Here is a 271751-nt window from a genome sequence, read left to right on the forward strand (position 1 = left end):
CGTTTTACAACCACAAAACAATTCAGTCCAAACTCCTCTGAGCACAACCCCAAAATCTAGACCACATACCGTGAGCAGGAGCCCCCCACATCCACGAAGAAACAACAAGGAGCCGCTGCTCCCTCAGCCCCACCGCTGATAAGCAGCATCCAATTAATCACCAGCTGCAGGCAATCATCCCCAACCCTATTTGACCCCAATGCACCTTTTTTTTTTTTTTTTTTTTTTTTTTTTTGGTCTTGTTTTTCTGCTTTTTTGGCAACGCTTGATGAGGCTAATGTGACCCAGGTGTTTCCCAGGGCACTCAGCACCCGGAATGCAGCAGAGCTGCCTGTGTACAAGACCACCAGGCTTTTTTTTTTTTTTTTTTTTAACGCCTGCAAAAAAACCCCAACTAAATAAACCCAAAGAAAATGGTGCATTTAAACCCTTGCTGCTCTTAACACCTACAAAATAAACCCAGCGCAGGGCTCCACGCTTTTCGCAATGCATGCAAAAAAAAAAAGCGGGTGGGAGGAACTTTTTTCCCTGCCTCGCGCCGGGCGGCGAACTTCCCGCTTTTTTTTTTAAATCCTAACGGATTTAACGGCAACGCCGCGAGCCCAGCCGCCCGCCCACCAGCCCGCCCTCCCGGCCGCCAGGGGGCGCTGCGGGGAGGCGCGGGGTCCCCTCTAGGCCGCTCTCCTCGGCGGGAGGGGAGGTACCGGAAGTGGAGCCGGAAATGGCGGCCGGCGGCGGGGAGGCTTTGCGGCGGTGTCGGTGATCAGCTCCGGGCGGTGAAGTCTGATAGGGTGGGCTTCGTTGCGTCGGTGCTGGTAGAGTGTGGCTTGTTATCCTGTAGTATTGTGAGCTCCGATGACTGTAGAGCGATCCCGCCCGGTCGATTGGGCCCCGGCGCCTGGTGAAGGACCCTGGTCGGTTGGGCCTTGATGAGCTCCAGTGCCCGGTGGTCAGCTGGGCTCCGGTGCCCAGTAAAGGAGCTCGGTCTGTTGAGCCTTGAAAAACTTGAGCAGCCGGCAGAGCCTCAGGGCAGCTTCCCCTGCCCAGCCCTGCCATGACAGGCCAGGGGCCGTGTGGGGTCCGTCGGGTGCTGTTGGTGTTGATGGCCGCGCTGGGCTGGCTGCTGGCCCTGCAGTTGCTTCTTGACTTGCGGGCACTGGGGCTGCTCTGTGGGGTGCTGGCGGTGCTGGGTGGCTGGCTGGGCCCCCGGGCACTCAGCCACCCCAGCCGGCGGTTGCGGCTGGAGCGTTTTGTCAGCTCCCTGCAGCCCCAGCCCCACTGCCCGGTGGCCACGGGGCAGCTGGAGAAGGAGATCGCCGGCACCATCCACAAAATGGTGCGGGACTTCGTCGCCTCCTGGTACCGCACTATCAGCAGCGAGCCAGCCTTCGAGGCTGAGGTGGAGAAGGCCATGACAGGCCTGGCCACTGAGCTGAGGCGGCGGATGGGGCAAGTGGACCGCCAAGCCCTGGCCCACCGCCTCCTCCTCCTCTACGGCCATCACTTGCAGAGCTATCTGCAGGCCCGCGAGGCCCTGAGGGGTGATCCAGAGGGTGGCCGGACCCTGTGGCTGGAGTACAGCCGGCTGGCGGGGCCGCACCCGGCTCTCCGCAGCCCAGTGGCTGAGGTGGGCTATGCCCGGGCTGCTGTGGACACGCTGCTGCGGGCGCTGGTGCCCTGGCCCCACCTGGAGACGCGAACAGGACGCTTTGTGGTGGTGGAGCTGGTCGCCTGCAACGTGCTGCTGCCGGCCATCAGAAAGATGTCTGATCCTGACTGGATCAACTTGCTGCTCATCGGGGCTTTCTCCAAGAAGCCCCGGGGTGAGGAGCCACCCCCTGCACCCCCAGTGCCTGATTTCTTGCCCTTTGTGGCGCAGATGGACACTGCCCCTGCAGGGCTGCCCCCCTCTCCGAGGGCCACGGAGGTGCCCAGGCAAGAGGCAGGGGCTGCTGGCGAGGACAGAGATGACTCTGCAAGTGGGCTGTGCCACACAGAGGAGCCCTTCCTCCGCCCACAAGCCCTGGGCTCCCTCTTCCCCTGCGAGGGTTTGGAGCTGGAGTCCCCCGCACCCGATGCGGGCCAGGACACGGACCTGTTGGCACCATCGCCCATGAGGGATTTCCTCGATGAACCCCCCCAGGACACCTCCACTGTGATGGAGGGAGCAGCTGCTTCGGAGGATGGCGTGGGGGACCTGGAGGAGGGCATTGCCCCTAGCTTGGATGCTGGCCTGCTTCCCAGCTCTGCTTTTGCACTGACCTCCTGCCCTGACATCCAGATCGACCCAGCAGTTGAGAAGGAAGAGGAAGGCCCAGCTGTCCCCAAGAAGTCCTCCTCGCAGAGGCCCTCCAGCTTGGGGAAAGATCTGGGAGCAGCCGAGGGCCCACCACAAAGCCCCCCAGACCCTGGGCAGACTCTGCCCCTGCTCTCATCCTCCCCAACGGCTTCCGTCAGCACCTTCAGCTTTGAACCCCTCAGCAGCCCCGATGGGCCGGTCGTCATCCAGAATCTGCGGATAACGGGGACCATCACTGCCCGAGAGCACAGCGGGACTGGCTTCCACCCCTACACCCTATACACTGTCAAGGTAAAGGCTCGCCCGGTGCTCACCCCTTTTCTGAGATCCCCGCCCTGGCAGGGGGGCACGTGTGGTGTTTGGAGATGAGGACTTGCTGTGTGTGTGGCTCGACAAAAAATTTTGTCTGGCAGTGGGGAGTATCGGGCACAGTGGCTTTTCCTGCCATTTGGGTGCAGGATAGGGGTTCCTGCTCGTGGCCAAGGGTTGTGTGGGGCTTGTTGAGTCTTCTGTATCCTGTTTTCACCATTCCCTTTGTCATGAGGGGTTCACATGCTGTGCAGCCACTGTTCTTCAGGGAAGGGTCAATCTGAGGAATTGCTCGATGGGACCTCCACGGGGTCTGGGAACTGTGGGGCCAAGAGGGACCGCAGCACATCAGGATTGTTTTGGCATCTGTAAGGATTATTGACTGTTGCCTTCCTCCTCAGTATGAGACAGCCCTGGAGGGTGAGAGCACGGGCAACCTTCAGCAAATGGCTTACCACACCGTGAACCGCCGTTACCGGGAGTTCCTCAACCTCCAGACCAGACTGGAGGAGAAACCGGAGCTCCGCAAGTTCCTGAAAAGTCAGTGCCTGCATTACTTTCCTAAGAAAATCCTTTTCTCTCTCAGCCCAGTCCATGCTCCGCTGCTCTGAGGGTATCCTGCCCTGCCTGTGCAGCTCAGGATGCTGCGCTGTTTGTGATGCCCATGTCCTTGTTCTGTGCAGAGCTGGCTAGAGGAGAAATTTATTTCTTTTGACAGCAAATTCCAGTGTTTCAAAACATCCTTGTTGCCATTCACATCGCAACACTTGCTTTTGTAGTTTTGTACCTTAGCAATGAATAGAAACACTGGTATCTGCAAGTGTCTTGTTTGCATATAAGAAAGTAGAGTATATGTGTTGAACGTAAGCTTTTTTTAAGAAGGCGGCAATGGTTCTTCTAATGCTACTTATGTATAAAACTTCATTGAATTTGCCGTGTTCCTACATAATGCTTTGCTTTTGACAGATCTGGAGTTTTGACTGGAAAACTGCTTTGTTGAGAATTTTTGGGTTCTTTTGAGTGATCTAGAGTCCTTGGGCTAAACTGCTGTTCTTGCTTCTTTAACGTTAAAGGCATGGATGATACGATAGCAGCAGAATGCAAGTTCTGCATGGATTTAAGGTCTGATTCAGCTACCCTGTTTCGAGGGGTGTATTATCTTGGGCTGATGCTGGGCAGTGTGTAGTGGTAGTCTTAAGCATGAGAGCATTAAGATTTTAATACAACTGTCACAGTTTTCTTGAGCTTGCTAATGGGTTTGTTTCCTTTGTAGATATCAAAGGCCCAAAGAAGTTGTTCCCTGATCTCCCATTTGGAAATATGGACAGTGATAAAGTGGAAGCCAGAAAAAGTCTGCTAGAATCTTTCCTGAAGGTGAGATACTTGCTTGTGTGCCCCTGTGAGCTAGAAAGCAGTGCTCAGGACAGCTCTGTACTGACAGTGGAGCACATCAGATCTATTCCACCTGCACTGTACGTGATCAAAGGGAAGTTGACTCAAAAAAGACCTAAAGCTACATCTTTCCATGCAGCAATTGTGTGCAGTCCCTGAGATTGCAAACAGTGAGGAGGTGCAGGAGTTCCTCGCCTTGAACACTGACGCCAGGATCGCGTTCGTCAAGAAGCCCTTCGTTGTCTCCAGGATTGACAAGGTAGACAAGTGGGAAACTGGTTATCTGAACCACTTACAGCTGCACCTAGACATGCCTCTCGGGCTTCAATGTCTACATATATGGCTGCTGTGGTAGTAGCCAAAAAACTTGGAACGCTCAGCTTGCCCCGAAAGCCATAAAGCTAGGAAGAGTCAGAGGCCATCTCAAAGAGCTTGGGGGTTATCATGGAAAATAGAGGGCAAGTCTGAAAATTCTTAATTCATATTCAAGGAAATGTATATATTCAATAGTTGATGGCACTGCTGGCTTTTGCAGATCGTTGTCAATGCCATCGTGGACACCTTGAAGACGGCATTCCCCAGGTCAGAGCCCCAGAGCCCCACGGAGGATCTTAGTGAGTCTGAAGTGGATGGGAAATCTCAGACAGACGGGAAGAAGACTAACAGGTAAGGGCTCCTTCAGCTTCCTCTGTGCTTTATGCAGAGCATGGATTTCTTACAGAAACTGATTCCATTCTGGGGTCATACTGACTTGGTGCTTTACCTGTTGTGGATAATACATTGCTGTCATACTGTAGCTAAATTGCTTGCTGTTTCACATACCGAGCAAGGGTATTTGAGTTCCTGTTTGGATAAAGGGTTTTCTAAGAGTGCTCAGGTTTTCACAGAAGGTGGGTTTCCTCCCGAGAGAGCTGTGAGGTGGTGCCATTTGCTGGCAAAGGTGTTGATGCTGCTGGAGAACTGCTTTTTACGCCTAAGCATGTGCATAACCTATATATGTTGTGAGTCACTGCAAAATACGGCTATATGTTGCCTACCTGCAGGTTCACTCCTGCTTCTCTCATGCGTTTCACACAGTGGCATGCCACCTTGCCCAGCAAACATTTGAATATTTATTTAGGAGTAGCTGTTTAAGGTAACTGCACTTATGTTGCTCACCAGGTGTTTATTTGGTGTTGCTGGCAGTGGCGAAGCCCCACTGTACTCATCAGTGATTCTTCCCTTACAGAAGAAGGGAAGGTTTCTGAATGAGTATGGCTTATTTTCCAGAAAAGAGAAGTTTTGCTAGAAAAATCTGCTTTGAACAAAAAGACAAACCAAAAAAGTACAAGTTTTGAAGCACCTTGGCCAAAAAGCACATTCCTTAATGATAAACAGGCTATTTTATAACCCAAACGCCCTTTCTTATCCTCCTTTCTGTGTGTGCATGTTTAGAATTGGATTTCACAATCCTGCTGAGTATGTTTCATCTCAGAGGCTTTTCTGAACCCTTTCCTGTGTATGCTGCAATGCTCACACCTTGCTGACCAGAAATGCCTACATCTACCTGTAAGCTTCTATGTAACATACCTGCCGAAGAAGGTGTGTGTATGTGCTGGATGTTGGAAAGCCTTGGCTAGGCCCACGTGTAGTTGAGGAAAAGCGCTTTAATGCTTTTGTTGCATGGGTTTACTGCCACCTTTTAGTTATCCTGGGGGCGGATGCTTTTTTGAACCACTTTAGGTCTAATCAGACTTATTAGCTTGGACGTGACAGTGGACAAAGATAGCTGGTCCAGGTTCTTCGCTGAGGCTGCTCCCCATTCTTAGCTGAGGCTAGGAAACTCATCACTCACAGCTTGTGGAGAAAACCCTTACTCTGCTGTGTCTCTCCTCTTCAGGTCCAGGCTGAGGTTCTCATCCAGTAAAATTGCTCCAGTGCTGAGTGTGAATGAAGCGCATGACAGGATTGTGTACTCTATCAGGGAGGGCAGTGCTGTAAGTTCAGATCCCTCCTGCAATCCTTTCATGATCCTAATCACTGCCCTGTTTGGGTGCTGGCTTGGAATAATCCATGTGCACGAGGGTTGCGGCTGCTGCAGCCTTGTTCCCAGCGATAAGAAAGGCAATAAGCAGCCCTAGTTGTGCTGTTGGCTACAGCAAGGTGCAAACCAGGTGGTGGGAGGCTGTCTGGGCAGTGGAGATCTCGTATATCTGTTCAACTCTGGCTGTATGCAGCTCACCACTGCGGTACTAATACACCGGTGCTTTTGTAGGTCTCTGGCACACTGTCACTAGCTGCTATGGAGTCCTTCATCCAGAAGCAGGAGAAGCTGCTGGAGGCAGTCCTCAGCAAAGCTCCTGAAGGCGAGGGAGGTAGAGAAGCTAAGGATAGCTTCATGGAGGACAACATGGACGGGCTGCGCACATCAGAGCAGGGGACACGTCCGGACATGGACTCTGGTGAGCTCAGCCCCTCTCTTAGTGCTTCAGTGTATCTGCCTTGGCACTGCAACAGCTCCAGCACCTGCAGGCTCAGCTTGCAAGGTCTTTACTATGAGGACCTAGTCTCCTGCCTGTTGCACCTTGATTAAAGGGAAAGGAAACTGAGTTTTTCCAGTCCTGTTAGGTGATTGATCTGGTCTTTAATGCTAGTGGAAGCAAATTGGGTCTTGGCTCAGTTGTGTCAGTGTAGATCTTCACATTGGCGTACTCAGTACAGTTACTGCACAAATAAGTTTCTGAAGGACACACTGTTTAAACTCCCAATGTTATAAAACCAAGCTCTTAAAAACTGAAAAATGGCCAAATGACCGTTTCTTGGTAGTCTCAAGTTAGCCTTGATAATGTCCATGCATTATAAGAGGACCTTTTGAGATTCAGTTAAGTTTGGATAGATTTGGTGGGAATAGCAAATATGTAATCCCAGTTCAAGGAATGATGTTCCCTTTCTGATTATAGATCCCTCCTCTGAAGCACAGGGGTGCTACCGCCTCTCAGAGCGGTTACAAGATTATCCTGAACATGAGCAAAAATACATTCTCTAATCTTTTTCTTGGAATAGCTGAGCTGTGTCAGCTGGAACTTTCCAAAAATTTGACTCCAGTGGTTCAAGTTTGGCGAGCTCTGACTGAAAGCATGTGCTTGTGATAGGATGGGTCTGGTATTCTAGAACCTAGCCTGTGCTACCAGCTTTGCCTATAATCTTTGAACACGTGCCCGGGGTTGTTTTGGGGATGCTGGGGAGCAGGACTGGAATTGGAGGCCAGTGCTCTGCATGGAGCACAAGAGACAGGCAGGCCAAGTTAGCTGAACTCTTAAGGAAATCTAACGTAAATGATGTCAAATGCCTGCAGGTCTGTGATGATTCAGAGCAGAGACAGGGCAGGCTGGTCTGGCAGGGTAAGGGGAATGAATGTCTGGGGAATGGCTGGCTTAAAAGGCAACCAGCGTCCGTATCTGCTCACTGGGTGACTTCTCGGAAGAAGTTGGCCAGCAGCTCTCTGAGGAAGGCGACTTGGATGCTACAGGAATAAACAGAGCTTGCCGATGATGAGCTTTGTATGGGGTTATGGTGAAGCTAAACAGCCTGCTCCAGTTTTTGCACAGGGAAGTCAAGTCTCAAAGGGCAAAGCAGGCGAGAAGTAATTTATGCATGGCCCAGAGTGAGAGGCGCCAAATGCACTCACGCCCTGTCTTTTGCGAATGAAATGGTCTGGAGTTAACTAGTCCAGCTCCTATGCACAGGGAGAGGAAGAGGAGGGAAGGAGAGGTGCTGGTGTCCAGTGTCCCTCTCTCCTTTATCTCCAGCAGTAAATCTTGCATTAACAGTCTCGTTGGCTCTCTGTAGGCAGAGTGGTTGAAAGATCAGGCATCGAGGAAGGTCAGAGTAGGGAAGGATGCTGTACAGGAGCTCACTCTGCCAACAGAGCCAATGCAGTAGCCTCAGGTTGGAGTGCTGGCCTAGGAGTGGTTGTCTCAGGCAGGTTTGTGGTACATTAATAAGCTTGTTCAGCATAACACCTATGATGGTTTGGGGCCAAACAGCGTAAAAGTAGTTCTCTTGCAAGTAGAATGTGTTTATGCTGTAGGCTTTGACATCCTCCTGAGGGTCAGAAGGAGGTTTTGGTGTCCCAGGTCGGTGTCACCAGGGATATGTGAGCATGTGGGGGGGGGGGGTTGTTTTAACTGATGCATCTGGTTTATCCGGATGTGGTTCATCCATCTTGCTGCTGAGACTCGGACCTGCCACACGATGGCAGCCTGCAGACACCGACCGCAGTCTTGTGCCTGGAAAACTGCACATTGGAAGAGAGGAAAGTGTTGGTGAAGACTAGGAAAATAGTCCTCAGCAATGTACCTTTCTCCTGGCTACAGTCACTGCCTTCTTTCTCACCTGTTTTGGGTACACTGCCATCCTCATATGTGGACTGGGGTTTGATAATCCCTCAGCTTAACTGGGAAAGAACTGAGTACTCGGAGCAGCCACGTTCTGGTCCGGTGCACCCCTTGGTAGGGAGGTTGGGGCTGCTTGGATGAAAGTGGAAAGGAAAAAGAGTGGGGCCAGGCTTCCCAGGCTGGCCGTGCTGCAGCAGGTCATCTGCCTGTGGCACAGGGTGTTAGGCTGGGGAGAAGAGTGTCAGGCAGGCTGTTGTGCAAAAGAGTGAGTTTTGGATGATGCTTTCCACTGGGTTTGCTTAGGCACCGAGTTGGCTTCTTCTTCTGACTGTCCTCTTCCTCCCGGCAGACTCTGAGACAGCTTTGGCTGACGTGGCCCTGGATGTGCTTCGTCTGCTGCTGATGGATCACTGGAGCTGGCTGTGCACAGAGAATGTCCAGAAGGTCTTCCACCTGCTCTTCGGGACCCTCATTCAAAGGTAAGGCCTCAGCGACCAACCTTGCAGCTTTGTGGGCTGGCATTGCCTTTAGAGTTACGGTCTAAAATGGAGCTCTTGCCTGAATGCACATAAATGCATTCTGTCACATGAAACAACAAGGTTCTGTAAAGAAGATATCGTATTTATGTAAACATCTCGGACATATGCAGTAGGAGCTGTTTTCCCCGTGAGCAGCAGCGCAGCTCTAGCAGGCAGCCTCCTGTCCTTTAACAACAGGGGAAAGGAAGGATCCAGCCCTGGGAATGGGATCCTTCTTGCCTCATGGAAGGGTAAGAGTGCCGAGCTCCTTGGCTTTCTAGGGAGAGACTGGCCTCTGCTGGCCTCCTGGTCTCTCGCTGCGCAGGGGCTCAGCTTGTTTTTTCTACAAAAGGAGAATAAATAGGCACAGGAAACAGCAACTTGTCAAGTACCAGCTTGGAGCGCAGCCTCCCAGGGCCTTTGCTCTCACGATGCACACCTCTCTGATCTGCGTTGGGCCGCTAGTGCCTGTGCCTTGGGCAGTGACCCACAGATGTATTAGGGAAAGACTTCCTTTCCAGCTGGCATGTACTTGCCAAGCTTTTCTGGGGCCAGTGCCTCTGTGTGGTAAGGCACTAGGCCAAGACACACAAACAGAGAGCATTTCTGTTTTATTGTGTAGGTCGGTGACTATCACTTGCTGAGGACATGGTCCTTCAGAGTAAAAGGAAAGTCTTCCCGGAAGGGCTTTGGCTAGGGGGAGTCTCGGAGCAGTGCTTTTCCCACTCCTGCCCACTTTCTTCTCTTGCAGGCATTCAAAGCCAGTGTCAGAATGTGCAGGGCATCACTGTATAACCGATCTGGTAATTTAAGCTGCCCTCAGCAGAGGTTGCCAAAGTGCTTTGAGGTCAGGAGCTGCTGGCCATCACTCCTGAGTCTGTTTCCTTGGGTGGAAGGAGGTGGGTGTTGCTCCCACTTCTCCAAAATGGGCTCTGGTCTTTTGGGGAATGAGCTGGAACCCAATCCTTGTGCGTAAGCACAGAAGTATGAGAGCTTGAATAGGCACGTCATCACCTCCTAATAAGCTGTGTCCCGGTCACCCGGGGAGCCTGCAGCCCCGACACGTGGCATTGGTATTTTCCACTAGAGAAACTGTCACAGGGAAACTACACACAGACATGCCTGGCTCTGGAAAGCGGAGGAGCTCCACAAATTGTGCTAGTGGAGCAGCATGAGGGTGAATGTGTTTGTAGCTGCTCTGCTTCAATGGGTCTGGGTGAACCCATGTGTCCTGTAGGCAAACCTTTGGCTGGAGGTGATGTTGGGAAGTCCCGTGACTCCTTGGTGTCATGATCAGGACAGGGTGCAAATACTTTTGAACTCACCCCGTGTTCCTGGGACTGTACATGTCCATGCTGAAATCCACATGTTGATGCTGGCTCTGCTTTTGTTCTGGGACAGTCAGGAGTTCGCAGGTCTGGTGTGAAGGGAACGGGGGAAGGAGTTGCGCAGTGTGAACTGACCTGTTGCCAGAACGATAGTGTTACTCGTGGATTGCTGCAGGGAACACTTTCCTCCACTGTTACTGCTGCTGAAGTCGCCACCCCAACCCAGAAGGCTGTGCTTGGGACAGTGCTTTGGTCTCCTGAAAGGGAAGAGTGTTAGGGTGGAAGTTCTTCTATCTTGAATCAAGGGTGACAGGTTTTTAGCGATTCTGGAAGCCCATGTGGAGGGCTGGGGCTCAGCAGGATACTGCAATGGGCACAGGAACTGCTCTGAGAGCAGTCAGTGTCTGCCTGTTATGAAAGCTGTGATCTGGTATGAGAGCATTGTTCAGACAATGCCCAAGACGGACATTCAAGATGAGGCATGTAGTTACCTCCACAGTGGAGGAGAATTGGAAATGGGGGGGCTCCGTGCTGGCTTGCCATTGCACTCTGTCCCTGAATCACACAGAAGGGTGGCTGAGACTTGTTGTACTCATGGCTGGCCCAGGTGGCCACGGCTGTCCTGAGCAGATCAAGAATTCTCTAGCTCAGACCTGCTGCCAGCTGCCTATCCAGGGACACAGCGTGGATTTGGTGGCATTCCTCTTCCATTTAAGTATTTGCAACTTGATCGCTGTTTGGCCAGACCTGACTCAGCCCTGGCACTGGCATTCTGGCGGGCACTGTGTCTGGGTACCCTTCACAGGTGGAGAAAATACCAGAAGCTGTTCTGGGAGTATGTGCTATTCAAGGCATCGTTGCTCCCGCCTCTGAGAACAGGCAGACAAACATGGGGCGGCAGATGGGCACGCATCCTGTCTCGAACCATTGCCGGTCATAAAGTACGAGTAGGCGGCATCCCTTCAAGAGATGAGGTCCTTCTCTCTTCCCATCAGTGGCTGGGTTGGGTGGTGGGTGGTGGAACGGAGGTGTCCTAGCAGTGTTTTGGGTGTTAGGACGGGTTGCTGCTGGTTATTCCTCTGCCAGCATGTATTTGGTGAGTAGCGTGCTGCTCCTGCAGCCTTCTCGCAGCTGCCTTTGTGGGCATTGCTACCACTCTGCACCAAGTGTGCCTTGTGCCAGAGCAGAATAATCAACAGAGAAACACCAAGAACAAGGTCCAGCTTCTCCAGAGAGCCAAACCCCCTCTCCTTTGGGGACTTTCTCCCTTGGGCTTGCGGTGCCCACAGTATCCCCTGCGGTGACATCGAGTGATTGCTGTGACCACACTGTTGCTGATTATGGGACCTCCCTACCCTGCTCCATTCGCCATTCTGTGCATGGAGCATCCCACCACACTCCTCTTTCCCCTCTTCTCCATAGCTGAAATAGCTGGAGCCAGGCACTATCCGTCTCCCCTGACTGTCAGTTTAATGGCAGCTGGGGAGAGGAAGGCTGTATGACCGAAAAAGGTATCGTTAAGTAAAAGAAGTTGTGTGTGCAAGCCCGCATTTGTGTGGCGCTCATCCCGTTATGTAACAGGGAGTGATCCTTTTTCGGAGCCGAAAGGAGAGGCGGGTAGAGGGGAGGCAAAGGGGCCAGGAGGCTCGCTGGGAGCGGGGACGACCCCGGGGCCGAGGATTGCTTCCAGCAGCCTCTCTGCGTGCTGGGTCTGTGCCTGTAAACAAATCCGCTGCCCTGCTCCGGCTCCGCACCCCTTCTCTGTCTGGCTCTCACTTCTCTCCCATGGGCTGGAAACGCAGATCTCATCTCTTTCATAGGGAGGCTGCAACAGGGACCTGTTTGCAAAGGGGAGTAGATGGGGCTATTCTGGGCTCCGGAGATGTTTGGTGGAAGAGCTAAAAAGCATTTGGAGAATCCCTGTGCTTTTTAGAGCCTTGTGAGTCAAAGAAGCGTTAAAAATACATGGCAAGCACGCGAACCGCGCCATGGCTGTGACCCTGCGCCCTGCCCTCGGTCTGTCCCCGACGGCACGATGGTCACTAGGTCAGGGGTCTGCCAGTGCCGCGACGAGCCGGGGGCAGCCGTGGAGCCGGGGTGACAGCCACCGGGTACCAGCTCATCGTGCCCTTCAGCCGCTGCTGGGGTTCTCTCAGGACCGCATCTGCTTCCCCTTCTGGAGGGGAGCCCCAGCAGAGTGCCAGGATCCCAGGGATGGACCTGGGAGTATTTTAGGTGCAGATCCAGGTCTGTATGCTCTTCCTAGCACCTTCCCATGCATCACAACAGAAAGCTGCGGCAGTGCAAACCACTGAGCGGAGGGAAGGTGTCTCGGCACACCCCAGCTGTCTGCACCCTGTAACCTGAGCGGGGCTGGGGCACAGAGTCCGTGCCGGGGCTCGGAAGCGCCTGTGTGTATATAAGGGAGCGCGTGGAACTACGCAGGCAGCTTTGATGGTGTCATGTTCCACTGAGCATGAGTTAAAATAAATGCAAATCATCCCTGCCTTAGCCGGGAGCTCAGCACTGCTTGGCTTGCTGTTTACTTTGGGTCACTCTGGTGCTCCTCCAGGCTTTGTCCCCTGTCCCATCATTCCTCGGCAAAGCGGGTGGATTTGGGGAGGTGATGTTCCAGACTGTGTGAGATGTAGAGGGAGAGCCAGTGATGCTTTGAGACTGATGACAAATGACTGTCAGGCTTTTATGAGAGCGATTTCTTGCAAGTTCTTCTAGCTTTGGTTGCCTTTGTGAATCTGGCTAGCTTTTGCTTGTTCTCCTTGTAGGGCTTCAGCCACTGCTGAAGTACCATGGGAAAGGAAATTCCGTCTGAGCTCAGATCCACCCTGGAGCTGAGTTTTAGGCTGTGGTCTTGCAGGGAGCCTGGCTCTTGGGTGCGGTGGTGAGGGGCACTGAGCCCTGGGGTGGGATCAGAGGAGAGAAGGAGCACCCGGGCAGCACACAGGACAGGTTTTGAATACACTAAACTGGGGCTGAGTGGTCCTAGGAAGGCTGTAGCAGCAAGGGGTTGTCTTTGATTTGAGGTGCTAGATCTTGCATAGCGTTGCTGGAGGTCAAGAGCTGGGCAAGGCCACAGAGGCATAATAGCCTTCATCCTATCAGCAGTAGGTCTGGAGCATCTGAATTCTTTGTTGCAGCCTAGATTTTAGCAGGAGGGTTCAGTCTGCTAGGGTTTGGATAAACAGTTTGGCTAGGTTGCGGTGTGAAGAGCAAATGCCTCGATGCCGGCAGCCCTGCTTGCCTATGGAAATGATCTGGGCAAGGTATGGCTATGGCACATGGAGGAAGCCGATGCCACACTCCAGGGTGGGTACAGGGAGGATGTGGTTGACACGAGCAGGGCTGCAGCCTGTGCAGGCAGCTGGAGCCTGCAGGGCTGTGGTTTATTCCAGATTTTGTCCTTTCCAATGCTGTCCTGCACATTCAGTGCACATTTGTCGGGAGATGCAAGGCTGGGGGGAGCAGGATGTGTCTCCTTGGCCCCTGAAGCAGTCTCAGAGCTGGCTGCTATGGAGGTCGCTCCCTGCAGAGGTAAAAACCACCATCAGCAACAGGGCCTCCTGGCTCTCCATGCTGTCAGGTTTTGTGTCCCACTCCATCCCTGCTTCGTTGTATGTGTTGAGGGGTTGTTCAGCAGTGTGGCTGGTTTCATTAGCCCTCCCACTGAGGGCTCACTCAGTTTCCAGACCTACCAAGTGAGAACTTCTCAGACCGATATCCATGGCCTGTGATTGACAAAGGTCCTTACTGGGACGGCCAAGGGTCCTTGCAGCCAAGCCTGGGGTCCCTTCGGCAGTCTGAACATCTGTGCCAGTCCAAAGGGTGCTGCAGCTTGCTCTCGCGGCACGTCTCCCATCCTTCCTTCAGCGTGGATGTGGCACGGTGCCCGACCATTGCACAAGATGGGTTCGGGTGGGCTGTTACTGGGGGTTACCCCCGTGCACAACCCCGGGCTGCCCTCACCTTCTTGCTGTCATCTTGGCTTCAGGGCTGCGTGCCGGAGTCTGTCGATTCCAGGCCAGGTGTCGTGGGCACTTGTGCAACTGCTGCTGTGGGTCAAGGAGCTCATAGCTTCAGGGAGTTGCTTGCTGGGTGGGTTTGGGGTTTTTTTGGTTTTTCGCTTCTTTCTTCCTTGATCTCTGTGCCAACAGGACTGGCAAAAACAAAGACCCTTGGCAGCCTCCTTGATCCTCTTGACTTGAAAGTGCCACCGGCATGTAGTGTTGCCTGACCCTCTTAAATGTCCCTGAGTAAACCTGCCTGCTTGGGCAGCCAAGCACCTGCAACCCCAGGCGTGCTTGGAACATGCTGCCCATGGGCAAGCAATTCTGGCCAGCCCTGGCTGTCTGGAGCCCCGCAGGGTCCATGTGCGACAGCCAAAACGGTGAGCTAGACCTCATCGCGGTGCCAGGTTGCACCGGGGGTCAGCACAAAGCTGGGCTGTACATGTGTCACCCAGCATAGGGGCTATCCTGGGGTGGGATGTGGCTGTGCGTGGGCAGGCATTTGCTGCAGAGCCTCCCCGTTCCTTCCCTGCGTTATCTCTGAAAAAGACATTAAAGCCAAGGGTTGACTCGTGCTCTTCAGGTGCTAGGAGAAGCCGGGAAGGTTTGTGCTAAAGCTGTTTCCCAGTGCGGTTGCACCCACTTTCCTTTGGCTTTGTAGCTGGCAGGTAGCTTACCACTCCGGGCTTGGGCAGCACCTCTGATTTTTGCTGGCAGAAACAAGCTGCCAAAACGCTGCAACGTCAGTGCAGCTGGGGCAACTAAATCCATTCGCTGTTCTGGCTTGTTACCCCATGAGAGTTGATTTAGGCACGTTTATTGAAGAACTTTGCAACTGTGCTTTGAGGGGCTGTGCTGGCAGGCTGAGGTACATGGCAGCAAAGGTCCTGTCCCTCCCACAGCGGTTCAAATGTGCACCCCAGCCTAAAAGCCAGCAACAGAGTTTGTATATAAAGGAATCAACCTTATGGCACCTTCCTCCTCATCTCTGGATTTGGCTATTTGTACTGTAGCTGCAAGGAGCGGTAGAAATCACAGGCCTATGGTATGTCAGCAAAAGCGATCTTCGGGACTGTGTGTGTCTTTGTGTGTGCATGTAAAGTAAATAAAAATCAACTTGGAAATGGGCCTTGATTCAGTTGTCTCCAAGCACCTGGAAATTTTGGATCTGGCTTTGAATCTCTGTCCCAAACAAATTTTTTTTCCTTTCTAGAAGCAGCATTCTTCCAAAAACAGCCACTAGAATGAAGCAAGCACTCTGTGCTTTGATAACAATTGCAACATTATTTTAACTGCATCTCTCTCTTTTTCTTTCGATTCTGTTTCAGCAATTAGATACATGCCAACTTTTTTCCTAGATTTTGAAATAAATAAAAAAAACCAACTTCCTATTTCAAGTAGAACAGGCAAAGAAGAAAAGGACTGAGAGGAAATGTCTCCTCGTTGGCTTTAGTTTTCCCTGGCTTGTGAAGGGTTAATGGTGTTTTTCTGTATTTTGATTCTGAAGTGGGCTAATGAAGCAATCTGCTCTGAGCAGGACCTGGCTGAGACAGCCTGGCCTCTCCCTGGGGCACCGCTGAGAGCTTAATTGGCTCAATAAATACTTGATGAAGATGTTATCGAAAGCCGGGATGCTTTGTTAAAAATCAAGGGGGTTTGAGGATGATTTTTTTCTTAATCACGTAGCTTTCTCCCCCTTTCCTGAGCCCCACGGCGTCTCAGGGAGATCTAACTTGAGAAAAGCGAAAAACAGAGCAGCTAGGTTAATTCACCCGGGGGGGGAGAAAACATTGGAGTTGGAGCCCTGTGTGTTTACACAATTTCTTTTTGCGGCAGGTGTGTTTTGGAGGGAGCAGTACATAAAGCGTCAGAGAGCAGTGCCCCAAATCCCAACACTGAAGTGTGGTTTCATGCCTACAGGCGGTAGGGTATGATCTGTTTTTCCTCCTCTGCCCCACAGCAAAAAAGTCCTGCATACCCACTTCTCACAGGGCTTCTGCCAGGTCCACCTCTCACTGCGTGGGTCAAGCAGGTAGAAAAATCCCACTGTCCTACGCTGTCAAGGCACTGGCGTGGGTAAGTCTAATCATGTCAGATGGAAATGCTACCAGCGTGAACTCCTTGCAGCTTGATTTGTTTCTTGCTTTCTTCGGTGCAGCTGCCCTCAGGGGAACTGTGCTTGGGAGGTGCGAGGCTGGCAAGACACTCTGTTCAAGGGGAAGGCACTTGGACACAGGACCACTGCCTCACTGGTCAAACACTTCATTACCGTGTGCTCGGGCAGGGGTACAGGACGTATCGTTCATAGCATATACAACTGTAAACTTTTTATAGGGCAGCAGGAGAGGAACATTTCCAGTAAGGCGAGAAGGATAGTTTACTTTTTGCATGTGTGTGTTTGGCCAGAAGTTTAAAAGGGCTCAGGATGCTTTGTATTCTTTGATTTATGGAGGGCTTTTTTTCTTTTCTTTTCTTTCCTGTTTCCTTCCTCTGCGAAGGGTTTACTGATGGCCTGAACAAGCGTGGGTTTGCTTTGAAGGTGTTTGAGCCGAGCATGCCAGCAGTCGGCTGCACGTGTTTCTGCTGGCGGCTGTGTGGAGAAGGTGGACGTGGGCTCAAGTAGCAGGTGCTAAAAGCCGAGCCTGGGGGCGAAAGCTCTCCATTTGTGTTTTTCCATTCTTCTAACTGTGGCCGCTGCAGCTGTTTCTTCAGTTTTACAAGCTTTGCTCAGAAATGTTTTACAGTCAAAGCATTGAAATGTTGCTCTTTCTGAGCCCTTGAGTTAAGGGTATTCTTGTGGTTTGAGGCACAATTTAGGGAGGAATCTGGGGGACAAGTACTGTGAAGGGAGGGATGGTCTGGTGATTTAAGTACCAGCCTTTCTTGATTTCATGAGTCAGATGCTTGAATGCCTTGCACGTTTCCAGATGTTGTCTTTTTCTTAAATCTTTTTCACTGCCTTGGTCTCACGGGCCTTTTTTGAGCTTCTGGTTAACCATGCTGTGTTAACTGACCTCAGGGAAACGGAGGCCTTGTTCTGGGGTGGAAAGTAGTAGATGTTGAGCTGGACTTGCTACTGTTATGCACAGCTCATGTATATTTATAGACCTATTTGTATTTATACAGCTAAAGCAGACTAGTAGAGGCTTTCTCATCTTTGTCTTCTTCCTAACATGGCCTCCCGTTTGTGTTTCTCTAAATCCTTAAAATCCCCAGTTTTGGGGAAATCACAATTGCTATTGCTGCAGATTTTAATTACAATCAGCATAGTTAACTTAACCATTCCTTGGCTCAAGTGAACTTAACAATTCTTACCCTAACCTTGATGGATGAGAAAAGCAGAGGTTTACCAGCTTCTAGCAGCCATTTGTAAATTTGGAGAGTACAAGATCTTTTTGTCCGTTCTCGGCCCGTCTTTCTTTTCCAGACTAAGCAAATCCAATCTGTCCAACCTTTACTTGCTGAGTTGAGCTCTCTCTGTCTGCAGGTGAACCCCCCGGGTAGTCCACTTAAGTGAGTGCATCCAGCTCACACGAGCCAGGTAAAACCAAGTTCGTACACTGTGTTTTGCCTGTTCCTAACTCTTAGTCTGTCTTTACCATAGGCTGTTCATCTTAGCAGCCCTTGTTGCTTCTAGGTGCCGGAGGAGGGCCAAGGTATGTACCCCCCAGGCCTTGTTTCTCATTCCCAGGGCATTTCTGCCCATTCCTATCTTAATGAGTCCCTTCAGCTGACCTTGGAGTTCCAGCTTAAGCCATGGCATTAAATCAGCTCTTTTTTAGCAGCCGTTTCATTCCTCCATCAGCAGCTATTTCAAACAGAGGACCCTTACAACATGGGCAAGTTATGCACCTCCAGACTAATGTCCAGGACTTCGTAGCCTTTGCAGTCTGTCTCTTTGCACTGGGCATTATCAAAGCATTTTGAACGTCTGAGCCCAGGAGGTCACTTTCTATCTATTTCTGGTCTCAACTGAAGTGTAAGGAGATGGTTTGGTGATGGATTTGTTTTTCTTTCTTTCTTATTAAGGCTATTTCTTCATGAAATAGCAGAACGGAAATAGTAACTCATCAGCCATCAAAAAAAAAAAAAAGATAGGTCTATTTGTATTTCTTGCTGGATTTATTTCTACCTGGGAGCAGGCGTGTGGGTGCTTTTGATGTGGCACATGGGTCTTAAATGCTTAGACCTTTAATAGTACGAAAAATCATCTGTGATCTGCTGGCGAAGGCCAGCTTTGGACCAGCACATATTTGGAGTTCCAGTGTGAGAAGTGTGAGCTGTTAATCCTGATCCTGGTGCAGCAAATCTGCCTGATGGAAAGGTCAATTTGCCATAGAAATCTGGGTTTTGCTCAGGTAGGATTTTTCAATAAAGCTTGGTGTGACCCTCCCTGAGGTGCAACTACAATTGTGAGAACTGAGGAGTTACTTTGCTTCTCACCATTTAATAACTGTTGCTCGTGCATGCCCCTGTGTGTGTTCTGCAAATGCAGTGTGCATCCCCCCAAAGTGGGCATTGGTGGTGACTTTTAACAGGTTCAGGTTGAGAGCAGGAAGGAAAACTCTTCGTGGCAGGTTAGTCTGTTTTGATATTTTCTTTCAAAGTGTCTGAGAGCATCAGGTGCTCTCCCAGGGAGGGTGCTGAGCCAGATGGACCAGTCTTGACAGTTCCTTTCTTCCTAGTGCTTTTGGAATGGGTCCACACGCTAATAGATGGGTGAAAGGGACCTCAGAGCACAGTGACTTTAGTCTTCCTTCCATTTGCACCCAGCTTTGGCTTCTCTTCCTTCTTTCTTGTTCCCTTTCCTGTCTAGTTTCTTCTTTTTTTTTCTTTTTTTTTTCTTTTTTTTTTTTGTATACTTTGTGGGTTTGGGTGCCTCTTCCCCCTTTCCTAGCAGTGAGTATCCTGCTGTCTGAGCACCATGCGATGGGGCAAGTTGGCCTCTTCTCAGGAGCTTGCATGGAACTGTAGCACACATCGGCGCAGGTGGGGCAAAACTGACGGAGCTGCTCTCAGATCCTGCTCCTTGCTGTCCAAAGTGGAAGGCAGTGAGCTGCCAGACTAAGTAAAAAAAACATCTATGGTGTTTTGCAGCTGTGGGAACTAAGAACTGTAAGCACTTGCATAAACGCGGTGTGTGCACATGTGACCAGATTTATAGGTGTTACTTCTAGGCCTCATTGCCTAGTTCTGGTGGCTTTGTGGAAATAAATGAGCTAGAAATGGTAAGTTGTTTGTACGGGGCCTTCCAGCATTCGTCAGTTCTCAGTCCGCTCTTGAGCTGTCTGGAAATGCATGCTGTCTTCTCTAAGTTCAGCTTTCACTCTGCCCAGTATTTGCTTGATTTTTTGCTATTTTAGGAACATTCCTAAGAAAAAGAAAGCTTGTTATTTGCTTTCTGCAACCTTTTAAAGGATGGTAAGTGACTATTGCTGAGATGAATTTCAAGTCAATGTTCAGTCTGATCTCCCTAGATGCAGGGTTGTACTGTTTGCAGGTCTGTCCCCAAGTCTCTGAACTTCTGTTGCTTGTCAAATGTTTTCTCAATTAGGAAAGCACGTTGTATAAGAAAACATGTTAATGAAGAACCATGTTAATGAAAACTCTTGCCCCTAGAGGAGCCACAGTTTAACACTTTAATTTGGTTGGGGATGGCTGGAGGGTTTAACATGATCCATGGTGTTAAACTCTGCTGATAGCTGGAGATAAAAACCCTTTTAAGCAATTGTATTTCAAACGTGGCCTTTTCCCAGGCAAGACTGTGCTGTGACATTTTGTCCTCTAAGACAAGTAGAAGCTACGTTTTGGATCTCTGGCACTATCTTGTAGCAACAACAGTATTGGGGTCCCTGGTGAGGCTGAGCATAAAGGCCGTTGTATTGCATTTGTGTGGCAAGGTTTTGGTAGCGGGGGGGGGGGGGGGGGGGGCGGTTACAGGGGTGGCTTCTGTGAGAAGCTGCTGGAAGCTTCCCCTGTGTCCAACAGAGCCAATGCCAGCCGGCTCTAAGACGGACCTGACAGTGGCCAAGGCCAAGCCAATCAGCGATAGTGGTAGCGCCTCTGTGGTAACATATTTAAGAAGGAAAAAAATTTGCAGCAGGCACAGAAACGGCAGCTGGAGAGAGGAGCGAGAACGTGTAAGAGAAACAACCCTGCAGACACCAAGGTCAGTGCAGAAGGAGGGGCAGGAGGTGTTCCAGGTGCTGGAGCGGACATTCCCCTGCAGCCTGTGGGGAAGACCACGGTGAGGCAGGCTGTCCCCCTGCAGCCCATGGAGGTCCACAGTGGAGCAGATCTCCACCTGCAGCCCGGGGAGGACCCCACACCAGAGCAGGTGGGTTTCCGAAGGAGGCTGTGACCCCATGGGAAGCCCGCACTGGAGCAGGCTCCTGGCAGGACTTGCGGATCTGTGGAGACAGGAGCCTACAGAGGAAGTTTTCTGGCAGGACTTGTGACCCTGTGGGGGACCCACGTTGGAGCAGTGTGCTCCTGAAGGACAGCATGCCGTGGAAGGGACCCACGCTGGAGCAGTTCATGAAGAACTGCAGCCCATGGGAAGGACAGACATTGGAGAAGTTCGTGGAGGACTGTCTCCTGTGGGAGGGACCCCACGCTGGAGCAGGGGAAGAGTGTGATGAGTCCTTCCCCTGAAGAGGATGAAGTGGTAGAGACAACATGTGATGAACTGACCGTAACCCCCATTCCCTGTCCCCCTGCGCCGCTGTGGGGGTAGGTACAGAATCTGGGAGTGAAATTGTGCCCAGGAAGAAGGGAGGGGTGGAGGGAAGGTATTTTGAGATTTGGGTTTATTTCTCATTACCCTACTCTGGTTGATTGGCAATAAATTAAGTGGTTTTTTCCCCAAGTTGAGTCTGTTTTGCCCGTGACGGTAATTGGTTGAGTGATCTCTCCTATCCTTATCTTGACCCATGAGCCCTTTGTTATATTTTCTCTCCCCTGTCCAGCTGAGGATGGGGGAGTGATAGAACGGCTTTGGTGGGCACCTGGCATCCAGCCAGGGTCAACCCACCACATCTGTGTCTCCTCCTTTCCAGTGCCATTACTGGGATCACCGGGAGCATTGCCCATGCTCCAGTTAGACCTTGCTCTGAGACATAACAGGCCTTACTGCTGCACCAAGGTGCTTTTTCAGGTTTTTTTTAATGGTGTTTGCTTTTGCAGCTGGCATTTCCTAGGTGTCCATCCTTCAAAACCTGTAGCTTGGCACCTCGTTTCGTGCTGAAGAAGGGAGCATCGTGTTGCAGCCCTGGCCCCGATGATGGCTACCTGCCGTTCCTTTGCCCCTGGGTACCTTTAGGTGTTGCTATTGCCAACTCTCCACTCGCGTTGTCCTGGTTGCGTGGGGAAGGACGCCCTTGGCCCGAATGCCTCGCCTGAAAAGAATGCAGACAGTCTGGCAGAGCGCAGGTTAAATAAAGTTTGCCTTGGCAGGGCCCATGCTCTTGGATGTACTATGAGCTGCCGGGGCGTAGTGGTGACGGAATTGCAAGCACGAACGCCAGCTGCCAAGAGGAACGGGTCTCCTGGCCCTGCTTGTGGACTCCTCTCCTCTGGGACTCTTGAAGTACTGGTGAAATAGCAAGCCTTTTCCCTACCCCAAGCCCATACTGACGCTCCCCTCTTTGCTCTGGAGCCTCCCACTGATGAGGACGGCGTCAGCGGCCCATTGCCGTTGGTGCCGTACCACCGAGTCCCGGTCTTGCTAAATCGATGGGGACCCTCCTGTTGGCCTCTGTGGCGTCAGGGATTTTTCTGCTGACCTCTCCTTATTCCAGGGAGAATGATTTTAAGCACTGGCGAGTTTTGACTGACGGCTGTGGCTTTTGCTATTACACGGGGAAGTGACTTCACGTCTGGGAAATAGGGTCTGCATGATTGATTTAGAAACTTTCCCTGGCCAGCACTTGGGTGGTGTGGACACATCTCCCCCGTGCAGGCTGCAAACATCTCTGAGTCCTTATGTGGAGCGGCATTCCCGCGGCCTCAGGATTTGCAGGTTGTTACCGTATAAAGGGCACAGTCGACCAGCGGTTTTGTTGGCAGGTACCTAACTTTCCTTTTAATAGATGTGCAACTTGGGGTTTTGGATGGGAGCGGCGATGATTTCATTGCCTGCCACCAGTGGATGGAGCAGAGTTGGACAGCAGGGGAGCAGCAGGATATTTGTGCCTTGCCATCCTGGGAGCATGTGTTTTGGTCTCCAGGCAAGACACCCTTGACTCTAGGTAGCAGAAGGACTGATGAGAGGAGCAGAGGTTGCCAGACCATGCTCATGTCCTTCCAGTCAGTCACAGCAGTTGTTTTTGAGTTAAAACACCAATTCTGGTGCTTCTCCTAGCTGTCTCAGCTCTGTCATCTGCTTGTTCATGGACATAACTTAGGAGGTTAAGGCCAGTCAGATCCCTTAGCCATGCTCCCTTTAGGGACCAGTTACTCATTTGGTTTCCTGCAGGCAGCAGGGCAATTGAGGTTTTCCTGGCTTTTGCTTTTCCACTGTGACTTTGTATTAGTGTTTCTGTCTATAAGATGGGTATCATATACCTACTTCTGGTGCATGGGGAAACTCACCTAATTAATACTTGTGAAAACGTTTAATGTATAGACTTGGAAGCTGCATGTTAACTTAACCCAGCAAGCTGATGTTTCTCTCCAGGGCCTCTGATTGGAGGAAAGCTTCTGAGTTGGTGCCAAGCCTTTTCCTGACTTTTCCTGACCTCTTTCTCTCTCTCCCTGTGCCCACAGGTGGCTGGAAGTCCAGGTGGTTAACCTGACCTGCACCCAGCGTTGGGTCCAGTACCTCCAGTTGCTACAGGAATCCATCTGGCCTGGAGGAGTTTTGCCAGCAGTGCCTAAACCAGCCAGGACAGAGGAACAGAAGAAAGCAGCAGCAGAGCAGGCCCTGCAGAGCCTGATGGGCATCTTGCCTTGTAAGTGTGCCCCAGGGACACGTTAGCTGCCCTTGAGAAAGGAGCAGTACGGGTGGCTAGGGAACCCTCCAGTGCATTGGCATCTCTGGAAATGTGGTTAAACACAGAGATGGAGCCTGCTCATGCCAAGGCAGTGGGAAATGTTCATGACCTTTGAGGTTTGAATGGTTTCCTGCAAGCAAAAACCACAGCTTCCCAGTTCTAGATAGTTTGCATAACCATTTGAGGAGCAGCACAGCTCAGAGAGAAAGGACATGTGTCTTGGTGATACCCAGAAGCAGAGCGGCCACATATTCTGTGCTTAGTGCTGATGGTGTAGTTCTCGCTGAGCCACCTCAGACGAGGTAGGGCTCAGGAAAGCCAGCGCCACGCTGTGCTTCCACCTGTTGCCAAAGGGTACCATTGCTGAGAAGAGTCGTAAGGCAAAGCCTTTGGCTTCTCACTCTGAAAAGTGGCTTTTCCACTGGACTGAAATCATGAGCCCAGCTGCGCTGGATTTCCCTCTCTTGAAGTTTGACACGGGGACCTTTGGCATTAAAGCAGCTGCTGCCTAATCCATGTGAGTGCAGTCTGAAATCCATGTGAGTGCAGTCTGAACTTTTAACTCCTTGCTGCAGTGTAAGGGGCCCTTACTCTCCTTTGGGGATGAAAAAGCACTACCAGTATATGCCCTTCCAGGCTGGAATGCTTTTCTGGCATTCAGTCCTGTCCCTGGCTGTTTTCAGTCGTGGTAATGTTGGGCATGAGATGCCTCAAGCTCAGAGCACCATCACAATCTTTGATTTAGTACCGACCAGCAGAAGATCTGACCCTGTTTTACTACTGTGGAAATGTGCAGTTCCTAAAGCTTTGTCTCTGATGTTGACAGATGTGATCCAAGAAATCCTTGGAACCAGTAAATGTCGGATGAGCTGGAACCTGGTACTGGAGTCCCTGGGCCGGCCTGTGATAAACAGGTACATGGACTATAGTCTCATTACCCTGATAGCCTTTGCTGTGGGGCCTGTAAGTTACCGTCAGGGCTTCACCATGAGATTCACGCTGCCAGCTTCTTGGCACAGAACTTACCTGGCTAATTATCATAGGCTTATACTATCAAAGGGCATCTGGCTGGCTTATTATGAAGGTGCATGTCTAGGACCTCGGTCTGGCTGGTGATCATTGAGCCAGTCTTGTTAATTATGTTGTTGGGCCTGCTTAGTTCGTGGATGTCAGGGGACTGTCAGAGGAAAAAAGATGAATCCTGGTTTAGTTTGTTGTTTTTAGAGGAGTTTAGGGAGCTGCATATATGTGTAGATAGTGTTTTTCTGGATACCCATCACTGTGCATTTGGAAAGCAATGTTTTTGTGATTAAGCGCAGAGAAATGCATGTGCCACCTTGCTCCAGGAGATGCATTTGTGTTTTCTGTGCTGCTCAGCACCTTCAAACACCCACTGGTTTGGGGGGTGGAAAAAAACCTGAACCATCCCTTGAAAGATTTGTTCTAGGGTACAAGATCTTTTGTCTTTCCCCGATGGCTGTCAGAATACTTCTTCCTTGTGTGAGCTTTGGCTTTTGCGTGTCTGGAGCCAATCTCCCAGCTCTGCTGTGCCCTGACCAGCCTAAGCTTTGTCTTCTCTCCATTTCAGGCACCTGGTTTTCTGCCTCTTGGACATTCTGCTGGAGTTCTTGGTTCTGAAGGGCTCCAGCGATGAGCTTGAGACCGCAGCTGTCGCGTCGTCTGCCTCTAGTGGCCTGGACAAAGCAGGCATTTCAGGACATTAACCAGGGCTGGTGTAGCCAGCAGTGGAGGAGAGAAGCAGCCACAGGCATGAGATGATTTGATTTTCAGTGTTTACTGAACATGTCTGGGAGCTTCTTGTAAAGAATTTTTCTAGCCAGTGCTAAATGCGGCTGCTTCCAGGCTTCTCTGTTTTGGCTGGGTGATGGATTAAATCCAGTGGCAGGGGCTGAAGATGCTTTTCTGCTGTGTAGCATCTGTTCCATTGCTGACCTGATGGAGAGCCTGGAATGAAGATGCCTGACCTCTGCTGAGCTGGACAGTCTGAGAAGGATATGCAGGCTGCCCACAAACCCTGCTGTCTTGCCCCACATTTCTGAACATCTCTAACATCTAAAGGTAGACAGCACATAAGGTTTGCTTTTGTGGCCTCAGGCTCCACCTGGCATTGGCATGCAGAGACTTGATGTGGTGGTATCTTGTTGATAGATACTTCTCCAGGACAGGTGAAGGGAGGACCAAATGCTGTCCCTGCTCTCTAAGCAGCCTGCCCTGTGCCTACACTGCACGATCCATTTTACCAGAAGGAAGACGGGGAGAGAGTGGAGAGTGGAGATGTGTTGATAGCCCTGAAGTCAGCGTCAGGCACCCATCCCCACTGCCTGGGAGGTAACTGGGAGGTTGAAAGCAGTGCAGAAATCAAAGCTGCTGTCCTGCCTTAGGGACAAAGATAAGGGGCCTCCTGCTGCCACTGCTCTGATATGGTCTCGTTCTGGCATATTCTGCTGCCTGAACAGCAGGATGCAAGCAGGGTAGACTGTGGTCCTGGAAAAGAGAACTGTCCCCAGGCTAAAGAGGAATAGTAGCTTAGCTGGACTTCAGGATTACCATGTATTTTGCCTGCTGAGTCACGTTTTAGTCCCAGAGGCTGTCACCTGGAAGGCACAGGAGAAAAGGAGCTGACCCACATGTGACACACAGCAAGTAAATCAGCTCCCACACAAAAGTGCTTGTCACAGCAAGCTCTGGAAGAGGAGTGAGCACATCCGAGCCCAGGAGGAATACTGGACGTGTGTCATAGACAGCGGGTTAGACCACAGCGATGGGCTTGAGAGCACCACCTTAGCTCTGTTGTGGATTGCTATGTCACTGTGGTTTGGTTTACTGTGACTGCTATTGCAACAGCTGTGTGCAGAGGGCTCTAGAAAGCTTGTCAGGTCATGATGTCCAGTGCCACCCAGCACAGAATGGCATGTCAATTTGGCAGCTGCTTTTCCGGGTCATCCAAGACTTGAGTGGTTTTGCAAGCTTATGCTGCCCGGCTGTCAGGTTTGTGACAGGGCAAATGGACACAGAGAACATGTACACGGAGAATATGCACCAGTAGACTAGTTTGGTGACCTGTTTTGGTGCATTTCCTGGGAGAAATATGAACTGACCAGTGCTGGACTTTGCTGATCAAGGGGACGCTGCTCCTTGTGTTCTCTACAGATTAAAGTGCTTAGAAGAGGAGACTTTGCAAGAGGGAAGCATGCAGGATCATGGCTGGTTTCCGTGTTACAGTACCAAACGGTGCGTTTCATGTAGCCTGCTGTTTCTTGGAGCTGGATACTGTGTGGCATTTTTGGAGAGAATGTCATGTAACTCCAACACACGTACTACTGAAAGCAGAGACGCTGCTCTTTCCAGAGGCACCTGCTTAATAGTGGACACACGGTGGTGTGTGCTTCTTTATGCTTCTGTTGTTTGTGTGCATGTATTGTGTAAAAATACAGGGAAGGATTAGCTTGCTGCCAGCAAGTATATTTTTAGGGAGCTCCAAGGACATCCCAAGACTAGGCAGAATCCAATGTAATGAAGCAAAGCAGTTTTGCATCGCTTATCAGAGCCGTTTCTCAGCAGTGACACTTTTGAGATGGTAGACTTGCCACCTGCTTGGAAAAAGAGGGAGCATGTGCATTAAGTAGCTTAAGAGTAGATGAGGCAAAGGGTTGGAGAATGCTCCATATGGGATAATCCCAAATGGCTAAGCAGCAGGTTGAGAAGCAGGACTCCTATATATCCTTAAGCACAATATCTGCTTGGAGCAGCCACTTCACCCTCTCCTTCACTGCCATGCTCCTGTTTCCCTTCTTTTTCTACGATCTCCATTTACTCTATCAGCTGTCCTGAGGAGTGGGAGAAGGCAGCAGGAGAAGGAGCCACCAGCCAGGGATGATGTAGCATAGCCCTGTTGTGCTTGGTGTCTTCCCAGATGCTCTTGGTGTGCTTGCTTGCTATTGCTTCCTTATTAATTTTATGGGCTTGGAGCTCCAAGATTGTAGTCTGCTATTGATTAGCGATATCACTAAGAGACTGTTTGCTGAAAAGGATCATTCAGAGATGTACTGCAAACTATGCACTGCCAGCTCCACATGAGGGCAAAAGTCTAGCACAGTCCTTACAGACACTGAATGTGGCGTTGGAAGGACGAGCTTACATTTCTCCTTTGCCGGGAGGCCCTAGCATCCCTGCCATTAACCCTGATCTCTGAAATTATGCAAATGACTCAATATTCAATCCTCCTGATGGAAATAATTTGTGATTTCTGCTGGCAGGCTCCAAGGAGCATAGCTTGAGAGCCGGCACTTTTCTGGGACGGTGCAACAATGATTTGTGGTTGTACCAGACAACTGCTTGGTCTGCGTGTCCTCTGCACCTTTCACGCAGAAGGCTCGAAGCCTGCGTTTTGCAGACTTGCTCATGTGGCGAAGCAGCAACATCTCCTCTGAGTTTACATGGGAGAAGCTGGGGCAGAGAGAGATGAAGTAGGTTTACTTGCATACGCTCTGAAGTCAGCAGCAGAGTCGGCAACAAACCCCAGCAGTTTGGATTGCAAGATCTTTGTTTTAATCACTAGAACCCCCTGTCTTTTCTTAGAGCAAGGAAAACAGAAACCAGGGTTGCCAGAGCCCTTTCTCATGCTCTTACTGGCTAGGCTTCAAACTCCCATTTTCTCCTTCATAGATCTTAGTCCATTCCCACAGCCAAGGTGAAGCTGCCCAGGAACAGTGTAGGAACAAGTAGCTCCTCTCTGTACCTTCTTGTTAAGGAATACAAAATCCAAGAAAAAGTTCAGCTTTTTTCTAACGCCAGTTCTTTGCCTCACTATATTTTTCAGATTAAATTGAATATGACAGTGACAAAGGCAAACTTCTGCATTCAGGTGGGCTGAAAGTTTATTTCCATTAGACTAAGACTAGAAATACTGCTTTGGTAAAACAAACAAGGCCAACAGAAAAACTTTAAACTCAGTCTGTGTGTGTCGTACTCCCAGCAAGCTCCCTTTTTCTGCAGGAATTTGTGCAGATGGCTCTAGCCACCTCTTGCTAAAGAGAGGGTGGCGAGACCGGCCAGATTTGATCTCAAGAAAAAGTTGCAGGCTTCTGTCATATTAGGTATAGAGTAGTACACGGTTCAGGTGGGTGCTCAGCTCTCTAGGTCCTATTGGACACATGCTATCTGCTTCCAGCCCACCGCTCGCTGACTATGTGGCATCAAGGAAAGCATTTCATTTCTCCCTGCCTCAGTTTCCCCCAGCATTGGTTAGTTAGACTGCAAGCTCCCTGGAAGCAGGGGCTGCTCATGTGTATGTACAACACAGAGTGCGGTGGTACAGAGCTTCAAGGCACCACTGTAAGCTAAATAGTAGTTGTGTTGAGCCAGAGCTTGGTTTGTTGACTGTTTTCAGGGGAAGAAAAAGAGTGCCACCATGCACTGACTACCTGTTGTATTTCCTGTATTCAAGCCCTTGTATCAGCTATTTGTGGGTGCAGCCGTTCAAGTCTGTGTAGAAGAGCACTGTCTTGAAAACCTATTTTGTTGTTAAATGGGGAGCAAACCGGTGCTCCCAAGTACTTGTGACTTATGTTCTGACTCTGTGTACAATAATACTCTGTTTCAAACTTGTTTCTGAGTTTGGGTTTAAAATTCACCTTTGCCAAGTAATGGCCTGTGAGACAGCCCTTGGGAAGGGAAGAGCAGAGCAGGTAGAGGAGAGGCAAGAAAGCCCAGGTGGGAGTGGGAAGGGGGGAGCAGACATCTCCCCAGGGGTCCCAAAATGCCTGGCTAGGGCAGCATGGCTGGTGGCAGTGGGTCTGAGACAGTGGTTTGCCCTCCTGGCACACAGTAGCATCAGTGGGACTGCTCAGACATGGGAAAGACCAAAGTTCTTAGCAGCTTGGTCAGAAATAGGAACAGTTTTCCCATCTCTGGTAGCATCAGCATGGCTTCCTTCTTCCTGACAAGCGAACTTCTTGATTTAGGCTTTCCAGTGAGTGTGAAACTGGAGAAGTGATGTGGAGATCTTTGGCCTTTCTCCTGGAAGAAAGTGAAAGAGATTCAGAGAAGCAGGGATTGTGCAGACCCATCTCCACATCCCTTGGGCACTGCTGCTTAGGAAGTTCACCATGATATCGGTCCTGGAGGAGGAAAGCTGGTAAGCTATAAGGAAATAGAGAATGAAAATGAGAAATTCCACATGAAATTTGAAATATGACGTCGAAGAAAAAAAATAGAGGGAGGAAGAAAAACCTGATACAATGAATGATTGAGTCATGTATTATTCTGGATTAGCTCTGCCATGGAAAGATCCCATACACCCTATGAAATCCATTACCTACAAGCCAGTGAACATTTGTACAGCACATGATGTGGGGATCATAGCTGAAGCCAAGTTCCCCTGTATAATATCCACCCCAGGGTAGATTGGTCTATTTCCAGTGTCAACAGCCAGAGGATTAAGCATTTATCTCTGCAGAACAGTGGGTAATTAATAGCAGATCGAACTAGGGGCTATGCTCGAGAGAGCTTGCTTGTGACTATATTTGTGACTGAGTGTGGCTTTATTGCCTGCGGGCGAGATAGAAGGAATGGGGTGATGTTTTGTCTGTACCACAAGGTGCAGGCATTGCCTCGGTGATGTGTGCGTTGTAGCAGAGCATTGTTAGCTACAGGGCTTTGCGCTGGGGTGGCTTCCCAAATGAAGCTGAGGGTGAGCTTTCCCATTGTGGCCACAGGCGGTAGGCATTAGGGGTTAAAACCTATCAGGAGACCTCTCCTTCCAGCTGAAAGTTGGAAGAATGGAATCAGGATGCTGTGATTTGCCATCTTCTGGATTTAAATGTAAAATCCAGGTTTTGGCACTTCTGGCTTCCTTGAAATAAATTAATACCATTATCCTGGCCGCAGTCCAGTTCAGGTAATTATATTCTTCCTACCTTAATGCCACTCCAGCCCCCTGTCTCCACTGGATATGCTATACTCTAATTCCTGTCTGGAACTTGCTTATTATGTTACAAAGTCTTATTTTTTTCCCTCTGAGTACAACTTGTGCACAGAGCACTAGCCAGACCCCAGCACTATGCTGAGCTGCTAAAATAGTCGAGAGAACCTGCCTTAGACATCTGACTGCCTGGTGGTGTCCTGGAGCATCTTTCCCGCTGAGCTGAGAGGCTGGATAACATAAAAGATCAGAGCAAGTGGTTCAGTCCTGTTTAACCCAGTGGACTGCTAGAAACCCGCTTCTCTCTTCTCAGAGTGCCTTAGGCTGGTGAGTGTGTTAATGGGAGGAAACACAGGACTCCTGGGTGGTTGCCTTACCTTCCCATGTTGCCATTTCTTCAAAGATTTTTGAAAGCTAAAGTATGTCCTTGCTTCCAGGTGGGGGAAGAGACCTCTTGTCTTCAGGGAGAACATTGGCAGTGTCCTAATGTAAATATGTCCAAACCTCCCTGCTAATCTAGCGGGGCAGTCCTGCCTTGATTCGAGGTTAGCATCCAGTCCTAAGAAACTCTGTTTCCTGCAGTAGGTGAGCAATGCTAGAAGCTGGCTTTGAGTACCTGGTTTCCCTTTTGGAGCGCAGCTCGCTTGTCTGTGTTGGTGGCTTGGTGGCCCTTACATCTCCTGCAATTGATGCATTGGGTTGTTTTTTCCCCTTTGAAAAGTATTTAAAGTTGCCTTCTTTTCTTACCCTTTCAATTACGCTCACTTCATCTCCTGGCCTCGCTGAGCAGCTGAAAAGGTTGCTCAAGCAGTACTTGAGGAGAGCGTCCCGCAATTTGCCGTACTTCCTTCCTGTTCCCAGGCCCCTTTGCTCTTCCACGGCCCTTGAGGACAAGGAGGGTTTGAGGGACATGCTGGAAGAGGGACAGCAGGGGTGAGGATCAAAGACCGTAAACCACTGTTTAAAAAATATAATGCCCACTGCTTCTCTGGAGTGTCGCATCTGGCAGAGCCTCATTAACCTTCTGTTTCCCCCCCCTACTCCTTTGCCCCTGAAAATCAACAAAGCCAAACATAACAAGTTGCCTTGATTGAAGAAGGCTGAAGTGTGTGTGCTTAGTGTGAAAAAGCAAAAGCAAAGCCATTGGCTAAAGCCCCTTTTCCATGCAGGCCACTTCACATTTATTACGTTAGAAGACGGAGCTCTTAAAATCCCGATGCTCTTTATAGTTGAGCTCTTTAACTTTCTCCCTTCCTCCCCTTGCAGCCTTCATTCTCCTCTTGTTCCGCTCCTTCCGCTCAGCTCCTTTCTCTTTTGTCCTGTGAGAACGAGTCTTTTAATCCCCTTGTACTGCAGATTAAAGCTATTATAGCCTCCCCAACCTGACATTTTCTCAGAGAGGCTCACAGCCAGATCTTTATGAGTGCTCTCTGTCTGTCTGCTGCTGCCTTTCTTCTCGGCATACTAAACCTCCGTTCCTGACCTTTCCCTGAAGAGGGAAGGGCTGTAGCGTGCAATCCCATGTAGGCAAAGGCTGGTCTCAGCGGGGCTCGGGGTGCAGGAAATTAAGACCCATGGAAATTAACAAGTAAATAAGGAGAGAAAGAAAAGACGATGGGAATTAAGAGACAGAACTAAAGCAAAATTCAGCACGTTTGGAAACCAAATGCCGGGCTTGGACCTGAGTTTTACAAATGGTCCTGCCTTTACGAGGAGCCAAACCATAAACCTGGGACTCATTTTTAGTAGCAGATAGGGGTTACCTGAAACCTAAGCTACAGTCCAACTCCGCACTTCACATTTGGCCCAAGAATAATGGATCCAGGCACCTAGAAGTACACAGGTAAATGTTGAGTTTGTGAGCTTTCAGGGACAGGAGTGACTTGTAGTACTATGGGGCTCTGTCCATGACAGCAGATTTCATAGTATTTGTCATCAAATGATTGTACCTCACTTCTGAGATTGCAGAGTGGATTGATGTGCTGGTCCTTGTCTTGTGCACATCATAAAAGCACAAAGGATCGGGGTAGCTTGCCTAAAAGTGCATGCGCTAATGGCAGAAACATCTTTCCTACAGAGTTTTCTGGCTCTCGTCATCAGTCCTGCCACTGTGAGGTGTCCTACAAATGTCCCAGAGTTCTTGGCAAAGCACCAAGGAAGGTGAAAAACTTGCCCCAAGATACATTCCCCAGAGGAATTGTGTAAAATTACCCCAAACAGGCCCCCTTTCAGATTTGTGTACAATATACAAGCGTGTGTTAGCGAATAGGAGGGGTGTCTGTTGCTAACACGCTCTTTGAGCAGGGAGGAGGCAGTTTGGTTTCCTCTTCTTTTGGACCTCCAGTATGAACTTGGCCTGGTTGTTCTGAGCGATCATTTCACCCAGCTGTAAAATGGGGTTGGTAACCTGACCCAGAGCTGTGCAGACATCCTAACTCTGCAAAGCTCTGGGTGCTGTGCTAACCAGTTCAGCTTGAACTGAAGAAAATCACGCAATACCTATAGCAAGTGAGTACAAAAGGTCAAGTTTTGGTCCTGCAAGGCTTTCCTTACATCCATTTATAGGTGGGTGATGTTTTACTTCCCTTGTAAAAGGACAAACTGAGAATTTGCTTATCTTTATAAGCACCGTGAAAGCACAGCCTTCACAAGTCACGCGTGGGGTTAGGAGATGTTTGAAGGGAAGAGTCAACGCATACAGATTTTGCTAAAATAGGTGGTGACCACGTATAAGAAGGTTTCCCATACTTAAGGGCAGCAGCAGAGCTGCAATGACAAGCCAACTCATGGCATTTGTGCTCTCCCATCGTGCGCCCGAGCAAACGCAGAGGCTTCTGGGAGCCGCAGCGAAACTGCTTTCAAAGCAAATAATAAAAGAAGTGCAACTGTCCCCTTTTGGGAACTCATTTCAGGGCAAAAGTTCCCCTGGCGGCCCAGCTTGCCTATAATGAAATCAGAACAGGAGCTTGCCCCCGGAGGGGCCGTACGTGTGAAACACTGCCATGTCGAATCCGTATGAATCCTCCATAAGGAAAGCCCAAGCCCTGTAATTACTGGTTTTCTAGCAAGCAGCCTTTTCTTTCTCTTTGTGTGGGCCCGGTCCCCTTCCCTTCTCCCCCCATGCGTGCATGATAAGAGGATATTTGTAATGAAAATCACTGGGCAGAAGTGGAGAACAAAAGCAGGGGCACAGCGCGCTCACCAGTGGGGATATTAGAGGCGCTGGGCTCCCACCTCCGTCCGGTCTGCTCTCTGCTGGGAGAACGCGGTGGGCACGGCGGGCTGGGGAGGCTCTTATTAACCTTAATCTGCAGAAAGGGGCTGAAGCCACGCCATGGTCCGGTTTCATAGCTACAGCGGCTCGCTCCCAAGCGTGCAGCCTTATGAAGGGGCAGTCTCCCCAGCAACTCTAATGCGTTTTTGCACCGTACCGTCTAATCTGAGGTAGAAATGTCACTGCCGTCAGACCCCAGGCTGGCAGCTCCCAGCCACGGCCGCGCTGGTAAGCACATATCCAGCTTCAACCTTCTGGTTGCTGGGGTGAAAGGGCCTCTTTATCTCCGCGGGGAGAGGCAGATGAATCCCGGGCTCAAACAAGGGACCTGCTTTTTTTTTTTTCTTCCCCCACCAGACGCTCCCCCTCCGGTTCAAGGGCTCTTTATTATGTCTTTTAATTCTGAGCTGTGAGTGGGAGGGAGCAATAAGGCTGGAGAAATAGTGGGGGGGGGGGAAAAGCCCCTCGCAGTGGGGAAAGGCCCCAGCCACCAGTGTGTGAAAAGGGAAGGCAGCGTGGGGATTAGAAATGTCAGCTTCATGGGAAGTACTTGATATTTAATAGCTTCACTTGATTGCTGCAAGGCGGTGATGGGCACAGTGCCATAAGGGCGGCTGTGAGCCGTGTCCCCTGGAGAATTGATGCCGCTTCTGGGTGCCTCGGGAGCTATCGCAATATAGGACGGTGAGAAAGAGCCGTGGAAGCTGAGCTTGTATTACTTAGGATCAGGTTGTCAGGTTGATGGCTCATCCTTTCCATGTCTGGCTGGCACAGGAGGCAGGACGCCCTGCTCCTGACGCAGCTAACTGAGCTGAGCTTTCTTCCCACTGACGGCTAGTGCCCTCCATCTGATGGCTGATAGCGCTTGTGACTTGTTTGTTGCAAAAATGCTGCTGGATGGTCTGTCTGCAACATATTCTCTAGTTTGCTCATGTTTGCAGTCGCTGGGGGAACTGAGGCCTTTTAGAGCATTAGCACTCGGTAATCTCCTCTTCTCGACAGATGCTCTGATGCTATCTGCCGCCCGTACAGTCGGGGCTACTGGAGGAATTTGTTTGTGCGACGGGAGCGTGCTCCTGCGCCGGTAGGGATCTCGTCAACATTTTTGTCTGATTAGGCCAATAAAAATTCTTGGATTCCTCCCTTGTCTCCAGCATGTACGCGCTGCAAACACTAGCACACAAACAGCACGCTTTATTTCTCACACAGATTACCTCCCATGCCCCTCTGGATATGGCCTTGGGAGAGGAAGTTGCTCCTCTAGAAAAAGGGCTGTTGGAACAATTGAATAACTCTGAGAGGATGGAGATTGCTTCTTGTTGCTCCTTTTGTGACGAAGTGATGAAGACGAAGTGACCAGAGCTTTCCCAGCATGACTGACTGTTAAAGAGCCTTCCCAGCAGTGTACTTCATCACTATCTCAGAAGGCAATGTGCTTTTATTGAACCAAGTCTGTTCTGGGCTCCGTACACTCCATCAAGCTGCATTAAGCTTTTGCTTTTGTCCGTGCAAGCGAATTCTAATAAACTAGCTTATGGCTGTCATTTTCAACACACTTCAGCACAAAAACATTGTTTCGAGAGCTTTATCTGAGATTCATGTGCATCTCCAAAGCAGCCCCTATGGAGCATCTGAAAATCCCCCTATCCCTTGAGGCAGGCATTCAAAATGGCATTTGGCAACGTTCCTGCCACCACCTGCGTGGAAAAGCAGGATGCAAGGCCTGTCCATCCCTTGGCTCTCCTGTCTTGAGGAAAACGGCGTCCAGGGTATAAATAGGCACGATGCACTGTGATCCTTTTTAAGGGCTGTTCTTGACTCAATATGCTCTGCCAACAAAAATAACCTGTTCCACCCTCTTCGGCAAGGTTCACCTGAAGCCCAAAAGCTGCATTAGAACAGCGTGTATTAAAGTGCATCACACATCAAGGGCTTGGAAATAAACACCAGCGATGTCTCTTTTTGATCACATTCCTTTCCACGACAGGCTGACGATTTCCAAGCCAAGAATGTCACTAACCTCTCATATTTCTCCTGGTCATTTCTGTCCTGAAATTGGAATGCAGCCACAAGCAAAAGGGGGTTGAACACTCCCGTGTCAGGGATCCAGATTTAAGAGACATTATCTCATCGATAGCGAACAACAAGGCTGGCACGCCGTCAGGCGCGATATTCCCTGGAAAGTTCAGCGTGCATGGCAAAGGACATGGGAAGGCAGGCTTAACTCGCAATGCTAAGCTTGCGCTAGTCAAGCGTGGTAAGATCCTGGCTGGCAGCCTCAGCGAAGTATCTCTGTCACGTTGGAGAGCAGCGTAGGCGAGGGCCCCGTGCTTGTGGGAGGCAGAGGACACAGAAGGACTGAGGACGGTTGCACAGCGCAATGGTTAGGAATGAAAAAGTGAGATCGCACGGAGGGAAGGAGGGGAACAGGATTGAAAACGGCACTTCTTTATTGTGGCTTGAGGGGAAAATTATGTGGGTGAGAGAGAGAGGAATGCAGATCAGATACCCTGAAACATTCAGGTATAAGATTAGTGTGAGGGAACAGGACTTCTGTCATTACCTTTCTCGGGTGGCAAAGATGGAGCTAAAGCTGCATCTAAAGCTACTAATACCCTTTAAAAAGCTCCTTACGTTTGGTCTGTAGATTGTAATGTCCTTAAGAAAAAGTTCATCGTTTCTGCTCGGCAGCAGCTGTATTTAGCCTGGAGTGCGGTACAAGCGCTGGCAGATAAGACGGCACTAAGAGGTTTTGCAATCTGTCAGCCCTCTGGATCATTCTGGAGGAAAACTTAAGAAGGACCCAATTTCGTCACAATGTGAAATTAGAAAGTGGTTGCAGTAGGGGAAGAAATCACTTGGGAAAGAATAGGGACAACTTCATATAAGCAAATCCCCCCCAGCTCTGTGTCGAATTCGGTTAAAAGTGCCGGCTTTGAAACCGCAGGTGCTGAAAGCCTTTGCAGCCACTGTCAACGTTCCAACGGCATGTTTGCAGCAAGCATCCTCCTGAAACAACCTTGAACTGCCAACTTCGTTGTCAGTTTAAGTTATATTGCCTGTAAGGCTAGTGCTTAACGGGCCCCAGCACTGTAGCAGCAGGTCATAGATGGAGACACCTCCCTTGGCTTTGAACATCTTTTGAAGGACCACAGCCCTTCAGATGGTTTTTGGAGAACAAATTTAGTGAAACCTGGTAGCTCCTGAAATAATGTGCCATGCTCTGCGGCAGCAGGTCTGAGCTATCAAATCCAGACTTGCCTGCCCGGAGGATAAACCTTTGCCTGCACGACGTCCTCGCGTGGACCCCAGCTGCTGTGGATGGAGTTGGGGGCAGACGAGGCACGAACGTGCCATGTCCTGCCGTGCCCAGGAGTGGTTTCTCTGAAATGCTTTGGTTTGGGAAACAAGCAAGCAAGCAGCAAGGTCTGCTTTGCCTTCACACCTACTCACAACCGTGCATGTCAAGGGATGTGCAGAGAAATACCTGCTCCTGGCAGATATTTCTGCTCCCGGTGTGACCTGCTCGATGCAGAAGCCACGAGAGGGAGCTTCGGGGCTGTCCCTTAAATTTTTTCCCCAGGCCAAGCAGAGACACAAGATGGTGCTGTTGTCTCAGCCATCGCAGAGCCCATAAGGGACAAGGGAAAGCCAGCGTGGATGAGGGGACACTCGTGAACCCCACCATCCCACCACACTGCCCTGCGAGCTAGAGCTCTGTGCAGGACAGGGCTCGGCTCCCTGGTGGGAACTCCTCCCAAATTTGAGCCCATTTCCAGCCCTGCTTCAGGGTGAACCCGAGCTTCTGCCCGGTTTTTCTTAGGAAAAGCCGATGGACAAGTGGTCTGGAAGAGACACATGCCAGCAAGCATGGCTTCACATCCAGATCTGCCCTTCCCCGTGGCCGAAGATAATATCCTGCCCACAGGGCTGAAGGGTCTGTATCCCTGAGGATTACAGCATTTATAAGAGGTAAAATAAGTCTCATGACTTTGCAGAGACACAAACCTCATGGTGAGAGGTCCTAGGAGTGAGGAGATGGGGAGAAGAAAATACAGAGAGGGGTGTTAGGGGTGTTAGTGTCCCCGTCCTGGGGGGGCCACCAGCTCTGCCAGGTGATGGGGATGTTGGATGCGGAGCACCCTTGCTCACACTTTTCAGGCGGAAAGCTCCAGCCTGGGTTTGAAGGAAATTTTCCCATGAAAGATTCCCTGAAACTGGTACATTCCCACAAAGGGCTTTGATTTCAGTGTATCGGCATTTTCCGATGAGAAACCATCTCATCGGAAAATTCCCAACCAGCAAAGAGAAACTCCCCAGTGTACCAGGGGAGGGATACTGTCGCACACGGTGGGAATTTAATACCAGTGGAGTCTTGTGTCTGGAGGCTCTGGGTAAAGAAAGACGAAATGCAGCCAGCACCATTCACGGCAAGAGGGGAAACCGTGAAGTCCTGCAATTGAGCAGCTTTGCTGTCTGCAGCCTGCTGCCTGTTTTCCCAACACTTTCCTCTTAATATTTCTTTCCTCAGGGTGTCACTGCTTTCTGTGCAGGCAGAGGGTGCAGCATGCAAGCGTTACGGATGGCAGGCAAGCGCAGGCAGGACCTGTTAGGGACGTGGAGGCAATGGGAGCACAAGCTGACATGCCAGTGGTTCACCGTGCCTTTGGTAGGGGTTTTGAGCTAAAAGGGGGCCATGCAATTCTAGAGAATGGCAGAAACCAAGACGAGCGAGTTATCTGCTCTTGAACAGGCCTGATTGTTGAGTTACGGTGTTCACGTATCCCCAGCCAGTCCCTAGTCACATGGCTTAACCAGGCTGGAGGAGATTTCTGTGTGTGCTATGGAGACAGCTCTTCTTTTTTAAGTTTGGGATTCCTCTAGAGCAATAACAGGCTCTTGTCCCTGTAAGGGCTCTTTCTGATGGAGCACGGGACATTGTTGCAAGGGTGGACTCTGATCCACCCTTGGCAAGTGCCCCCTTGGGCGCTTCATGGCTGGAAGAAGATGATCAGAGTTTCTGGCAGCGTGATGCTCTGGCAGTCCATGAGAAGCTGCTGAGGTGCAGGCAGGCAAGGCAGGGTTTGTGGAGGAAGGGAATATAGCAGACTAGCTGCTAGCCGTGGAAAAGATGATACCATCTTAGGGTTTCTCTCCCTTTGTGAAAAACCAGAAGCCAGGTCCTGACCTGGCCCTTTACTCTTAAAAGTAGCCCAAAACTGGGGTCTTGTTGCTTCTCTTCTTTAATATCATCATTGACTGCAAAGGAGGCATTAACCTCGTGCATCCTCACACAGAGATGCGCGCCTGCTCCGTTGGAGGTGCCCTCCACTCCCCAGCTGATGCCTGCTTCTTTCAGGAGGATTTTTTCAGTCCTGCCCATGCAATGCTGGCGGACCTCACACATGTAGGACCTGTGTATCCTTAGTGGGATAGAAGTAGTCGAGCAAGAGACTTGAAAGCACAATTAGGTTATTTAATCCACCTCTCATTGCCCAGGGGCTCCTCTTCCTACACGGAGCTAGAGTCTTCTGTCACGCATCAACTTCAGGCTTGTTGCACAAGAGCAGAGGAGAACAGACACCAGCCACGAATCTTCTCCAGGGCTTTGTCCAGTCTGGTTTTGAATGACTCCCCTGAGAGGGCTTTCGCCAGCCCTGTGGGATAATGTACCACAGCCTGCTAGATCTCTGATGGAAAGCGTGCCTCTCTTCCGTGGCAGGTACTTCATCTAGGCTTGAAGGCTTCCTTCGCTCTGCTTGTTTTCCTGGTGGTTGTCTCTCCGGCAGAGGTTAGCAAGTCCCTTTGTGAGGCCTGCACTTCTCAGATGTTATGTCTGGAAGTTTGCTCTGTTTTTTTGGCTAGGGGGCCCAGGGTCTGGAAGTAGAGAGGCTTTTATGGGAACCCAAGTCCCCTTTTGACACGACTTCCTTGTGCTTAAATTTCAGGTTGAGTTACAGACGTGAACATTTTCTGGTTGGATATCTTTCATTGTCAAAGGGGATTAGGCCAGTGATTATTTACATGCACCTCTATTACACAGAGTCTGTTTCTTTTCTTCACCCCCCACCCCCGCCCATGTAATTCTACATAATATGTAAACGTCGACTAAAGCAGTCCCATGGATGGGGGAGAGGGAGCGAATCAGGCTCCTGCTATGCAAAGTGAAATGGTTAGATCAAGATCTTTGAGCTGGGAGATGCCTGTAGGGCCGATGCTTCGGGGAGAGCATCCCCTTCCTTCCACACGTGGACACAGTTGCCCAAGCAGCCAGGTTCATCGTGGGGCATCACCTTTCTCCAGTGTGTTGGAGCTGGTTACAGCAGGAGGCTGAATGCTTGGCGTGGTGGGCCACTGGTCTGATCTAGGGCGGCTCCTCCGGAGCTTTGGCGGTTCCCCAAGAAATTGGGATATTTTTTTTAGAACCCAACATGCATGAGTTTTAAAAGGGATTTTTGATAGAAGTCCCATTTACTCCTTTATTTGGCTTGGGAGGCTGCAGTGGAACAGATTTCTTTACATATCCTTGAGTGTTATTTGATTAAGGTTATGACTGCTAATAAACACTCTGAATCTATTCTCCTTCCCCACCACTTGTAATTCAGGCGAACTGTTGCCTGCATGGGACTACACCTTTTTATACCAGTGCAAGGGACAAGAGTGCCGATTCTGCTTCCCTTTCATCAGTTTACCAGTGTACTGCTCACCTCTGATTTCTTCCAGCTTTATAATGTAAGAGAAAATAGAAATGGGAGGAGTGCCAGGATTGATTCTGGCACAATAACCAGTTTACTTCCTTTTCCTTCACTTTGCCATTTACAATCACAAGTTCTTCTATAAAACAGAAGAGCAGACCTTGCCCAGGAGTAAGAAACTCGAAGCTGTGGAATCAAACTGACAAAAACCAAAGTCTTGTTTGCAGTGTAGGAGAGAGAAGCAGGTTCTGCTTGGAAAGACAGAAGGGAGGAAGAAAGTAGGGACCCCAGAGGACTCTGTTCTACCTGTCGTCTAGAAAATGAGCATATTTCTTAGTATGGTTAGTCTCTTGCTATGTAAGAAAATATTTTTAATTTTTCAGGAAGCAAAACAGAGGAAGTGATATAGACACCCCAGCTACCCAGCATCACCACAACTGCGTCAGGAGATCTTAGCCAGTACTCAGAGAAGGCTGGTAAGTGAATCATAGCCAAAAGCAGTGACCCGTGGACTAAGGCAAGAGATGGTCAGGCTCATCTAGGTCTATTTAGATTGTCTGGACAGAAGAAGCAGAGACTCAGGAGACTGTCTGCAGTCACCAACATCTGGGGAATAATCAGGGTGCTGCATAAGTTTAGAAAATGATGAATATGCCACGTGCAGTGAAATATAAATGTGCTTGGATGTACCCAGAATGCAAACTCCATGTAAATGAAACTTCGCTTTGCACTGAAAATGCACACTGGTGGCCATTTACGAATCCATAAGAGCACAGAGAGCTCCCTATTTGCACCGAGCCTTTCTGTTCCCCTTTTCCCTGAAGGTTGGGGCCTTGATGCCTTTTTCCTGGACGTGAAGCACAGTCTCTCCACAACAGTCATAATAAGTCTTGTGCTGTGTGGCGCACTAATGAAAAGCTGTGTGGGCTAGTCCCTAATTACAACCATCAGTTAAGCTGTCAGAGGGAGCTCTCGGCCTCGGTTGTTTCATTATTAGACTTTGGGCCTTGATGAGCTGCAATCAGGCATGAAAGGGTGACCTGACCAGAGCCAGGGAGGTCTCCACTCCCCCACTGAGCTCGGAGGGCTTTAGTACTAGACCTGGTTTCTCAGGTCCAGGGCTTTACCTATTGCACTGCAGGGAAGGAGGTGGGAGCGAAGAGGGAAAGGAGGTGGAGAGCTCCATGAGGCATGCAGTCGCCTTGGGTGTAACCAGCCATCTTTCCACACACCTACATTTGCTGGCTTTTTAGGGTCTGCGGGCTTCATCATTTTGAAGACAAGAAGCCGTTGCCTTCAACTTAGGCTTTCTGAGTAAAAGCTTAAGGATTTGCCGCTATATACATTTAGCTTCAGTACAAATGTTATGCAGGGATGAGTCCAAGTCACGATGTCTTTCAGCCACATCTGGATTTTGAAGTGCCCCAAAGGATGATGTTGGGGGACTATTTCTCCAAGCAGTGGTCCCTTTAAATTTCACACTAGACCCAGTGGAAAACAGACATGCAGATGGTGGGTTTTAATGACAACAGCACCAGTTTATTTGAACTGGGGTCTTTATGGGAGATGTGTTTGTTGTCTCAGACCACACATTATTAACTAATCCCTAGACTTTGTTTTTGTAGTTGCATTGTGAGCAACTTCCCACTTTTCGCCCCTTTCCTCTGTCAGAACGTCTTCGGCTTCGCAGTTGTGTGTAAGGCATCCTAGATTGCTGCTGCTCAGGATGGATTTCCATTCAGCAGTCCTGCTGTGGCTGCGGCTCCCCTTTCTAACTGGGGAAGTCAGACTGGGAATTTCCTTGTGCTCTTTGGAAATTATCAGCTACAGTCATTTATGCATCCTGTTCCATCTTGGTATGAAGGGGTAATAATATTTATTTTGTCTTCCCTGTGTATCAGCCCCATTCTTATTCCAAAGCCCAGGCCTATCTCCCTTTCCCAGCTTCTCCTCTCCAGGACAAGACTGTCACTTGCTGCATGCCTGTACTGGAATAGAAGAGCCCATTTGCAAAAAGCCCGAAGTGAAACACTTGCAAGACCTTCTTCTTAAATATTTGGTTATGATAAACCATAAATGCCAGGAGAACGGGCTTCACTGTAAGTTTTTTGTTATTCCTTCATGGATTCAAGAAGCCTCGAAATAAGCAATAACATTTTTGCAGTTGCAGCTACAAGTGCTGCTCAAGAGGCACTGGGCAAAGCCAACACAGGCTGCCACGGCCAGCGTGCCAGGGAAAGGATTGGATTTTGGGCAACGGCTTCTCCTTGCCAGGTTTCCCACCTGCGCATATTGCAGTGAATCTCTTCTGATCGCTTCCAGCCTTCACTTGACAAACAGAAATCTGAAATGAAACAGCCTGTTCTGGAGGGATCGTGGAGGTCGGGGGGGGGGGCTCTGTTGTATAGCCCCACACAGCTGTTAATCACCAAAATATCTCTGGCTCCCAGCAGCTGTCTGGTGTTTATCTTAGCCTGGATATCTACTGGCCGAGCCCACGGAGAGCAGGCTGTGCAGCCAAGCCAAATACAAACGGAAGACAGATAATTTGCACACAAGGGTGTGCACGTGTATTTTGTGTGTGTGTGCGTACATATGCGTGTGTGTATACACGCAGGCTTTGTTTATATCCCACTGCTGCAGCTGGAAGTGCACGTCAGTGATTTTTGTTTAAAATGAACTTGTAATTTTGTGGATGTGTTAGCACATACAAGAAGGGAAGCATAACGTATATGTGTTGTACAGATGGTTTAGGTATGTGCTTCCAGGTGCACAACCCTGACTCAGATAAGGTTGCTTCCACAGTAATTCCCCATGCTTTTTCTAAGCCTTATGAAGCTTTTTAGATAAAGTGGAAAAATACAGGACTTCCCAAGTCTTCCAGTATCAGTCAGCCACAGAGACTTTAAAGTGCATCTAAAAGGCAGTTCCCTGTGCCACCTGTGACTGTTGGAGAAACAAGAAAGAGGAAGAAAGCTAAGAAAGTAAACTATCCCACCTATAGAAGAGAAGGCAGTTAACCTTGTGGCTCCAATTAACCTGTCCTCGCAGGGGTGTGAGGGCAGGGAGTTTATATAAATCAGGCTCAGTTGAGTCAAAGGGATGAGAGGGGCAGCTCTCTTGGTGTGTTTGATATTTTCTTTGTGGTAAGAAGCTTGCAGTGACATAGGAGATTAAAGACTTGAGGAGTAGCAAGGAGGATGTAAGCATGTTATACTCCGATTTTTCTGAGGACTTATGCCTTTCTTTTTCCCTGTTTCTAGGTCTTTCTTTAACAGTCAGAGTGTCCTGAGCTACCACGTGGCAGCTTGGTGCAGCAGAGAAAGTCCTGGCTGGATCTGAGTTGCTGCTTGCATAATAAGGTAGGATTTGGGTGAATTTGTGGGATGGTGCGAACCAACCAGAGTTCTCTTTTAATGAATTGTCCACTGCAAGCGTCCAGAGAAGCACAAGATTGTGTTGCGGAATGTTGTGAAGCTTCAAACTAAAGGCTTTGCAGATTTTATTTACCTAGCAGTCGGTTGTATATTTAATGTTGTTTTGGAAAGAATGCTTGAGGTCCTTGTTGCTGCTGACTCTCCCCTGAGGTTTCAAAGGCTGTCGAGCACAGAGAGTTACAGAAACTGGCTGTACAGGATGGTGTGTGCCTTTGACTTTTCTGAGCCCTGAGGGAGACTGAAATCTTGCTGCTTCTTACACTGAGTTCTCTAGGGGCAGCTGCACAGGATAAGCTGCAGTGCTGGCTTTTGGAGGCTGTGTTTTTTGGTAGGTGGGAAGCTGGAGGCCTGTGCTGAGCTGTGTTTTGGGCTGTGCGAGACTGAGTGAGGGGGTGTGCATTTGCTTATCCCTAGTTTGCCTCTTGCTCTCCGAGTACAGCGAGTGCCTCGCTTGGAGATTGTGCAACAAAGGTCAGGGCTTCTTCCAAAGCAGTTTGGCTTTCTTGGCTGTGAATGCCCGGCTTTCCTTCAGGTCCAACTCTGGTTTTTATCAGTTAACTTGCTCCAGATCCTGGGAACAGCCACAGCTGTCCTTCCCTTCATCCTAGAGCACCCACTTCCTTCTGCCTTACTTCATTCTGCAATTACTGTCCCACAGGGCACCCTGGGCTGCAGCAGCCTGTACCTCTGTCCTGTCTTCTGTGCATGCAGCAAAGCCTCAGAGGATGAAGGAATGGAAGAGAAAGAAGCCAGTTGCCCAGGAGCAGTAATTAGGCAGAAACATTCTTGTTTTATGCACCTGGAGACAGTGGGGGCGAGCTTGTGGTGTGGGAAGAAGTGGTGCAGGGAGCTGGGGCTGAAAAGAGGGTAGCAAGCTGTCAGGATGCTTCTGCTGCAGGCTTGGTGAAGAAAAGCAATCGCAGCAGAGGTTGTAGTGGCTCCTGTACTCACCAAAAATGACAAACCCTTGGGCTTTCTAGCCAGAGCCTTTGCTGTAGGTGAGAGACTTCTCCAAAGGGAGAGACCAGCTTTCTGGAAGGCAGAGGACAGGAAGGGAGGAGTTCATCTGGACCAGACTCTCTAATAACTAACTAGTCAGCTGTTTCTTAAAGTGCTGAGAGGATGTGGGAGCCCATGGGTTTGCTGAAATGTATGTGCAATGATTGCTCCTTCTGAAGAGCCAAAAGTCTCTTGAACAGCAGAGGTACCGTCCTCTTCCTCTCCCCCATGAAACACTGTGCTTAACTTGCAGCCAAGAGGGGCAGGGTGTTTTGGATGGCCACACACCAGGGTTAATATGCTGCCCTGAAGAGCCGAGTAAAGATGGGGAGGGTTCAAGTGCTGGAGAAGCACTCTGCACAGAAACACTGCTGTGCGTTAGGGAGATGACGGTGGAAACAGCTCAGGAGGCATCTTGATGACAGGCACAGCCTAGAACTGTGTCTGCTCTGGGTGGTTTTTTTTTTTCTTGCAACCTTATTTCCAGCTTTGTAATGGGGAGCATGACCTCTGGCTTTGCTTCATCAGATGTGCTTGCAGCAAAGCTAAATAGAGCTGACAGACTGGGGCTCTGCTATTTCTATGGAGCTAGCACAGCATGAAGGAGGTGTGAAGATACTTCTTAAAAGACCTGATGCTCAGGATATATCTGGGCACCTGTGGGGCTGGTGATGATGGTGCAGAGTGACATGTCAGCCTGGCCTCCTTCCCACCCCAGAGGCAGAGTGGCACCTAAAATCTTGAGGGAGATTCCCAGGCTTCTGTGTCTTGGCTTGGGCCCTCTGCAAGCAGTGGGGTATAAAGGGAGGGTGGCCTAGCACTGCCACTGAGACAGCCCCTGCCAGCCAGAGAGCAGAGGGGGTGTGGAACAATAACGTTATCCCCTGGTGATGGCTTCAAATTGAAATCAGCTGCAAGCCCCCATCCTGCCTGCTGAAAACAGAGGGGCTGGGAAGATCTGCCTTGAAGGCTGTGGAGCAGCAATAAGGTGATATGTTGAGAAAATACTATGTTCTTAAGTGCCTGAGTGCTGCTGTTCTTCCTCAGCTTTCCACGCAGTCCTCTGTCACCATCACCAGTGGTTTTGGCATTTAAGCCCCATTCCAACCTGATGTGCAGGGACAGACCTCTGCCCTGCTCCCCCTTGGTGAGGGGCATCCCAGGCAGGACCTGGTACTTGGGCGCTGGCATGAACGTTTTTGGTCAGCTACCTCCCCTGCCCTTGTTCTCTTGGGGAGAACAAGCCAGAGTTGCAGCCCAACTGCTGTCAGTGGGGGTTCTGTGCATATTTGTGTCTCAAATTCTCATCTTCCTTACCGATCTGTTGAGTTTCTGTTGTTCCTGGTTGCTACTTGTTCAGGGAGCAGACATCCTGCTCTTCTCCGTCCTCTCCATGTCCTTTTGCTCATGTTTAGTGTCAGTTGAGGACATTTGGTAGCCTACTGTGCAAGTCACCATGGGAAGACAACATGCATCCCATAAACATAGACAGGGGCATTGTTGCCTGCTTTAATGTGCTCTAATTTAAACAAAATGGTGTTTTCAAATGAGTTGGGATTTTGTTGCAGAAGATGGTACCTCCCTGTAGTTAGAAAGAGCTGTTTTGTAGAGAGGGCTTTAAGGTTGCAGATGGCTGAGTTGGGCAACTCTTACAAGCAGAGCCTATATAGAAATGTATATGAGCCCTCCTGTACCAGCAGGTCGTGCAGGCAGACAGCTCGCCTTCTTGCAGTACCATGAACTTCAGTGTGGCTCTGCTGATGCCTGGAGGGGGGGGACTTCACACTGGAGTCCACTGGCACTGGTCCCAGTCAGGATCAAGGTCACTTCTGTTGACCTGAGCTGCATTCAAAACAATCACTTAGGTGTGAAAAAATCCACTGCCTGGTCCCTGTTCCCTGGGCTCCTTAGTCCCCACCCAGCTTATTTTTAAAATATTCTTAATGAGCTGTCATTTTGGCCAGGGCTCACTTGGCGATTTAAGAATGGTGGTAACAATGAGACCACAATGTCCAGGCAAAGGAAAAGGAGCGAGGGGCTTTCTGCTGGTTTATTTTTTCCCCTGCTTGGTCTTTAGTTGTTTTGAGTCCTGCAGTGATTTCTAACAGCTGGCCCAGCTATCATCCTGATCGTGTTGCTCTGTGCTTCAGTGAGCTGGGGGGACTTGGCAACCCGGCAGCTGTCCTGGAGCCTGAGCCATGAATGAGCTCAGAGGGGGAAGGAGAGAGCCTTGGATGGGAGAAACTGTATTTGCGGTGGCTTTTTTTCCGAGTGAGAGGCTGACAGTGTTGAGTGGATCCAGGCACAGCCTGAGCAGGTGCTGTGTGTGCTTTGCCCTTCCACATTTCTCCTCCCGTGACCGTGCGGGTGCACAGACCCTCCTACAGCACTTGGGCTGAGGGATGGCCACAAGAAGCACCTAAAATCCTAAAATCAGCCAGTGTCTGCCCCATCACTGCAGTGCTCTGCTCTGGACGTGGCTCACACCTGCCCTGGGAACTCGTGTGTAGCTCTGCCAATGCACTCCAGTGCTGATTTGCAGCAGGTCTTGGCTCTTTCCACTCTGATGCCCCACACAGAGATACTTTTTCAAGCTGTACTTTCAGACTTCAGCAATGTAACCTGCTGACAGCATCCCTTATGTTTTATGCTACAGATCCTAAATGACAGAGCCGCATCAAAAGACGTTTCTTTTGACCAACATCCACAGTGCCTCTTGCAGCGTCCTTAAGTCCAGTGCAGCACTGTTCCTTGATATCAGACCATACCTAATATCTCAAGCTGGTGTGCTGTGTGATGTTATGAGGATATTTCAACTGTGCACAAGGCAGAGGTGAGCTTTTCAGCCCCTATTCCATGCTTGTGTCCTCAAGTGTGTATCTCAAGCCGGTGTGGCGTGCAGCTTGTGTTTGAACAGTTTCTTTAAAATAATATATATAAACCCAGTTAAGTTGTAGCACAGTGTAAGAGCGTGATTCCCGTCTTGTAGAGCCTAAAGCACTCAATAAACCTAGTGACCCCCCACTACAATGTGGTTTGCAAAAGAAACCCCCCCACCGCTTCTGAGTTGGAGTATTGTGAACTGGGGGCAAACCAGAGAAATGTGTTATGGTGCTCTCCTTGAGTGAAAAGAGTTTGGCAAAGTACCACAGGCTACTGCTTTTAAATAGCTCATCTTTAAATAGGTTGCTGTCTCCATTACTGAGGGCGCGTTGGCTTTCCTGGAGGGTACTGGAGGTTTCATTTTAAATGCAGTCACCTTGGGATTCTTTGGAGATGTTGATGATGTGTGGCAGGATGATCTCCAGTACGCAGCGTGCAAATGGTAGAAAAGGCTGAACCCAAAACTCCTGTGAGACTCTGCATGCTGTAAGCTTTAATACTAAAGAAAACGAGAGGCTGCTTTTCTTTCCTCTAGATGCAGGCTGTGTCAATGTGTCTTCACTATCACTCTGCTGTTGCCCTTTCCTAGCAAGCCTCGACTTCCCCAATATCTGATATAAGCTCCTGGCAGCGTGCTGGAATCCTGTGCAGACACAAGGTTGGCTGCTCTGCCTTTATCTTAGCCATTGGCACCTGGAAAGCTCCTGGCTCGGGCCTGTGTGGTGCTGGCAGGAGTGTGTTATTCCTGACCTGTCTCTTGCCTGCTCTTTCCACGGTGACACTGCTCTTCTGTCCTTTGCTAGCCTCATCCCCCAAAATGACGTTCTGCTGGACCTCTCGGTTTTGATTTGTGCTGGTTGCTGACGGTGTTATCGAGGATGATGCTCTGTGTGCGCTCCACCCTGGACCTGGACCACGCTCCACGCTTTCTCTACTGCTGTGCTACAGCACATCTGCCCTGATGTGCTGCACTCCTGCTGTGAGATGATGAGGGATCAGGTGTTCATGCTGCATGGAGCTGGCTGCCTTGCTTTTGGAAGGGACAGACTAAACAGGCCAGGCCTAATGCTGTGGTAAAGTGGTGTTAAATTGGTGATTGGTTTTGGGCTTCTCGGGGCTTGTTTTCTTCTGAGCTCTGCCCTTAGGGACTGTGAGAGAATGTAGGCAAACCACAAAGTGGGTCAGTGGCAAACAGCAGGGCCATGGCAGTGTTCAGCCGTGCGCTGTAAATGAGCGAGTCTGCAGCTCTGTGAACAAACAACCTTTTATACCTTAATGGTTATTGCAGATGCCAGGTCCCTGCTCGTGTCTTTCCAGGCATCTGCCTAGGCAGATGCTGTGCTCTGGCAGGGAACAGGCCAGGAACTAGCTCCAGTGTTGGAAAGCTAGCCAATAATTGTGTGTGGAAATAATAGTTCTCCTGGGTTTATTTAGATGCAAGCGCCCTGGTGCTCTTTTGAGTGCATGTGTGTGACCAGACAGTTACAGCAACAAGCTTTTTGTTATGGACCTGAAATTGGTTTTTTTGCAGCTGCTTGCTTTGGGAGTGGGAGAGGTGGGCAGAGGAGAGGGGCATGATGCTTTTATAAGCTATGGATGTTAACTGATTGGGGGGAGGTAGTCTTAATTCTGCAACATAATGTGGGATTGCAGTAGTGAGGTCCGTGCTTAAATTAAGACAGATGAGTGCAAAAGAGGTTGCTGGACGAGCTTGCTGTGTTTACTACAAGAGGGCCAAATTATGTTCCTTTGGTTGTGGCTATAAACACCATAGATGCCTTAAGCTGTCTGGCATGCAGCTTTTTCTGCTAAGATTAAGTTGAAATAGGAGTTTTAATGGTATGACATTGAACTTTGAATAAGACTTTGGCTCTGTCACAACTTTCTTCTGCAGTCAACAGGAGGGAGCTCAGGCCTCTGTGCTTCTTTTTCTAACAATAAACCGTGCTTTGAGGTGTACAGAGGAGCACTAAAAGCTGAACTCCCTGCAAGTTATTTCCTTTGAGCTCTTGATTACTCTATAGCACGTGCATCCCCTGTATGATCCAGGATGGATGATGTTCCATCCTTTTCTTTTGAATACCTCATGGATCTCAAACATCTGTGAGCAATTTATTTTGGGTATAATCAGTTAATGTTTTGGTGAAGTGCTTTGAAGATGTACAGCATCCTCAAATGCTGAGTATTGTTTCATTATTATTACTATTTAACATCTCTACGTAGCTGAACTACTGTCAGACATCTTCACTTAATAACGTACTTGATGTCTGGATCTTTTCTGCAAAGGCAGATTTTTGGCAAAGAGGATGGTGGAATGATATAATAGAGTTTGCAGTTATATAGTACCTGTCATCTGAGTCTCTCAACGTGCTTTACAGGCACTAGTTAATTCTCACCACTTGGTAGGGCAGTCTGGCTATCCATCTCTGTGCAGATGGGGAGGCTGAGGAGGAAAAGCATGACCTTTTTGAGGTCACACAGGAGGGGATCGGACCCAGATTCCCCAGAACCTGCTCTGCCCCTTGCAGTTAGACAGTGCCCTTTCACTGTGACTATGCCACCAGTCTCATAGGAACCTCCCCTGCTCCTCATGAAGGGATCTGGCAAATACTACCACCTTATGTATACTTATTTTGGATCAAGAAGCATGCAGCTGGGTTTTGCTGCCATGCAAAAGCTTGTGCACTGTGGAGGCTGAAGTCCAAAGCGGTATGAGACATACAGGGTAAATAAATAGGAAGGCAAAACTGAGTGACTTCTGAAGTCATGCGAGTTTAGAGTAAGTTTTCTATCATCAGGGTATGGCTTGTTGTCTTTGCTTTTTTTCTTGTGATATCACCTGGAGAATAGGTATTGATTACTTGTTTTCTGGCCAGCCAGGTTGCTAGCAGAACTCTCCAAGGAGCTGCTGCTTGGGATCCTGTGGGAAACCAGTCTGACCAGAGGCCACCCATCAGTATAAATCATCCGCCTGGGATGGATCGCAGTGTTGTCAGTCTGAGCTGGTCCCTCTGTGTCAGAGCAGAGCAGCTTTCCTCGCCTCTCCTGTGGCTGTTCAAACTGATGGCTGTCAATCCCCCAGCTTTCACCAGAAACAGAAGTGCTTAAAAATTGAAAAGGTGATATTAGAAGATAGAGCCGGGGGACCCTAGCAGGCAGTCCATCAAGTCTTAGACATTAACATCTAGTCTTGAAGGCTTGGAAAGCCGTTCTTCCCCCACGTGCATCCCCCAACCCACCCCAGAGACAACATGTAGCATGGAAAAAAAAAAAAAAAAAAAGAAAAAAAAATTAACTGGCGCTGCTATTCTGACAGATAAAGAACAACTCTTCATAAAGGACCTCTGTGTTTTTCTTCCTGCCAAGAATCATTTAAACAGCGGTCATTAGCGACTTATCTTTCCTAAAACACTAGCGAAAGCTGACATCTCAGTGAGAGACCCCATCAGTCAATGTGCTGTGGTGGAGAACAGCTGTCTATAGCTCCAGCTGTTTGCACCCTACATGCGTGAATCCCTCTCCCTTAGACACATGCTGGGACATGGTATTTACAGCTCTCTCCTAGGCTCATGTATTACTCGTAGCAAAGCTAGGGGTGACTGACAGTCCAAACAATTCGAGCAGGGAAAATTCCTCCTGCTTACTCTTAACTTTTCGCAGGAGCTTTATCAAAGCCCTGCTTCTCCCAGGGAGAACTCTGCCTGATAACCAGGCATTACAAACAACTATCAGCTGGGGTGAGAACTGCCCTAAACAGCCATCAGTGGGACTGGGAATTGGGCTGCATATCCGCATATCCTGAGAGCTATGGAGCCTGTTAACCACCGGCAGCATATTTATCTTCCTAACATGCTCGTTAAGAAAACAATGTTATCTGCATCTTAAAGGTAGGGAATAAAGAGACTGCAAGCTGCCCTTAAAGGCTCCTTGGTCCCTGTGTCTCAGTTGGTGCTTTACTGGGGTCTCTGAATTGTTCTTAAATGTCCCTTGCTCCCCATTTCACTAGGCACAGGGACTTGAAAGGGATTTAAACTGGCTAAATATGGCCCTTAACGACTGCCACAAAAGCGCATCCCAGGGAAGGGATGCAAACCAAGGGTTTCAGACCTTGGCCCCTTGTAAAAGTTCATGCAGAAGGCTTGCAGGATTAAATCTACAGATTTGCCAGCCGAGGGTTTTCAGGTTCTTTGTGCCAGGTTTATGCATTAAGATGTCTACTGAAGGCAATGCTGTGCAGGATCATCTCTTCTGGTCAGTGAGCTGAAGTTCAGGACTGGCAGCCTGATAAGCTAAACCATCCTAGAATTTGCCTGGAACTTTAAAGGCTGGTTTATGACTGATAAACTTGAAACCAATCAAGGCAAACTTGAAACCTATCTACTTTCTGAACGTTTCTTTCCTTGCTTGTTCAAATACTGGGAGGTAAGCCAGCCCTGGAAATGAAGTCACTTTTGAAAATGGCTTCTCTCCCCAGAAGGAGGCTCTGAAAATTCCCATTGTAATTTTAAGTGGTGGGTTTTTTTTTCCCAAAAAAAATAGCTTACAAACTTGGCCCCTGAATCAGTCCCTCCCAGCTGTCCTCAAATTAAAAAGAGGGAAGAAAGAGACACTGGCACTGCAAGACTTTTTTTATGACACAAATTTTATTGCGTAGGATTCAGCACATTGACAGGCTATAAAAGTTTATTGAAAGCAGATACAGCCTGTCAATGGGCTGACCAATGCCCCTGGCTGGGATTCATCCTCAGGCTTCTGGTGAAGGGTTCTGTTTTTGTGGGGTTTTTTCCTGCATTTTGACTGGGTCATCACCGGAGAGAATTTCCTGAAGGGGGGAATGCCCACCATGAACGACCAGCATCGGCAAAGGGGTGCAAGTCATTCCTGTGCAGAGATACGTGGCGCTGACAAGTTTTGTGGTGAGTCTTCTGGGGCTAAACACACGCCTGAGGTTATACATGCAAGTAGGTCTTTCCCTGGCAGCTAGCTAGCACTTAAATTAATATTCCTATTAATGCAAGGGCAGCTTCCGATACCTCTTCAGCATCCTGTATGAAGTGTACAAGCTCTTCTGCAGAAGAGAAGCATCCATATCACAAAGCCCACCAGAGGGGGAGGTTTCATGAAGTTTCATACGGTTACTTGTGTGCAGACAGCACCTTCCCTTGGGACTCTTCTGAACTTGGAAGGGAGCTTTTCTTATGAAAATTACCCTTTGTTTCAAGGGAAGGCTGGTCTTTCAACCGAGTTGCAGTTAACTGGTTTTTGGAGTACAGTGCCTTCTGCACACCAGGGCAAAAGTAGAAGAGGATCACTGCTTCATCTGCAAAATAGGAATATGGCTAGATCTGCTTATTGTGGTGGTTGAAAATTGAAGTAGCTGAGATGAACGTGTGCGTGATTGCTAATAAATGCTTGCTGAGGTGCATGAGGCCGTTGATGCGAAACATCATGGCTAAGGTGATCGGAGCAAACTGCGGCTTGCCCCTCTTAATTCCTGACTGCTTGCTTCTGCAAACTACCTGGTACACCTTTAGCATGCATTTGACTTACTGTATGTGCATAGAAAGAAAGAGTTGGAAGGTGTCAGGGATTGCCCACCAAAGATGGTGCTAGCCGGCATCCCTCCGGGGGTTTGCGGTTTATTCCAGCGAAGGCCTTTGCTGGTGATTTGGACTGAGGTGCCTTGTCGTGAGCAGCAAGGACAAAGAGCTGGCTTACCTTCACGTCTGCTGCCCCTGCTAAGAAGGCAGCTTGGTGTTGAACTGCTGTAGCAAATTTTGTCAGAAATGGAGTCGGGGTCCTGCAAGTGGTGAGCAGGGTGCCAGATTTGCTGCCTTCACAGGTCAGTGAACTTAAATAACTATATGCCTTTGAGACATTTTGGAGACCCCTAGTAAAAAAGGGCTGTATCCAGTTGCCAGACCCCTCACCTTGTTGGCCCATGCCAAGCTGGATATGCTGTCAGAAATCATTTGCTAGTGGACTAGCATTAGGTAAGAACCCTGTTTTTGTATCCACAACAGTGTTGGATCAAGGTTGCCGCGTGTCATTTCATCACTCTGGCAAATGACAAGCTCAGGGCTTGGAGTGTGGAACCTTATTTTTAATAAAGGAAAAATCTTTGCACTTCTATTCTGCATCTGTCAGCGATCTCACTTGGCTGAGCCCTGGAGGAGTTCATCTGGCCCTCATGTTAAGGAAAACCAACAAATTAGTACAGATGTTTTTCTGAGAGCTACGGGGATCGGGGATCAGTGATTTAATACTGCCTGATATTTGATAGGGGACGCCCAGGGAATATGTGCTGGAAACCAGGAAGTAATATTACATGAAATCAAAATATAAATATGTTCCTAAAGGTTTAGGTAATTTTTTGCAATTTCCCCTTGTATAGTCTTAAATGAGGTCTCTCCTTCTCCTCCTGTTCTTCCTGCACTTGTTCATGTAGGAGGCTTGTTCCTCTTGAGCTGGATTCAAAAATCCATTGAGTAAAATGGAGGCTTTCCATGTGTTTTTTTGTGGGCTTTAGCTTAGTTGAGGAGAACACATTAAAAAAAACAAGTCTTTTTGGAGGAAGGAAGGGAAACTCAGAGCTGAGGGAGGAAAGTGGCCTTAACCACCATGGGTATGAGTTTGCCTTCAGGAAGCATTCAGGTCTTGGCATGATTCATTTTGCCCTCCCTGCTTCTTCCAACCCTGAGAATTCACAAGGATCAGTTGGTGAAAATATGTGCAAGTGGAGTTATAAACGTAGAGATGAGCTGAATAAAACCTGAGACCAAAAGCAGCTTTGATTCTTGGCTTTCCAGAGTGTGCTTTGTTGTCCTCTGATTGACATGGCCGAACAGGTAGTCCTAGCTTTTAGCTGCTCTGTAGTTCCAGCAGGCAACATGGGCAACATCAGGCAAATAAGGGTGTGAGACACTAGCTGTAAGTCCTTCTGAGCTGTGCTTAATTTTCAGAGGCCATTGGACCAAATGACACTTCAGTTCAAAGCTCCTGCTGAGATACGTCTTTAGGAAGAGACAACACGGTGGTGGGAGATCACAATGGCTTAGCTTTTCTTGTTGATAAGCCAACAGGCTATTTTTTCTGAAGGATTTGGGGGCTTACTTGATTCCTGGCAGTCCGAAAGGGCACAAGTTTGCTGTCTTTTGGCATTTTGTATTCGCGCATGTGTATAAGGTAGGAAACCAAACATAGAAAAGGAAGGTAAATTCATTTTTCACAAGTTTTGAATTTGGGTAACTTATCTGAGTGGACCTATCATGACCATAGGAAGTATCTGCAATTCTTCTTGATGGTTCTGACTTGACACTTAGGACCTCATGATGTGTCATACTGGTGAGTCGTTGCCTGCCACATGTCCGTCATGGGCCTTCTGTATTGCTCAATGGCCTCACCGCTGCTGGGTTGGGTTTACTGATACCTAAATAACTCACAGCAAGAGAATTTATTCACACCCTCCAAAAACCACAAGATATGGAAAATTAATGTTATTCTTGACTCTAAAAAACATAACAGTAACTGAGATGAAGTCATATAGGCTCAGCAATGACCATCAGGGGGATTTTGAAATTGTTCACAGACCCTCTATCTGTCCCTGAGATGCCCAGGGTAGCCCAGCTGTTTGGCAGAGTGGGGGTGATACCTGATGTGCGTTGCTGTGTGCTCATGATTTTAGAGTGAAGAATGGCTTTTCTCCCCGACTTGCCACTGCTCCACCTGGAGCTGTTGGGGACTCCTGTGCAGGCGTAAATCAAGGGGAAGATGACAGGGTCGTGGCTGAAGGTTTTTTGGCTCCTGGGTTGGAAAACTGGCCTTTTCATAAAGGTCACACCGTAGCTGACCTCCCAGGAAGGGGTGAGGGAGGACGGGGGCTGCTAAGCCTCAGGCAGGGCACAGATGTTGCTGGAGATGAAGCCCATCCTTTGTGTAATACCAGACCCAAAAGCGTTAGGTAGTTTGGCTGTTCATCACCCGTTGCTTCATTCCGGAAGATGACATGAACAGCAACTTTACTTTTTTTCCCCACATTTCTCTTCTTACCCTTGGGCAAGAACCCAAAGCCTTCATGATGTGTAATGAATTTACTAGTCCCTTACCGGTAGGATATTGTTCTGTTCTGGCTCTCACTGCCATTTCTGAGTGTCAGAGGCACATCTTTTGGTGTGTACCTGGAAACATCTCTGGTATGCATGCTTGCGCTTCAGTTTATGGATTTGGTTTCAAATAAATGAAGTCTTTATGAATGTCATGTTGATGTTGCACTGAAGACAAAACTAATTAGAAGCCAGTGGGCTTCTCGGTAGTGGAAGCGTTGAGCCAAGGAAATCCAGAGCAGGGAGTGATGATGTTCTGCACTTCACACCGGGGAAATTCCTGTGATGGCTGCTCCTTTCCCTTCACTCATGTGTTTGTGCCTTTCCACAGCACGCAGCGACTCAAGGATCACTTGCCTGCCTTACCCCACAATTTCCTGGCTTGCATCAGGGTTTCTGTAACTGTTTTGGTAGTCCTTGTACAGGGATAGGAAGGCTGAGGTTTTTGTAAGGCCTCAGTTGGCTTTAAATTGAATAAACTTTGTACTCTTTTTACATCCAGCCTGCAAGCTTAAGGAACATATTCAACTCCAAAAAAATTTCTCAACTTAGTGACAAATCTGCTTCCTATAAACCCAAGCTGTTGGCATTTGCTGTTACCCTCCTTTAATGCTTTATTAATGAAGTTCTTTTACAGCTGTTCCATTATTTCACCTGGGATAGGAGTCAGGGTCACAGGTGGATAATTATGTGGGTCATCCTGTTTCTATCCTCTTAAAACTCTGGCACAGCATAAGCTTTCTTCCAGCCCTTAGTGTTCCAAAGACTTATTAAAAGTCAACATTAATGATCCAGAGCACTCTTTGGCCAGATCCCTTTTAAATCTTGAATACAAGTTCCCTGGGCTTGCTGATTTCAAAATACCTCATTTACTAGCTGTGGCTTAACATCCTTCTTAGTTACTGTTGGATTAGAAGCTATTTCATCATCACATGATACAAATAAATCCCATGGCTTCTTCTCAAATATAGAATGGCTGTTTGTACGGTTACAATACCTTGGAGCTGTGGATGTACCCCTTTTCTGCTTGGCTAATTGTGGTTGTACTTATTGCATTAAGCCAATACTGTTGTTAGGGGGTTTGTTCCTTTAGAGTTACTCCAGGTGTCTGTCCCAAAGAGAATGATGCAGAAATTTTCTGTTTCCAGGCAGGGAAATCATCACTGTGAGGTGAGGCACTGTACGTAAGCACAGAGCATCGGTCCAGGAGCAGAGAGTGAAGGAAAGAGGAGCAAGAAAGCTCTTCAGCAGTGAGGAATATGGCATAGTGGGAGGATGGAGGGTGCATTCATCTCCAGGCTCAGGAAACTTCTGTGAGGTGTTGAGAGTGGTATATGGGCTATGTGTACGGCCCCAGGAGCGAGGGCTCTCGGATCACAGCAAGACAGCGATCGGGTGGAGGAGGAGGTGTAAAAAGGCTGTCTGGGATGGCACTGAGGGGAGGTCTGTGTGCACTACTGGCACAAGAGATGGCTTCTGTGCATGGAGAAGGGGTAGCCAGAGAGAAGACCAGTCTAACGCAGAGTAGTCCAGGAAGACTCATGGAGACTATCCTTGGAGAGATGCTACTAACATAGAGATCAAAGGGTGAGATGGGGAGTAAAGAAACAGTGATTTAGCAGTAAACCAGGGAAGCAACAGCAAAACAGAGGCAGAATGGAAGTCATCCTTTAATTGCTACCATGTGGATGTGGAGAGCTTGGCTAACCAGTGGAGGAACTGGCATTACACATCTGAGTATGAGCTTGACCTAGCTGTTACTGCAACGTGCTGGGAAGACTTGCAGAAGTGGAATGCAGAAAATCATTGGCCACAGACAGGGAGTGGAAGCGAGTGGGCAAAATGGTACAATGTGGGTGTTTAGGTCTCTAGTAATGGAAAACTTGGTGATTCCTGCATGAAATAGGAAGTAGGATATTAACTGGTGTCTGACACTGTCTGGCCAAACTGGTGAGCAGGGTGACTGCTCTCTACATATGTTAGGTGGTTGTTTCAAGATGAGCATCATTTTGGAAAAGTATCAGAGAGAAACATCTGCTGGATCACTTCTGTTGCTTCTACTTATGCTTTATCACAGTCATTTTCTGAATCTCTCGAAACAGAGTACTGTATCCTATGTGGGAGATCTATTTTCTGCCAGTCTTGGTAGGTGCAAAAGCAACTGTGCGCAGAATGGGAGCTCAATAATAAGCTGAGGTGGCTTTCAGGTTCCTATAACAATGCTTTTCTCTCTGCTTCAGACAGTTTAAAAGTAGCCTGTGTGCCAATTGCTTGCATGTTCCTGCAGACCTATGTAGAGATGGTAAGCTTTAGAGTGCAACAGGTGAGCTGTTGGGGGATAAAAACATGGCCAGAGCTTCCATGCATGCTTCTGTTGGCTTTTCTGATTCCATATTAATTGAATACCTGCTGCCCCAGGGTTTAGCCCATTTAATAGATCCAGAGTTAGAAATTTTGGGCAAGCTGAACGTAAATAGACCCCAATTCTGGCAGTGTCAATGCAAAGAAACTCTACCCCTGTGACCTGTGTTACTTGTGATGGGTCCAGAATGCTTGAATTATGTAGTTGTTTGCCTGATATTTACTTAAGTACTTGCTGCGACATAGAAGAAAACAAGTAAATGTCAAGGAATAATGGCTATTACTGGTGATTTATTCTCAACCAGGTAATTTAATTGCCTTTCCTGATGGGTAACCAGATATGAGGATAGGGAAGAGTAAACTTGTATATCTTCAACTCGAAGGCTGTTGGCACTATGTTATGGACCTTTCTCTAACTTGGGAAGCATGGTCTGGAGGCTGCTGCTAAAAGGTAGATGTAAGCAGGAGAAAACCAGACACGGAACAGTTGTTAATGGTTCACTGCCAAAACAGCAAGCTTTATTAAGTGAGATTTTGCCAGGCCTGAAAAAAACCACTCAAACCCAAAGTGTTTCATAATCCCTGAGGCTCTGGATGATAGAAGAGGGAATACGTGTGTCAGTGCTGCCAGTCAGGGAGGTGCTGCGAGGATGAGATTAGCATTTGAGGTGACTGTCGCAGTGGAGAGAAACACCCTCCCTTCTGGGTGGGGAACAAACCCTGGATATAATTTGTCATGGATGAGGTTTGTACATAAATCACCAGGTGCATAAATAGAGGGGGAAGAAAGACTGGCCAGCTAACAGCTCTGCCTGGGAGGGTCTGGGGTTGACCTAGGCCTGTGTCTCATGTGGTTTTCTATTGCAAATAAAAAGACAAGTATCGTGCTGGGATGTATAAACAGGGCTCTTGCAAGCCTTCAAATTCCACATTAGCATGCTGTCAGCTGTGACTTGTAGGAGTTGCCAGTGTAGGCTGGGATGGTGGGGGGATTATCTTTAAGTGTGCTACATGTACATACACGCTTAGGTGTCAAAGTCAGGAATATGTGCGTCTTAGGCTCTCTATAGACTTATGAGCACCTTTGGGGAGTGATGGAGAACAACTAAGGTGTACGCTGCCTGGTGGCACCTTACCTCTCTCCATTGACTCCTCTTGGGAGCTTTGAACGGGTGAAGCTTCTGCACGAGGAGTCTAGTCATCAGGCTTTTGAATAAAAGCCATCCCCACGTAGCAAACTTGATTTTGCCGCTGCGAGCCCTGGAACAAATCTGACGGTTTAATAGGGAGCAACCTCCACTGGAAACCACCCTCTTCGTAAGTCTTGCAGGAGAAAATGATTCTGCTTAACAGTAACGACGGCTTTTAGGTGAGGATACAGTTACGTGGGATTTGAACTCAGACCAGACCCAAGTGATGAAGTTACCCAGTAGCACCCAAAGCATCAGGACTAGCACACACTCCAGTTTGCTCAGTACCTTGTTGGAAGGCAGGTGACTTCCAATGGCACAGCAGAGGTGGGAATTGGGCCCCCCTTGCCTCACTGCCAGTTCAGAGCCTGTGGGAGATCTCAAGCCCGACGAGAAGCGAGGATGTGCATTCCCTCTGTGCCACCTACTCAGTATTACTCATGTGGAAAATTTGGCAATAGGTCCACAGCAGGAATATAATACCCAAACACTGGAATAGGTCACTCTGTTGCAAAAGATTTGTTGAGTAAGTTTAAGGAAAACACCTTTAAGGTTTCCCAGAAGGTGTTGGGTGTTTCAGTTTTGGTGTAAACACTTTAGTGTTCCCATAGGATTTTACTGATGTGTTATAGAACAACTTGCAGTGTCCTGTGTGCAGAAATTAAGACATCTGAGCTGGGAGTTGTCATAAACCAGACTTTGATGTCAAGTGTCTTGGGTATTTATGAAACTGGAGGATTTGATAATAACTTGAGTAGCAGCAGGACTCTTCCCTCCAAAAAATAGCTTTAGTCTCCAAACCTGGATGGTCCTGCTAGCAGGGAAGGTGTAGGGAGAAGAGCTGCTAAGTTCTGCATGTGGGAGGTATGGGTGTGGAAATTAGGATGCTGAACTCCTTCCCAGCACCATTGCAGTCTGTATGTGACTTCTGGGTAAGTGCCTCTGAGTCACAGAAACTAGTGATAATGATAATCCTTTGCTCCGGTCTTGTCTGGCTGTCTCTTCAGACTATAAACTTTCTGGGAGGGAACATCCTCTTTTTATTATCATTATTAGCATAATTGTGGTGCCACTGAGGGGGCCCAGTCACCGACTTTATCACATATTCATGTGTTTTGCTGAACTGTAATGAAACGGCCCAATTCTCGGTAATGTACGTCACTAACCAGAATCAATGGGAGCTCAGCCTTGCTGAAAATGAGACCCGGGCATTTATTGTGCTGAAAGACAATTGGTCCCTGGGTCTCCCCGAATACTTCTGCAAGCATCTGACTGCAAAAGTGAATAGAATATGCTTGCTTGCCTTCAAATCTGGATGGGTGAAAATTGCCTGCGGGAGTCAGCTGAGATCTAAGCATTACTTGAAGGGCTGGTGTGTGGGGTTTATGCAAATTCCCATCCATCTTAATTTCTTGATGCTATCTTGCCCTGCAACCATGAGCCCAAACTTATCCATAGGTGTTCCCAAATGTTTGGGGTGAATGAGAATGCCGGGTGGTGTTGTGAAGCAGGATGTAAGTCAGCATGCTCTCTCCGGCACACACAAGAAATGTTTCCCTGAAGTGAGAGGATCAGTTAATATCACTGCATGGAAATGAGACAGCAATGAAAAGCTCACGGAGGAGAGATTGTGCTCTGCAGGGTGCCAATGTCTCTGTCTGTTATCAAAAATGTAAGCAAACAACAAATGAAAGCCAATTATGTGTGTTTCCCAGGCCTTTGTTTATACAGGGGATTAAGTCTAGCTTCAGCTGTTGGGGATTGGCAATTGGCACTGCTCTGTCACTGCAAACCGCTGCAGAGCACAGCTCTCATCCCCATCCGAGCTCTGCTCTGTGGCAGTGGAAGAATTGCTGGCGAAAGGAAGATAAGTGTCAACCAGCATAGATATAGAAGAGCTGATGAAATATTAGGTGTGCAAGGGTATCTGGGGGTGTCTGCAAGCTGTAGGCTGGAAAAAAAAAATGCATTTTTTTATATTCCCTGTCACCAAGAGCTATGTAGGCAATTGAGGCTAAAGCACCTCGTCATCTGGCATCACTTGGCACTGTCAGCTAAGGAGTCTCCTTGGCTGTGAGGATGGCATAGTGGTCAGGTGGCAGGCAAGGTTTGCTATGTAGGATGAGAGCTGTATGTTGAGAAGGTCAAATGGGAGATCTGATTGGTAAGGGTGGACTTTACAATGTGGATGTTTTCTACTGAGATAAAGCGTGAAACTTCAAAACACTGCTCTTAACCGAAAATGTGAATTCAAGCACAAAATTAGAGGGTTTTATTCTTGTCACATGGAAAGAAAAAATAAATCAAGTCTAAACCTTCTTGGTGGGATAATTTTTTTTTTTTCCTGATGAATTCCCCAAAGCAAGATTTCCCGCGGCAGCAGCACAACACGACTGTGTATGTGAACTCTGTAAAAAAACACTGGAAGATTTGCCCCAAGAGGGAGCAAAGGAAAGGGGATTATCTATGCTGCTCCTTCAAGAGTTAAATCTATTTGCCTTAAATGCACTTGTTAGAAAACAAAAAAAAAAAAAAAAAAGAATACTGCCTTTAAAAACAAGTTATTCAACCTGGGAAATGCTTTTTGGAGGCTGGTATTTAAGCAGATGCCAAGTTTCCCTCAGTGCTGTCCATCCAAAGGCCTTGTTTAATTTCACAGACCTTCTCGAGCAGCAGGGAGAGGAGCAGTAGGGAGATATTGCAAGAATTTTGTCCCGAGCATGCAAATGTCATGCTCCTAAAAGTAGCTGGCATGCTAATGCTGGGCTACGTGCGATTATCCCGGGTAACCCAGAGCTCTTAATATCCTGGTGCTGAAATACATAAGCAGCATCAGCTTGCTGAATGCAGGGAGCAAAGTATTTAAAATGGCTATTGTAGTGGCATCTTTGTGGCTAAAGCCAATCTGTTAGTTGAACGTGCTGTTGAAGGGGGGGAAAAATAGTGCTTCTGTGGTAGGATGCAGAGGTAGGACCCTGCTAGTGATGTCTCTTGTTGCTAGAAGCTCCGTGTTAGCTGGAGGCAGGTCTCGGGGTGTACTGTGAACTCAAGCCATGGTCTGTGTATCCTTCCATTATAGCCAAACCTAAGGGGAGAAGCTGTTGAGCGTACAGAAAATGCAACGTCAGGCTGGCATGTTGCTGTGAAATGTGGTGTTACCTGAGCTTGCATGGCCAGGGAGACCTTTCTGGTTACCTGACTTGTATCTGGCAGCTTTGGGTACTCGAGTCTGCTCTTATTTTAACATCAGCGCATCAGCCTTACTTTAGTCCTCGTGCCCTCTCTTGTGTATTTGTCAACTTGTCAGAAATGTGAGCCTGTTTTCCAGCAAAAGATGCACTGGTGCAGCGGAAAGGACGATACTGTCTCCTGAGGAGCTGGGGTTAAGCTGTTATGTCCTCGAACCACCTGTACTCCAACACTGGGGCTTTGCTGAAGGCATTGCCTGCTGTTTGCTGCTTTTCCTCGCCCCCTCCTCCTTCCAGGCATTGGCTGCAGTTTGTATTTCCCCTTTTATTGCCTTTGGCTCTGTTGCAATGGGCGGTGCAGTATTTTTGTTCTTCACTTAATGATCTTTTGGCGGCTGTTGGACATCATTTCTCATTGTATTGGTGGAGGATTAGCTGAGATGATGGGAGATATTTCCTGTCTTAGCCAGCGGGATGGGCTTTGCAGGGCTTGTGCCTTCTTTTCACATAGTGTAATGCTTTGTTTGGGAATGTGCAGAGGCAGCTCGTCTATGGGAAGAAAGCGCAGCCCCTGAAGCATGATTGCTTTTATTTGTGGCAAGAAGCCATGGAGCAGGCAAAATTACTGGTATTCCCAGGCTGGACAGACCACAGGGCTGCGAGTCAGGGGTCCCTGGTGTCTGCTTGTGCCTCTGTGTTCCAACAAGGGGACAAATAGTTTCCCTCTATTTATCCCAAGCTTGTATCTAGTCACGGTTCTTCCCTTGGTAAGTGTTGGTAAACTTCAATGCCGCTGGTACCATCTGCTTTATAGCTGTAGTGGTTAAAGAAGTAAAGGGATGCTGCAGTGTTTCTTTCAGGGTGCCTGCAAATGGCCATGGCTAATGGAGGAGCAGAGAGGATGCTGTCGTTGGTGCGGGTACAAAAGCGTATTGCAACAAACTGTCTGCAGGGCAATGGCAGGACAGCTTTTCTGCAAAAAAAACAAAGCAATGCCTGAAAAAAAAGTTAGACTTCTGGGACAGTGATTGGAGAAGGGTGGGTCTAAGTCTTGGTGACAGTATAAGGGTGTTATCTGGCATAGTTCAGTAACCACAGCCCCTCTCAGGTTACTGTTTATTGGCCCAGATGGTATCTCCAAGGGAAGAGTTGTATTCTCTTGCAATATCTCTTCAGCAATAACTACTGAGCCTTGTGTTTGCTCTCTCTCATCCAGCTGTAAGGCTTCACTGACTCTTGAAAAATCCCTAAGGCTCTTTCTTCCTTCTGCTGTGTCTTATCAGAACACAAGGTAGTCTCCCTGTCCCATGGAGCTGAAGTCTGGATCCTGTATTTCTGTCTGCTGGCACTTCCGTGGCTCTGGTAGGATGGTTCTTCACTGCTGAGATCAGACACCCAGCGGGGCTAGTGTTACCGGAGAGAGAGGTTTAATGTTACGCTGTAGATTGTAAGTGGAGACAATCTTAAGATGAAAAAAAAATAAAGGACTTTCCTGGTTCCAAGGCGATTTAGTTTTCTTGTAATAATAAGTGATAGGTGGTGGGGGAGGGATTAGCCATGACATGATCCCTTTGCAATGCTTTGTGAAGACAAGAACTACAGACTTCTTTAATCTTCTTGCCAATTCTGAGTATGGGATATGGTACCAAATGTCAAAAACCCAGACAGTTCAAGAGTAGAGGAAGGAAGTTAATGGTTGCTGGAAGAAGTTGGGGATAAAAATGCACCACATTCCTTGTTGCACGTAGTTTGTGCTGATCTAGTCCCTAGATATCGACTGTCTGAAATCAAGTGCTCTAGCAAACATGCCTTGGGTTTTACTGGAGTGCGGTGTTGTGGGATTGTCATTTCAGCTATTCCAGGAAAGCAAGGGTTTGACTTTAACAAACCCCTTATTTCTTTTTGTGGCCCGCTTTGCTTTCTTCCACTTTTATTTTTGTTAGCTTCTTCCAGTGAACAAATGTGGGGAGGAACCTCTAAAAAAGTTACTTGGTGAAATTCCTAGCATGGTGATGTGACTTTCCTTAAAACATAGGAAATGGGTATCTCTTGTCAACCCCCGCTCTGTTAGTGTGCCGCTCATTTTCAGCGGGAGCAAAGGAGAGGACTGTCCTCTAGTATCTGAGCTGTGAGGGCTTCATCCCGTAACTGCCTTAAATACCTGAAATGGGACTTGCTGCCTTGTTAAGAATGATGAGTTGGTGGAGGAGCAGGGCCCAGAAACCATGATCGCTGATGTGCGATAACCAGCAGAAGCTGCCTCTTCTGCACGTCAGCTTCCAAGGACTCAGGTGGCAGATCTCTCCCGGTCCAATGTGGAGTTGGTGGGACCTCACACCAATCTGAAATGGGGTAACGAAACAAGGAGGGGGGGATGATTTAAGGAGAGCTGTTGCTGCCAGCAGCCAGAACAGTGAGCCCCTCCCACCGCTTCCCTTGAGAGGGGACTTGTATGTCAGGGTTGGTTTTTTGGACATCTGGCTGTTGAGTGGTTTGGGGTAGGTGTTTATAGCTGAGCAGGGGGAGCAGTGCAGAGGAATAGGTGGCTAAAGAAGCAAACTGATCAAGATCCTCGGCCAAGGTTTGGTAGCCCACGCTTTAAGTGGACATTGAACAGCAGAGATGGACACCTACAAAAGCTTTCGCATCTCTCTGAGAATAATTAATAATTTGTCTGAGAAATATGGCTTGGGGAAGGGAACAGGAGCTAAACTGTACTCCAAAGCTCCTACTGACATTTTTAATTGTTACTGCTGTATCTCCCATTGACAGTTTTCTAAAAACTACTAATCACTGTTCGTGCTGGTCCTAAAATCAGCTCTATTAGAAGTTAGAAATACCAGCACTCTTCCAAAGAAGCTTATTTTTATTATATTCCCAGCCTAATACTGGAAACCTAAGAGCTTTAGAACAGAGCTGGCTGCAACTCCAGCATTTCCCCCTGAAAGAAAGTTATGGGAAAAATCCCTTTTTTGACAGCCTTCCACAAAAAAATTTTCTAATTTTCCCACAGGAAACTTGCAAGTTGTGGGTAGGTGGGTTTTTCCTCACTTTCTTGCTGTCTCTAACTTTTTCCAGCTTGAGCTTGACATTTCAAAGTGTTACTCTTGTTCTGAGCTGGCAGAAGTTGGACAAGGGCAGTAATGGGTGAGGCTTTTCCTCTCTGCTGGAGAGAGCCATCTAGAAGTAGGCAGGAGTCCACCGTCTGAAAGTGCATTTTTGAACCATAACAAACTTTCTGCAACATATTCTTTTTCTGAGGTTTTCTAGAAGATGACAGCTGGCCCCTCAAAGGGTAAGGTGGCCCACGGCGGCTGTGTTGTGGTACCTGCAGGAACATTTGAGGCTTACCTGGTTAGATCTGCTCTGTACAGCTCTTGCTGCAGGGGATGTGTACCCTGAGGCTGAGGTTACTGGGGATGGGCTGACTTGTTGCCCTCATCTACGATGGGAGCTTGGAGATGCTCTACCAGTGATGCAAAAGGAATAGGACTGGTGGTCAGCTTTGGCTTTTGCTGTGTAGATAAGTTGTCTTAGGTTTAAACGCCCTTTTGCTTCATCTATGTGCTGGCATCGGGCACTGTTAGAGCAGAAACAACACATCAAGGAAGAGAAGGTCCCACTGGGAAGATGTTACCATCAGTGCTGATCCTGCAGCCATCCTGCTCTGCACGCTGTCTTATTTGGGTGAGAAGATTTAAGCAAATAAAGCTGTTTTCTCATATACAAGGCTCCAATTTTAGACGTGCAATAAGAGGGGTGATAAAGAACAAAGGTCCCAACAGCAAGACCATCTCATTGCTCAGTCTGGCAAACAAACAGATTGAGGATCCCTCGCATATATAATGTTAACAATGTTTTAATTTATGTGAGGTTTTTACTATTATTATTTTAGCTGCCAAAAGTTCCTTGCCAGCTTTCTCTGTTTTGGTTATTTTTAATCCTTGCTTATTTGTGCTCTCTGTCCCAGTCTTTTCAGACTTTTATGACTGTAACGCTAACCCCTCATGCCCTGCAAACACATGCTCAATAACTTCACTCATGTGAGTAGGCTTTGATGTCGAAATCAAGTTAAGTATGTGCTTTAGTGTTTATAAGATCAGGTCCTTAGTTTCTTAACCCTTGCCCAATAAGTTTAGTTTACCGTAGTTTTTGCAATAAATCCCTGTCTGTTTCATTTCGGAGAACAGCTCAATGTTTTCCTCCACCTCTGTTGAGAGACACTACAGATGTGTGATACTTGGCACTATGGTCTCCCCCCCCCCCCCCTTTGTTTTTGCTTATGACTTTGGGTCTCTAGTATCATATTCTCCCTCCTATATGGCTCTGAATAATCAATTTAGAAAGCCAGGAAATAAATCAAAGCCTTAGATAGCAATGTAGAAAGAACGAAGGGAAAAGCAGACATATGGATTTCATCACCAATGGAGAATAACATGTATAATAATAACAACAGAGTGTAAATGAGTATATGTACTCACAGGAGGCTTTTCCAAAATGATTGTTTTTGTACATGACTGGGGAAGTTATTTTGTGGTTTCTGAGTTCTTTGGAACAATTGCATCCTGGCACTGCCTAAACTCCTTCCCAGCTCTATTCTTTGCAGCACTGCTTTTGCTGGGCGATGCTAAAGCTTTGGTGCAACCGGCTGTGCCCTGGGAAGGGTTCAGCACTTCTGGGGACTTCTCTGAAGGAAGACTTCCTAGCAGCGCTTGCGTGCTCAGCAGTGGTGGTTTCCATCCACATGTCCCGTCAGAGCACTGTGGCCTGGAGTTCACTGCTGCTTCCCTAAACAAAATTGATCAAGAGTGCAAGTTTTTCACTAGCCAAGATAAACGATGGAGAGAACATTGTCCGAGGGTGTAAAGCAACCCCAGATTTGTGTGTTTGCTTTGAAACCATAGAACCCTGCGCTTGGTCTGTGCTCGTGTGTTGACTAACGCAATGGGTGCTGGAGAAGGGACTGCAGAGACCCTGCGATGGGGACGCTTCTCTGACTTGCAGAATTGCATTGAAAGCAGCAGAACGTTTCTGGTTTCTTTCCCATAGAACAGAGTTGTTCTTTGCTTATGTGCTCTTATGCCTCTGTAATGGAAGGGCAAGTAAAATGCCTGTGTAAACTGTGATTTGTTAGAGCTGTCAGCTGAAGCTGCCATTGCAGGCACTTACGTTGAAGTCCGTGATGCTTTAGCTAAAGGGGAGTTGGATTTAGAAGTTGTCTTTACCCCACCTCCCTCTGTCGTCTTCTTCTCTACCATTATCAGTGCAGAAGTTTGCTTCCTTTTTCCTATTTCTCCAAAATTATGTATTAGCTGATGCCTTTTTACTAGTAGGGTGGTGGGTGTTTAAACCCAGATGGCTTATTTAACAGCTTCTGGGGTAATACCACAAACCATTACACCATCGGAGGTGGGAAGACAATATAAGCAAGGGTGAGTCGTTCTTCATGGTGTACTCATCTGCAGATGTAAAATGAGGATTTGACCCCTGCTGAGGCTTGCTTGCCATGCTGGCTACTAGCCTCTTCTAGAAGGATTTTGGTTAAATGTTTCTCAGTCCCTGAAAATTCCTGTGGGAAACCTGAGGTTTTTCTGCTGAAAAATCTTAGGGGAGAAATAAGAACACTTTAATTTTGACAGTTCTTAAGTCAGATATTCTGATTTACAGTCAGAAGCTGGTAACTTTTGTTATCAAAGCTAATGTAAAGTCCTTTAAAAAAAAAAGGTAATTCTGAGTTCTTGCTGCTGTGATGTGGATGTGAAGAAACTCAGGATACTGCAGAACCTCATCAGATAGAAAAATCGCTTTTCTCCAGCTCATTTCACAATACTGTACTTCCTTTGAGTGCAAATCCACCACCTTTCACCAGCAATAAAAATCACACATTTTTCTGGTTTAGTTTTGTTTTGAAAAAAACCAAAATAAACTCTTCCTGGCAGAATCCACCAGTTGTCCTGTAATTGCATTTCATTGTGAAACAGCTTTTCTTAATCAGAGCTTGTGCCCTGCATGCCATTTTTGGCTGGAAAAGGCTGTACATAGATGCCAAAGCATGATCTCGGATGGGCTCTGGATACCGTCAAAGCTTGGAGGTTGTGTGACCACCCTCCATGGCAAGCGGAGGGGGCTGTGAAATTAGGAAGGGTCAAAACGAGAAACACATGATGGTCAGAAGAACCTCTGAGTTTCAACTGTAGTCCTTTTCAGCCTGAAAAACTGCCTTGTCCTGCCTCTAACTTGCCCTTCAGTGATACCATGCCTGGTTGTGACTGGAAGACACGATTGCCCTGGAGCCTTTGCACAGTGTATGCAACGGGGTGTTTTTTTTTCTCTTAAATAACTAATAGCTGACCTGATATGTTAAGCTGTGGCAAAGTGCTGCAGTGCTGGTGCTCTAGTAAGTGACTTCAAGGGTTGTTTTCAGCAGAGCGTTTGAAGATGTGCTTATTACTGAACAGGGCTTGTTTTGTAGGTCCCAAGCACTTTGTTGAAAGAAAACTTATTTTTTGAGGCTCTTTCCAGGATTATGTAGTTCCTGGCACCATAAGATAAAACCAACTTAGGAGGGAAGCAGACGCTTTGGATGCATTTTAGTGATGGATAATCTCATATGACTCAGTTAGTCTCTTCTGCTCGAGTTTATCTCATGTGCTTGACTGCAACTCTGCAGCGTGAGTGCTGTCGGCAAGCAACTGCCAAGGCATCGGTGCAAGGTGGGCCCAACCTCTAATACTTGCATTGCTGCAGGTCTGCGTCCAGCCCTCAGTTTTGTGTCGCACAGGGGTTTAGAAACACCTGGATTACTCTAGTCATAATTTGAGTGTCCATTTCCCTTGCAGATCTCCCAGCTTCACGAAAGGCAATGTGTGCTGCCAAGTCTGCTCTCCTTGGTCTCTCCATGGTGTAGATTAAGGTTGGAGTAGGTGTTTCCTTACGCAAACTGTGTTGTGCTGCTGTGTTTTACCCAGGGAGTCCTTTTGAAGTTACTGAGGTGCTGGAGGTGCGGATGGGGAACTCAGTTTGGTTTCTGATACTATTAATCATGCATTCCCTGATTTGGGAAAGTGTTAGAGCTTGTTCAGTAGCATTGCAGTGCAGGAAAACATGCTTTTGTCAGGCGGTTTGGGTTATGAGACTTTGCGCTTCTGTTTCACCTGAATTGAAATACTTGCATCTTCTGCTCAAGCAGAAGCGCCTGTGTGTAGGTTTAGTTCTGTATTTTGACATCACTCAGTACTTCTGTGTATTGAGCTCTGAACTTGTCTTAAATTACAGTGGGCATTTGCTTGTTGTGGGTTTGTGCCTCAGTTTCCCCACTCAATAAATGGCAATAACAGCAGCTGCTCCCAAAGCTGATCAGCAGGCCTCTTTGCATATTATTTATGCTTAGCCTAATGCAATAACACGCTATTAAGCCTAGAGCAGGTGATACCTTGACGCTGCAAATTTATGGAGGGGATGGTCGTGTCAGGCATACCCAAAGTTTTGCAACCCCTATTGCTGTAGATGTCGGCATTGGAATACTACGAAAAACTCTTTCATCAGTCTGTCCTTGATCTTAAGGAAATCCTTCTGGACCCCAGTGCCTCTGTCTCCCTACCTGTAAAAGGAATATGAGCATTTGTTAGAACAAAAGGTGTTGTGTAGGGAAGGAGGCTGTTGTTTTGTTACCATGCGGACTGCGGAGTCGGCTGTTTTGTGATGACAACATGAGGCAACGGAGACCCTCACGGGCTTTTCCCGAGTTGCACTGGCACTGTGTTGGTCAGAGGAGTAAGAACATGTGTTTGTGTTTCTGCTCTGTAAATGGAGCAAATATGACTCACCAGAAACATGTGGGGCAGATGTTTGTGGTAATGAGGTGTCATTTTTATACAGTTACTTTTCTGAATACAGCCACATTTTAAGGCTACTTTGCATGCCTGAGGAGCAGTTGTGCTGAAATTGGGGAAAAATGCTGAGACTGGAGTGGTCTAGAGCAAAGCTTTCAAAAGCACCCGATGAGTTGGGAGTCTATGCTTTCATTTCAGCACGGCTTTAGGGACCTGGGAGCGAGTGCTGTGCTGGCAGTCAGTGGGAGGTAGATGACAGATACTCAGGTATTTTGAAAATGATACCTCTGGTCCAGTGTAATCTATTTATATAGTTCGAATACTTAGAAGTTTTTCAATCTCCCAGAGCTTATGCACATACCTCACAATTACGCAGTTGTATTGGATAAGTAAAAACCAAACAAACCCAAACCCAACCAAAAAAAAAAAAGTCAAATCAAGTAAAACCTCTTTAAGGAGTACAGAGCACAAGAAGTCCTAGGGGTGCTTTTGACTATCTTGCCAATGCAATATATGTTTTATTGTCCTTTTAAAAATGTGGGTAGCATAACTGAGGTCTGTACATGTTTGTATTAGGAGCAGAGCTAACGAATTAACCCTTGCAGCAAGCTCTGGGCCACCTTTCCTCTCAGCCATACTATGTCTAAATGTCAGGTTTCCAAGAGCAGTCTGTAAATAAACACTCTCTCTCCAGGGCCCATATCGGACCTTTTCAAAACCCCTGTGCTGTGATATGACTGTGGCTTTAGGAGATGGCTTGAGAGCGTGGTTGCATCTCCTTCCTCTCGTGTTGGCAGCTCCTGGTTTCTGCGTTGTCTTGGCTAAGTCCTATTTGCAAGGGACAAGGAAGGAGATGATCTTCTAGGGCATCATAAGTGGGTTGATTCCAAACTCTTTTTGCCTCCAGTATGGCTTAGTATCTTCCAATTCTGTAGTTAGGTTTTGGGAGAAGAGCAAAAATCTATTAATTTTATTGGCAAACTCAAACATTAATGAAGATGGGGTGAACTGTGCTCCATGATGCATCTGATTATTCCCTAAAGCATAAAGACTGAACAACCATGTTATTTTTCTCCTAGCTAGCACAGTAATAATGCTGAAATAATGCATTTATACCCAAGCTTTGGTAATTACAACTCCTGGACTCTAGTCCTGATTTTTAAAGTTCCTTATGTTCTTATTTCTAAAAGTGGCCACTGCTATTTGGTGTATGAGCCTCTTAGTTGCCTTTCTCAAAACATTTCAGAGCTGGTTTGTGAGGATACTGATCATCACAACCCAAGCTGTCACCTCGGTGAAATGCAGGCACTGAATCCAGTGGGGAATTCAGGCCTCCCGTGATTTTGTGTTTCACAACCAAACACCGAGGCCTCCAAACGTGCAGGCTGCCTTCTCAAAATACGGGCTGGAAAAACACCTCTCTGCCTTGGCTCCTCCTATAGAGAAAGGAGGAATCCTACCTACCTCACAGAAGAGTTGTGGTCGATAATGTTCGCAAAGTGCTTTTTAATCCCCTGCTGAAAGGTTCTGTGCGAGTGTGAGTTATAATTATTACGTAAATGTGTCTCATATTTTCCTGCACGAGCCTTCAGCTTGCCGCAGAGATGTTTTCCCAGTCTTTATGTGGATGCCATTGGGTTTGTAGCTTCCTGGCCTGTTGTAGGCAGCCATAGTAAGGCATGGATTTCCAAAAGAGAGAATTAGTCTTTTCATCAGCTTTGAAAGCCAAACCAAACCCCAAACCACTTTCAATAAATCTTTCCAAAAGGAAGACTGATTATACATCAACAGGGAAGAGATGCAACTTCATTAAGGATGGGTGAACGGCTCTAGTTCCTACATACAGGTGTCCACCTCTGGACCAGAGGTTTAGCCCACAGGTCAGTCTGGTCTCCTGGAGGGGCCACGGACAGCTGAGAAAACACGTGCTCTTCATCACATCAGATCATCCGGCTAAAGTAAACCATGAGGTCATGCTGACATCACTTGTGTCACCCTGCAATAATTAAGACCGCTGCTTGGTTACTTTGCAGCCCCCAGACCCAGCTTGCATGCAGGTGTGTTGTTATTAAGCAGCTGGTATAACAAGTCTGTGCCAGTGCAAAGTATGAAACAGCTCAGGACCTGTCCAAAACTAACACAGCCGGGCCTTGAAATGGAGTCCAGGGGGTGCAGTTCTCCCTCCTGGAGATAAAAACAAATCGTAAAGGTTAAAAGGCAGGAATTGGGCCTGGTGCTTTCTGCAAACTTAAAGGCATCTCTGCGCCTTGTCCCAGGAGAAAAGGAGTTAATAGGTAGTCAAGGCGAAGGTTTAAAAATAGAGTGCTCTGCATAGCTATTTGGTGATGTCTCTGTCACGTTGGCCAGTGTTTGCTGCTACAAATCCCAGTGCGTTCGCAGCAGGTTTTAATGTTGGGTGTTTGCAGGTTTTTTTATGGCAGGGTGGTGAATGGGGAAAACGGGCTTTGGAAAAAGTGACTTTGGAGGCGTTGGAGTCCAGGTAATGGGCTGAGTTGGGTCCTCAGTCACATTAGCGTGGTCCCACTGGAATTAACAAGGTGGATTTGAAACTAGGAACATAGTTCATTGAGCCCAAGGTAGGCTTTAAGTGATGTGTGTCCGAAGAAGTCGTCCTCCCCTTCTCACATGAGGTTATTCCTCTTGTTCTGTCTTATTGAGAGACATGGCTCTCTCAGTAAAGGATGGGGGTGATTTTCCTATCAGTTGGCATGTGCTGACTGATGGCTTGCAAGATCTGGCCATAGAGAGTCACTGCTGAGAGCTGAGGTCCCCAGAAGAGCCCACTGCTCTGAAATTGGAGTTTCTGCTGAAATGAGCTGTTCCTGCAAATATGTTACTGAGCCGATAGCAATTACTGTGTGTTGAGCAGAGGGTATGGTTGCCAATAAACAGGAAAGCTGATGCTGAAACTCTAGTTGTTAGCTTCGTAGGTGCTGTGACTCATTAATACAGACATCCCTATTCCAGAAACAGATTTCACAGTGCCTGCTGTGGCAGAATTGCCTGTCTTTGCCAATTTGACAATGCACTGGGTAACTGTCTTACAACAGAGTGTTTTCTGATATCTGAAAAGCCCCAGCAAAGCCCCAAATCCTTCACTTTCAAGGAAGCTTTCCTTTATAATTTTTAAGACACGTGGGCTAAAGGATTGCTGTGAATTTTTTTCATGTTTTTTCATTTACTTAGAGCACATCTCTGAGAGCCTGTTCGAAGATGCACTGGGGAGATGCGGGATTAGATAGGAAACTGGATTAGCCCCTTAGGATTTCAACAATGTGGCTTTGGTTTAATATAGAAGATTTTATTTAATATCCTTGTAGAAAAATGCAGTGTTGCATAGCTGAGATCTGATTTTCCCACCCTGTTTTCTCCCCAGTCCCATTGCCTTGACTTTTTCCCATTAGAGTGGTCTATAAATACAGAGCAGGTGCAGCAAGCACTCCAGGAACACGGTCTGATCCGTGGTGAAGAGCGGGGCTTCAGCTCCCCCTTTCCAGTGGTCTGCGGTGTCCCTTTCCCTCTGTCCCAGCACAGACAGTTTAGGGGAGCGGGAGGAAAACCTGGCCCCCAGCCCTCTTCTCCCCGCACAACTGTGAGTCCTCTGGAGCAGCGCTGTCTTTCTGCTGTCTTCTCTGATAGGCAGGTGTCCAATTTTAAATTGGGACTTGTTGACTCTCTGGCTTCACTGCAGCTCAGTCCTGCTCCCATCAGAGAGGAGATCTGGCTGGGGAGGGAGTCTGACCTGGCACAAGGTCTAATGCTCAATTAACACTGCCCTCGTGCATCGTGCCGTCTCTGAAACTGGGTGAAAGAAGCAAAGATCTTGGCCTGCCTGTGCCAAAACATTCAAAAAGGTTTTTCTGAGCTAACTGAAGGTGTTAATCCAAGAGGGACAGTCAGAACACACGAGAGGCTTGTGTAGAGCCCAGGCTTCCCAAAGCAAATGAAGATTTGAACATAACACCATGTAGGAGTTTGATACCATTAAGCTAATACAATCCGGAAAGATTCAGATGACTATTCCTTAGTGTCCAGTGTCAACAAGCCCTTATTAGATGTTGGGCAGGATCCTAGAAGCAGTTGAGGCAAACATCTTCCATGTGGAGCAAGACAGAGGCATCCAACAAGCAAGCCCTTGGCCCCTCCAGTGTTGCTGAGCTGCTGCTTTGCTGCAGCTCCCTTTAGTCCACGCTGCACTGGATAGCAAAGACAAGAGATAAGAACCAGCTGTTTTCTATGGTACTGTACCAAAATGGCATGCTCGGAGGCTGGATGTATGCATCAGTTGAGTGAGGATGCTCTGCTGTAGCTGGCGGGATTTATAGTGGTACCAGCAGTAGGATTGCTGCCGTGGAGTGTAGTTGTCATTTATTTCTGGCCACTTAATATGTGTTTCTTTGCTGTCATGCCCCACCTGGCCAGCAGGGAAGAGCATTTCATAATCCCTGACCATGATGTCACCTGGCTGCAGTGACATTGCAAGGCACAGAGCAGCAAGAGTGAAACCAGTGAGCGTCCCAAAATGACAGGAAGGGTTCAGGCTGCGCTAGGAGTTTTGTCAGCCCATTTCTCCCACCGCAGCGAGGGCTTGGCTGCCAAAAAAATGTCATAACAGATGAGAAGACGGAGATAAGTACGCAGACCCCGGAGACCGAGAATGGGGGTTTCTGTGGAAAAGCATGGGGAGTGGGAAACATCCTGCAGGATGGCTTTTGTTACACCCATGGATTGGATGCAGTTTTGTATTTGGTAGGCTTTTGAGTGTGTACCTAGGATTAGAAGACCTAAATTCCTTTAAAACCCAGCTTTGGGTTTGGAAGAGTAAGGACAGGCACTAAGAATTTCACAAGTTTTAGGCTGTTCAGATTTTAGAATTTGGGTTGGGATTCCCAACTAAAAATTAATTTCTCCATTACAGAATGACTACCGGGCACGTGGATATCAGTCAGGGCCCATATTTGAGAATCACCTTGTTGTAAGTGAATAGAGTGGGACAAACTAGCCATGCAGGCCAGAACTGCAGTATCATTTAAGACAAGTAGTGGTGAAAACCTTCTTCTGGTCAAAGTTAGAGAGGAAGATTTAGGCAGCTGGAGTGTGAAAGAAAGGGCAAGAAGGTTAATTCAATTATCCAGGGTTTCTGAATAACTGAGTGATCAGGGAAGGGGATTGTACATCAATAGCCTGATGTAGGGAAGCCTGGAGGTGGTGGGATAAAGGTTACCTGACGTCTCCAAGATCCAGAGTGGACAATACTTTGAATCGATCCAAAAGCTTAACTAAGAGAGCAAAGGAAGATGTGGCTTTTCAGAAGAAATACGAGGGTCTCTAAACAGTGGTGCACTTCCAGATGCTGGTTGAACCTCCATCATTTGGTAAACGTGGTAAATGAGGAGCGGGCAGAGCAGAAGTCGTACAAGAGGAGAAGGAACCAGGAGGCTTGCTTCTCTTCTTGTGAGTGCAGAGGAGAGCTGGGGCTTCTTAGGACCCCCTCCAGCTTCAAACTGCTTGGACCTGACTACCTCCGCCCTGACCATACCCCAAACAGGATTGCCACTGAAACCACTACTGGAAGGACTAGGACCGTTTCCCGTCCACGGGGCCCGTTGCCTCACCTTGGAGGAATGCATTCGCTTCACAACCGAGATAAACGGCCTGCTGTTTAAATGGAGTTTGTGTTGAGAACACCAAACTCGTGCTCTGGGACAAGAGTTTGGCATGCCTCCTGCTTTCCTGCTGCCTGCCGGGTGGGACGGTGCCTCGCTCCGCCGATTCAGGGTCTGCTCTGCCGAGGTTGGATTTATTATTGGTGACTGGCCTCTGCTGTTGACTTGATGATTTCTGCTCTGATCTCAGAGGATAACTCTCTCCTAGGCTGTTCTCAGAGGGAACTTGCATTCCTTTCTTATCTCCCACCAGCATGAGTTATGCTCTCAAAAATTAGTCCTTATTTATTAGCACAGTCCAGCCAAAAGCCATCTCCAGGATTTGCAGTTGCATGTGCAAAAATTCCACCTCCCTTTTCTCGCTCCCCTGGAGAGATTCATTAGGAATAACCTCACCTTGCAGGGAATCGAATGCTTCTTCAAGGATGTTGACTTCCAAGAGGTTTGGAGACGGTGTCCCAAAGAGGTTAGTGTGTTCAGCTCATCTGTTTTCACTTAATGTAGCACTGGAAGAGCCCCCGGGGAGCTGTGAAATAAACACAAGGGTCCTTATTTCTCCCTTAAACTGTAAACTGAGGCAGCAAAGCTAGGATGCCGGGTACTCTGCACGTTTTCCCCCTCCAGCTTCAAAACAATCTGGAGAAATTTATAACCTGGTCCTGCTTACGGTGCTTCTGAAAGTAAGGAGAGGAGCACGGAGCCTGACTGCAGCCCCGTGGCAAAGCATCTGCCTCATCCCCATCTGCTGGAGCAAGATGGACATGAAATTAAAATAAAACTAATGGCAGACCCAGCTGGACAAGGACAATTTTGGCTTCGGTTGAAAGTCAGAGGAAGCCTCTGTGCTGCTGATGCACAGAGGTAAAGAATTACAAAGGCAATGGGAGGGACCGCAGTCAGCAGGAAAAGCACAGAAAGGCGCTGAGGAAAATCAGATATATCATGATATCAAATAGCCTGAGAAGAGAGACACAATATCAGCAGCTCCCGGAGACCAAGAAATCACTAGAAAGAGAAACATCAATGTGGAGGTAGTTACATTGCAATTAATAAAACCTGAGAAAGCGCCGTTTGTTGCTGCAAGCCAGTGGAACTTTGCTATTGCAGAGCTGCCATCTAGGAGCTGAAGCTCCTGCAAAGCTAAAGCGGTCAGAAAATTAATTCTGGAGCAGGGATGCAGCAGGTCATTTCTTCCCCTTCTCGTTTGGTCCTACGCTAGTGTAACCCCATCAGTTTGTGGGAAGTTATGCTCGATTTGTGTATCCAAGAGGAAGGAAGTGGTCTCTTGAGACAGGATCAGACCCCGGATTTAGCCTGATTCAAGGTGTTTGCACACCACTCAGGATCTTTTAAGTCCCTGGTTATATTCCTTGCTGACAGTCCCCCAAACTACCTGCAAGTGCTTAGGGCTGGGTGGGTTTCCATGCCTGTGGCTCCTGCTGCAATCAATGGAGACTTGTCCTGGATGCGTGGCGTGTAATATGAGGGTTTTCAGTAGGGGGGTTTGCTTTACTGGAGAGAAGAGATAACTGAGGGCAGAGATGTTGACTGGTTTAAGAAAGCAAGCAATTGTGAACAGAAAGAAAAAAAAAAAATCTCTGAGCTGCCAACAACTGTAAAACCCAGATTATTTGACCCGCACTTCACAGACAAGACATTTTTGATTCCAGTGCAAAGAAATATGGGCAAGACATCAAGTTATAAGCCAGAAATATCATGTAACCGGTAATGGTCCTTTATTGACATAGGAAGTGGGATGGTTTTGATAAAATAAGAGCCCACACAAATGATTTTTGTGCGTATAATTCACAAGGAAACTCTTTGAGGAGTTTTTGAAGGAATGTGGTTATTAGTTCCCCCCCCCCCCCCCCCCCCCCCCGTGTTCTTTTTGCTTGTTCCATTATTAAACAGCAAAGGAGTTGATCGCAGGAGGAGTTTTGGCATCCCCTTTGCTCAGGGAGGCTGTGTATTGCCTGCACCCCATAGGTTTTCCCTAAAAACTGTCTGGGTAGGAGCCGGGGTGAGGTGGAAATGGTGGAAATGGCTTCTCCCTGGTGAGAAGCACTTGAAATAGGTCTGCACAGGTACTGCATCTTGGGCCAGTTGTCAGACTTTGTCCTCTGTCTGCAGTAAGTGTTTGATGGGACAAAAAAATACAAGTGCCCTATTTCACTGCTGACAGGCAAAAGTATAACTGGATACAATTCTTGGGATGCTTTTGGTAATGTCTGCATTTTCAGCGGATGCGGGACTGAAAAATTTGGAGACATTGATGCACTTCCATCCTAGCGCATCTCCAGACTGTCTTTTCAGAGTTTGCATTTTATGGTGCAAAGAAGGAAGGACACACTTTGCCTTCTCTCATGTGTATTTAGTGATTGCTTGGTATTTCTTCCATCTCAAAACCATGTCCCATGAGGCTGCCAGCGTGTTTTGTACCATGTGAGGAAACAGGGATTTAACACTCGACAACTGTGGGCTTACACTGAACGCAGCAGTTCCATTTTCGTGGTGTATCTTGTTGCCAGTTTTCTTCACCCGTTTTGAAACCAAATGGTTCATGAAGACCTAAATTAATTTGAGGGGGGGGGAAGTAAAGTATCATTAAACTTGATTAATCTCTTGCTGCTGCCAATCCCGCAATCATTTCTGGAGTCTTGTGGCTGGATTTGTGGATTGAATCCTTGAACTTTTTGCAGACAGGCATCTTGCTAACAAGGTTGTTTGTGTTCAATTTCCTTAGTTTGCTTTGTTGTTGTTAGTTTTGGGCAGGAGGATATTGAAGAAAGAAATACGGGGAAAGGTAAACAGGTCTGTGTGGGATTTGTGCTCCCTGGTTATTTGGGTGTGTGATGTTAGAAAGAAGTAAACTCTCAGAGTACCTTTATCTCAAAGTTTACAAATACAAATAAAAGTCCTACACAGAAACTTAGTACATGATGAAAGATTCAAATATACACAAGGAGAGTGTTTATTTGAATGTGCTCTCAGTTCCTCTGTTCATTTTCGGCAGTGGCTGTTTCATTGTAGGAGGTCCAAAAAGTTAATTCACCAAAAGAAGTGGAGTTTTGGAAACAGCAGGGAAGGGACTGAGGCTATTCGTGGATCTGGTTTTTGGTTTCTGCATTCATTTTTGGAAAAAGTTTGTTTTGGCTTGAGCCAAACCAACCTTTTCCTGAGATCTTCATTTACCCAGCTCTGATGCACAACCATGTACCAAGCCAAGCTCAGTAAATTTCTCAGACTTTTATATTTTCCAGGGCTGTTTTCCTCCCCACAGACCTCCCGAAGCGCCTGCAGTGCAGGGTCCAAGCCATGGACAGGTTTCCCCAGGATTCTGCTGGGTTTGGAAATGGTGTGTTGAACTCTCCCGAATCTGCTGGAAACACTTTCTCCTTGCTTAAACCTCTGCTGCGTGGAAATGCACAGGCCTTACAGATTATGCTGAGCTTTCACAGACGGACTAGGAAGAGCCAGTGATGGAAGTTGAAGCCAGCGCAACTGGAGTTAGGGAACAGTTGTCCCGGCAGGGAGGGGGTGTATAAACTGCAGGAAAGTAGACGGCGTGAGGTGGGGTAGTGCATCAAATCAGGTCTGTGTGCTAAAAGATAATGAAAATTATCTTCTCTAAAAGATGCACTGCTAAGCATCTGGATCTAAATGTTTTCGTACAGAGAGTATGTGGCATGCCAGGAGTCTTAATGTCGTTGCCATTAGCGCTGAGCTGTGCTTCCAGGCCAAATCCTGTGGCAGCCATCGGGTGCCGAAACGCACCCCACCCTAGGCTACTCCTGGGGGCATTTGCACCCCGTGAGTCTCAGCTCCGGCACTGCCGCCGTGCCCGTACCCTTTGCCTTCCCTCTCCACGCTCCTCCCTGTCTGCACAGATTACCTACTAATGATGAGTGTGTAATATTTCCCATTTCATTTGCTCTCGGCTGCCTCCAGCCCACGGCCTTTTGTACCTATTTTAAAGGGCAGTCCCACAGCTGTAGGCTGCCCATGGCCAGGAAATTGCCAGGGCTGGCATTTCGCTCCCTGCTACCTTCCTGACAAGCATGAGGCTTTTACTGCTTTCCTTAGCTTGGTTCTTCCTCCCAGAGCTTTTCATGTCCAAAAAGTGTCAGGATTTAAGACCGGCTCCTGCAGCTTCAAGAGGCACCTCTGTTTTTCTTCCTTCAGCCCCACAGACTATTTTGTCCCGCAGCGCTGGGGAGAGATGGGGACCAAGGAGTGCGTGCGTGTGTATGCAACATTGAGAGACCTGTGGAGCAAAGTAACAGGGACTATAGATCTATAGATTAAAGAGAGAGCGAGGGCCAAGTGCCAAAATGGTTGTGTCACTTGCGAGAGCCAGGGCCAGGAGCTGGGCTTAGCGGCACAAGTCTTTCCATTGCTGGTGACTCACTTGCTGACATTTTTGGCTGCCCTCCTGGGCTGGAAGGGGCTGAGGGAAAAGTGGGGCCGTGTAAAGCTCACTGCCGTGGGCAACGGGGCTGCAGGAGAGGGGCATCGCGGAGGGATGCCCGTTGCCCTTCTGCTGCCTGGCAGGAAGGGTCTTGGTCCAGCACTAGGACTTCTAGGTGCTGCATTGCTGATAGTAATAACTTTGGGTTGCATCTAGGAAAAAGATGAAAGGTTAGTTTCTCATTCTCCATGAGAAACTGGGAGTTGTTAGAAGCAGCATCCGCTAGGAAAAAGTAAAAGGATGTTTCAAAACGCTTTATGCAGTTAGAGAAATCTGAAAATTTTCCAATAATTTCCCATTTAAGTGTTACAGATGTCTTTCCTATCTGCTTCTCAAGGACAATTCTCTGTATTTTCTCTTTTCTTTCTTTCCCTGTTGCAGTTGCTGTTCTGTGTTTCAGTGGGAAAATATTGAATATGGCATATAGGAATTGGCTCTTAACTCTCAGCACTGATTACGTTTGCGTATGCAGAAAGAGAAGCTGTTTCGGCTAGCCGTATTGCAGCGGAATGGATATAATACCATCTGAAAAGGTTAAATGCAGCTTGTCTGTATGAAGTGGTTTGGTTTTTTTTAGTGCTGTGCTTGTTGGTGTGATGCCTGAGATTGTACCTTCCCATCTGTGGATGCCCTATGCATCTTCCGCCTTTTGCACCTGCAGAGCATGGTTTTTAGAGGGTAATGAAATTGGAAGCATTTTCCGTCACACTTCTAAAATAAGCTTAAAATCTGCACTTTGGTTTAGGCTTTTCAAATTTGGGAGTAAGGAGTTGAAAGAATCGGAACTACACCTCTTTGTTTTGGTACGAAATACCAGATTTCTTATTTTTCAACAACGGATGTGCTTTCAGGTTTGGTTTTGTTGAAGGGAAGGAATTTTCCGTTTTTAAAATGTCTTTCCGATTTCTTTTCCACATAGAGGAAATTGGGAGAAAAGCAGGAGGAAAAGACAATTTGGTGAAACTTGCGGCAGTGCTATTTCTGTAGGGGAGAAAAACCGCAGACTTCTGACCAAAGCGAAAATTCCCCTTCGGCAACCTCCCGTGCAGCAGTGGTGCCCAGGCTCTCCAGGTGGCAGCTCCCTGTATCATCTCTCTGATCATTTCTTTGCAGACATCTGGTCTACAGCCTCTGAAATCAACAGAAGTCTTGCCATTAATTTCTGAGGCTTTCAGATAATGTTCTGTATGCATGCAAACTAACGTGAGCATTAAATATCCTGTTAAGTCTGCTTGGCTTTTTCCATCAAACGTGTCATTTAAATAACCTAATTAAATGAAGTCCTTTCATTCTAGATGATGTTTAGATGAGGCATATAATTGCCCTGAGCGTGCAGCCGTCCAGCTGGCAGAGAGGTTATAAAAGATGTAAAACATTTTAATAAAAACAAGACCCTCCTTGGATTTGGGCTCTATAGCTAGGATGGAAGGCCAGTGCATTGCACGTGGTTTAAAAACAGCCGCAGGCACCGCGGAGCTGTCAGGGATGCTCTGATGGCAGGAATTTTTCTCTGACCTCTTCTGTCTTGAATTTTGGCTTGTTGCACCATGTAAAGCTTGGACGAGTGGGATGTTGGGGGGTTTATCTCTCTTGGTTGGCCTCTCAGTGCAGGACAACCTGGGAAGGGATGAGTCCTGCTGCTTTTGCACCTCATGCCTGAAGTGATGGGTGAGCCCTGGGGTCCTTCTTGCCCCACCATATTGGAACAAGCCTTTCTGGGGTGCAGGAGACGGCCAATTGTTTTTTCTGCCCCTATCTTATAGACACAGCCTGCACTGAGGACAGAAAAGTGCTCTTTGCCATGTCCTGCTGCCTGCTGAATGGCTCTTGGCTCCTTCTTCCCTCTGTCCCCTCCAATGCATCCATCTGCAGAGCAGACAGCCATGAGGAGTGGCTCCCTTTGCAAGGCAGGACTGTCTTTGGGAAGGGGCCAGCTCCATGTGTATAATATTTCCATTAACTCAGGGAGCGAAACTCTCGGGCTCCGGGCCCAGGCTGCGTCGGAGAGGCAGCGTAGCTGGAATAATGGTGCTCATCTATCACCCAGATGTCAGCGAGCAGCCAGGAGGACGGTGAGACCCCAGTGTGGAGACTCACACCTGCTTTGATAGCGGCGATGCCTTCTCATGATGTGACGGCTCCTGAGACGGCATCACCCAGCCCTGAGCTTTTCTGAGCTCATCATGGGGCAGGGAGATGTGGGCTGTGCTTATGGATGCTTTAAGTAAAGCTTGGTGCTGCCACCTTGCTGGCACGGGGCACCTGCTGCTGTCGCCTGTGTTTCATCCCGCCTGGGGTTGGCAAGGCAGGGATGTGACAGCAGCTCCCTGGCTCGGTCAAATTAGCTGGAGTTTCTTCTCTTGGGCATGCAGAGAACACACATCTGGTCAGCAGGGATGCATGGTTCTGGGACCCTCTCTTCTGCACTGAGTCTGTCCCAGCCGGAGCCAGAAATCCTTTGCCCTGGAGACTTGCTGTGCTGACACATCCGCTCTGGCCACAACAGAGCAAATTCTGTTTTGGTTTGTTTTTTTTTTTTTTTTTAATCCTGCTCCAAGCCAGAAAGTGCTTAGTGTTTCCCTTTTCCAAAGGGTTTGAGCCACGTCAGGTTCTGCGGGGACAGTGGCTGTCTTCTCTCCTGCCCATATGCACTAAGAGCCTCAGAGAGGGATGCAAGTGGGACAGGTCCCCTCTGCACCTAAAACAAGTGAGATCCCACCCAGTTAACACCAATGAAGCATCCCTGCTTCTGGGGAAAAGCAGTATCTCCCCACCCTGTGTGGGACTCCCCTTTCCTGCTCCATTTCTGGATCAGTAGTGCCCACCAAGGACTGTTCCTTTTGTAGACCTCGACCTTGTCTGTGTTCAGGCATTATTTGAACCGCCCAGTGCACAGGCTACAGGAAAACAATCCCAGCAGAAACCCCCTGTGCTGTCACTTCCACTTACAGATCATGATGGTGACGTTGCTGCAGTGATGAGCAACAGGTTTTTGGCCATGCTGCGGTCTGGGGGACCTGCGTCTGGAAGAGGGACCTTCCTCTTTCCAGCGAAGCCCTCTGAACCCTCAGGGAAAGGATGGCCAAGGAAATGTTGATGTCCCCTTGCCACCTTTTTGCAGCCCGGGTGGTTTTATTTTTCCTCGTGCCACCTCTCTCCTGCAGCACAAAAGGACATTCTTGTACCAAAGTATTTTTTTCTGCGTGCTTGCAGCGTGAGCAAAGCAGGAGGAGTGAGAGCAAGGAGGGGGAATTGAAAGGTTTGGGAAAAAAAATCTCACACAGGGCTTAGTTTACAAGGGACAGCTGAGCGTATAAACCCTGTCTCCAAAGAGGGTTGTTAGGAGCTTTTCTGGCAGCGTTTCCCCTCCTACCCCCAACCTCTGGCTAAGCTGCTTCAAGGGAAAACAGAAAGGGAAAGGGTGGGGGGGAGTGTTTTGAAATGCTCCAAAAGCAGACCTCAAAAAAAAAAAAAAAAAAAAAAGCCACTGACAGACACAGCAAGGCTCATTGAACTGAGCAAATAAACCTGGACAAGTGGGTTGGGTGGCTCTGGGGAGGTGGGCAAAGCAGTGCAGATGGGGGTTGATTACTCATACATCGGATACATCATTGTTGCTGGGGCAAATGGGCCCAGGGAGGGATAAACGTTCCCCTCACAAAATAAGCTGGTGGCTAGCCTGGTGGGCAGATCCCGAGGCATTCAGCAGGCTGTTGGGCACAGACCGCCCATAAAATTCACTGTAAATCACCATCCCAAACAGTTGTCCTGTTGTGGACCGATTTCCCTGTGGTGGCTCAGGACACAGGTTTTGCATGGTATTTTGGGCACACGAAGCAGAGGGGTGGGTGCTGAGGTCAGATGCCATTCCCAGCAGATTGCTTGTAACCCCACCTCCCTCTTCTTCTTCGTGTACTTTTCTTATCTGTGGTGTGGCTAAGAATCTTGATATTTCAATAATTGGGATTATGGTACCAAAATCAACAGTCTCTCTTTATAGACGTGGAATTGAAAATGCAATTTCTGGGATGCAGAAGGCTTTTGCTTTCTGCAAGTCCTATTCATAAAATTCAGCGCTGCCAGCTTGCCTCTCATTAATATCAGATTATTTCTTATCCTTGGCTTATGTGAAACATAAGGCCTGGTGTTTGCACAGGACTTTATCCCTGATATTCCCTGATATACTATCTTTGGATCTCAGCGAGTCTGTCAGCCTCTTAGGATAAAATTCATTTTCAGGCCTGTGGTCCCAGTGTCTAACTAGGGGGCAATGCTGGGCAGCAGGGACGATGCGGTGGGGTCTGGACCCTGCCCTGCCCATCACCCATACTAAACATCTTTGAAACTGTTATTAATATAGGGCAAAACCTGACTTTTGCTAGGTGTCACACTGTAATGTGTTTTCATCCTGTCCCAAAGCAACCTCTAATGCTGTCAAAACGCAGTTCCTAAATCTGCATTTCATTTATGTCTTGTGTCGGTGCACATACAGGTATGCGTGCACGCTACCTCAGCCGAGACGCAAGTGCTTATTAGAAACATACTTGCTGTGAATTAACGGCCCCATACACATGTATCTCTCATTAAACGCTATGGGGTGGAGGTAGGGATTGTTGCCTCAGGCGCTCTCTGTGAGATCTCTCAGCACCATATGCAATAAATATGTTTTTAATAAGCAGTCATTAATGACTGGACAATAACAGCTTTATTAAGCTTAAATTAAAGGCATGCTTGGGAACCTTAATCTGAGACTATATGTTGTAATGGAATATACTGGAATTCAGCCTTTTTTTTTTTTTTTTAAGACTTCTTGCAAGCTAGTATTTGCAAGCCATTGGGTGGAGGGGCAGATGCATTCCCCAAAGGCCTGATCCTGCCCTGAGATCTGCTTGTGTTTGCGTGAAGCTGGGGCACCTGAGCATCCTTTAGAGGGAGGGATGCAGTGGGGACACGGCCGCTATTTCGTGGCGAGAATAGTTGGTGCAGGATAAGAAAGAAAACTGGCTGAGATTGCTGCAATGTTGTCTAAGAGTTGCTTGCGATAGTAATTTGGGAGGAGGGGAAGGCTGCTTTAGCCCTGCTATCCTGCCCACTGAGTGAAACAGAGCCTCTTCCCCTTTATTCCCCCTGCAGCATCCAAAGGAGGGAGGCTCCTTCTCTCCCCGTCTCCAGCAATTGCAGCGTGTTGCAATGCGATGTTAGGACCCGACCTTGCAGTTGCGTCTCTATGGGTGGGCATTGCAAGCAGCAGGCTTTTTCCGTGCTGCTTTAATTCCTAGTGGGGGCTGCGGCTCCTCGAATAGTCAGATAAAGGCCACAGCACTTAGGCTCTGCTGCTGCTGCTTAACCCCTGCCTACCAAAATCACGGGGGTGGCTTGCGCACCCAGAGCCGTGTGTGTTTTTGCAGAATCAGGCTGCAAGTCTGGGCTCGGGTACCCCTCGGTTGTCCTTGCTTTTAGTAAGCAGTGAGTATGGAAAGCAAGCCAGGGACCATGCGTCGCTTCGGGACTCAGGCAAGCAGTCAGGAGCAAAGGATGCCAAAAAGGAATCCCACTCGTTATTAGATGATGATAAAACCATGGTAAAATAACAATAACACCTGGGCACAAATATCCGAAGTACATTAAGCACGGGGGTTTGGCTGTAAAAATCTCAGGACAACCTACAACAAAATTCCAAGCCATTGGAAAGCTATTACTGTAGCCTATCCTGCTGCTGTTCTACCACCCCTACGTCCTCCTGGCTGCCTGGTGACTGCTGAGCTCTGCAATTTGCTTTCTTCGATGGGTTAGTTTCCATTTTGTGCCAACTTTCTGGCACAGCTTGCTCTTGCAAACTGGCTTTCAAGCCTGTAATGATCAGCTGCAGTCCTTCCTAGGAATATCCAGCCCATAAATGCAGTGAGTTGCCCCTCCCTGGCTGTATGGTGTTTCGGTTGTGTCTCCAAAGCTCTGTTTGCATTGATGGAGCTGACTTTGGAGATGGTCCAGTGCAGGGAAGCTCAGACCTGTCCTGTATCTGGACTGTACCCAGTGTCCCTGCATCGAAAGGCAGTCGGTAAAAGGCACGACAGGATTGCCGGTCAGCCTGCTTTCCAAGACCTTAGGCTGACCTGGAAAAATGACTCGGCGTTGGTATGAATCAGACCTTCCTCCAAGCCCAAAGCATGGGACTTGCATCAACTCTGTTCCCTTAAATCCTCTTAACGTGTCCCTCTGACCTGGACCCCTTGAACTCCCTCTGCTCCTCTCCCACGACGTTGTAATCCTCCGAGGCCCAGCTGCGTCCCTGGCCAGCCCTTACTGCCCTCTTCCAGCTTCCCTTACCATCTGGGCTGACCTGCCTGTGTCTTGTTGCTTCATTGACTCCCCAGCCTTTTTTTTTTTTTTTTCCCCCCAATTTACTTTTGAGAATTCGCATCATTCCCAGTTGTCTCTACTTCCACTCTAAGCAGATGACCACATCTCCAGTGTTGTAAATACAGTTTGTACTTAAGAATATAATTCTTAAGAAATATGTTAAGTCAGCCCAACATGTGTTGCACACAAGCATGTATGAGCACAGGTCTGACTCTGATTTCTCTGCTAGCTCAGAGGACACTTTGAAATCAGTGAAATGATGCTTCAAGATGAGAATTGGGCTGTGAAGTGGCTGCGTCTGTGCCTTCTGACGTCTCTGCCTTATAACTGGACAAAATGATCCAGATTCCTCCACGAATTCAACGGCTCCTTGCCAGGGATGAACAGGATCCAGCAATAGGGATTTTGCTGTGGAGCTGGCTCCCTGAATATTCCACTTTGCAGTGAAATGGGTCGTGTATGTTTTAGCACCAAGTGTTGCTCTGAATTGGCTGGAAAATGTGAGGTGTTTCTGCAGAATATTTCAGTGTTCAATGGAAAAAGATCAGCTGTGATTTTATTTTGCCGGGGTGTGGGGGGAGCTGAAAACAACAGAAAAGAAAACATGATTTTTGTCTGAAGCTATTTGTGTTGCTCTTTTGGGCTGGACTTGGAAGATATTCGTAGTGTTATAGAAAGGTAGAATTCACTTGCATGAGTTCCTGTCCTGTGCTTGAAACTGGGCTAAGTTTTGCTGCTGTAGTCTAAGATGTGTTGGGTCTGTACCACTTCAACGCCAGCTAAAATGCGGATGTTTTTAGATCCTGCTGTGACCTCCAACACGGCTTACCTCTGGTGGACTTGTAGACTTCTACAGACAAGGCAGGCAAAAGGCACTTTGCTTCAAAGCCTATTCAACAAGAAAAACAAACTTCCCACCTCTGCATTTTACAAGCTAGTTACTCCAGACGCGATAAATATTTGGCTCCAGCAGAAAAGCCTGAGTATGGAATGGTATCCCTAAATAGCAAGCATAACAGTTGTGCTAAGTAGACATAGTATTAGACTCTGATCTCACTCTTCTTCTGAGCCATCTAGAAAAGCAAGGAGATGACAAATATTTTGTGCAAAAACATCCTGATGGATGGGGTTTTTTCCCCTCTACTGATTGTATTCCTGATCAATGAGTTTACTGAGGCTCTAAAGTATCAGCTGGAGGCATCAGAGAGATCAAAGTCCCCTGTGCAGGGTGCTGTGCAAATACAATAAAATCCTTCTCCCTGCTCTGAAGAGGGAGAAGGTAAGAGAAAGGGGGTTTTACAGCCACTTTCTCATTCCACCCGGAGCCTGGAAATCCCGTTTTGGTGTTAGGAGGTGACTAGGTCTATGCAAAGAGTTGCTGCTGCTGACTGCTCGTCCAAAGGATGCCAGGGCAGGAGCTGGCCTGTATGTCACCAGCTCTGGGCAGAGATGCTGTGACAAAGTCCTGGAGTGTGAAAACACTCCCAGGGTCTGTCTCTCTAGGTATCTCTGTAAACCCAGGCACCAAAATAATGTAAGAGGAGGATAACTGGTTTGTGAGTGTGTCTTTCTGTGCACCCATGTGCATGCTTGTGTCTTAAAGTAGGAAGAGCTGCTCCAGCTTTCTGTGTTTTGCTTGGGCTTTGCTAGCATAGCTGTAAACAGGACTTAATGCCCAGTCCAGAAAGAGCAGGTTGTGTTCAAGGGTTTACTGGCAAAGTGGGGTTAACTTCAGTAGGGCTAAGCTTTGTAAGTTACTAGCTAAGCCCTTCTCCTTCATGCAATTACTTTCTCATGTCAGCTTGCAAAAGTGTTTTGCTTAGCATTAATCACTCCATTTCCTCCAGATCAAGAAGTGTTGTGTAAGCCATTGGGTCAGCACGCAGGGCATGGGATATCAGGGTAGGAGCCTGTTTAAATATGAAATTAGCAGCCTCTTCCCATGTAAATATGCTGAAGCACTTTGCAGAATGTGGACCTGGAGAGTAAGGATGTCTGTTGAGCAGAGGACGGAGATCATGGACCTCAAAACAGTACAGGAAAAAGAGACAATTTGGGCTGCAACTGGCTACCTGTCTGTTCCCTCTTAGGAAAGATCTCCCCAGTATAGAGCTGGAGTTTAAAGCTCTCATCAGAAGGGAACCTCCTAAAGCTAAACAACATTGTGAATCCTGGTGGGACTCAAACCTTTGGCTCCAGTATGTCTAGGGACTGAAAAGCTGATGATTAGATAACTGTAAACCATCCTTATTTTACAGCTTATGCTGGCTTTGATCAGAATCAAATGAAGCACGCCAGGCTCCTGGGGCCGAGGGGAGAAACGGTTTTGTGATTAAATGAAGTCTCAGATTATTGCAGCTGAAGTACCCGAGCCAGCCTCAGGATTTGCTTCTGGTTTTGGGCAAGTCTCTGACTCCTTCGGTGCCTCAGTTTCCCTAGTGCTGTTGCTTTGCTGTGGTGTACCAGTGCAAAGAGGAATTCAAAGAGCATCTCATTTGCATCTTGCTCCAAATGGAGTCAGTAGGGACTGGGAGTCTCCAAGGCTCCCGCAATTTCTTTTGGATTTGGCGTCTCTGTCTGCAAGGGGTTTAGCCCATAACCTGCCATCTCTTGGCTGATATGGTCCAGAGCTGCAGCGGTTTACCTTGCATCTTGTCATACCTTCTTGGAAGGAGGGCTGGGGGGGGTTAATGCCCCAAAGGAGGTGGGGTGGTCCTTTTGGAACCCAGAACCTTTGGAGAGGGAACCCAAGCCCGTGGCAGGAGGCCAGGTGGGCTGAGCCCAGCTGTGGGTGCCAGGACCTCCTGAATCCTCATCCTGGCTCTGGTAGTGACTCACTCTGTGACTGTGTGTCTCAGTTTCCTCATCTGCAAACACTTTCCCACCTCTCAGGGATGCCAGGTGGATTAAGGAGCTGATGGGTTCCTTACTGGTGAAATATGATGGTCCTGTGCCTGCAGGTCCCTGCGCCAGCCCTCCTTCCCCGGCACGGCTCATGCAAAGATGTCAGGCACTGCCATCCCACTCATCCACAATTTCTCTTGTGCTGTTTTTCCTTTGAGTCAGGAGTGAGAAGGAAAGACCTGAGTAGGTCAGATATTTCTATCCTGTCTATACTGGGAATAAATTGCAGGGTTTGCTGTGTCTGTGTATGAGCACCTGGTTTGTTTGCTGGCTGCTGGTTCCAGCTGCTTGCAGCTGGATCTGAAACACCCCTAACACCCTGTTGAGCGCTGAAACAGCAGCCCACCAGGGAACCTGTGCACCCCAGCAAGGACAGGTTAAAATACAAGGTGCAGCCACCTTGCCCAAAGGAGATGGGACAGATAGTGTAACCTGCAGTGAAAACATGGGGAATTGAGACTAGGAATAGGGGAGGAAAAGGGAGAGAGAAGAAAGGTGTATAAATGTTTAATTGTGGTTTTTTTCCCACAATACCCAAACCAGTGATCAGAATTTTCTGTTGCTTGACTCTAAATTAAGTAAAAAAAATTTCCCCACATTGAGAGTCTTCCGCCCATGATGCCCTTGAAAAAGCATTGACTGAAACTTTAGTCTCGTCCCACAGATGCTTCTACTGCAGCAGACAGCCTAGAAATGGGCAAGATGGGACAAGCAGCAGGAAGGAGAAGGAAAAAAAGAATGGAAGAGAAAAATGGGATTTAACCAAGTCTGATAAAGCTTGTCAGGGTGGGAGTGAAATCCCCGAGCACTACACACACAGCCCCAGCCCCATCTGAGCCTCTTTCATCTCTCCTGGTGCTGATGTCCTTATCACCAGGAAAGATGTTGTTTCCTGCCTTGCCTAAATACTCAGAAAGTCCATCTTTGTCTGAAGTGGTCTCCAGCTTGGGCTGCTGTGTTTTGCCTGGTTGCTAAGCTTGTCTCATGCATGGTTAATGCCTGATGAGATCATGGTGCCATTTAGCATTTCATGGATAATTCAGGATTATTCATTAACAAAATCAAGAACAAGCAGGTGTATTCATAGGCTGCCTTCATGGGAAGCAGAAAAACAGCAACCTTGGGAAAAGACATGAATTATTCAGGGGAGACCAAGTGCTGGTTGAGCTGAGGGAGCTTCAGGGTGTGGGGGAGATGGAAATTTGTTTTCAGAACAGCTGAATCTGAAGCTTTTTATGCCATTAACCCTGCAAATGTGGGGGGTTTAATCAATCTTAGTGAAGATAGCCTCCTGTCCTCTAACAACAGAGTGCTAGGAAGACGGATTTAGAGAAAGGCTGTGTGTTTATATTATATGGTGGGCTAGTCGATGTGAAAGCAAGGGAGTTGGAGACCAGCACAGGGTCTGTTTGCGTCCACAGCATCTCTGTACACACAGAGGTCTTGTCCTTCCTCCTGTGCAAGGAACTGTGCTGTTTTCTGTCTGATCTGTGGGCAGATGGTGTGGAATAAACCCAAGAAAGCTTTAAAGAGCTGCCTGGTTTGGGGGTAGATGTTGGTGTCAGCCTACGTGGTCATGGTGGCTGACAGTTGAAAACCATAGTCCTGTGTGTCTCCTGGTCTTACGCGGATGCCTGAATGCAAAGTTAAGGTCCACGTGCTGCCTGCCCGGTAAAAAAGTTCATTTGTGATGTGCCTGGGGGAAAGAAGGAAAATGTTGCCTTTTGTTGGAAAAGAAATAAGGTATTAGTGACCAAAACTTGATCATTGTTTGCTCAAAATGGAATTTCTCAATTTTCAGGTTTTGGTCATTTTTTATTTTCCGATAAAACAAGTCAGATACTTTCAAGGAAATCAGATGCTTTCTGTGAGCTTTTTCTATTTAAATGAAAGCACAATCGTCCTTTGAAAAAAATGATTTATTGGACATTTTTCAAGCTGTCCTGGTAGGGATTTTTGTAGTTCAGCCCGAAGGGAGGAAGATCCATAGCAGAAATATGGAGCAAAGCAGAGCTTGGGGACTCCAGGACAGTGGAGCGTTATCAGAGACCGTAATTACAGCTCTTGTATTTACTACCTTCACTGGATGTTAATTTGTCCTAGCGTTGGTTTTTCTGGACTGTTCCGACTGGTGCATGTAAATCCTGGGGGCAAATCTTAGCCTCGGGAACTGGAGGTTTTGCCAGGCATCCCGTGTGACTTTGGGCTAATTTGAAGAGGTGGGCTATTCCTGGGCCATGAGTGCTGGCAGAGTCTTCCCCAAAATGCTTTTCAGTTGGATGGATGTACAGGGAATGGGAATGGACCAGAAAGGTCCATTTTACACCCTGGAGCATGGGTCTGCGACTCTTCCGTGCAAGGGAGCATGGGCTGATCTCATCCTCCACAGCTGCCCGGAGTTATTTGGAGATGACAAGCGTGAAAACTTGTGGTTTATTAAGTCTAGAGGCTGGAGATGCTTAAATTTTCAGTGCTGTTAGCTGGACCCTAGTTGTTGTTGTCACCATTATTTTTTCTTTCGTTAGAAGCAGAGACTTCAAAAAACTACTTTCACCCCAGTGGCAGAGACTAAGGTTTGGCTCTTGACAGCTCATGTAAGGACTCACCATTTCTTCTTCTAATTTAGGTAATCAGGAGCTTTTACTTAAGTCAATATCTCGAAAATCATTTGAGGGAGGAGAAAGTCTCCCTAAAGTAGAAGGGCCTTTGGGGGCAATGTGCAGGAAAGGAGGAAAAAAAATATGTATTAACATCCTGCTAATGGAGAGATGCCAGCATTACCAGTGGCTTTTTTTCCTGAACAATCCCATTAACCGTGCCCCACTTTGATGTTTAAATAAACCTAAAAGCATATCTGCTGAAATATGTTACCCAAATTGCTTTGCTCCATGGGGCTGGTGTGTGGTTCCCCAGGTCTTGCTGGAGAAATATGTATAGGAAGAGAGGTGGGGGGGTGTCTGTATTTTATCTGTGTGCCTCTATTTTACACCCAATTTGTGCAGGGACAGATGCTGAAACAAATGCAAAGTAAGTGGAAGATCTTTCCAATACCTTTTCTTCTTCAGAAAGTATGTTTATGTGAACCCAATGTATACGTGCTCTCATTAGAGTAAGGTTAACCTTTTTTTTTTCTTTTTGACAAATAGTAAATTCACTAAAAAATGTGGTGGAGAAGTGACTCACAAATACCAGTCTAATTTGGCAAGTACGTTTTGGCCAGAAAGGGGTCATTTTTTTTTGATGTAGAAATGTTTTGCTTTGACATTTTTCAAAATAAACCCTTTTGACCCTTCTTTCTGTATAGGGGATTTTCAAAAATTGACCAAACTAAAAGAATAAAATGTTCTACTAAGCTAAAAGAATAAACTACCAAATTAAAAGAATGAATCAAAGTGAAACAGAATACTGTTTTAAATCAGAGAAAATATTAAGTTGACCCAAAGCAGTTTTGTTTATATTTGGCTTTTTTCTGAAAAATCTCCAAAGAGTCAGTTACTTTTGACTCAAACTGCAAGTTTCTCCTGCTTTGTTATTTTTCTTCCTTCCCCTGTTTTAACCGCCGAGGCCACAAACCTATTATGTTCGGCAAAAAAGCTCCCCTCAAATTACAGACATGAGCTCTGCATTTGCTCTCTTATTTCTCCAGGGGAAGCCAGCTTGCTCACACCTACATGTTTTAGTTTATTTTCTGGTTGGGCAAACCCGCTAAAAAAAAAAAAAAAAAAAAAAAAAAGAACTCCTGGTTACTGGTGCTACCTTTAAGTTTGTGGGGTACTGGTTATTTCCTAAGTATTTTGGGGGAGAGCCTGAGATTGGTGGCTGCAGTAAGTAGCCCCTTGCTTTATTTACCTCCCTGGCTCGTTGCTTGCTCTGGGTTTGTTTTGGAGGCTGTTCCAGTACTTCAGCCCCGAACCCCCGGGACGAAATTTCGGGCTGGCTTCCTCTAGGCAGCAGCCCACCGAATTAGCACCCAGGCCCACCCATCCCCACGCCTGCTTTAAATCATCTGCAACCCACGTAAGCGGGGGTGATGTCAGCCCTGCGGTGGCTGCCCATCCACCTTTTCTGCACGGGGTCCACCCAAATTTCCCCTCTCGACCTCCGCCACTGCCAATTCCCACACCCCGGGCTTGGATGCTAAGGGCGAGCGATCGCCTCGCCTGCATCCAAATCACGCGTAGCAAGGATGAGCAAACCTCGGTCCCCAGCCCATCTGTTCTTCCCACACTTGCAAACATTATGTGAAAACAGCTTAAAAACTGCCTTATAAACTGAGCTAATACTGTCATCTCGTTAACTATCGAGTTCTCATACAACTGAATCCCAGACCAAACCCCCTCGTGGCATCTGCAGCTCTTTAGGCAGAGGTTAAAGCTGTTTTCCCCGAGTGCCCGGTGACTGCGAGGGTCCATCTGAAAAGCTTGGCTTGACATAATTTTCAGGAAGTCTTAAATTCTGCCTTCTGCGAGGTTTCCTAGGTCAGGTATACAAAGCCTGACCTGTGTGAATAATGGTTTCTGTGGTTTACGGGCAGTTCCTAAAAGCTTAATAATTAAGAAAGTGCTTGTGGCTCAGTCCAAATAATTCTGTTGATTTTTCTCAGCTAGTAAAAAAATCTGAAGGGCTTCTTATCGAATCAAGACTTGCTTTGGTCTGTAGGGAATTTTTTTCCATTTCCATTCTCATTCTTTCAACTAAATTTAAAAGGTGAAAATTTAGAAGTGGCAATCTACTTTGAATCAGAAAATCATAGGCGTGAGAGAAACCAAACCTATGCCTAGGTTGTCTGAAAAAGTCCAAGGGGACTATTTTTACTCCCTCAAAATTTTTTCTTTTTGGAACAGTTTGCAAAACCAGCGTGAACTTGCGGTGCATTGTGCTATTTGTGGACCTCTGAAAATGGTTCAGGAAAAAATGGCATATACAGGTGTACCTAAGATGACAAGTCCAGCCTTCCCCTTGCTTTTATTTCTCCTTTTCAGTTTTCAAATATCAGGGATTTGCCTGCAGGATAGCTGGTGGGTGCAGCAAACCCCACGTGTGCCGGTGGAGGGTAGCTATGAGCGGCATGACACCTATTTTTTGGGGTGATTTTTCTGGCCTTTCCTGTTTTTCTGGCTATCCTGGCAGGAGAAGAACATTCTACTGTGGCTGGGAGCTGCTGAGAAGATGAAAACAAGGGAAACTTTTACTGATGGCTCGAGGCATCCAAAAAAAATCATTTGTGTAGTGATTCGGAGCTGGAGAGATGTTTAGTAACAGGCATCTCAATAGTGCCATTCATCTGGGGAGCCCAAAGCCTTTTGCAGGGGAGGGCTCCTCGTTTCCCGGCGAAGCCGAGGTGACACGGCTCGCAGCCGCTGTCCCCTGGTCTTCCCCCCCCTGCTTTATCTCTGTCCTCTCCATTCGGCCGCTGGAGCAGCCTGGTAGTAGGTAAATTGGGTCAGACCCCGCGAGGTGGCCAGGGAGGGAGTGCATGAGTCCCTGGGCTATAGAAGTAAAGAAACGCAAGCTTAAATCTGGACCGACTCTGAACCAGAGAAGGTATTACACCTCTCCAGACCTGCCTTTATGGATTAAGCCCTTGAAGGCAGTGTGATGGTAAAAGCCAGGATTTAAGTGTGGGCTCCGTAGGACAATAGAGGCCCAAGAATACTTAATTATTACTTGCATGAAGAAGGAAAGCTCAAACAAGCCAGCTGGAGAGAGATCCTGCACGCAGCAGCCTCCAGGTCAGGTTATCTGCCTTGAATGTGCAGGGCAAAAATCACCTGAATATTTAGATCCTTGGCTGGAGTCAGGCGGGGATCCTAGGATGTGCCGTTATCTATTTTTACAAATTATCTGTATCAATTTCTAATTATCTGTGTCTTTACCAGACAGAGATGTCTGGTAAGTTCATCCTCTTGTATTCCTATTTTGCACGAGGGCTGCAAAGGGGACTAGGAAAGAGGGAGGCGACTTGGTAAAGCAACGGGTACCTTTGAGTTGGTGCTAATAAATGCTCAGCGGTGGAATGTCTTCAGTGAACTGCGGGCTCTTCCTCTAGGTCTGCTGGCTTCTGTAGCGAAACTGAAGCTGCACCTGGCAGGAATGAAGGAATTAATCTGGACTGAGTATGCGCTAATCTGGAGATGGAAACAATTTGCTGTTCAAGCAGAGGGAGGGGGAAGACAAGATGAGAGGGATCCTGGGGGTGGGGGGGGATATTATTTTCAAATAAAAGTTTTCTGTTAGAAACGTCCAAACTGGATATTTCTCCTCTTGCAAGGTTCTGGCATATTCTTTTCAAAGGAAGCCTGAAACCTTTTAAAGAGAAATATCAAAGGAAATGTTTTTTCTTTCACTGACATTTTTCACAAAACCAAAATATATTTCTTGACAGACTACGGAGTGACCCAGATCCTCAATCCAAATGCAAATGGGCGTTTAGGAGACCTTACCAACATATCAAAGAGCTCTAGGCCAGGCCTTTCTTTTCTACTTTCAGTGCAGCTGCTGCCATTCCTGTCAAGAAATATGAAAACAGGGTAGGGAAAATGCCTCCTTGTGTGTGTTTTTTGGTGTGAATGCCTTGGAAGAGCTGTTCTACATCCCTGATCCTGAGTATATTAGCTAGCTGCGACTGCAGGGCTCGTGATGGTAAAGATTTTGGTCATGACTTGGGTGGTTTTTCTTTTAGAAGCCTTTGAAAAATTCTCTTTGAGGCTGTTGTAGGAGATGGGGTCCCAGCTTGGTAACCGTGATCAGCAGTAAAACCTGAGAAAAGACGTTGTTGGGGAAGAAATGGGATTTTGTGGACTGGACGTGGCTTTTGCAAAGAACTCTGCCCCAGCGTTTTCTGGAGCAAGGCCTTTCCCTCCTTGACACTTGAGGCTTTTTTCCCCAGGATATCTGCAATAATCCTCCATCTAATAAGCTGAAGCAGTAGTGTGCCTGAAAGCCTTGCTGATCAGCACACAGAAAGTGTTGCACAAGTGGGAAAGTGTGCTTGCTTCGTGCCAAGCACCGGCAGGTTCGCGTTGGGCCACTGGAAGCCTTTCCCCTATCCCAGGAAAACAGAGCAGGATGGAGAGGGACAAGCAAAGTGACACCAACATGTCCTCGTGCTGCCAAATTGCTGGGGAGGTGACTACAGCCCAGCTGGGGGGATGTTTGCAGGAACGGGAGATGGAGGAGACCCATCCAGGCTGCCACGTGCTGTCCTCATGTATTGCTGCAGATTGGAAACACATGCAGGGCAGGGAAGAAAGAAATGGGCAGCAGCATGAACATTTGTTCATCTTTCATGAAAATTCATGAAAATACTGTGCTCTTGGACAATTTTTTCCTCTTAGGCCTTGGTCGTCCCCCTCCACCATTCGTCAGAGGGATGCTGTGACTTGTAAATAACTGGAGCAAATACTTAAAGCACAGTATGCGGCTTTATCTTCTGAGTCACTCCAAATGCACCTTGAAGCCATAACTGGGAGGGTTTATGGCCAATGCCGAGTGCAACAAAAATACAAAGCCCGACATTTAGAACCGGGGTTTCCTCCGGGGAGTGCTGCAAGCATCTCCCTTGCGTTTTAGCTCCCCATCTGTAAATGAGAAAGCCTGAGGTTTATGTTTGTGCTCCTTAGGACAGGAATGGTTGCTTAATATGTGCACTCATAGCACCTAACGGCCTGCAAACCCCTTCTTGGCACACCTGTAGAGAAACCATCAGCATTAAAACATCCCTGTTAGCTCAGCAGGGCTTGTCTTCTGCAATGCCTTAAACTCAGCCATGTTTGTCCCTTTCCAGTTAAGCTGAGCTCCAAGGTGATGCCAAAGTACCTTCCCCATGTGCCACTTGTACTTTCAGCTGCATCTGGCAGCACAGGCAGGGATTAGGCAGAGGTTCTCTCTGTAAATCGTGGAGAGTGACATTTCAGAGTACCCATTTTTTTATCTGATTGTTATTTTTTTCCTCTTCACAACAATGGGGTTAGGAAGACCAGAAAATGGGTCTCCTTTTGCGGGGGGGGGGGGGAAGCCAGTCAGGAATTTGTGTGAAGTCGTCTTTGCTATAACTGACCTAACCTTGTGCCTGATCCTATTACCAAGTGTTTAAAGGGGAGCTGGGCTTACTGAGCACTATTTCCAGGAGCAGGGAATCTCCTTTGTGTTGTGTGCGTATATACTTATGTATGTATGCATGTGTATGGATATATATATATGTAGTTTTTACAGCACTGAGTGCAGCACAGGATGTCAAACCCCATGTCATTTGTTTCCCCTCCTAATGATGTAGCTCTGGAATCCCGATTGCTTGAGCTATTCCAAAAATGTAGTTGATGTCTGTGCTATGGATGGATGGAAAGCTTCTCCTGTCAAGGGCCTTTCCAGCTCCTCGGTAGCAGCTGTAACATTACAGTAGCCATTAGCAGCTCATATCAAAGAGGGGGGCCCGGTAGCACTGGGACCATCGAAGCAAAGACCCAGTCCCCGTTACCTGCAAGCATCCATGTGAAATAATCCTTGCAAAAGAGGAGGGACGAGATGATCGGTGGTGTTCCCTAAATCCACGCCAGTCCATGCACAAAGCCTTGCAGTGATATGTGAGAATCTTTCCTGGGACGTGTTTCCAAATTGCTTAAGAAACTAAACCCTAAATCCCATTAGGATTAAAGGCTTTTTGGCACTTGGGAAAACATTACCCTTTGGGAGCCAAAAAGAGCCACGGTTTTAGGTTGCGTCCTTGAGCCTTAGCAAAGGATTCCCTTCATAATCATCCTGGCCAAACCCTGTCTGCTCTGTGCCGCGAAGGGCGTTGCAGTGCTCAGTCTGCCTGTTTGATTTGTCTGTATCTAAAGCTGTATCTCCCCAGCAATGAGATCCATTACGTGGGAATTAGCCTCCCAAGAGGAGTTCTGGTGCCAGAAAACAAAATGTTTTTGGCTTTTCCGTGTTCGTTTTTTTTCAACAAAGGTCTGAAAAACTTGAACGAAGGGGGGGAAAAAGAAAGTTAATCAAACTTTGCCATGGGAAGAAGACATAATTTCCTGAGCAGGCTGGAGGCGTTGGATGGATCCAAACCTGTGGTTAGTGTTTCCCAGTTTTCCAAGGTGTTCAGGACCAGGATATAGTCAGGTCACTGACTATATATGGGACACTTGGTGCAAAATCAGATTACTGCAGCTGCCCCAAGGCTGGTACTCGGGCTTTGGTTTGGGACAGCGGGTGCAGCTCACACTTCTTGGGGAGCCCCGCTGGACATCGTCCCCCCGATGTCACCTCGGTGGAAGGACCGGGAGATGCGCCTACCCCAAAAAACCACCTGGGATACGCTGAGACGTGACCAGCAGTCTGGGGAGCCTCTTTTCCCAGCCCCACCAAGCTCGGGTGGTAACAAGGAGGCTGCTTTTATCTCTGCTGGTATTAGCACCGCTATAAACTTCATAACACTGGAGTTCCCATAAAAATTCAAGAGGTGGGACTCCCATGAAATGGACACTTCCCAGTGTCAGTGCCGCATATGGAAATAGTGCAGAGGCTGCGTGGGTTTTTTTTTTGTAGCCGCCACAACTGCAATTTGAGGAGAGAAAGAGAGGTATTCCAAGTATTTTGTCTTTAAAAGGAAATACTGAATAACTTATGGATAAGACATTAACCCAGGCCTAGACCACTCGCGGTCGTTAAAGAGCCCTCGGCACTATTTGTGAGAGAGGAGGCGGGGGGGTGTTAGTCTTGGACTCCTGCCTGAATTCCAGTTTAAGGAAATGCATCCCAACTACCTAAAATTCCACCTGCATTTTAACTCGGTACCAGGTCTGTATTCCCAACCATCAATCAATAGGTCTGAATTAGTACCTCTGCCCTTCTTCAGGGCTACTGGTGAGAAAATAGCTACTGCTTTAGCGATACAGCTAATTCAGCTGAGAATGTGGCATTCATCCCCTTTGGGGGAAGCAAAACTGTTGCTTTTGGGGTAGCGTTTATGGTTTGGATCTCAAGCCTTTATCTTTAAAGGGAAAAGGCTTGTTCAGAGGTGGAACAGGTCTTGTGGTAGAAACCCAGGATGCTTAGTTATCAAAAATACAGAGCGGAGGGGGGAAAAGTCTAGCAGGGCTGGGGACGATCCAGCATCCCCACTCCAGTCATGTCCCAGGCTGCTTTCTAATATAGAAGATGCTCTACCCGTGGATCAGGCCTCACCTTCGTCTCTGCTAGTTAGAGACTGGCTTCACAGCCAGTGTTTCAATACAATGTTTAATTACCCATCCAGAGAGGTTGTTATAACATCTACAGTGCCAGCTCATCATCTTAATGGGATAAATATTCATCCCCTCCCACAGCATGGTCCTGCCTCGTGAAGCTGCTGCTGCATTCCAGCCCGAAGGTGGCCACGCTGTATCCATAGAAAAAAGCGATCCCTGTAAAACAAGTTAAAAACAATCCTGGATGAAAGGTGGTGATATTTGAAGACAGTTATTTTATCTTTCTTTGGCTTTAAAGATAACACGCTACCAGCATGTCAAAGGGCATCATTTTTCTTCTCTGGGAGTTATTTATGATCTTAATCCTGCTCCACCCTACACATTACAGTTTGTAAGGCTTTTCGGTGAAACTGTTATTGCTTTAAAAAGCAGATCAAATCACATCTTCCCACCCTTTTTTTTTCTTTTTTTTTTTCCACTTCATCTTCTCTGTACCCCAGCACTGGCACGTCTTAATGGCAGAAATGAGCTTACCTTCACAGCCATTTCCACAAATATGGCTCGGGTTTCTGAGCGTGCAGGGAATTGCAAATTTGAGAGACACTTTGTATTTGGATATAAATATTTTTCACACTTTGGCAAAGCATATTTTGCCTTGTCTTTATGAGTAATGATGTGTCATCCTCCGCTATCCCAGTTTTGCATTTCAAAGTCACCCCCGAAGGAAGTTTCCCGGATGTCTCAGCAGCGGGTGGTAACGCTGCTGTCCCAGTTTTGCAAATGACAATCTCCATGTGAGGTGAGGTTATTTAATAACAGGTAGTGCAGTTGTGGAGCGGCCGGGGATCTGGTTATACACCTGGCACAGGGGGCGGTGGGTTTTAACCATTAAACCATTTGTCTGATGGGGCAAACGTCAGAAGAGGAACTTTATTGAAAAAGATGGTGGTGGGATTGCAAGCAAGGAGTGATTTCTTGGCTCCGCTGAGACCTGTGGCAAAGCCTGTGCTGCTTTTGAGAAAGCCAGAGTTTCACTTTAAGCTTTTCACAGCATCCCAGGCACAGGACTTGGTGTCTGAGCCGAAGGAACGGCTCCCCAGGAGCCTCCAGCTCGACTCGTGCTCAGCTGTAGTAGGATAGCGAAGGGGGTTTTATCTTTACTCCTCAATCATGACGGCAGCCCCTGAATCTATGTCCCTGGCCAGTCCAACCTGCTTCTCGCTTGTGGTAGGAAGAAGGTGTTTCCTATCCTCCTCTTACCCCTGCAGAGGGATATCTCCTGGGTACAAACTCATGAACTATTTTGCAGCTGGGGCATCACCAGGTAGTGGGCACTACCTGCCCAGGCTTTCCCAAAATACCACTATTGCTGAATTACACTGAAGTGCTGTATGGCTGGGCAGAAAAGAAGTAAAGCTTCATGAACACAGCCCTGGTTGGGTAGGCTTTAGGGAAGGATGCTGTGTATGTCTAGAGGGAAGCCAGTTGTACACACGACACACAAGCGGCCCTCTTCACGCAGCTATTTTCCTTGTTTTGGAGCCCTCCTGTTATTTGTGATAAGTTGTTCATGTTTTAATCAATCAGGCACATCCTGCAGGATTCCTGCCTGTTGAAGGGACCAATGAAGCGATTGACTCCAGATGGGAAACGTCTGAGTAAGGAGCGCTCCAATAGCCACAGTTCACAACAAAGCTCGTAGGGAAGCGGAGACTGGTGCCGAGGTGGAGTGGGGGGAATTGGTCTTTTCATCGTGTCCTTTTGCAGCCAAGACATCACAGGGAGTTCATGAGACCCAGTGCGTTAATTGCTTGCAGGTCAGGCAGGTCCTTAGGGTATGGGGTTAGAGAGGAAAAAATGCTGATAATGCAGATGAAACTTCCAGTATCGGGATTCATTTGGCACAGAGCTAAGGGGGAGTAATCTGCAACAGTGCAGATGCTGCTCTGAAGAGGGGTTGCGCAGCCAGATGGGGCTGGTGGTGATGGCCACAACAGCCCGCGGGAGATCTGTATGCACATCCCTGTGTTCCTCTGTTATTGCAGGACAGCCTCATCCCCGCTGGCCATGCTGCCCTTCCAAGGGCACCGTGGGCTGCAAAGGGTGATGATGCGCAGAGCAGCAGGGGGACTCGGAGCAGGATTTAAAGATGGTATGAGATGCCATATGGCGTAGATGCTCTGCTTTGAACTCCTAGCGTACTTGATGCTTGCTTATTTTTCATGTATGCACAAGCTCCGGGACGCAGGAACTTCTCAAAGATCGAGCGTGGCACAGATGGGGCACCGATGGATGGTGTCTCAGCAATAGCCCAGCTGAGCAGAGTCCGTCTGGTCCAGCCTAGACTGAAAGCATGCTTACTTCTTAAACTGGAGTTCACAAATGAACCCGAGCTCCTGGAAGATGGTGGGATAAGCTGGTTTGTGTGTGCAAGAGAGAAAAGGCCCTTGGGCAAAGTGTGTGTTTTGGTGAGTCTGCGTGTCCTGAGCATCCTCCCGTGGGATGAGAGAACAGGTACATCGGGGGGGACGTTGCCCACGAGAGGACGGTTATTTATGTTCATGTGGGAGCTGGAGGTGGCACATTTAGGAGCAGATTGGGGTGTGAGTCTGTCTGGTACAAGCTGACATCGCTTTAAGACTAGAATAGGTTTACATTTTCCACCTTCCAGGCAATCACCGAGGAAAGAGATTGTCTCATTTTTTCATGTACATATATCTCGTCTCCGAGTTGCCGAGGCAACACTGTATATGTTTGCAGGCTGGAAGGATCTGGGGATGGAAAATGAAGCCAGGGAGTGGACTGGGAAGTCCAGCAGGAATTTTCCTCTGGTCTTTTGCGGCCGATTGGTTAGCACTAATTTAAGCTGGTCTCCTGGGATTAGTCATCAAATCTGAGATTTCCATTTTTATTATTTTAAATCAACCGCAGTTGCTCTTGGGAGGCCGTTTTTCATGTTAGAAATTAACCTCGCAGAGATTTAGCCGGTGGGGGCTGTAGGATGGGAGCCAGCAGGCAGGGTAATACCATAGAAACATAAACAAGGTACAACATCTTGCTCTACCGGCTGGTGGAAAGCTGAGCCCCCGGGGAGCAGCGGCTCCGCGGCGGTGCAGCCCGCTGCTTCGAGCTTGACAGGAGGCACCGGCATACCTAGATTTTCTCCGTGGCCATTCAGTGCATGATCGTGTCTTGTGTGTTGTTCCAGGGCTTGGTTTTTTAGGATGCCCCAGGCACAGGGAGAAGCCACTGCAAGGATGCACCTGGACGAACACTGCCCATAGCTTCTCTGTGCCGAGGAAGCTCCTGGTTCCAGTTGATTGCCCGGAGAGTCCTGTGTTACTGGTGAAGGTTTTTATAAGTTTCTTCTCCTCCCAGGTCTGCGGTCAATGTTTCCCACAAGCACCAGCTCCTACGGGATCTTACTGCCTCTGTGCCGTGGCCTCAAGTTTGCTCTTAGTGGTGTGCGAGCGTGTGAGGATAGACAGGCACTGCCCCAAAGTTGCAGCATCCCTCGGGCAGGGGAAGGGAGTGAGTGCTGGAGGAGGTGGAAGCAATTTTGTAGATGCCTTAAAGACCTGAAGAAAGGCGGTAACGAGTATCTATAAGTTGAGGCACACTGCACCACTCAAAGTCCACGGGAGATTGCTGTCTGCTCTGGAGAGGTTTTGGGGGATAGCATCTTTTAAGTTCTTACTGATTTTAAGGTTTGTTTATTATTAAGGTGTCTTGTAGCCTGTATTGACCTGGTAGTAACAGGGCTGGAGCCTATGCGTGCCATAACCACTCAGACACCTCCCATCCATCCTTCCCACCACCGTTTCCACAAACCCATCCGGCACCTTGCCCCTCCACGGGCTGCCTGCGTGATGAAAAAGCCCATTCAGCTCTCCAAAGTGTTTTGGGCATTTCCTCAAGCAGAAATGACCTTCTCTCTACCTCTTCCCACCCCCCTGTAAAAGGCAATTTGTGCTGAAACCTCAAAACGTTTGGCAAAAGGTTGGTATTTCTGCCAGGCGGCTTCCCCCAGTTTTTCTGATCTCGAGCAAATAAATAAGGCAAGAACTTCACAAGGACAGGGAAAAGTGGTGGAGGTGATGTTGCTGTTCCTGTTGGAAAGCTGGCATTCCCCACCTCTGCTAAATGAGGTTCAGAGAGGCCATCTGGTATGTGTATTTCTAATCTCATCATTTTATTTCACTGGATCAGGATGGTTTTTTTCATTCTTTCTTTTTGTCAGTCTCTTGGGAGCAGACTTATAAATAGATGAACTGTCCCATGTGCCAGGAATTGGTGTTCAAAAATCCTCCCTGCAAGTAATACAAGATTTGATAAGAAGTGTGTGGAAGGAGTTGTTGATGCTGAAGTCACCCTGGGGTATTTCTCCAACCTCCCCCTGTCCCCTCTCCAGTCTCTGAGCCCTTCCCTGCAGATGGCACTCGGCTTTGGGGCAGTTGCCTGGGGACATAGAGGGGTGACATCCATCCATACCTAGGGAGAGCAGGCTTAGCTGGGCGCGGATATGTCTTAGCGCAGCATATGGAGGGTGGTTACAGCCGGAGCGTTTTCAGCTGTTGGGAAAAAGGCTGTAAAATACGATTCCCACCATAAGCAGCCCTTTGGGTTTGGAGTACATCAAATTGGGTATTTTGCCTCTGGCAGAAACCAAAACCTGATGCGCCAGAGGATGGTAAAGCCCTCGACTAATCCCTTTAATTGTTTAATACCATAGCCAGCAAGGAAATGTTTTCTGATCCCGTTAATCTTTGCTGTGAAAGAAAAGCTTTTGTAACTGTATCTGTAGCTAGCAAAACCCCCTGTTATTCCCATAGTCTAAATACGCAGCCATTCTCTAGCCATCGCCCTGCGCAGAGCCTGCAACCCCACCTTCAGCAGGTTAAGGGGAGAGAAGGAAAGATGCTGGCTGCAGCCTTTAAACCCCTCAAAAATAATTAAAAAAAAGAGGTGAAGCATGAGGCCAGCCGAAGTCCAGCTTGGCAAGAGATGGGAGCAGGATGGCGGTGGGCACGTGGAGGGGCGAAGCGAAGGGGCTGCACCCCATTCAGGGGATGCTACAGGGAGCTGCCTGGCTCTCTGCCAGGGTTTTTAGCCTCTCCGGTTTCCTAAGCACCACACTTCATACAAAGGGGAAGAGAGGAAAAGCTCAGAGGGAGGGAGAGAGGGTGTTTCTGGTATTGAGCAGTGGTGCAGTGCTATTTCTCTCGGCAGCTGACAGTGTAAATGCATTTCCTGGCAGGCAGCTCGCTCTGTATTAAAATTCTTGATGAAGATTATTAAAGTGTGTTTATGAAAAGCCTGCGAGTGCTTCTTGGACTCCGATCTGCCTTTTCAAAATGAGATGTTTGGGTGCGGGCTGAGCACTCATGGGTTATTAAAACCAGCCTGTCCAAACCCACCCGCTCCATTGGCAAAGTGCGGTATCTGTAGCAACCTGGACGGTCCCAGCCTCCTCCAGCTGGGGACTGGTGTGGGGTGACCGCGGCCGGTGCAAGCCCTAGCCATTCCCCAAAACCTTGCTCGTTTGAGTGTGTTGCACGATTTAAGAACATGCTCATGTCCCACTGACCCGGGCTAGGGGCTGGAGCGACGTGCAGAGGGATGATTAGGAGCCGCGGTGCTGTGTTGAAGCCCTGCTCTCAGCCCCGGTGGGTGCTATGGGGAGGACAGGGGCGATGACTGCAGCAACCAGCCCCCAGTTTGTGCTGGCAAAGCTTTTGGGGAGACGTTTCTGTGCTGGAGACGGACCCGTCGAATGCCACACGCAGACAAATGTCCCACTGGCGCTGACACTGAGAGGTCCCTGTCACCCAGAGCCAGGTAACCACCCGCATGTGCTTCTGGCCCAGCTACTGCACACCCCTTGCACACGCACACACGTGCACAAATACGCACCCAGCTACATGCACACCTCGCACATGCTTGCACGGCTCTGCAGCACGTGCCTCCTGCCACACACACCGTGCACGCCTCGGGCAGCAGCCTTGGCCTGGGGCCTGGTTCCCTTTTCTATATGCTCTTCCCTTTCCAGCCTGAGGTAGGATTTTTAATGTGGGAGACCAGGTTGTATATCTAAATATATGTCCTTAAAAAAAAAGTTTCCAAGAACAATGGTGGAAGCAGCCCAAAAATGTGCTAAGAAGGACGAATGCATTAGGATTGGAGTCCAAGCAAAATATCAGAAGGGTGAATCAGAAAGAAGGAAAGGGGGGGGGGAATGTATGGAGTTTTTAAAAAGCTATTTTTTCCTTTCAATGTTAATGGCAGCTTTTCAATTTGAGATTTGAGTGTTGGAGAAATGTGTCAACTGCTCCTGCCCCAAGCCATGCTTGGGGGGGGGATGCAAAAGCATTGTTGCAGTGACACATTCAAGCTGCTTTCAGTCCAGCCCCATTTAGAATCATAGAATAGTCTGGCTTGAAAAGGACCTTTAAAGGTCATCTAGTCCAACCTCTGCTGCAACGAGCAGGGACATCTTCAACTACATCAGGTTGCTCAGCCCCGTCCAACCTGACCTTGAATGTTTCCAGGGATGGGACATCTACCACCTCTCTGGGCAACCGGTGCCAGTGTTTTGCCACCCTCATCATCAAAAATTTCTTCCTGGTATCTAGTCTAAATCTACCCTCTTTTAGTTTAAAAACTTGCTTTCCCAGCGGATGTCAGGGTGGTTGAAGTCCCTCAGGAGGACGAGATGCAAGCGTGATGCCTCCTGTAGCAGAAGAAGGCTTCGTCAAAAGGCTCCGAGTGATCGGGTGGCCTGTAGTAAACACCAACCACAAGGTTCCCTTTGTTGCCTCAGTCTCTTATTCTTACCCATAAACTTTCAACCTGCTCGTGGCTATTCTTCAGAGACAGCCCTTCACACTCTACCCGTTTCTTGATGTAGAGGGCAATGCCTCCGCCCCTCCTTCCTCCCCTGTCCCTTCTGAACAGCCTGTAGCCATCGATAGCCGCACTTCAGTCATGGGATTCATCCCACCAAGTTTCAGTAATGGCAACTAGGTCATAGCTTTCTAGCAGCACGGTGGCTTCCAACTCCTCCTGTTCGTTGCCCGTGCTGGGTGTGTTGGTGAAAAGGCACTTCAGCTGGGCTGTCGGCTGTGTCATCTTCTTAGAGGAACACCTAGCACATCTCAGAGCAATAGGCTGAGGGCCCTCGCTAGCACCCCGTCCCTCTAACCTTGGCGTGTCAACCCATAGCTTGTCACGGGCAAGCCTGCTATTAGCCCCTTTCCCCTTCAAGGCTAGTTTAAAGCTTTGTCAATGAGCCCCGCTAGCTTGTGAGCAAAGACCCTCTTCCCCCTTTGAGAAAGGTGAATCCTATCCAATGCCAGCAAGACCGTTGCCATGTAGGCCACCTCATTATTGAAAAACCCAAAATTGTGGTGGTAACACCAGCCGCGGAGCAATGTATTAATAAACTGGGCCTGTTTCCTCCGATGTCGCTGCCCGCAACTGGAAAGAGAGAGGAAAAAATAACCTGTGCTCCAGATTCCCTTACCAACCATCCCAAGGCCCTGAAGTCTCTTTTGATCGCCATTGCACAGATGTTTTTGCTATTATTGTTATTAATTGAGCTCATTGATTTATGTTCTGCCCTTTCTTACAGCTTCCCCATCTCTATGCAGCATGATTACCTAGTGATGTTTGATTAGTGGGGCTAATGAGCCACCGCACGCGTGGTTTAGACCCCACGCCTCTGGTTTCAGCCCTCGCTTGCCAGTCCTTCACCATTGCGCTGCGGCATGCCTGTTAGAAATAAACCGTTGGGAGTGTTTTACGGTAGTTTCTTGAAGCAGGAAAAGCTGAGCTGCTTTGCAGATCTTCCCTCTCTAGGAAAATGGGAGATGCGCCAACGGGTGCCACGTAGGAAAGGTGTTGGTTGAGCAGGTCAGTAGCCCAGCAGAAAGAAGTTTGTGGGTGATGCTGAAGTTGTAAGTAGCGTTTTCTGGAGTAGGGACAGCCCTGTGTTCTCTGGAAATGCAGCCTGTACCTAAAACCTACTGGTTTTACGCCGGTTTGTGATAACTGGTGATAGTGTCTAGCGGTTGCTGTACTCTTGAGCACCCCTGTATGTGTCCTGGCAGATCTTTCTCCCGTAATTCAGTAGCATGGTTTAGGCAGGCTAAACCCAAGTTGTCTTCTGCCTTACCTTTCTGGCTCCCTCCTTTATTTGTTGTTTGATCTGTCCCTTCACTTCTCTTGCAGCTCAGACTCCCTTCCCATATTATCATAGGTTCCAGCCAAAAGAGGGCTGATTGCAGAGGGCAGATGAAGAGGCCAGAAAAAAACCTGTGTGATAAAATCTTGGTTTTGATTGCATGAAATGGGAAGAAAAATCTGTTCTCCAGGCCAATCAGAATGGTGTGGTGGCTGCAGACAGAGGTGGGAGGAGAAAGGGGGAGATCAAGCCCGAATTCGTACTTACCCCTAGTGACTGCAACATCCGTCAGGGCTAAAGACAATCTGTGTCTCATTAATCATCTGATATAAACAGAGGGGGACTCACTGGAATAGAGCAGTGTCACTGGATGAATGGCCTGGAATTGGAAAATAAACATTTCAAACTCTGCCTCGGCGTTTATTTTTGCTAAATGCCTTCGCTGCGCCTGGACGTTTTGCTAGCAGCGGGGTACCGCTGCCCCAAATCCATCCCCAGGAGCGTGGCTGGAGTGTGAGCTTGCGATGCTGGGCGAGAAACGCACCAAATCAAAGTGCAAGGAAAATTTTGGAGCAGCCACAGTAGTAATCTGTCCTGGGTGCTTTCATGCTTTAGCTCCAAGCTAAAGGCTTTCTCCCGCCCCAGGGGGCTGTGGAGGGGTTTCTCTCTTGACAGCGCTTGTTTTTTTAGCAGGTGGGAAATGCAGCAGCGAGGCAGCATGGTTGGGCTTGCAGGCATGATGCTTTTCCTTACCTTAGTCCCACAAACCTGTGGTCAGTGGTGATCCAGGGAGGTTGGTACCTGCAGATACAACTGATGTGTCTCCATCAAATGCTCTCCATGTTCACGCCCTGCTGGATTTCCACGAACAGCAGTTGTGTTTTCTTCAAACCTCTCATGCCTGTTGAGTTTTTTCCCCCCACTTCCCCTCTGCAAAAACCCACCAGGTGCAGTCTAGAATCCACGCTCACCCAAATATGCCTTTAATTCTGGTTTATTAAGATGGTTACTGTGTAGATGATTAGAAACATATTCTGGGAGATTTAATGGCCTCAGAACAGACACGTAGCCATTACAGAGCTGTTAATCCTTTATAAATATGTTTTCAATCATGCCAGTATTTAACATACGATAACTGTCCTATTAAATGTAATGTATAGCTGGCAGCCTTGTTATAAAGAATTGCAAGCTATTTTTTGTTTCTACAGGCTCGTTAACTTTTGCTGCTCAGGAGATATTAGCAAAACCACAGGTGGACATCTCAGCTCAGATATCCAACTCTTCCACATCCCACGAGGATCCTGGCTGGTGCTTGCACTTGCTGTACGAGGACCTTCACCAGGAGGGGGTTTGCTGAGACCCTAGCAGGTGAGAAGCTTTTGTTGCGGCCGTGGACCTGCTACCTGCTTATTTTTAGCATTGCTCAGTGCATCTTGTTCCACCTTTGCCATACTGTCCCGGTTGTAAGAGCAGCAAGACAACATGTATAAAGCTATGTTAGTGCTTACAACTTCAGTAGCTGGGCGAGCTCTGCTAAAATAAACCCTTTATATCTCTGCGTGCAGTGTGGCAGCAAAAGCAGTATTTCCAGCTGCAGACCAGGAGCTTTGCAGACTTGCACAAAATGTATGCATGCATACTAGCGCATAGGCAGTATAGCATACCCCTCTCCCGTGTATCTGCTCTGACATCAGGAATAGTAAATTCCATTAGCAATGACATTTTGGGCCTTATGTTTCTGGTGGTGAGAAGAAAACAAGCAGCCCCCAGCTATGCTCGGTTGGAAAATAAATGACATAACCTGGGCTGGCTTTTCATGTGCCTTCTGACTTGACGTGCCATCCAGCTTGGTTCCCATCCAACTGACCAGCCATTCCTGAGGATGGGCTGGTTACAGGAGAAGACAGGTTGAGAAGGGGAAAAATTTCCACTAAATTAAATTATTTTAGCTGGAAAAATAAACTCTCATCACAGCTTGAAGCAAACGTCTGCCTGGTGCCTCCCCTGCTTAGCGTGAGATGCTGCCATGCGGCAGGAGGACTCGCTCCTATCCAAACTGCTCCATGCCGAGCCAAGGAAAGGCAGGTGTCTGTGATACTCCCCTCACTCCCCGACATCCCCTCGCCACTGTCCCCCAACGTGTCACTCGTGCGATGTGTTCCTCGGTGCTGAATAACGAAAGCTTCGTGGGAAAGGGGCAGCAGCCCTTTGCCTTTTGGAGTGCCAGCACCCTGGCGCGAAGCCATTGCTCCGGTACTGCTGGGTATGGGCCAAGGGCTCGGGCAGCCCTGTCTGACCCCCTTTTGTGGCTCCTTTGTCTCTGGGTCTCCAAACTAACGCTTTTTGTCCCCAACACCATGCTGCCCTGCTACCCCCGGCCCACTTGGCCAAGAGGGAGCCGTCGGGGCAGGACAAGGGGCTATTCTTTGTGGAGAACAGTGGGGGATCTCATAACGGGGCAGCTGGCCCTCGGCCATCACCCACCACCGTCCTCCACACCTAGGTCACGTCTGGGCACTGGCATTTATTGGGACCGGTCTGTGTCGGGCACCACGAGTGAATTGCGCAGAGAGGGAGGATGGGGGGACGGGGTCAGGGCTCGGGGATCGCAGGCAGCAGCCAGGGAGACGGCCCCTGCGTTTGCAGGGGGGTCCTGGGCTCAGCTCTTGAGCACAACCGGTGTCAGCTATGGAGTTTTTAACATGTTTTCCTAAAAGCGGTTCATTTGCACGTTGCTATGGGGGGACAGGGTGTGGGTGCTCTAGGCTGGTGGCTTGTCGCTTGAGAGTGAAAAGGAAACATCCTGCTGGAGCCTCCTCCAGCAGCCCTGCAAGCCCAGAAGCAGCCAGGGCAGCGAGGGTTAAGGGACAGAGTTATTTCCAGTTCCCTTTGCTGTGTCGCCCCTCACACCCCGCCATGCCTCAGTGGTGGCTGGGAGCCCCACAGCCCCATGTGCTGGTGCTTGGAGCGGGCGCTGTTTGTTTTGGAAGGAAGCAGGCTTTGTCTGCAGAGCCGCCGGCCAGTTTTCCGCAGCCCACCTTATAAACTTTCCCAGCCTCGGCGCTCCTCGCACCCAGCAGCTACCTGGGCTGCCGGCACGGCCAAATATTTTCATCGCCAGGTGCTATTTCCGTGCCTGACCTCCCTGCAGTGGCAGATGTCAGTGTGTGGGTGGGATGCTTGCAGGGCTGGAGGGACCTGCCACCCCCATCCCGTCTCCCCGTGTTCCCATCCAACGCAGCTGTTTGCTGTTTCCACTGCAGCCCTGGCTCTCCCTTCCTGTGAGATATTTCCCCGCGTCGCTTCGTGTGTCTTCTGCAAGGTGACGGGCTCTGTCTGAAATGCTCCACAGTCATCACGGCGTGGAGCGTGGTGGGTACCAGGAGCCTGGGGAGGGTGCAGGTAGTTGCAGGAGAGAGCAAGGATGCCCAAGAGTTGCTGTGGGCAATGCAAAAAGAAAAGGGGGGAAAAAAAATCAGGGCTTTGACCAAGCCCAGTCAAGGACGGTGGTTCTCTCCGTCCACACAGACCTTTTCCACCATGAAATGCTATTTTTGCTTTTAAAAAATGAAAACGTGCATTTTGCGTGGCTAAAATCCCAGAAAGAACAAGGTCTGGGGGAAAGGGGGAGCTGAGTGAAGCAGGGCTGTGCTGGTAGCGCTGGGCTGGAGGGCGGTTAATGGCCCCCCAGTCACCTGGGGCTATCAAAGACGGCCTTTGGGCTAGTGCTGGGCTCTGTTGTGGGGGAGAGGGTGAGATCCCATCCGTGGGAGGACCTGGGTCAGGGCTAGGAGGCAACGTGCAGGAAGGGCCGAGAGCAGCTGACGGGCAGTCTTAGCAAACCTCTGCAGTTTTTTTAGGTTTTTTTTTTCTTCTTTCCTGTTAGAAAAAGCTCATCTGGGGACTTTTTCCTGCCAGCCTTCCTCTGAGCTGCAGGAAGGCCAAGCAGAAACTTCCCCGAGGGTGGCCGACTTTCCATAGCTGCTTTCCAGGGGATTTCTCCCCCACTCCTCCAAAACCTTTCTCCCTGTCTGAGCAGCTGTGGAGCAGGGACGGTGCAGGGCCAGGTCACCCCACGGACCTCTCTCAGCCCTCAGCAGCAATAAAGCTGTCGGCAGAGGCAGCGGCGCGGTCCGGGCGGCCGCGTGCTGGAGATGCACTTAGGGGGAGGCTGAGCTGCCGGCTCGACCCGGCTTCCCTTCCATCGCCGCGCGTCTTGCCCTCCATCACCGCCGCCGGCGTGTGCCAGGAGACAAAGCTGGCGCTTCTCCCGCCAGCGAAGCGGCGAGCCGTCAGCCAAGACGTCTGGTGAGAAGGAAGAGCCGGTCTGCGAGCGCCAAGGGGAAGCCCTCCGCCGACCCTCTCTGCTCAGTCTAGCCTCTCGCTGGTATTCGCGCAGCCGGGAGCGAGAAGCCTGAGGCTCCGTCTGGATCTCCGCGGCCATCTGGAAGGGAACCGTAGGGGATCGGCAGCCCCGAATGCGACGCACGTGCCGGAGACGAGTTTGCCCCTTCCCAAAACGTAGCCTCATCCTTGCTTTGCGCGTGGGGAAACTGAGGCAGGAGAGTCCCAGAGTTGGTGGTCCCGGAGTGGTTCTGTCTCCCCTGAGGACTGCCCACCAGCAGAAAGTAGAGGGGTTTAAAGAAATAAGGAATTTCCATCCTGTCAGAAATTCAAAAATTTCCGACTGTCGGGTTCTTCTTTAAATGTAGAAGTTTGGAATTTCACCTAAAAAGAAGTATTTGCAAGAAGAAATATTTCCTTTTGTCTTTACAAGTAAGACCTAATACGAGAGAGGAATAAGGGCACGGCACAAGGCACTAAACCTCCTGAAATCCAATGCTTTCATAATCCTGAATAGGTGTTTTCATCAAATTGAAACATGCCTGCAAAATGCTGTCTGGCAAAACTCTATTCAGCTGGAAAAACACTGTCTAGCTCTTTTTCCCTTCAAGTTATCTCTCTAGACCTCATACAAGGTCTTACTTATTCACTCTCTTTTCAGCTGGTCTCCCCTTCTCCATCTCTAGGTGCCCACAAATCATGATTTGCCTCTTTAGCATCAGGAACTTGCTGAAAAAACATTGAAGGACTTTTTTTAAATTCTACTTTTGTTGCTCCTCTTCCTTCTGCGGCTCACCCTTGGATGTCTCTGAGCTCAGTGAGTCTGGGAGCCAGATACGTGTTTTCTTCTTTGGCACTTAAGATGCTAATGAAATTATTCGTCCCCAGCATGTGAAATCAAACAACCATTAGATATCTTTGAGTTTATCAGCACTGTGATAGGGTTGTCTGTGTGTAGGGTTATAGGACAGCAGCGAGAAGCTGGTGTTACCCCAAAACGATGTAGCGTGTGAGCTTGGGGTGTCTTAGGGCTGTCTCCTCTTAGTCTTTCAGGCTCTGGAGGCACTCAGGGTGCGAGCAGGCTGAGTTTTGTGACCAGTCCTATCTGTCTATGCCCCTCGCTTTGGGAAGGGTATAGGGGGGTGTCTGTAAAAGCAGCTCTTGGGGTGCAGCCCTGAGACAACGCACGCATGCGGTCTGTAACGCTCTCGGCACAAGGCATTCCCGGGAAGCGTGTAAAGGGATGGAGACAGTCGTGTGCAGGGAATTGGCTCTCAACCTCCTGTCCTGGGACATGGGGGCGGTCATTTGGGACCTTTCTGCTTCAGTCCCTGTCTCCTGTGCTATTTCTGTTCATCCTGGTACCCAGGGAAAGCAGGGGTCAGGAGAAGCTGTGTCCCTTTCCAGTGTTACCAGAGGGCTTGCTGAGAGGTATTTCTGAACTTAACTGGGTTCATTGGAAGCTCCAGTCTGACTTTCTCACGGGAAGAGCGGACTTGGCGCCTCCGAATAGGCCCAGGCCTCCAAATTACCCCCTGCCTTTGTGTATTTGTGCATGTGCGGTCTCCCTGACATCTCTTCCCCCGTGGCAAATGCTGGCCCTGGCCGAGCCCCTGCTGTCCATCCCCGTGGCCTCGGGTACCGCAGTGATGGGGTGTGAGCGCTCCAAGGTGAGTTATTATTAGGAGGGGGGTCCAGCAGCGCGCTGGAGGCTGTGTGATTTCACATTTCCCTTTCAAGGCTGAGGATGCTTGTTCAATCAGCGGTCCAGTGAACCCAACAGCCCCCAAGGCCAGCTGACAGCTCAATTGGAAATAGATATGGTCCCCATCCCACCCTCGTGTTGTTGTTGGCAGGCAGGCTTGGAGGCCTCCAGGTTGGGTCTGTTAAGAGCGCAAGCGAAGGAAAATTGTTCTCATCTGAATAAACACAATCAGCTATTGCCAGCAGCTCCAGTGCCCCAGCAGAGGATTCGTGTGGCCGGCCATTTTCACCAGTCTGGGTAACTGGTTTGACTGGCAGGTCAAAAGGACTTGTCTCTCTCTCTTTAATGGATGTTTTCAGGAGATGTTGCATTGCTCATCCTCCCTCCAGCTCCCGTCCAGGTGATGGATTTGGGTCGGTGCAGGCACCCTTGAGCATTGCCCTTCTCCAGGGACCACTGCTCGCCTCTGGTACAGGGGAAGGTTTCTGCAGATTTCATTGCACTTGCCCAAATGATGGGAGAACATGAGCTCAAAGCGGGAGGAGGTGACACGTCAGGGCTCGTGGTCCTGGAGTGAAAATGCTGCAACCAGCACAGGCTTTGCCTTTTAGACCTATTTGTACCAGTTCGCTGTGTTGGCTTCATATCAGATGAATCAGTGTCTATCGCTGTGCAGGCTCACGTGTTGGCTGCTGACCCTCCTGGAGGTGAGCTGCTGATGGACGGTATGTTGCAAAACCAGCTACACGCTGCTGAGCTTACATCAGGTAATAACCTCTGGCTTATACCTCCCTCCAAACACTGTCCTTTTGGCCCTTCTCTATGTGTCACTGAAAACCAGCTTACGTTCTTCCTTTGGGACCTGTTCTGTATAGCCTCAGGTGGGGGATGCAATACGGCATGGGTCACCTTTATGGAGTTGCATTGCAAAACCATCCGCTAAAATAGCTCGAGCCGCTCACAGCAGATAAACTTGCGGCTTCCCCCACCACAGTGCTCTGCAGGGAGGACGTGGGTTTTCCCAGAGCTGCAGAGCGTGACCATGCTGCGAGCTGGGCGATCCTGGCAGATGTGCTAACTCCGCGTCACCCAGCCAACCTAAACAGGACCAAGTGACCCAGTAACATATATTATATTATATCTCCTGTTTGCAAATGCAGGCCCTGGGGCTGCTGCCTGCTGGGTGTCTGCTGGAGAGGAATTTCTCTGCCCTGAGCAGGGGTTGGCTCTGGGCCCCAGGGGATCTGCCTGGTTGTTTGGGGAGGAAAATATCTTCTGTCTCGGCCAGATAACAGAGCAGAGACTTTTGCTTCTTCGTGTGCGATGCGACCATCACTAGTGGGAGTTGGGATTGTCTCCATCAGTACTGGCTGTGCTCAGCCACGCTCGGGTTTGTTGCGTGGTGGCTGTTTTAATGAGAAACCTTCTCTAGAAAACCCCGTCTGGCTGCGACTCAAACCAGCCCTTACACCCTGCTTAAGAGAGTCTCGTATAGCTTCGATCTGTTCCTAATTGCCATAAAGCAAGCCAAACCCCACCTGCTTCCTACCACCCACGGGCAGTCCACCAGGCCCACTTCTCCTGGTGAACTGCGCAGGTTTAAACTCACCTCTTATTGCTACCGTCTCCTGTAAGACGTTTCCAAAGCATCGGACCAAAAAACCTTCAAAAACCTCCCCAAAGTGGGAGCCTTGAGTGCTCAGGGCATGAAGGACGTCTGTCATTTTCCAACATCTTCTTCACCTTTCTGGATACCTCCTGGCACCAAGGGATGGAGGGGGCCAAGAAAGGCCACAAAGCTACTTAAATTGTGAGTAATTTTTCCTCCTTTAAACCGCAGTGCCCCGCGCAGCGCGCGTACCCCATCAGTGCAAGGAAATGGCATCTGCGTTCCTCTTTTACTGCTCACTCACTATTTGGTGATTAAGAAAACGGGGGAGCTGGGGGCACTCATTCTTGACCTTGGGGAAAGCAGGAGGCTTATAAAAACTCTAAGTGCTGCAGGAATTACGAGGCAATTAAAAAATCAGGCCAGAGCTGGGACCGTGTCAATAAAACCGGGAGGAACTGATGTCAGCTCTGTGCAGGATGCAGAGACCGATGCCTCTGCCCTCTCCTCCTGGCGTTGAGCCCCTGGGGCCAGTGGTGCTGAGGCCTCACGCTTCCCACCGGCATGTATTTGGAAATGCAGGAGAAAGAAGAGATTTGGGGGCTGGCGTGGGCTTTTTTTTTCTTTCTTGGTGGATTCAGCTGACCTGAACGCCTCCCCCCAAATGCAAATCCTTCACGAGCCCAAGTGGTGGGTGTTTTATGAACGAGAGACGAATAGTCATCAAAAAAGCAAAAATCAATATTGAAGGGGTGAGGAGGGGTGCCAAGTCACCGTTTTGGGATGTAAGAGGCCCAGCTCTGAGGAGGGAATGTATTTTGCTTGCCACTGGGTCATAAGGTTTAAACCCAGGGAAGCTGGGTTTTATTTATCTAGAATTTTATCAAGACTCAGCTTGAGTTTCCTGACCTGATAAGAGCAAGAAGAGAAAAATCAGCTAGGATCAGCGGGAATTAATATGCAATGGTTTTCCACTTCTCATTGCAATGCTGATCTCTTTCAGATCTGGGTCTTTCCAAGAGTGGTGACTAATGTCCTCAGATGGGGTTGTGGCTCAGGATTGTTAGGCTGGTGTTTGAACGTTTCTTTTAGGTGCAAGTGATTTCTTGTGCAACCCACTTGAGTTAAAGTGCATGGTGACAGGGAACGAAGCCTGTTCTCTGCCTCCTCTTAGGAAAGTCCCAGAGAAACGTCATCTGGCTCTTGGGCCACAGTGAAAGCGTTTGCCTATGTCCTCTGACCAGTTTTAAAACAGGAGGAGGCAAAAAAAGGAGTCTGTTTTTCAGTCTGCACTTGCTAAACTCCCATTCAGTAGGTCTACTTAGCTTTGGTCATTTATTTACTTGTCTACACTGAAGTGCTGGCTGGATCGGAGCGATGCAAGCGTGTTTCTTTAGGGTAGATGAGGACTCAGAATAAAACCCGGAGCTGACCCAGATGTCCAAAGAGGGTCCTGGGGTGCAGCGCGAGCTCCCTTGGGTTTGGGCTCGGTTTGGCCGCGCACCGTTCGGCAGCTGCGTCCCTATGTTTATCTCTTCCTCCGGGGAGAAGGAAGTGGATGCACTTCACATGAAGTGAAGTTGCATAAACCGTGGGGGCCAATGGGGATAATTTGGAAATGAAGCAGTCGGTTGGGCTGGCAGCTGGACGGGGGTCGACTCACACCATTGCTCTTAGGGACCGGGCTGTGTCAGGAGCAAAATGCCATTGGTGCCTATGAATGCAATAAAAACCATCGGTGCTCAGCTGCTAGGAAGAGCAGGGCTTTGCTGTTTGAAAGCAGAGTACCCAACACCAGAGGCAGACCAAGTTGCGAAGCTGAGAACGAGCACAGCTCACTGCACCCAGTGCTCCCTATTTCCAAAGCCCTGGAAAGATTTCCGTGGCGGAATGGCATCGCACCGCCCACGTTTGGAGGGAGAGGGTCCGGCGAGCATGGTGTGTGTGTCACTGTGGTACCAGGCTGCTTTCTACGCAGCTGGCTTGAAATTTTTGTAAAACCACACGTCTCATGTGGTTTTGGTGTTTTAGCTAAAAGCATTTGGCTGGGGTGGGGGATAAGTGTTTGGGGCTAGAGGTGAAAATTCAGGTGACGGCTGAATTGGGGAAGATGCTGCGGACACAGCGGGGAAGTGCCTCAACGTCCCAGCTCAGTCCTTGCTGCTTTTGGGTTCAGGTCCAGGGAGACACCAGCCTGATGCTCGGGCCTCAAATAGCCGCATGTGCAACCCCCAGTCAGCATTGCGCAAATGCTGTATGGAAATAACTGGAGTTACCCCAGCGGAAAGAGAGCGAGCAGGACGCTTTGACCCCTCTGCGCTCAGCCTGGCTACGACTTCAAGGGAGCAAAGATCTGGTCGAGGTTTGGTGTTCGTGGTGTCCCATGACTCCACTGATTCCTGGCTGTAGAAATTAAAAGCCCGGAGGCTCCTCCAGCGTCCTGTGCCGCTGATTCAGAGAGGCGGGGATGGGAAACGCAGGCTTGCTGTCAGGCTGCTCCCTCCGCGGCTGCTGCAGCGAGCAATACTTCAAAACCCAAACTCTTGCTTGGTTTGCAAGTGTCTGCTGGGAGAGGCTGTCCTCCCAGCAAAAGCTCTGCTGCCTGAGGTGACGGCTGGGATGGAGGGTGGGCACAGTACAGACCCCGAACCCGAAAGCACCCAACGAGCCCCAAATGGGACCACGTAGACTCTTTTCTTAGGTGTAGAAATGCTCTGTGCGTGGGGTCTGGCATCTCACGAGCTCGGCACGGTAGCCCTGGTGAGCAGACCCTCGCGCTGCAGGGGCCGTGCCGGCACCGGTCCCTTGCCCCAGGCCAATCCTACCTTTTGCAGCTTCGATTTTATGGGCAGAGAGGCCTGAGAGCAGCTCGTTAGCTTCCCTGCTTGCTCGGTTTATATTTGCTGGCTTTTCCCTCCCTATAAAACAAGAATGCACAAGCACAGGCTCTCGCTAAGGGAGCGGGTTCGGGGGCTGGAGGGGAATAACCCTCGCAGGGAGGCTTTGCCACCTCTGCTGCAGAGAGCAAACCTTTCCCTGCCCTCGCTAGCTTGTCATGAGGCCCCCATCATAGGAAAGGGGCATTGCACAGGGTCCCAGCAAGGAGGGGGGCCAAACCGGGAAGCAAAGGGCTCTTCCCCTGGGTTTTGCCCTCCTTGCACACCAAAGGCAGTGTCTGGGTTATCCGCATCTCCTGACAGGCGGTTGGTTTTGAGCAAAACCTCCGAAGCCCTTTAACAGAAGGGTTTGCTCCATCCCCGTTTCAGAGATGGAGAAATGGAGGCGAGAGGCAGAGACAGGATGCCCTCGCCGTTCCCTAAGGCACGGGGAGGAGGAGAGAGGAGTTTATCCTTTTCCTTACCATGCCTGAGCCTTTCCCACTCGTCCGTGATGCTCTGCCTTCCTGGCCGGAGGTGACGGCTCCGGAGTGCAGCACTCGACTCTCTTATCTGCCTGCCCCGTCCGGTTCCCCCAGTGCCAGCTCCAGATCAAACACGAGGAAGCCCAGGGTCTGAGCTATCGCCGCTTTCCTGGGAAGCAGATAGCAAACCGTGTATCTGCTGACGTTCACGGCTCGAAAGGCAGCAGATCTGGCAGGGAAGGAGTTTGCTTCCTGGGGGACAGTCCCCCATCCTCTCCCCCTCTTCCAAATGTGCAGGTGTTCCCCATCCTTGTTGACTTCAGGTTTGGGATAGCCCACAGGTAGGATGTCTCCAATAAGCTGAGCGATATCTGCTTTCACAGCTTTGGGAGGAAGCACAGGTAAAGGTATCTGACATTGGCACTTGGCTGCCAAAAAAATGGTGCAACAGGTCCCAGGAGCCCTTGCAAAAAGCAGCTGCCTCCTCCAAGAGCAACGCACGGGAGGTTTCTCGGTGGGACCTGCTGCCACCCGCATCTGTCTCCATCCCACGGCGGTGGTCCTCACGCGGCAAAGCAGTAAGGATGCAGATGTTGGGTATTAAATGCCAGCAGCCGTGCTCAGCTGTTCTCCCAGGCTTGGCCCTGGTAGGAATTAAAGCCCTGCCTTTAACAGCCCTACCAAGCACATTCCCATCCCCACATAACAGCTCACATATCCCTATAACGCGCTTTACAGCAGAACACCTTTTGGGCGGTCAGCAGGGAAGGGAAGGTTTCCCCTGATCAATGCTCCTGTAATAGTTTCTGGCTTGGTTAATACATTTTACCTGTCCCTTTCTGATTGGGACCCATCTGAAAGCCAAGCTGTGATTTTGCCCTTGAGGGAACCTCAGGTTTTCACATGTTTCCAGGGACTGTATTAAAATGCAAGGCCTTAATGAGAATGATGTGGCCAAAGTTAAGAAATCCAGCCTCGCTGCTTTGTTTCCTGAATTATTTTCATTCCAGCTGATGGTATCAGATTGGCAGGTGGTTTGTTGTTTTTTTTATTTTATGAATGAATGTAAGCGTTTTGCAGAAAGGGAGGTGTCAGCTTGGATGCTTTGGTCCTCAGATTTTAGTGATCACTAATAACGCCTGCAGTGTGAGCCAAAGGTTTGGGATGTAACGGCTTCCTAGTGGAAAAAGTGAGTTTCTTTCAAATCAAAAGGCTTTGCAAAAGTGACACCTTGTTTCTGATATCTTCTTTTCACTTTATTTCCAGCATTTCATTTTGCTCTTATAAGAAAACTGCCAGCGTAAAGTATTGATGCAGGTCATTTGCCTTGGTTTAGGTGAGATTTTATATTCAGATACATATTTATAATAGAGATGCCTACTTTTAACAAATGATTAGATACTGAAAGGAAATATTTCTGCCTGGTTAAGAGGGAACAACTGGATGCTGCCCAAAAGGGGCACTGCAGCTACTTGGAACTGAAACGGAAGATGCTGTGAACTCCTTTTAGATCCAGGCCATGCCCAAACTGGGCGAGCACCCCCAGAGATTTGCCACGTCCCCCTCGCCACCCCACGCCTGGGAAGCGCAGGAGAGGGGGGTACCTGGGGGAGCGGCTCCAAAGTAGGAGCTGGATTCTGCATCGTGCCCACAGGAGCGACGCTCCTGTCCGTGAACTCGTTGCAGCTGCTTGTCTCTACCTTGTGATGAATCCCAGATGATTTCTCAGCCTGAGCTGTACAGTCACTCGTGTTAGATTATAAACTGGAATTTTTACAGGCTGTATGTGGGGTTTGTGGCTTCCTTTCCTTCTCTCGTCTCCAAAGTCCATGATTCTTAATAAATCATCCTCTAGCCTGAGCTGAGTCTTGCTGTTTTAAGTTTAACTAGCTTATTTTTTTGCTGATAAGCCAGACTTTGAATTCTTCCCAAGATCACGGGTTGGGGCCAGTAATATCATGAAGGAGAGACTGTTAATCATGATATATCACATGCCAAAGGGAACAGCATTGAGTGCTCACTGCGAGCAGCGTGTTTCCCTTATATCAGCATTTACAGGCCGAGCACTTGTATCTCACAGAGTTGGTGGGAGGGAAGAGTCAGGGCTCCCACCAGATATAAATTAGGTTTATTATCGGAGCCAACTCAACGGAATCACAGGGCAGGGCTCTAAGTAACGTGCAAAGGGTAAGGGGAAAATAGACACCAATGGCAGGAAAATGTAGTATGCACCTATTTCTTACACCGTATCAGTGCAAACAACTTCTTAAGGCTTTGATCCTGACTTCCCTCCAGTTTTCTACTCTTGCACCATCTTCAGTCCAAAGAGACCCAAATCAACCCAAGGGTGGGACTGAAGGGTGGACCAAAGCATAGAAAGAACCTGCTACACCCTCTTGTTGTTTCTCTGATTTTTTCTTGCTACCACCCTGTTAGCACATAAATTTCTCTTCTTTGACAGCTCCAGGCAAACATGGTACGTTTTCAGATCCATCATGGTCTGATCTTTGTTTTCCCAGCTAGCATCTGAGCTCCTCTTCCAGTATCACTGTTGACTTTGGCCAACTGCTCCCACGGCTGTGCCCCTCTGTGGATGTGTCTGCTGAACCCTCCTTCTCCTCAGGGCGCAGACCAGCTCCCATCACGTCCCATAGAGACAGGGGTCTCAAAGTCATGTTCTTGTAGGGTTAACCCTGCAAAGACCAATGTAGCATGCACCATAGGTCACCCTTATCAGAAGAGGGACCAACCCAGCTCTAGGTAGAGCAGCTCTCTGAGGGGTTTGCACCCAACAGGCTTTACTGGTATGAGGTGGGAGGTGGAAGAGTCCTCCTTGAGGCATGTCATGTGCTGACAGTCTGTGGAAAGAATGGATTAATCAAGATTAAAATTAGTCCTGATGAGAGCAGCTGGGAGAGCTGGTCAGGAGACATGAGACATGTGCGTGGGGTTGTGGTTACCAACCCCGCTCTCTACTGGCTAACGCCTGGTACTGGGCAGCCCAGCTCCTTCCACCCCGATTTGCCTTTGGGTCGGCTGTGAACCCTCAGCCTGACTCATCCTCCCAGCTTAGCCAAAAAACCCCATCCCTTCAGTCCCAGCATCCCCCAGAGAAGCCCCTCCGTGCCACGTGGTGACGGCACATCTTTTATCTCGCTTGGCCCAGCAGGCCACAAATTCTTGCTCCTTGCAATGGGGGTGGGCGAGGGAGGGAGCATCTTGCTCGGTGCCCCTCTGCTCAGGAGGCAGCTCCCTGCGTCACATGGATCAGCCAGTTTGTTGCGTTGGAAAATTTTTGCTGCTTGTCCAGCTGGGGTCTGGAGATCAACCAGGGTCCCTCCGTGCCTCCGTGGGAAGGCAAGATGGGAAGACACGGTGAAGACACACTCAGGGCTTTGTTGTCTTCATAGGAATTTGTCTCGCTTTCCCTTTCCTTTTTGTCCTTTTGGGGGGATGTTTTAAACCACAAGGATGCCATTTTTGTTTTTCTACAGTTCAGAAAGGTCAATGGCTGTGAGCTGGCGGCACCTGTCCCGTCCTTGCTGCCTTCTCGCCGAAGCTACCAGCACATGCAGCACCAAAACCTTCCCCTTGGCAACTTTTGCGGGAGAAGATCACTTTGGTTGGCAAAGGCTGGGACCACCTCAGAGGTGGGCTGTGCTCCTCCCCAGTGAATCATGTTGGCAAGGATGCTGGTAGCATCCTCTGTGGCTCCATGGGATTTGCAGGGTTGATCCATCTTGGTGAGCGCTGACTTCCCTCCCCCTCTGCCTCGCTACAGCCATCGCTTTGTGATTGAACTCCCAGGGTGAATCCCTCAAAGAGGGGGAGAGCTTCGTCATGCCTCTGCCGATGGATGGATGCGTATTTACCTTGGCCTTCCCCACCTTGTGGCTGCTGGATAGTTATCTGAGTGATGAATTCATCTGTGCAGGGACCCCCGAATCGTGGGGGCAGAGGAGAAGCATCTATTATAGTGGTTTGGCATAAGGGAGAAGGCGTAACAGAAAGGAGACGGGCGGTGGTTGCACATCAAAGCCGGGCCTCTGCTTTCCTAACCTATCTCCTAGATTTCATCCGGCCGTGGTGAAACTGCAGGCGTGAGTGGTCTTGCATGTTAGAGTCTCATGTCTCTGTCTGCAGGGAGAGAAGGGAATTTCTTAATTCCAGCTACGCTGGGCATGTTACTTTCTCCCTTGCCTACCCTGCCAGGGATGATTTTTTCATGGGGTGGAGAGCCCCGCTGCAATCACTGGACATGCTTCGGCTCCGGGCCACCACGCTGCCGCAGGGAAATCCAGCAGCTCCCGGCTCGCAGGCTGCGCGGCGGCTGCTGCTGAGTTTGCAGATTCCAACAGCAGGGAGAGAGGGGAAGAGCTGCGACCCGAGGTCTCATCCACGGCACCTCCTCGTGCCTGTGCGTGTGTCGGTGTGGGACAGCCTCGGGGGCTTGCACAGATCTGACGGCAGGGCAGAATGGAGAAGAAACTGTAAAACCCCCATGAGAAACCTCCCCTCCTGCAAGGTTTCCTTGCAATGGACGCCAGGACCCTTCTGGGGTCCTTCTTCCCCTAAACCACCCAGGACCCTCAGCCCTCTCGGGACTGCAAACCCTTTTGCAGGATCAAGTGACCGAGCACAAAGCAGGAGGTTCACAGAGGGGGACCGTGGGTTTTACGTATGGCTATGAGGGTCTGTAAGGCACCAGCAGCTCAGAGGATGCACAGGCAGTAATCTCTCTGGCAGCTGAAACCCAAATCCTCCTTAGCAACAGCAGGACAGGTTTGAGATGGCTTTTGCTCAGAAAATAGGTATCGTGGTCTGCGATGGAAAGCTAGGTAGAACAAGTCCAGGACAGGGATGCCGAGCTACGCACTCATGGGTGGTTAGGTCCCAAAGACGCAGGTAGACATTGCAGAGAGACCTGGACCCCTATTTGTGGTTGAGCACCGAAAACGAACCCCCTTTTGTATCTAAACCCAAGAAATCCCAAACTATACCAGCATCCCAAATTGTCTGTCAGAGGAGGTGTGGGGAACAGCCTCTTGCCTTGGTTTCGCCCGAGCTGCATGTCCCCAGAGCAGGCTGTGTGACAACAGGGCCATCAGAGAAAGGAAACCCCTCCGTCGCCTCGCCTCATCCCTTCGCACTGACAAATGGCAGGGCCGCTGTTGGAAAGGTCAGCAGATCCACCTGGACCTGCTGGAGGCCATCTGGGTGGCACAGTGGTAGGAAAAAAAGCTAAAAATGGGGTCACAGTTCTTCTTCCCCACATCCTCAAAGCTTTCAAAGCGTTCTCCGCAAAAGGGGACCTTTTGCCAGCATTGCGCAATGCTGGCTCACGTTTTCCTTGAACTTTAGTCCTCCTTTAATCTATGCCACGGTAACCTCCAGGGGAAAGAATGTTGCTGATTCCCGATTTAAGCTGCTGTCAAAACCTTTCAGCTCCGTCCCAGGCCATTGTTCTATGTCCTGTCACCCGCGTTGTCCCCGGGGCAAAGGCAACCGTGTACGTGGAGTCGTCCTCCATCGGAGCCAACGCTCCCATCTCTGTCCCTGCAGGCTGCCAGCAAAGCGATCTTGCAGATGGGTTGTAAAATTCGCATTGTCCTCATCGCTCATAGTCCCACAAAAAGCCATGCTGAACTTTCAGATATTTGTTTGTTTGCTTGTTTTGGCAAGAGGAAAAAGGGTCAAATTTAAGTTTGGGGAAATGCGTCCTGCGTCCTTCGTCTCTCATTGTGGCTCCGACTTAAAAAGCTGTTCCCTGCTTCCTTCCCCTATCAGTTAATTAGGTGGTTAATGCAGGAAAGGCAGTTGGACAGCAAAAGGCACAGTCCACGTGTTAAGCGTTATTGCTGCAGTTATTAATAGCCTAACTCTCAGGCAATGTTTCTGGGCAATGCCGGATGCAGGAATCGTGATTTTGGGGAGCACGTGTTTGCTCGCCTGGCTCTTTCAGGGCAGGGGGGGTCGAGGTCTGCTTTCGGGGGGCTCTCCCTGCCAGCCCTTGGGCACCTGTTTCTTCCAGCTGATGGTAGTTCGGCCAGCAACTCCATTCCCTCAGGGTGTTGAGCTGGAGGACAGCGTAAACCCGCAGGCACCGGAGCAGGCAGGAATGGAAACTTTCCACCTTTTGGAAAATCGGGAGCAGGGAGGAGAAAGCAGAGGGGGTTCACGGAGGCAAGGAGGGTGCACATGTGTTGTCCAGATTACAGTCACCCAGACCCCCCCTCTTTCCAGGAAAGCCCGTCTCTCACCCCAGCCTTCCCAGGCCCCTTTTTGTTGGAAATTCCATCAAGCTGCGTGTAATAATCTCAGCTGGCTCTTTCCTGGAAGAAGCCTTTGCCGTCCCACCCTCCTGCTGCCCTTCCCCACCCCGGAGTGCTGCTTCCAGGGACGCCTCCGGCCCCGCCAGCTCTTCCAAGACCTCTCAAGATCATCTGTTTCATATGAGGCCAGTCGCCTGCAGCCCAGGGTCCATCTCGGCTGGAGCCGGATGGTTTTTAGCAGCAGGAGATGTGATACCGGGCATTGGGGCTGGGGTCTCGTTGGGGTATTTTTCCCCGCCTAGGTTTTGGGTTTTTTTTTTCTCAGATCCAGATTTATTAACCCCACAGGGTCAAGCCATCTCCCTGTGCTTGTGGGCAGCGGTAAAGCTGTGTTTGCATTCGAGTTGAAGGGCTTGGAAGAGGCCAAGGAAGACAAGTGCTGTATTAAGGACCTTAATTTAACTGCCAGGACAGTTCTGGGTGTGGATAGAGGATCCCTGCTGTGAGAGCATCCTTGAGGGGGTAAAGCAGGTCCTGCTCTCTCTCCAAAGCTCGGAGACAAAACCACAATTTTTAAGCTTCTTTAAGGCATCTGCAGATGAAGCAGAGTCATTTAAGTGAGGCAAAACCATCTGAAGTACACAAAGGCCCTTCCCAAACTTGCCCTCAGTTGGAGAAATCCTGATTCATATCACCGGTCTTGAATGCTACAGGCACCCTTGAAAAAACTGGAAGAGAAATTTGATCCCATAAATCTATAAGAACTAAGTTTTGGTGGATTTACTTATTCAAGTACTGTATTTGCGTGTTAGACCTTAAACCAGGGTGTCCATGTTCTGCAGACTTGACCAGAACAGCGGGAATTCAGCCTAGAGGAATGCATCAACACAAACAAAAGCAGAAAATACGAGACTCCTACAAACTCCCCTCTGTATGTCTGAATTCACGCGTGCGTCCCCTTCCTCCCCAACCCAGGAGTGACCACACTGTATCTCTTGTCTGCACAGCCATCCTCCGCCGGGCAGGACACCCACCGGAGCGTGGTACCACCGTCTTGCCCGAGGCTGGGGATGGCCATTGTGGTCCAGACAATGGTCGTGGAGCATGAATGGAAAATGATCTCCTGTGTTGGGCTGACAACCGGCTCTCTGTTCCCTGGGCAAGTTCTCGGCTCCTGGGCGAAGGGAGTGCTCCCACCCCAGGCAATCCCCGCTTTGATCTTCCTGCTGGCTGCATTGCTTTTTCTTACTGCTCCTAAATAATTCAGTACGTTAAAAAAAAAAAAAAAAAAGAGGAGAGGGAGAACATTCTTTTACAGCACTATTTACTGGTTGCTCTTCAGGAGTCCTCCGCAAAGCCTGCTTATAAGAGCACAGCAAGGAAACAGAGAGGACGGAAAGCCCTCTGGTATACCTAGGCTGTTGGACGATGCTCACAAAAGACTCATGTTTACCTGAAACCATCTCAGCCACCTCTTAGAGTGGTGAGAGCACAAATTCACCCTGAATGTGTAGAGGACAGCGGGCTTTAGCATTTTCATGTGCCACCTTTTGCATGTTGTCGAGAAGCGGAGTATTAGCTGGGGAATACATGTGTATTGGGGGCTATATATGATTGTGGGAGTTCAGGATGAGGTTTTTTCCTAGCTGATGCTATCCCAAAATTGTTATAGACTCTGTCACCTCCTTACCCAGCCTGCAAACCCCGTATCTGCCTGCCTCTGCATTGCATCCCATGGTGGCGCAGAGCAGGGAACAACCGTGGGAGAGGAGCTGTAAAGAAAATAATCTGGCCTGTTTCTCTGCAAAAGTGCCAGGAGGAAGGGACTGGGACGAAGGAGATCCGAGTCCTCTTCCACCCGGCCCCTCCACAGGTCTCACGCAGCTCACTGGCCATGTTATTCCAGTTTGCACACTGGTGCAGTCTGGCTGACCAGAGCGGGGGGCAGAAAGGTTTGGGGAAAGTGGGGGGGAGGACAGGATTTTTGCATGACAAAATATGTGAATTGCCAGACCCATTTTCTCAGTTTTTCTACTTTTTTTTTTTAAATGTACTTTTGAGGAATGTCCAAACATACAAAACTTTAGCCCAAAAGGAATTTTATCCAAAGAATTTATGAGCAACTTAAAAAGAGAAGGCAGTGAAAAGAAACTGAAAGCCAGATGTAACTACAGCTTTAGATGGCTTTTAGTTTAGTTTCAAATTTTGTAGGGGCTCTGACTGGGAACCATCGGATTTCTGCAATGTCTGTAATCGGGTATTGAGGCAACTGTGAACTTTTGATCACTTATTTCCTGGTCTTCTGCCCATCTCCAAAAGCGACTATCTGACCATCTCATTAAACTCTTGCTTTCAGATGCTGGTATGAGGAAGAGAGCAGAAGGAATCGGCGGAAACGCTGGGAAATCCTGGACTCGGGAGCTGCGAAACGCCCCAAGCAGCACAGAGACCCACTCCTCTTGAAGGCACGTCCTGGGGGCTTGGCTCCAGGCAAAGAAATAATTCAAAATAAACAGGTAAGCAATGCCTCACGTGTTATACTTCAATACACACTCATACTCTGGCACGAACAGATCCAGAAACTCAAGCAAACCTTTGCATCGCTAAGGAGGGGAAGATCAAGACAGCTATGGGTTGGGGAGGAAAGGTGCAATGCTCACAGCGGGGGCAAGTGGCCTTTGAGGAGGAGGGCAAAGCAGAAAACCACCCACTAGTAACTGGAGTGAGCTCCTGCAACGCAAGCAAGCTGGCAAGTGCTCCTTTGGGGAGGACATCCTTGGCTAAACCTCTGTCAGCCAGGACGGGGGTGAGGGACGAGGCTGAGAGCTGCTCAAGGCACAGGATTTCCCCTTTGCGAGTAAGACCTCAGATCTTCTTTAACTGGTACCATTTTGGGGGGTCAGTCCCTGGGGCTGCTGGAGACATCAGTAACAGTGCCGCAGTGGGGTGCAAGGATTAAACAGAAAATCTAGGCTAAACCAGGGTAGAGGAGACAGGACCGCTTCCCTGTGAAATGATAAGGGATAATTAGGACAGGGCAAGACATTAGCACCTACTTGACTTGGCATCCTCTGCCACCCCTTCTCCTTTGCTTTGAAGAAGAGTATGACACCTCGGCAGTATCCCTGGCTAATGGGGGGGTGTTGGTGCACAAGTTGGGGACAAGCAGCCTCCTCCTCTCTTCCCTGCCCTGTACCCCAAGCAGGATCGGGGCCTGGTGCTCTCCAGTGTGTTTAACTTTGCTCTGTGTTTTGCCAGAGGCTGTTATTAAGAAATAAGGCTCTGCCTTTTTATCATTCCTCTGAGCGTCTGTCTGATGTCATTCTGTCTGGCAACCAAGCGATCAAAAGAAGCTCCCCTGGGAGAAATTTCTCAAACAAATAGCCAGTGAGAAAAAAATAATACCCCATCAAATATAATAAAATGCAAAAACCACAGCGTCTCCCTGATAAATGAAAAGGCAGTGTAACCTAGACTCCAAACACAGAAACTTGCATCCTACTACTTGCCCAGAGGAGGGATGTAGTGTGCCCTGTGCTCACCTGGATGATTATCCTTAATTGAAGCTATTTCAGAGTCTGAGATCACGAGGCTCGACTCCAGGATCTCACAGCGCACACGTTCTGGCCAGCAACACCCGATACCCTCACTCCCACCTGTGCAGAGCCTTCACGTGTCACACCGGCACACCGGGACCTGCAGATCAAGCAGGTTTAGCTCTTCATGTTTTTAAGCAGGTTGAGGGTTTTTTTGCCCGTGGATAAGGTGTATGTATGCCTGTAAAGCAAATTCTGGCTCTGCTCCTCCATATTCATTACTTCTTGCAGGTTGCAGGGGTGACAAACACCCTGTTGCCAGCCGCTGTGAGCCCCTGGGATGTGTGTAGGCTTCTAGTTTTGACAGCTCTATTTCGATTTGTGCAGTGCTGGTAGAGTCCTAAGAGACATGCTCACCAAAATGGGTAAGACCAAAGGAAGTTAATGCAACCTGATGCAAAGCTTCATCCCTCCTCAGATTAGGGAAGGAGTCCCCTAAATGCCGCAACGCTTCGTGGCCATGTTTTTGAAAGGAAAGTGACCAGTGACTTGACTCTGGTTTTGGAAAACAAAGATAGGAGGAATGGGTTTTAATCTGTCAGAGCAGAGCGTTTGAAGAGGAGCTGTCATGGAAGGGAGCGTATGCACTGATGAAAAGCCGCCCATTTGAGCTGGATCCCAGCTGAATTATCTTGGATCCATCACTCACACATCTGTAGCTGTGATCCTCCTTTCCAAGCTGCTTCTCCTCGGAGCACTTTGCAGAGGTCATTCCTCTTTGCAAGCCTCATTCCCTCTTGCCTTGCAAATCTCTCTGCCATTTTCTTCCCTCCTGTTGGGAGGTTTCGGGCCCTTCAGCAGAGCCCCTCTCCTCCTTTTCCCCAACAAAACCGCCTGCTCTTTGCTCAGCTTTGCTGGGAAACTTCCCACGAGCAGCTCTGCCCATCGACAGCCGTAAAAAACAGGTCCATTTTCATCATAGGGTCCCGAAACGGCAAGTGGAGCTCGCTCTTGCTGACAGCCTGAGGCTGGGGAGAACATCCCGCAGCCCCAAAATGAGGCGTCAGTGGTTTCTTTGCGGTTTTGCAGGGTCACTGCTGCAAGGCTGAGATGAAATCCAGCGCAGAAGCTTCCCAGGGAGCAGCAGCTCCGGCAAATGTGGGAGAGGGTGTCGAGAAGTACCTCCAACTCTAATGAGCGTCTGTGAAGTACGGCAGGATTGTACCAAAAGAATCCCTGCTGGCTGCAGGATCTCAACCCCGGTCCAGGGCTGTCACGCTGGGGCTGGGGTCTCGTGGGTTAGGGTAGTGCCAGGGGTTGCAGCAATCTCAGGGCACACATCCGCTGTTTTCATTTTTTCCCAGGGTGGGAAAACCTTTGGAAATTCCTGGGAAATTTCTTTTTTTTTCCTGCTGCTTGAGGCCAGTTTCCTTCCTTGCAGGTTGCAGGGTCCCAGGCAATAAAAACAGCAACTTGCCAGCTAGAACAAACTGCCCTTCCAGGTCTTTCAGCCATTTCACAGGGGGGTCACTGCTTCACACCTTCCCAGGACAGCACTGTGCGTCCCCTCCCACCAGCTGTTTCCTTTGCAGTGAGAGGGGAAACTGAGGCACAGACCTGACCTTTTCTCTTGAAGAAGGAGACCTTCTCCAGACCTCTGCACGATCTGAAGAGATGGGGCAAATACCCCCATGTGCCAAATAGGGGACTTGCTGCACTTACGTGGTCAGAGTCAGGGCAGAAGTGAGACTGGCTGCAATCAGAGCGATGAACAGGTAAATTTAGTTCAAGCTAAACCAGTGCATGCATTGTATGTTCACTGTGGGAACAGAGGAGTGTGGATAAATGAGAATTTTGGCACACTTGTGCTCCACTTCTTGTTGCTTGTCGCTGCCTCAGTTTCCCCTCGAATAGAGATTTTCTCTGTCGTCATCTGCGCTGTGGGATTCTACACAAATCTCCATTTCCAGCCCTCTTAGGTGTGACCCTCACCCCCAAGCCCCCCAGTGAAACCCTTTTGGTTCTCTCTTAAAGGGGCCGGTGTCTCACGCTTGGCTGGGGGAGCTGTAAGGTTTTTCAATCATCTGCTAATGATAGGAAAGCAACTTTTATTCCCTCTCTCCCCCGGTCTTGGCAGGAAAGGTGGAATGTGGATCGTGAGAGGTGCAGCCACCTTTCAGGCCAACAGCTGCTTTGGGGGATGGGTTAGATAAATGTGCAGGATTTCCAATCAGCCCTACACATCCCAGCCAGAAGACTTCACTGGAGCACGGGTGCGGGGGAATGGCTGACTCTAATAATGCCGCATTCATCTCGGGTGATCCCGGCTCGCAAATCCACCGCAAAGGCGCAGCTTGGCAGTTTAGGATGCGAAAGGAGATGGCAGAGATAAAACCAGGTCAGCTTGCTTTGGAAAGAGCTGAAACGCAGAGGGATCTTCTCCAAGACATCTTTTGCTGCTTTTGGATGCTAGGACTGTCCCTGTGGGAGGAACCAACCCTGCTTCGAAGCACTTGCACGCAAGGCGAGACCGAGGTGTGTTTTTTCCCCCTCGCCTCGTGAAGGGGGAGCGGAGGAATGGCAGGGCTGCAGCCCCAGCTCACGCAGGGAGGACGCAGCAAGCTCAGGAATGAAACTTTCCGGGTTCTTTCCCATCAACCTGTCGCTGTTATGCGCTTGGCCGGCCGGCCACTTTCCATGATGGCGATGGGACACCTGAGCGGCGGAGAGGTCACCCCAAAGCGTTCATCGAAACGAGATGGCACCCAGGGAAGGAGGATTCGCAGCCATCAGCTCACCGTGGGCAGGCTGGAGAAGAGCCATGTCTTTGGACAGACGGACGGACTCTGCTCCCTGCCTGGCAGCCCAGGACCATCTCCAGATGACTTTCCGGCCACAAGCCGTGTCACTGAAGCATCTCTGCCACCGTCGCGATGTGCGACGAGGTGTTACCGCTTAGTGGGTGGACAACCTCACCCATCAAGAGGAGATCCTGTGGGAAGTTTGGATTTCTTCTTCTTCTTCTTCTTCTTTTCCCTCTCTCCTCTCCCCTCCAGCCACCCCCTCCCTGCTTCCCACCCACCCGCCCAATTTCATGTGCAGTGGGAAAGGAAACAGCCCCGGGGAAACACACTGGTCTGAATTTCCATCTGGGCACAGTATAACACAGACCTGGGAATGGCTAGGCACGCTATGATCTTCCACTCTCCAAAATCAAAGCAAGGCAAAAGCTGTCTCTCCTTTTTCCCTCTTGCTAGAGGCTAGAAATCCCATCAAAATCCTAAGTGTATCATTCCAGTGGGAGATTTATACTGCGGGAAGGGGCAGAATCGGTTATTTGATGATTGGGTTGGGTTTTTTTTTAAAAGTCCTTAATATCTCCCTTCCCTTCTTCACTGTACAGCACAAATCCCCTTTCCAACACATGCATAAGAGCAGAGCTGAACCGTTCACACAGAAAACAGGTGATAAATCACAGGGCAATTGATTCAAACCATTCCAGGGAATGGGAAACACATGGACGGTCTTTCTAATTAACTGTTTGATATGGCTGCGGTGAGTTTGGGTGTAGTTTCCAATGTTTTGCATTTGGCTTGTCTCAGCCTTCTCCATGGTAACTGCAGTTTACCGGAAAGTGAGAAAATCCTGCATTCGAGAGAGCTGAAGTGACTTGGTACAGTTCAGCTCAACCACAATAAAAAAAGCAAAAAAACCCCCTGTAAATATGCTGTATCCTCTGTGGGAACGTTCCCTTCTCTTTCTCTTTCCAGCTGGAAAAACAAAACAAAATAAAAGGTCCTTCTGCTTTATCTGTAAATCTCCACTTTCTGGTGAGTTGCAGAGCGCTCGGACCTGTCGCCCTCTGAGACACACGCTGAGGTTTGCAGGTCAGGGCGAATTACCTCTGCCAGCTCTCCCACCTGTACATAAATGCCAACTGAGGTACCCAAACAGCCCCTCTGTCACCTCATCTCAGCCAAACTGCCCACCAAAAACCCCAAGAAGTGTCAGGCTGCAGGTGTGCCGAAACCCCTTTCCACTCATACTGCTCAACATGTCGTGTCTTATGCAAGACCCATCTATGAGTTTCTTTTTATTCGCAGGGTGGCATCTTGCACCAAAGTGTCACCGTCTGGGTCTGGGGTTGCAGAGTGCTACCCCCAGCAGGGCAGAGGGGGCTCCAGGTACGCATCGCACACATTTAGCCCTGATTTATGCTGTCAAAGTAACCGAGCCTTTTAATTCTTGCTCAATTCACAGCGATTCTTCGATTCAAGAAGCTCTGTTAAGGACACAAAATGCTCCAAGAGGTGGCTGCATGTTTTGGAAGAGGAGCAAGCCCAGCCTTGCAGGACGTGCAGAGACATTAAACCTGCGTGCTTCTCCCATGGGAGACGGGAGCTGAGCAGGTACGCGTGGGACAAACCCTGGGAGGCATCCCACCACCTGGAAGAGGAGCTGCTTTGGGGACCCCCACAGCACCGAAATTGGGATGGAGCTGACCTGGAGGAGTTAGAAGTGATGCGGGGCACAAGGAGTGGGTGCTGCGACAGCTGCCAAAAGTAGTTTGCAAATAACAGGAGGATGGGGAAGGGTGGGCTGGGGAGGACAGAGATCTGCCAGGGCCACCCGAGTCACTCTGGATGGGGTTAGCAAGATGCCCTGGGGACACTCACCCCAAACCTATTCAAGCCCAGCATGCCCTGCTGACATCTCCAGAGTAGCCAGCGCATTAAAATGTAATTTAAAAAGGAATAAAGGTTTAATCCATCTGTGTTTGAAAACAGTCTTTTCCCGTATCCTGCTTTTGGCATGTTCTCCCAGACGGGGCATTGCACCTCGCTCCGTAGCACGGGCACAGCTGCTGCGGCCGGGGAGGTGAGCGCGACGCAGGCACCGAGCGGCAAATGAGGTTGGGATGTTAATATTTTATTTTTTATTGGCTTTTTTTTAATCTCCCCCCTCCCTGCCCCGATTTTACCCTTTCTGCACCACGACTCCCTGGGGCCCCGGTGGAACATCTGGCCAAGCCACTTCTGGTTCCATTTACTGGCAGATAATTTATTTGCAGATCAGCAGGGAAAAGTGACCCATTTACTGGAGGTATATTGGTTGACCCTTTGGTGATGCTTGCTTGAACACAGGTTCGTTAGGTGGTTGGGGCCTGATCCAGACTCAAGGAAGTCGAATGCAGATCTCCCCTTTAAGATCCAGGGCTGTTAGATCTTGGTCCAAAAACACTGGGGGAAATTAGTCAAATAAATGCTCTGTGAATATTATTACATATTATTCATTCTCTGGGAATATTTTAAAGTATTATTCACTCTTTGTGCATATTATTAAAGCAGCTCCCACTCAAAGAAGGAAATTAAATTGTAAAAACCAGTGTTTCTCGCTGTCCTTTTATCTTTTATGCTCTTTTTCCCCACCATCCCTTTCTTCCAACCTTTATTTTTGGTAGTCTACAAGCTCAGGATAAGGCAGAAGCACCCCAGGTCCCAGCGCACAAGAAGTTTAATGCAGGGACGGTCTTCTGGATCCGTGCTTTCACGGCACCTATAGCTGCAAGGGCTTGCCTGTCATCCTCCCTACTGCTTATTTGTATTGTAGCAGTAAGCTCAACTCATTGCATCTGAAAGGTGTCAACAGGCTAATACTCCCTTGTCAGCAGACTCTTCGAAGCTCTCTTAAGCCCTTCCAATGGCTATGGATCCTATTCAAATTCTGTTCCCCACGTTTGGCTAAAATTATCCAGCTTTCAGAAATATAATTATTTTTTTTTTCCTTGCACAATCAAAAGCGTGGGCTTATTTTTCTTTGAATCAAAATGCAGAGGCATTTTCCAAAGAGGCATTTTGGAAAAAATAATGAAAATTTTGCAAATTTTGCAGCCAAAAGTAATTGACCCTTTTCCCCAGGGAGGAGTTTCATTTACTTCTGGCATTGCCACGCATACCAGCGGTCAACCCCATCGTACACGTGGCTAATCACGCCGTATAAAACGAAACAGGATTCTTTGCATGGGCTTTTGGGAGCAACGGCCAGAGCCTGTGCTGTACAGGGAGTGCTTCACCACTGGGCATGTCAGTGCAGAAACCCCTTCTTACATGCACAGCACAAGGCAGCGCAACAAATCCTGCTGGTTTTCCAGCGCCCGTGGACCGGCAGGACCCGGGAGCCGGCAGCTGATCCCATCTTGATGGCTGAGAAGCTTCCCAGCACTTCCAAAACACCCTGAAAAAAGCAATATCCCCTGTTCCTGGATAGCACCTGGGGACTGATCTTTATTTTTACAGACTCAGCCTGCGTGCCAGCCTCCCATGCACATTTTTAGCAGCTTTGTCAAACTGTTAACACCCTGCCAGGTTCTCAGTCACCTCCCCACCGGGAGTGCATCCCCAGCCATGGCTGGAGCAGCATCCTCCACTGAATCAGTGATGGAAATGCTTTTTCCTAACATGCCCCATGCAGATGGGACTGCGCTGGGGAGACGCCTCTCCACCCAGGGGCTGTTTGAGGTCTATTAAGGCCCTGCAGAAATGCACAGAGGGATTTTAACCCACCTCGAGTAGCTTTCAGCAGAGGGCGCGAAGGACTTTGGCTGCTGCCCACAAGATGCTGGAGGACGGCAGGAGCTGCCCACCTTTTTGGTGGGCTCACACGGGAGGTTTCCATTCCACCTGCACAGCCTGAGCCTGACATCAGATCTCACGGGGGATTTTCAGCTGTAATGAGATCAGCTTTTCCTGCTTATGACCAAATCCAAACAATTAAATAAAAAATTAAAAAAAAAAAAGAAAGAAATCCGAGCCAGGAACGAAATCGCCACGTGATTTCATAGCTCGGTAGGGCTTCGGGATGGGTTTCAGCCCTACTGTCCTTTGCTTTTTACTTTTGGCCGGGGAGGAACCGGTGGGACTGTGCGATGAAGAGGCTGTTGACGGAAACAAACTTTTTCATCAGACATCCACCCTTACTGATGGATATTTGTTTGGAAAGAGAGTGAGCTCTAAATGACGGCGGATGTTGACTTCTGCAGTTTCTTTGAACTCGCTGGCTTGACTGGCCCCATTAAGGACTTACTCATTTATGGTGAAACATTTGGGAACTGAAAAAGGAGAACCTCCTCTTGTCCAGAGGGACGACTGGCTGCTGCTTTCCCCTCTAGCACTGACTTACCCATGTGACCTTGGTCAGCTCGTCTCATCTCCCTTCTCCCCTCCATAAAAGATGTCCTGTGATGCTCATGGACATGCTGCCATTTCCAGCCCAACGGCCCACGGAAAGCCAAGGGTCAGTGTTTTTAAAGACAGTAGCTGCAGTGATGTTTTCTCCACAAGCTCTTTCTGCATTCATGCATTTCTAAATCCTTAGCCCTTTTAATTTCTTGGGAAAGCATCTGGTTTCCAGCTCTGGGTCTCTCCAATCTGTCATTTTACACAAATATACAAACACCCCTTTTTTGGATGATGGATTAGGGCTGCACTTTGGCTTGGATCACACAGCCCAGACTGAAAGAGTGGCTTTGAAGTCATGAAAATTTCACATTCCTGTACTGCCAGCAGAACAGTGCACAGGAGAGACATACAAGCTGGGAAACACAGACCCTGGCTCTTTTACACTGCTCCAGCATCATCCCGTATAACGTTACACACTCAGTTAATTCACCTAAAGGGCATCGTTACCCTCTGCTTCCTCTGCAATTAAGAGGGAGCGAGTTGCACATGGATTTACGCTGGAGGACATGCCCCTGGCCTTTGAGGGGGCCCTCGGGACCACCGCTACCATAGACCCCATGCTTAAATCCCTATAATAATATTGCATCCATCCACTCTGCACTCCCAGAGCGGTGCAATGCCAACTTAACGCGTGCACTAATTGCCTCCACAGCAGAAAACGCCCTTCTATTCATTTCCCAGCATCTCCATCCCTCCACATCACAGGGATTTGGTTTGGACACCCGCTTTGCAGTGACACCGGGGCAGCAGCAGCCGTGCCTGTAGGACCTAGGACATGGGTGAGAACAGCCTGTAGTTTGTCTCCCAAAATGAGCTCGAGGGCTGTCACGCTGGGTCCCAGGACCTTTCGCCTTGCATGCGAGAAGGCTCCGCTTGGAAAAATACTAGTGAGTACTCGGATGATTTTCTGCTGATTTACTAGCCGAAGCCGTAAATCAGCACTTGTCAGAGGCTTGAGTTACGTGCCTGTGCCGGAGATTGATGGAGCCAGCTGCCAGGAGGAATTACCAAGCAGCAAACTTGAGTCTGAAATCATTGTTTTAGGCCTCGGAGCGAGCTAAAATATTCAGGTGATTTATACAGGAGGAAATGGCTTTATGTCCTTTTCAACTGGAGTCCTGAATCCCACCAATAAAGACTTGCAAAATCTCCCGGTTTTAAGCTCGCGCTCGGGAAGGACACTGCCAATTTAATGAATTTAGGCTGTGAATTCACTATTATGATTAGGTTTATGGGTGAAGTCCTGCCCTCAGTGGGAGGTTTTGCCTTAGTCTTCTGCCGAGCAACAGCTTACCCAGCACACACTGCCCGTCTGTTTTTCTTATCCCACGTTTACGTATATTTTCGATACCACCCTTGTATAACACCCGCAAAAAGCCTCCGCGATGCCTCAGTGCAGGGATGCTGCAGTGATGAGCAAGACCAGATGGAGGGGGGTTGTTTGGCTTTTCGGCAAAGCAGAGCTGGGTCGATTAGGAAAAGGGCGTCCCGTGTCGCATACAAGTAAATAGTGAGTGAATAAATAAGGTGCCAGCAGATGGTGCTCAATAATTTGCAGCATCCTCCCTGGGATGAAGTGGTCCATCCCCAGCAAAAGGCTGTTCAGAAGGAGGATTAAAAAGCTTTTGTTGCACTGAAAGTGCCACTGCAAATAGAGCAAGCTGAGGCACGGTTTATTGCATCACGCTAATTTTATTTCAAACACATTGCGGCGTTAACAAGGAAAGCACCTTTTTATTGCAGTCAGGCATCGAACCCTGATCCTGCTGCTTGTTTGCATCCCCGAGGTTTTGTTTGTTCAGAAAACATTATGGGGGCCGGGAGGGAAATAACATGGAAAAAGACATCGCAGTTCAGTTTCAAAAGAATCTCTCAGTGCCCCGGGAAGATAAAACTCCTAATCATATCATTTGCTTTATCTCCCATGGATGTTCCACTTCCATCGCTGAACTGCTGCAACGGTTGCTTTGGTTTTTCTCATGTGCAAATGGAAAAGTATGAAACACAATGGTTCAGATGAGCAAGTGCCCTCGGAGGCAGGAGTTGAGTGTTTTTCCTTCTCCTGTTTCCATGACTTACATGCTGGCACCTTCTTGGATGGCTCTTTGCCTGGGATGCCTGTCCCTGTCCCTGCTCGCCTGCTCACTCCTTACCTCCCGTAACCCGCTCCTTGCACACCTCCTCCCGGATTGCCCCAAGGTCACGCAGGAGCTGCCTCTGACATGGAGTTTCTTCACTATTCCAGCCTCGAGTGAGCATTTTGAAACTCTCAGATGTGGGAAGGGACCAGCAATAACAAACCCTTCTCCTTTAGACCCTGACCTCCTCTGGGGTCTGGGCCACAGGGACCAGGTACCGGCCATATGGGCACCCAGCCCTCAAAGGATGCTCCAGCCTGAAAAACGCCATGTGATAAAAAAAACCTGCAAACAACTTAGAGCAGAAATACACTTTTTGGAAAGGGCTGGTGCCCAGCCTGCCAGGAAAAATGTTGTTGTCCCGGGGGGAAGCATTGTCATTAGCTCATTTCCCATCGGCGCGGGGAGCAGCCGGTTTCGATGCAAAGCGAAGTCTTTGCAGCGGTGCCTGCCAAGCAGCCGGGGAAGGCGGTGAGATAGGGCAGCGTGGGGCAGCCCGGGGGCATCCCGTGCATCCCCCCCAGATGGACCGGCATCCCTGGCCGGCAGCGTGGCACGGCCAGCAGGTGCAGAGATGGAGGCAGGAAACTGTTTATAGGGCTTAGGAAAAGCTGAGGTTTCTGGCAGGTTCCTGAGACGTTCGGTTTGGCCCAGAGCTCTCCGCTGTATAAATTGTGGAATTAGAGTCAAACATGAAACCGGAGCAATAGGCCAAAGGCAGAGCTGGCAGCTGGCTGGAGGTGGTTTTTTTTTCCACGCAAGCGTGTCCAAGCCAGGCCTTTCAAAGAGAGAAAGGTGATGAAGGGAGAAACAAAAGAAAGGGGAGCCCAGCAAAATGGGGATGGAAATAACCCCCAAAGGAAGAGGGTTGGAGCAGCGAAGGAGTGGAAATGTTGATCCAGAGACTGCACAGTGGGAAGCATCTGCAAAGCAAGGCAGTCTAGGGGACAGGAGAAGCCAACACCTCCCCGGGGACCATCTCCCAAGTGGGTGCCACCAGACCTGGCACCCATCCTCGGTGGCACCGGGTGCTGTCTCGCTCGCTCCTGGGGCCTCAGCTTTGCTGCGACGCAAGCGGGAGGGTGTTTCTCCACTGATATCTGATTATTATTGGTTTTGCTCAAGATGCAATTCTGCTTTTCAAGATCGGGACCGTGCCCTGGGTTGACCTCCAGCGTTTTACTGCCGTGTGGTTTGGATTAGCTGACTCATTGTTTATGGCGGGGTTTCACGGCCGTTTGGTGGGGCCAAGACGCACAAAAAAAAAAATCATCTGTGCTGGGCACAGAGGGAGATTTTGTCTGCAAAGCACTGATGCGTTGTGAGATAGGCAGGAAAGCAGGGGTTTCCTGGGAGTCTTGGAGAAACCTGTGATTTTTCGTGGAGAATTTCTTATGTGCTGCAGGTAGCCCCCGGGACCGAGGGGATAAACAGATGTCCAGCCTCAGAAACCTTATCTCCATCCTCCCAACTTTTGTTTTCTCTAACCAGTCGTACAGACGTGCTGGGGATAGAAGTCAGATGTGGTCTGAATAGACGTGAGGAATTCAAGCGGGGAAAATCATCCCATGTGGATGAAGCAGGAATTTGAGAACAGAGCTGCTCAGTACTGACCTTGCCTCCTTCTTCTCGTGGTTATCTACTGAGGACCCCATCCTTTAATCAGACACCCCCTGAACTCAGCAGTGGGGGATCTGGGGATCTCATCAACCCCAGCAACCGAGGCTTTCTTCTTTCAGAGGCCAAGCAGAGCATCAAGCCGTACTTCTTGGTGGTGCCATCATCCCCGCACACGACCAGATGCAATGGGATGTGCCAGCTCCCCATAGTTGTGCCCGCGACGACAGATGCTCTCCTGGTGCGATCGCTCCCTGCGACCAGGTAGGGTTTTGCTGAACAAGCCCACTCCTCATCTGCAACAAGGATATTTGAGGCTTATTCCTCCCAAAGTATGTGATCTCAGCCACGGCTAAGGACCGAGAAGGAGGTCAGGTCCATGTCCAGATGTCCGCAGGGTCTGTGGGCGTTTAGACTGCATATTCCTTCTGGCCCCAACCCCATGCCTGTTAAAACTCGCAGGAGGTTTCCACTGACTTCACCATGCTCCTGGCTTGCAAAACACTGAAGGATTCAGCAAATGCAGCTGCTGTCACCGATTACCCCAAAACCTGCTGGCACGAGGCTCCTATATAACCGGGGAGGCTGTCACCCCTGCACGCTGCCGCACCCCGTGCAAGGACCTCGCTCTCGCTCCTCTCCTTACATCTGCTCACGTGCGAACATGCGACAGCAGATCCGAGCATCAGTGGTGAATGAATACTGCCATTTAGAGAGTAATTTGGCAGAGCCTGGCCAGCCGCCGAAGCCCACGTTGGTGTTTCCATGATCGAACCCGATCTGCAGAGGTGGGATATAGTGCGGTCGCATGCAGCTTCCCCAAGGCTGAGGTTAGGCTTTAGGGTGGAATTTCAGCAGCTATTTCTCCTGGTTCTGGCTGTAAAAAGGGGCATCTTTCTGTACTCATCGCCCCAGATGAAAACTTGCTGCATTTACAAACGGAGAGTTTATTTCTCAGCTCCCAAGCCTGCAGGCTCAGCCGAGAGCCAGTGGCAGCGTGGGGCTTGCTCTTGCTTTTTTGTCACCAGCACTAACGATCCTGCAAGAGATTTGCAAGGCTTGGCTGTGAGCTGGAAATGGCAGATGTGAACATGGCTCCAGGTTTCTAAGCTCGCTTCACTTTGAGCCTGTCTCAGTCCCGCATTTGGATTCATCTCATGACAGAAAAAAGTAGCAAAATTTGGATCAGACCCATATTTGGGCTCTGAACCGCAACACGGAGTTGTTCCCAGTAATGTGCCTTCCTGCGAACCATCTACAAGTCCTGGTCCGAGGCAAAGGCGTTGGCAGCACTCCCAGGGTCCTTGAGCACCACGTCATTTCTCCCACCATGCTCACGATGGAGCAGCGATCCGAGCTCCGGCTGCCCTGCCTGTCTGCTGCCGTCTGCCACCCCGGAGACAGATCCATTCCTGCGCTAGATGACATCTCCTGTAGGTCGAGCTCCTTCGTTAGCTCTTGTCAGGCTTTGCTATTGAATATTGGTGCTTGGCAGCTCATAAATGCAAGGTGTGCTGGAATTGAAGCAAAACGTGTGGTGTTAAAAAGCAAAGCGAAAGCCTCTTGGGTCACCTTTATGTTCTTGACCTCTCTGCCACCGCTTCCAAGCTGCTCTATGCCACCCGGCGCTTTTAGCAGACAATAGCCCATTGATTGCCCGAGGGGCTTATGCCAATGGAGGGGGTCGCGCTGACGCTCTGGGCCCCCCATCTGCCCTTGGAAATGCCTCGCACAATGCGCAGACTGTGTACGTCAGCGCATCGTAGCACCAATACAATGTTGTTGGAGGCCTGATGATCAGCAGCACAAAAAGGGTCTTATGGTGGCGGGGTACAGGCGTTCTTTTCTCAGGGCGATGAGCGTCATTGATTTATTCCCTTTTCTCGCTGGAAACAAAACGCCCTTTAAAAATAAAGCAAAAGGGGCTGAACTGGCTGTGCCTTCAGTTTGAATACCGCCAGTCCCCCCCCTTGCATGGCCTTTTCCGTGGGGTGCCCTGCCCGTGCCGATAACCCCGGCTCACGCCGGCCCTGGCCCCCAGGGAGAAGGGAATTAGCACTTCATATTTCTAACATGCAAGTCGGGAGCAAGAGCCCGGCCGGCCGGCATCCAGGCTGCTGCTGTCCCGTGCCGAAATTCCTCCCGCTCTTTGCCAGCAGCCCCGGCTGGGTTTCATCTGATCTCTTCTCCCTGGAGAGCTGCCGGCATCAGCATCACCCCCAAATCTCCCTCCTCCCAGGAGCTGCTGTTAGCAGGCAGTAAAAGCGAATGTGCGAGGTAGGAACTAGACGTTGGAAAAGGCTGGGTGAAATGCTGAGGAGAGCCCAAATAACAACATAAACCCTCCTGGCCATGAAATGTGGGCAAGGGCTCCAAGGGGCTGGCTCCTGTTGGGGTCTTCATCATCCAGCCCTGTCCGCGGGGTTGAGCAGAGACTTTGTTCTGCTCAGTGTCATGTTGTTGTTTGGTTGCGCTTTTTTTTTTTTTTTTATCTTTAATACCATGTTATTTGTATACAAGCCTCTTTCCAAAACAGGATCTATAAAATCTTCAAGCGATGTCCCCTCTCCCTGCCCCTTCTTCCCCGAGTAAATATTTTTAGCTCTCGTAAACACAAGATATTAAGCACTCGAGAGTGAAAACCAATGCTCTGGGGAGGCACCGCAATAGGGGCAACCCACGTTCCTCTCCATCCAGAGACGCTTAAAGCACAACCCAAAATTACACCCTTATTTTAGCATCTCTGGCTGGACCCCATGACGCAGGTTTGGGACCCACCAAATGCTCGACCCGACCGCTCCTTCCCTCCTTCACAGAGAGCTGGAAGGAGGCAAAGCTCTGCAAAGCAGGTGCTAAACTGGGATTTTTCAAAGGAAACCCAAAGGAACGAGCTGGCCAGAGCTCAGTGGGTTGCAGCTATCCCCAAAATGTCACAGAGCTTGGAAAACTCTCATCCCTGTCGTTAATTCCCCCAAACCTTTGTCAAATACTGTGTTGGAGATGCTGTATACGAGGATGCTTTGCTGCCTCTTGGACCTCACCGTGCCTGGGTCGCATGCTGATGAGGTGCTGTCTTTTGGTTTAGATAGCAGAGGGGTGAAAAAAAGAAAGATTGGTAAATTCTCCAGTTTGAAACCCAAGTAGAGATCTCCTTTGATTCAGCCTCACCCTTCTCCATGAGCTTTCCTACTGTCACTGCCTGAGCTAGCACATCTCTCTGCTGTCCGATCCCAGCTTTGATCACAGAATCCCTGCAGTCTTCACCAAATTTCCCTAAAATTGATGGAAAATTCACCCCCTCCCTTTTTTTTCCCCCTAGTCAAAATGTTGACATTTGGGGAAATCTGAGCAGCCACAGCATTTCTCTGTTTTGCTGGAGGCCAGCGCCCTGCTTTTATACAGATTGCACAAGGGACCGCGAAGGAGATAAATAAGTTGCCCACAAGGTTCGTTCGGAGCAGTCCAGCAAGAAACGCCGTCCAGTTCCCGGGTCTCGGCGTTCGACCCAGGTTGTGCAATGAGCGGGAGGGCTGGGATTGCGCTGATGAGTGCAAGATGTCCCCAGGAAAGGGGACATCCAGAAAAAGCTGGAGGAAGCCACCAGTGCCAGGAAAGGACACTGGGAAAGTCTTTGATGAGAGCAGATATGACGTTGGCTGAGATGCAAGAGTCCTTTGAAGAAGCAAGGGGCTGAGGACATGGCTTTGGGACAGAAGCTGACTTTCTCTGGGTGCTTGGGGCTGTTTAATCTGTCCAGCTGCAGTCTGTGGGACTCGGGGTGGCCTTGCAGAGCTGGACTCACCCGGGCAAGGTCTAGCAATATAGGCTGGGGAAGGGGCTTAGTGGCACGGCTTAAGCGGAGCGAGATCAGAGCTGGGCTCCCGTCCAAGGTTCAGGGCAAGGCATAACTCCGAATTTCCCAAGCTACCCAAGCCTCCTGGGTTTGCAGCTTTGCAGCCTCCTGAGATCAGATTCCCATGATAGATTCCCAGCAGCAGAGATAGAAAGCTTCCCAAAAGGGCCCAAATCCCATTTGCTGAGCAGCCTCCTTCTCAGGCTATTTGCTGTATTTGGATTTCTGAAGAAAGCAAAGACCGAGGAGGAATTTCTCCCTACTTTGAGGCTCCTGTTTCCCTCCTCGCTGGGGAACCTCCCTTCCCCCTGCAGCGATGCAAGCTCTTCCCACCATCCTTCTGCCCCAAAAAGCCTCCTGCTGTGGAACCATCCTGTTGCCATCAGGTGCAATCAGACCCCTGCTTTCTTCCTCTGCCGGGAGTTTATAGGATTCCTTGGGATGTGATTTGCACAATTTAGGATAAGGCACATTTTTGTGAGCTTCCCTAATCTCTAAGTAGTGGCTGAAAGCTCAGGAGCATCCCAGTTTGTGGTTGCATGTGTGGAGGGGCTGCACTAATATTTCTTTCCCTCCTGGTCCTCTCCCACACCCTCACTTTCACCTTTGTAGGGAAATAGTGTCATCTATGAGAATTTGTGGACTCTGCTTTCCAAAAAGGAAGGGATGCTGAATGCTTTTTGTAACCCAACCCCAAGAGCTGAGCCCTCTAGCATCATTTCCCTCATCATCCGCTTTCCCAACCCTGAGATGGGAGAGTTCTCATCATCAATGGGTGTAAATGGTGGTGACATCAACCGGGAACGACGTGCCTCTCCCCTCTTCACAATAAAATACATATATCATCGCCTGTACCATTCATTTTCCTCTCACCACTCCCCGTTTTGTTTACCCCCCCCCCCCGCCCCAATTTAAGAGACGCCAAAAGCCCTCCGTGCACAGCAGCGGGCTGTGGATCGGGCTGCTGTTCCTGCAACAAGGCGATATCAGGCTTGAGGGGAGATGTCAGATTGCCGTGAGTCATAACAAAGCCACGCACATTCATTTTCCTGTCAAATCGGCTTTAAACAAGCCCGATGTGAGTAAACATGGAAGCGCAGATTGCAAAGCCTGTACAAACACTCCCGGCTAACCAGTTTATACTCAGCAGATGTTAATGTTTAGCAGGCGGGGATGTGCCAGGAGGCTAAAGTAAAAGGTTTCCTTCCACGGTGGGTGAAGAGGGAAAGGTGATGTGGGTGCTAGAGCCGGCCCTTTTCGCTGGGCGAGACCCACGTGTAAGCAGGCGGTGGGATGCAGGAGGCAGCGGTACAGCCTGGAGCATCCCCAAAACCCCTCGTATGTGCCTGGTACCTCTTGTTTGGCCCCTATTCAGTCCAGCATACAACTCAAATCATCTATGGGATGTGCTGGGATGGGTATCACCTTTGCAGGGCATGCTCCGGAGGTTTAGGAGGGTTTGTCGGTCCGGGCCATTTAGTATCCATAGGAGCCAAGCTGCGGCACGTGTAGGAAAGCAGCCGCGATCCTGAAATAATGTTATCTTAGCAAATGGTTTTGTTATGGTTGTCGGCTTCCTTGAGGAGCATTTCTTAATCTAGAAAAGCAGCAGTCCCAATGCGGCGGGAAGTTTTTCATTATCAGCTTCGAGGAGTTCGGAGATGAGAGATTAGGGGGAAAGGCACACAAATCCACTGCTCTGGGAAAGAAAAATAGGAGATCTCTCTTTGGTAAGATGTGAAAATGCCTTGGAAATACTGGCTGCACCCAGACGTGAACTCAGGTAGCCCAAACTCCTTGCAGGGGTGACCAGATGTGGGCTATGAGCAGCTGCCAGCGTTGCTTTAACAAAGCAAATCTGACGGAAAGTGGAGAAAAGAGGATCTCCACACCTGTGATGTCGCTTTTCCAGTTTCCTCAGTTTGCCACATTCTTTGCGTTGTTTTTCACAACATTTCAGGCAAAACCCAAATAGTTCTGCTCAGAGAAGCACAATATTGGCTTTTCGCATATATAACGTAGAGCACCAGTGCTTCCAGCATGCACACCACAGGCACAACCGGGACCTGCAGCCTGGACGGGAAGATATGCTGCATTAGGACTGCAGGAGTTTCACAGCATCTTGGGGTGCACCCAGCAACTTGCTATTTTTTTTCCATTTGGGAAAAAGAAAGTGTTATTCTTTTTGTATAGCAGGATGTATTTTTTTTTTAGGACGCACTCACAGAAAATGAAGTTGAACCCAGGGAAAGAGGCAAAGCAGCAGACTAAAGGACTGGATGGGTCAAGAGAGGAGTTTTATGTGTCCCCTGGAGCTGGCTAGACTCTGATCCAGCAAAGCAATGTGATTTCTTGCAAATACCCATTTGTCTAGTGCAAAACGCCTTACGTATCTCTTCCTCGCCCTTGGCTCGTGGTCCAAACCCGAGCCCTACCACAGCTCCGATGGGTTTGGAGTCCATCCCACAGGGGCAGCCGTGGCTTGAACATGGCTTGAGCCTCTGCAGCCCAGATTTGAGCAAGAGCTCAGGATTGCTTCTAGCTTCAGAGGTCATTTGGTGCAACAGCCTACGGCCACAGGATAAGAGAAGGTGTGTGTGTATATATATATAGGTTATATATATAGGCTATATATATATATATATAGGCTATATATATAGGCAAACCAGTTTGAGGGATGAAAAAGCCATTTGGAGAAGACTAAAAGGTGCATAAAAGCATGGAGAAATGGAAATAGCAGCACGTGGGAAGCAGAACCAGAAGGTCCCATCCCAATGGAGTGTCACCTTAATCCAAGCAAACGTAGGCAACTGAAATATCTCACTGCTGCTCCGTAAAGGATTTATCCCCCAAAATTTGGACTCGCTACCCAGAATAAGGAGGATTTGGGGCCTTTTCCTAGACGTCTGTGCTGGCATCTCTCCGCTCCGGCAGCGCACTGCTGGCATCCATCAGTGGAGCCCCGCAGCCACTGTCTGTCCGTCCCACCGTGTTGTTTCGTTTATCGACATTTTCAGCCCCTACACTCCGCACCACAAGGGGAATGTTGTCGGGTTTTTTTATCTCCTTCCCACTCCAGTTTTATCAGTTATTTATTTATTTGGGTTTATTGGTTTCCTTGTTCGTTTTGTCTTTTCGTTTACTCAGTCCCCAAGACCGCTGAAATGAGGCACCGAAAAAGAAAATATAGGACAAATAATTATTATTTGCATGTTCTCTAGAATAAGCCAAGAAAGAGTCTCCGGGGAGAGGGTGGGATTCGCCTCTGTTTGTTTCTTCAGAGGCAATATTAAAAAGGAAAAATGTGAAAAGGCGGGTGGAAGAGTTAACCCTTGCCGGAGCCGTGTCTCCGCACCACAGAGGGGGCTGAGAGCTCCCAGCAGCGGGGAGGAGAAAGAGGATGAATCAGAAACAGGTTCCCTGGTGCTTTTGGCTTCCCACCAGCAGAAACAATGCAAAAATAAAATGCAAGAGGAATCCTTGGCAGTGAGGAGAGAAAAGCAGTGCAGTCTGGTACCCAGGGCAAAGCGAAGGGCAGCTTTATTTTTTTCCCATGTAAACTCACGACCCCCACCCCCAAAAAAATACCCCACCTATGGCATTTTTAGAAGCGAATCCGAGCCGGATTTGGTGAATATTTTCCAGGTGTGGGCCTGGAGGTAAGGGACTCTGGCGTGGCATGTGCCGGGGCCGAGTGCCCGGCTGCGTGTGATGCTCAGCATCGCCCCGGGGACCAAGGATGTCCTGCGCCTTCCCCTGGGGTGGCTCAGAAGCAAACATTTGGATGCCCATCACTTTGTACCAACTCATTGGCTTTGCAACAGAGCTAATTTTGTGCCTTTTTAAATTTTTTCTTTACTAAAAAGAAACAAAAACATTGACTCCCCCCACACACGCACGCGATGCACTTATTAAGGCAGACTTTTCTTTTTCAGGTCCAAATAGGAAATGTCGGCCGTGATCAGAAAACCACCTCAGCTGAGTGCTTCCAGCAACCCTTCAGCTGCATTAGAAAACAAAATCCCTAAAGCTTTTCTAATTGCATCTGCATTCGGGATGGGAGGAAGGAAGGAAGGAAGAATGGATGCAAGGAATTATGCAGAATCATTTATACTGGAGATGGACTTTTTTTTTAAAATAAAGAGGAGCTTAAATGCTTTAAAATTACGTGCTTCACATTTTCTTCAAGATGTCAGATCCTTGCTCTTGAGGAGACAGTCCTAAGGTCTGGAAGGGAGATACATGCTGTCTCTTTTTCTTTTCACCTCCCTTTCTCCTCCTCAAAAGCAGAAAAAAAGAAGTTTAAAAGGGATTAAGCCAAAGATTTCCTTTACAAAAAGACACACATTTCAAACAGGTTTATACCACCAAAAAAAGCACACTGCAAACGACATAAAAATGATTTTTTCTTTCCTCCCCCCCTCACCTTTTGGCAGCCATGTTTTACCTGCCCCTCTGGGGACGACGTAGCACAGCAGACACAGACTCACAGAGGGTCTCCAGCAGCTCTGCGATGCTCCGGGGGTGCGGAAAAGCAAAAAAAAAAATCACCGGGATTCAGGTGGGATAACAGCTGCTTTGCATTAGTATCTCCCTTGTGAGCTTTCCCTTGTTTTTCTTCTTTCTCCTTGTTTCCTTTTCTCCCTGCTCACTCCTTTTTCTCCTGCCTTTGGGATAAGAAAATGCAGCCCAGGTTCTCCCTGTCTTTCAGTGTCCGTTTTCCTCCGTGTTTGTTTTTCCACATAATATATCCTCACCTCCAAAGTAAGTGCTGAAGCCAGGGGCTTAATGGGCAACTTGGGGAAACGATGATCAAGGCCATACCTTGCCGCAGCCATCCTGTGTGACCCCGAGCAAGACCCCTAAACCCAGATCTCGCCTCCCCCTAAATCCTGGAGGTATCTAAAGATGGATGAAGACGTGGCCTTTAGTCTCCCTAATTTCACTTAACATCTAGCGTGGGGATATTGGTTTTTTTCCCAAACTCCCTGGGATATTTGAAGATGCCCAGATAGACCAGGCTTAAGTAGACTCAGTCTACTCTTTACTCATCATCTCGCTGCCCCGTCCCCTCCATCCCTTGTCCAGATGTCCTTCCCCTACCTCTCACGCCTGTGTTTCTATAGCATATGGGGCTGCTCCTGGACAACATATGTCATCGAGAACACAGAGAGCCTTAATTATCTCTGTCATGATGATGTGGTCCCTATAGTGACCATAATTTCAGGAACATGTGTTTCTGCTATCCAGAACCTGGGCGCTGCACTTTTTGAAAATATTCCGAACGATATAGAAAAGGCAGAAAAGGCCAAAGCAGTATATTAGCAAGAAAAAAGCCTATTCTGTGACGTGGGGAGGGATATATTTAGGATATTTTCTCAGCTCTGTACACCCCAAAAGGCTTTGATTCAGCCTCGGTGTAAACTTCCAGCATGTGTGTGAATTTGCTCTGCTTACAGGCTGTACCGAGCAGGGAGGTGCTGAAGTGCCTGCTCAAAATTAAGAACATGCTTAAGGGCTGAGAAAAATGTGCGGTATTTAAGCATGAATAGCAATTAAACACCGAAATGTGGCCCTGAGTGCCTTGGTGGCTGAGGGAGAGTGTATTGCTTAGCCAACTCCGGCTGTGCCCGACGCTTCAGCCACCTGAAAGTGTCTCAGATGCTCTGCTGAATCCCTGTGGTCTCTATTTTTTAATTTAGAGCAAAAAGCAGCTGTTACTGCAAATAATTACCCTTACGCCTGGATTACGTACAGTGTTGTTCCTTCCACGACTCCAAAACATTTTTCCTTGAGGGCTTATATTTCCAGAGCTGTCAATCCAACACCTCTCACCAGCGCTAAATTCGTTTACAGGAGGGGTGGGCGGGGAAGCTTTAAAAAATAAATAATCAAGCCACATTAAATAACCATTTGGGAGACCATCCGCCTCCCAGGCTTGCTTGGCTGAACTTGATATTAATTAGGCTAAATCCAAACGCAGCACCTTCCGCAGGAGTCGGCTGGAAAGCTCTCACCACTCACCCCATGGCTGCAATTTCCAAGGGCTTTACCTAGTTAAGGATTATAATCTTTAACAGCTGCCTGATTTACTCAGCTCATTCCCTCGGAGATGCTGACACAGTCCTCGGCTGATGAACGCCGTCTCTCTCTCCTTCTGCCATCGCTTCTTCCAGGATTATGCATTTATAGGAGCGAAGGTATGGAATGGAGGCCTCCAAAAAGATAAAATCCCGCTCCTGCCACCGGTCAGTAAGGAGGTGGGAGTTTGCTTGCCATAAATCCACGAGCCCTGCTTGCCAGATTAGAGCTGGCTGGACAAATTTGGCACCGACTGCGTTGTATAATTAGAAAAAAATATTTAAAAAAAACCCCCACAAACCCAAACAAAACAAAAAACCAGCAGAAATGCTTGTGGGAACGTGTCAGTTTGCTGGCTGGGGAGGACGATGGGGGGAAGTTTAGTCTGCTGCAAGTAACCAGCAAGGGTCGGCATCGCTGGGGGGTTGGCATCCCTCCCCAGCTGGTCCTGCAGCAGGGCTGGAGCTCGTCTCCATCACCCGGCTGCGGAAAAGCTGCCCACCTTTTCTGCAAGCGCCTGACCCGGGGTTAGGATCAATGACACATCCTCAGAGCTGCCGGAATGGGAAAAAGGCCTTTTCTGCTTGGAGAGCAGGTTTTTTTCCTGCCAGATTCGGGGAGGACCGGCTGTAACCAGCACAGTCTGTCCTCTGCGATCAGCTGCACGGCTGTCGGCGCGGGGAGAGGCGATGGGGAAAAGGGAGGAGAGGGGCCGGGGTCTCCCACCTCTTCTCCACATCAGCATTTCATTTTATATCCCCGACCTCATGCGAACATCCCCATTTTCCCCATGCGGCACGGGGCACAGCAGAGCGCTGCGCTGCCCTTCCCAGTTTATTTCCCACCCCGGGAGAGGTTTTCCGCAGGACATGTGTTCTCAATTAGGTCCATTTGTTCAACCTACGTCTGGTTTTGCTTTCGTCTCTTGGCAAAAACCAATAATAATAATAATAATAATAGCAATAATAATAGCAAGGCAGCATCCCAACCTCAGGGAGCGGATCTGCAGCCACGTCGAAGTCCTTGACCAGAAAGATAGACGAGGCAGAAGCGCTGCCCTCACCCTCGATGGTTTCTCTCCCTGACATTATACTTCAGGTAACTCCCTTTTTTTTACATTTTTTTCCAAGCTTCTTGGGTTTCAGCTTAGGACAAATGAAAACAAGCAGATTTGCAGGCGGTCCCAGATGTGGGATCGGGTTTTAGTTTCATAAAGGCATTCGCCATGGACCGTCCAAGCCATCTTCAATCCTCGGGCTCAGCCAGGGATGGGTTTGGAGCGAAGCACTCGGTGGGTTGGCTGGAGCACCACAGGACCTTCATTCTCAGCAAATCCCCTTGTGTATTAATTCATTTTGAGAGTTTAGCGCTTGTTATATGTGTTGCCATGAGAGCTTGAGAGGCTGGAGATCTCGATGTCCCATCATGAACACCAGCCATGCTTCGTGCTACTATGCCATGGGGTTAGATTCAGTTTTCATGCTATTTTTACTGCTTAAAAGGTAAGAAAAGGTGTATTGGGTGGGAGCAGAGGTCTATTTAATCCAGCATCTTTCTCCAAAGGTGGTCAAAAGCAGATGCCTGGGGAAGTACACAAGAAAAGGGTAAAGAAAGTGGATGGAAAGCTAAAGTAACTGGAGGAACTAAATGCACTTGTGCTAGCAGAGGACTCGAGTCAGTCTTTTTTTTTTTTTTGGTAGGTTTGTTTTTTTTTTTACAGAAAACCCCACAGTGCTCTCCATGTGCCAAAGCCAGGAAACAGGAAAATAAAATGCTACGAGAGGGGCATTTCAGAAATACCTCCTGTGCCTCTCCCAGGGTATAAGTAACTTTTGGGAGCATGCGGATTTGCCCTTTGCTAGGCACAACTCCTTGGCCTAAGGGGATGAGTCTCATGCCCGTCATTCTGTCAACCTGTCTACCACCTTCAATTCCCTGTCTGTTTTTAACCGCATTTTAACCACAGCAAAGCTGGGGTTTCAAAGCTACAGGTTTCCTTCTCATTTAGTGGAGCTGGAGGATGCAGGTGAAGATGCATCAGTGTCCCCTGAAGGGAAAAGCAGCCAGCTCAGCCTTTTATTAGACATCAGAGCATCCAAAGAAGACAAATTCACAGTGAAGGGAAGCAAAACACAAAATCCTTCAGTGTCAGAAGACTAGGAAGCTCAAGAGCCGTCGATGAGAGCATCTCATGATGCTGGGAGAAGCTACCCCTTCCCCTTAGACTCAGCATATGATGCTCCATATCATTTCTCTTTCACCAGGAGCCTATTCCTGCGGCTTCGGGCTTTATATGGATGCGGGACATCACCTGTGTCACCCCCTTGGTGCCAGGTGTCGGTGTTTGGCTGAGCCCTATTAAGTCCCCGTGGCTTTCCCTGGGCTAAAGACCCCTGCGCAAACAGACCGTGACTTGGCTAAACACCAGCCTTCCCTCTGAGCAGGTGTTTTTGGCATTGAGGCTCAGTTTCTTCCTTCCTTACCAGGTAAATACTTGGGGCTTGTGTGGGGTTTTTTGTCTCTCTGGGCAATTTTTAAGGGCACCTGGTTAAAAGCGTGGCTGTCGTCTGGTGCTGGAGGGGCAAGGTGTTGGTTGTAACTTGGGTTTCTTCTCCTGAACAGATACTCAAGGGGAAAGCTATGGCACGGGGTATTGCGCCGGCTGGAAATCTCCCTCTCTGTTCCTAATAAAGCTGTTTGCAGCTGGAGACTTTGCAGCGTGGGATATATTTGGGCTGAAACTGAACTTTCTTGTGGGAAGAGGTGCAGGCAATCAATCCTTTATTTCCCTGTAGAAGCCAGCGAGGGGGAAGGTGCTCAGTCAGGCCTGTCGTGTTTGTTTCTTTATGGTAATGAAAAGCAAAGCGAGGTTGCCCCCAATAACGCACATTAATTTTGCCAAATCATTACAACATAGGAGAGAAAAAAATTGCCTTTGCTGGGGGAAAATAAAATACCAGGCAATCTGTCCCTGGTGAGAGCTGGAGGGGGTGACATCAGGCATCCCTGAGCTGACGTGTCCCGTTAAAAGGAAGAGGGTTATCTCACCGTTGGCCCGATATAACGGGGAAAGAGGGCTCTGACTCAGGGAGGGTGTGCTGGGAATCAGCAGGAGGAACGCACATTGCTTTCCGGGCACCCACTGACCCCGCAGCCGTGCCAGGCTGGCTCAGCTGTAAAGCTAACCTCGCTTTTCCCAAACCATCCGAAGGTGATGTGACAAGGGGCTGTGACTGAGGCTTTGTCCGCATGCGGAGCGGATGACTCCAGAATAGCACATTGGGAAGGGATGGTCCCGGAAAATGGTATGTGCACACACGGTTGTTCCAGGATATGAGAGCGCTGTTGCAGTTTACATTAATCCGTTTAACTCTATATTGCTGTGATCCTGACAAAAAAAAGCATCCTGATTTCAGGCCAAAGCAAACCGGCCTCGTGCATTTAACATCCCGGTGCAGGCGAGCCCCGGGGCTTGCAGGGACTAATCCACCGCTGGGCTCCTTCGGGCTGGGGTTTTGGGGGGGGGGGGTGCCAATAACAAATCCTGTAGCAGAAGCAAGTCAGAATAAACCTGTTAGGCATTCAAAGGTTGGGGGTTTTTTTCTGCAGTTAATGAGTTGAGGCTTCAAAGAGGCCGGGATAGCAATAAGAAATGCTCTGCAACCACCAACTAAATGACATGGGCACGACCGCGTCCCCCAGGGATCCAGGTGTAACTTTAAATACAGTTTTATTTCAGGTTTGCTATTGACGCACAAACAGCAGAGATTGATGTTTAGTATACATGGTATACACAAAGCAGCCAGTACGATCGGCATCTCCGTCCTTTTGCTGTACACTAGGCAAAAGAACCGCACTCAAGAAATCCCTCCTGCCCCATCCTTCCCCTCCCCATGAACAAGGGTGACAATTCCTCTGTGGCTTGGAAACCATCTGTTGGACGGCAAGACACAAAAGGGCAGCTCCTCGGAGCTCTGTCCCCAAACAAAAGCACGGCAAGCTCAGCGACGCAGGAAAACCCTCCGAAACTAGATGATACGTTCATGGGAATGGAGACCTAGAAGGGATTTCCTAGAACATTAAATCCCGTCCCCCTGTTGTGCAGAGCAACCACAACATCTGCTCCTGGCTCTGTCAAGCAGCGTGGAGACCCAAAATGTTATTGTGTTCAAAAAGGCAATACATAAATCCTGGGAGGATGGGTCTGCAAACATTGTCACAAGGGGTTTGCTAAGCTGGTGGAACGGTCTAGCAAGGAAACCCCTGTGCTACCGCTGTCCTGTTTCTTGTGATCTTTCTCACCTTGCCCACAGCTGGAGACCTTTCAGAGCAGACCAAAGGGCACAAGAAGATTCCACGCTATACCTGCGTGGGACCAAGCCAGCAAGGTAGGCTCCAAGCCTCTAGCTGCTGAGACAGCATCTTCTGCCTACCCATGACCTGTGTATCGTCCCTGTAGTCCCTTTCTGCTGATCCCAATAACTGCATAGCTCGACCCAGAGACTCTGGCTAGCCCACAGTCACAGCTAACCAATTAAGAGGCACCTTCATCAGTGGAAAAGCAAAAAGTGAAATGGTCCGAGCAAGACACCTAAATGATGCGTTAAATGGTCGTCGGGAAGAGGGCGGTGCATGAGGTAAGACAGCCTCCGACCACAACGGGCACGATGCTACATAACCATCAGAGGTACAGAATAAACCCTTGCGCAAAACACTGGAGGGGGAAACTGGTTGTAGACGCTTCGCAGCAGCAAGAGGTTCAATGCCTCCTTTTTCCCCGCACACCTGAACCCCGCTGAGCCCCTTGCCCCCAGGAAAGCCCTAGACCCAAATTTACCTTCCACTCCCGCAGCTCAAAAGCAATGGCGGGGAAGTCGCCCCAGCTCTGCTAGAGTTCAGCTCAGCATATCTCAGGGAGGCTTAACGCAGAGGAAAAATAACCCAACCTGGCCCATAGGTTGGAGGGCAGAGGGCGGTGGGATGTCTGGGTACGGCATACTGGTCCCATTGAGCAGCGAGTACCATTTCCAGAGTGGAGTCAAGTACCGGCAACTCGCGGGACTGCGTCTGACCGCGTATGGCACCGTGCCATGGTACTACAGTACAGTTGCTTGTTGCTTTTTTTTGGAATGACAGCTCAAATCTCAGGTCCATAGTGATCCCTGAAAAACTTCAGGCGGGCATTTTACAACCTGCCCTGGACCGGGGTGTAAAGGAGCATCCAGCTACACACTGGATGCTCGCACAGCCCCATCCCGAAGCACCATAGGAAAACCTCAGCCAGGTGAGAGAGCCCACCAGGAATAACACCATCCCTGCTACGCAAGGTTTACATCCATCGGGGCAGGAGGAAGGAGGTTAAAAAAAAAAAAAATACAGAGTTAAGCACCATAAAATCTACACTGGTCAGGTCATAAACATGAGGAGAAAATGAAAATAAAGCCACCACCTTCCAGCCTGGCCCAGGGATGCTGCTGGGGCTCTCCAGACCACCCAGGCTGCAAAGTCATCACCGGCGAGCCCTGGAGGCATCAGTCCCAGCACCTCGTCACGCCGGTGGTTGGACAGTATAATTTGCCATCGTTGCATTGGTAAATCCTTTTGGTCCCATTTAGCACGAGCGTCGGGGGAGTCCGGAGAGGGGGGAGGTAGGCTTGGCCCTGGGAAGATGGGGGAGTCTTCGACTGTGCAATTTAGGGGCATCTCCCTGCCTGAACTCGGATCCGTCCTGGGCAGCGATCCTTCTTGTTTCCATCTGTTCCCCCCTGACTCCCAGCCTCCGCCGGTGGGTTTCCGCATCGTTCGGCAGCTTCGAGGTAGATGTTCGTTCCTGCTCTGTCTCTGAGCGACCTGGTCGGTTAAAGCCCTCTCTCCTGGGCGCGTGGGGTTTGCGTGCTCTCTTCCCACACCCAGGTCCCTTTTTTTCCCTTTCCCCCCACCCCCCCCACCCCGTTTGCTATGTGCTATGGACATCTCCCCCTCTCCCAACCCCTGGCTGCTGCTCGACTGCGTCCAGCCAGAGGAACACCATGCCCTTCCTCGCAGACACCCCTTGACCCGCTCAGCAGGGCCTCAAGGTGCAAAAATCCAGCTCCTGTGGCTTCCTCCGAAAATTGCAACTCTCCCGGGGCAGCAGGCGCCCGGTTGGGACCGAGCATTTCAGCGCCCGTCTCTTGAAACCCCGACCGCAGCTCTTGGAGCAAGGAGACCAAGGTCCAGCTTCCCACGCCGGGCAGGGCTCCCCGCACAGCCGGACGTCGGCCGGTCGCTGTGCCGCATCGCACTCGGCGGCCGGTTGGCCGTAGGAGTCGCGGCAAGCCACCGAGCGCTTCTGCAACCCATCGCCGCAGGTGACGGAGCAAGCCTCCCAGCCGCCCGCCGCCCACTTGTAGGAGGGACGCTTGTAGCTTGGTCTCCCACCGTCCAAGCGGTTGGACAGGCTGAGGACGCTGTTGTTGAGGTCCGGTGAGGTCTTGCCCTCCTTCTTGTAGGAGGACTTGTCCTCCTTACTCTCCTTGGGGAGGTAGAAGGAGTAGCGTACCCGAGGAGGGGTCATCTTCCCCACGGAGAGCACCTCCAAGGTCAGGGGTTCCTGGATGGGCTTGAAGGCTTGGAGGCTCTCGACGGCGGTGCCGGTGCCGCTGTACCGCAGGACGCTGCCCTTCACCATCAGGTCCCTCTCCACGGCGGAGACGATGAAGTGGCCGTTCAGCAGGTACTTGCCCTGCCCGTTCTTCAGCGCCAGGTAGTTGTCGTCGCTGATCAGCCCTTTGTAACCCCGCTGCCTGATGTCGATGTTGGAGGCGCCCGCGGGGATGACCACCACGAAGTTGTAGCCGTGCCTGGAAGAGACGAGCAGGCAGGGCAGGCCATCAGGCAGGGGGACGTCCTGCTACGACGTGGCCTCAGCCTGAAGCTCTGCAGCTACAGCCCTGAGGTCTTCCCACCCCCACAGTTATCTCCTCCTTCCCGCGAAGATCATTTTGAATCTCCTCCCTGCGCTGACTTTCATCTAGGCTGAGGTCACCCCGATATGGGAAGATGCTTCGGCTCCTCTGGCTCAACAGTACGGAGGTACTGGAGCTAACTCCATCAGCAGAAGCCCACAGGGCGTTCAACGTGCCCTGCTTCTCCTCCAGAGCTAGCCCACGTCTCTGCTAGCCCCAGGAGAGTTTGCTCGGGATGGACTTAGCCCCCATTGCCATCTCCATGACCTTCCTGCATCCACCCCAAAAAGCAGAGCTGGGAGAGGGGGAAGCGCACGTGGTCACCTAACACTTACATGGGTTTGGTGAACAAGCCCGAGACCTTCTTGCAGCTCTTGTTGTCTCCTCCGCAGACGCTGCATTTGTCAAACTTCTTCTTGGAGCCCAGCTTCCCATCACAGCCTGCTTTGATGCATTTACCCTGGACGCAGACTGAGGTGGAGTCTGGGGAGCAAGGGGTGCCGTCCACAACCTGCATGAGGGTGAGCAAAACAAGCTGCTGCGTTTCTCTCTACCACCCCACAAACCCCTCCCAGCTGCAGCCCTCCAACCCGGGGCTACCCGAATCCAGCAGATAAGTCCTGAGGAGACACTAGCAGGCACCGTGTTGCCCTTTGCTCATGCTCTGCTTTGCAGTCAAGCTTTTTAGGGTCTCTGAGAAGAGCTGTGCAGGACTACATCCCTTTCGTTCTCCATCTGCATCATTTTCCGCCCTTTCTGTTGCATCGGTGCGAAGGGAACAGCCTGCACTGGGGACACAGCTAACGCCACCCTGCTCAGTCCCACCTCTGGCCGCCCACCCTGCCTGGCACGCACATCACTTCCCCAGCACTGTAATTATCATCCTCTATCGCAGAACGATGGGCACATCCCAGAGGCACCTTTGCAAACCCTCCACAGACCAGCTCCAGCCCTGAAATATATAACCAGAGGCATACAGGCTGATTCATACCAGCGTGGTGGATTCTCCTCCTCTACAGCCTCATCTAACACAAGCTGCCCACCAGACAAGGAAAATCCATTCATTTCCAGGCACGCTGGAGTCATCCTACAGCCAAGGCATTGACCCCGGCGGGTCTCTCACCAACCTTGGGTGCCAGCACGTAGAAGTAGCCTGTGCCGTTAGCGCGGCAGATGAGCTTGCATTTATCCCGGGGCGAGATGCCGGAGTATTTGGGGACCCAGGAGATGGAGGCAGTGAGGCGGTTGGTGCTGTGGCTGTAGCCATTGAAAGCTTCACACTGCTCCTCGCGGAAGCTTTTCCCTGGCACTGGAAAAAAATGGGGATGTGCATGGGATTGGGGACTAGCCCCAAACCTCCGGCGCTGGTTTTATGGTGGTGTTATACCGGCCACGCACACACAACCACCAGCAAGCTGAGCTCCGGCCCCTTACCTGCAGCAGAGCAGGGGTCCAGGTTGCAGGAGCGGTACTTGACGCGGATGCCCTCGCAGTAGGAACCCCCGTTGGCAGGCACCGGGTCGGTGCACTCCCGCTTGGCCAGCTGCACCCCACCGCCGCACGTCCGCGAGCACTGCCCGTAGGGTGCCCACTTCGCCCAGCCGCCGTCCACCTGCGGGGATGCGGCGGGGTGAGATGCTGCATCCCCTTTGGCACCAGCTCCATCCCAAATGGGGTTGGGGGGGGGGGGGGCGGCTCTCTGGATTCGGAGCCCATCCCTTCACAAGCAAAACATCTTCTCCCCAAACCTGCCCAGAGCTGGCTGGAGCAGAGCAACGGCATCCCTCTTGCAGAAATACGCAATACCCAAACGACCTCCATCTCTTTGCCCATCGGTGTTCCCCCCGCACCGGGTCCCCGGCACCAACAGGCAGGGGGACTGCTGAGCCAGCGCCCACGCAAAAACTCGAGGTGACCCCCGCGGGATGTTTTTTTGGGAGGGGGGCTCACGGCGCAGGTACTCACCCTGTACTTACTGATGTTATGCCTCTCAACGCAGGCACCCTTCAGACAGAAGCGCCCTTCGCCGCAGCCGGTGCCGTCCGCCCAAGGGAAGTGACGGGTCTGGCAGACGATCTGCCCGCGCGCTTTGCCCGTGCACCAGAGCTTGGCGCAGTACTGCATGTACGGGCAGGGCTTGGAGCCCACCCCGAAAGCCAGCTCACACTGCTGGTTCAGGCTGTAACTCGTCCCCGGAAGGTCTTCGGGCAGTGGAATGGGTTTGGCAGGCTGGTCCAGCAAGCAGTCTCCTGTGGGAGTGGGGATGGGGGGGTCTACCGGGTCCTTGGGACCAGCGTGGGGAGGGACGGCATCACTGCTGGGGACACCCCGGCACCAAGAAAGCTTGTCCAGTGCAGAAACACCACCAAACTCCCCATTTCCTTCTAATTTTGTTTGCAGAGGGGGTAGAAGAGTTGCTCTACAGCCCATTAGCCTCTCCCGGTAACCAGCCCCAGGGACGGATTCTGCTCCCACGGGACAGGGACACGGGTAAGAGGGCGAGGGATGCAGGAGGGCTCACCGTGGCCGCTGTCGAGGAAGTCAGTGATGATGGCAGCGCTGCAGGCTGACCAGGGGTTGGCGCGGTCGATCTGGATGAGGGTGGGGGACATCATGTGGTTGGTCTTCAACCGACCAAAGACCTCCTCGCAAGCCTTCACGTTGTCGTGGGGCATGTTGAAGACGTGGCCTGCGTGAGGGATAAAGGGGGGGAAGCATGAATAACCCCACTTGGCATGCAGAAGAGGGCCCCCACAGCTTCTTGCAATGAGGGAAACTGAGGCACAGAGTGAGGCAGACCCTTGCGAGGATTGCAAAGGCTGTGGATAGCCCAGGAGACACCTGGGGAAGGATGACGCTCGTGCACGCCCTGGCTCGGACTGCAGGCAGGGACCGGGAGCTTGCAGGACCGGCACACGTGAGTCACCCTGCCGGCAGCGTCCCCGAGCCAGCGAGCTTTCTGGCACTCGGTCCCAGCTGCTTCGTGCATGTGGAAAGCACATGGGAAAGGAAGGACAAAGGAAATTGCAAAGAGAAGGACACTTCAGTGCTCGCCTCTCTCCCTCCTCCTCCTCCTCCCGCCAAGCACCACAAGTGTCTCCGGAGGTAGGTGTGCCCTCCGCCTGTTATTTCAGGACTCCCGAATCCTGGAAACCCAGCTGAGGTAGCAACCGCAACAGCAAAGCCTTTTGCTTTCTCAGCAGCTCTTTCCCACCCGGCTCGGGGGGGTTCTCATGCCCCAAGGTGGAGTTTCCCCATCACCGGATACCGGTTATTGTCTGATCTTCCGGAGGTTGAAATCAGGGTTATTTTGAACCTCACCAGCTCCTGGCATTCCTCCCGAGAGGAAGAGGAGAGCGGGGAGCCTTACCCAGCTCATGGGCGGTGGTGAAAGCCGAGGGCAGCCCATCGTCCTCGATGACGGAGCAGCTGCGCTTGGGGTCGCACATGGTGCCCACGTCCGCCATCCCCAGCGTGTCGCAGGTGGTGGCACCGCACAGGTCCTGTGAGGCACGGAGGCGAGGGGTTAGTCCCGGGGCCGGCACGGGCATCACTGTTCCCCATCCCTACCCCATCCCTGGTATCCCACGGGGAGCTGATCCCAGGCTGCTTGAGGAGGAGAGGCAGCCCAAAGGGATGGGGAGACCACCAGGCTGCGGAGGCAGGGAACCTCACCCTGACCCAGACCAGGCTGCAACGATGTGTTTGCATTTAACCCTGGTACCAGGGATGCTTTTTGTGTGTAGCATCCTCCCGTGCCTTCAGCAACGGCTTTTCCCTCCCGAATGGCTCCTCCGGGCAGGGTGGAGATGGTTTTGGCATGGAAGAGTCAGTCCGGCTCCCTTCTTCATAGCGAGCTCAAGGACCGGGCGCGGATGGGTGGAAGGGACGACACCTGGCCTTGGGCTCACAGCCAGCCCATTTCTCAACTTCTTGCTAGGAACAAGAAGCCCCTGGACCAGGTCCAGAGGTTCCCAAGGCTAAGGGAAGCCCTCCTGTCTCTCCGAGACACTTTGCAGCCATCCCTCGAGGAGTAACCAAGCCCCGCTGCTTGAAGAAGGAACCAGCCCAGCCTTCCACCCCCAAATCGAGAACAGCCAGACCCCACGTAGATGCTGCCGGGACAGAGGATGGGAAGGGTCTCGTCGTGGCTGGATCTGCCTTTCTTTGGGATCCAGAGGTGCTTGTGCGACTAAAAAGTCCCTGTTTGAAGAGGTACCGCCGCTGCAGCCTGGCAATAGCCTTGTCCTCGCATGCCCCCTTCCCACGCTGGGCTCTGTCAGCGACTCGGGAAGGCTGGAGCATCGTCCCCATCCCTCGGTGCTGTCCCAGACGGGCTGGGAACTGCAGGGGAGGCCGTGCAGGGGACAGGGAGCAGCTTTCCACATGAAAAGAAAGCGTAAGGGACTCATCGGGCGCTCCCATGCTATAAATAAGTGTGATTCATGCTCAGCGCTCACCCAGCCAAAGCGCCTGGGTTGCTCGAAATCTCGCATGAGCGGCTCTGCCAACATTTCCAGCGAGGTTTCCAAGCTGAAGGCATTCCCGTGCAGGCAGGTTCAGCCGTGGGTAAATAACAGTCCTGACGACTTCGGTGAGCCCCAGCCAGGGCTGAGATGGCTTTAACAGGAGACCTGTGGCTACAAAGTCTGGAGGCGCAGACGAGACCATGATCTCTGGAGAGGCGAGGCGGAGAAACGCCTGGGTCTGGGCCGGCTATCGCAGCCGGTGGAAAACCCCGTCGTACAACCGGCTTCATCTCTCTGCTCTGCAACAGTTCTCCTTGTCGGCTGGGACCCCGCTGCATCCCTGATCCCACCGTGCATTGATGCTGGCAGGGACATGCAGGTGGCAACCCCGCATCCTCGGTGGCACGGCCACCGTCGGCGAGCGTAGGGTGAATAAACGGGGCTGGCAAGCCTGGACGCTGGGTCCCCTGTCCCAAAAATGCCACCAAGAGCCAGTGCCATCCCCATGCTGAGCTAACCCAGGGATGCAGCTTGCCCAAGACCCTCCGCCGGTGCTCTCCCCTGTGGCAGTCCCACCGCTGGGGGTTTGGGGGTGAAGGTGGACGCGGGGAGGGGGAATGACACAGCATCACGGGGAAGAGGCGGCCGCTCGCTGCTCTTTGAAGAGTTGCCGTTTCCTTGCTGGCGCGGCGAGCTTTTGGCTCCCGGCCCAACACCTGCACTGACACACTGACCCACTTCTCGCTCTGAACCTCGCCTGCCGGCGGCGGGGATACACGAACGAGCGGCTCTTAACGGGGTTTTCCCTAAACCCACCCCCCCCAGCCACAGCCTCCTAGGGGCAGCCCTCTTTGAAAGGCTGGGCAGAATCTCTGGGATCTAATGAGGGGTCCTGGCACACCCCCCCCCCCCAAAACGCGTCCTCCAGCCTTGCCTGGGGTCCAGCCTGCTCAGGAGGGGAGGCAATGCAAGGATGGAGCTTTGGAGAGGAGGAGAGAGAAATGCAAGAGGTTTAAGGTGGGAAAGTGGCATGCAACGGGCCAGCTCTGCCTTTGTACGGTGTGCTCACCATCATGGATATCGCCCACTGCCAGCCCAAATACAAGGAGGATGCCCAGTGCCCCGAGGGGCTCCAAGCAACCCGCTCAATGCAGCACCAGGGCTCTCCTGCCAGCCTGACCTTCATCTGAGGGCGCTTCCAAGGCTTTTCTTCATCCCCTGGCGAACTTCTCGAGATGTTCTGCAGGTCAGTTGGGCACATTAATTCGCCTACTCAGAGACCAGGTCATAAGCGCTCTCCCTGCCATGGAGGCAGGTCTGTCCAGAGCAACCCCGAAAATCTGAGCTTTGAGCTACAGAGGGTGGGTTCCCAAATTCCCCCGCAGCATCTGCCACGTGCTAGGCTGCAGCCAGGTGTTCCTTGGTGCGATGTCCCTTCAGTTTTACAGCAGGCCAAAGATGTTCAGCAAAGCTTTGCCGATGGGACGTCAAGGTTCAGGATGGGTGGGAAGCACGGCTGAGCCCTTCGCCTTGGTGCGCGACGCTATTTCCAAGAGGCAGGAGTGCAGCCGAAGGCTGGATGCTCTGTGGGACCCTCCAACAAGCACTGGCTCAGGTAGGAAGGTGAAGTTGCTGATCTGCAGATCTGCACCCGCCGGCTGAGCGGGACTGAGCTCCCCGAAGGCAAATCCGCAGTCCAGCATGACCAACATCAGGAGGGAGCAAAGCTGAGCAGGGTAGGACAGCCCCATTCATCAGCCACTCGTTGACACAACTGGAAACTGCCTATCAACTGGGCTTGAGATGAAATTTAAGTTGGGGGCTTATATAACAGCTTTTTGGCAGGGAGATAAGCTTTGGGGTGTCAGGGGACCACAGATGGACGCACTCAAGGAAGGCAGATGTCTCCTCGATCGTGTGCCTTTGCACCGAGCCTGCCTTGGGATTTCAGGAATGGATGGTTTAGCAATGTGTAAAAAATGCAGCCCGGCCGTGATCCGCAGCTTTCGGATTGCTGGGACCGAATCCGTCCCACGTGTGGCTCCGGTGATCTCACCAGGTTTCCACCAGAGATGGAGCTGCCTCATTCCCGCAGGGGTGTCAGCAGGCATCATCCTCCTCTTTGCAGCACAGGCAGGAGCTGCTGCAGCAGGCTGGGATTCAACCCTGCCTGTGCTCCGGCAGGATTTACAGCTGGCCGGAGGACACGGCCCCTGCCCGGGGTGGGGGGGACGAGGAGGATGGGTGGGAGGAGGTCTTGCACGTCCTGCAGAGCATCGTTCCTGCTCCAGGCCATCATCAGCCCGCGCTGACCCCAGGCTAGGGGCAGCTGAAGCGAGCTGGATGCCGTATCCTTCCCACCCACGAGTGCCTGAGCTGGAAAAACGTTTTGGGAATGGTGTCCCTGCTGTTGAGGGGAGTTCCCAACCTGTCTCTAATCCAAAGACATCTGGGCAGGGATGGGGGAAGGAGAAAAAGCGAGTTGCTCTTGCTGGCAGAGCCTGCTGCAGCCAGGGTAAAACACGACCGTCCCCTTCCAACTGGGCTCATCCTCCTCCCCTCCCATTAGCGATTTGGGGGTGTGGGCTGTAACACCCCAGCCGGGCACCGCACCGACATCAACCCTGAGATAGGACCCCAGGGAAGAGGAGAAGCATTTGGGGAGGAGGCTCTGGGAGCGGTGTCACTGCTTCCATGTCACCCAGTTTATCAGGGCGGGAGGATGGAGAGCTCATCCTGGGGCGGCAAGCACCCCGCACCCCACATAGCCCTTGCCAAAGGCGAGCAAAAGGTTAGGTCCACAAAGCCCCCCCTGCTCCATCCCTGGGGATGCGGCCAGCCCACGGCAGAGGTGAAGGAGACTCTCGCCTCTTCCCCTCCAAGGGCTGCAAGTGCTGGCTGTAGCTCCGGTGCTTTTCTTCCAGCCCTGAACCGGGTCCACGCAGAGCAGCCAGCACAGGGAGGAGAGGTCCAGGTTCTCAGGAGGACCTCGCGCATGAGTCAGAGGAAGCAGGGAGAGGTGGTTTGGTTTTGGGTTTTGGTTTTTTTTTTTTCTTGGCAGGTGGCACCGTGAGTTCTTCCCAGCCGGGAGAGGGGGGAAGCGGGGCCATGCTCCTCCTCTTCTGGGCTCAGACCCCGCGTTTCGGGGTGGTGGCCACTGTGCGCCAGAGCCGGTGGGCACTAGCTGCAGAGGCTCTTGCCAGCAAGCAGGGGATGGAGCGGCAGGTTTCTGCCCGTGGGGGCAACCTGCCTTTGCAACCTCCTGGCCTCGCTTACCCCCTGGCAGGGCTTTCTCCGGCCAAAACCTGCCCAGAGGACAGCAAGGGCTGGCTCAAGCGGGCTTGCTCCGCACCTCTGCTCCCCCCCCCCCCCCGCAACCCGGTCCCCGGCATCTGAGGGTGGAGGGTCCCTTGGGAAAGGGGGATCGGCCACGAGCGTGACCTCCTCCAGCGCGCGCCAGAGATGGGGGGCAGGTGGCAGGAGGCCTTAGCACGGTGCAGGGCTCCTCGAAATGGGGGGGACACAGGACCAGCCCTCCCGGTCATCCCCCCCCCCCGCACCCACCTGCTTGGTGAAGAGGATGGCGGTGTCCCAGTACTCGGGGTGCTTGTCGCTGACCTTGTTCCACTTCTTCTGCCAGGCGCAGAAGTTGCGGAGGGTGAGGGCGGCGTTGCCGGTGACCTTGGGCCCCTTGTCGTCCTGCCCGATGAGGAGGAATTTGACCACGGAGATCTGGATGGGGTTGCGGATGCTGGGGTGCTTGTAGAGGCGGGCGGCCGTGGCCATCAGCGTGAGCAGGTAATGCTGGAGGTCGTCCCCGTGGAACTTCACCATCGACTCGTCGGCCACCACCAAGGTCTCCACGTAACGCGGGACCGAGGCGAAGCGCTTCGCCCGACCCCCTTTCCCCCCTCCGCGCCCCCGATACTTGTCCAGCGCCTGCAGGACCCCGGGGGTGAGCCCGGAGCCCACGGCGCAACGAGACGCTCCGGCCCCGACGGGGCGACCGGGGCTGCGACGCTGCAGGCGGTGGGCTCCGCCGGCCGCCCCCCCGGCCAACGGGCTGATGATATATTCGGCTCCACGGTAACCGAAAGCCCCCCGGAGCCCCCCGCAAAGGCTGAGGGCGGCGAAAGACTCCCGGTCGGCGTTGACATCCCCCGAATAAAAGCAGTGGCGGAGGCCGGGGAGGGGGCGGACGGAGCCGGGGGTGACCCCCAGGTAGTGGGCGGCGAAGGCGGGCGCGATGAAATGGGCGTCGGGGGAGAGATGGAGGTAAAAATCCTCCCCGAAAGCCGAAAGCTGGAAAACCACCGCTTGCCTTCCCCGGGGGGGTTCGGCGGAGCCTCGCCTGAAGTAAGAGCGCCCGTTGATGTCGGGGTCCAGCCGGAGGGGGGTCACCACCTCGGTGTCCCCCGGGGGACCCCCCGAGGGCAGGCTCAGCCCCGGGGAGCCCAGCAGCAGCAACGGCAGCAGCGGTAGCATCGTCCCGGGGCCCGGGGAGGGGGGGGGGGGTTCACGCCGGCGGCATCGGGCTTTTGGGGGAGCCGGGAGGGGGGGGGGGGGGGGGAAGAAAGCAGGACCCGGCCCCCCCCCTTCCTTCCTCCCTCCCTCCCTCTTCCTCCTCTTCCCAAAACTCGGCGGAGGGGAGCGGAGCGGCCGTGCGAGCCGCCTGCCCCGCCGCTACCTGCCTTATGGGGCGCATCGGGTTTATATACGGCGGGACCGGGGCGGGGGGGGGGGTGTTTAAGGACCGAGGGGGGGGTAACGGGGCGCGGCTTGGCCCCGCCGCAGCCACTCCGGTACGGAGCGGAGCGGGGCCGGGAGAACCGAGCTCCGCCCGGGGCCGCCGCCGCCGCCGCCTCCCCGGAGCTGGCGTGGAGGGGGGGGGGGACACGGCACCGCCGTGGGGCTTGAGGGGAAGGGGGTATGAGATGTTGGGGGGGACACCCACGCCCTCTTCGCTTGTGTTCTTGTAAGGGAGGGTGGGATCCTTGCAGCCCCCCCCAAGGGATGCTCCAGTCTGCCCCCCCCCCCCGGAGATGGTGCTGGGTCCTGCGATGGTGCTGGGTCCTGCTCTAAGCGAAAAGGCAGGATGAAGCTCTGTGGCCCCGCAGGGGTGGTCTCCGGCTGGGGGCAGGGGTGCGAGGTGAAGGCGGAAGGTCCTCCGCTGGTATTTGGGACAGTTCGGCGGAGCGGGCTTGACCTGCTATTTGGTAGCCGGACTTCTTCGGGGAGATATTAACGTGTTTTTCACAGCCCGGGTGAACCTAGCGCCCTCCACGCACCTTCAGACCTGCCGCCCTCGCAAAATTCCGCCCCACTTTCTGGGCCTCCAGAGCACCCCAGCGCTCTTCTTCCCCAGGGGACCGGCTTTCGGTGCATCCCTCGCTAACCCTAGCCCAGCCCCGGTCGGATCCCACGGGCCTCCAAGGGGAGCACTCGGTAAGTGTTAATACCCATAACGTCCCCTCCTCCGAGACCCCAGGACACGCTACACGGGGTACATCAGAATCCCCCCATGACCACCAAACACAGTGATCATCAGAAGAGTGCTGGGGACCAGTGTTTGGGGCAGCTGATGTTATTGGGAGATAGATAGAAAGAGCTTATCGTGGGTGGGATTTTTTTGAGAGCGGGGCAGCTAAAAGGAGAGCGATGAAGAGTCCTCAATAACCATCTGCGGCTGAGGAATAGATTTACTGACAGCGATAAGCATGCCAACATGGGGACGGGCTGCACAGGGCTTGCCCAGCGGGTCTTTTTCCCCTGCAGCAGTTCTGTTTCCACACAAGCTGGTTTTGTGCCCACAGGGAAGGATGGACTTTTCTGTAATGCTCCCAAGCTGTCACTGGGCACCCAAGTCATGCACGTCCTCATAGCCCATGCTCCTTTCCACCACTCTGGGTTGGTTTCATGATAAAATTTAGTCCTTCTCATAGACAGGCTGGTTCTGATGCGATTTTAAGCCTCAACAAAGTCTGCAAGCATGGCTTAAGTATTTGCACATATATGTAATATAAGCCAAGGCTGTTGCTCAAGATGCAGAGCCCGCAGCCTGCAGCCTGGCTCGTCTTGGTGCCAGCGCTCCCCCGTACTGTGGTTTGCTCAGTCGTGTGCCTTGCAGCTGAACTTGTGACCCAAAATAATCATCTGACTGCGCTGGGCTCAGTGAATCAGGGATTTTGTCTGCTGGCCAAAGTGCAATGTGTGCAGGGATGTCGATAGGGCCAGAAAGAGAAAACGGGCAGCACAGGGAGTGGAGGTGCAAGGAGAAAAGGACACAACCTTGAGCATCTTGAGGTGCCAGGAGGGAACTTCTCCTTCCCACGGCACTGTTCAACAGGATGAGTTTATCCCAGCAGCATCCGGGCTGGCGCATGGTCCCAGAGGTGCCACCTTACAGCAGCAGCATCCAGCTCTGGGCTGAGCCCGTGGCTCCTGAGGACATCTTGGGAGCGAAGCTTATTTTGGAAGCCGTGCCGGGTTCCTGAGCGGGATGGCGAGGCTGTCGTGCTTTCTCCCATCCCCACCTCCACTCTGTTTGCTCTTTGTGGCTTCATGTTTAAAGACAGTAAATACTCATTCCCGTCACACGCGACGGGTGGGCAGCAGCGCTTGCACCATCTCAGGCGGTGTTTGGTGTTCTGCGCTGGGGAAAGACATGGCAGAAGACCTGCAGGCTGGCATGTACGCTGAGCTGCAAGGAGGTCTTTGCCCTGAAGAAATACCGGTGAGGAGCAGATGGGAAAGGGACCAGAAAGGTCCCTACATGCACCATGAGAGCACCTTGGCTCCAGGTATCCCAGCCTAGAGGTCATCAAGCCAGGGTTAGTCATTGCTGCCCCAGGAGCTCCAGCCCCTCCATCTGGTAGATCTTCTCCAGCAGCAGAGGATGAGTCAAAGCAAACTGGCAGGACTTTACCTCCTGCCTGGAGAACACCTGATTGCCTCCCGATGGGGAAAGGCAGGCAGAAAATGCGAGTGTTTTGGCTCTGCCTGAGCTGAGACCCGCTCCATCCCGTCAGACACTGGGTTTTAGCTGGGCTCGCTCTGTCCCGTGATGTTTACGGTGGGCCAGCATCCTTGGGGTTGAAGCGAAGGGATGGATCAGCTGGCTGCTCTCTCGCAGCCTCCCCTGTCCTCACTCGCTCTCTGAACAGGTGGGAATCCCCTACCCACAGACAGAGCTTTGTTTGCAAGCCAAATCATCTGCTGCCTTCGTTTTCCTGCCCGTGGTGAATAGAAAAGCTGCTGACTGTATGGAGCGTATATTGCCCTCAGGGCTCACCCTTTACAGGCAGCTCCAGGGGCTACCGGCGTGTCTCAGAGTGCTCCAGACAAGAAGGGAGGCATATTTTTATTTTGTTTTTCCTCTAGCTCAAGGACGTGATGTGATTTCCCCAGTCCCTGCCATTAGAGAGGACCCAGACAAAGCCCTTGAGCAGTCCCAGGGCTGTGGCGTCTGCTCGGGGCGCTTCTATCTCAAACCAGGGTGGGCAAAGCGAAATATCTCTGTTTTGTCTCCTGCCAACACGAAGGGGCAGATTACAGCCATCGGCCACACTGGGAGGGTGAGGGCCAGGAGAAAGCAGGCAGGTCCCTTCTTTGGGGACCTCCCGGCAATCGCTTGCACCCCACAGCCCTTTACATCTGCACAAAGGAGCCAGCCCAAGATAACGCCGTGGTCTTGCTCTGCATGTCTTTCCAGGTGCTTGAGGCTGAATCTGTCTGCTTTTCAGGCCCTGTAGTTTGCCTGGATTTAATGGAAATGGGCTGGATATAGGTGACCTAAAGGAGAACACATGGTAAGCAGGGAATGGCAATGGAAGATGCTTTTGGACCTCATCGAACAGCTACAGATAATAAGTATATTAAGGTATGTAAGGTAACTTCAGCTCCTACTTTGATTTTTGCCTAGAAACCACTTTAAGGTAAAACCTATCATCTCACCCAGGCCTAATCCATAGCTCACCCTGATCTTGAAATATTGGCGTGAGCTGGTCTGCAGTGCAGACCCTCCTTCTCCCACCTTCCTCCTGCTTCATCCCAAGTGCCTCTGGGAAGTGATGACAAGATATTTTCTGTCTTTTTTTCATCATTGTTGCGATGCCAAGGGTTTGAATGTAGAAATAAAAGAAGAGTAGAAAAAACCCCAAACCTCACGTATCTCCTGGATATTGCAGTTCACAAAAGAAACAGTTTTAAATAGACTGTCTGAGAGCTCCAGGCCAAAGATAGAGAGGAAAGGTTGGAGGCAGGGAAAAGCTGGTGCTGCTGCAAACCGTTCACTAGTCTTCGGCTGAAAGGTTGGCAGATCAGAGGCCTGGGCTCTCACCCAAAAGTTCAGGCTGTGCTCTCCCAGCTCCCCACCACATGGGCAGGAAGGAGGATCCTCTCCAGGGACTGAAGATGAGTCAAAGCGAGTTGTTAGGCGGCTTTCCAGGAAAGAAGGACTTGGAGAAAAAACCTGGCCGCGTCTAGATAAGGTCATTGAGGGAGAGGTACGCAAGAAACCTGAGCACGTGGAGGTCTGGGGAACCTAAAACTTGCCCCATCCTTGGTCCAGGAAGATGCTGAATTTAGTTAGATTTATTCTGGCTCGGATAATAGTGACTGGAGATGGGCAGGATGCTCTGCCTTGGGTTTCCCATGCAGCCCTCGCAGTTCTTCTACGCAACAGGGATGGCAGCAGCACTTTCCCTGCCCCGTGACAGAAGAGGAACTATGCTTTAAATGTCTTCAAGCACACAGCTATGTGCAACACAACAAAAATCAAACCAGCCTGCTCCCCCGCCATGCACAGGCGACACAGGAGAAGGATCCCTGTGCCTTGCCTCATTGCTCCTGCAGCAGGAGCATCTCTTGCTGCCTTCTCGCACGGTCCCAACACATAATGTCACCTCTGGCATCTGGCAGGGCTTCCATATGGGAATACCAAGGCGTGCTGAAAAAATCATAAAGCTTGGTTTTGCCTGATTTCCAGCCAGTACTGCAGGTCCCGGGGTTGCTGATAGTTCGTATACCCAGAAAGCATCCCAAATTCCCCTCCCTCTTCACCTCCCTTGGCATTTAAGGCCCTCTCCTGTTTAAAGGAAGATAGACACAGGTTTTTCTAGGGTGTTCTAAAACAGTAAGTGGAAATTTAGAAGAGCCAGGTGATGGTGCCACATATCCCCCCAAAACAGTATCACACGTTTCTTATCGTTCATACGCACAGCTTCAGCCTGAAGATTTATGGCCGAGGACTACAGAGCTCTATATTGTATCCACCTGCCTGAGACAGGGTCCATCCCTGATTAATTAGCTTTATGCGATGTTCACGTTAGAAATATACAAACCAAAGATGCCTAAAGACACTGAGCTTGCAAAAGGGTGAAGCTGTAGGCCTGGGTAAGCCTGAAAGGTTCTCCAAATTATGCACATCTGGAATAAACCCGGGGTGATGGAGAGTCACAAGCCAGCTGCCGAGGATGCTCGTCACTCAGGCAAACCATTATGGAGTTCATTCATTTTTGTCAGCCCATAAACCATGCGAGAGTGGAACAGGGAGAAGGGGGGGATGCTTTCTTGAGAAGAGTATTTTCAGTATAACTTACTGTATTTATTTAGCACTATTTATGGACTGGTTCATAGGAAAAGCAGCCCTAGGGCAGACTTGGAGGTCTCTGTCAAATCTGGAGGTTTTTAACCCCAGGTCCGACACAGCTTTGCAAGGGGTTTGGGGAAGGACCAGGCTCTTCTCGCTGATGTGCTGGTCTCAGGACACCTTGCGAACCTCAAGACCCCGCCGGGAAGCGGAGAAGCAGCTCCCCAGGGAAGGCAAAGCCTGTGAGGAGGCTGCAGCGCTGAAAATAGGATTTAGCCCTTGATTTTGGAAAGCCATGAACCTGCTTGCCTTACAGCCGCAACTGGAGCTCCAGAACCACCCTGAAGCAAGGTTGCCCTCTGGTGACACTTTCCTGCTCTGCAAATCAAAGTGTGAAGCGTAATTGAACGCAATGAATTGCATTCCAAATCAAAAGGCAATTAAAACCAGAGAATAAACTTGGAGGTGCCCTGAGATGGTTTAGAAATCAGAGGTAGAATCCTTGCAAATCAAATCAAATCAATTCAACTCATATCACAACCGCGGCCCTTTGCTCTTGGTGGACCCAGCTTATGGTGCATCTACGGTGCCAAGAGATTTCAGAGGTGGCACGAACCGAGTCCCAGCCTGGCTGTCCCTGCCCTTTCCTAAACCCTAAAAATCTGATTTCCCCACATTTAAGGGACCCGGTAGGAATTACGGATGTCGCCAGCATCATTCTCACAGCTGCCGAATCTCCGCGCTGTCGGTGCACGGTTCCCAGGGACGGGCTGCTGCACCGGGGACGGGTGGGGGGGTCTCGAATATTGCATTAAGGGGAAGGTAAAAGCAGTTTTTTTACGGGGTACTGAGGGTTTTGAGGTACCAAACGGTAACTAACCACCACTTGTAAGGCAGGGGGGCCCTCTCGTGGCTGTAGTCAGGCAGTGGGGGGTTCAACTCCGAGATTACAGATTTATATACTAGGATGGCACATTTTGCTACTTAATTCACTTGCCGGTTCTCACTCGCTCCAAATCAAGCCCAGCTCTCCCCTTCTCATGCAAACTTAAGGCAAGTAACCGTTTCCCTGAATCTCACTTGCCAACCTTTGCAGCTAAGCTGGTTTCACTTGAAGATAACTTGGCAGGACACAAGGCCAGGGCCCTGGTTTAAAGCCCAGCTGCATTTCTGGGAGAAATTTCATCCTACCCGCTGACTTTAAAAGGAAAACTAATGGAAATGCTTCTTTTGACATCAGGTGAGTTTTGTGCTGGCTGCAGGACCCCCTTCACTCTCCTGCTGCCGCAGGATCGTGCACGGATGATTTAGGGTTTCCCACCAGGCAGCATGGGGAGACACTGACATCTAGTGGTAGTATTTTTTGAGATTTGTAGCTGCTTTGGGTGATAGCTCAAATAATTTTCCCAAATGTTTTCCCTGGCCTGAGGGCAAAGCACGAAGAGGAATACCTAAAACACCAGCCTGGCACCTCAGGTTTGGATGCGATCCCATTTGCAGAGCAAGGAGGGAACACCAAAGCATCCCAGAGACACACACACACACCCAAAATGGGACAATCTCACTGCTGCAGAGTACGAACAGCAAATGCAACGTGGGCCTTATCCTGGCAGCCAAAACTCCGCTGGGACGTGGGTGCTGGGAGGCAGGATTGCAGGGCTTGGCTTTCCGGGAAGGATGCAGGAGGGAACTGCCCGCTGCCTGGCTTTGCAGAGCTGGGGATGTGAAGAGAGGAGCGGGGCAGACGTTTGCAAAGCTGTTTGATCAAAAGGGTCTTTAAATCACAGTGACTAGGGAGTTAATGGCTTTCACATGCTCAGACAGCCCCATAGAAATGAGAGCGGCAGCCCCGAGTGGCAGGCAAGGTTTGGTGGCAGCGTGTCCCGCAAGGCATTAAGAAGCAGGAACCCCAAAAAGTCCCGGGGTGCCTCATCCTCTGCTGGGAGGAGATGCAGAGGGGCAGCCAGGTGAGGTTTTGCTGTCTCCCAGCATGCCTTCGAGCTGGTTCATAACGAGCCTGGCGAGGCTCGTATGGGCTACAAGAAATTCCAGCTACCGTTTGCAGAGCGAGCCGCTAATGAAAACCAGCGGTGCCTTCGAGCTACGATGCAAGCATGTCCTCCGAGATCAAATATGCGGCTCTGAGAGCGGAAAGCCGGGAATAAATTGCATCCTGTCAGAGAGACGTGCCCCGTGTCGCCTGCAGCCTTACCTGTCCTAGTTCAGAGCAGAGGCACCGCATCTCCTTGCCTACCCTCCCGTGGCAAAGAAAAGCCTAGAGAGACGGACGCCCCATGCCGGCACCTTCATTGGGGTTTGGGGCTGGAGGAGACAGAGTCAGGGCTCGCTTCTGGTCCTGCCTCTGTGCTTTCCTGCTGATTTTTTTTTAAAAATGCAAACCGTGTTTTCTCCCCAGCCCAGCGAAGCTGGGGAGGGAGGAAAACCCACCCTGGCTGCTACGAAAAAGCTGCTCCAGCTGCAGGCTGAGCTCCCTGCCAGGAGAGGAAGGGGCTGCGGCCGCAGCCGGCTGTCGCAGGAAAGCAGCCAAGGCGCTGGGTGTCGAGGGAGCGCATTCGATACGCAGCCCGGGAGAGATGTCCCAGACCGAACTACACGGTGCCTGGGGTTGCTTTTTTTTTTTTTGTTATTATTATTATTTCCTCCCCTCCTACGGTGGCGAAAACCACACTTTAAAAAGAAGAGAAGTAATCAGAGCCTTGGCCCCAGGGCAGCACTGCTATTTAGAGCCAGGGCTGTGTGTTTACTATATAGGTAGGGATGTGGCTTTTAAGTGGAGATAATAATAGAGAGGCAGATGTAAATACATCCTCGAGTAAAGGAAGAGCAGCCTTTAACCCTGCACCCCGTTGCTCAGCTGTGGCCGGACTCTGGTCTCCCAGGAATTCTGAGGTGCTAAATGCTGCTTTACCCTTTCAGATCTTTTTAGGATTAGGCTAAGGGAAAAAAACAAAACAAAACAAAACCCACAGTGCAGAGGAGCTGGTCCTTGTGCTTGCATCCACCGCAAGGTTAAAGGAGCACAAGCCCAGTCCTGAGTGTGTGCTGCTCCCCCTAAAAAGTTTAGAAAATCAGGATATGGAGCAGAATAGGACCCTCCACCCCCAAGGTGCAGCAAGGACATCCCAGGATATCTCAGTGCTGCACAAAGGGCGCTCCAGAGGCCAGGAATCTCATGAACTAATGGGGAAGGAGGTCTTAAGAGGAAAGAAGGAGTAATATATATGGAGAGATTTCCCTTTCTCCATTACAGCTGGTTGTTCCCTGGTGCTGAGCAGGTTCCCAGCCAGGATCAGCATGTTTCTGCCCATCTCCTGATGTTTGCCACCGTTGAGCACATGGCAGTAGCTACCTGGTTTTACAGCCTGAGACTTTTATACTGCTGGAGGATTTTCACTCGCTGCGAGGGAATGCAGATGGGAAGAAAAACTCAGTCTGACAGGGGGAGATCTGGGTTTTAAATGAAGTCGCATACCCCCCCCCCCCAAAAAAAAAAAAAAGGGTGACAGAAGGAGCTGGCTGCATTGTTTTATCCTCATAGGTATTTTCCACAAGTCTGATTTAGCCCGTTGCCTTATTGCAGCCGGAGGAAACCCCACGCAGACCCAGCTGTTTGTTCAGGGCATGGAAACCTCCTTGCGTGTGTCACTGTTGGAGCTTTCCCGGGGGGCCCAAAGCCCGCTCTGTCCCTGGCTAAGGGAAGGACATGGGAACCGCTGGGCAAAACCTCCCCAGGCACCTTCTGCCTTGCAGGCTGAAAGGAGATGCTCTCCAGCTGGCAAAGGCCTGGTGCTTTCCAGCAGTGAAGGGATGCTAGGGGAAATGGGAGAGGAATCACCCCCCACACACAAACCCCTGGGGCAAATCCTCCTATGGTGGGGGGGGGGAACAGGGTGCTAAACCCCAGCCCCCGGGGCAGGACCACCTCCCCGAGCCCCTCTGCTGCCCGCCTGGGCAGGATCAGGCCCCGGCGGGCAGAGGTTGGGCTGAAGGGGTTAATGCTGGGAGAGTAACAGGCTGGAGTTGACACTTGGAGGCAGGCGGGGCTCCCGGCGCCTGATTGGCCTCAAATCGCATCCAAAAGTGGGTTGTTTTTTTTTTTTTTTTTTTTTTTTTTTAGTGTTGGGTTGGTTTTTTTTTTTCTCTGCTTCTTCTTCTTTTTTTTTTTTTTTTTTTCTCTTTCGCTTCTCCTCCTCCCCCAGGCTCTGGCTGGCAGGGGAGGGGAGTGGGGGGGGGGGGGGGGAACAGCGAGAGATCAAAAATAAACCTCTTATGTCAAAGCCGGGGGGGAGAAAGTATAAATACAGCGGGCTCCGCAAGCCGGCGCGGAGGCTGCGGGGGAGCCGGCGAGAGCCCGGCGGGGCGGCCGGGCCCGGGCTATGGGGCGGCGGGGGGGGTTCCTGGGGGGCCGGGCTCCGCTCCACCTGCTCCTGCTGTGTCACGCGTGGGCGCTACCTCCGCCACCTCCGCGGGAAGCTCAAGCTCTGCTGCCCGCCCGCCTGCCCGCACCGCCGGGGCAGCTGGCCCTGCGGCTGGCCGCCTTCGGGCGTTCCGTCGTCCTTCGCCTCCGTCCCGACGCCGCTTTTTTAGCCCCCCGGTTCCGCCTGCAGCGGCTGGGGGGAGGGGGGGGGCGCCGGGGGTCGCCACGGTCCTGGTCCCGCCGGGGTTGTTTTTACGCCGGAGCCGTCGAGGGGAGCCCCGACGCCCCCGCCGTGCTCAGCCGCTGCGGAGGAGGAGGAGGAGGAGGAGGGCTCCGAGCCGCTTTTTACCTCGACGGGGCGGCTTACGAGCTGCAGCCCCTCGGGCATCCCTCGCCCGGACCGCCCTGGAGGGGTCTGCACCGCCTCCAGCGCCGCGCCCCCCCGCCGGGAGCCCACCCCCCCGCCGCCGGCAGCGGGGCAGCGGCAGCCGGGAAGCGGGAGCCGCTCCGCCGCCGAGCCAAGCGCTTCGTCTCGCAGGCGCGGTACGTGGAGACGCTGCTGGTGGCCGATGCTTCCATGGTGAGCTTCTACGGGGAGGATGTGGAGGTAAGGGCTGGTCGTCGCCTCCGTCCCCCTGCCCCTCCGTCCCTTCCAGCTCTCCGTCCCCCTGTCCCTCTGTCCCTTCCATCTCTCTGTCCCCTCCATCCAGCCGTTCCCTCCATCGCCTCCATCCCCTCCATCCAGCCGTTCCCTCCATCCCCTCCATCCAGCCGTTCCCTCCATCCCCTCCGTCCCCTCCATCCAGCTGTCTCCTCCATCCCTGCGTCTCCTCCGTCCAGCCGTCCCCTGCGTCCCCTCCATCTAGCCATCCCCTCCATCCCCTCCATGCAGCTGTTCCCTCCATCCCTGCATCCCCTCCAACCCTCCATGCCCCCTGCCCCTCCATCCCTGCATCCCCTCCATGCCCCCTGCCCCTCCATCCCTGCATCCCCTCCATGCCCCCTGCCCCTCCATCCCTGCATCCCCTCCATCGCCCTGTCCCCTCCTATCCCCATCCTCGCTGCCTCTCCACCTCCTCCCGTCTCCAGCCCTCTGTCCCTGCTGCATCTCTGTCCCCCACCCGTGTCCCCAGTCCCCTGCCCGCTGCTGGGTACCTCCCCTTCCCACCCAGCCTCCGCAGGGACAAGCAGGCCTGGGATGCCAGGGAGCACCTTGGGGGAGAGAGTAGAGAGCTGGAGACAGGGCAGGGGACCTTGGCTCTGTCCCCACCTTTCCTTGCCGTGTAGGGGCCATAAATCCCTGGGGCAATGGCTGCAGAGTTGATCTATGGGGTTCGGTCTATGGGTGTTTGGGGACCCTTTCCCAGACTCAGCATCCATCCCAGGGAGCTTCCGTCTGCACAGGCTGGACACCGTGATGTCCCATCAGTCTGGTGTCCCTATAGATGAGGGACAGAGGGGGTTAATGCCTTTCTTGCTACAGGGAAAGAGCTGTGCTGCAAAGCGATGAGCTTAACTCCCTTCCGGATAGGAGCTTGGGCCAAATAGTAAATAAACCAGGGGCTGAGTAATGCGCAGTCCCGCTCCTGAGCCACCTGTTAGCAGCCGAGCAGATGCACGAACAACCCTTTCCCCCAGCCACCACCGCCAGAAATGTTCCCCCTCCTTTAAATGTGCTCCGGCCGCGGAGACCCTGCCCGTGGCCAGGCTTTGTGGAGACCCCAGGAGCGGCGATGCTGGCCTCTGAGCCCCCGCGTCCATCTCCAGGGCTGTTGACCAGCCGCTTTCATCGGCGTGGGGTTATTTTTCATGCCTCTTGCAAAGCCAGCTCCCCACCGCCATGCTCCCTGCAGCGATGGGTTGCTCGGGTCCTCGGGTCCCAATACAGGTTTGCATGGTATGAAACGCACTCGGGTCTGTGCGAGGGATAACTGTGCACCGAAGTTGCTCGTCCTCTGCCGTGGGTTGCTTGGGTATGGGGCTGTTAGAGGAGTCCTTGAAGCTGGGGCTCAGCGGGGAGCAGGAGGGCAGCCGAAACCAGGGGCTGCGCTTTGGCAGCCTGGCTTTGCCATTTCTGCCCACTTTATCCTTCCCCTGGGGTCTTCATCCAGCTTCTCCACTCCTAATAAAGCAGTGTTTTAATTCCAGCCTGCCTCAGGCGGGGCTGGACCTTGAGAAATGCTAAACCTCAGAGCTCCAGCTGATTTCAGCTGCTCAGCATCGCTCAGGTTTCGCCCCTTGCTTGGTTTTGCTTGCATGCCACCAAGCCAGGCTGGCAGGAACAGATAGGGGAGGGTCAAGCAGCGATGGATGCTGCACTGGGAGACAACCGCCCAGAGCTTACAGCCGGTCAAAAACAGAGTTTTCAATGGAGTCATCTGAATTTTTAAGCAACAGGCACGTAAATAGTGGTGGAAATTACTCTCCCTGTAGTGTGAAGCTGGTCTCTGATTCCCCAAAAGGACAGGAAAAATAGCGTATTGCATCTTCTGCAACCAGCTGGGCACCCAACAGTTTTAAAGCAACACCCAAGGGTCTGCCTCCTGCTACAAATAAGGTGAACTCTTTTGCGGGGGGAAATCCTGATAACGCCCAGCTTGAGCTGGGGAAAAAGCAACAACCCTCTGGGTAAATCTGTGCTGTGGCAGTTCTGGAAGGCCGAAAGCTGCTGAGCTGCACGTGTACACAACCAAGGGGTGGAAAAGCTGGTACCCTGCCCCGGTTGGGGATGTACAGCCCTGGGGGTGGGTGATGCTGCCCGGTGGGTCCATGACCATTTTATGTCCTCTTTGTCCCCAAGAGCAATGTCTTTGCATCATCTCTCAGGATATTTCTTGATGGGAAGGAAGCCTTTAAAGGTCTCGGTTTGGATTTAAGTATTTGGGAGAAAACAGCACCAGTTCTCGTGTAGCAATGGCGGGGGGGGGGGGGGGAAGCCACCTGTTGTGTTTCTGTGTCTTTTGTTCTCTGCAACAGAAATGCAGGGAGAAGCACGGTTGCTGCTTACTCAGGAGACCAAATAGCCATCTCACTTGTCCCTAAATACCTACATTTTGTGGGCCAAAAAAAAAAAAGATGGCTTGCTCAGGCTAGTGAGATCTTGGAGAGCTGACTAGAGGATGCCCAGGGAGTAGAAATGTTGAGTCAGAAGAAACCATATTTATATAGTGACTTTTCTTCCCGTAACCACACTTTAATTACCAAGTATTTATTAAAGGTCACAAGCATTGTTTGTATTCCCAGTTATTTTCTTGCATAAGCTGTAACTGCTCCAGTAGAAGATAGTCACCATAAGATGCATTCAAGCCTTGCAAGTTATAATTGATGTCACGCTGTTGTTAGGAAAATGCTATTAATGATTTATTTCTAATCAATCTGAGCCATTATAGCTCAGCTGTTAACCTGATTTAGATAACAAAAGCTTAATTCTACCTCCATCAATACTCATGTAAACCAGGAGGAAATGATGAAGAACAGAACCAGACCTGAAATTTGAGGGTTTAATCATTCTTCTGTCTTGATGCTTGCAGGAGATGGGGTATTTGGGGGGCATTAGCAGCAGGACAGTGCTGAGCAATAACACCTGTGAGCAGCCGGCAGGTTGTGGAGGACTTGGCTGGATGTGACCTGCAGTGATTAGGAAGAGCCCCCTTATATAGGGAAGGGTGTGAGGTCCTGGGCTGGACACACAAGTTAATCCTTTGTGTTTTTCCTGCAGAGAACCCAAAACGCTTGGGGGAGGGGGGAATTATAAAAGGAAAAAAGGACAGTGAGCATCACTAACAGAATTAAGTGGGGATTTTGAGTATGGGAAACTGAGGCAGGAGACAGCGTAGGGGCTAATCCCTCCAATGTGCAGAAGAAAGGGCGTTTGGGCTGAGCACCTGCAGCGCAGGCTGCACTTGCAGAGATGCTCTGCAAGGCTCAGGGGATGTTTGCTGAGACACCTAAAGCAACAGGCGGTTACAAAAACCGGCCGCAGCATCCCCAGCCAGTTGGCAGCAGAATCGGATTCCTGTGGTGGGATTTCTCCAGTCTCTTGGGTGCAGATGAGACGCGTTTCCAAGCTTTCCTCTGCAAACATGATGGCTACGATCCCCTTTTCTTTCCCCCTTGCTCTTGCAAGCGAGGAAGCTGCTATCCCTGACTCCGAGAGCTGGTAATGACCGAGGACCAGGGCAAAATCAGATCTGTCTGATTAAGCTGGGATTCCTCGCCTGACTTCTGTGTTTTTTCCAGGCAGATTTACGAGGTTTTAGGAGTGCTGTTGCATCCCTCCCCTCTAAGACCAGACGGGTGCTGGAGTGTGCAGCACGGGGCATTGCTGGGGTCCTGCTGCCGGCTCTCCTGCACCTAGATTGAGCATCAAAGTGACCTTGGAGGTAAAGCTAAAGCCACCCTGGAGCCTCAGGTCCCCTCGTGCCCAGCTCCTAGGCTCGCTTTAGGATATTGTGCAGCTTGAGAGGGTGAGTTTGCTTAATCCCTTGACAAAAGGAGCTGGCCCGTCCTGAGCCCATCCCAAAGGCAACCAGGGTGGGATTAAAGGGGATCTTTGCCAAGCAAAGGGGGACCTGCGCTGATGCTGCCATCCGCCAGCATTGCTGGTGCTTTTCCTCTGGGATTTGTCCCTCCCCGGCTGTGACCCCGATCCTGCATCCGCTTTGGTGCAAAGGGCCGGAGGACCGGGCAGCCTCCCTAAATATTCCCCTGGCCGATGCACTCGCTTCCTCGCGTCGTCCCGTAATGTTAAACAGCTGCCGCGTTTCAACCCCGCCGCTGGCGCGGTGACTGCCGATTATCAAGGGCTTCGGTATGAAAGGCTCAGCGTCAAGGGAGCTGGCTCCCACCAAAGCAACCCAGGAGCAACTGCAAACTGCAGTGTTCCTGCCCCGGGATGCTCTTGGGACGGGGTTTTACTTCATGTTCATCCATGCCTGCAAAGAGGTGGTGGCAATCCAGCATGTGCCTCAGTTTCCCCTGCCCTGAAAAGGGATAATTGCTTCTTTTGTGGGTCAGCTCCAAATATCTAGCAAAGAGGGAAAGAAAAGGGGGGAAAAAAAACATCACGTGGCAAGCAGAAAAGTCATGGGGCAGAGAGCTGGGAAGGCAGGAGGGCAGTCAGGCACACCGGCAGGCTGGCAAGGTGTCCCCCTCTCCTCCGGCTTGCCCCCCATTTCCCTTGGCTGCTGCCCACATTTTTGCAAGGAAATTCTTGGCCCAGGCTTCAAACTGCAGGAGGAGGCTGGCAGGGCGGCCGCTGGCCACCGCGGGTATCCGAGCTGGGGGGCCAGCATGCAGACGTCGCTTCGGGGGAGAGACGCAGGCTGGGATATGTTTTTACCAGTTGTTTTTTTAAAAGCTGGGCAGCCCTCGCATCTGACCCCGTGTTTTCTTCCTTCCATCTGTTTGCACTACAGAAATCTCAGCATTTCTCTCCTTCCCCCCCCCCGCCCCCGAAATGCTGGCTTCTAGAGAAAAAGGAGGGGGGGGAAGACCCAAACCCAACAACCCAATGAACAAACAAACAAACCTACAGCCCCAGGTCGGGTTGAGCATTAAACTCCATGAGCTGGGGAGCATGTTGGAGGGAGGAGAGTTGTGCCAGGGTGTTGCATGGGTGCTCCCTGCCATCCTTCTGCACTGGGTGCGTCCGGCAATATTAGATCATTATGTGCATACCACAATAATAGTTAGTGTATGTGTAAGAGCAGTTTCTCCCCCTCCCCTCCCCCAATAATAATTAAAAAGAAAAACCTAAACAATTTGGGAATCTCTGCAGACTTCAGCTTCCAAGTGGTTCCCACAAAGGAGAACGTAAGCGCAGATTTTGCAAGAACCTGCATCAGAAAGTGAAATCCTTCAACATTATCAGGTTAAAAGCAACCATTTCAGTTACTCATGCTCTGATTTTTTTTTTTTATTATTTTTTTTTCCCCACTGCTAACCCTCTGCACATGCTGTTTGCTGCTGGCAGTCTGGCGTCGGGCAGCGCTGGTGGTACCCGGCTTAGGGCTCTCCCGGCAGCAGCGATGCTGTGGCAGGAGGGATATGGGAGCTGCTGTAGTGCAGGTGTGTCAGACAAAAGGCATCCCCCCCTCGTTTTAGGAATTTGATCTTCTTGAGACCAGAGAGGAGCCAAGGATTTGGAGAGCATCACCGGGCAGTAGAAACCCCTGCCCTGCCTCTCCGCTGGGGTGGCTCAGATGCGATGTTCATGCCTGGCCATAAAAGCGCATGGGGCAGAGGAGGGGTGCTCCCGCAATCCTCTCGGGCTCTGGCTGGTATCCTCTCCCCCCAGAGCAGGTAAAGGACTGATTTTCCAGCTGTATTTACCAGTCGGACAGAAATCCTGCCAAGATCTCCCAGGATGCTGGCTGGAAACGGCAGGGAAGCGCCTTGCGCCTGCTGTGCTGCGGTGCCTTGCAAGGAGGCAGAAACCAGTCCACTTGTGCCTCTGGGCTCCCCAAACCCACCCCCGTGGCTGCCCCGCATCCGATCCCTGTAGCCACATCCTCAGCCTTGATGCTGGGAAGGAAAACCCGGAGAAGGCAACGTTCCCTCCTGGGTGGCTCGTCAAGCCAGAGCCTGTTTGCAAAGGCACGGGGAGGATGGGACAAGCGGGATTCAACTCGTCCGCAGTCGGCTGTTGGCCAAAAGCGTTCAGTCAGCCTCTCCTGAGCCCTGGGGATCCTGTAATTTGCTTTTGGCCCCAGCTCCAAACCCTTGGCCCAGCCAAGGCGGTGCAGGTGGATTGCCACTCTCCCCGGAGCAGTCGGGGTCCATCCGAAACCCGACCAACTCCCGCACGGCCCAGGGATGGGTATAAATAGACACCAGATGGTGGAACAAGTGAATTTGACCTTTTAATCTGCACTAAATAGCTGTTTGTTCGGTTCGCTTTCCATCTTCACTTTCCAGACGAAGGGAAGGCGGACAGATATTTTCCGAGTCCCTCCGTTCCTGCGCTGAAAGAGTTTCTTGGCTGGATGTAACCCTGAGGATGTGAGCACTGGTGTCCTGGGGGACTTGGAGTAGGGACTGAGAGCTCCCAGGTAACAACTACCGGGATGGAGAGAAACCTGTAATGGGTTAGAAAAGGATGGCGTGGGATTTGCTGCCTTGGAAACGATGGATTGTCCCATGATGTGCAGCTCCAGTGTAGAGCATCCTTCCTGGTCTTCATGCGCTTAATTTTAGGAAGGCTTTGTGATATTTTTAGGAAGGTTCCCCATGGACTTTCCCCGTGGGGTAAACAATTCTCCCGGTCCCTTGGAGCAACCGCTCGTGGGGATCTCGCCTGCATTTCTTGCCTCGGCGGTGACTTCTCTGTGACATTTGTTGCATGCTTCGGGCTGGGACATGAGTCATGTCGCGGAGATCTGGCCAGTCTAAATAAACCAGTCTATTCAGTGCTCCCATCATCCTTGCTGGGGCCTGCCCTCAGATAATGAGCTGGAGGGTACTTGGGATATGTCTTGCTGAAGCGAAACATCTGTTTACATGGAGCTGCCAGTGACGGGATAACATGTGGCAGAACAATTTAAAATAGCCATAACTGTCCTGGGCGAGCGGGTCTCGGTGCAGCAAATATGCCGTCGCTGTTAGTGGAGGAGGGTAGCTCCCTAAACATCTCCCTCGTTCACTAAGAAAACGGCATTTTGTGCATATCTCTGTCCTGGCAGCATCGCGATGGATGAGCGTGCGGAGCCAGCTCCACTCAGGAAATGTGTATTTGGGGTGAAACTCAGCCGTTGGAGAGGGCTTCCACTGAGTTCTTCCAGTTTAATTAGGTAGTGGCGCTGAAGCAAGACCATGGGGTGTAATTCGTCTGGGGAGGAGAGAAGCCGCTTTCTCTTTCCCAATACGATATTGTGTAATAGCTGCATTTTTTTCTCCTGACTTCGGGGCCGTGAACGGGTGCCAAGCAGAAGAGGAATTTCGATGCTCCGATAAGATGTTTACATCAGCCTAAACATCGCTGGCGCGTTTGACATATTAAGTAATCTCTGGTCATCCCAGTCGCCCGAGCAGGGATGCTGCTGGACGAAGATTTGGCCATCAAAGTGCTTCGGCCCCGGTTTGTGGCTGAGGACGTTGGGTTCAAACCCTGCCAACCAGCACGAGCAGGAGTTTTACAGCGATGCGAGGGTGGTTTTGCACCAGCGAGATGTTGTGCGTGAGGCAGTTCCCGCCCCAGGGCAGCGAGGGCAGGGTTAATGCTTTGGGAATATGCAAGAGCACTCAGCTGGACACGTGAGGTTTTCCCGAAGGTTTTCTGGGTGCAAAGGGTTCACGGCAGGTGGAGAAGGGGTTGCAGGGGTGGGCTTGTCCTGCCTGTCCTTCCCGCTGGCACGAGGCGTAAAGCATCATGTATAGAAAAGGCAGCACTTAGGACGTCAACCCAGCTGGCTGCCTGAGTCGGTCTGGATGTGGTAGGCTTTGTAAATGAGGTTGATTTTTCCTTTCCTAACCAAAAAAAAAAAAAGCGCCCCGTGGCAAAGGTTTCACCCAGGTTTTGCCTGCCCCTCTCTTTCCCCGCAGAACCACATCCTGACCCTGATGTCCATGGCGGCTCGTATCTACAAGCACCCCAGCCTGAAGAACTCCATCAACCTGGTGGTGGTGAAGGTGCTGGTGGTGGATGAGGCAGCAGCGGGGCCGGAGGTGTCCGACAACGGCGGGCTCACCCTGCGCAACTTCTGTAGCTGGCAGCAAAAGTTCAACCCCCTGAGCGACCGGCACCCGGAGCACTACGATACTGCCATCCTGCTGACGAGACAGGTCTGAAGGGTCCCTTGGGGATGCTCTGGGATGGGGAGAAAAGAAAAGGGTCGAGATGTCCCTGGAGGGAGAGGAGGGATCCCCCCGCCGTGCAATGAATGGAGCTTGCAGCAAAGCAACTGGGGGGCGGTTGCATTTGGGGTGCAGACCACCAGTGGGTTGCCCAGCTCTGCTGGGAGATGTTGGGGTTGCCGAACGTGCGACCCCTTCACCCTGCCTTAGTCCCCTCGGCGCTGCTCGCCAACAGGACTTCTGCGGACACCAAAGCTGCGACACGCTGGGAGTGGCGGATATCGGCACCATGTGCGACCGCAACAAAAGCTGCTCGGTGATTGAGGACGAGGGCCTGCAGGCAGCCTACACCCTGGCTCACGAACTGGGTAATGCACCCCTTCCCAAGGGGGTTTTGGTTTTTTCAGCCTGGCATGGCCAGCCCGGCTCCTGGGAGGGGATGTAGCGGAGCCCAGTGCCAGCATCTCCTGGCTGGGTACCTCCCGCCAAGCCTTGGGCAGCGCTGGGGAGATTCTGGCACCGACAGAAGCTGCTTTGCGCCATCAAAGGTGCTTAGAAGTGCCCGAGCTGGTGTACATTGGTGCATTTGCCTGACGTGATGAGCAAAGGCGTCCGGCCAAGCGCTTCTCCCCCTTGGTTTGCTGCTCCTAGAGATGCGCTGACTAATTTGGGCTGCTTTGCCCTGCATACAGCGGGCTGTACGGCTAAGATAGAGCGAGAACGCACCGTTTTGTTTATCGCTTCTGATTTATCCGAGCAAATAGCTTTTGCAGCAATAGGAACTGCTTGATAACTTATAGATGCTCCCAGCTGCCCGTGCACCATCTGCAGCAGAGCAGGGCCAGGACTGGGAGGCTGCCGCTCACTCACTGATGCTCTCTGCTCCCCAGGCCACGTGCTCAGCATGCCCCATGACGACTCCAAAACCTGCGAGCGGCTCTTTGGGCCCCTCGGCAAGCACCATATGATGGCCCCTCTCTTCATCCACTTGAACAAGACCCAGCCCTGGTCCCCTTGCAGTGCCATGTACCTCACCGAGTTCCTGGATGGAGGGCACGGTAAGGCTCAGTTCAGTTGCCTCGTCACTCAAAACAACCTTTGCCTTAATTGCTCAGGCTCTTTGCAATGCCCGGAGGGGTGTGCGGGGTGAGGGGGGGGGGGGTCAAATCAGACCGCACGCGGAGGTTTGGGGTGCCCTGCTTGGTGCAGTCCCTGGCGTCAAGCCCTGATGCATCTCCAGCCTAATTCTCACGCCTTGCCCAGGCGACTGCTTGCTCGATGCCCCGGCCGACCCCCTTGCCCTGCCCGCCGAGCTGCCCGGCCGGGGACCCCTGTACAGCCTGGACCAGCAATGCCAGCAGATTTTCGGCAAGGAGTTCCAGCACTGCCCCAACACCACGGAGGAGGACATCTGCGCCCAGCTCTGGTGCAGGACCGACAGCGGGGAGCCCCTTTGCCACACCAAGAACGGCAGCTTGCCCTGGGCTGACGGCACCCCTTGCAAAGCCGGCGGGCTGTGCTGGGACGGCCGCTGCGTGCCGCAGGATGCCCTGAAGCCCCAGGTAATGGAGGGGATTGGGGACCGACGGGCTGGGGCTCGACCCTTTGGGATTCCCAAACCTCTTACCCCACTCCTGCCATCCCTTGGGCTAGCTTTGGATTTGCCTGCTTTGTTTTCTGGATACATCTCCTTCGACAGCACCTTTCGTTAATCTTTATTACTGGCAAGCCCAGCTCGCAGATAAACGCTGCTGTGCCTTTTGCCGAGGCACGGGCTGGTCTGAACCAGAGCAAGCAGCCGCAGTTCTGCAATTAAATCACCACTTTTTGCCCTGCCGGGGAATTAGCAGCGATTTCCAAGTCAGTCAGCAAAGTCCTTAAACCCAAGCTTAACTTTAAGCACACAAACAGTGGTGGAAGTCAGTAATAACTTCACGTGAAGTATGTGCTTCAGTGCTTTGCTGTGGATCAGGGACACGGGGAGAGGAGCCGGGGGGACATTTTAGCATTGCTCCAGACCTTCGCTCGCCCTGGAAGCGAGCAGCCGGGGATGGAGGGGCTCGGGGAGGGAATCTAGCAGCTTCTCGTGGCCTCTTGCAGCCGGCGGTGGACGGCGGCTGGGGCCCGTGGAGCCCCTGGGGCTCCTGTTCCCGGACCTGCGGCGGCGGCGTGCAGTTCTCCTACCGTCACTGCGACAGCCCCAAACCCCAGCACGGCGGCAGGTATTGCGAGGGCCAGCGTGCCAAGTACCAGTCCTGCCACACCGACGAGTGCCCGCCGGACGGTAAGCCCAGCTCTTGCAAATCCACCCATCGGCAGAGGCAAAGGATGCAATTCCCAAATGCACGCTCACTGCCCGCCCCCCGTTTCTCCAGAACCCATCACCAGGGATTGCTCTCCCTTGATTATTCATATTTGTTTGGGGGAAGAGCCTTCTGCTGGGGGTTGTGATCCCCTCCGGCTGGGTGGGAGGTGCGTGGCATCCCTCCTCTGCTTGCACACTCCCGCTATCCTCAGCTCACTCCCACATCTCTGCGACGGCCGAGGAGGTTCCTGCCGGCTTCTCGTGGCTTTTGGGTCACGTTTTGCCTTTCCTTTCAGGGAAAAGCTTTCGGGAGCAGCAATGCGAGAAGTACAACAGCTACAACTTTACGGATTTGGAAGGGAATCGCCTAGAGTGGGTTCCCAAGTACGCAGGAGTGTCACCCCGAGACCGATGCAAGCTCTTTTGCCGAGCCAGAGGGAGGAGTGAATTTAAAGTCTTTGAGGCCAAAGTAAGATACCTGGTGATGATAATTACTGTTACACCTCGTTACCCCATCTCAAGCCAAACACATGCATGCAGCCATGCCCTAATTGCTCTTCCGCATCCCCCCCTTTTTCCTAGGTGATCGATGGGACGCTGTGCGGACCGGAGACCCTCTCCATCTGCGTCCACGGGCAGTGCATCAAGGCTGGCTGCGATCACGTAGTCGGGTCCTCCAAGAAGCTGGACAAGTGCGGGGTGTGCGGCGGCAACGGCTCGACTTGCAGGAAAATATCCGGCTCGCTCAACCGGTCCAAGTAAGGGGAGAAAGGGTCTGCAGAGATGGGCCGGGGGGAGAAAACCCGGCTTCCCCTCTTGTTCTCCTTTCTTCTTTTTTTTTTTTATTGCAAAACTGCTAGGCTAGGAATATTAGGACTCCGCCCAAGTCACGTAAAGCCAGTTTGCTTTCCGCACCCGAAACATCACTCCTAGCTGCAGACCTTGTTTGCTGCAGCCAGGCTCGAGGAGTGCTTGGCTTCCCCTCCGTGCCGTTAACCGGGGTTTGCAGCCGTGATGACCTTGCAACAGCCTGCTCTCCTCCCCAAACCCCAGAGCTTACACTAAGTTTATTTCGGGGCAGCATTCTGCAAGCCAAGCAGAGTTTTATTTCCTAAAATAATAGCTGGTGACGATGCTGGTGATGCGCTCGGTATGCCACTGCAAGTAAATCTGCTGCCCCGAGGAGTTTACAATGTGCATCTCACCCCAATGCAGTGAGTTGGACACATATTGAAGGGCTGATGTGGGATATAAATAGTTCACTAACTTTTCCCTGGGCTCGGGTGTGAATTTCAGTCCTGGGACATGGGCATTGAGGCAGCCGCTTCTCTCGCCCAAGATCTCTGTTGCTTTGCCAAAGAGCTGAATTTAAGGCTTTTGTTGAAAAGATCATAACAAAAGCCCAACGCGTCCAATTCCATGTGGCGAGGTGACTCACGCAGTCAATTTAGATTTCCTAAATGGTTTCCTTCCAGGGAGCCAGCTGAAATGGGGCTTCCACTCTCCTATGAATTGTTTGTGGTTGACTAAAGAGAGATTAGCGTGGTAGCTACAGCCAAGAAGAGATCCCATTAAGATCAGGGTTAGGGAGGCCAGGTTGACTGAGAGCAGAGTTTGACCCGAAGGCTTTGTTCCAAAATACTCTAAATCTAATTACTGACCGCAGCATCAACCGTGGGCATGCGTGGAAAATGATCCCGCCGGTCCCACGGCGTGAGTGGTGCCAGGGTGGCATTTTATTATAGTGGCAAGGAATTACCGTAGCACGGGGTGCTGAGGGCTCAAATACTGAAGCCTTCCCGGTGCCGTTCCAGGAACCGTGGTGTTCTGGGGATGGGCTCTGGCTGGCTTTGCAGGGAAATCCTCCCCCGGCATGGGAACGTGCTCTGTGCCCTCCAACGGGAGCAATTCTGCATCGTGGTGGTGGCTGCAAAACCCTTCCAAAGATAAGCCCAGGCCGCAGAGATGCCCGCTCGTGGATAGGGATGGTTTTGTTGCCGTAGTACTTGCCGTCTTCTAGGAAAGGCTTTTGAGTTAATATCAAGTCACCTACAATAGGAGATGTCTCTCAGGTTAACTGTTTAACTGCTGATCTGGTTTTAGGAGCAACATCTGGCCAATGTACATATCCTCTGTGTGTACAATGCCAGCAGCACCCTGACTCTCTCCTGTTCTGCTGTTCTGTATCTATAGCTGATGCTATCCTTCAGCATCACCAGTGACAGCATCACTGGGCAGAGCCAGGCTTTTAGTCCCAAGCGCTTCACCCATTTTGAAAGAAAGGGGGTAAGGGGAATTTCCCAGCAAGGCTGGTAACCATGGGGCTGTTCCTTTGATTGCATCACTTATTTTTGCACGTAATTCAGCAAAATCTTCCAGCCGAGCACACCTCTGGCACAACTGCTGCAATATTTCCAGCTCCTGAGCACTCTGGGTTACAAAGGAATGGCTTCAGAGCCACGATCCCACTCGCCAAGCACTATCCCCTGCGTGGGTCTCCTCTTAAGTCCAGGAAAATAACCGTGTCCCTTTGCCCTGTGCAGATACGGCTACAACGATATCGTCACCATCCCCGCCGGGGCAACCAACATCGACATCAAACAGCGCAGCCACCGAGGGGTCCGTCACGACGGGAATTACTTGGCCCTGAGGACCCTCGAGGGCAAGTACCTGCTGAACGGAGACTTTGCCATCTCGGCCATGGAGCAGGACATCCTCATTAAGGGGACCATCCTGAAATACAGCGGCTCCATGACGACCCTGGAGAGGCTGCAGAGCTTCCGACAGCTCCCGGAGCCCCTGACCGTCCAGCTGCTGACCATCGCCAGCGAGGTCTTCCCACCAAAAGTCAAGTACACCTTCTTCATCCCCAAGGACGTCCCTTTCAGCAAGCAGAAGGGCAAAGAGAAGAAGTCGGCCAACGTCATCCGACCGATGCTGACCTCCCAGTGGGTCCTGGGCGACTGGTCCGAGTGCTCCAAGACGTGCGGCTCCGGCTGGCAGAGGCGGACGGTGGATTGCCGGGACGTGGAGGGTCAAACTTCCTCCACCTGCGACAGAGCTCTCAAGCCCGAGGACATCAAGCCCTGCGGAGATGTCCCCTGCCCGCTCTGGCGCCTGGGTCCCTGGTCCCCCTGCTCCCAAACTTGCGGCGAGGGCGTGCGGACGCGCAACGCCTCTTGCATCGATTACGCCGGTAAAATCACCGCCCCGGAGAAATGCAGCTCGCCGGGACCACCGCCGGTAACCGCCGCCTGCGTGCTACGGCAGTGCTGAGCCGCACCGCGTCGGGACGGGCTCGGCGGCGATGCGCTGTGCCGGCAACGCCGGGGCAGGACGGCGAGGATGCCGCGGGCTTGCTCGCCAGATGAATAACCACTCTCCAGCGGTTCATCCCCACCCCATCGATGTCTACCTCAGAGGGGGGAATAACGGTGGCAAAACGGGGAGGAATCACTTCTTTTCCTTTCTCTTTTTCCTTTTTTTCTGGCTGGTTTCTCGCAGGCAAGTCGTAATTTAAGGGGAAAAATAAGCAGATCTGTAGGGTGTTTCCAAAGAGCTGCCGTTAAACATCATTGCAGACTCTGTTTGCAAGGTTCGCTGGGGTTTGGCGCTGGAAAAAATGAGGAGCTTGGCTTTGGCTTTGCTCCGTCCCAGCTGCAGGTCGAGGAGGTCCAGGGTGGGCGGCTTTGCTGATAAAATCGGGATCCCTTTGCAAAAGGCTTGGATCGGATGGCCATCCCCTCCCTGCAGCAGCGTGGGTGTCCTTGAGCCCGAGGAGCGTTTTATCGGCTGTGGGTTTAGCTTGGGAGATAACTCGCTCATTTGGCTGGGAGCGGGAACGAGCTGAGGGCCTGATCCTGGCACGCGTTAGGCAGGAGGACAGGTGAGATGGTCACAGTGGTTTCTGTGGGATTTATAACCTACGAGGCAACGACGAACCTCTGCCTCCAAACACCCCCAGCATCTGCAGAATTATCCCTAGAGCTGCGACCCCATGCCTCGGTTTCCCCAGCCATAAAACCAAGGCTTAATTACACCCAATCTGGCTTGCAGGGCTGCTGTGAGGATTAATTAATTACCGATTCTGCAGTGCTTTGACTGTGAAATGCCTATTGCGATACCCCATCCCCCCCTTGGGAGAGGACACTTGGATGTACCAGCGTTTCCTCTCCCATCCCTGGCTTTCAGTCCCTTGCGTGTTCATTTTCTCAGCTCTGCTTTAATTTTTGAGATAATTTGCTAACCTGGCTTGCAGCAGGGACGAGCCCAGGACCTGCAGATGCTGAGCCTCTCCCCAGCCCGCCGCGGTGACCGGTGCCGCTCTTCGCCTCTGCTTTCCTGGGATACGTGAGGATGCTTGGATCTGGTGCCGGGCTCCAGCCTTGCTTGAGCAATTCTTGGTCTAAAACCGAGCCTGGCAAGGCTGGACATCTTCCTTCCCGGTGGGGAACAGCCAGGCCCCCTCTCCCCAGCCTGGCTGCAATCCCTGAAATTTCCCTCTTTCGAAGTGATCACCATCCCTGTGCTGGCAGCAGCCGGTGCCTGGGGAGCGGGGACGGAATTTGGGAAGGTCTTGCCATCGCTGGATGAGTGATTCGGTATCTCCAGGTTCCTCTCTCGATGCCCCTTGCCGCTTTCCTGCGGATGCCCATACCCTGCTTTGGCTCCCTTTTTGGCAGCAAAATGTCAAATTTCCAGTGGGAACAGCCTTTTTCTCATAGGAAGGGGAGAAGGGCTGGAGGAGGAGGACTTGAATTTGTGATGTCTGCGCTTCCCCATTTGCAATTGCGGAGTGAATCCTTTTTCTTGTCTCTTTTGCCTGAGCTAAGCTCACGTGAAAGCCTTTTCTCACTGGCCAGGCAGGTTCGGGATAGGATTGTGGGGTGAGCCGCTCCCCCAGAGCCCTGCCAGAAACCCTACCCTTCACCTGAAAGCCTGAGATATTCAGCTTTTATCTCCCATAGGTGATTCCTATTGAAACCAAGGGGGCTACAGCCAAGGACTGACGGTACTGAGGGCTTGGCTCCTTTTTTTTTTTTTTTTTTTTTAAGGCAAGAAAAAAAAATAAAGGCCAGCTGCAGAGTTTGGATACAGAGCTGTTTGTTCAGACCTACCTTCGGGCAATGTTCTGCGTCTGCTAATTAATCTCCAGGAATTTAAGCCCTCTCTCGCTCTAACAAATAGCTGGATGCTAAAGTCATATAGCCTTGCAGGGTTATTTTCTTTTTCCCCTTTGAGTCTGTGAGGGTTTTAACTCAAAAGGCCAGCGTGTGTTTCCTCTCCAGCGTTGTAACCAGCATTTAGGATGGGTCAGAAATTTTAGCCTGAGACAGTGCCAAGGAAAACGTCTGTATTTATCACACAGGAGTCATGCATGCCAAGGGTGTCTTCCAATTTTTTTATATTCACTGCGCGGTTGCTTAGCCAGAGCTTCCTAGATGCAAAAACTCCCTTCCTAGATGCAAAAACTCCCTGCCGCGGGCAAATCCTGCTGCTTTTCCAGCAAGGAGGAGGATGGGGACCCCGTGGGGAGTGGGGGGACTGCAGGCGGCGATGCTCGGTTGAGGTGTGGGGTCTGGGTGATGGTAAGTGGGATTCCTGCCCTAGCCTTCCTGTAGAAACACGTAGCCTTTACGCTGATTTAAGTCAAAGAGGTTATATATTAGGATATATATATGTATATATATGTTTCCCTTCAGTGAAGGATTGTAGCAATGTACTGAGCCTCTTGTGTTAGGTATTTATTATAAATTTTTGTTTGGTTTTGTACAGTAGCTGTCTGGAAAGGAGAGAAAAAAAAAGGAAAAAAGAAATTTAAAAAAAAAAAAAAAAAAGACTGTCTGTGTTTTAACATGCTGCTCCCACATCCCCACTCCGAAACCTGCAGTGGGGTCGGAGAGGGGACGTCTCTGCTCATCGTTTAACCACTTCGGTATATGATTGGTGTCTCCCTCCTCCCTGGTGCCCCCAAATCAGGGTGCAATTGCCAACCGAGCTGCGTAAGCATAACAAATCCAACCCAAATTAAGCTTTGGACTTTCATTTTAAGGGGGGGGGGGGGGGGGGAATATAATTTTTCTGGGTTTTAGCCTTTTGTTTGTATTTGGTTTTGACTTTGAAAACAGTCTGTGACTCTGCCTTTACCCCTTCAATAAAGGATTTCCTGCCTCTTACCTTTTTGCATTTGTCTCTATTTGCACTTTTCTCAGGATATATTTTTTTAATCTCCATCCCAAGAGCAATACTTTAAACCTCCCTTTTCCATAGCTTATTCAGCTATAAATAAATGGTTAACTCAGTTTTAAGATGCTAAACCAAAACATTACATGACAAAGTAGACAAAACCCAGGGAGCAAAAATTGTTCCCCAGAGACTTTGAATCGTCACTGTTTTGCAGACTGCTGATGAGCATCTACCTCCTCTCTATGTGTGCATACGTATAGATAATTCTGCTATTTATTAGGAGGACGTACAGCCTAAACAGGGCTAAAGCAGAGGGGATGCTGGCTCCTTTGCTTAACTGTATAATAACCAGAGATGATAGGAACTCAGTGCTGCCTCTCTAGGTGTGGTGATGTCCTCTGAAACACAGGATCGCTGAGCTTTGGTATAAGGCAACGCAGGTTTTGGAGCTATCTCATTGGAATAAGCATGGGATCATTACAAGGTAATGTGGATGACTTTTGCTTGGGACAAACAGACTCTGCTGCTAGATGTCCTAGCTGAAAGCATGGTCTGATGTTGAATAGTAGCTGTGGTTTATTTTCTGTATATCGGTGATTTCCACCCACTGACGGAGCTAGAAAATGCTGCCGCTGCGGCTGGGCAGAGGCTGCCTATATTTAGCCCCATGGGAGGGCAAGGGAAAGGGTTAACTCATCGCTGTGGGACGTGTCACTATGTTAATGGGCACAGCGACGCATGCCACCCTATTTATAACCAGGTGTGACATTCATTTTAGATGACTTCCCTTGGCGCCCGTACAGCCAGGTCCAGGGTTTCGGCTCATTAAGGCGACAGCCCTGCCCTGGCTTTTCCCTCACTTTCTTTTTTGTCATTTTGTTGCCATCACTGGGTTTGAGATGAATAATTGGAATTTCAAACAATGCCAAAGGCTTTGGGATATTACCGGGTAGGAAATTAATCAGAGCGGCGTAACTTAACTTCTAAAAAAGAATAGTGGGGTAAGAAAATAAACCTCATGGGAGGTTCTCTCTCACCGTATCCATGACGGTACCCCAGAGACCTTGTCCTTGTGCTGATACTCTTCTTTAGTTTAACAGCTTTCCTCTTTCCCTGGTTTCTAACTCCCCTCTCATGTGTTTGTAGACAGGAGCTGTACCCTCTTTCAGCCTTATTTTGCTAAACTTTGCAAGCCAAGCTCTGTAGGCTGAGCTTGTAAAATACCCTCCTCAGCTCTGGGCTGAACTTCTTATCCCCAGACAGAAGCGACCAGAGTGTCTCCGTAAGGTCACACCAGCACCTGGTGCTCCAACCACAAATCCTTCCTTATTCCCGAAGGAAACATCCTTCCTGACGTGTCCTAGGACCATAATGTCCCTTTTCTGCCATTATCCTCTGCTCAGCTCATTCATCCCAGTTTTACGAACCCTCTGCTCTTCTGGATTTCTCTTTCTTTATACAGATACCTGTTAAATCCATTCTCAGTCGCCCAAGCAAGCAGTGTGGTTCCCAGATCTCCTGGGCAATGGCATTTCAGAGGGGCTGTTACAATTCAGAGCGTCTTAGAAAACGGGCTCCTCTCCTAAACTGCCCACTTCAACCTCTTCTCCTGCCGTCCAGGATGCTTTAACCCCCGGGACAGCGCTCACTGAAGGACCAGGCAAAGCCCTCCCAGCTCTGAAGAGGACGTAAATCCCAAATCTTCCCGATGCCAGGAGAAAACTGGGGCTTGCCAAAGAGAGAAGGCAGCAGGGTTGAGCTAAAGCAGATTAACTGAGCCCTGGAGACGGCAACAGGCAGGAGGATGGAGAGGAGACGGCTCCTGCACACTGGTGGTAAATTAAGGAGTAGGCAGCGAGTGCTCGAGGGTGGGAGCAAAGAGGTTTTTTTCCCTCCGGAGATGCCAAGGTCAGGGAGAGGAGAGGAAGGCTGTGCAGGGAAGGTGTCGTTTGCTTTCGGTGTTAATGGATGCATGCTGCCAGGAGCAGGAGAGCAGGCTCCTAGCAGCACGGGATCTGCTCCAAGAGCCGCTGAAGCGAAGGAAAACACATCCCGCATGCTGCAAAAAGAGGGTGAAGCACCCTCCAGCCAGGAATCGCACGTTCTGATTGCCCAAACGGGGTAAGCGAGGGAGAGAGTCAAGGATTAAAGCGAGGGCCAGACACCCTGACGGGTGGGGGACGGACGGGAGACCTAGCCGAGCGTCTTCTGGGTGGCTGGGAAACGATGATTTCTGTTCAGACGGACAAGGAAGGCTTCAAGGGGACGGCACAGCCTCCTGCTGCGTCCATCGTGCTGCAGACAGGACCCCTTTCCTCACAGCGACTGCTGCTGCCAGCGAGCCCCGAAAGCAATGCAGGGCTGCTCTGCTAAGCATCCCCGGCTCCGGCAGTTTGCATCCCATTTAAAAGCCGAAGGTGGAGGCTAAGAGTCGCCTTTTGAAAGCTTTCTCCTCATTTTCCCACCAGTGTTTTATACCCACCAAATTCCAGCGGGTTCAGCCAAGGGACTCCCGAGGTCCCTGCACGTCCCTATAAATGAGCAGTAGATGCACAGAGCAGATTTACCAATGAATTACTCAGGGTTTATGTCAGCGGTGCTCCACCCGTGCCCATGAATTGAGCCCGTGGTGTTGTAAAACGTGTGTAAGAGCAAATCCCCTTACCGGGAAAATACTGGGAGTCGGTATTTTGGCAATTCATCGTGACGCCTCTTGCCGAGAAACTTCAACTCCGCAGAAAAAGCAAATGGTAATAAAGGATGACCCGGTAGCTTAGGAAACCCGAGCAGGTGTAAATCAACACGGCTCCCTCCCCGATTTACTCCGGTGAACAACGTGGCTCTGGGAATCGCTGGAGAACCTCTTCAGCTATCGAGGGCTAATAAATTGTTATTAATAAACTGGCCTCTTCTGCTGGAGCGAGAAGAAATTCGTATCGGAGTCAGGCTGATGTGCTCCTTCGCGATGATGATGCGCAGGGCGCTCTGCATCCCAAACCTCCCGGCTTCCCGCACCCAAACGGTCCCGCTGTTAATTGGAAACCTAACGAGCCAAGCGGAGATGGCGGCTGGGAGGCGGGTGTGCCGTTGCAGGAGGTGGTGAGGAAAAAGGGAGAAAGAGGAAGAAATTAAATAAAGGGCTTCCCCTCGCGGGGATGGGTTTGAATCGCCGAAGACACGGCGATTTTTTGGGGGGGAAATCAACGCATGTGCATGGGCCAGCTCCCCACCGTGCAAACTCTGCCATCGGCCGAGGCAGCTTGCTTTCCCAAGGGGGAAACAACAGGGATTCGGAGGAAAATTCAACCTCCGTACACCGATTTGCACCGGTCGAGCATCCCGTGCTCATCTCTGCTCCAGGGGAAGCCTGGGGCATCCCGACTGGGTACCCGCTGCCCTATCACTCGCCTGACATTGGGGCCGTGCTTTATTTTCGGGGTGTTTATGTGTAACGAACAAATTCCTTGAAAAGAAAGTCAAGGTGGTGTTTCATTTTGCAGTTTTATGGCTTATTTGCAGGCCGCACGTAGCGGGTTTAAAGGCTGTTGGTTTCAATGCTTTACTTGGAGGATTTCGTTATGTTGCTGAAGCACGGCGAGGACGTAGACCATGCTGAATTTTACTGTCTTCCAGACGTGAATTTGGGTAGTTTGGACCCTCTTTCCTTCCCATGCAAAGTCCATGACCTGCTCAGAGTAAGCCTCGAGCAGGATACAGCTGTCGGTTGACTAAAATCACTCGATCTACAACACTTTCACCATCAAACACCACAAGCTCGACACTTTTTGGAGCAGCATTTTGAAGGTGAAGGCTGGCAGCCGGGGTTTCTTGCTTAATCCTCCATGATTCAGGAGTTACCACGGATAGCCAGGAGCAGATTCTTCCTTGCCTTGCAAATTCTGTCTTATTATAGCGGGAACAACCTGTTCACACGTGCAACCGGCTGAAACGGGGGCAGTTTTTGCTCCTGCTTTGCATGGGAGTAGATTGCGACGGGAGGCAGCTGTGCGTCAGGGTTGCACGACAGCTCCCTGCGAATATAAAGCCAGGATAAGAAGAAGCAAAAGGAGAATTAAGCAGCAATTAAGAGAGAATTAAGAATCCAACCCTGGAGACTGGTGAGGCTCTGGTTGCCTCCCCAGTTTTGCAAGGAATCATCTAAAATGGTCCCAGGGTTTTTATGACGGAGTGGGAGTTTAGCCTCTTTGTTTTTTTTATTGGATTTTTTTTTTTTTTTGCCAACGGAGCAGCGCGGCGTTTTCCAGGGGCCGGCTTGAGATTATTTTTTTTTTTACTGCTGATCAACATTTTTTTGGATTGTGGCCTTTCAATCCGTTTCCCGCTTCGATTTACCGAGCGGGGGGGGGAAATAAAATAACACCAAACCCCAATAACGGCAAACAAACCAATAAAAAAGAAAACCAAACCAAAAAAACCCCAAGCCCACCATAAAACAAGCCACGGAGAAAACGGTGGCGCTCACCGCGTTAAATTAAATTTGGACCAAATTACAGGCCCGGGTTAAATCCGAGGCGCTAAACTTCGATCGGGACGCGGACGCAGAGCGGGAGGGACACCCGGCCCCGCTCCCCGCCGCTCCGCACTGCGCATGCGCCTCCCTCCCCGGCCCCTCCCACCGCCGCCACCGCCGCGGCCCCGCCCCCCTCCGCGCCCCCCTCCCTCCCTCCCTCCGCCGCCGCCGCCGCCGCGGTGCATTGTGGGACACAAACAAAGTGCCCGGCCGGGCGGCGCGGCGCGCGGGAGCTCGGACGCCCGGGAAACTCCCCCCCCCCCTTCCCCTTCCCTCCCCCCTTTCCCCCCCCTCCCCTCCCCGCGAGCTCGGCCAGCGCGCGCGCCGCCGCCTGCACGCGCGCCCCCCCCCCCCCCCCCGCCCGCCTCTCGCGCGGGGGGGCTCGCGCGCTCTTCGCCTTCCCCCCCCCCCCCCACATCTCCGCGCGCCGCCTGAGGGGGAGGCGGCGGCGGCCTCGTCCTCCTCCTCCTCCTCCTCCTCTTCTTCCTCCGCCTCCCGGTCCGCCGTCATGGCCCAGTCAGGGCCCCGGCGCGGCCCCAGATAAGGGGGCTCGGCCTCCCGCCTAAGCCGGGCCCAGCCGGCCCCCACCGACCGCAGGTAAGCGGGGAGGGAGGACCGGGCCTGGAGGCGGCGGGAGGGGGGGGGAAGGTGGTGGCGGCGGCGGCGGCGGCCGTTGGGGCCGTTGGTTCCCTCTGCGCGCGCAGGCGGGCGCCCACCCGGGGGAGGGCTTTGGCTGCTGCACCCCGCGGGGCCGTGTGTCCCGTCCCGTCGTGTGTGTGTCCCGTGGGGGGGAAGGATGGCATGGCGCGGTGCACTTCGCGCCGGCACGGGTGTTTCCCCCCCACACACAGACGAGGGGCCGTGTCACCCCCGCTCCTCCCGGGCGGGTTCCCGGTGCAGGGCCCGGGGTGTGTGTGTGTGTTTATCTTCCTGCGGGGGGGGGGGGTGGTGGTGGTGCTGCTGCTGCCCCGTTGTGCGCGATATTTACGCGCATCCCGAGGGAGCTGCGTTGCCTGTTGGAAGCCCGTGGGTGCAGTCGGCTGCCTGGGCACAGGCAAACATGTAGTTTCGGGGAGGGAGGGCGGGGGGGGGGGAGTTTTGTTGTCTCCTGCATCCCAGCGGGATACCTGCTGCCTCTCTTTTTCCGCTGCAGGCTTATGGGAGGAAAAGAGGGATTCCCGCTAGCTGTTAGGCAAAGCTTGCTGTCCCTTTGTTGTTGTTGTTTTTCGTTGTGGTTTGGGGGTTTTTTTCTTTTCTCTCCCCCCCAACGCCCTTTTCTGCATATTCTTTACTGCCCATCTGCCAGGGTCTACTGTGTTGCCTCTGCTTGCACCCATGTCTACACACGATGAGGATATCGTAGTGCTCATCTGCCAAGATCTGTTGCATGTTTTCCTGCTCCCCTTCCATGTATTCAGGGTTATTTTCCTATATGCAAACATAAACATTGGCAGATGCTTTGGGGGGTATAGTCTGCTGCTTGCTTGCCGAGAGCCTATTGCCTCCTTTCATACACAGCGGGTAAAGGTACCACTGCCTTCCAAAATCTGCTGTACTTCTTTCTGCACACAGGTGTGTTGGGGAATATCTCCATGCTTGACCGCCACAGCTTGTTAAATACATATACCCCAGGAGGCTTCTTCCTGTCTGCGAAAAGCTGCAAAGTTTTGTGTTTTGTTTTTTTTCCACCCAAATAGACATGCAGATATCTTCCACCAAAGCCTAAGGGACGACTGCTCCAGCCCATCTCCTGTTTACGCTGTGGAGCTTGTTCTGCCCACTGATGAGGGAGAGTCTGTCTCCTCCTACATTTTATATATATATATGTATATATATACACACACACACACATCCCCGTACACACACCAGGGTGATCCCACTGATTACCAAAAGCTGGTGTATCCTGCGTTGTGCGTGTTTGCACACACCAGGAAAGGCGCAGGCAGCGTTTTGCTGGTAGCCTTTGGGAGGCAGGCATTTCTCCTACACGCTTCCAGGGAGGCTTCCACTGTTTGTCCTTTCATGTCTTGCATGTTCCCACAGACGCCCAGCGGCAGCTGTTTTGGTGCCTGCCCCTAGACCATAGTACATCCTTGCTACACGTGCCAGAGAAGTCACCCGTTCTTACCCATTTCTTATCTCTTCTTGGCTGCGCTTCATGGCTGCCTGTTACATCTTTCATGACTGAGACTTTCGACCCTTTTTCTTCAAGTGCCCTGCTGATACTGCAATGCGATACAGTCAAGTTAAGCCTACCTTGTTTTTTGCTTCGACTTCTGTGTTTGCTGAGCAGTCCGCCAGAGTAAAAAGAACCAGTCTGCGTACTTCTTAGGTATCTGCAGATCCCAAGTTGGAAACCACGGGTCTAAAATACATTCAGTTTGTCTTTTCTGGTCATATACCTAATCTGTCCAGCCCAGGATTTATTCTGATGTTTCTAGAAGTCTCCTGCTTTCATTCTTTTCCTCATGTGAGGTCCTCGGTTTGCCCTGCCCACGTGGGGAATTTCTTGGGTTTCCCAGTTATGTGTTTTCCCCCTGCTTTCTCTCTGTGCTTCTACCTGACACAAGGCTTTTCCTTTTCTCTTTTCTTAATTTTAATTTTATTTATCCTTGGGGTGTCTAGCACACTTAGCTTTTACTTGGGTGGAGGTCACCCAGTTCACCTCCTGAGCTGATCCCTGGCTTCCAGCTGCATGTTTTTGTAGACTAGGTAGGTGACGTGTTGTTTATCATGTGCGGGGCATGCCTGTGGCACTGCTCTGCGGACCCTGCAAGGTGACACTGAGTAGGAATGGCTTCCGTGCAGGCGGGTCGCAGACGAGCGTCCAGAAGTCCTTTAGGGTATTTCGGGTGCGATGTGCTTTTCTCCTGCCTTTGAGGTCTCTTACTGCAGCTCGGCATCTATGTGTAATGCAGGTCCAAGGTGTGATGCACCTGGAGACCTTGCCTGGGTTTAAGTGCATCTATTTAAAGGAGATGGAGCTGTACAAGTGTTAACCTGCTAGCTTAGACACAGCTCTACCAGTACAAATGCCTCCATTGATGTAAAACTGTTTATACCAGAAACCAGTTACAATGCCGTAAGTGTCTCTCCCTAGGGACTACTTCTATTTAAACAGCTGTTTTTAATCCAAAACTTTAATTGGTGCGAACACTCCAAGCAGTCCCTTTCCAGGGGAAGGGAATTTCCAGCCCTACTTTTTAGTCTCCCCAGGTGGATGTTGTGCGGATGCTGGCTTGTCAGGAGGGAGGATCGTGCCCATTTTCCCACACAGAAGGTTTCACGCTGGTTTTGTTGACAGGGTGAGAGGAGAATTCTTTTTTGTGACTGTGAGGTTTGGAGGTGGCAGCTGAGGGGGGCGGGGGTGTCCTTACGTATTTCGTCTGCAATACGTAAGAGAAGTATTCAGCAAGTGAAACTGAATCCTTGCCATGTTTGTTGCAACAGGAGGTTAATCATAAACTCTGGCAACTTTTAAAAGGGGTGGTTTCCTTCTGTGGTGTCTGTAGCAAATAATGTGCTGTTAGGAGGGTCTGGTCAGCTGTTGGAGAAGAGGATCAAAAGCAAATACAGCTTCCCGCCTGTGTGAACAAGTGTCCGAATGTTATTTTTGGTTGTATCCCGTGACTTGCTTGAAAGAGGCCTTTTATTTTTATGCCCTTCTTGTTAATGGATGTGTGATGCCTGTGTTGTGAGGTGAATGGTGTTTGTGTGACTTGTCACTGATAAGGAGAAGGTCTTGGGTGCTTTGTGCTTGTATTGGTTGCTTTGCATCTAGTGTTTCGCTGGTAAACTTCTTTTTCAATGGGCTTTGAGAACATTTGAGTATATTCGTATGAGAAGATCTGGTGATACCTGTAACTTTTTAGGCATTGTAATCCGCTAGCTTAAATGAGAAGAAAGTAAAACTGTGACAAAGCAGTGATGCTTTTGCTGGCACATGATGAGGAAGAAGTCCCTTGACGTAGAAGGGATTGTCTGTTGACATTCTTCTATCTCACCCGATTATAAGTAGGGTATCCCTGCTCAAATTATGCAACTGTGCAGACAGCCAGACTTCAGGAATTCCAAGTACTTCAACGTGTCAAGTGCTGACTTCTAAATTAAATGCCACGGTTGCCGAGCGTGTTCACAGTCTGTCGCTTGAAATACGACATCAGTCTTGGAATTGTGCATGGCTGAAAAGGGACAGCAACTTAATTGCTTGTTTCTTTGCAAAAGCGTTGTGTAAGATTGCAGGAACAAAAGTGGATGTGAAGGTGGGAGATGTGCCTCTACCTGTAATAGCGTTTTGGTTTGGAAGTAGGTGGTTAGTATTTCAGCAGTTACCAGCAGGAAAAAAAATGCTGAAAACACTGATTTACCTAAGAAGTTGAAACACTTCATGCTCTTTGTAGCTGCTGCTGTTGCCTCGAAAGATGCAGTTTCCAGCGTATAGATCTAATTAAATAGTTGTGTACTTATTGCTAAGTAAACATAGGAGTCCATTACTCTTAACTTGCCTTGGAGATCAAATTGATTCTTCTAATGGTTTCGCTGGATGGAAACAAATGTCTAGTACTGCTTTGTATAAGGTGCCTAAATGAAACGGTGGTGGTAGGAAGCGAACTGCAAACCCGATGAAATGGCATTTGTGCGTACAGATGGCAAGAGAGGAATTGTAAACCCTTGGCATTTCATCTAATTCTTACGTTCCATTTAATCAAGTTAAGGAAGTGACTTAAACTATGCATTATTTGTAGATAGTGTGTTTTTAATATATTCCAGTTTAGAGCTGGGGAAATAATTATTTCACATGAACAGGTTTATCAGAGTATGTGAATGATGGGATAATAAGGACTGCAAAATGTGTGTTGGGCTCAGCACGTGGTCTGTGTCAGTGGCCAGAAATAAATAATTAGGGGGAAAGTGGAAGAGCATACAGAGTGCAGTAATCATTCCTCCGCGCATCTACCAGCGGTGAGGGGTTTGGAGGTGGCCCGAGCTAGAGGGTATGTGCTGACAGTCATGTTTAATACCGCCTGTTGGACCTGTTGTCGATGGATGTGCCTAGGCCTTTAGAACAGTTTATACCTGTAGCTTCTACAGTATACCATGTGATGAATCCCACAATTTGTGCAAAAATAATTCCTGGGTTTTGGTGTTTGGTTTTTTTTGTTTGTTTGTTTTAACCCTGATGAATGGTAATCTCATTGAGTGCCTCCTGGTTTTTTGTAGTATGAGAAAGAATATTCTTTTTTTTTTTCCAGTCACCACCTTGTTTGCAGTTTTACAGATCTCTGTGTTCTCAGTTTTTTCTCTTTGAGGTTTGGTGTGGTTTTTTTTTTTTATTTTCCAAGCTGTATTGTCCCAGTCTATTTAGTACATCTGTCTGTGGAGGCTGTTCTGCATCCTTTTTTTATTCTTATTTTTCTTTGAGCTCTGCTGTATTGTTTTGAGGTGATTTGACCACAACATTTATTTGCTTGCTTTACCCAAGAAGACCAAATAAAGGCAGTTTTTTCAGAGCATTAAGAGGTGCTTTCTAATAAAGAGACAGACATTTACTGTGTGTCATGTTTTATATTCAAAAGTACAAATGAACATAGTAATTGTGGTGAGAGCTATTTTAGTGGAAATACAGTTACAGATACTGAAAAAGATCTTAGTTTATAAATTAGCTACAGATGGTAGTTGATACGGCATTTTGTATTTGGCTGTTACCGAGAGTGCTTTATGGAAAAACTGCAATTATGGCAGGTACTTGCCAGACTTAAGTCTTTTGGAAGCATGAAGATGCCATGTCCTGTGGAGACCCAAGAGCCTTAGGAATCACCAGTGGGTTTGGAAAGAACTAGCGGGTTAGGGGGCAAGTTGGTCCCATGTTAGGGGCAGATATTTACATAGCATTGGAGCTCTGCAGGCCTGACAGTTTCTGCAGTTTTCTTTCAGTGTCTTGGGTTTTTTTAAGTGGATAAATAGCCCTGTTAAGAAAGACCTACCCTGAGACATTTCTGTGAAATGTTAGTAAAGATGCTAAAGACTTAAAAAAACCCCCCCCAAAACTCTCCTTCTCCTGAGCCTGAACCATGGATATGGTTCTGCCAGTCCAGGTTTGGCCATACAAGGGAAGAGAGTTAGAAAGTCTGTACAGTTGCTGCTCACCTGATAATGTTATTTGTGGATAAGTACAAGGTTTTTTACTTTTCAGGGCCAAGAAGAACTCCTTTTAGGCATTTAAGTTTATCTGCATAAATGAGTCATTAGGAAAATAAAGGGTACACATACTGCTAAAAGGGCGATGACACAACCACATTCCTGCCTTGCTTAAACTTGTTCAGGATTCTTTGTAGCTGCTTCCTGTTTGAAAGGTGGCTGCTTGTTTATGTGTCTGTGACACCTTGACTAGCTGGCCGCAGTCCATGCTGTCTGGATTAGCGATGCCTCTTTGCCTCTTCAGATTGTGCACAATGTGTGACTTTGCCTTGATCTCTCCCCTTTGCTCTTTACGCAGGTTTTTCCGTGGCGTTGCTTGTCAGCGCAGGCTTCCAGTACTTCGGGCGTTAATGGGGCTAGTGTGCTTCATGGAGATTTAAGATTTGCACTGGACTTAAGAAAAATTCGTTTATTGTAGTTAACGTGGATTTCATTAAGGTGTAACGCTTCCTTGCTAATCAAATAAAAGTGAGAGAAGGAAAGCTGTCATTTTTTGTAATAAACCTGAATACTTCAAACAACAAATCAGTTGGCAGGTAAGCTTTGTGGTGAACTAGTAAAAACTAGCACTTAGCCAAATTTGGCTGTCACAAACCTAATGATTGTGAAATGTAGTTCCAGTCATTTGTTTCTATAAAATGAGGAGACGGGTTTGTCATTTCAAAGCGACAAAAATTAAAGCCTCGTGCACAATAAGGTAGGAGGCACAGCTTGGGGGTGATAGCAGAGAGGAGGGATTCTTCAGCTGCCAAAGTTTGGTTGCTGTTGGCAGCTCTTGGGGCATAACGCACCCGGTTAGGCCCTGGTTTTGTCTTGGAGGAAATGAAGAAATAATTTCTTTTCCAAGTGCGGTTTTCACTATGCCATCAGTTAAAATTATCTCTGAAACTGACCCTTTTCTGTCCTAAAATGAGGCATGTGCCCTTTTCTCTCTTCAAAGACATGTAGTAGGACTTGGCATTATTCTGTAAGTAGGCGTACATGTGTGTGAGGAAGCACAGATAGTGTTTTGGCATTTGTTTTGGTTTTTTGGTTGCTTTTTTTTTTCCTTTTGACTCCCTCATGGATCTAATGTAGTAGTGCTACCATGAAAATCTTGAACCGTACTAGAATATTTTGGTATGTAGATACAAAAAAGCTTGCCATTTTTTCTTGATATTTCTTTCACATGGTATCACCAAAAAGGGCTTGGAGTTTTTTGCTTTTGTTACTAATTTGGGACGATGGATTGAGTAGTCTTTTTGATGTATATTTTTTTATAAGTTTATGTTGATGTGCTTGCAGAGCTTCTGAAAGTGAAAACTGAAATGCTATGGGTAGCCATGGTAAAACAAGAAAAAATAGCTCTCGAATTAGTTTAAACTAGAAGGTTGCTGCCATGTGAGAAATAAGAGTACTTCATGGATATTTTTTGGCAGTTTGCAGTACTTAGAATTGTTAGTTCAACTTGTGGTTTTTTTCTTTTGTGTTGTTCGTTTGTAAAGACCAAAGACTATAAACCCAAAGCTTTGCTTTTCATTACACAGAGTGGGAAACCATCATGTAATGGCTTTTCTACACTGAGAAATTTGGGCAAAACTTAACCTGAACTTGCACGGAGCAAAAGTGTAAAGAAGGTATTAAGATCACATAAAAATTATGCATGAGCACTGTCGTGGGAAGAGTGGTTAAATTTGAATGTGTGCCTCAGGGACGTAATGCATCAGTCCGTTTGGTATAATCTGCATGTGTTCTGTGGGGCTTACCTACCTGAGGATATGAAGAGGACTATGAATTCACTTGTTGCTTTTTTTCTAGTAAAAAAAACTCAAAACAAAACAAAGAGAGGTTTGCTCACATGTTGATGGCATAAGCAGCTCTAGCATGCACTTTCAGGGCAAACCACTGTTAAACTAGTGATCTCATAGTTTGGTCATGTGCTTTTTCAGAGAACTGGTGAAAAACAAATTGCAGGGCAGTGAATCTGTTGTGAAATATCTTAATACATTCTATCTAGTGAGGTTCGCACATTAATTTTTATTATGAAAATAAACATAATTCAGTATGTAACGAGCTTTTAGCAGTTACTGCTCGTATTGTTAAATGAGCCTCAGTTTTAAGTACTATCAGAAAATTTGCTTTTATGTGTTATATGGAACACCAATGTGAGATTCCTACAATGAAAAGTTCAAAGTGCTGGGGGCTGGGGAAAGTGGCATTTATCTAGTTTGCTTATTCAACCATGTGAAAGCTATATTAGGCACATCAAGTTTATACTTTGCACTGCAGCTTCAAAAAGGCAACAAGTTACATTTGAGTCCTTTGAAGTAGTGAATGGCAACATTCTGTTCTCTGAAAGAGCTGACTTCAAATGATCACACCAAAACTTGAAAAACTATGTCATGGCGACGGAAAACAAGACTTGGGGGTGGCGGGGGGAGGCTATGAAAATGTGTGGAGTTTCTTGCATGTCATTAGGAATAAAATGTAGCCAGGCTATTGTACCTGATTGCATTCCTGAAGCTCTTTGCATGTTCTGCACTAGAATGGTGCAAAGTTACTGTTTTAATAACTTTAATAATCTTAATTTTTACTTAAATAAATATTTATTTAAGAGTTCAGCTGTTGCGTGAAATGTGGAATTTGTTGGAGCCAGCGAAACTCAGTTACGTAGAAAGGTACAGGGTCTTTTAAGAAAATGACCTCTATCGTCTTTATGTATCTGTAAATGGTTTCAAGAAACATCTTCTAGCTCTTGCGTAAAAACCATCAGTTGCGTCAGATGAACAATTTACGTACAGCACACACTACTGTACTGCCCTGATTATTGTAATCTCTTCTTTTAATTAGATTCTGGGATTAAGAGCTGTCTTGCTGATCAGTGCACTTAATGTATGCCCTATCAGTTCTAGCTAGTACGTGTTTCTAGCTGAAACGTTGTCTGGTTAAGTCAGATGCTCTGAAAAGATTTAAACATAGTTTATTTTACAGATACGTTAAGGGGGAGCTGCACAGAGAAGAAAAACACACCAAAAAACCCTCTTGAGAACCTTTCCAGAGATTAAAATAGATATTGACAAATACCTGACAAAAAATGAGAGATTAAAATAGTCTGGTGGTTCTGTGGGCCTTTCAGTTAGCTGTTCAATATAATTTAGTAGTGTGGAGATCTTACTCTAAAGTCACTTTAAACTAATTAGCTTCCAGATTATAGGTCAAGTCCATTACTAGCTCCCTAGTATATAATGTCGAGGTTTTGATTTCATACTGTTGGGTTTCCCATGAATTTTGTCCTATTCCTAAGACTCCAGTTCTCAATCATTTGTTTTTATGCCTTGTGCTGATGATACATCTTAACCTTTTCGTCAGCATTTTTTGAGCCAGTGTCTCTACAGAAACACTCAGAGATCATTGCTAAAACAGGTCCTTATGGCACTTCACAGGTAAATTCTTTAACCTGTTATTTCAAGTACATGAATTACTTCTTTTCAGCCAGCCCCTTAGCTTAGTTTGTCTATTCATCTCCTTGTTTTCACTAACAACTTTGTATGTCATGTTACTCAAACATTTTAATGAAGTTCTCATATGCGGCATTTCCTTTTTACTGAAAAATACATTATCAAGTCTGTTTCACATACTTTAGCTTCAGTAAACACAGGTGGTGTCCCATTTTCTGTTTGTTTTCTTATTCTTCATTCTTCTTTTCTTCAGATTGTTTTCATTTAGCCAGATTTCTGCAGTTGTATACAAACACCTATAATCATGTATCTTTGAGAGATGAAAACATCTCTGTATTTTTGAATAATCGGAGCTTCTGCACTAAATATTTGAGATGAAATTAACACAGTGTTAATGTTGCCAGGCTTTCTGGCAGGTGTGTACCACAAAATGAGACAATCTTTGAACAGTTCTGCCTCTCCTCCCAATATACTAGCACCTTTTCCTTGAGAATTAAAACATCGGTTTGCATGTTTGTTATCACAGCAGTGTCTAATGGAAACATTTCTAGATTAACTTCTAATGAAAGGAGTGGTAACATGTTTTACACACCTACAATGTGATCTTTAATCTTCAGGTTTTATCTAGACTAGGAGTTGTAGCTATGCTTTAATCTTCTTGCTGGATTAATCTGGCACACTCAGTGCCTACATACAGATCGCCCGATTGTCTGTCAGTGGTTCCCAAGCTTTTTTGGTTACAAGCTCTTGTCAGCTCTCAGCTTCTCCCATCAGTCAGAAGGGTCTGCTGTTGGCCATGGCCATTTACAGTGCTGCGCAGACTAGGTCTCGTTGCCCAGAAGCCAACGGGACCATTTAGCAGGTTAAATTTCACTACGTATGACTTGAATTCCAGCTCTGTGACACTTCCACAGTTAATAATTTCTCAATTTATCTGTGAATTGGTTATCTGCTATAGAACTGCCTCATGACAGCTGTGAGTTTGTCAGCTGCAGAGACCAAAACTCTCATTTGTGTCTCATTTGGCCGAGACGTAAGCGCAGTTCCTGCCATAGAAATGAAAAAGAAAGGTTTACAGTGTCGCTTTCCACAAGGAAATGACAAGCCAGAGCTGCCTGAGAGTCTGCTGCAAGTATGTGGCTGCTAGTGAAGTTAACGAATGTGGCCTTGGCATCTGTAATCTATTACAGTCAGGCAGATGACTTCTTAATTCTGCCAGATGCAGGGGTTGGAAGAGCTCCTTTCTGAGTTCCAGGACATGCTTGGGGGTTTCAAACAGATAAAATCTGCAAAGGACATGCTGGAGGATGTGTCAGCCCAAATAGGTAAGTTCCATGTCTTGTTCTGTTCCATCACTGGGAAGGTTTTGAAGGTTTGTGGAGGCACTGGTATCGATGGATCCAGCTTGGTTTGGGGTGCATGCGTTTCATCCTCTCTGCTGTGTGCTGGGCTCTAATGTAGGCTTCTCTTTAGGCTGTAATACTTCTTCCTATCAGCCTGCACCCAGGCTCTCTTTAGTATCTCCTGCCACGCTGTCAGAACATGACTGCTGAATTCTTACATCCAACTTCTTCATTTCCATGCAAATGACTAATCAGGAAAACAAAACAAAAATCCCTGAGACATGTTGTGCTTTACATTATATGTAGAAACAGCAACCCCTGAAAAATAGTCATGGTTTAACTAATAGTTTACAGCTTTTTCTGTGTTATGACCTCATGGTACAAGAACAACAGCTCTGTGATATGTTTTATGTTGGTTTTTATGTTCTAAAATAAAAGTAGTAGACATGTTCCTCTCTTTTTCATTACAATAGATGTTGCTCTTTTCATGTATCCAGCAAACATCCCGCTTTTATATGCGGCAGCAGTCTTGTAGCATGAGGAAGACTTTGGTCTTCTCACTCTGAAAATCTGCACACTTTTTACTTGAAGCTTTATAGTTCAGAACCAGTACAACCGAGATGTTTGGAACTAAGCAAATATTTCTGAGTTATTCTCGGTCTGTCTTGCTTTAACAGCAGGTATTATGTTGTTTATTTGTTTACTATCCATGGTGTAAAAAAAAAAAAAAAAAATTCTGCAAAACCAAGGAGGAAATAGAAGAGCATGCTAAGATATTGTCCGTCTTTTGGCAAACAAAATCGCAATCAGGTAACAGGAATGTGCAGAAGTGCAAGAACGGTGCCTTTCCCCATCCCGCCTCGCAGCAGAGATTTGGTAATACGTTGTTACCAGGGTGTCTAACAAGATGCTTTGGCTTCTCTCACAGGCCCCTTCAGTTCTGTTCAGATCAGCTCTGAGTCAAGACAGCCGCGCTAAGTGGATGTGTTTCTCGCCCTGCGTGCCAGGAGGGCAGTAGCAGTTGAGGGACGGGCTACTGGAGTTTTGAAAGAGTGCTGGCAGGAATATGCTTTGTTCAGTCAGAACTTTGGAACCTAATTCAAGGTGGTGAATGAGGATGACAAACGATTTTGCTGAGCAGGCCCTGGGCTCATCATGACAGAGGCTGAGGAGAGATATGAGAATTTTTGTAACTGTTTTTAGGAATTTGCACAGAAATGGGAGCATTCTCATTAGCCTTGTACCTGGTGCATATCAGTTTCCTCTCCACTGAGTAAACCACATGTTCCAAAATGTGGAGAGCTTGAGTTCAGTGCATTCAGCAGCAGCATTGGTTTCTGACCAAAGCTTACACCGTGATGCTAGTAACAGTTAAAACTGAAAGCCGGAATAGGTGAATCTTTTGCTATCTCTTGTATGGGAATACACTTCAAGAAGTTAATTAGATTAAAAAAAAAAGCAGCAATTAAGGCACAGTTGCCAAAAACAGTACCTGGGTTTCAAATGATAAATTGCAGGGGAGATAAGTGGCTGGCAGCCATGGCATCTTGAAGACGAGGGGTACCAGCTCCTTCTAAATTCAACACACAGCTGAAGCTCCAATCATGCAAACCGGTTTAAGATAGTCTGTATTCTGCTGTGAGGGGAAAGAAGTCTGTTGTTACTGCAAAAATTGCACCCTGAACTTTCCCTTAAAATGTGTATGTAAATGTTTTCTAATTTTGTCCTTTCAGAACTATTTTGTTGCAGCTGACCTACCATCTCAATTTACAATAAAACCGTTTTGTAGAATAAATTGCTGTTTTTGGCACTCCACTACTTGTCTCAATACTTTCACCAGCTCTGAGAATTAAAATGCACCTACCAGATTTGTGTCATGCAAATCCACTTTTCCACCATCTGAGATTTGAGTCGTTCTTTTCCTATCCACATTAAAGATTAATGTTTTCAATAGCAATGATAATATGAGTCAATGCTCTAACTGTGATCTAGGACTTTGCCATGCCCTCACACATCTTCTTTCTTCTCAGGGCATGTTAAAAAGTTAAAAGCTTTTGCTTTCTATTATTACAGGGTTTAATTTGGGGGAAACTTAAGAGATGTGTTAGGAATATGAAACAGGTATTTCATGGATATTCTGGGCCTTCTTTGTTTCCGAGTAATTATTTTGGAAGAGGAGCTGTTGGATGCTTTTTCCCCTTGTCCTTTGCAGATAAATACTATTCCTGGTCTATTGGAGAACTTATAGTAAAGGAATAATGTGTGCTTTTACACTTGCCTCTGTTTGCTGTTCTACAGAGGTTTTACCTGGGTTGGTACCAAGCAAGTAAAATTACTGTGGACCCTGGCACAGCTTTGGATTTTCGGTTGTACAAATTTTTTCAACATTTTTTTTTTGTGAAGAGTTGTAGTTTTGGTGCTTTGACTTTGTAAACCGCTGGCAAGGAACTTAGCTAGATCCTTACGAATTCATTTAAGACTGGGGGGAGCTTCTTGCCACAATGCAGTTTCCACAAGTGTTAAACAGAGGCTTGGGTGCATAGAGTTCATCTTTCATGTGAAAATTATGCAGGCTTTTTACACAGACCTGGATCATTTAGAATTATTTGTGTGCACTTACACATTTGAAACCATAGCCGCTTTCTGATAGTGTTTTAGTCTGCCTCTATGAAACTTAACTCTAATTCTGCCACCTTTCTGCAGTAGCTTCTGGTGGTCTGGACCTAAAATTTAGGAAGATCTTCTTTTGGAAAGTCTCTTTGCCAGGAATTTTTCAAAGGAAGTGGTGGCTGCTTGTGAAGCAATTTGCCACTGTAGCATCCTTGGAAAGTGCTCCTGCAAAAAAAAAAAAAAAAAGTGACGAACGCACGTACAAGCTTGTCCGTGAGTACGAAAAAGCTAACACATGCTTTTTGCGACCAACACTAATGGTAGCTGGAGTCAATGGCCTCAAAAGCTCTGGCACATGAACTTGTCAAAAGTGGTGTGCCAAAACCTCAATTTTTACAAAACAAATGGCCTTATGTCATCAAATATAGTACTTCTGGAGTACGTAGGAGAAGCACAACATGCTTTTATATGCCTCCTACTGTGAAAGGGAATATTACTGCTAGCAATAAATAGGTGGATCGTAGTATTTCAAGTGTTCAGCTTGCTAGGTGAAATTGCTCTACCATTAAAGCTCCCAAGTGGAGTTCTCCGGAGTTACTTACCTTGCTGTCAGTGATTCTTTGCTGGGCAGACGGAGGTCTTCCCAGAGGACTGTCCAACATGCAGCTCAAGAGCCCTGTCCAAGAACAAAAACCCCCAACAAACTCCTTAAAACAGAAAATGCCTAAAAATTGTCCTCTTCTGTGAAGCTGGGAGGAAAGGGACACAGGAGCAATTTCAGTGGGAGTGGTTTGGAGCATAGAAGTCTGGTTCCTGAACCGACAGGCCAGGGACCAGGTCAGCCCCGGTCCTGAATGCTCTCCTGTTTTTTGGAGGGTATAGTATCACCTCAGCCTCTGTTTATAGACTGCAGCTCGGCATCTATTTCAGGTTTTAACATAATGGTGTTTATGAAGCGGCTAACTTAACAGTAGCTCCTTTGTGCACTTACAGTTTGAAGTATGCTGTCCTAGAGGAAATTGAAGTTCTGAAACACTGCATACTTATCTGGATGGTTCATTTCCCTGGTCCAGTCACCCACTGCAGCTAAAGGTTACAGGTTTGCATTCCACAGATTCCAGTACACCAAAGTGGATACTGCACATTGACGTAATTTTGAGCAAAGAAACCTTGTATTTGCCTTGTCTTTTTCATAAATACCATCAGGCTTGGCAATGGTGGGCTGAGTTCAAACTAGGTTTACCGACCTGACTTAAAATACAGTTTTAAACAAAGTTTAGAAGGTGCTGTTGATTTGTTTGAAACGAGAACAGTTCGGCAGCTCCAGCCAGCAGTTTTGTCATGTGAGCAAGGCAAGATTTGTAGTGGGAGATACTATCTTTTATTAGGCCAGCTGGTGTTGGGGGAAACAGATGCGTGTTTAGATACACAAGTGTTTAAAGTCTGAAACAGAAATAGCAAACTTGAAGTTAAGTACATGCTAAGAGCAGTTGTTCTAATTCAATTATAAACTTAATTATACTAACCAGTTAGACAGTTTGAGGGACCAAGGGGTGCTGGTACTTATGTAGCACAGTGAGAAAATGACAGAGGGAAGGTGGTCCAGGTCACACATTTATCCCCACAGAATATTTGTCTGTGCCTGGGCTGCTGCTGCTGTTTATGGGATGGTGCTGTAACCAGTGCCCAAGGAGTGGTCTGGCTTAAAAATAAATTTTAAAAAAAAGGTAACTTGTGATCTGACTTCTACCGCAGCCTCACAGTTGAATGAGTGTATCTGAGGGATCGGTGAGCACAGAGGTGGGAATTTCCTAAGCTTCTTGGGCATTAAAGCCAACGTGGCATTTGTGTATCTGAAGTCTGTTGGGATTAGTATTCAGAAAATTTAGTGTTTTCATGATATTTTGTAAGTTGCCATGGGTCAGGATACAGAGGTTAAAGGTGATATGGTAGTTTTGTGGTGCTAAAAAATTGCTCACTTGTGTTTTAAAATGATGTAGCTAAGTGAGAAACTGAAGGCAAACAGCTCTGAGTTTGATTCACTGACTCTCCAAAGAAAAAAAGCCAGATTATTATAGGTACCATGTTTCAAAACCAGTGATGTGAGCCATAACATTAGGCAGCAGGTGAATAAGGAGCTAACTTTTGGGTACATAGAAGTAGGCAGGAACACAAAGGCAATATTTTTCAATTCTGCTACAGTTTCTTTTCCATTTACATAAGGTAGCCTACGCTTTCACCTTTACTGTTTCTAAACTCAGAAACTTGACATATGTTTAATCATTGTCCCAAAACAGTGTATGTGAATTGGTAACTGTTGCTAAAACTTGTTTTTCAGTAGCCTTGAATCAGTAAGAATGAACTAAGTTATTTTGAACTACTTAAAGGTCAGGTCTACTTTAGTGCCCTAGGATTTAAAAAAAAAACAACAAACAACAACAACAAAAAAAACCCAAACCCCCTAATTTTCAAATGAATTGTACCAAGTCTTTGGTGTGGTAGCACTTAGCTTCAGACTGCTTTCGGCTAATAGTGGAGAAAATTCTCCTTGCTCTGGAAGTCCTGAAGTGCTCGCGTTTGAATTCTCACCTTCTCCAGGGATCCATGCTTTGGTGGTGAATCCCCACACATTTCCAGTGCAGGAATGCACGCTGGAAAAACCATTCTCTCGAACCATAAGTGTCTGTGGCAAAGTTAAATACAGTGTCTCGCTAAGCATATTTTTTAAATTTTTGAAAGTGTCTTTAAATTTCACTGTGTTTCTCTTGAGCTTTGAAATACTCAAATGTATTGTGGGCCATGGCATAAGTATGTGCATGGGGATTGTGGGGAGGAGGAACTGTGCTGCTAGCAGCTGGGAAGGAAAAGCAAGCCACTGTTTTTTGATACCAACCCCAGTCCCTGCTTTGGGAATTGCTCATGGTTTGTGGCTCAAAAGGTGAACAACAACTTTTCCAGCTCCAGTCCACTTATCGTTTAGTTAATGTGTGCACCTTGATTTCCCCACGCCAAACACTCCCAAGGTACCGTGTATATTTAGTCCTAGTTTATGGTTCTTCAGTCACTCCTGAATGTAGCGCCTTATACCTTATGGTCTAACAACTGCTGTTGTGGACTATCTAATAATCAATCGCTAATAACACATGACAAAATGTCATTTCGAAATGGTGATGATCCAAAGATGTTAGACTTGAGGTGAAGTTGTAACGTTGCAGCCCTTTACCCTCTTCTGTCACCGTGACTTAGTGCTGCTATAAAAGTGCCCTATGCCACTGAAAGATTACCAAAGAGAATTGAACCATTTTATAACCTGGCTGAGCTTTAGCATGCTCATCTTTTCATGCAGAAAATATTTTCATATTGTTTAAATTACCTTGTAAAAATATTTGACGTTTTTACTACCTCATTAACTGTAAAGAACTGATATTGTTGCCCCTCCTCAGCCAACCCCTTATGATTTTTCTGAAAATAACATGCATGTACATACATCCTTTGTCCACACTGAAGCCTGTGTAGGAGCCACTTGTTTTCATGGTGGTGTCAGTGCAATGAGGGGGAAGGTCATTTACAGAAGTGACTTCACAGAGTAATATCCCACATTCATGGCAGGCACACTGCTCCTGTAATAAATTTAAATCCATTTATTGCACATCACTGACTTCCGCTTTTTTTATTTTAAATTCTGTAACCAGATCAAGGTCAAGGAAGCAACAGATGAAAGGAGAAGGGGAAAGGAAGCCAGAAGAGGGGAGAGGCGGGCAGGAAGGGGGAAGCAGGGCAACAATTGTTCAGAGCAGGGTTTGAAGGAGGTGAGCAGAGTAGAATGCTCACGCTTAGAGACTGGAGATGAGCATTACGCATTCGGATGAACAGAGAAGGAAAATGGGTTAGTCTTCTGGGTGTATAAGAATTGGGAGTATTGCTTGCCCAGATTTTTCTCCTTGTTTTATAGTTATGTATTGGTACTGTTTCCAAATACCAGATATACCGTTGATAGTCCTTGCGAATGTATTATTCTTTTTGTAGCCAGTTACTGAACAGAAGTACTTCTGGACTTCTGATATGCCAAGGAACTGCTGCAGTGACTGGGAATTCAGAAGGAAGGGTATCCCAAGGCCATTTTAGAATATGCTGTTACAAGATTTTACTGTAGTGTTTTGGTCTGAGATCAATTAAATATGCTTTTCATTTGATTCATGCTGGAGAACAAACAGTCTGGATCTTCAGATGCCTCCTGAGGTCGATATGTTTTCTTTCACTGAAGGGAGTGTTTTGCTTGTGCTTAACTTCTTCCTGTGCAGTAGTGTGAAATTTCATTTTAAATCCAAATGGCCCTTATAGTTTCACTCAGACTTTATATGTATTTTTAAGTGTTAGTTAATCTGTTCTCTCAAATAGATATTTTTCCCCTGTCTGAAGGGGTTTGCAGTATCAGAAGTGAAATCGTAGGAACAAGAAGCAGCCAAGTGTAAATGTCTGTAGACCAAGGTAGGCTCTGACAGCTGCCATTTAAATAATGTGCTAAGACTTGTGAGATTTGTGGTAAGTTGTTCCAAACTTGCAGTGCTCTTTGTATCTGTGAAGCTCTACATGAGCAATTTGCAAGCGTGGTATGTTTTTGCGTACGTGTAAAGGAAAGGAGAAGGATGATGTGAAGAAGCTGGCTGACTCCAGGAAATAATCAGATCCAATTATGTTGCTGATGTTTAACCACCAACTTTGCTGAGATGATATTTCTATATCATGTTAATTGTGTGAGTCATATGGAACACAGAAGACTTTTCATGGAAGCTTGGGGGGAGCCTAAAGAAGGTGAAACATGGTGGCTTATGTTTCCTTTACAGTGAAATAATTCAGAAATAATTGGAGAAAACCCAGGAACTGATTTTTCTTGTTCGGAGACGCTCCGCTCTCTGCAAGTAGAGACAGCCTTGGTGGTTACGGAAGTTCCACTGTGGGGGCAGAGGCTGTCTGGGCGTATTGCATCTGGCTTGGCAGTGTCTTTCCCCTGTGTGTTGCAGAGGGAGTGAATCGTGTGGATCAGCTTCATCCTCCTCAGATCAGAGGCATTTAGCTTTCAGATACTGCTGGAGCCTTAAAACTTGCAGGCAGTGCAGAGCATACCGTCCCTTCTAGTCTTTTAGGGCCTTGCACAAAAACCGTGCATTTGCTTCTACATGTAGAAGAGAACTGGTCCCCAGGAAGGCAGTTTTGTATTTTTCAGAAGAAAGAAGTTGCCCGCCTTGTATTATTTATCACATATATAAAATCAATTTGTGTGTATTTGATTTAAATCTAAACTTTCCTTTGGGCTTTATAATCCATTGTGTTTTTGAAGGAATTTTCAATAACTTCTCATCCTAGTCCAAAACTATTTATTAAAAGCAGCTTTAGGCAATGAGTACCTGCACTACAGCAGGAAAGCAGAGCTATTGGCAACTGTTATTTTACGTTTACTGGCTTGAACTCTGTCCTCTGAAAATTCATGCTGTAGTTTCTCTAAAGCTTTCCTGGTATTAAATACCTTCTCTGGGAGATTTGCTTGCTCCTGCACACTTGTAAGTGGACCCAAGCTAACGTCTTCTCCACTTAAAAGAAACATTTGACAAAGTCTGCCAGGCTTAAGAACCGTAAGCAATAGTTTCCTGGGCCCAGAAAATAAAAATATGTTTCTTACACAGATGATCGTTTCAAAAATGCTTTCTTTTTAGTATTGCAGGCATTCGTATTTCTCTGATCGGTGTTAGGAATTTGTTTTGAGTGGGCAGTAGCAGAAATGTGGAAGATTATATTAGTGACAGATTGCAAATAATTTTATCTGTGTTTTTGAGAATTACAAGTAGGTAATTGCATTTCTGTAGAGTTAGTCCATTGCACAGTCTGGATCCTAGAAAAACCTGACCCTAGAGAATTCAGCTGAATTTTCTTCATACAGAGTCTTATAATCATGAAGCCACTTTGCTGTTGCTTTCAGAGATGAAAATGACAGTTTTCCTCTTTGTTTTAGGACACCTGTGATCTCTCGTATGTGGAAAGAACACTAGCAGAAAGGTGAAAAAATGGGTGTTAAAACATTCACTCATAATTCCCCTGCTCACAGTCAGGAGATGCTGGGAAAGCTGAACATGCTCCGCAACGATGGACATTTTTGTGATATCACCATCCGCGTCCAGGACAAAATCTTCAGGGCGCACAAGGTGGTTTTGGCAGCCTGTAGCGACTTCTTTCGTTCCAAACTTGTCGGCCAAGCAGAAGACGAGAGCAAGAGTGTGTTAGACCTGCACCATGTGACAGTGACTGGTTTTATACCTCTTCTGGAATATGCTTACACAGCAACACTATCTATTAATACTGAAAACATTATTGATGTGTTGGCTGCAGCCAGCTACATGCAGATGTTCAGCGTTGCTAGCACATGCTCAGAATTCATGAAGTCCAGCATTTTATGGAATACGCCCAACAGCCAGCAAGAGAAGGTGCTGGATGCAGGACAGGAGAACAGCGCAAACTGCAATTTTACTTCTCGAGACGGCAGCCTTTCTCCAGTTTCTTCTGAGTGCAGTGTAGTGGAAAGAACCATTCCTGTTTGCCGAGAGTCGCGAAGAAAGCGCAAAAGCTACATAGTTATGTCTCCGGAGAGCCCCCTTAAGTGTAACACACAAACAAGTTCCCCCCAAGTGCTGAATCCTTCAACTTCTTACCCGGAGTCCAGAAATCAGCCCGTGGACTCGTCCTTAGCTTTTCCCTGGACTTTTCCTTTTGGAATTGATCGAAGACTTCAGTCTGAGAAGGTGAAGCAGGCGGAGAACTCTAGGACTTTGGAAATGCCTGGGCCCTCCGAGTCCAACAGAAGAATTGCAGATTACGTGACTTGTGAGAGCACAAAAGCCAGTTCTCCCCTTGTGATTGAAGAAGACGTGCGCGTGAAAGTGGAAAGGTTAAGCGATGAGGAAGTTCACGAGGAAGTATCGCAGCCTGTTAGTGCATCCCAGAGCTCTCTGAGTGATCAACAGACAGTCCCAGGAAGCGAGCAAGTGCAGGAAGATCTCCTGATCAGCCCACAGTCTTCCTCTATAGGTATGAGCATTTCTGGGGTGAGATATATGTACAAATAGGCATGTGTGCGCTTGTGATGTTATTGGAGGAAATCTGCTTCATGTTTTTTCATGCTTTACTTTTGTGAAACTGCCTGGGTTTTCTCCTGTTTTATGAAATGTTATATATAAACCCCAATGCGGGGACGGGACTTGGATATCTTTAAATAACTTTGCATAAGGCAGCTAAGAAAGGTAAGCCTTTTGTCTAGACCTCCTTATTCAGAAGAGATTGATAACCCCTTTTTACCTCTGGCTGCTTGATTGGGGAAAATAATTCTGTTTTCATTAGTGTCAAAAAGCATGATCTCAGCTGAGCTGTAACACCAAATCTGAAAGGCTTGTGGCCATAGCCATAGAGGGATAGAATGGTACTTTGCATCAGACACAAAATCTTGTATTATCATGACAGAGAGCCTTTGTAAGAAGATTTGCAAAATAAGTGGCGGAACACTGTCATCTTAATGCCCCAGACGAAAACAAAACCACACAGTCATAATATTGAGAATCTTTCCATTTCTGTGGGATTTGGTTCTCAAGTTGCTTCTTCAAATACTGCCAATTGCTGAGAGAAACCTTTTCCATGAGAGACAATTTGAAGCCAGTTTTGGGTGGTTCTTGCAGGCTGTTGTTTATTAATAGCTAATACTTAAAGGTTACTGTAACAATCCCTTTTTTTCCTCTTTGTGCAGAATGTATTGAATGGCTTTTAGTAAGTCAGAAGATAGATTGCAATATTTCTAGTTTAATTACCAAAATTTTGCCTAAGTCAGCTACTTTGCTTTCAGTTAAGTGGCTTGACCTGTGCTCAGTAGAGTTTGTTTACTGAAAGATTTTTAATAAAGCCTGTTTTGTTTGAAGACCGTAAGAATGGCAAATGTACTGGTCTGCTTCATTCAAATAATGTATACATGAAAGGCTGCCTCAGTTAATTAAATAAATAAACTACAACAAAGTAAATAAATGTAGTCTAGTAGCCTGCATTATTTGTTTTGTTTGGTGTGCGTAACGCTCTGTCTTCTCTGAAGAAAGTGAGTGTTAGATCAGTCTGACCATTCCAGTATTGCAATATATAATCCATGTTGTTAAACTACTCAGGTAGTACTCACTAAAAAGAAATGAATATATTTTCCATTTATCCCATCCTTCAAGACTTTATGTTGTTGGTTTTGTTCGCCAGTTTGTATAGCTCATGTGTTGATATTTTAGATCGGTAATGCTTTTTCCAAAAGAAAATGTTTTATTTACTGGAGACAAGGCTGTTTACTTTTTCTGAGAAGCAGACTTAATATCAGTTTAAATATAAATCTTTAAATGTAGCTTGCCAAAATAGTGCATAAACTAAAAGAAACAATTTGTTTGCTGGGTAGTCTCCAGGAAAAGTGGTCCTTGTTCAAGAACAGGTTTAGTTTGACTCAGTTTTTAACTCATTATAGTAGGAACTTCAGAAAGGCCTCACCAGGGCCATGTGGTAAGAGATGCAAATTATTTCATCAACATAATTGTACCATCACAGACAAAATAGAACAAGTAGAAATAGTGATTAGGGAAAGTTAAAAATAGCATATAAAGTGAAAGGAGGGAGTTTTACTAACTATAAATATCATAACCAAGCAGCTTAAAAGAACAAACTGGGTGTAAACTCTAGATTACAGATGGGTAGCATACGATTGACAGAAGTTTCTGGAGGACATCCCTTGGCGTTAGAAAATATCAGAAAAATTGCATACTCAAAAGTGGCTTCAGTGAATTGGGACATGAGAATGTGAGACTAGGACTAAATTGTAGAGTGAGAGTTGCCGCTGAATGCTATAAAATCTCCTTTTCTAAGAGAGTCTTAGTGTTAAACAAAAAATACTTTAAAACATACTTCAATAGCCAGGCACCTTACTGAATTCTGTTCTTGCTTTCGCCAGTTTCCTGAAATGATTTCTGTTGACAAGCAACTTTGCACATCTGTCTTCAATAGGTATCTGTTTTGAAGGCACATGATGTTTTGGGAACATTTTCCATTTTCTATTTCCTATTCTAGGTTTTGTACCACTGAGGTCATGTACCTGACCATTTGTACAGCATGGGGCAGAGGATCTTAGGCTTTAGTGATTATAATATTTAAACTTAAATGTCTGTTACTGAGGATGTTAGTACAGCATGTTCTTCCTTAGAACAGCTACAGAGAGAAGAAAAATGTGCTAGGCCAAAGTCTTCAAAGTACAAATCTGTTCTTTGTCTTTGAATATGTTTGAATTAATATTTAGTGGTCTTGGCATAACATTGTTAACTATCCTCAGAAGAGTTTTTATTCACATTTTGCTGTAAAGAGAAACAGTGCTCTTGCTTTTTAGCACAGTTCACATGTACCTAATATAAGACACACCTTGTAGCTAGAAAGCACTTTTTACCTCCCAAAGATATATTTCCTTATGCAGTAATAGAAGAACAGTAAATGGAGGCAGCAAGAGATGTTAAAGTACAGCTTTCTCTTCCCTGAACATATTTTCCTTGTATAATTGCATATATTTATCTCAGTGTTTTATAGCGCATTTATAAAAGCATTCCTGCCTCCTTTCTGATATTGCAAAAAGCTCTTACTCTTTGGGCAATTTCAAGAATTGTTCATTTGCAATTTATTATATTTGGAAGCACTTTATAATATGGAGGGAGACGTGAAGCAGGGCCTTGATAAATAAGTCATTATGGTTACAACAATAGCTATGTCTGAGAAGATATGTTCATAACTCATTAACACTGTTTCCATTTGAGAGGTGAAGGCATAAAATTAAACCTAAGAGCAATTGGGCTTATTTTTCAGTAGACTTTCAGTTAAGTATTTCATGAGAAAGAAGGATAAATCAAAGCGAGATTAAGTTTTGTACCTTTATAGATTGCATAGTTGCAATTGCCCAAACACAGTTTGTCAGCTTGTAACAAAATTAAAAATTTTGATTCTGCTAGTGTTATTTTGAAACTGCTAGAGATGCAAGTTTTCTCCCGTCACTGACCCCATAACATGAGGTCACGTTAAGGCAATAATCTTTCACTTCAGTAAGGTTTTGTAGAACACACTGTCCTTTATAGGGACAAACTTTTTTGGACACAATACCCTCATTGTTTTGCCAAAATTTGCATGTTTTCTGTTTCACTTTCCATGTCTTTGTTCCCTCTCTTTGGTTTTCCATTTTGTCTGACACTTGTCATTGTAGACCTAATGATACTTGATTTTCCTAGTGAGCTTTAGAGAAGGGTTCCCAGATTCAGATTGCTCATGTACCACTCTCTTAGAAAGCAGAATTATTTTTACTATAGCAGCAAGAGCAGCTCCTAGCACTGTCCTAAGCTTCACTCGTTCTCAAGATCTAGGTGTAGAGAGAGAAATCTCCTTCGCCCATCTGTTCTCATCTTACATGGATTCAGTGGTAGAGACCCAAAGGCTGTTCAGAAAAGTTCAAGCGGTGCTTAATATTCAGTCTCAACAGAGGGAAAAGGAGGCAAGACGGAATTGCCACTTACAAGTGACTTTCATGCTACTAATCATATATACGTCATGATTTGGGAGCCCCTGTTCTGGAGAAGAATGACAGCAATTCTGATCCTTTGGAAATTTGGCTGAGTTCAGTCATTCATTTTTATCATCTCGCATTGCACCCATAGACATCATCAGAGGAAAAGGAAGAATGTGAGGTGATCCAGTCTGCTCTCTGCACTCAGCTTAGAGGGAGCAAAACATGGTTTATCTAAATGGTCACACATAACCAAACAAGATTTTTTTTATCAAGGGGTATCATTGGGGGGGGGCGGGTACCTGTTCTTAGAATTGTTTTAGTACTGTACTGCCAACTTCCCTCCCTGTTAAGGTGACATCAGGCCAAAATAACCTTGCTTAATATGCTTAAACAAGGATTGAATGCCAAACTCCAAGCAATGATGAGGGAGGCCCGTCTGAGCAACAGTCACATCAGGTGAATTAAGTCGTAGTTTTGTTTTAGTGCTGCATTTACTTTAGATTCTGTTTCCAAAACCCACTTGAGCTACATTTGCTTGAACGTTCGTGCACTGAACAAAGCTCTGGAATGGTTTTTTGTATACATTTCTGTTACAAACAGTTGTTTGGTCTCTTTTGTGTTGCATTTCTAATTTCTCAGAGGGCTTTTCCTCTCTCAGAATCGTATCAATAAATGAAGGCATTATCAACAAATATATATATGGAAGATTTGGAACACAAAAGCAATGTAGTGTAGCAGGATTGAACTCTATTGCTCAAGAAGTCTTGAAAATTGATGAAATAGTCCCTTTAGTGAACGTAACATTTCTGCTTTACAGTGTTAGTACTGGATGTGTTTTGAAAACTCTGGCTGTATTTAACATAGATTCTTTCCATTTTCTAGGTGTGCCACATATTTGCCCTTTATTGAGTTGTCCATTTACTAGATAATCTGTGCACAGGAGAAGTTGATCTGGAACACATTGCTTCTGGGTTTTCTAAATGATTTTCCCAAGACAATTCTAGTATCTTATCACCTAGGAAGCAGTGTCTCTCAGAGATTTGGGAAAGCAAGCTTTACGTGTATTTACCTGCCCCCCCCCCCGCCCTTTTGGAACACTTATTTGCATTAAATTGCCCTTTTTTCTTTGCCTAGGCTCAATAGATGAGGGGGTTACGGAGGGATTACCCACACTCCAAAGTACCTCTGGCACTAACGCTCACGCAGATGATGATGATCGGTATGTACCAATGTAGTGTGCAAACTGTTCTGCAGCAAGTGCTGTGCTGTAATTAACCTACCTAGCCTTAATCCCAGAATGTTTAGTTGTTCATACATCTACTTCTCTGTGTTGATCAAAGTACAATCGGTGCCTGAAGGTTCAGATGCTTTAGAAGAATGTAGGTGATGAAAGTCAGAATTTGCTTACTTGTTGCTTTTCATTTCCTGTCTATTTCCAGGGAACACTGGTGAAGAAAGATATTGATGTTTTTGCTGTTTCTTCATCGCTGCTCTTTATTAATAAATTAAAAAAAAAAAAATCTTTACTGTGAAACAGGTGTGGTAGTTGCATGCATGCTAAAGCTGACGTAAAGCCACAAAAGCAACAGAATGAAAACAAGTACCTAGTCTTGGCTTCACCAGACTTTACTATTGCCATAAACCACAGAACAGGCAGAGCAGCCTTAAATCTTTTCTCCCAAACTTTCTGCAGGTAGCTTCTTACCAAGATGCTGTGTGTCGCTTACTGTAAATATTTAGCAGTCTTTTGCTGTGCTGAGATGAGTGCTTTATTAAAGGAATCCCTTATAAGGGAAGGCTGGGAGAGAAGGCCAAACTAAAATGGGTCTGTTTCATCGAAGATGTATCGTAGTTCTGTCAGAGCAAAGTGATGTACCTGCAAGTGGCATACAAGGGTACACACAACTGGTTTGACTCTTATTTCTTTGCTTTTGTGGTATGTGTCAAGTATGGCGTATAGCTAGCTATTCCCTTTCTGAGCAAAATTTTTTAAGTATTGACAAGGAAGCTTTTGCATAGTGTTTTGTCAGACAAGTGGGTCTGAGGAAGAAGTGTGAACCTTTGGGAGTTGTTCCAGAAACTGTCAAGTGAAACTCCCTATAGAGATAGCTATCAAAAGCTGCATCTTCATAGCTCAAAATCTTTCCTGCCATTTCCATCTAAAACCTGTCCCATTGTAGGATTAAATGTGAAGGGAAAATAACTGCCTAGATAAGATTTTTTGTATGACATAGAAGATTTTAGCTAACTGCTAACAAACCTCAGTATAAAAATAATACCCAGCACTTAGGGTTTGAACTGATAGTAGGAGCACATGTTGCATTAGAACTAATCCAGGTCTGTAAAGCTATAATTCTAAAGTCAAGTGGCATATATATTTTCAGCAGTGGATTATTTCAGAAATTTCCTATTAAATTGCAAAGCTTCAGCACAAACTGCGTAGAAGATTCAAAATATATAAAATCCTCTGAACATACTGAAAATTCCCACTAAAAGATCTCTTCCATGCAGAGAAGGGAAGAATATTTGCCTTAGTTTATGCCCAAGTTTGAAAATTATTAGTTTCAGAGTAACAGAAGCATCAGCAAAATGAACCAGAATTTGCACATTGTTTATATAACAATAAAGGAACCAAAAGTTGCGGGAATTTGTGAGAATTTTAGACTCCAGAACTAAAATTTTCTATCAAGTGATTTATTTTATAAAACTAAATGAAAGTGCCAAGACTGTACTTATTCCATGAATCAGTTAAATGTGTAAAATGGTGCTTTCAAGTCCTAAGAAGTTTTCTTTCACATGCCTGTGTGTATATGCCTGTCAGGATGGGACAGTGCATTCTGATATGCTGTGACAGCCCTTCAAATACTGGACCTTTAAATTCCCATTTCAAGCACAGGATGGGCACATCAGCAAATAAATATGGCCTGTCATTCACTGTGCATCAATTTGGGCACACAGTTTTGGGTGCATAAAAATTCTGAGTAAAAGAAAACATGTATCTCTAGCTGAATCAAATGAAAACATGATCAATAAATCATACGGATGGAGAAAATTTCCCTTACTTTCTGGGGTTTTTTTGTTGTTTGGTTTTTTTGTTTTTTTTAATGCACCATTAGTTTAAGTCCAGGTTGTACATTGCTTTATTTGTAGAGATTCTCAAAATATCCAACTCAGTTGTGAGTGAACAATACAAATTTATATTGACAAGTGTATTTTTTGGTAAGTATATATTATATAGAATCATAGAATTGTAGAATGGTTCGGGTTGGAAGGGACCTTAAAGATCACCTCGTTCCAACCCCCCTGCCGTGGGCAGGGACACCTTCCACTAGACCAGGTTGCTCAAAGCCCCATCCAACCTGGCCTTGAACACTTCCAGGGATGGGGCATCCACAACGTCTCTGGGCAACCTGTCCCAGTGCCTCACCACTCTCACAGTAAAGAATTTCTTCCTTACATCTAATCTAAATCTACACTCTTTCAGTTTAAAACCATTATTTCTATTCATAAAACATAACATGTAAAAATATTCCTATTCATAAAACAAAGCAAAAGACTGGTCCATCTAAAGGTCTTTCAATATTACATCCTTACCACTGTGGAAACAATCATAAATATTTCAAAATTTAAGATGTCTTATCTCTTGAGTTTCTATGTTAAATAATTAACATTGTTGATTAGTCCTCCTCCATAATCAGTGTTTCATGAACAGCAGGTCACATGTAGTTTTTGTCAGCTTAATAGACACACAGGAAACTGTTAAGTATTAAAACTACTGTTTCACAGTGAAGTCTGATACATTCTTTCTCTGATATTCTGCATTTGAATTGTAATACACTTTTCTAACACGGATCTGTAATTCAGCCTTGGCTGGTTTAACAGTCTCTGTCAGTTTGTGGCTGCATTTAAAAAGGAGTTGCAAAAGCTCAATTATAAAAGATCTCTCTGATCCAATAAAATGAGAGCCCCCACCTTTCTAAAATAATTGTTATTGACAAGTAGAGAATATTTCTAGGCTCACTGAGCATTTTGGCATTCACATTTGTCAGAGGTTAGTTCTACATAGTTAAATATGTATATAATCTCTTGGTGAAAAGAAGAAAAAAATTGCGAGTAGAATGTTTTAGCATTACAGTGAAAACATTTTAAACCTATGTCTTTATCTAGCTGTTACAGAAATTCTCTGAGATGTTAGACAAATCTCAACTGTTAAATGCCACATTTATCACAAACTGCAAGTCATGAAAATTTGAGTATATATGGGGAAAAAGCAGCAGTGGAGGGAAAATATGATTGCGTTTCAAATGTAATTTCTTCATTGTGCTAAGGTCCACAGTTATGTCACCAATAGGCATTTCAGCCTGCCTGCAGTGTAAGGATGGAAAAAGACATGCCGGTCACTGGTAGCTGGAGAGCCTCGTGATTCCCGTTTTACCTGCTTGAACCAGCCTTTCTCATCATGAAGCTTTTATGTAGGACAAAACCAAACTTTATTTTAAATTTCTTCTAGGGAGATTGTCCCCATAGCACTTCTCCTTTCTGTTTCAGTTGCAGAGAAGCTGGCACCAGTACAGGCTTTGAGGATGAGCTAGCCTGAGAAAGCTGGAAACAAAAGGAGAGCTGTGGCTCCTAATTTCTGCCCTAGTTTGAGCGTCTCCCTAGAAAGCTCTAGGAGCACAATGCACTTTTGCCTCTTCACAATCCCCTAATGCAGGAGTGAGGGACGAAGGACCTAAGAAACATGTTACCAGAAGATGAAGTTCTCCATAAAGCAAGTTAAACGTTGTCACAAAGAAACAACATGTAATTCTTGTTTGAGCACACCACATGTGTATATTTATATGTACATCTAAGAGCAGGAGTTCTTGCTGCCCAGCCAGTCATCCCTTTATCACCCCTGCATTGCAGCTGTCACTTCTGATGGCACATAGCTGTGAAAATTTTAATTGTGAATTCTCCAGTCAGCTGAGCGCAAGGAAACCTTTTCTGAAGGAATTTGCCCCTTAGCCAGACTGCATGACATTTGTCAAATACCAGATGAGGGGCAAGTGGTCCATCCTGGGCCCAAATCAGTTTGGCTATTCGATTATTAGGCTATTATGGCAGCTGGACTTCTGTGCTTTATGCTTTTTTTTCAATGTTGTTGTTGTTTTTTGGTTTGGGGTTTTTTTTTTTGATAGCAGACCTGTCTGTTAGTCTGCGTTGATGGAGTTTTCATTGGTAAAGTGGAAAGTGTATAGTCATGCCAACTCCAGAGACAAAACTGATGTTTCCACATCCGTGTAGAGTGAAATCTGTTCTTTATCTAGTGATCTACTCACAGGGAGGAACAGGAGTGCCAGAGTTTGTCAGAAATGTGATTAGACGAATCAGAACCTATATTTAAAAATGCCCTCATTTACTGCAAGTGCCTTTGGTGACCCATCCAGAAATCCTTGTGGGTTTTACAGACTGATTGATACTAAACTCCTGCAGGAAAGACTTTTATCTTGTGTATATCAAGAGATACCTGGTGCTCTCTCTCTCCAGATAAATCTTGCAACGGGAACTTTTGCCACCAATACCCATCATTGTACTCAGAATTCAGATACACAGTTCTCACAGTTGTATTGACATCCATTTCCAGGGTGGATAAAGACAGTTAAGGTATTGAATTTAAAGAGATGGTCCTTGTCCTCCTGTGCTGATCTGCTCTGTGGATTTTTGTATGATGTGTAGGAAGATGTATTTGTGCAAAGTACACATTTCAGTCCTGTGAACGTTAGAAGCCCACTAATTCAGCCTAACCTTGAAACCAACAGTCTGGGCTCGAGATGGAACCAGAACAGCAAAAGGGTTTGTTCAGTTAGGGAGACTTTCTGCTCCTGTGTGCAACAGGAGACATCATTGTACTTTTTTCTCAATACGTTTCAGACATTACAGTTTAGTAAAACTAAAATTGCATTGTTCTGGCTATGGAGTATTCAGGGTCAGAGCAGTTCCCTGCTGCCAGTGACATCTGATCTTCCATCAGGCTGTGAGCAAGCTGAAATGTCTATTTCAACAAAAAAACATAGATCTTAATGCTCAGGAAAGGGAAACCCCAGGTAAGTACAAACTCCTATTGTTACTACGTTTGTACCAGCAGATCTGTTTTCATTTCACTGTGCCCTTTAGCAAAGCAAGTTCCTTGCCAGAGGACTGGGATTATAACACTGTAGTTCCCTTAAACAGTTTGCAGCTAGAGGCTATGTAGGAGCAATTAGTCAGTTTTAAATAAATTACTTTGAAAGTTAAATTGTTCCTTTATTATAGTCTGTGTGCTGTTTTTTAAATACAGCACTTGAGCTAGTCTCATAGAGCCGATTGAATCAGACAAGGAGCAAGTATTGATTAATTAGATTAATATTTTAAACTTAGAAATATGTAATTGTAGATACTAATGTTTGTTCATTGAACTTGGATTGAAATGAAAATGAATCGGCTTTAATTTCTTTTGTAAATATCACCGAAGCTGCAAAATACTCCGTTGCTTTCCAATTTGCTCGGTTCTTTAAATTCTTCCTCGGGGACTGTTTGCTGATTGTAAATCATTGATACGCTTGAGAAAATGCCCATGCCTGGAAAATAAAGTTCAGTTTTTTGCCGTTGGTGCTTAGACCTGTTGCTCAAAGAAACAGAAGTCAGAGGTTATTCTCTGGTTTTGTTCAGATGTGTAAAGTCAGTGACTATTAGACTTCAGATGCAGATCAGACACATTGCTATGGAGGCAGAGATTTCCAGCGTAAATACAGATTTCAGCAGACATGTGAAACACCAGTATTTTTCTTCTTCTCATACAAATGTGTTCAAGGTTCAGATTTCCATGGACAAGGCTTCTTACTTTTTTCCTCTAGCTTGCTTGTAAATCAGTGAATTTTTTCTTTGTAGTTTGGAGAACGTTCAGTATCCCTACCAACTCTACATTGCTCCTTCTACCAGCAGCACAGAGAGACCCAGCCCAAATGGTCCAGACAGACCTTTTCAGTGTCCAACCTGTGGGGTCCGGTTCACTCGCATTCAGAACTTAAAACAACACATGCTTATCCACTCAGGTAAGAAACATTACTGTTTCCAAGAATTACTCATTTATAGACTCACAGAGGTTTGCTCACTGTGCAGCAAATATAATAATGCAATTCTTCTTTAATCACCTGCCAAGTGCTTGAGGATTTATTTCAGAAAGATTGTGTAGAGGTATGTCTCATTGAATGCTTGTTTTGATACATCAAATCTGACTGATATCTCTACTCATGGATGATTAGCATTTGTGTGGACCGAAAAAAAATCTGATTGCCTGAAACTCATCAGAATAAGTCATTTTCATGATAAAGATTTGAGATGAAATAAAGTATACTTGACTTTTTTATTATACTAAAGAAGTGATGTAGATTGAAATTCTTCCTCTTACATGTTGTAATTGTCTGCTGTGTTTTAGAGGAGACTTGCAGCCATAAGAAAATATTATCTGTCTTAAGTCCTTGCATTGAAGAATGTTCTATGCCTTTGGATCACAGAATTTTTGGAGGCATTGCAGGACAACTGAATTGGTTTGACAATCAATTTAGCTGCTACAGATAGTACGGGTAGCAAAAGGTTTGTGTGAATGTCTCCTCTGAGTCTTGATCCCCAAATTGTTGCATTCGTTTTGATTTCTAACCTAAGTATGAACTCCTAATGTCTTTGCTGTCGGTGTTTTTCAAGACTCATCAGCATTATCTGGCAATAGCATTGACATTTTAGTGAATCAAGGGAATATTAAAGGGTTATCGCACTTGAGCACTCAGCCTCATAGTTTAGCATCTCCTGGTTTGAGCTTGACTCTTACCTGCACGCAGATGCTGTACCATTTTTGGGCAGAGCAACTACAATTGTCAAGGTGTCATTTTTTCACTGTCAGGAATTATTTGTCAAATCCCTTTAAGCAAAATGACCATACTATGTCTAGGGCAGCAGTAATAGTATGTGTTTAATATTTAAAAAAGCAAACTTTGTGGGCATATTGGGTGCGAACTTATCCCAAGCCGGTTGCTAAAGTCTTAATTGGCAGCAGACAGACAAGCTTCAGCAAAGCATCTCTGGCTGACCTGTCAACTGGCAACCCCTGGGCAAAGTTGGGCGAGATTTGAATAGCTGTTTCAGAGTAATTAGCATGCAAAAGAAACTCAAAACTTGTAAATGTTGGAAGTGTTTTCACATAAGCAAAAGGGCTGAAGAGATTTTCCTCAAACTATCAGAGGAAATAGGTGCCCTTGGACAGTATGAACGCATGAGAAGTTTTAGCTCCACAAGACAATATTCTAGTATATTAACTTGTTTTCAGATGCTTAACGAGGAGTTTCAGTGTAACCTTAACTACAGCTTTCTCTGTATAAAAGCCCCAATTAAAAGTTCAGCTCCTGCTTTGAACATAAGGAAAGCAGAGTGAAAGACTGGTGGAATTAACAGCCTGGACTGATGCACATTCAGCCTTTTGAAAAAAAACTTTTTTATTCCTTGACAGCCCTATTATGAATAGAGCTCCATATTCCAGATTCTTGGCCTCATGTTTGGATTTCTGCACTTTCTGGAGTTCAGACTTTTTATTGAATCTTAACTTTTTGGTGATTCAGTCTCCTGTGTTGCAATAGTTCTGTTTGGGTGTGATTACATACTCCCAGCCACTGCAACATGTTGCAGAGCTCATATGATTTAGAGTTTTATTAGTGCCTGTAATAAAAGAAAAATTAACTAGTAATAGAATTTCTAAATTAATATGAGAAAAAAATGAGAGGAATGAACCTAAACTGTCTTAGAGAGCTGTCTGTCATGCAAAGTTGCTGAAGATTCTTGTATAGAAAGGTTCCCACGCAATATAAAGGCTGCTACTTCACCCTTTTATCACCATTCCTGCTGCATTACAGGGGCATCCTTGTGCACACAGTCCCCCTGCCAGAACACTTCTCTGAGGCCAAAGGCAGCCAGAAAAAGACATTGCAATTAAGGTTAGTCTGATAATTGCATTGTTGGGAACCAGTCTGGCACAAGAATCTCCCGAGATCAAAGGAGTTCAAAGATGGTTTGAGATGACTGCTGTGTCGGATACTTTTTGGCTGTGGCTCAGGATCTTAACCACTGTATAGTCCATGGAGGCTTACGTTCATTTTAAACTGTGGGGAAGAAGACATGTAAGCGTTATGGACAGGTTACATTGTTATGAAATTTATTGGCAGTTGGTTCTGAGGAAGTGTAGCTCTGTTCTAATTGTTTCTGCCATTTTACAGTTAACCAGAGAATTTCTTCCTAAAACAGAGCTTCCCTGTGACTGGCCACAGCTGCTGTCCTTTTGCTGTTAGAAATCAGGAAGGATTTTGGCAGTGACCTCTCATTACAAAAGGTGAACATTTTTTTGCTCTCTCTTCCGCAGGCATTAAACCATTTCAGTGTGACCGCTGTGGGAAAAAGTTCACCCGAGCTTACTCGCTAAAGATGCATCGCCTGAAGCACGAAGGTAAACGCTGTTTCCGGTGCCAGATATGTAGTGCCACTTTCACTTCCTTCGGGGAATATAAACACCACATGCGGGTTTCCCGGCATATTATCCGCAAGCCTCGGATTTACGAGTGCAAAACATGTGGCGCCATGTTCACCAACTCTGGAAATTTAATCGTTCACCTGAGGAGCTTGAACCATGAAGCGTCAGAGCTAGCAAACTACTTCCAGAGCAGGTGAGGTGCACAGCAAAAACCTAACAGGGAAACTTACTTTTTTTTTTTTTTTCCTTTTTGCTTTTTTTTTTTTTTTTTTTTCCTAAATCATCTTTTCCTGCTTTCAGGGCAGCCTGCTGTGCCTCTCATCAGGTTGCCAGCTAATTCCAGTCAAATTCATTCTTGCGCCACTCTCTGTTATATCTGATCTGTCTTACAGCATATAAGCTATATAGGAGGGTACTGAAGAATCGAGTGATATGCAGAAGCTGCTTCTGGGCTACTCTAATTTCTCTTTTCAGTAGTATCTATGGCCAGGCTAATGGTGTTAAGCCATAGCATTCTGTACTATAGTATCTGTGGAGTTCTATAAATGATTTGCTATTCAAAATCTCATACATAGCCTGTTCGTTTACATAGGGAACAGACTTATTACTTCATTTTAAGTACTTGCTTGATGGTGGATATTGTGGAAAGATTGCATGATTCCATACCTTCTCTTTTTTCATTTTCTAGGTAACATATTACTAAATGAGTAGACTAATAGGGTTTGAAATAGTAAGGGCCAGTTGGGCATTTCTTGTTTATCAGGGCACAGAAGACTTGGCGTATCTCACAAATGCACTTCACTAAAGACTATTTAAAGGGTTCTGAGGCATCAGACTAGCACTGTATTCTCATATTGAAATAAATTTTTGTAACTGTTGGAATTTGAGATAGAAAAATACAAAAGTGGATGAGGAAAATTGGAGAAAGATACAGATCTCAGCTCTTAAATCTATAGAAAGAGAGTGCAGCTTGGTGTGTGTAAGTCATCTGACTTCAGCAATGCAAAAAAAATGTGTTGTAAATATTACAGCATCTACAATACCATCCCTCGTGATATCTAGACATTATGCTTTTTCCCCTACAAAACATTTCAGCATTTTGTCCTATTATTGTTCTATTTGGTTATCTCAGAAGTGATGTAGGATGAAAAAATTGCAAAACAAACCAGGAAAGCCAGTGACTGTTTTTCCAACAAAATATTGTTTATAATACAAGTACTTCATATCTGTGGGTTTACGCAGTTCTTGTTCTTAGCACTTGTGCCAAAACTAGAGCGAAAACTCTAAGGGATGATGCCATGATTGTGGTAAGCACTTTATTGTTGTTGTCAAATTCAAGTCAGATTAAAGTATGTGATTTTAGTTGTCTATAGGCCTTCCTTTAGTTTGAATTTGCAAGCACTAGCATAGTTGATTGTGAATTTGGATTTGAAGCAGTGAAGGCTGCTGTCATTTAAGAGGAGGACTGCGTTTAAATGATTATTACAAGGAGGAACCAAAGCATGCAAACGTGCATATATGGAAGATAGAGACATATAGATATAGATATATACTTGCCTCAAGTACAAACTTACATGTCTGGTGCTGAAAATTTGCAAAGAAATTTTATTTTCATTATGTGCTCATGCTCTGAAAATACTACTGGAGAGTTTGGTAGATTTTCTTTGGGTATGCTCAGCCATCAGTTGGTAAGAGTAAGTTACAGAACTGTTGTCCAGAAAGAACTGAGGGAAAGAAATGCAATTCCATTCTTTTCACAGTAGTGTGACACATGTCAACATCACAAAACACCGCTGTAGTTGGCAGCCTCCGTATGCCTTCAGCAGAACCCTTGCTTTCTGGCCTCATGCTTCTGTTCACAGCCTGTCCACTCTGAGAGGAGTGCTGCTGCTGTTTCTTGGGTGGACCTTACCTCAGTGGTGGAAAAGGCCCACGTCTTTGCCAGTGCTGAACTCGTTTTTGTTTCTGTTTTTAAAGGTTGAGTGCTCCCTTTTTTCAATGAGGTTTTCAGTGCCATATAATGTTCCAGACATTAACTTTCATTCTCATCAAGGTGATACAATCTAAATAATAAGAAGTTGCTGTGTAGGAAATATGGATGCAAAACAATGCGAAATAGATGCCTTTGAATAAATTCTCTGTGTATTTAAATGAGAACCAGGTTATAGTGCTTAGTGAAGTATGTCGCTGTGATGATCTTAGAGCAATGTGAAATGAATATCGTTGTTCTCTGTGCAATGCAGTGTGTAGCTTGTGTGATGTAGTAGATGATATCGCTAATGTTTGTGTGAGAAATGACATTTCTCTTCTGTCCTTTGCCCCTCTTCTAGTGACTTCCTAGTACCGGACTACTTAAACCAGGAACAAGAAGAGACCCTCGGGCAGTATGAGCTAGGGGAGCATGGCTTTGAAAGCAACTCTTCTGTCCAAATGCCTGTCATTTCACAGGTGTCGTCAACTCAGAATTGTGAAAGCACTTTCCCCTTGGGGTCTCTGGGTGGGATGGCAGAGAAGGAAGAAGATGTGCCAGAGCAGCCAAAGACTAACGCCACTGCTGAGGCAGCCGCAGGTGACCCTCCGAAACCGGAGCTGTCATCTATTACTATTGAATAATTCATGGTTTGCTTTCATTTTTGTTCTTTGGAAAGTGCCTGTGTTTGGTCCTGTACATTTTAATTTAATTTTTTTAAACAAAAGTGGGGAGATTTTCCCTTTTTACTTTGTAAGCTACGCTTTAAACAGAAAACTGCAACAGACGTTACATTATTTTTCATGACTGAATGATCACTTCTGTGAAAATATTTAAGACTGAATGCACAAAAAGATCTTGTCAGAACATCATGGAAGCTGTGATACACTTCTAAAGAAGAACAACTGATTCAGATCACTTTAACTATTTCTTCTTCCACAGTTAGAGCAGCTCATTAAGTTTCTCTTGCTTCTGCAGACCCTCTGGTTAAGGGAAAGAAATCAGAGGAATCCTTTTTAAAATGGCAAACAAAAGGATGCATTGGAAATCATTATTGAACAGTTTTGACTAGTTTTGAGTGGATGCTTTAATCTTCTGCATAAAAAAATGACACTTCCTATCTCTGTGCCTGCTGTTTTTCAAAGCGCTTACTGTAACCCTTTTCTTGGAAATGGTAAGCATTTTTGAAACTAACAGTCACACGCTTTTTAAAAACACATTGTCCCTTTTCATCTCAGATGAATCAGTTTTGACAAACCAAGTGATGTCATGCCAGGTATTCCTACTTCTTATATTCCAGTCCTTTTAGAAACTGCTTGATCAAATAGCCTGTCCAGATTTGCCCATCTAAGGTTAGGCGTGGAAATACTACGGTCAGGAAAAGCTTAATGGTGCATAATGAATTGAGGATGACAGAAAAGTATATATCCGTGCAAGCCTGACAAATATCTCATGACTGTATCTTTCTGTAGAAGGGGAACCACGTATGAAAATGAAGGTTTTCCCAAACTGAAATTCTTAAATCACGACCAGATTGTTTGCAGTTCTGGTCACTTCCCCCTATCATATATACTGTATTTTTACTAATGTCCAAAAGCTAGCTAGAGGGAGTTTACAGATGGGAAAAAAATGAGCTCTTTTGTGCATTATTGCACATTTTTTTGTTTATACATATGCATGTATAGTTTCTGAGATTTTTATTAGTCTGTTTTGGACAAAACAAGCAATTTATTCTCTGTAGAGGCCAACTTTCTAACCCAACAGGGGGTTGTTTACAAAAAGCCTATATAGCAATGATGAATTGTTCCTGTTTCAAAACATTTTAAATCCTTGCCAACTCGGTTTATTAAAGGCCATTACTCCAGCTACATACACAGCTCAAGTAAGCAATAAATTGAAAGATTTGCAATTTCATTTTTCCATATTTAGAAAAAGTTGCAAATTTAGGGTGTGGGATTTTCAGAGCAGTGAGTCTTGTTATGCCGAGGCTTTTTGGGCTATAGTACTGCTTTGAAACCTAAATTAGGAAATATATTAGGAGGTCTGTGATTTTTCTTATTGCTTCTGAAGTTAACTCAGTGTTTGATGCCAAATGCCTGTCACCTACAGATGACATGCTGAGCGAGTAGGTATTACTTGATCTTAGTATTCCAAAGGCATGATATACTCCCTTAGTTTTGAATCTTGGGGTTTTTTAAATTGTTGTTCTCTGTCCGGATTTGTTTTATGCAAACATGAGGAGGAAATGAAACCAATGGAGAAAGGTTGCTCTTGAAGAAACAGAAGACACAAAAGTCGTATTATATTGCAAGATCAATTTGTATTCAGTTAGCTTAGGCAACTCTCATACTCTCTAGGTCTGAGTTGTTTCTACTAATAGCCAACTTTTGTAAGGAAAAAAGTTTATTGCCCTTTGGAAAGAGCTTAAAGGGTTTCAGTGACTTTTAACAATTTTTCTCTGCTGTGTTTTAGGTAAAAAACACACATTTTAGTTAAATAGAGTGAAAACAGTTGGGATTTAAGTCCTTTCCAAGTTACTGGAATGAAGTTTCTCCACCAGATCCAAAGGGTGTTTTAGAAACATGCTGCAAAGAAGTTCTCTGCTACAGTTCAGTCTTGTATGTCTACCTTTGTAAGTCTTCTTAAAAGGGCTTGAAGGACAAATTCTTTTTTTGGGATGCTGTACTGTGAATTAGTCCAGTGTCTGTTGATGGGCTGAATTTAAAGACCAGTTCTCTTCCACTTCTGATTTCTATAACTGAGAAGGCAGTGAGACAATACAATGCCTTTTGCTGAGTTTTATCCTGAATTATAGCGCTATGACACTGAACTCAAATACAGAATGTTCTTTTTTTTCTGGTAAGTGTTACTCCACTTTGCAGGTATATGAGAATCCTTTGTGATTCATGTAGTAAAAGGTACTTCACACAGAAACACATTTCCAGACTGTACAGATGTAATAATCACAGGTGATGGACATAATCTTCTGTTAGAATCTGATAGTTTTCACCCATTGGATATTTTGCTAAACAGTTTATTGGTGAGGTGATGTGCAAATACAGAATAGACGTATCTGGATATTGGATTTTCAAGACTTAAAATTTTGTGTCAGAAGGCAAACTGCTTTCTGAATACCAAAGGGGGAGGGGTGGGATTTAAAAAGACTTTGTAGCTCTAATCTGTTCTTCCTTGAAAAGGAATGAGTATCATTAACTGTTAACACCTTGGTACAAGGCAAGTCATGGGTTTCATTGTTCATTGCACTGTGTTACACATTATCTTTTCAATGCTGTGTAACATCTTAATTTAGTTCTCACTTTTCAATCTGATTCAACTGCAGGAACAATAGAGTTCTTAGAGGATTTTATTTGTTTGTTTGTTTTAGGGTTGGATTTACTTGTTAATTTTCCTGTTTGTAATTGTTTCTTGTTAATATCTCTTTTCTCCATAGAAAGTGAACACAGATTAAATACAAATATCGTTTTATTTCTCCTCCCTAACTTGTTGGAAGTGTTCAGTTCTTTGAAATGCTGGTGGTCTTCACAGGAGAGGTGTAAAAACATAGGACATCTTAAAACAATTTCTGTTGCTAATATGCTTAGATTCCAAATTGAGTGAGATAGACACCTAACTAAGCTAGATGAAACTTGCCTTAAGCTACACTTGGGATTAAACCTAAAGCATAAATTTCTTTCAATACATTATCAGAGGGGGTTTTGAACTCTGGACTGCATTTTCTTTTTTTCACTTTTTTTTCTACCACCCCTCCCCCCCCTCCCCCCCCCCAAAAAAAAACACCAACAAAAACCAAACCCATTATTTGGTATGCATTTATATTTCTGCTTGACAAGGATCACAGAATAGTTGAGATTGGAAGGGACTCTGGAGGTGATCCCTGTACTCAAAGAGGAGTCAGTGAGAACTGGTTGCTCAGTCCAGTCGGGTTTTGAATATCTGCAGAGATGGAGAGTCCCCAACTTCTCTGGGAAACCTGTTCCAGTGTTTGACCACCCTCACCATAGAGAAGGTTTTAGTATGTTTAGATGGGTTTTCTTGTATTACAGTTTGTGCCCACTGAGAAAGGTCTGGCTCTGTCTTCTTTGCCCCTTACTATCCAGTAGTTTTACCCACGGATAAGAGCCCCCTAAGCCTTCTCCAGACAAAACAGTCCAATCACTCTCAGCCTGTATGGCAGATGCTCTAGTCCCTTCATCATCTTTGTGGCCCAATTTCTTCCAAGTAGTTACACATACGACCCATTGCAGCAGTTTCTTTGTCAGAGTAGTCTCCAAATTCATTCACAGAGTGATTTATGTCTTGCTTTTGCGTATCCTTCTCCCATGTGGCACCAATCTTTGCACTCAGTGGAAAATCCTTTCCTCACCCATTTATTTTGCAAGCAGAGTGCCTTCACTACCACAGAACTAGCAAGGTTCTGCCATATGCCAGGGACCCAGATTCTCGGAGTCTGTGCAGGGTCTTTACTCCTTGCATATTGTGTAAGCAGTACGTCTGATGGGAACAATGGGAAAGGAAGGGATAGGTTTTTTTCCTGATTTAACGTGTTTTTTTGGGAGAGGGGAAAAAATTCAGAAGCTTTCTATTTCCCCACAAAGAGTGGAAGCAAAAGAAGTGATGTTTTAGCCGTGCGGGAGATTTGGCCAAGTTGTAAGGGTTTGTTTTGTTTTTTGATGCAGACACGTAGCACAACTCCCCTGGACATCCATGGGGATGCCTACACATATAGCAAATTAAGCTCCCCGTCAGAACTGCTTGACACTGTTCTTACACAACATTAAAAAAAGATGTGTGTTCCTGATGATTTGTCTGTCTTACTACAGTTTGAGTTTAGTTGTCAGGCTCGCAGATACTATGGTCAAGTCTCTCATACTGAGAGATTAGTAGACTAGGTTATTGAAAATGGTTCTGGGTTCATATGTATCTTGAGTCTAAAAGGTGTGAATTTAAACTTTTTTAAAAAGTAATAGCTGCCAATGCAGTAAAATATATTTTATAAGACTATGATCCCTATACGTCCCTTACGGGATAAAATTTTATTGTTTTTAAGCTATGGTTCAAAGTTTTGATATGAGGGCTTCAGTCGCTTCTTGGTTGCTGGCTTTCCCCTCCAGCCCCAGGATGTAAGAGCACTGAGACTATTGCTGGTCTCACTCTGAGACGAACCATGAAGCATTTTATATGCAAATAGAACGGGAGCTTTGTGCACCCTGCAGGGATGGAGAAAATGCAGATGTAGGAGCACCTGTTGCTCCTACATCCATTGCAACTTCCACACCATCAGAATATGGAAAATAGCTAATTTTCATTCAGATTGATTAAGTTCAAGTTTTGCTTACAAGGTGAAACCCAGTTTTGGAGGGTTCTCATCTTCAATTATAGACATAATAAATTCCATAGCATCTTGATGACAGATAAGAGGGTTCAAGGCCAGATGGTGCCTCAGCCACATCAGAGGTGCCTAATAAATAGTCGGTTCAAAGTATTTGAGGAAATGTACCATGAAAAACAAATGTGAATTTTTTTAATGCAACAGTACTTACTGCTCTGGGTTTTTGTTAACTCAATGTGTGCTATCACAGTAATTCAGTGTCCCACAGGTCTCAACTACAAATCTGGTTGCACTGAAAAAAAAAGCTGAATCAGTTTCTGGTGCTGCCAGCCTGTGTGGCAACTGTACCTACAGTCTTCCTGAGGGTTGCTGAAGTCCCCAGAGGAGTGATTTTGTTTAACCATACGTTTAGCTGATGCATGCTTTTGATATTCTGACTTATAGCCCTGGCTACAAAAAGTTCTTGGACAGCTTCTTTGCCCTGTTCCTGCAGTGCCTTCACTCTAGGTGCTGCCCTATGGTGAAACCCCGAAGAGGGAAAAGAGTAAGCTGGAGGAAAAAATGTGAATTAAATTATTGTTGGGCTTCTTTGTGCATTTTAGTAACAGTGAAACCCCCTTAACTGTGCCAGTCTCCGGTCACCAGCCGTATATCCAGTTGTCATCTCATCCACAGTACAGCTTCTCTTGTTGATGCTGGCCACAGCTAGATTACTTGGCATGTTTATTGACTTAACAGAATTGTTTTTTGGTTTTGGTTTTGTTTTTTAATGTATACGATGTTTAAATACACTTCACATTTTATATAATACTATCTGGCTATTAGTATTTTTCAGGAACCATAGTTCTTGGTGGCTATATATATTTTTGTGACTTTTTTTGTAAACTAAGTGCCGTTTCAACGTTACAATCATTTTTAGAGTTATTGTAATCAATGTGAATATCATGTTTTTTCAAATCTGTTCTGAGCCTGTAGTGTTTGCTTTGTGATCATATGTGTAATGTATATATTCTGTATAGTTACATTGTACTGAAATACTAGCTTGTTTGATATAAGAAAAGTATGTATTGGGTACCTTTTTGCTAGCCTGGTTGTTTAATCTTTAAAAAAAAAATGTTCTAAAATACAAAAAAAAAATCTTCAAACTGGTCCCATTATAGGTGAAAATTAAGGGGGGAGAAAAACTAGTTTTGAGTGTCTTTGGATAGAAACATGAAGCTAAGATTTTTCATTAAAATATTAATGTTTTATGGAGTATATCTTTGCTTTGTGTCGTTATTTAACTATACCAGAGTTTGTCTTATAGTACAAAAGACTAGCTTTGACCTTGTGTAAGAAGAGCTACATTCTCTTATAACTTTTGCTTATAATTAGCCTCAAAATAGTTGACTGTGAGGACAAGTTACTGATGCTGAAGCTGTCATTGAGAGGAAGGTAGATTAAAACAAAATAAGCATTAATAAATGATTGGAGAAGTTACATGAGTAAAGAGTATTAAGAATAAAGTACACATTTCTGTTTAGTTTTCCATTGTGTATTACATTTCCTTTTGTTAATGTTCTCTTTTAGGCTGTATTCTGCAAAAGCGGTGGGGCCAGCTTTTGAACGGGGTTTTATTGATGGAAAGCCAGCCAAGAATGATCCTAATCAAATTAGTCAAAGCAGAAGATCTTTAAAAAGGACAGTAGACAGAGTCATCGTGATCGCAGCTGTGCGCTTCAAAATTGTCATGAAACAGCCTAGAGTCATGGGACTTAAAATACACCTCAGTTGTTTCTGGCAACCCTTGCAATTAAATTAATTTGCCTCCTACAGACCCACCTGTCTGACCAAGCTGGAATGCTGGCTGGATCAACACATAGCTAGGGCACAGGTAGGAAAATGGAAGTTTTGTAACTGCTTGGCTGAAATGATTATAACTCTACCCAGTAGCCTATATGAATAACAAGCAGGCTGGCATGATGAATACACTAGCAGTCCAGTTGTGTTCAGCATCTGACACGGGAGTAAAAACAAAAATGGAAGAGCATTCCATGGTGCAGAGTAAGCAGCCACAATTATCCTTGGATTGGGGGGGGGGTGTGTGTAAGAGTTTCTAAATCCTGAGTTCTCATTTTCCTGAGCACCTTGTGTAGGGACAGAAGTATTTTATCAAAAGCATAATTAGAAGAGGGAAGATACGTGGTGAAGGCTTTAGAGAGAATGAAGTTTGAGATGTAAAGGCTTTGACTCTGTTGGTCTCCCGTAAAAGCAGGAATTTTGCTGCTTTGAAGACAGACTGAGCCAGTTAGGAGTATGCAGTGATGCTTAGCAGACCATTACAAATCTAAAGCCTGTATGACTGTATATGAACATATACTATCATAAAGCTAAGTCAAGACTGCTAAAATGCATACCTTTGATAGATATCGAGGTTCAGACTTGTGACTTGAGTGGATTTTTTCCAAAGCACAACCGTGTGTTTTAAGTTCAGTATGAAACATCTTTTAGACATCCTTAACGAAGCAAGTGTACACTATTGAAGTTTTTCTGTGGCTTCCTTATAGCGTTTAAGCATTTTATTCCTGACAGTAATGAACTACTATTTCTTCTGCACAGAGGAGAGCAGCTGAGACGAGATTGAACTCATAGCTACTGAGAATGTAGTAGAGCAGGGAACAGGGTTCTCCCAGGGCTTACTGCACCATTCCTACATATGTGATATCCTGGTGAAAATGAAGCTGCTAAGAGAAACCTGGCTTGGATTATGTATAAAGCGCTTTTCACAAGCTGCTTTTGCGTACTGCATCTCCAGAGTACCGAGCGTAACTGTCATCACCATTCTTAGAGCAGAGATTGCTGTAAGACCATGAGCAAGCAGAGCAGAGGTAAGTGTGTACATGTTAGAGCCTTGGTTACAGCTCGGAGACATGTGGTTTTCAGTTATTCTGATTTTGGGGATCTGTTAAAGCTTTTTTCAGAGGAGACATGTGCTTTTGGATAGCAGATTATACACTTGTTGATAGTAGCCCTGGTTTTCTTCGTTGCCTTTCACAGATCCTTTAGAAATAGGCCACAGACACCCAGAGTGAAAACCGGGTGTTTGAAAACCACTCTAAACGCTTGAGTTAATTGCCTTTGATCATGAGTTGCCTTTCTCTCAGTCACAAGGTCTCCCAGTGAAGATTAGAGAGCAACTCATGGGGCATCTATTTCTGTATCTCACTTGAACCTTTACCTCTAATTGTTGAAACTTGAACTCTTCTATCCAAATTTTGAAGTTTATGACCTCAATGTAAGAGAGGTGCTTTGCTCAACTGTATGTTCTTTTGGGTGACTGTGCCACTATCACCGACTCTTAGACATCTCCCCTGTTTCTAATATAACTGATTGGATTTATGTGGGGGTATCTTTGAGAATACATCCACTGCATCTGGCTAAACTGCATTCCCAGTCTTCCCTATGCCTGCATCAAGCTAGATGCTCAGGCCCTGTGTTTTGTAATACTCACATCATTTAGAAGGTAGCAATTTTTTCTCACAAAGTACTGCTTGTTCTCCTGTACATGCAGGCATGTGCGCACACACAATCTGTATGCGCTCATTCAGAAGGAATTTTGAACAACGACCATACAAAAACATCGATTGACCAACTTTTTCCCTGCTGCTTCCCTGCAGAAACAGCTGGTATTACTGTCTTTTTCTTGGTTAATTCTCACCAGATGAAACAGGTTACTAGCTTAAACCTCCAGCAAGAACCTTGCTTCGCTCTTCTGTTAGCCCTTACAAGCTTGAGTTTGGAGTGAAAAGGAGAGGCATGGTTTCCTGCAATCCTGTGCTCATCTCTAAACAAGCTTCTCCTCCACAGGGAGGCAGGACTTACGGTCAAGATATTAATTGGAAGGAAGCAGATATATTTTGTGGTCTTGAGAGGGGTTTTTTTTGGAGCGGGGGCATGTTGGTGGTACTTCATTATATTTTTCTCTTTAGGTTTTTCTACGCATGGATTCTGACATTTTCCAGACTATTTCCCAGAAAAAACAATGTCAGCTACAGATTGCTGTGAAGTATGAAGGAACATCGAATAAGTATGGACAGTATTCATTTACACCAAACCAAAATACAGTCCTTAATTATTTGTTGGCGTAAAGCATTTGTGTCTGCAGTGCAGACAAACCACCAAAAAAACTGCAGTGCTTTCAAACTACCTTGGGCCCAAGATAGCTTTGAGTATGTCCCTGGCATTCATGCCTCTAGAAAGACAGAAAACTAATGGTAAAATGGATCATCTGAATTCTTTGGAGGCAGGGGAGAAGTCTCCCAGGTGAGTAGACCTCTGAGTCAGGGGGGATTAACCAGAAGTGTTGGGAGAGGAGCAAGGAAACCATGATGTGTTTGTGGGCTGGTAGAGGAGGTTAATCTCAATTCCAGGATCATTTTTGTGTGTGTAAGTGAAGAAGACATTTTGACACACACAGAAGGAGAAGTGATCCCTCAGGGTTTGATACTACATCACTGAAGGGTAAGAGTCCATGGGCTTCAGAAGAGCAAAGTAAATTACAATCCCAGTCTACTTAAGCATTTAAATAGTCTGCTTTTCCAGAAATGTGTTTAAATCACTCCTTAAAAGCTTACCCATTTTGGGAACTTTACTTCTGCCAGTTGCTTCTCTGACTCAGCACAGTGTATTTTATAGCCTGTGTATTAATGGGGTGCACAGAACTGGTTTGCTAGAGTTATGTGCATAAACAGACCCTTGCACTGCGTAAAACAAAACTGGGTAGAAAAGACACCAAAGCATAGGACTAATAGGCAACAGAGCTCAGAAAACCAAAACGTCTCTCCAGGGTAGGACTTCATCTTCCCACAGTTTAAACAAGAAAAATAACAAAAACCCTAACAAAACCTTTTATATAACTTCAGTGTTGCAGTGATCAGTTTCAGGGTTGACGTGACACCAATTATAAACAACAGTTATGCAACTGCCTCGTTGATTGAATTGAAATTAATACAGAGAAAGAAAGAGCCAAGCAAAAAGAAATGGCTTTGGGTTGGCTTAAGTAAATTAAAAAATGCTCACATCAGCTTCTTTTTAAAAAGTGAGCCCAAGCCCAGGGTGAAAAATGTCCTTGAAGAACAGACAAAGTGAGTTGCTCTTAAAAATTCTATTTGTGTTAAGAGGCAGAATTTTATCTTCTAAGGCTTACAGCTCCTTTCTTTTTTTTTATCTGACAGTGAGGTAGTTCAATATTTTAATTTTTTTCAAGTTCCTTTTACTTTAAAACTTTTTTTTAAAAAAAACTGTATGCTTTTAAATGTTAAAAGCATATTGTATCATTGGATTTTGTGATTCCGGTGTCACCTATTCACACCATCTGAGGAGAAGGCCCACGTACATGTGTGTGCATACACATTATTTCCTCCGCTCACCATCTGGCAGGCATTCAGATGTTTTTGAGTGGAACTGAAGGCAACGTGGCTGCTGCGTATTGCACGGGCAGTGTCTGGCATCTCAGAAAGGAATGCTTCCTTAGAGCGAATACCATTTGGTAGCGCTTGAATTCATGTAAAGAAAACTCAGGGAAATTCTTAGTCTAGCTGGCGGTACTGGCAAAGCCTGAGTCCTGCCTGTATTGTACAGGTGTTGTGCCCAACTCATTTTCAGTGATTTGTCTGATAGAGGCAGGATGCAATTGCTGTTCAATACCATTAATGGTTTTGCACGGACATGAGCTAACCTCCTGGAATTAATTTGCTATTGTGAGGTAGGTGTATAAAACAATGCCAAGGTGGATCTCTCATCAAAGAAATACTGTGGCTTTTCTGTTTCTCCAGAATTTCTCCTGTTGATTCGGGGAGTGATGCATCCAGGAAGAGATGGGCAACAGGAATTAAAGCCGTTGTTTCTTTGCTGCTCCTCACCTTTTCCACCCAGGGTGGTAGGAAGCAGAGGAGCCTTGAGCTTTTTGATTCCAGTGGGGGAGAAGGAAGCCGATTTTGGAGGCTCCTACACAAGATGGGTTTGCTACACATCCCACTGACGTGTGCTAGTGTGAGTCATCCAGGGAATTCACTACCCTGTATGCCACAGGATCAGTGAGCAAAGCGCCAAAAAAACCCTGCAGAATATAGCACGCTCACTATTTGTACACACGTGCTCAGCTATGATGACCTTTTGTGCTGGATTCCCTGCCAGGCTTGCCACAAGCAGGCGTTGGACAAGTGGCTTCATCACCAGTAGCCTTGTTGTTGAGGAAAAAAAGCTGATCTCAAAGCTACCTACCTTAGCTGTTGAGTTTCCAAAGGCCACTGGCTTACACTTGTCTTTCCTGGGCCAGTAATTCCGTGTTGCATATTACCCTTGGCGTGCTGTTAGGTGACATGAAGAGTGTGGTCTGTGTAGCCATCTTGTTGTCCTTGCTTGCCTTTCATGCTTTCTTCCTTCCGTCTGTTGCTGTGGATTCTGAGAGGGCAAGGAAAAAGTGAAAGCTTGCATGGCTTCTGACATGTCTCCAAGCCAGAAATAAAGCACTGGGAGGTTAAATTTTATGTTTTGCTTAGCCTTCCCCTCTGAAGACATGAAAAGAATTATAGGAGCTTGATCTATAGCGTGGCTAGGCAGCTGTGATGGGTGCTTTATTAAAGTCTATAGCAATCAAGCTAACACAAACCAGAACCTTTCCCTGTAGCTTTATGTAACCCTTTAAAAAGTGATGGATGTTTTGCAGCAGGAGTGGGGGGAAATCGGTAGGTTAGGTCAAACTGCACAACACGATAACCAGAACAATTAATAGCACTTAATGTGAAATAGCAAGCTCTTGGCTCCTTGAATATTGTATAGTTTATAATCCAGGACTGATTGCCTTTAAAGTACGGCTCTCATTAAAAGAGTGGCTATAGAGCCCTCAGTACAATAAAGCTTTTCCATGGAGATGATCCTTTTCTCTGTCTGTGATGTCTTAAGTAGCTTTTTGCTACTGGTTTTGCCCTTTTTTGAGCCCTATAGGAGCAATGCAGCTTTGGGGGAGGGAACTGGATTCCTTTCTTTCGAGAACTGGCAGCTGAACTGTTAGCTGAACTCTGGTGGCAACGGTGCCTTTTCCCCATCAGTTGCCATTTGTGCAAATTCACTGAATCAGCTGCAGAGCTGTAACTGGGCACGATCTGTTTTTGTCTTTATTGCCAGTGATGATGCCAGAAAGCCTGCAGCTTGAATTCCCATCTCAAAGTGGGTTTGCAGGACCCGTGTTCTGAAAAAAGCCTTTCTTTTGTTTGCTGTCCAACACAGAGACTCTAAGCTGGATGTTGGGAGAGACAAAGAATCTAACAGCACAGAATGCAACTTGCTTGACATACCAGGGCACGTTTTCCTCTCCTTCAGCACCTTGGCTATTTTGATCCCTTAATTAACCTGAGACATTCCATTTTCTAAGTACCTGCTAGTAGACCAGGCAGCTACTTAACCTGTCTTCTTTCCTAAAGCCAGAGAAGGAGGAATCAAACCCCAGCAGGAAGAGGGAATAATCAAACCACAGCAGGAGGAGTTAAAGAGAAAGAGGCAATTCCTGCTGAACAAACGTCACTCTTGCCAGGATATAAAAAAACAGCCTCCTGGATCTCCTTGCCATCTCAATCTATGCAGAGGCTATAGGCATAAGTCTACACCCCATCTCCTCATGCGGTAATTCAGCGTTTTATGCAGTGCTGTGTGCTGTTATCGCTCTCTCTTACACAGGGTGCAGCCACATCATTTCAGGGTTTCCTGTGTTGTGAGATTGGCACAGAAATGTTCTAGTGCACTCGGAGACTGAGGTCCTCGTGCCCATAATATTTTTTATACAACTGCATAAAATTCATTACTGTATTTATTTTTATTTTTAATCAGGGATGTCAAGCACGTCCTCTTTTCTCATTAAAGCTAACTTTATTCTTAAACTCCTGAAGGGAGACAGGGGGAATGAAGAAGTGGAGTTTTGGTTTTCTAGAAGTGTCTTAGAAAGAAAATTACTGGCTTATTGTAATTATCCCCAAAGCAAGAATATAAAACCCACAAAATTGGAAACTAATTTTCACTGCAACTTTTTAATTTAGAAAGTAACTTTCATTCTGAGTTGGTGGCTCATTTTGAAAAGACAGACTTTTTTTTTTTTTTTTTTTTTTTGACAAAATACCTCTATGTTTTTGAAATTGCCTCCTGAAAACATCTCAGATTTTTTTTTCCATGGTATACCTTGCTATTAAAGGTTTTCTTCCTGACTTGGAAGACAAGGTAATTTCAGATGATTACCATTTTTCACAAAGTGGATGCAGTTCCCTGCAAGACTCTGGCTCAGTCTTTTGGCAGACTCAGGAAGCCAGCACTCCCTTACTTGCATTCAAGTCATGTTTGGTAGTTTGGCTTTGGGGCAGAGGGGGTTTTGTCACGGCTTTGAAGACTAGAAAACAAACCCTTAATTCCCCTTACGGAAACCGAAAGGAACTGCACTGGAAGATGGCAGCCCACCATGAAAGTGCATCGAGAAGGGCAGGTATTTGCAGCCCTCTTTCAACTAAGCCATGTGTAGTTCCATTGCCATAACCATGGAGCAAAATGCTTGCCCTCCCTATTCTATTTATGGAAAACAAATATAGTATCATTAGAGCAGGAGAGAGGCTGGACTTAGTAAATTGCATTAGCATATTGGCAGAGTTTAGATTCCTGTCCTGGAAGAGTGTCCATAACAAAACAATCTGCTTAATTACCCCTAGGTCCAGCAGCCTTGAGTGAGAAAAAACAGATTTTGCAAAGTAAAACCAGTTCCGCTGTTACCTTTCCAGCCCACTGTCCTTAAACAAAGCAGTTACATCTCTGCATAACCTTGTGGTGAATGAACTTCAAGTCTATAAGCCAAGTCTGAATTTAGCTTGTGTTTTTTTATCTCCAGAGGTGTTTCATTAGCTCAATTACAAGTGACATGTTCCACTATGTGCTGCTGACTGAAAGAACTCAGCCAACCTAAATCCCTCTCCAAATAGAATCCAATTAACCTCTTACTCCCCCTTCCTTTAATCGCCCATGCCTCATGACTTGTTCACAGCCACACCTTTTAAAGAAGACCAAAGTAAACTACCTGAGATAACTATATACTTAACAACTGAGGTGTTTGTACTTGATTTTTTGGTTCGATTGGGCTTGGGTGTATGCTGTTATTGTTCGAAAAGTAAGAGCCTGTGGGTTTCGTGATGGTGTCCAGTGGCAGTTCTCTGTTGCACAACCCACCATTTGGGCAAGTCCCTGGCTGTCCCCATGTGTTAAAGGCAGGCAGTGATCCTCACTAACATGTAGAAAAGTTGTTGAACATGTTAGATGCAGACATCTGTGTTAACTGCAGAGACCACCCAGGGACATAACTGTTGTTGCGAACGTGCTTGCTAACGATTCGGTTTGCTTATATGAACTTCAAATCCCGGTTAAGCATTGTTTTGAAGGTGGTTAAGGTGCCTGGGTGTTACACTGGCTTCCTGCTCGGGGCTGAGTTCTGCCCTAGATCCATTAATGTTTTGGCAGCAGTGCTTCCTCGCTGGTGTTGTCAAGACAGTTAGATGCTGAAGTCATCAGTAAGGCATATAACCCTAAATGGATGGGCTGGATCAGTGACCTACTTTAACACACAAGTCTTGCACAAGTCTGACCTTCTCCCCGCGATCAACCCTGAGACCTCAACAGCACAAGCCATTTCAAAGCACCCCATGCGCTGATCTGGTCATGTGTTGAAGTCTTACTAGCAAGGCAGCGAGTCTGTCAGCTGGGGCCAGGAGCTGTGATTCGGAAACCCTGAGTGCTTGATTTGGCTACAGCCTTGCTTTGCAAATCCACACAAACATCTCATTTTCTCGATTTATTTTCCATTGTATCCACAGCCCATGTCCTGAAGAACTTGTACGCCGTGCGAATTAGTCGTAGGATTATTACTGGAGTTTTGTCTGCTTGCGTGCTCAAATAAGCTCTCAATCTGGGTTATGATTTAGGCTGCAGCAGTTGTTGGGGTTTGTGTTGTTAGCAGAGAGTTACTTTTTAAAATAGTTCTGGTTTGGTCTTACAAGCATTTTCCTCCAAACATGACTACAACAAACAAGCAGTAAAACTCAAGAGAGTAGCATAAATGGGCTGCTGAGGACAAACCAGCCCTGGGGACTGATGGGAACAGGTTACAGCAGAGGTGTGGGGTGACACCCCATAAACTGAGGAATACAGTAAAAGCCGTACAGAAAAACCCAATCTCTTCCAATAAGGATGCCCTGTGCATTTTGTGGGTCTTGGATCAGCATGATCCAACTCTCTGCGTTCCAGCCAAAGCTAGTTTTGGAAGCGTTGCTACAAATGGCACCATAAAATTTCATATCTTTGCTGGGTTTCTCCTTTTACTCTTGTAGGTTTGAAGAGCCTGACAAGCATGTTTCCTAAAAACCTGCTGTGTGGACTGACACTGGGGGTGCCGTATTACCACCCAAAATAGGCTAGTGTGTTATGTGGGATAGACTAGAAAAACAGGCATCTGTCTTGGGAAGGCCGACAGGTTCTGGATGGGAGTCAGGATGAGTGCCAACGTGGTGTTTTGGTGGGGCAATGCGGGCAGATCGTCCAGACTGGTGTGTGCCTGTATTTATATACGTGTGTGCATTTGTGCAACTCTCTGAGTGATAAAACAGGATGGATGCCCTGTAACGTGGGAAGGCAGCGATGAGGCTGTACTTAACTGCAAAGTCAATACAGAGAGAACTAGTCTGGTCAGGTTTTCCTCAGACAATTATCTATTTATTCTCTTTGTATAACATCACTAAATCATTTTTTGGCTTTTCTGCTTTTAATTCTCCTTTCCTCCCTTAAGCTGAGCATCCATCCTTCCTATCTTTTGCTGTCTAAAGCCCATTCTCGCCAGTGGTCCCAGCGGCCTTCAGACAAAACACACATTTTCCCGCTTCCCTCGTCATCAAAAACGGCAACCTTCCGCTCCCTTCACCGAACCCCCGGGCGACTCAGGACTGTTGGCCGCTAACCGAGCTTATGCAGTTTCTCTGCTCTGGGCCCAGCTAACGTGTCTGGGTTTTACGTAGCAGTGGGCCCAATCCCAACCCTGATCTAAACCTGCCTAGAGGTGCTTTCCCCACCTCCTGAACCAGGCTGAGATGTTCACAGGTGTCTGTCCGGTTCAAAGCACGGGTGAAGCACGTTCCTCGGTGCTTTGGGCTGTTTGAAATCCACACAGCATTTCTGTTGCTTTAGCCTATTTCTTCATTTAATGTTCTCTGTTCTTGGAGATGTTTTGTTTCTGCCTATCCCCTTAAGAGGTCAAGTGCTTCCAGAGGGAGGTTAGCCTGTAGTTTTCCATGTACCCCGACTACTAGGCGCACAAGTGAATTTGTTCTGTGATAATACAGCTGAGCAGGCAAAACCACAAGTAAATCAGGCTGGGTTTTTTTCCCACTTTTAATAACAGTTTACTATTCTGTAAGTGCATGTAAAGCACATGCCCTATTCCCCCAGCCAAGGAGCTTGACAGCTTGTCAGCAAGAACTACCATAGGTCTAGAGTGACTGATTTATGCAAGTAAAAGCACACGTGCCAAGACCTGGCAGCAGCTTGCTCCTTCTTTTTTTTTTTTTTGTAATGACTTGGCAACCCTCTCTCTTCTCCTTCATCCAAACTTTTGCCTTTTATAGTCTTTGAATAACGCCTTTTTTTTTTTTTTTTTTTTTTAATGTATGTAGCAGTTTCCCCTCCCTTCTCTTTCAGTCGTTTGCTCTCCTTATCTGAATTGGCTATGGGACAGGAGATCTTGGCTTCACAACAAGCAGTTCTTGACTGAGTACACACAATCACAAACCCAATTGCACATGGACTCGTGTTTTTGTGTATGGGAATGGGTGCGTCAGGGCTTCATAACACTTTCTTACCTGTGCTCTGATATCCCCGTGCTCGTGTGTTGTACATGCTTGTGCTAAAACTTACCTTCCTTTGAAGAAGCATATGCACATACATGAGCTAACACTGGTGCAATCAAGCTTTTATTAACATTGATTCTCATGTTCTCTGTGTAGAACGCTCATTTAAAGAATTACACAAATTTGTCTGCATAGCCAACTGGGAATTCTTACACACATGCATATACAAACAACTATAAACCACACTGTATAATCGTATGGCCTCCAATGTAGATTCAAACTTGATTATGTATGAGGGTTTATTGATTCGCTCTTTCTCACTCAAGCCTGTGTTCAGGTATAGGCTCATAGGCAGCTGTGCAGTCGCGCGGTTTCTCAGACACAGGCATTCTTAGGCACAGACAGTCTCTCACACATAAGCTTATAGATTTATGATTTGTTGTGAGAGTGGAAAACAGCTGCTGCAGGCTAATCAAATACAGCAGAAGATTTAATGCAAAATATTGAAAAACACTGTCTGGTAGGAGGGTGAAATTCTTAAAAACATGCTGGTCTCATGGCGCTAGGCCAGTGCAAGAAGATTTGCACCTGGCCATGATAAACGTCAGCAACGGGTCTGGAGGAGGCAGCTTCACCCTGCTGCCAGACACATAGGCTAAAATTCACATTGGGTTTGGCCCTGCGAGTAAGCTGCATAAGTCTGAGGCTGTGGTTTTTCAGGGGCACGCAAGCAGAGCTGCTTAGCATGGACTGGTAGGAAAGAAGAGTAGTCCAACTCCAGCACAAGCTTTGCAGCACATTGGCAGAACAGGTTGAAGTCCTCGCTACTGGCTCACTTCTGCCTGTCTCTGTGGACAAATGGAAAGCCTATTTCTCCAGGGCTGTCAGTTCAGCACCTTTCACCAGTTCTGCTAAGGCTGCAAAGGCTTGGAAATAATTAACTGCAAAGGAAAGAATTTCATCTCAGGTTTCTGCTGACTGACGACACAGGCAATTTATGATGCCACAAGAAGCTCAGGCTGGGATTATTTCTATGTAACTCCCAACGCTGCTGCTTGGCAGCTTAGTGACTGCGTTGGAAGTGACTGAACTAGATTAATACCTTGTGGATTTGAACTATAAACTTCCACGAGTTTGGAGTTCAGGGGCTCGGCTTAGCTGAGTACAGGCTAGAGCTGCGGCACTTGCAACACCCTCATGTCCCTTTCCCGGTGCCGGTAGGTGGGACTTGTCAGCACAGCTCTCCCCTTTCCCACCCGGCAGGTACGATCTGACTCGTCCATCTCCAAAGGCGAGACCGCAAAGGGCTGGGCTGTGAAAATAGTGCGGGATCAGTCTTCAAAGTGTCCTTCCCGTGAAACTTTGGCTTGGCAGCCTCAGTGGGTCTGTGCTGCCACTCATTCTCTGGAAAATGAAGTGAGCGGCTCCTGCTTCCTTGGGTGCTAGGCAGAGAAAATGTGATACCTGAGCAGGGCGCTCAGATGTCGCGGCTAAAGGACAGGTGTATTTTGTTCCTGTCTGCTCTTGGTTTGCAACAGGAGACGAGAGGCTCCTGCTCCGGTAGTGGTTTTGGCTGCAAAAAGAGATAGCTCTTTTGCAGTTGATGGTTGTGGGTTTAGTCCCTATTATTTACCTGCAAATGTATATCAGTCTGTCTGATTGGAGACTCCACAGGCTGACCCAGCAAGCCAGTTCTACTGTGCACCCTGCCGTGAGCTGAGAGAAGAGATTTTCTAAATAGAAGGGCCATGGGGCAGTTGGGCCAAGCCCGCTGATTTTGCACATGCCTGTCTGCACAATCTTCAGCCAGCGGTTTACCCCCAGTTATTCCTGGTCTATCCTACCCCTGTGTGCTGTGAATACCTCCCTATCTTTGCTGTGCGTTTTGAGATCATCAGGTGAACCATGCTGTTCAATCTGTTCTTTGCAGTGAGACACCAGCTGCACATCTACATATTGGTGAACCAACAGCTCTGACTCACGGCTGATGGGCTCCATTCTGCCAAGGAGCCCATATTCCCTTTCTTCGTGGGTAGACAGCCCTGGGTGGCATAAAGTACACACTGAAACGTGCCATCCGGGGATATGAGAAGCATCTGTTCCTTCCAGATGTTCAGTCATCTCATTGTTTGTTAGATTTGAGGACAGGAACCCCCTTCAGTTATGTGAGGCACTCGCTGTTCTCAGATGTCCGGGAGAGTGTGTGGGGTGGGGGGAAAATTGGCTTTGTGTGACGCCAGCAAGGAATAGAGGCAGAGGTTTCATGCTTTTTGGAAAACACTTGAAAGGCCTTTGAGCTCTGGCTAATCTCCATTGTTCGTGTGTTTTCCGGCAGCAGAACGAGAGGGGAAGAACGGAAAGAGGCAAGAGAGCAGAGCTGAGAATTAGAACTGGAAGCCTTTCCCGTGCTCAGGCGAGCTTGGCAGAATCCGTCGTGGCAAATGGAGCTGGATGCAACAGAATCCAGGCTTAAGCTTGGCTCAGATCTTAGACCCAGCAGAGCCTCCTTAGATCTGCAGGAGCTTTGTGAGTAGATGAATGCATTTCAGCCAGCCTCAGTGAACCAGACGCAAGTGCAGCTGTTGAATTCAGCTGTGGAACAGGGCAGAGGGTAGCGTTGCCCAAATTTGAGGCCTTTTTGCCCACAGCCATTTTGTCTCTTCGATTTTTCTGCAGGCTTATTGTCTTCTGCCACTGTAGATCACACAAGACTGTTAGAACTACACAGGCATTGCAAGCTTTGACTCATTAACACAGGTAAGCTGAGGTACAAAGCTGCAAAATTACATGCACAAAGTTGCCAGTAAACGTTTAGCAGAGCTGTGTATTGTACCTGAAATGCACTGAATTCCACGTTAAACCTTTAATGCCCTCCTCTCCCAGAACACTGCATTTTAGCACCACATGGGCCATTTGCAGAGTGCAATTTTGGTCCGTCTACATCATTATATCCTAGCTGACGGGTGCGTAGTTTGAGATACAGGGTTCCCATCTGAGTTTCATTTCTGATGGAGACATTTCTAAGTGCAGCAATACCTAAAACAGACATGACTTGAGGAATAGAGGTAGTGTGGCTCTTCATTTTTCTGTACGGGTTCAACCAGGTACAGACTAGAGCAAGGCCAGAGTAGAAACCTGACATCGGCTAGAGCAGTGCCAGAAAAAGCCGTCCCTTCAGTATATCCCTCCCACTTCTATCCACTGAGGGAAAACACCGTGCAGCCCCCAAACTTTCCCACTCAATACTTGTTCCCTTTCCTCTGCACCAGCAGAAAAGCTTTGTTAAAAAAGAGTCATTTTCAATTCAAGATTTTAAATGTTTTGTTCCTGACGGTGAGTCAATGATTTTTCCAGTCCCTCCCCCACAATAAACAAGTGCAGGCTGAGTGTGGTCCAGAGGAAAATGTGAGTTACACATGTCCTGGCCACATGCTTCTCCGGTACCAATGATAACCATATGGTGGCTTTCAGACCCCAGCTCTCCAACGAGGAGAAGTGTTAGCATGAATCAGTGCAAGTTCCCGCAGAGTAGATAAGTAACCCAGCCTTGCCGGTAGCTGCTTGCATGTGCCCAGCAAACACCTTCACACCCTAGTACGGTTGTAGTGCCTTGTTTTGTGGTTCAGCTTCACCTAAGCTGAGGAGGATTGGGCTAATAAGCTTGGCGGAGAAACTCCCGCAGTACAGGAACCCTCGTGTAACAAACTCTTGTCACTGAGCCCACAGCTCCTATTGCAATTCTCTGCTCCAGCACTTTGCTGGGGAGAGGGAATTGTACTGCCCATCTCCGCTCCTTTCCCTGCGAGCATAGAAACTGTATTTTCTGTTCTGGGAAAGGAAATTAGAGGGGTTGGGGAAGGGCACAGACAGACCTTGGGCTAGTTTCCAGGTTTAGGGGCAAAGCAAGTGCAATAGGTACATTATAATTTTGGCATCTCACTCATTTAGGATGCAAATACTACCTACCATCCCTAGCTAGAACAGCCCATCAATTGTTTGTCACGCTTGAGGACTGTCATAAAAGCAACCCTGTCCCAAAACCAGTGCAGGAACCACAGCGTGCCGCAGGCCCCCAGAGCATGTCATGCCGCTATGCCCTTGCATGATACTGCTTGCATACCATGCGTGCAGAGCTCTCAGCATCCCGTAAGTTAGCATCATCACCACCATTTTCTGCAGGGTAATAGGAAAACCAAAGCCCAGATATCCTAGAAGACGTTATTCTCATCACGACCTAAATACCTTGGAAGACTGGGTCATGGAAGAAGGTCCTCTCACTTTGAGGCTGGCATCTTAGTTTCCCTTTCTCCGAGCTTGCCCTGGCCTTTGCTCGCACAGCGTGCGAGATTTCCCCATGCGTGGTTTCCCATTCCTCTTTGAAAACAGCTAGTCCCTGCAAACGCTCCATATCTCATTTACCTGTGTTTCCACTTCCTTATTTTGAGCTACTAGGGGAGCAAACAGGAGGAGGTTCATTGATTATTTTTAGCGTAAAATCTCAGCTAGGTAACCTTTATTAAAACTAAGCTAAATACACAGCAAACATAAGCTTTACTCAGGCAGCAGTTCACAGGAACTTGGCAGAGGCCTGCCTGCGTTTCAGAATCCTTGTCCTTTTTTCTAGATGAAAGCCCTGCAGAAGGATTTGTTTTTCAGACAGAAGGCAAGCCAAGTTGGTGATTTCATCGCAAGGCAGGCTGTGTCAAGCTGGTCCTATTCAAACACGCAGGAAATCAAGCTTGGAGCTCGTTCAGAAACGAGGATGGAGAGTGGGGGTAGAGAGGGGGCCCTGAGGAGGACAAGATCTTGAATTCTGAAACTGAGCTCAGAACAAGCAGGGCAGATACCTGCTGTCAGTGTAGTGCTGTAGGGACCCGTCCTTCACCCTTTGAAGGGTTGACTGGCAAGGTTTCAAGTAGCATTTCTTGATTTCCAGCTCTTCCAAGAAGCTATCCCATCTCTGTCCTCACGGAGCCCTGCGAGGGCCATGTGCAGCATCGCTCTGATAAGAGGTCAGGTGGCTACCACAGGCGAAGACGAATTTTCCCAGTCCCCTCATTTCAGTACATTTTTTTCTGTTTAAAGCAATTATTGTCTGATTAAAGCAGTTGCTTTCTGAGCATAAATGTGGATTACTGAGGAGAGGAGAGAAAGCTTGCTCTGACCGTGGGAATGGGGAGAGGGAAGTGGAGGAGACTCTTGTGAAGTTGTTCTTTACAAGCTGTTATAATGATCTCCACTTAAACATTTGTAGAGCAGCTATATAACACTGGTGGTAGAGGGGAGGCAATGGATGGCAGAATTCAGAACATTTGTTCTTGGGTCTGCTACAAAATCTCTGAGATCTTTGGATAGTCCCTTCCCAGGCAGCAAGGGAAGCACAGTGGAGAAAATCTTGACATAATTTTATCCGCTGCATTTCTGCAGCTGCAAACTTGCCTTTGATCGGCGAAGATATCGCTCCAAGAATCTCCATCGCTACGCAGCATTTCGAACACAGCTAATCACATGGGAAATTAGTGAAACGTGCTTGGGATGTATGTGTGAGTGTGTATAATTCTTCAACCCTAAATAACGTCTGCAGGGGCTTCTGAGTAAGGCAGGCAGAGTTTGCTGTCACTGTTAGAAAAAGCTCAGAGCTGCCCCTTTGCACTTACTCTGTCTACAGAAGAACTTCAAGGACTCCAGTCCTTCCTTTCTAGCAATTGCTTTCATGGATCCAGATTTTAGTGGTTTGTTTTTTTTAAAATCAAGCACTTTCTGATGTGAATAATACCAACAAAATGTTTGCAGCTTGGTCTACAGGATGGGAAAAATGCAGACACCAAAAGCCAAGGCAGTTTCTTAACGTCGATGCTCATTAGGTAATTTTTAACATTAGTGGCTGGTGCTGGAATCTGCCCACGCAGGCTGGAGGCTGAGGAAATATTATTTGAACACATCTGCTCCAAGAGATACCGTCAGACTTGGGGAGCATCTTGTGGTAATTAGGGGAATTCATGTCCTTATTTAGTCCAGCAGAGTTTTTTCCTGATTGTTTTTGGGTTTTTTTTTCGTTTGTGGGATCCTTTAAAATTTTGTTTTCTGCATATCTTTTTTTCAACAGCTGAAGGTCTCCCAGGCAATATTAAGACCCTGTGTTCACATAGCACCCTATTCCCTGTTGCAAAGCACCTGGCAAAGCTGGTAAGAAGTATTTCGGAAGTAAAGGAAGAGAAACTTGCAGCCACGGGCTTGAAATACAACACAAGAGTTGTGGTCCATAATTGCCTTTCCCCTTTCCTGTCCCTGCCATCTCTTCTCCCTCCTTCCTCCTCATTTCCCAACCTACACGTGTGCATCTGCTCTCCAGGTAGAAAGCCCCTACAAGACCCCAGGGTCGGTGTGAAAGCAGACCAGTTGCCTGCCTTTAACTCTTCTGCCCAAAATGCTGCCCTGAGCTCTCCCGATAGCTCTTGTTTGAGTGGTCTGCACTTAGCCGTGAAAGACAGGGGTCGAACCGGATCAGCCGGATGATTTCCCAGGCCCAAAGTGTCGTCTTCCTCTCCTTTCTGCTGCTCTTGCCAAAGGCAGGGTGGTACCTGCCTTCGCCGACTCAAAACTCAATCCCCCAGCAACTTTCATCTCCTCATGAGAAGAACTACTTTACAAAATCTTCTAAAGAAGAGGAGAGCTTTAAGCCCCTGTCCTTTTTTCTGAAAAAGGGGCCTTTAATATGGTTTAATTAAAAGCTCATTCTGCAGAGCTCATTTGATGTCAGTTTTGAAATTCTGTGCATTTTGTTTCCATACTTATTCTTTTGTGCGTTTAAATCAGTACATTTCCAAATAAGGTTTTTGTGTGCTCACCGCAGATCTCTGCACTCACTCCTTGAACCTTAATGCTTTTTGTAGTGTTGAGCAGTGACAGGGTTATGTTAACCTCTCTGCTTCACTAGGCACATTTGTTCCCTCAAAATCAACACAGCAGCTGTAGACACTGACATCTGAAACAGTCCTGGCTCTCTTCACGGCACAGTTTCTCTTTGGGCTATGTGGACTGCACGGAGTGCCTTGCAGAGAACACAAGCCAGAAAAGCAGGTGCTCAAGGACGAAGAAACCCTTAGCTAGGAAAATAGAGGCTCTCGGGTTCTTTTCTTGTTGGCCAGTCTTCCCTTCTGAATAGGCAACCGCTGCCCTCTGAGACAGAGCCACACGGGAAGGCAGGAGCTTGCCAGGGGTCGAGAAGCTGCCCTTGCCTCAGCTTTTGGGTTAGCACGGGAAGGGTGCGCGTCCCAGTCCATAGCCACCCAAAGGTCCCCACGGAGCAGATGTCTACATCCTGGCATCGGAGCTTTAGCACAGGGAAATGGCGTGACTTGCACAGAGCCAGGAGCCAAACACAGGTAGCGTGACTCCCAGTTTGGCTGGCGAACTGGTCATCTGGGAGCCAGCATATGGGGCAGTTTTATTTGGCACGGAGGGAGCCGCTTGGGCAGCTGGCTAGATTGGGTGGACATTGGGGTGTGTATGTCTGTGGTGGGGACAAGGTGGGTTCAATTCAGGCCAGGCTTGCTTTGGGGCCAGGTGTAGCTTGACCCAAATCTGCCAATTAGGCTAAATATGAGCACCTGGCTGGGCTTAAATGCTGCTTCTCGTGGGGAGGGGAGCTGGCTGGCTTTGCCTTCTGCTTGGTGAGCTCCTGTAGTCCTTCCTGGGGAACTGGGAGCTTGAAGGAGAGGAGCTTTAAATGGGAATATGGTTTTGCAGGAGATGAATGTTGGAGACCCTGGCTGAAACTCCTCTGTGTTGGATCCAGGAGACCGAGCTGTGCTGCTTTTGGGATCCTGTGGTTAGCAACATGCGGGAAAACCAAGGTGGAATGTGAGTAGTACAGCATAATGCTGAAGTACAAATGCTGTTTGAATTGGGGTGGGGGGATAAAGCTGTGCAGTGATTGCATTTCTATCTAATCACGCTCTGGGGAGTGGAAAGCTAGGGAGTGCTGCTGGGAGAGGAGGCAAGGGTACATGTGTTTTAGTTTTTGAAAAAAACCCTCACTTTGAGAAAGCAAAGGTCATCTAGAAAAAGCCTGAATTGAGGCCAAGAGCTAAGAAACTTGCAAAAGTAATGCAGGGTTTCCCCCCACTGCTTACTTTCCATTTCTAGCTTGACCAGCTGCTAGAGCCCTTCCTTGGCTGGCCGGGGATGCAGAAGCCCTTTTCTCTCCCTGAAATGGGAGCAGACAACAGCAACAAATGGCTTTCTTGAAGAACTGAGGCTTTTATTGGAGCACCTTTCTGTTTTGTAGCTGGATGAACATGCTGAGAGGACAACATGACCAAAAGGTGCCCTAAGTGCTGGGAAGACACAGCTGACATGAAGGCAGTGAAAAGGCTGGGGGAAGAACTTACTTCTGCGTGAGCTGTTTGAGATGGCTGGGAGGGCAAGGTTGCTGCTTTGTTCAGTGCCTTTTGCCTGTGCCACGATCCTGTTAGTGCTGCGATCTGAATAGTTTTAATTTTATTCCTAATTTTACGCACTGCGCACTGATCATCAAAATCGGTGATGTGGTTGCCCAGTGGAGATGAAAGCTGCTCTACCTGATGTGTACGGTGAATAACAAGGAGAATTAAGTTGCATGTTTCGGAATCATTTCTGCTGTTCTAGCTAGATGAAGCTCTGTCGTGAAATGGTGGATTTCCTGAAGCTTTGTCTGTTTCTTAGCACCCATGCTGATAATTTTCCTATGACTTTCCCATTTGTTTTTCTTGGCCTTTGGAAGCCAAATGCTCAGAGGTGACTGCCTGGCATCTGTCCGTATGAGTTGTGAAATGGGGAAGACCGTGACCCAGAAGCATGAAATTTGTCAGCGTCCTACAAGTGTGCTGAGAGGAGGTATGGTTATCAGGGGGTCCCTCAATTAAGGGGGAGCCTGTGTTACGTTCCTGGGTGTAGTTCTGTGCGTGGTATGACTAATGGAGAGCCCTCCCGGGACAGGGGAAATGGAGGTGGTGGTCATGGGGCCTGTGGCTTCAGGAGTCATTTTTGTTGTCTGATACTAAGAACTGAGTGGTTGTCATGGTTACCGGCCTCACTTTCCTGGTCTTGCCAAATGTCTTCTCTGGAGCCTCGGGCTTGGAGCAGGATTCAGTGTTTCTCTCCTGTTGAGATCGCGCTCCGATCCAAGCGCCTTGAATTTCAAACATGCCTACTTTGGCACACTGGTGTGATGTTTATGTGTGCTTGCGTATCTCGAGAGCCTTTGGTGCTCCTGTCGTCTTATTGATCGTTAAGAACAGGTAAGAAGTAAATGAAATAAAGTACACCCGTAGGTGTACTTTGGGATGCAGCCTTTGCAACTTGGGCAGAAGCGTAGGGTGTCTGGGTGGCCCTGTGGGCTTTCAGTACCATGCGTGGGCTCAGGGGCTCAGTACAGGCAGTGCCTCCCAGGGAAAAACTGTAAAGGATTGGCAAAGCTCTATCTTCTCTCTCGTTCTTGTTTTCTGTGTTCAAACCACAGCATGTGTAACTATGGAGTGACCTGAACCACAGAGGTCAGTCAGTCCTTGCAAACCTTTTGGCTTGAATCTGATTATATCCCCCCCCTCCTTTTTTTTTTTTTAATTTCCCTTTTTCCCTTCAATGCCAGTAGAGGAAGCTTGAGTGAAAGGTGAACAGGTTAACGAGGAGTCTGTGTGCGTTGGGTTTTTTGAGCTGAGTTTGGTTGCTATTGCTTTAGAGAGTGAACTGAGCTCTGGAAAAGGGCTCGTGCGAGTCGTGCTGGAGTCCCCTGCAGCAAGGGGATGGATGGCAGGGATCGCAGCAAGCCATGCTGTAGAAATTCTTGGAGCAGGAGGAAGGTGAAGAGTCTCAAAGGAAACATGAGGTCATTTCCCTTTTTAACATAGTACATTTCAGAGATACTTTAACAATCAATATCTAAATCTGCAGCCCATTATAGGGCTTGGCAATGTGTTATTTTACAGTCTAACAAATGGGAGCCTGCCTGTGCTAATAGGTTGAGTCCCTGAGCTACAATAAAGGTTACTATCACAGGGCGAGCGATAACTTGCTCCTCCCTGCCTCTTTTGAGATGAGGTCAATTACGTTTACCATTTATGGAAGATATTCTTCCAATTAAAATGACGAGGATGCAAGGAATCCGCTTTTGCTTTCTTTATTTTAAACTTTTAAAGTAATAAGCATTACCAAAAATCTGGGAATGAGGGGCAGGGGAATCTCTCCGCATAGGCGGCCAAGTGTTACAACATAGCTTTGGCTTCAGATGCCGAGGCTGCCGTTAAGCCCCTTCTGTAGCCCATGCTGGAACATCTGGTCTATCTCATGCTGGAAGGTCAGCCTGAACAGCCGGGCAACTGAGTCCGCTCTTGACTACTGCATGAGCGCCTAGACCACGGGGCCTGAACAGCTGTGTCTGGTGTACTGAGCGCGGAGCTGGGAGCCTGCAGAGCTCGAGATGCTCCTGGGGAAAGAGTTCGGCTCGCGAGGTCGCGCTGGGAGGTGCGGGCTGGAAATTGGCATCCTCCGTTCCCCTTCTGGCTCCTGGATGGATGGCTTGAGCGCCTTGGAGCAGAGTGCTGGACTTGCAGGTTGCCTGGGCTTCCCCCAGCCTCCGAACTGGGTCCCGGTGGGGTGTTCCTGGGCGTGACGTGTACATGTAAGGAGGCCTTGTGGCTAGGGCAGTGATCCCTTTCTAATTTGCTAGCTCTGTAGCTGGTGACATTGGCAGTAGTTACAGCTCCGCCCTGCTTACCTGGTTAAAAACAAGCTTGGGCCTCTCATCCTTTGGATTAACTAGCCTTCCCATAATTTTTCAGGAAGATGTTCATTTTTTTTTGCATGCACACCTTCTTTCTCCAAAAAAACCAGATCGCACTTCCCTAACTTCCATCTGGAAGCTTATTTGGAGTAGTAGACGGCAAGCAACTCTCGGCTCTCCTGTTAACTAACCTTGGCCCCTCTGCAGATGGAGAGGGAATCGACTGCTGCATCTGCTTTAGGGGTTATCGGTGAACAGCGTCACAGGAGTGTAAAGGCATTAGTCATTTAATTAGCATTAATAGGGCAATTATTATCTTAATAAAATGACTGATTATGACATTGAAGTTGTATTTGAGGTTTAACAGCTGCAGCAGCCTGACTGAATTGTATGTTTGTTAATCCTCAATGAGGGTGTTCTATTTCACTGAGTGATGTTTATTTAACATGCAATAAGTGTCTTAGTGAATCTCTATTAAAGGCATATGTGGAAACCTTCATTTGAAGCGTTGCAGAAGAGAGTGAGACTGTTCAATTCATAAAATCCTATTTAAACACTGTGAGCTCCAAAACCTGGCCAGTGCCAAAGCAAACTGTATCCTATAAGCTCTGTGCCAGATGTCTCATGTGGGGTATACTTAAGGTCCAAAGAAAATAAGGTCTGAAGGGAACAGTTTGGCCATTGAACCTCCAATCCAGCCTATATAAAGGGGTTTCGTTTCCATTCAGGAAATACAAACCTCTTCTATATGGATCCTGTTCAAAGTGTGTTTGCTGAACAATTCTTCCCAGCAGCAGTGATTCTCAGCAACACCTACGCCTGTGAGCAGAAACTAGGTCTGGTGGGAAGGTTTGGGAAATATTCTAAACCTCTCTAAGTCTCTGAGAAAGAAGAGACAGTGGATCAGTCAGAGGTGTCTCTCGACATTTTGTGCGGCACCAACTAGTGCCTAGCCTGGTGTTAGGCACCTAGCTCTTCTGATGGTGTTCTGGGTCAGATGCGAGATGAAGCCTTAGCCAACCTCATTTTATCTTTCTTGTGTGTCCTATTACTTTAGGTAACTTGCCACTGTGGTTTGTCATGCTCTGGGCAGGGCGCTCCAGGATATTGGGGGATTAACCTTCGGGACACTGAGATGGTGTCCCTGGAGAGGCTGACTTCGCTCCGAACCCAGCCTGTTTCTTTCTGGGCGCCTCTCTATGGTATTTTGCAGGTAGATGCGTGCTCGTTTTGCCTGTGCTCAGAGACATTTGGATGTGAACCAGGTCTGAACTGGCACCCTGTAGCGGTGGTGAACTCAGTTAAGAGGTGGAATCCTTTAGTGCTGATTTGGCACTAAGTTAATGCAGCCACAGGACTTCCAGTTGGCTCAGATGTAGTCATAGCACGTGTGTAGACGTGACACAGGCCGTGTCTTGAGCTTCTCTGAGTTTTGTGGCAATTCGGCTCCAAATCCAAACGTGTGAACTCTGATGCTAACCTTCTGGGCCAGGACCAGGATGTGCGCTCAGCTTTCCTTCCACCTATCCGTGAACCCTTCCTGCTGGGAGAGGGAGGGATGGGCAGCCCCGGCAGCCTTCACAGCGTGAGCTGTGTTTGCTTTGGGTGAAATGCAGTAACTGGAGAGGGACCAACGCTTAAGGCTCCTGGGAGCTATTGCCAGCCCTGCACTGTTTCCTCGGGTGAGGAAACGTCATCTCTGTGAAACGTATTTGCTGGGGTGAAGCCTTCTACATGTCTGTATGAGGTCATCTGCTGTAATAGTAATGTCTTGTGTGTTTTCTCATTACAAAGGTGGTTCTGAAGTATTGTCCTGTCTTGGAGAAGGAAACAGAGGGGCTGAGAGGATCGCCTGAGGCTATTCGACAAGGCAGCGGCAGGCTGGCATAGATGTCTCTTGTCCAAGAGAGGGCTATTCAGATCCTGCATGGACAAGGCCATCTTCTCCCTCATCCACGGCTCCTGTTGTCTCTTACTCATGCTTTCCTTCAGTCGTGGTGTAAGGTATGGCTGAAACAGCTTTCCAGCTTGCTGAGCTGTCCTTGCTGCCCTGACCACGTACCTGGCCTAGGTGCCAGCAAGCCCAGCAGCAAATGGCAGGGCATATTGCTCCGAGTCTGTAACAGCTTTTCTTGGGGTGGGAGTCTTGCTGAACACGTCCTAGTTGCTGAGGAGGGGCAGAGGTCTTGCCCCTCTTGGCTAGCAATTTACTTTTCCTTGCTAGTAATCCCTTCAGAGCGGCAAGCCAAGCAGGCCCATAGGCATGATCGGAACATGGGATAATTATTCCGAGTGGCTTGATCTATAGGAACAAGCGTATCGGGGAGGGAATGAGTTCACCTCCTCCGTGCTCTTGGCTGTGGCAGAGCTATTCCTATATTCCCCTGCGTGCCGCAGTGGGGTGATAAGCTGGTTGCAGGGAGAATGCTCTGTCCCTTCCCTGGAAGAAGAGATTCATCTGAACCTTCCTCCTGGGAGCAGTCCTTGGTAGGCAGCTGAAATTTTCCTTTTCTTCTCGTCCCATGACTGCTAGGGAATATCCAGTCCCTTGCATTGTCCAGAATAATTCCACTGTCCAGAGGATTAGTGTGTTTCTGTATCTGTAGGCTGGCTGTTTCCTTTCTTGCACTTTTTAGCTGCTTTCTCCCAGGTTGGTGCCTTCAGCCCTCAATAATTTCTCTCGTTGTTGGAGTAGCAGGTTGTTGCAGCTTGCCTGCAGGAAGACATCTAAAATGAAGCAAAGGACACCTCTGCTCCTTCCCTGCCTCTGCCCCAGCCCCGACGACCGTGGCTGTAGTCATGCTGTGGAACATGCAGCCCCTCTAAAACACCTCTGGGAACAGAATAAAAACGAAGAGGATCCTCACAACCCTGGTTTGAAAGGTATCTTAATTTGGTGTCTAAACCAGTCTGCAGGCTTTCCAGTCCTATCAATCCCATAGGAAAAAAAGATCAACAAAACCACACCACACAAAACACACAAAAAAGTACAAAAGCTTAATGATAGCAAAAGTTATAACTACAATTTTTACGGTATACAGTTGCCCAAACAGGTGGGGTGAAATTGGTGTGAACTCGTGTGCAATAAGTTGGATGGAGAAGCGCAAAGGGCACGTGGTGAAAGGTGACGTGATACCTTGTCACATTAAAGATATCTCGGATTTCTGGCACAGAGATGTGGGTAGAAGGGTGGATGAAAACTATGTTTGGGAGAGCAGGGTGAGGTGTTGTTTTTGAGGGGAAGAATTTAATTTCTGATGGGAAGTGTTTTGAGTTTCGCTTGCTTTCCTCTGCTATCTGTTCCCAGCTCAGACAACTCTGTTCTTCAGTGTACTTGCCCAGGGCTATTGTAAAAGACTGTTTAAACAGCTGTAAGCCTGTTTATTTACTAAGGCTATAAATTATCTTGAAATCCGAATTCATCACCCTGCAAATACCTTGTTTTAACAGCCAGGCTGGCTCTCTGCTAGAATGATAATAGTAATAGACCTCCTAGCTGATCTGCCAAGTCTCTGTCAAGGGCAAGTGTCCTTGCATGGGCAATTGCTGCCTTCCAGAGATCCAGGCAGAGTGAGGGTTGATTTCTTTTTGTGGGTTTATCTGCTAGTGTATTGGAGAATGCAGTGGCCGGCGGAGGTCTCTGATGAATGAACCGCGTATTTGTGTTATCTTATGCTTGCTGGGATTTGCTAGAAAATAATGATCTGTCTAGTCCAGTATCTTCTAGCCATTAGCTGCAGTTATCTCCAGAAGAAAGCACGAGAGGCTAATACTAATCAAGGAATGGACTTCCAGCTTTTTTTCCTCATCCCAGCTAGTAAATAGGTAAGTCTGTTTCTGAAGCACGTGCCTCTTCAACAGCAATGAAAGCGGCAGTATCCTGTTCAATGTTACTAGGGTTGTTTCCCTGACTATTAGTTTTTTCTGAGGCCTCGGACTTAGTAAGTAACAGGGAGAACTTGTCTGAAAACACGTAAACATCACACTTCCACTATGCAAAGTGTAAATTCCTTGTCGGGTAACTTCTGTCTCAAATGTTTGAGCCTGCAGATTTAACCAGACAAGATGAAAAGCCACTAAGGTGGCTGTTGTGAACTCCTGGTCCTGTGTTGTCCTGGCTGTTGCACAGGTAGTGGGTTTTCCTGCGGGTGCTAAAGTTTCTTCTCTTGTTAGAAGCCACTCCTCGCCTCAAACTGAGGGGGGCCGAAGCAGTGCAGGGCCCAAATGCTCTTGTATGAGCTGTGTTGATTGGGTTGACTCACTCTGGCAGGTTTGTTAGCAACTGTTAATCATCCAACTTACCTGTTCTGTGCTGTGTAAGCTATCGCCTCTGCAAACTTCTGAAATCAAAAAAACTGGAGATGAGAAAGATCTGAGGTCATCCAAGTTCTTCATTTTCCCCCTATGGGGGAAGACTTGTTCCCTACACTAGATTTTCCTGTACTCAGTCCAGTTTTAAGTGACTCAAGCAGCAGGGCTTTCATCGTTTCCCTTGGGAGCCTGGCAGATTTCTCGCCATGAGAGATGTTTTCCTAATCCTCCACCTGATCTGTTCCCCTCCTTCACTCCAGCCCTGCACGGGAAGAGTGGCCAATACAAAGCTACAGTGTGTTAATGCTCATCAAATTACTTGAGTACTGGTTAACTCTTTCTGGGTCACTTCGATACATGTCCTGAATAAAAAGGCTTTTGAAAGGAGAACGTTATGGTTGCCACTAAGGTGACACTTGTCTTGAAGACTGACAAGCATTGATAGTGTAGGTAGTACGAGTACCGAGAGCTGTAGTCCTTAATGGAAGTTACAGGTTTGTGGAAGGCTTTTTTCTATACAACGTAAGCATACCCACAGCTGGTGGAAACTGGAAAGATCGCCCCTGAAATGTTGAGCTACATGGTAAACTGAACACGTGGCAATTGGTGTTTTTATTTTAGGCTTTGCTTGTGCCTAGCACTTAGTCAAGAAGCTTGATTTTTCTTAACAAGCTGATGATTTTCCCATGGATCGCTTTCTTTGCTTATCCTGTCAGTGCTGCCAATGCTGTGTAACCAGTAGCTTGACTGTAATGCTGAAGTAATTCTTAAAATATAGTCTGCTAAATAGATCGGTCATGACAGCATAAAGCCATTTTCCATGAAAGATGAGTGGGATCAGACCTTGGATACGCTGTCGAATGGGAGCCCGCACAAGAAGGGGGAAATAAATTTTTAAAGTGTGGCCATGCAAGGGACAAAACTAGAAGCAAGTCCAATGGTCCACCACTGAGATAATTCCAGAAACATTAAGGGCAGCGTGGAAAGTTGGTAGTGGTTAAGAGGTCTGTGGTAGTGTAACCTATCATGTGATGGGAAGCTTTATTTTTTGTCGAGGATCGCTTGGGGAGCCGTTTTATGGTTTATCTGAAATGAGCAGTGGGGTCTTCAGCCCTCGGTCTCCACCCTGGTTTGACCTGGCACAGGCAGCAATGCTGCATTCGCACCTCTGCCAGGGAAAAGGAGGTTGGTTAGCGGGTCTGCGCTCCCCCCGCAGCCCAGTGCCGCACGCTGGTCCCACTAACCTCTGCGTGCAAAGAGAGGAACCGCTGCTTTTCTTGGGGAAGAGAGGTTTCTGTGCTCTGACGAGTACTGTGGCCATGGGGGGAGGGGGGGAGCCAAAGAACATGACTAATGGTAAGATAAAGAACCACCTTCTGTGCGGCCTGATTCACCCGATCCTTGCACAGATTCAGTCTTTCCTCCAGGAATGTTTGATAATGCAGCGCGCACCGCTGAGATCACCCTTCTGGCAAGTGCCTGCTGTGTGGTATGAGACCCAGTCATCTGGCAGCACGTTGCTTACTGCAGTCTCCAAGGCAACCCTCCATGCTGTTCTTCTTTGGAAGGTCTGCGTAAAGAAGCTGTCATCCTTCTTACTGTAAGTGCAGCAGATGTGAAGGATTTTACCTGTGCCAATGGACTTTAGACCAGGACGCTGTTGTTCTGAGGAACAATGCTGCCTTGGGTATAGGGTTTACAGCTGAAAGATGCTGTCTGTCCACTCGCTGTGTCGCAAAATGTCTTTCTCTCCTGCTGGTTGCCCTCTCTGCGTGCTCTCCAAGCCCGTTGCTGTGTCTGTAGGCAGGCGTGCTTGCATAAAGAGTCTGGGCTGCTGTGAGGATTGCTGGAGATGTCTGCTGAGGCAAGGCCTTTGCAGAAAGAATTAATTCCAGCTGAGGGGTCCCCAGGTGGATTTACCAGTCTTGCGGTTGTTTGCTCCTGACTAAAATATGAGTGCTCCTGGTAGGGAAACAACTGAGCTGCAGCTCAGACTGTCGTGTCCCATAGTGGCTTCTCTGGAGCTGCTGGTTGTATTGCTCTGGAGGAAAAGCCACAACTCTCTGTTGCAGATGTTTAACCTGGCAGTTCAGAGAGGCAATGAGCTGCCTCGACTGTCTCATAAAGAAGTCCTCTGGGCTGCTCTAAGAGAGGCTGTAAATCAGGTAGGGTGGGTGCTTTGTCTTCTGACTTAGCCTAATAGATGCTCAATGCTAGATAGAAAGGAGCTCCATCGGTGCGATGCTGACCACTGCTAAAGCTCAGTCTGGAACTGCAAGGCTTGAGGTTTGTGTTCTGTCTCCTGCACCTTACTGAGAGGCTGCTCTTATGTTTGCTTTCCAGGTTCATCTATTGCTAATATGGAAATGGGGGTCTGGTGTTTTCTTCTTGGTGAGGGGATTGGACTTTGTGGGCGTGAGTAAGGTAGGGGAAAAACTCCATGTGCTGTTTGTGGGAAAGAACCCCCCTGCTAGATTGTACGTGGACCTAAGACCACAGGACTCTGTCCAGCTTTGTCTGCTTAAAAATGGGCATTTAGCTTACATTCTTGATCTGGGGGTCATCAGTGTGTGGTGAGAGACTGCCATCTCTTTGGAGAAAGCCAAAGCCACTGTTTCAGTAGCTGAAGTATCCGACAGCTGCAGTTAAATGGGGTGACGGTAAGAGCTGGCTTAGCCAAAGCCTCTCGTGTTTCCCGTGGGTGACAGCGTGCTCCTGAACTATAAAAGCTGCTGTCGTTCTTGTCCCCTGCTCTGAGCCCTGGGAGGGAGAGCGCTAGATTAGGTGCAAGCTCTGGTTCATTGCGCAGGCGGTTTGCTTGTCTGCTCCATGTCGAGAGGCAGCTGCTGGGAACCTGGAGCTTTCCTTCTGCCTTTCTGTCAGTCTGTGCTCCCAAACCTGGGCACACCTTCCACCCAGCACACCTCGGTCCCCGCTTTGCTCTCTCAGCCCTGGGTTTCTCCCGAGATGTCTGCCAACCGCACCAGCCAGCCGGGATGCCGGCGTGTGTTCTTTCAGGCGCTTTCCAGGAACTCTGCAGTGGCTGCTGTGTCCGTAAATAGTGTCGCTTGATGTCTCCCGAGGGGTGGAGGGGAGAAAAGGTATTTCCTTCTTGCTGTCGGGGTGATGCTGCGATGCTCAGGGGATGGGAGCTGGTTTGCCCAGTGCTTCCAGGATCTGGGCCCAGGGAGGGAGGGGGCAACCTGCCCTTCCAGGCTGCGGAGCCCCAGTTCAGCAGTACGATCTAGATGGGAGTCACTGGGAAAAGAAACCAAGTGGGGCTGAGGCATTTGGTACTTACAAGTGAGCCTTCAGCTCTGATAAGATAAGAGTTTGAGTAACTGTGAGGTAGAAAGTCTGCCTAGTGGATTGAGATCATTGTTGTTGAAGGATGTTATGGAGACAGTCCACTTAGAATCTTGGCTGCTGTGCTGGATTTAATTTTTTTTTCTCTTTTTCCCTGTTCATCTCCCCATCAGCAAGCTGTGGAATACGTGTGGGAAACAAATCGGCAGACAGACAGTGGCATGTGAAGTGATTCTCCCTGCTGGCACAAATGTGACTGCAAAGCAATAATACAAGTGGTGATTTGAAAGCCAAAGATAACTCGCTGCTTTCTTGCTTGCAAAGCCCTTAAACGGTTCGGAGGAAGGGGGCGAGAACCTGAGCCTACTAGTTTGTGAGGGATGTTGGATGCTGCGCAGCTGCTTTTTTATCTAATTGCTTTCTCCAAAGCTCATAAGTGGTAGGGACAGGCTACCGTTACAGCATGTGGTAGTGTGAACGGACGCTTTACTGGCAGGCAGGCACACATGCTTGTGCGAAAGGCTGTTGTCTCCCAGATAAGACAAGCCCTAGGATGTCCATAGAGGTTTTTCCCCTTCAACTCTGCTTGGGCAACATGCAGGCTCTCCATCCCCGCTGGGTTTGCTGTGCACGTGCCAGGCAAGAAGGAAGCGAGGTCTCCCCTAAACCTTGCCACGCTCAGTCATAGGAGCGAGCAAACACTTGGTACAACGGATGCAAAGAAGGACACGATCCGGTACGGTAGTGGGGCTGGTCTTTGCGAGCACAAAGGAGATCTGCTGGTAGAAGGGCCAGCTGAGAGGGAGTAAGGGAGCCAGGGACTTGTGGTGTGCATCGATGCCTGGGGCCAGCCAAGCAGAAGGAAAAGAGGCAGGGGAGTGGGGATCGGCCAAGTGGAAGGAGAGCCGGCGCGAGATCTGGGAGGGTGGCAGGAGCTGTGCTGCCTGTCGTCAAGTGAATCGCAGCCCGGGCACAGAGCAGAGCGGGATGCAGCCGCTGTGCCCATCGGTGGTGGCCAGAGCACGGCGGCAGGAGCGGGGGGGGCACAAAGAGAGCATTTCTGTACAGCCTGCCCTCTGCGGTGTGTCAGCCTGGTGCCCTGTAGCCTGTCTGTGCTGGTGTCTCTCAGAGCAAAACTGAGCCTTAATGCCTGGTCTGGAGAAAACTGCAATCTTTTCGGTGAAAAAGAGTAGGAGAAAGTGCTTCAGGTGCCCTGGGTCAAGTCCTCTTTGACTCCAAGAGGGCTTTTTAAGCACCCAAGACTGCTGTGGGTGTGAAACTGCCTGGAATAGCACCGCGGCATCCAAGAGAAGGTTCCGGAGCGGGATGGTCCGTGTAGCTCAGGGCGCAGAGGCAGACCCCCAGCCCGGTCCTCTTGCTGCGCGCGTCCATGGGAGCAGCTGGGCTGCCCCAGCCAGGCAGTGTGAGAAGGCTTTCCAACCAATTGTGTGGGATGTTTTCCTTTGATTCATCAGCTGTAATTCCTCCCGAAGACCTGGCGTGCTTTCCTGGTGGCTTGCCTCCTGCAAGTCATCTGTTCCCGTTTGGGACCGGCCGCTCTGGGCGCTGACCTCCAGGCGGCCTCGCCTGGGTTCACTTCCAGGGGATGCAGCCTTTCCTAACCCCCCCTTTTCCCCATAGATATCCCGATAGCTCCCAGCAGCATGAAATCCTCTCGGCTCTCTGTTCCCTGACCCCGTTGTTTGCATTGGTTTCCTGGGGCGAGAGGTTGCCCCCAATGATTGCATTGGGTTCCCTCATCTCTTTACTTTTCTCACAGTTTCTAAGACGACCGGTGCCATGAGACGCAAATGTCAGACCTTCTTATATTTTGTGTGCCTGGGGACAAGTCTCACTCTGCTCTACCTCCAAGCTGCTGCTGGATTATACAAACCCCTTGTGTTGCCACGTCTTGGCGTGACTGCGAACGGTTCTCGTCCCCAGTTCAGCAGCGTTTCACCCCTACCAGCTCTGAGTACAAACTAGGGCTGGGTTTGTTTTGCCGAAATCCCATTGTATCAGAATGCACTGCAGAAAAACGCAGCATTTGGTGTCTGATAACTGGTTTCTTTCAACGAGAAATGATTGGAGGACTGTTTCCTCTGACACCTCTGAGTGCTGAGGCTAAGGCAGAGGGCGAATAGTTTTGGAACTGCTGGTGGACTGGGGGAGGGGGGGGAGAGAAATAAGCAAGAGGGCCACTGGCCATCAGCGAACTCTTAGACTTGGACCTTTAACCTGAGGGATGGGACTTTCCAGGCTGAGTCAGAGCTCCTTTTTCCCCCGAAGTACCTCATTTAGGCACCTTGCAGGCGAGGCCAGCTGCTGCAAGCTGCCTAGCTCAGTTCTCCATCCGGCGCTGCCTACACTTGTTTCCCTTTCCTGCCCACTCATTCTTTCTTTCTCCTCTTGGCTTCCTCCCCTCTGGCCTTTGGGAGAGGGGTCTGGGGCTTGCAGCCTGCAGACCTGCCCCTTTGCTGCTTCCTTGGACCTCCTCCTGGTGATGCTTCAGGAGCTCTTGTGCCTTGGCCGAGAGAGACATCTAGTGGGGTCAGAACTCAGGGACCTGGGGTTTGTCTTCTTTTTTTCTTTTTTTTTTTTTCTTTATTTTTAATCCTTAGAAGGGCTGGTTTCTGGAGAAGCAGGAGCTGAGGTTTCTGAGTAGTCCTTCTGTATGGATTGCCTGGGGGCAAAGCAGACCTTTTAGTGAGCCGGTTTCTCTCTTGCCTGGTGCTGTGTGAATCTTGGTTGGGGCTTTTGGTTCCTCTGACGCTCTCTGGAGGTGCCTCTCCTCCAACAAGGAGGTGTTTTCTGTCCTGATCTTGAGTGGGGACAAGGTGTGTTGGGCCCTTTGGAGACCAGCTGGTTATCACCTGGGTGCTGAAGGAAGGAGTCTGCCTTCGCAGAGGGGAGCACGGGAGAGGAACATGCCTGTGAAATGGCTGTGCGATAGCAAAAGGACCTGTTTTGGATGGATCCCGGCTTCTGAGAGCCCCCCACCCCTTGCATCTCTCCCAGCTTCCCCAAGGCAGGGCTAATCTTTAACTTAGTGTTTTGTCTCTTGCTGAAATATCCCACTCTTGGCACTCCTCCTCCTCCTCCTCTTCTCGCTCTAATAGGCTGCAATAAGGCAGCAGCAGGGAGGAAAAGCGTGTGAGGGGAAAGATTTCTCTGCTCTCGTGCAAGGCTGGGGAACGGCGGGGTCTGTCTGGGGGAGAAATCACATCTGCCTCGCCACCGGAGTCCAGAGCCTGCAGGTCTCTGGTCCTACGAGGTGCCTCCTAGAAGGAAGCAGAGAGGTTTTGTCGTTATCTTTTCCTTTCTATATGACAGTGGAGGGAGGCTCCAGCCAGGTCGAGGGAAGCTGCGTTAGGTGCCGAGGGGAAGGCTCAGCAGATGCAGCCATTCCTGTGCTGTGGAGCTTGGGTAGAGAGGGAGAAACATGGGATGAGTGAGAGGGTTTGCAGAGAGGGGCAGCTGCCAGGAAGAAGGAAATCGGAT

At 48.4% G+C, this 271751-nt stretch overlaps 4 protein-coding genes and 1 long non-coding RNA gene across 34 annotated transcripts; 4 read left to right on the top strand and 1 right to left on the bottom strand.

The window, feature by feature from the left end:
* The first annotated feature begins 721 nt into the window (after window positions 1-721).
* On the top strand, window positions 722-134109 carry SNX19 (sorting nexin 19). 25 transcript variants are annotated; one of them, XR_012651478.1, is made up of 17 exons: window positions 722-2590; window positions 3010-3148; window positions 3882-3982; window positions 4140-4259; window positions 4536-4666; window positions 5880-5976; window positions 6255-6441; window positions 8726-8855; window positions 23011-23195; window positions 24064-24151; window positions 29222-29394; window positions 40533-40625; window positions 43413-43511; window positions 109132-109291; window positions 127571-127730; window positions 130343-130525; window positions 133011-134109. XR_012651478.1 is itself a non-coding variant. In XM_075034872.1 (12 exons), the coding sequence occupies exons 1-11, from the start codon at window positions 1055-1057 to the stop codon at window positions 43489-43491; spliced, it is 2793 nt and encodes a 930-aa protein (XP_074890973.1). In that variant the 5' UTR covers window positions 722-1054; the 3' UTR covers window positions 43492-43511; window positions 50349-50428. The 25 variants fall into 25 exon arrangements, 8 of the variants coding, with proteins under 8 accessions (XP_074890973.1, XP_074890974.1, XP_074890970.1 ...); XR_012651477.1 differs by lacking the exon at window positions 130343-130525; XR_012651479.1 differs by lacking the exon at window positions 133011-134109 and having other exon boundaries at window positions 130387-130397.
* A 19281-nt stretch (window positions 134110-153390) lies between these two features.
* Window positions 153391-165616, bottom strand: ADAMTS15 (ADAM metallopeptidase with thrombospondin type 1 motif 15). The gene is made up of 8 exons (XM_075034877.1): window positions 164658-165616; window positions 159995-160127; window positions 159146-159313; window positions 158590-158873; window positions 158059-158236; window positions 157752-157933; window positions 156960-157135; window positions 153391-156519 (listed from the first exon to the last, which is right to left on the bottom strand). Exons 1-8 carry the CDS (start codon window positions 165576-165578, stop codon window positions 155739-155741), a joined length of 2823 nt encoding a protein of 940 aa, XP_074890978.1. The 5' UTR covers window positions 165579-165616; the 3' UTR covers window positions 153391-155738.
* An 8607-nt stretch (window positions 165617-174223) lies between these two features.
* Window positions 174224-192394, top strand: ADAMTS8 (ADAM metallopeptidase with thrombospondin type 1 motif 8). Its single transcript, XM_075034878.1, has 9 exons — window positions 174224-175727; window positions 183662-183901; window positions 184149-184281; window positions 184804-184971; window positions 185177-185475; window positions 186014-186197; window positions 186515-186687; window positions 186801-186976; window positions 188762-192394. Exons 1-9 carry the CDS (start codon window positions 175080-175082, stop codon window positions 189492-189494), a joined length of 2754 nt encoding a protein of 917 aa, XP_074890979.1. The 5' UTR covers window positions 174224-175079; the 3' UTR covers window positions 189495-192394.
* A 4937-nt stretch (window positions 192395-197331) lies between these two features.
* ZBTB44 (zinc finger and BTB domain containing 44) lies at window positions 197332-239228 on the top strand. Of its 5 annotated transcripts, none has more exons than XM_075034883.1 (6): window positions 197332-197532; window positions 216531-217600; window positions 222255-222339; window positions 228030-228193; window positions 230545-230628; window positions 232983-233205. In XM_075034883.1, exons 2-6 carry the CDS (start codon window positions 216583-216585, stop codon window positions 232991-232993), a joined length of 1362 nt encoding a protein of 453 aa, XP_074890984.1. In that variant the 5' UTR covers window positions 197332-197532; window positions 216531-216582; the 3' UTR covers window positions 232994-233205. The 5 variants fall into 5 exon arrangements, with proteins under 5 accessions (XP_074890984.1, XP_074890982.1, XP_074890983.1 ...); XM_075034881.1 differs by having other exon boundaries at window positions 197333-197532; window positions 228081-228193; window positions 230545-230845; window positions 232983-239228; XM_075034882.1 differs by having other exon boundaries at window positions 197333-197532; window positions 228084-228193; window positions 230545-230845; window positions 232983-239228.
* A 337-nt stretch (window positions 239229-239565) lies between these two features.
* Window positions 239566-244788, top strand: LOC142034153 (uncharacterized). Of its 2 annotated transcripts, none has more exons than XR_012651494.1 (4): window positions 239566-239844; window positions 240570-240838; window positions 241940-242273; window positions 243785-244788. It is a non-coding gene; the product is annotated as an uncharacterized LOC142034153 (long non-coding RNA). The 2 variants fall into 2 exon arrangements; XR_012651495.1 differs by having other exon boundaries at window positions 241940-242037.
* Window positions 244789-271751: the final 26963 nt, after the last annotated feature.

This window comes from Buteo buteo, chromosome 9, assembly GCF_964188355.1.
Source record: "Buteo buteo chromosome 9, bButBut1.hap1.1, whole genome shotgun sequence".
Classification (NCBI taxonomy): Eukaryota; Metazoa; Chordata; class Aves; order Accipitriformes; family Accipitridae; genus Buteo; species Buteo buteo.

Excerpts from the sequence above, each read along its gene's own strand:
- SNX19 (XM_075034868.1), top strand. The coding sequence starts at position 1,055 with ATGACAGGCCAGGGGCCGTGTGGGGTCCGTCGGGTGCTGTTGGTGTTG. Across the intron at positions 2,591-3,009 it reads ACACCCTATACACTGTCAAG|TATGAGACAGCCCTGGAGGG; the intron begins GTAAAGGCTCGC and ends CTTCCTCCTCAG. Across the intron at positions 4,667-5,879 it reads GACGGGAAGAAGACTAACAG|GTCCAGGCTGAGGTTCTCAT; the intron begins GTAAGGGCTCCT and ends TCTCCTCTTCAG.
- ADAMTS15 (XM_075034877.1), bottom strand. The coding sequence starts at position 165,578 with ATGCTACCGCTGCTGCCGTTGCTGCTGCTGGGCTCCCCGGGGCTGAGC. Across the intron at positions 159,314-159,994 it reads CACCACCGCCCATGAGCTGG|GCCACGTCTTCAACATGCCC; the intron begins GTAAGGCTCCCC and ends TCCCTCACGCAG. Across the intron at positions 158,237-158,589 it reads ATAACATCAGTAAGTACAGG|GTGGACGGCGGCTGGGCGAA; the intron begins GTGAGTACCTGC and ends GCATCCCCGCAG.
- ADAMTS8 (XM_075034878.1), top strand. The coding sequence starts at position 175,080 with ATGGGGCGGCGGGGGGGGTTCCTGGGGGGCCGGGCTCCGCTCCACCTG. Across the intron at positions 186,688-186,800 it reads TTAAAGTCTTTGAGGCCAAA|GTGATCGATGGGACGCTGTG; the intron begins GTAAGATACCTG and ends CCTTTTTCCTAG. Across the intron at positions 186,977-188,761 it reads GGCTCGCTCAACCGGTCCAA|ATACGGCTACAACGATATCG; the intron begins GTAAGGGGAGAA and ends TGCCCTGTGCAG.
- ZBTB44 (XM_075034879.1), top strand. The coding sequence starts at position 216,583 with ATGGGTGTTAAAACATTCACTCATAATTCCCCTGCTCACAGTCAGGAG. Across the intron at positions 217,601-222,254 it reads CCCACAGTCTTCCTCTATAG|GCTCAATAGATGAGGGGGTT; the intron begins GTATGAGCATTT and ends TTCTTTGCCTAG. Across the intron at positions 228,194-230,544 it reads ACACATGCTTATCCACTCAG|GCATTAAACCATTTCAGTGT; the intron begins GTAAGAAACATT and ends TCTCTTCCGCAG.